At 43.3% G+C, this 287,347-nt stretch overlaps 4 protein-coding genes and 2 non-coding genes across 17 annotated transcripts in view; 4 read left to right on the top strand and 2 right to left on the bottom strand.

Annotated features, from left to right (window-relative positions):
- Positions 1-20,618, top strand: part of Rbm25 (RNA binding motif protein 25) — a 49,236-nt gene extending 28,618 nt beyond the window's left edge. Inside the window, exons 10-19 of the mRNA XM_042692609.1 lie at positions 618-904; positions 1,483-1,705; positions 2,486-2,575; positions 7,453-7,526; positions 10,842-10,992; positions 12,082-12,406; positions 12,771-13,045; positions 14,383-14,481; positions 17,163-17,210; positions 20,202-20,618. Of these exons, the coding sequence (XP_042548543.1) occupies positions 618-904; positions 1,483-1,705; positions 2,486-2,575; positions 7,453-7,526; positions 10,842-10,992; positions 12,082-12,406; positions 12,771-13,045; positions 14,383-14,481; positions 17,163-17,210; positions 20,202-20,294 (1,665 nt within the window). The 3' untranslated portion in view covers positions 20,295-20,618. The remainder of the gene's footprint in view (positions 1-617; positions 905-1,482; positions 1,706-2,485; positions 2,576-7,452; positions 7,527-10,841; positions 10,993-12,081; positions 12,407-12,770; positions 13,046-14,382; positions 14,482-17,162; positions 17,211-20,201) is intronic.
- Positions 20,619-29,337: 8,719 nt separating this feature from the next.
- On the top strand, positions 29,338-87,327 carry Psen1 (presenilin 1). 5 transcript variants are annotated; one of them, XM_042692614.1, is made up of 12 exons: positions 29,338-29,455; positions 38,354-38,429; positions 38,521-38,648; positions 49,364-49,614; positions 53,204-53,345; positions 65,231-65,298; positions 69,393-69,613; positions 76,157-76,255; positions 77,214-77,300; positions 79,252-79,425; positions 83,552-83,670; positions 86,146-87,327. In XM_042692614.1, the coding sequence occupies exons 3-12, from the start codon at positions 38,574-38,576 to the stop codon at positions 86,299-86,301; spliced, it is 1,392 nt and encodes a 463-aa protein (XP_042548548.1). In that variant the 5' UTR covers positions 29,338-29,455; positions 38,354-38,429; positions 38,521-38,573; the 3' UTR covers positions 86,302-87,327. The 5 variants fall into 5 exon arrangements, with proteins under 5 accessions (XP_042548548.1, XP_042548544.1, XP_042548546.1 ...); XM_042692610.1 differs by having other exon boundaries at positions 38,521-38,660; XM_042692611.1 differs by lacking the exon at positions 29,338-29,455 and adding an exon at positions 29,629-29,829 and having other exon boundaries at positions 38,521-38,660.
- Positions 87,328-109,684: 22,357 nt separating this feature from the next.
- Papln (papilin, proteoglycan like sulfated glycoprotein) lies at positions 109,685-140,696 on the top strand. Its single transcript, XM_042692801.1, has 30 exons — positions 109,685-109,718; positions 110,368-110,379; positions 110,854-110,858; positions 111,075-111,128; positions 111,335-111,394; positions 116,165-116,280; positions 117,357-117,417; positions 117,668-117,770; positions 118,779-118,909; positions 120,445-120,568; positions 121,083-121,163; positions 121,240-121,412; positions 121,520-121,649; positions 122,564-122,690; positions 123,796-124,003; positions 124,476-124,655; positions 124,777-124,918; positions 127,173-127,253; positions 127,409-127,658; positions 129,353-129,473; positions 129,798-129,936; positions 130,721-131,189; positions 132,047-132,184; positions 132,314-132,438; positions 132,657-132,807; positions 133,311-133,448; positions 134,534-134,661; positions 134,753-134,861; positions 136,989-137,155; positions 140,129-140,696. The coding sequence occupies exons 4-30, from the start codon at positions 111,105-111,107 to the stop codon at positions 140,299-140,301; spliced, it is 3,849 nt and encodes a 1,282-aa protein (XP_042548735.1). The 5' UTR covers positions 109,685-109,718; positions 110,368-110,379; positions 110,854-110,858; positions 111,075-111,104; the 3' UTR covers positions 140,302-140,696.
- Positions 140,697-142,989: 2,293 nt separating this feature from the next.
- Positions 142,990-275,032, bottom strand: Numb (NUMB endocytic adaptor protein). 8 transcript variants are annotated; one of them, XM_042692802.1, is made up of 13 exons: positions 274,946-275,032; positions 245,116-245,247; positions 227,402-227,486; positions 205,436-205,576; positions 189,470-189,544; positions 181,484-181,516; positions 167,150-167,224; positions 160,188-160,328; positions 156,253-156,457; positions 153,381-153,674; positions 150,521-150,670; positions 148,217-148,363; positions 142,990-145,073 (listed from the first exon to the last, which is right to left on the bottom strand). In XM_042692802.1, exons 4-13 carry the CDS (start codon positions 205,559-205,561, stop codon positions 144,358-144,360), a joined length of 1,962 nt encoding a protein of 653 aa, XP_042548736.1. In that variant the 5' UTR covers positions 205,562-205,576; positions 227,402-227,486; positions 245,116-245,247; positions 274,946-275,032; the 3' UTR covers positions 142,990-144,357. The 8 variants fall into 8 exon arrangements, with proteins under 8 accessions (XP_042548736.1, XP_042548739.1, XP_042548742.1 ...); XM_042692805.1 differs by having other exon boundaries at positions 153,381-153,665; XM_042692808.1 differs by lacking the exon at positions 148,217-148,363.
- LOC122118918 lies at positions 157,343-157,484 on the bottom strand. The gene has a single exon (XR_006149469.1).
- On the top strand, positions 190,681-190,810 carry LOC122118916. The gene has a single exon (XR_006149467.1). It is a non-coding gene; the product is annotated as a small nucleolar RNA SNORA51 (small nucleolar RNA).
- Positions 275,033-287,347: the final 12,315 nt, after the last annotated feature.

Below are 287,347 nucleotides of genomic sequence, written 5' to 3'. Positions count from 1 at the left end.
GTGTATATTTTGCTTGAAGTGAATGATATTTAGAGTTTTTGTATTTGGTGGGCTGTCCATCTTGTATTGGTGGGAGTGAATATTTCCATAATAAGAAGGGAGATCTTGACTGGGTTTAACTTAGGTTTCTTTTGGAGGGTGGGAAAACCAGACTACAGAAGGTTGTGCATCCAGCGACTTGACTCTTAAAAAACCATTGTCTAGTAGCCTTTAGAAAATGGGAAGTCTAGAGTTATGATTACTATTAGTAGTCTCACTGACCTACATATGTATAATGGGCAGAATTCTGTTTTTAGCCAAGTGATTGTCTTTCTAGAAATTGCTATGAGCCACCACATTCTTCCTGGTTAATTATTGCATTGTCACTTGAGTGGCCAGCCACGCTTGACAACATCTCCCAGCATCCAAGATTGGATTCCTGGTCTGTGTAGAGTATATGGTTTTGCACGAATCTAGTCTTGTGATTGCTTCAGCTTAATTTGCAAGTAAAGCCACAATGTATTGAAGTACCATGGATTTTCATGTTTTTGTTCCTAATGTTGGGCATTGCGCCGGGAAAGGTCTGAATACTGGAGCTACACAGAGTTAACTCTAAAAGTGCTTTTATTGGTTTCTAGAAACTGGAAGAAGAGAAAGGCAAAAAGGAAAAAGAAAGACAGGAAATTGAGAAAGAACGGAGAGAAAGAGAGAGGGAGCGTGAAAGGGAACGAGAAAGGCGAGAACGGGAACGAGAAAGGGAAAGAGAACGTGAACGAGAAAAGGAGAAGGAACGGGAGCGGGAACGAGAACGGGATAGGGACCGTGACCGAACAAAGGAAAGAGACCGAGATCGGGATCGAGAAAGAGATCGGGACCGGGATCGGGAAAGGAGCTCAGATCGAAATAAGGATCGAAGTCGATCAAGGTAAGGCTTATAGAAGCTTGTTTCTGATACCAAGAACCTTACGGCATGGCTTTTTTGTTTATTTGATTTTTCTTAATGCCTAGGTAATGTTGGTGAAAGTGACATTGTTTGGGTGTGGGGAAAGATATTTGTGAGACAGGGTCTTAGGCTATTCCCCTTAGCCTTCCAAATGGTGAGATTGCAAACCAGAATTCATTTTTGTTTCTTTTGCAGTGAGGGTACTGAACACAGGTCCTTTTATTTATTAACTATTTTTATTTGTTAACCTCTTCTGCAAAGAGGTTTCAGTTCCAGTTAGGAGCATCTTGATCAATGTCACCCCTCCATCATTTTTCTCCTTACAAAATGCACATTGAATATAATGACTGCATTTGTTCACTTTTCTTCCATCCGTGTGCCCAGGGCCTGTTATATATCACACAAGTACTCTACTGATGAGCTGTATTCGCAGCAACAATTTTAAGCTTTGTGATTAATTTATCTGTTTTGTGAGTTTGTACATTATTTTATAATATTTGTTGTCCTTTCCCTTGCTCCTTAAAACTGAAAGTAGACTGACAATTTTAAAAATATTTTAGAGAAAAGAGCAGAGACCGAGAAAGGGAACGAGAGCGAGAACGAGAGAGAGAGCGAGAAAGAGAGCGAGAACGAGAACGGGAGAGAGAGAGAGAACGAGAAAGAGAACGGGAACGGGAAAGAGAGAAAGACAAGAAAAGAGACCGAGAAGAGGATGAAGAAGATGTATATGAACGAAGAAAGCTTGAAAGAAAACTTCGAGAGAAAGAAGCTGCTTATCAAGAGGTAAATTGAGAAAAATTTTTAATCTTAAAGCTTGGTGTAGCTGGGTGCTGGTGGCTCACACCTGTAATCCTAGCTACTCAGGAGGCTGAGATCTGAGGATTGCAGTTCAAAGCCAGGCAGGAAAGTCTGTGAGACTTTTTTTTTTTTGGTGGGTTGTGGGGCTTGAACTCTCGGCTTGGATGCTGTCCCTGCGCTCTTCAGTTCAAGGCGAATCTCTCTACCACTTGAGCCACAGCGCCATTTCCAGTTTTCTAGTGGTTTATTGGAGATAAGAGTCTCATGGACTTTGCTGCCCAGGCTGTTTTTGAACTGTGATCCTCAGATCTCAGCCTCTTCTGAGTAGTTAGGACTACAGGCATGAGTCACCGTCTCCCAGCTGTGAGACTTCTAGGTGCTTGCCTTGAGCTGAAGATCTCAAGGACAGTACCCAGGCCCAGAGTTCAAGCCCTACAACTGAACAAAAATAAATAAACGCTTGGTGTATATTAGTATGCTTTTTTTTTTTTTTATTTTTTGGGGTCCGGTCGTGGGGCCTGAACTCTGGGCCTAGGCGCTGTCCCTCAGCTCTTCAGCTCAAGGCTAGCGCTCTACCACTTGAGCCATAGGGCCACTTCCGGCTTTTTTCCTTCTGCTTATGTGGTGCTGAGGAATCGAACCCAGGGCCTCAGGCATGCAAGGCAAGCGCTGTACCACTGAGCCACCTTCCCAGCCCAGTATGCTTTTTTTTTTAAGAATCCTTTATGTAAAAGTTTTTTAATGCTTTGAAAATTTCTATTTTAGCGCCTTAAGAATTGGGAAATCAGAGAAAGGAAGAAAACCAGAGAATATGAGAAAGAGGCTGAAAGAGAAGAAGAAAGGAGGAGAGAAATGGTAAGATTTTAGGTTAAAAATAAGTGATTTTTTTTTCCCCCCAAGCAAAAAGCACATCAAGTTAAGGAAAAGTAATTGAAATGCTAAAGTATTTCTGACCAGGGGCTTGGAATGTGGCTTAGTGGTAGAGTGCTTGCCCAGCAAGCATGAAGCCCTGGGATCGATTTCCTCAGTACCACATAAACAGATAAGGCTGGTATGGCTCCAGTGGTAGAGTACTAGTCTGGAGCCCAGAGAGGTTTAGGGACAGGGCCCAGGCCCTGAGTTTAAGTCCCAGGATGGGTCAAAAAAAAAAAAATCAGACCATAGTTAATTATATATTTTAAGCAAATATGAGACAAATTTTGTACACAAATCCTTTATCTCCTTATTTTTCAAGTTTTGGCTGTTTATAAAAAATTTTTTTCATACTATGAAGTCTATCAAGCGAGGCACCAGTGGCTCATTCCTGTAATCCTAGCAACTCAGGAGGCTGATATCTGAAGGTTACAGTTTGAGGGATTCTATGAAATTTCTTACCTGTGGTTAACCACCAAGAAAAAAATACTGGAAGTAGAGCTGTATCTCAAGTGCTTGAGCAGTACAGTGCCCAGGCTCTGAATTTTAAGGACTGGTACAGAAAAACACCCTCCCCCCACCCAAAAAAAAAAAACCAAACCCTCTAGGGCTACAGACATGGCTTAATAAGTGGCAGAGTATTTACTTGGCTAGTACAGTACCTTATGTTCTATCCTTAACCCCCCCCCCCCCCACACACACACCACACAATGACACACACCCATATACTCAGAAAGGCAAATATATCATAAAATACTACAGATTTCAAATTTATTTTAAAAGACTTTAAGATTTTGCAACATTGTTGATTTTGGTACAGTACATTTGGATGAAGTATATGAGTGATAAGCTAAAATCAAAATACTGTTTCTATGGGAAAGATTTACTCATTTTTTTTCTTTTTTTTGGTCGGTCCTGGGGCTTGAACTCTGGGCCTGGGCACTGTCCCTGCGCTCTTCAGCTCAAGGTGAGCACTCTGTATTCAGCCACGGTGCCACTTCTGGTTTTCTAGTGGTTTATTGGAGATAAGAGTCTCATGGACTTTCCTTGCTCGGGCTGACTTTAAACTGTGATCCTCAGATCTCAGCATCCTGAGTAGCCAGGGTTATGAGCATGAGCCACTGGTGCCCAGCTATTCATTTTTTCTGTGTGAAACTGTTTCCTAAATGAAACAATTGTCTGAGTTATTGAGTAAAATGATTTGGGGGGAGGAGGCGGTCCTAGAGCTTGAACTCAAGGCCTGGACACTATCCTTGAGCCTCTCTGTGCTCAAGGCTAGCTAGTGGTCTACCGCTTGAGCCACAGTGCCACGTCTGGCTTTTTGTGTTTGTGTGGTACTGAGGAATCGAAACCCAGAGCTTTATGCATGCTAGGCAAGCACTCTACCGCTAAGCCACATTCTCAGCCCAAGTAAAATGATTTTTTTAAAAAGTCTGTCATGGGGCGGGGAAGGTGGCTCAGTGGTAGAACGCTTGCCTTGCATGCATGAGGCCCTGGGTTCAATTCCTCAGCACCACATAAGAAAAAAGAAAAAAGCCGGAAGTGGCACTATGGCTCAAGCGGTAGAGCGCTAGCCTTGAGCTAAAGAGCTGTGGGACAGTGTCCAGGCCCAGAGTTTGGGCCCCACGACCAGACCCACCCCCCCCCCCCCCCAAAAAAAAAAAGTCTGTCATCATAGTATTTGATTTTGTAGTATGTTCCATGCATTTTTTTTTAAACCAGAATATGAAATTTCCAGTTTAGAGATTTTTTCATCCAAAAACTTTACCAAATAGGACCGCAGTCCAAAGCCAGACAGGACAGGAAAGACTGATATTCTTATCTCCAATTAACCACCAGAAAACAGGAAGTGGTGCTGTGGCTCAAGTGGTAGAGCGCTAGCCTTGAGCACAGAGAGGCTCAAGAACAGTGCTCAGGCCCTAAGTTTAAGCCCCATGACCGACCAAAAAAAAAGTATTCCTCAAATAGCTTTTTAGACAAAAAGAGGTATGAAATTTTTGGTGGTAGTCAAAGGGTACATGTAGTCCAGCTAGATAGACACTGTATATTCTCTTATCATAGAGTTATTTCAAATAATTTCTAGCTCATTAAGATGATAAGATAGGGTTAGAGCCATGGCTCAGTTAGTAGAGCACAGCTAGTGAGCAAAATCAGCAGATACTGCGTTTGAGTCCTAGTCTTGAACCACAAAGTTAAAAAAGAAAACTAAATTTAAAATAGGATACATGTTCTCATTATAGAATATCATTTTTTTTTTTTTTTGTCAGTCATGGGGCGTGAACTCTGAGCCTAGGCACTGTCCCTGAGCTCTTCAGCTCAAGGCTAGCGCTCTACCATTTGAGCCACAGTGTCACTTCTGGTTTTCTGGTGATTTTTATTGGAGATAAGAGTTTCAATCACTTTCCTGCCTGGGCTGGCTTTAAACCGAGATCCTCTGAACTCAGCCTCTTTAGTAGCTAGGATTATAGGCTTGAGGCACGGGTGCTTGGCTTTTTTTTTTTTTTGGCCAGACCTGGGGCTTAACTCAAGGCTTGCTCAAGGCTAGCCCTCCACCTCTTGAGCTATAGGGCTGCTTCCGGCTTATGTAATATTGAGGAATTGAACCCAGAGTTTTAGGGAAGCTAGGCAAGCATTCTACCACTAAGCCACATTCCCAGCCCTAGAATTTCATTCTTAAATGAGAACATGCAGATGAGAATGTGAGAAAATTAGGTGAAGAATGACATAAAGTTTTAGGAGCTTTATGGCTTATAGTTATCTTAGCTACTCTCCGCTGAGGCCTGGAGGACCTTAGTTCAAAGCCAGCCTAGGCAGAAATACTCATGAGACTCCATCTCCAATTAATCAGTCTACACACACATTCCCCACCCCTCTCTCCCTCTCAGCAGTACCATCTATAATGTTGTGAAATAAAGATCTTCAAATGAGGGCTGAGAAGGTGGCTCAGTGGTAGAGCGCTTGCCTTGCATGCATAAGGCCCTGGGTTTGATTCCTCAGTACCACATAAGCAGAAAAAGCTGTGGCTCAAGTAGTAGAGCACTATCCTTGAGCTGAAGAGCTGAGGGACAGTGCCCAGGCCAAAGTTAAAGCCCCACGACTGGCGGGGAGGGTGGGGGTATATTTTCAAATGATTCTTTTTATGACCAAATCTGAAACTTGACTATTTATAGAAACATTTCTTTTTTTGCCAGTCATGGGGCTTTAACTCTGAGCCTGGGCACTCTCCCTCAGCTCTTCAGCTGAAGGCTAGGGCTCTACCACTTGAGCCACAGCACCACTTCCAGTTTTTCTGCTTATGTGGTGCTAAGGAATTGAACCCAGGGCCTCATGCATGCAAGGCAAGCGCTCTTGCCACTGAGCCACCTTCCTAGCCCTAGAAACATTTCTTAGTTTTTTTCTGTTTGTATACTTTAAAAAATACAGTTGCCTAAATAGTTACTTGATTATGATGAAGAACATGAGTATATGAAGTAAAAGTTTTCTCATTTTTTTCAGACTGTATGTCATACTTGGTGATAAGATACATATAAATGCTATTGAAGATAACATACAAATGCCACTGGTGTTGCTACCAGATAATCTTTGTTACTCTTTTGACAAATTGTCTGTTATATCCCACTCCTGGGACTAAATTTTGGCTTAGGAATGGCTTATGATTCTAAATTTTGAAACAAGTCAACATTGTCAGTTAAGGGATATATGTATTTTAGGTGGCAAAAAGATGTGTTTTATGTTACTTTTGGATGCATAAGAAAATACTAATTTTCTTGCTGGAAAATGGAAGATGGTTAATGTTTTTTGTTGTTTTTTGTGTTGGTCCTGAGGTTTGAACTGAGGGTCCGGGCACTATCCTGAGCTGTGTGTTTGTGTGTCTGTCCATGTGTATATCTCTGAGCTGTGTGTGTGTTTGTGTGTCTGTGTGTCTCCCTGTCCTCCTGTCTGTCTCTGTGTCCTGCAGCTTGAACTCAGGGCATGAGTGTTGTCCCTGAAATTTTATGCCCAAGACTACCACTCTAATTTTCAGCCACAGCTTTGTTTCCAACATTTCAGTAGTTAACTGGTGATGAGTCTCATGGACTTTTCTACCTAGGCTAGCTTCAAACCTCAGTCCTCAAATCACGAGCCTCAGATCTCAGCTTCCTGAGTAGCTAGAATTACATGCATGAGCCACTGGCCTTGGCAACATTTTTTTAAAATTTTGGTTGCTTGTGGGACTTGAACTCGACCTAGGTGCAGTCCCTCAGCTCTTCAGCTCTACCACTTGAGCCACAGTGCCACTTCTGGTTTTCTGGTGGTTAATTGGAGATAAGAGTCTCACAGACTTTCTTGGGCAGGCTGGCTTTGAACTGTGATCCTCAAATCTCAGCCTCCTGAGTAGCTAGGATTACAGGCAAGAACCACTGGCGCCTGGCTTCGGCAATATAGTTTTTAATAAAACCCCAAACTAAAAGTTATACACATTTATACATGAAGTATATTAAAACATAGTCTTAAATATGTGAATAAGAAAAAAGATTATTCCTAAGAAAGTAGAAGAGAGGGCTTTGTACCAGCGGCTCACCTGTATAATTCTAGCTATCAGAAGGCTGAGATCTGAGGATCACAGTTATAAGAAGCCAGCACTGGCAAGAAGAGTATGTGAGACTCTTATCTCCAATGTATCACAAAAAACTGAAATTAGACCTGAGACTCAACTGGTACAACGCTAACCTTGAGAGCTGCAGGCCCTGAGTTCAAACCCCAGCACACACAAAAAAGAACATGTTATATGCAAGATTCATGTGGTAATTTTACAGTCTTTGTCCTTTATTTCTTCAAAGGCTAAAGAGGCTAAACGACTAAAGGAATTTTTGGAAGACTATGATGATGATCGAGATGATCCCAAGTATTACAGGTAAAGAAGCTTTGCTTTACAAACTTACACTTGGAGCTTTTCATTTGCTGTATTTCCCATGTTAACCAGTATTTAAGTTCATTCATTAAATGGAGTGAGAAAGGTAGAAAATTTTATATTCCATCCTGAAATCATCCCTTTTAAGGGATACAATTTTTGGGGGGATTGAAAAACTGTTAGCCCAATTCCATGTATCTTGGCATAGGGAAGTCCATGATAATATTTTATCCAGTAATCCCTTTTCTTCTTTTGTGTATTTTAAAGAGGTCCAGTTTCTATAGGAAATTAAAACAAATTCAAAATACTTAGAATTGCCTAAAAATTTTTGTCCTGTAGGATTTCAAGAACTGGTCCATAACATTCTGAATTCCCTTTCCTACTTACATACTACTGAGAAATAAGAGTTCCAACACCTGCTTGTCCCATTTCCCTGGGTATCTCTACATTTATGGCATTATAGTAAAAGTTGTTTTCCCTGATGATATGGAGAGTGTCTTTTTTTTTTTTTTTTTTTGGTCCGGTCGTGGGGCCTGAACTCTGGGCCTGGTCGCTGTCCCTCAGCTCTTTAGCTCAAGGCTAGCGTTCTACCACTTGAGCCATAGCGCCATTTCTGGTTTTTTTCTTTTTTGCTTATGTGGTGCTGAGGAACCGAACCCACAGCCTCATGCATGCAAGGCAAGCGCTCTACCACTGAGCCATCTTCCCAGCCCCTGGAGAGTGTCTTTTTAACAATTTTTTTTTATTGTTATTATAAAGGAGGTGCACAAGGAGGGTTACAGTTACATAAGTCATATGTACAGAGTACATTAACCTCCCCCCTCCTTTTTTTTTTTTTTTTGCCAGTCCTAGTGCTTGAACTTAGGCCTAGGCACTGTCCCTTAGCTTCTTTTGCTCAATCCTAGTACTCTATCACTTGAGCCACAGTGCCACTTCTGGCTTTTTCTATGTATGTGGTACTGAGGAATTGGACCCAGGGCTTCATGCATGCTAGGCAAGCACTCTACTACTAAGCTACATTCCCAGCCAAGAGTACATTTCTTTTTCGATAGTGTCACTTACCATTTTATTAGTGTGAAGGTATTTAATACATAGCTACAATAATTAAACTTCACAATTAGTAACTTAAAAGGGTGCTAAGGATTTGGCTTTGGTTTAGGTTATTCTACAAGTAATTAAAATACTAGGGTTCTAGAATCACAATTGCAGTACATAGCTTTCATACACTGAGACACAGTGAACTGCTAAATAGAATCTCTGACATTTTTGTGTGTGTACCATTCCTAGGGCTCGAACTCAGGGCCTGGGCACTGTCCCTGAGCTTTTTTAACACAAGGCTAGTGCTCTAAAAGTTCTGATTTTTTTTTAGTGGTTAATTGGAGATAAGTGTCTCATTAATTGGAGGTAAGTGTAAGTGTCTCGTGGACTTTGCTGCCTGGGCTGGTTTGAAATCTTGTTCCTCAGAACTCAGCTTCCTGAATAGCTGATTATAGTCATGAGCCATCAGTGCCCTGCAGAATCTCTACCTTCTGATTTTGCACTATGTTTTGGGTGCTCTCTCTCTCTCTCTCTCTCTCTCTCACTCACTGTCTCTCTCTTTCTCTCTCTCTCTCCCTCCCTCCCTCCTTACTTCCCTCCCCCCCTTCCTCCCTCTTTCCCTCTTTCTCTTTTAACTGAAGAGAAATGTCACTGTGTTCGTTGCTGGTCTCTAGCTCCCAAACTCACAGTACTGAAATGACAGGCATGTGCAAGGCAGGCCTAGCTATTGGATTTTTTTCTTTTACTCAAATGGGAAAAAAATTAGTTTTAATTGATATGTTATTCTTTTCAGACAAATAGCACTGGAGACTAGAACTTTACATATACTGAGCAAATACATTTTTCTAGCCCTGAGAAATATTAAGTGTTTTACTGCCTCTTGTATTGTTTTTCTCAGCTTGGTGTCTGAGAAGATGCAGATTATCTGTTGAGCATTCCACTTGTTTTAGATTTTTTTTTTTTTTTTTTGGTCCGGTCATGTGGCCTGAATTCTGGGCCTGGGCGCTGTCCCTCAGCTCTTCAGCTCAAGGGTAGCACTCTACCACTTGAGCCACATCGCCATTTCCAGCTTTTTTCTTTTTGCTTATGTGGTGCTGAGGAATTGAACCCAGGGCCTCATGCATGCAAGGCAAGCACTCTACCACTGAGCCACCTTCCCAGCCCTGTTTTAGATACTTTTTTTTTTTTTTTTGGGTCCAGTCGTGGGGCCTGAACTCTGGGCCTGGGCGCTGTCCCTCAGCTCTTCAGCTCAAGGCTAGCGCTCTACCACTTGAGCCACAGCGCCACTTCCGGCTTTTTTCATTTTTGCTTATGTGGTGCTGAGGAATCGAACCCAGGGCCTCAGGCATGCAAGGCAAGCGCTCTATCACTGAGCCATCTTTCCAGCCCTGTTTAGATACTTTTGAGAGTGCCTTTCATAAAAATTCATGGTGGGGACGGGGACTGGAAATGTGGCTTAATGGTAGATTGCTTGCCTAGCATGCATGAGGCCCTGGGTTTGATTCCTCAGAACCACATACACAGAAAAATCCAGAAGTGGTGCTGAGCTAAAGAAATTCAGGGACAGTACCCAGGCTCTGAGTTCAAGCTCCAGAACTGGCAAAAAAAAAAAAAAACAGGCCCGGTGCCTCACACCTACTTATCCTAGCTACTCAGGCTTAGATCTGAGGATCACGATTCAAAGCCAGCCTGGGCAGGAAAGTCCATGAAACTCTTTATTTCCAATAAGCCACTAGAAAACCAGAAGTGGCGCTTTAGCTCAAGCACTAGAGTGATCGCCTTGAGCTGAAGAACTGCAGGGTAGTGCCCAAGCCCAGAGTTCAAGACCCACAACCGACCAAAAAAAAAAAAGTTCATGGTAATAGTTACCATGTTAAGACAATATTTAACATGGCTAAAATGTACATTGTGTACTGACGTGGGAATTCTATAGATGTAGAACATTGTGACAGTCTTCTCTTGGCCCTTAAAATTGAGAAAAGGCACTTTTAAGAAAGCATCATGTTGCTATGCAAAACAAAAGAAATGTACATACCACCCAATGTGGAAGAAATAACTACCGCAAAGCTCATAGAACTCATAAATGTTATAGACTGTGGTAGACAATTTGCTCCAGGAAAGTTAGAATGTGTTTGTGACTTTACCTGAGCATCACTATCCCACAATACTGTAAAATTGGGGAAATTATGTAATCACTTAATCACAATAAAAAAAAATAAAAAAAGAAAGCATCATGTTTACAAACATCTGACTATTAAGTGGAGCCTATTGCTTTTGCAGGGGGAGTGCTCTTCAAAAAAGATTACGTGATAGGGAAAAGGAAATGGAAGCAGATGAACGAGACAGGAAGAGAGAAAAAGAAGAGCTTGAGGAAATCAGGCAACGCCTTCTGGCAGAAGGACACCCAGATCCAGATGCAGAGCTCCAGCGGGTAAGATACTACAACTTGAAGGGCTGGGAATGTGGCTTAGTGGTTGAGTTCTTGCCTAGCATTCATGAAGCCCCAGATTCAGTTCCTCAGTACAACATAAACAGACAAGGCTGGAAGTACCAGCCTTGAGTAAAAGAAGCTCAGGGGCAGTGCCCAGGCCCTGAGTTCAAGCTCCAGGACTAGCAAAAAATATACTACAACATTTTCTCGTTTTCAAGCCAATTGTGATATAGTTTAATTTGTAGTTAAGCGGAATACACATTGTTTTCTGTAGAACTTATTATTTTTTTTTTTTAGTACAGTGATCATCAGTATTCTTTTATTTATATAGCATTTGTAAACATTTTACAAATCAACCCTTTTTTTTTTTTTGGTTATTGATCATTGTCAGCTTGTATGTGTATATATTTATGCACTGGGTCTGGGCCTTGAACTCAGGAACTTTGTAATCATGTAATCATTTTCTTCTGTGTGTAATGCTAAAGCTGGTGATTACATTCATATTTATAAACAGAAATGTCAGAAAGGGAAGAATTGTGGCATCAGAGACATATACCAAAGTGAAAACTCAAAATGATGAAAGGGAGCCACTGGTGGCTCATGCCTATAATCCTAGCTATTGAGGAGGCTGAGATCTAAGGATCACAGTTCAAAGCCACCTTGGGCAGAAAAAGCTGTTAGGCTCGTAATTACCTCCATTAACTACCAAAAACTCAGAAGTGGAGCTGTGGGTCAAGTGTTAAGAGTGCTAGCCTTGGGCAAAAAAAGCTCATGGAGAGTACCTAGGCTCTGAGTTCAAGCCCTAGTACAGGCACAAAATAAAACACTTCTCTTCCCCCTCCTCCCCATGGTATAACACCTAATATATTTAGATTTCAGCTTTCTGAGAAGATGTAAATATTTTTTTCCTAGCCAACGAAATAAGTTGGGCTGGGATATAGCTTAGTTTGAGCTCATATTTAGCTTGGAGAAAGCCATAAGTTCAGTCCCCAGCACGGTTTGTTAAGAAAAGTTAGTTTGCAAAAATGTTGTAAAGTAAAAAGCAAACTACAGTTCAAACTTCTGAGTTAATATAATTTTTGGTTGTAGATGGAACAAGAGGCTGAGCGGCGTAGACAACCACAAATAAAACAAGAGCCAGAATCAGAGGAAGAAGAAGAAGAAAAGCAAGAAAAAGAAGAAAAACGAGAAGAACCCATGGAAGAAGAAGAGGAGCCAGAACAAAAGCCTTGTCTCAAGCCCACTCTAAGGCCCATCAGCTCTGCACCATCTGTTTCCTCTGCCAGTGGCAATGCAACTCCCAACACTCCTGGGGATGAGTCTCCCTGTGGTATTATTATCCCTCATGAAAACTCACCGGATCAACAGCAACCTGAGGAACATAGGCCAAAAATAGGACTAAGTCTTAAACTGGGTATGTTAGCATCTTTTTTCCCTATCTCCCCACCTGATTTCTCTGTATTTTGCTTTAAGGAAAATAATAAATCTGTGCTGCTTGGTAGGTAGATAGCAAAATATTTAAAAAATGCCTTTCTAGCTCACGATTGTTTTCATAGTTCTACTAGTGCTCCTATATCTGCAGCTGCCTCAAGTTCTGAGAAGAAGTGAAAAGTTAAATTTTCTAGCACTTGTGAGTAGAGAGTTACTTTTTATAGTTGGGATATTTATCGGAGACTTGTGGAAGTATGTTTTGTACTGCTTTTAAGGGACAGTGGGTTGTCAAATTTAACATTTGAAAATGACATCTTCAGAATGCTAAGGAAGTCATTTTACTGTAGGTGCTTCTAATAGTCCTGGACAACCTAATTCTGTGAAGAGAAAGAAACTGCCTGTAGATAGTGTCTTTAACAAATTTGAGGATGAAGACAGTGATGATGTGCCCCGAAAAAGGAAACTGGTTCCTTTGGATTATGGTGAAGATGATAAAAATGCTGCCAAAGGCACTGTGAACACTGAAGAAAAGCGGAAACACATTAAGAGTCTCATTGAGAAAATTCCTACAGCCAAACCTGAGCTCTTTGCTTATCCGCTGGATTGGTCTATTGTGGATTCTGTGAGTAGCAATGTAAATGCTATCATCTTGGGAGTGTTGTGAATGAGACGTACAATCTCCATTGGATCTAGTAGTGATGAAAATATGTGAACTATCTTCTTGACACCAAGAAAATGTCATGGCCAACGAATTTCTGTTACTGGGAAAATTCTTGGGTGGTACTTGCAGTACCCATAGATTAAAAGTAAATAATTGGATCTTAGGTCAGTTTGTCACTGAATATATTAACTTTAAGTCTTTCCCTCCCCCACTTTCAGCTTTTCATTATTATAGTTAATTGGTTAATTGGATTAAGAATCTTGTGGACTTTTCCTAGGCTGTCAGATTTCAGCCTCATGAGTACCTTAGATTACAGGCATGAGCCACCAGTGCCCACCTGTCAGTTGATAGTTGTCAATGTCAAATGTCAGTTGACTTTTTTTTTTTTTTAATAATTATGTTGTACAAAGAAGTTATACTTCCAAAACTCAGGTTATGAATACAGTGCTTTTTCATTAATGTCACCCCTTCCACTGTCTCCCCCCTCCATTGTTTTTCCCTATTTTTTTCCTTCCATCCCTATCCTCAAGTTACATAGTTCAATTTTTACATAATGTACCTTGAATAGAATAATTGTATTTGCTCACACTTCCTTCCTTGTGTGCTATCTTCCATTTTATCCTTCTCCCAAAACATGTTTTCTACTTCATTTTATTTATTTACTTACTTATTTATTTTTGGGTCCAGTCTTGGGCCTGAACTCTGGGCCTGGGTGCTGTCCCTCAGCTCTTCAGCTAAAGGCTAGGGCTCTATCACTTGAGCCACAGCACCACTTCCGGCTTTTTTCTTTTTGTTTATGTGGTGCTGAGGAATCAAACCCAGGGCCTCATGCATGCAAGGCAAGCGCTCTACCACTGAGCCACCTTCCCAGCCCTACTTCATTCATTCATTCATTTATGTATGTATGTATGTATGTATGTATGTCAGTTGTGGGGCTTGAACTCTGGGCCTGGGCACTGTCCCTGAGCTCTTCAGCTCAAGGCTAGCACTCCACCACTTGAGCCACAGTGCCACTTCTGACGTTTTCTCTTTATGTGGTGCTGAGGAATTGAACCCAGGGCCTCATGCATGCAAAGCAAGCACTCTACCACTGAGCCACCTTCCCAGTCACCATTGTATTTATTTTGATAAATAGTTTATTAGTTGTTAAGAGGAGTTACTTGCCTTTGGACTTCTCAGCTATGTATACCATCTTTTCATTTGTGTGAATATGTATAAAAACTGAAGTTATATAGATTGTAGTGGATGTAATAAAAGGTTAAAAAAATTTTTGTTCATTAATGTGCTTTATTTTGTAGATATTGATGGAACGACGAATTAGACCTTGGATCAATAAGAAAATCATAGAATATATAGGTGAAGAAGAGGCTACATTAGTTGATTTTGTTTGTTCTAAGGTTAGTCTTTTTATTCTTTTCATTCCCAGCATTTTATATTTTAAAACACTAGAGACTTTCTAAAAAAGTCTTTCAGAGCCTCAATTCATGATAATTTCTTTTTAGTTCAGGTGTCCATTGGTGCTTTAAGGACTCCTTCTACCATTTCAGGCTTGTTATATCATGTGCAGGTTTTTTTGTTTTATTTTTAATCGTTTTATTGTTATAGTTAAGGTGTTATACATAGGGGTTACCATTCATTAGTCACATAATGAGTACATTTCTGTTTTTGGACAATATGACTGCTTCCTTTACTTGCACCAGTTTCCCCTCCCATCCTTGCCTACTAGTTACATAGGTCATTTTGTACATGGTATATTCTTAATAGCATGATTGCATTTGTTTACCCTCCCTTCCTTCCCTTTACCCCTACCAGCAACAATAACAGTAAAAAACAAACAAATTTCCAATTCCTAGAGTTCTTGGATATTGTTTTGCTTTTTTTTTTTTTTTGCCAGTCCTGGGGCATGAACTCAGAATTCAGGGCTTGGGCACTGTCCCTGAACTTTCTTTTGCTTAATTAAGGCTAACACTCCATGAGCCACAGTGCTCTTCTGGCCTATTCAGTATATGTGGTACTGAGGAATCAATCCAACTCAGGGCTTCATGCATGCTAGTCAAGCACTCTACCATTAAGCCACATTCCTAGCTCCAAATTAAGATTTTTTTTTTTGTTGTTCAGTTGTGGGGCTTGACCTCTGGGCCTGAGTGCTTTCCCTCAGCTCTTCAGCTGAGCCACAGCACTACTTCCAAATGGTGTTTTAAATGTTTTGAGAAGTTACACCTTTGTGTTCTTCCTCTAAGGGTATCCTTCTTTAATCTATAATCTACTTGTATGTAAATGCCTGGAGTTCTCTATAGATTATCATGTCGAGTAATATGTTAGATCTGGCTTCCCCATATGAGAGAAAATATGTGTAGCCCATCTCTCTGAGATGGGCTCACCTCACTTAACATGATTTGTTCTAGTTAGATCTGTTTTCCTGCAAATTACATATTATTCTTTCTAATGGATAAGTATAAGTACCCCAGTTCATGACAATTCAATTTCAGTTATCATTGATACTTTAAGAAATCCTTCTATCTCTTTTCAGATTTGTCACAACATGAGGGGTGGCAGGGGAGAATGTGTGTATGTGTGTGTTGGTACTTTAAATCCTTCTAGGGCTGGGAAGGTGGCTTAGTGGTAGAGCACTTGCCTTGAATGCCTGAGGCCCTGGGTTCAATTCCTCAGCACCACAAAAGCAAAATGTCAGAAGTGGTGCTGTGGCTCAAGTGGTAGAGCGTTAGCCTTGTGCTGAAGAGCTGAGAGGACCAGATTCAGGCCCCACAACTGTACAGAAAGAAAGAAATCCTACCCTTCAGACTTGTCACATCATACACAGGCGTGCTGTGTGTGTGCGTGCGTGCGTGCCAGTACTGAGGCTTGAACACAGGGACTCTCACTCTCTTGCTTGGCTGGCTCTTTCTGCTCAAGGCTGGCCCTTTACCACCTGAGCTACACCAGTGTTTGGGCATTAATTGGAGTTAAGTCCCAGACTTTTTTGCCCAGTGTAGCCTCAAACCAGAATCCTCAGATCTTGGTCTCTTGAGTAGCTAGGATTTAGTGTGAGTTACCATCACCCAGCTACATCGTGTTGTTCATTCAGAGCTCAGTTAGGAATGGATTGCTGGTGGCTGTCAGTTACGTTCTTTGCTGCTGCTGAGAATGCTTTGTTGTGCTCTGCTATTCCACCCTCTTGTTTGATTAGGAGAATGCTATTCAAGTACATTTGAAATTTGCAACAAAAGCCAGTAACTGTTTTGGCAATGTGTTGGTCCTTTTGAATATAATATTAAAATTGTCCTGTATCATAATAGTTGTTATTGTGCAGTAGCTGATTACTTAGTTCTTGGAGGTACAATGTACTTTGTCTGAAAACCTTAAGACATGTAAGTCATCCCCATTTTGAAGATGAAGTTGAGGCTTGTATCACAGTTGTACAGTAAGTACAGAACTTAAAGCCCACATGGTTAAATCAAGATACAGACTTACTGTCTCCTTCAAAGCAAGTCTTACTTTTGTTATTTACTTTAACGAGAACATGGTCGCCATGTGAAGGTGTGACTTTTTTTTTGGTGCTGGTCCTGGAGCTTGAACTCAGGGCCTGCATTCTGTCACTAAGCCCCAGCTCCTCTTGTTCCCCCTACACCCCTGCAGGAGTTTAGTGGAGGCAAGAGTCTCACTACTGCCTGGCTGGGCTTTGAACCATAATCATCAGATCTCAGCCTCTTGAGTAGCTGTCATCCACTGTCATCCAGCTGTTATAATAGTCTTTCACAGGAAAAGTTACCTTATATTATAATGAAAAGCAAACTGTTGTTGCCTTCTTCACTTGTAATTATGATAGCATTTAAACTTCTGAAGCTGGGCAAGGTGATGCGTGTCTAAAATTCCTGCACTTGGGAGGTTGATGTAGGAGGGTTGTGTAAGTAAGATTTGACTTACAATCAAATCCAAAAAAAGAAAGTTTATAGACAGGTTCCTTAGCCACAAAAAATTCCCTTACGAATTTGAGGTTTTTTAATCTTAAAACTTACTGTCTATATTCTGTTAGTAATTTTTCTTTCTTTTCAACATGACAATTATTTGTTTCTTTCAGGTTATGGCTCATAGTTCACCACAGAGCATTTTAGATGATGTTGCCATGGTAAGTTAATAATAGATTTATTTCTGTGAACAAATATTTTCCGAATTTGTTTAATTTTGTGCCTGTGTTGGTTTCAGAGGCTTTCTTTTTTTTTTTTTTTTTTTTATTGTGAAAATACTATGCAGAGGGGTTACAATTACATGGGCAAGATAATGAGTACATTTCTTATCAAGCATTGTAGCCTCCTCCTTTGTTTCCCCTTCCCATCCTCCCCCCGCCCCCCCCCATCCTCCCCATTCTCCCCACCCCCCCAGAGGCTTTCTTATATAAACCTAACTGAACTTTGAACATGAATTTAAAAAGAGTAAAGGTACCCACCAAAATATATTATTAGCTAACATTTATATATTGATCTTTTTCTTTTTACACTGTTTCTATCTCTAGATTTATTGATTCATTAAGGGTTTACTGATGAAAGGAATAGGCCTTTAAAAGCTTAACAAGGGCTGGGCGCCCGTGGCTCATGCCTATATGTTGAAATATTTGAATCCTAGCTACTACTCAGGAGGCTGAGATCTTAGGATTGAGGTTCAAAGCTAGCCCAAGCAAGAACATCCATGAGACTCTTATCTCCAATTAACCACCAGAAAACCAGATGTAGCACTGTGGCTCAAGTGGTAAAGCACTTACCTTGAGCTGAAGAGCATAGGAACAGCATCAAGGCCCAGAGTTCAAGCCCCAGGACCAACAACAAAAAAAAGCTAACAAGGAAGCAGGTATACAGATACTAGTACAAAGAGCTGGAGGTGTGGTTCAAGTGGAAAGTGTCTTTGTAGTAATTAATAAAAACAGTATGCTTCCAGTCAGAGACTGTTTCTCTACAGAGGAGATGGAGTTGTTAATGGCAGGAAGTGAGACATAAAGATTATATAACTTGGTTTTTTTACTTTCACTGTGATTTAAATGTCAGATCCTTAAATTTTTATTTTGTTTTGTAAGTCATGGGGCTTGAACTCAGGGGCTGGGTGCTGTCCCTGAACTCTTTTCATTCACTACTAGAGCTCTACCACTGTGAGCCACATTGCCACTTCCAGTTTTCTGGTGGGTAATTGGAGATAAAGAATCTCATGGCCGGGCTGGGAAGGTGGCTCAGTGGTAGAGCGCTTGCCTTGCATGCCTGAGGCTCTGGGTTCGATTCCTTAGCACCACATAAGCAAAAAGAAAAAAGCCGGAAGTGGCGCTGTTGCTCAAGTGGTAGAGCGCTAGCCTTGAGCTGAAGAGCTGAAGGACAGTGCCCAGGCCCAGAGTTCAGGCCCCATGACCGGACCCAAAAAAAAAAAAGAATGTCATGGCCTTTCCTGCCCAGGCTGACTTCAAACTGAAAATCTCAGCCTCCTGAGTAGCTAGGATTACAACCTTGAGCCAGTGGGGACCGGCTCAATTGTATTTAACTTTGAATGGTAGTTAATTGTCACATTGATATTGTGCATTTATGTGTATATATGAGTGTGCCAGTTCTCTGGCTTGAACTCCAGGCCTGGGTGCTGTCCCTGAGCTCGTCAGCTCAAGGCTAGCATTCTACCACTTGAGCCACGATGCCACTTCTGGCTTTCTGGTGGTTAACTGGAGATGAGTCTCACGGGGACTTTCCTGCCCTGGCTGGCTTTGAACTGCAATCCTTACTTCTCAGTCTCCTGAGTAGCTAGGATTATAGGCATGAGCTACCAATGCCTGGCAGTATCATGGATTTTTTTTTCTTTTTTTTTTGGGGGGGGGGGGGGGCCTGGGCTGACTTCACACTGTAACCCTGAGTAGGTAGGATTACAAGCATTATGATTCCTGCACAATTTGAGAATCACTATTTTAAACCAACCCAAGCAGGAAAGTCCATGACACTAACCATCAAAAAGCCAGACCAGTGTAGAGGGCTAGCTGAGCAAGTAGGCTAATCAAGTACAAGTTTCTAAGTTCAAACCCTTGAAACAAGCGCCTTCAGAAATAAGTGTTCTAAGTCTTGGTCTTGGCAGAGTTGAAATCAGCTTAGATGCCAAAATTGTTTTAATTTTAAATATGTTGAAATATTTGGATTATGATTGTTGAGTATTGTCATTTGAGTATTTTGTGGCTCATTGATCATAATCAGAGGACACCTACCCTCAGAGCTGAGATTTCAGGCACGAGCTATGGAATCCAATTGATTTTGAGACAGGGTATATTATTTGCCACCTTTGCTCAGGGCTCCAATTTGAGATCCTACTGTCTTTTATCTTACACCGTTATTAGATTCCCCACAGTGTCTCCTGTTGTGACATAATTACATTTCCTCTTGGTCTCCTACTTAGTAGATGGTAAAAGTGAGATTTGATGATAAAGTTTACATAGAGATCTGGTTTCCTATAAATTCTTTCCCTAAACTGCCCCTAGGAAGACCTGGCTAAGAGACTGCTTTTGCCAGGCACTGATACTCTGGAAGCTGGTCATAGTTGATTCATTTCAAAGGAAGCTCTCTTCAGAGCAGCTCCTGAGCTAAGGGCAAAGTCTCTGAGATGACAAAAGTGAATACAAGACACTTCCATTCTAAGTAGTAGGAAATAATATGATTTCTTGTGGTCACTTTTACAGTATTCTAAAGACTGAGTAATACAATATTTATTTACTTTAGTAAATGTTTATTTAGTAAATAAGCATCTAAAAAGCATTGGGCTAAATTTCAGATAAAGTTGTTTTGGAGAAGAGATATTCTGTATCTTGTTGTTAGTTATGTGTTTTTCTTCCTAAACTATCTTTAGGACAAGTATGTATTTTCCTTAAACATAAATGTAGTATCGGTTGAGACCAAAGTTGGGTGAAAGAATACTGCAGTGCTAATCTTTAGTAAGCTATGGTATTTTGCTGACTATTCTTTTGGGGTAATTTACATGTTCTGTTTAAACATTATAACACTAGACAGATTTCCTTGAACTCATTTTATTTGAAACTGCTTGTACATAGATAAAGCCAGGGAGATTCTGAGAATTACTTACACTGTTGCTGTTGTTTCTGTTTTTGTAGGTACTTGATGAAGAAGCAGAAGTTTTTATAGTCAAAATGTGGCGGTTATTGATATATGAAACAGAAGCCAAGAAAATTGGTCTTGTGAAGTAAAACGCTTGACATTTAGAGTTCCATTTCAGAATTCTTTCCCAGCCTTCAGAGGACTTTGAATTTTTCTTTGTTCTTCAAAGACGTTTGTGAGATCTGTAATTTTTTTCAATGTAGAAAATGTGAATTTTTTTGTCCTCTATAATTTGTTGATGCCCTGTGTACTCCCTTGGTTGTAAAGTCATCAGAATCCCTGGTTCTCTTTATACTCACCAGGTACAAAAATGACTGGTATGTTTTATAAGCTGCAGCTACTGTACACCGCCTAATAGAATCTTGTTCTGCTGATTTGTTCCTTGTAAATATTAAAATGACTCCCTAATTCTTTTTCAGAATTCCACTTAATATTGAACTGTACTGTATAGAAGCCAACATGAATAATTTTATTTGAGAGAATGCTAGTCATATCATTACCCTCACCCCCTTTGATCAGAAATGGTAAGCCCTCATGAAGGCAAAGAATTTAAAATTAGAATGAAAAATTAGCAGACAGCATTCCTACTGTATCTGTATGAATGTGTGTGAATGTTTGTATAAAGGTTTTTTTCTTAATATGCCTTGATACGGGCTCCCTTAGACATTTCCTAATCGAACATAAAGGAAAAGTGACACTGTGCCAACCCAACTAATAGAATTAAGATTATTGGTTTCTCAAGAGTATGGTATTCTGTAGTAAGCAACATTCGGCTAACAGGATGGGGTTTCACTGAACAGCTGGCTGCTTCCGCTTTTCCTAATGGAATGTAGATCACAGTGATCCCTCCCCCCAATTTTATTGCTCAAAAATAAGGCACATTTAAAATTCCATCAAGGTTTTACATTAACTGGCCCTTAGTTTACTTTTGGTGTACTCCTTTGTTTAAAGTAGGGGACAGAGCCATGTCCTAGTGGCTCAGGCCTGTAATCCTACCTACTCAGGATGAGATCTGAAGATCACGGTTAAAAGTGAGCTGGGGCAGGAATGATCTCCAGTTAACCATCCAAAAGCTAGAAGTGGAGCTGTGGCTCAAGTGGTAGAGTGCTATGTTTGAGCAAAAAAAGCTCAGGGACAAGCGCTCAGACTCTGAATTCAAGCTCCCAAGAGTAGCATCAAAAAAATAAATAAATTTTTTAAAAATGGGGGTTATGGGAAATTATTCCAAAAGTGTAAGTGGGAAGAAAATCCTTTTTAAAACAAAAGGAGCTGGGGGTATAGTTCACGTTTACTATGTAAAAGGTCCTGGGATCAATTCTCAGCACCAAAAAAATTAAATAAAATTAGGCAAGTTTATAGGCAAAGAGAGTTTTACAAAACACAATAGGAATTCAGCCTGGTGACAATTTATAAAGCATATATCTTATTTCCAAAGAATAAAATTGCTCAAGGCAGTTTCCAACCACTAATTTTTACTTCTGCTCTTCAGAGTTTAAACATACTGATAGTATATTTAAAGACACATCTGGGCTTTTAAAAATTGTAGGTCAGAACATCATCAGGGAGTAAAGTTTATCTGAAATGTACCACGTTTTAGACAATTGCAAATACAAATTAAGTGCACCTGTTGCCATACTATTTATTTAAAAGAAAAAGATTGGCCTATTAGAAAAGTATAACTGTGAGCTTGAATTAACTAGATTTAAAAAAAAAACATCTTGAGGACATTTGAAAATACTGTTCTTAACACTGAACCGTAACATGGTTCCATTATGTAAATATTTCAGATATTAAAAGTGTACATATTTGATCTTGGAGACGCATTCTTTCAGAGTCTTGTAAATAAATGCATCATGTTGTAATGTGTATTGCATGCTAAAACCAACTTGATAATATGGGTTGAATTATTTTTAATGGACTTGATTTCTATGACTTGGTATCAATAGGTCAAAGAGGCCATTTGCCTTATTTTGGATAAATCCATATACATTTATGGGAATTCTATGTTGTGTTAAAATGTTTTAAATTTTGTTTTTTTTTTTCCAAAGGAAATTTTCATAAAGATGTTTCTTGCCATTGCAAATTTATGCACTAGATTTTTTTCAGATTCATTTTCCCCAGCAGTCCACCACTTTGTTCAAGTACCTTGGTTTGACTGTCTTGACTGCATAGTTTAAGACATCGTATTAGGTGTTTTTATTTGGCCAATATTAAATGCATGAAAGTTTACTCAGGTAGATGGAGTTTACCTTGTTTCTTTTCTACTCTTTCAATTATGCTTATCTTAATCACTACAGATTAGAGATGTCACTTACTGAAAACCTTCAGAGGTACATAAAATGCATGTCTCCAGTGAAGTTGTGGAATCATCAGCAGAGGAGTGGTTGATGTTACTCTAAATGCTAGCTGAATGCTACTTCAAAAATGAAGTTTTGCCTGGGCACTGGTGGCTTGCACCTGTAATCCTAGCTACTCAGAAGGCTGAGATATGAGAATCAAGGTTCAAAGCCACCTGGGCAGTAAAGTCTGTAAGACTCTTATTTCCGATAAACCTTAGGAAACAGGAAGTGGCGCTGTGGCTCAAGTGGTAGAGCACTAGTTTTGAGCTGAAGAGCTGAGGGACAGTGACCAGGCCTAGTTCAATCCCACCACCAAATTAAAAAAAAAAAAAAAAATGAGGTTTTAGGGCTTGCATGAAGCTCTGGGTTTAATTTCTCAGTACCACATAAGCAGAAAAAGCCAGAAGTGGTACTGTGGCTCAGGTGGTAGAGTGCTAGCCTTGAGCAAAAGAAGTTCAAGGATAGTACCCAGGCCCTGAATTTAAACCCCAGGACTAGCAAAAAACTGAAATTTTGCCACTAAGCTTCATAAAAATTTTTTAGGTTTCAGTTTGTTTTTCAGAATTGCCTATGAACATATATAAGCTGGAGCATATTCTACTGGTTTCTTTTCAGCTGCTTTAGCTTTTTGAGTTTATAAATTAATTTCAGTTTGAAAGCTTTAGTTCAAAGTTGTTATAAAACTGCCATCAAAGTCTGTTCTTGCCCTGGCAGTTAGAAAACTAATGCTTATTCTTCATTTGGTCCTAAAATGAATTTTACCTATATCTGTTTATAGGGGAAAAGGTAAGTAAAGAATTTGAAGTAGTTTTTCTAAAATTTCAATATGTACCTAAGTCACTTGGGGGACCTTGTTAAAATTCAGAATGCTGATTTAGTAGGACTGTGTGGGGCCTGGGATTTTTTATAGCTCCAGATAGTATAAATGGCAGCTGATCAAGGACTACACTTTGATTGGTATGTTAAGGTACTGGTTTATAATTTTAGCCTATAATTGATGTTTTATCCCAACAAACTACACAAATGCAACTGATTTTCTTATGTGCAGATAATGCATATTATGTTTTACTCGTGAACATAGAACAATCTTCCAAAACATTGAGATCATCCTTAATATTTTAGGTCTCTTTTCCCAGAGAAAAGAAGATGGTTCTTAAGAATTTTGTTACTGAGGGCTGGGAAGGTGGCTCAGTGGTAGAGCACTTGCCTTGCATGCATGAGGCCCTGGGTTCGATTCCTCAGCACCACATAAGCAAAAAGAAAAGAGCCGGAAGTGGCGCTGTGGCTCAAGTGGTAGAGCACTAGCCTTGAGCTGAAGAGCTGAGGGACAGCGCCCAGGCCCAGAGTTCAGGCCCCACAACCGGACCCAAAAAAGAATTTTGTTACTGATTTCATCATAAACTATAAAGGCATATAATAAACTATATAATAGTTTAAGAAAATGACTTTTTTCAGAATGCTGTATTAATCAGTTATGAATTTCAGCTGTTACACAACTGAACGAACATTGGATTTTAGAACCAAATTGAACTAAACATCATATCATTTTAATATTATTTTTTTTCTTTCATATGAAGTAAAAAGTAATGGAAGTAGGTATTCAAGGTTGATATGAAATATATTTATCCAAGTTCTATGAATGTTCCCAACTAACACCCCCAACTGATTAAAGGTTTTATTGTCAAAATAGCAACAGATTTTTCTGAGTTATATTTTAGCTTTTTAATACAGAATTGAGCAAGTTTTTCTTAGGAAAATGATGAAACTGGTGTGTGTGAATATCTGCTGGAGATCCAGAGTGTGATCATTCCAAACAGGCAGACAATCCAGATGACGAGAATAAAACAAGCCGGTACTGGTAGCTCATGCCTGTAATCCTAGCTACTCAGGAGCCTGAGATCTGAGGATCAAGGTTCAAAGCCAGCCCGGGAAAGGAAATCCCATGAGACACTGATCTCCGTTAAACGACTAGAAAACCGGAAGTTGCACTGTGGCTCAAGTAGTAGAGTGCTTGCCTTGAGCTGAAGAGTGAGGAGCGCAGGAACAGAGCACAAGCCCAGAGTTCAAGACCCACCAAAAACTAAAAAATAGGGGCTAGGAAGCTGGCTCAGTGGTAGAGCGCTTGCCATGCACGCATGAGGCCCTGGGTTTGATTCCTCAGCACCACATAAGCAAAAAGAAAGCCAGAAGTGGTGCTGTGGCTCAAGTGGTAGGTAGAGCACTAGCCTTGAGCTGAAAAGCTGAGGGACAGCACCCAGTTCAGGCCCCACGACTGGGCACCCCCCCCCCCAAAAAAATGAAAAAAATAAAATAATAAGATTGTCTAGCAAGTACAAAATGAGCTTACATTTTTCTGCCTGGTAATTTTTTGGAACTTAGTATAAATCATAAGTATTTAAATTTTCATTTGAATTCTTGCCTTTTCCTCTTTGGTTCTTTGCACTTAATTTTATTACTTTAGTTATGAAGGCAAAATAGGAATGCCAATCTGAAATGCCTACTAAAATCATTTTTTTCCCTAGTACTTAGATTTGAACTCAAGGCCTCCTGCTTGTTAGGTGGTGCTCTTCCACTTGAGTTATGCCTCCAACCCTGCTTATGCTGGTTATTTTTAGACAGGGCCTTGTGAACTTTTCTGCCTTGGCTGGCCTCGAATTTGAACCTTCTGCTCTCAGCCTCCTGAGTAGCTAGGATTGTGGCAAAAATCACCAGCGCCCAGCTAAAAAGATAATTTCCATAAGTGAGTAGAATGAAATCTGAGCACTGTTGGCTCTTAACAATTTAGCCACTACGAGGCTGAGACCTGTGGTTTGAAATGAACCTGGGTCTTGTTTGTTTTTGTTTTTTTTGGAACCTGGGCTCTTTTATCTCCAATTAACCAGCAAAATTCCAAAGTGGTGACATGGCTCAAGTTATAAAGCACCAGCCAAGAGTGGAAAAAGCTCAGCAAGAGGCTTAGAGAGCAAGTCTCAGTATCAGCATAAAAATATAGCTCAAGCATTGTTGTTTGAATTAGGTGACACTACAAACTCTTGTCTGTTCTGCCACATTATTAGTTGTATTGATGGCTTTAGATTTTTTTTTTTTTTTTGTCGTTCATGGGGCTTGGGCGCTGTCCCTCAGCTCTTCAGCTCAAGGCTAGTGCTCTACTACTTGAGCCACAGCACCACTTCCGGCTTTTTTCTTTTTGTTTATGTGGTGCTGAGGAATTGAACCCAGGGCCTCAGGCATGCAAGGCAAGCGCTCTACCACTGAGCCACCTTCCCAGCCTGGAGATAACTTTTTGTTACCTGACTTCCACCTTCCAACACAGCCTAGCTGGTCTTAAATGGGGTGCCTTAGCCTTCTGAATGCAGGGATTGCAGGCATATGCCATCATGCCCAGGTGCCTTTTTTGAAAAACAAGGAAAAATTAGTGGAAATTGTAGAGTCCAAAAACTATGAAGGTTGATTTTTTTTTTTCCTGTCTAATTGGTACATATCCCCAGGTCAGGAGACTTGAGTACTTGTTTCAAGTGGGTAGAGAAGCTGTAAATAAAATTTCCTTTCAGTATAGTATTGAAACTAAATCAAGAAGTCCTAAATTCTTTGTGAAGACTATTAATTAAAAGTGACAAATATCAAGAACCTAAAGCCAGAAACAGAAAAGTCTATCTCTAACAGGTCCAAGTCTAAGGAAACATGCTTTCAATGAATTGGCATGATGGGGGAGAACTAATAAGATAGAATGTAGCCAACCACTGAGCTTTAGAGATAACATTTAATCTCAAATACGCTTACTATAGGGTGTGTGTGTGTGTGTGTGTGTGTGTGTGTGTGTGTGTGTGTGTGTGTGTGTGTGTGTGTGTGTGTGTGTGTGTGTGTGTGTGTGTGTGTGTGTGTGTGTGTGTGTGTGTGTGTGTGTGTGTGTGTGTGTGTGTGTGTGAAGAAGCTGCTCTCTTGATTGAGCAGGATTCAACCTGACATCTAACCAGCTCCTACGTAATTACTTCAGGCCCAGCACTTTGAATTTGTTTCATCTTTCAACAATTACCATTTTGTCATCATCTGTTTTGTCATGTACCCTGTCCCTGCTCAAGTTTGGAACATTTCTCGCTGGCCTTCTGAGAAACTAGGACAGGTGCTAGTAGGCTTATTTATTTATATTTATTTTGGCATTGGAAATTGAACCCAGGACATTGCGCTTGCTAGGCAAATGTCTTGCCACTGAGCTGTACTCCAACCCAAATCCTTCTTAATATTGGAACTTTTTTTGGTCGGTCATGGGGCTTGAACTCTGGGCCTACGTGCTGTCTCTCAGCTCTTGAGTTCAAGGCAAGCACTCTACCACTTAAGCCACATCACCACTGTTTTCCAATGGTCTTATTGGAATAAGAGTCTTAAGACTTTCCTACCTAGGCTGGCTTTGAACCGAGATCCTCAGAACTCAGGCTCCTGAGTAGTCAGGATTACAGGTGTAAGCCACTGGTGCCCAGCTAAAATTGGAACTTCCAATGAACAGTTTAGTTTTAACCATCAGTGTCATCATTGGTGTTGTAAATACAAAGCATACCCCCTCACCTACAAATAACTCACAAACTTCAAAACTTAATGTTAGCATATGCCAATGACTCATACATGTAATCCTAGCTATTGAGGCTAATGTATGGAAGGTTGATCTTTGAGGCCAAAAAAGTTCACTAGACTCCCATCTCCAATGCAATCAGCAGAAAGCAGGGCTGGAGATACGGTTCTACAGCACTAGCCAAGCAAGCATGCTGAGCAAGTGCAAAGCCCTAAGTTCAAACCCTTGGAGGGGAGTATGAGGACAGTCCCAGAAAGTTTTTTTTTAATACTTTTTTTATTGTAATAATACTGTACAGAGGGGTTACAGTTGCATGAGCAAGGTAATGAGTAATTTCCTATCAAGCATTGTTGCCTCCTCCTTTGAAGAGTTTCTTATAGTATGTGTATATTCCAATTTTATTTTATGTTATTTTTGTCAATTGTGGATCTTGAACTCTGGGCTTAAGTGCTGTGCTGTGAGCTCTTCAGCTCAAGCACATACTCTACCACTTGAGCTACAGCGCTGCTTTTTTTTTTTTTTTGTCAGTTGTGGAGCCTGAACTCTGGGCCTGGGTGCTGTCCCTGACCTCTTCAGCTCAAGGCTAGCACCACTCTCGGCTTTTTCTGTTTATGTGGTGGTGAGGAATTGAACCCAGGGCCTCATGCATGCAAGGCAAGCACTCTACCACTGAGCCACCTTCCCAGGCCCTACTTCTGGTTTTCTAAGTGGTTTATTGGAGACGAGAGTCTCACAGACTTTCCTGCCAGGCTGGCTTTGAACCCGTGATCCATAGATCTCAGCCTCCCGAGTAGCTAGGATTACAGGTGTGAGTCAGCAGTGCCCAGCTATTCCAAATTTTTTAACTCATTCAATCTATTTGAGGTAATACCTTACAGTTCTTTGTACTATGGGCATTTCATACTAACAGTCTGCAATCAAACTGAATGAAAGTCCACAAACAGATGAAATTAGTCTGTATTTGTTCACAGGAACTGTTTTTTTGGTGTGATTCTCCCCCTATACTGGTGAACAAAAGGGTAAAAACCCACCTTATGATTCAAGAGGTGAGAAATTCAGATACCTTAGCCTTTCAAACTCGTTCTGTTAAATGAAGATAAACAATACTTCCTTCTTACAGTTCCCTACTTAAATATGAAGCTTTTTGTGTGTGAAAGCTACAGAAATCTATACTGGAGTAGTGTTGAGTGTGGTGGAAATAAGTGAATTGGCATTGGGGTGAATAGGTACCTGGGGATTTCTTTGAAAGTAGGGCATAGGGTCTACATAGTAAAGGCTGACTTACACCTCATGATCCTCTGTCTTCCAGATGTGACCATAGACATGCCCAACAATTCCCAGTTTAAGAGTCTAACATTTTTTAAAGAGAAAGTTAATTTGGCCTGCTGCTGCATATTTCCTTTTACGTTTGTGGCCTCACTGTGTATCTGCAAGTTGCTATGCTGCTCACGCTGGTGTAGAACACACTGTTTTGTCAAAGCCTCCTAGTGTTGGGATTGAGGTGTTGTGTACTCCCTCCAAACCCAGTACTGGAGATTCCACCCCAAAGTCTTGTGCATGTTAAGGAATTGCTCATTAACTTTCACCTTTCAGTTTCCTGATTACCAGTAGGTTTCAACATTATCTCGTGATAGCATTTCTGTATTTTTTTTTTTTTTTTACTTTGATGGCATTTGTTTTTTTGTTTTCGTTTTTTGTTTTTTTACTTTGAATTGCATATAAGTGCGAGAGAGATAGGCTGGTCTCTGTCACATCTTGGATAATAGTGCCACAGGCTGGACAAAGTCTGGCAGATGCAAGCAAACAAGTGTCTGAGCAAACCAGTAAACCAACTACTGTTAGGTTTGGGATTTCTAAAATAGGACCTATTGGATGCTGTGTGAAAGCTTACCTTGTTTCTCACGTTCGCTCCACCCTCCGAAGTTTTCATGTATTGGACAGAAAAAGGGAGACAGACACAGCGATAGAGCTGGTCCGCATTTTGAGTACTATAGAGAAATAGAAGCTGTTAGGTTTGTGATGCCTTCACTTGCAGACTGGGAGAAACGCGGAGCCTGCCTCGCGCCTGTCTCCCAAGCCAGCAGCCGCAGCCCACCCGGCCCCGCGCTTCCAGCCAGTGGGCTCAAGGGCGCGAGGCGCGCGTTGCGCGTTGCCGGAAGCTCCGCCCCCATCCCTAGGGCTGCTGGCCAACGACGCCAGAGCCGGAAATGACGACGCGGGTGAGGCCTCCAGGGCGGGGCCTGGGACGGGCAGCTTTGAGGGCCGCGATTTCACATCGGAAACAAAACAGCGGCGGCTCCAGAGGAAATCTGGCTGGGAGCGGGCGGCCTCAGCCGGGAAGGAGAAGGTGCGTGATTGGGAGTCTGAGTGGGCGGCGGTCAGGAGCACCCCTGACCCAGTCCCGACACGGGCGGACGCGGTCAGGGCCCGGTCCTTTGTGGCCGCGGGCCGCGGAGCCGGTGTCCTCGAGGCTCAGGGGCGGGGCGCGGCCGGGCCGAAACAGAGGAAGCCCCGCGTGGGAAACGAGGAGAGGCGACCGGTTTCTCGGGCTGTGGGCGCGGTGCGGCCAAGTTGCAGCGCGAACTCTCGCAGAGCCTCGGTCCGGAAACCTGGGCCTCTCCGGGGCGACTCCGGCTGCGGGGGCCGGGAGCCGGGATTGGCCGCCTTGACTGGGGTGCAGCGGGGGAAGGGGCAACGCCCGGCCGGGGGCTGCCGGAGCAAGTGAGTCCTGAGTTTGTCTCTGTCCCGAAGTGAGTGGCGCTCGGGGCTGAGTTCCCCTGGTCTCGCTGGCCAGGTGAAGACGCCTCCGGTGCTGCTTCCTTCCTCGGGACTGTCACGGTGCTGTGTGCCCGATGCTTGCCGAGGGTCTCGTTCCCCCCCCCCTCCCCCTTTTCGTCCCTCTCAGTCTTCAGTGTGTAACACTGTTGGGGTTATAGTGGTTGGTTTTATGGACATCAAGACTGGTAGCGGAGTCTGCAGTGCAGAAGGGAATTGAAGTGACTTTTCTTTTTACATGATTCAGGAGATCAAATGAGGGTTTGATCTCTGATATATGTTGGCAGAATCTTAGGTGATCCGGACATGGCAACCAACTGAGGAGCGAGGCGGAAAGTGTAAAGTTGGCCCAGGAGACTAAATTTAGATAATGGGAAGAGGCCATCTCAGAAATAAGGAAGTTGGGGAAAAAAAAGAACTGATGAGGAAGTTTCGCTTTTGAAATGTCAGTGGGTGAGGGTCCAGGACATGAGCTGTAAACATGAGTCACTTTGGATAGACTTACTAGTTGATATTGGAGGTGTAGAGGACGTGCCCAAGGGACAGACACATAGGAACACTTAGAAGGACCCAGTGGAAGGAGGCAGCTGAGGAGAATGAGTGGTAGGAAGAGAGCCGCTGTAATTCGGTGTCACAAAAGCTAAGAAAGTTGTTTAATTACAGAAGCAATATCTGATTCTGTAATATCCCCAGCATCTATCACACTTTCTGGTTACAGAAGAAAACTAGTGAGTGTTGGGGTTTGTTGTTTGTTTTTTAAAATACTGCAGGGGTTTTTTGATAATTTTTTTTATTTTTAATGTTTTTTATTGTGAAAATACTATACAGAGGAGTTACAATCACCTGAGTAAGATAATGAGTACATTTCTTATCAAGCATTGTTGCCTCCTCTGTTTTTCCCTTAGTGGGTTTTGTTTTTGTTGGTCGTGGGGCCTGAACTCTGTCTGGGCCTGGGTGCTGTCCTTGAGCTCTTCAGCTCAAGGCTAGTGCTGTACCACATGAGCCACAGCGCCACTTCCAGCTGTTTCTTCTTATGTGGTGCTGAGGAATCGAACTCAGGGCCTCCCGCATGTGAGGCAAGCACTCTACCACTGAGCACCTTCCCATCCCCAAATACTGCGGTTTGAACTAGGTATTTTAAGGAATTTTCTAAGCAGGCCTTCTACCACTTGAGCCATGCCCCCAGCCTTTTTTTTGTCGTTTTAGTTATTTTTCAGATAGGGTTTTCTGTTTTTACCCAGGACAGACATCAGACTGCAATTCTGAACTAAAAGGCACATTCCACCATGCCTACTTGTCAGTTAAGATGGGGTATCACTTTTTGCCTTTGATCCTTTAAACCAATATCCTCCTGATCACTGCCTCCTAAGTAGTTGGAATTACAAGTTTCTGCATTGCAGAAACCCAGTGTTTGCTGGTTAAAGAGTGTTAATTTTTGGTTCACAATTCTTCATTCAGTCCCTTGTTTAACTTGAGCCAAAAGAATGCGGGCAAGAGATTGGCAAATTAAATTTAACTAATCACTTTTTATTTAAAACTAGCTATGTTATATATTGATTTCCACAGAAGATTTGAGACAGTCACTCATAATGGACATGTCTTTATTAGAGACTTATTAGAGACTTTATTATAGTCTTAACATTTTGGGGAAATAATCTTTATAATTAAGAGCTTAAGGCAGGAGTGATAGTGCATACCTGTAATACCAGCTACTGAGAAAGTAGAGGCCAGAGCCTAAGCCAGTGTGGGCAATACTTCAAGGCCCTGTCTTGAAGGGAAAGGGAAAAAGAAGAGGGAGCTTGTGGGGGAGGGAATGTGATAGTACAAGACCATAGTTCCATATCCATAGTTCTGAAATGTAAACATCAAAAGGTCTTTCATTAGCTAATTTAACAGGAAAATTTGACCTAGTACCTAGCTAAGGTTATTTTATTTCTTTTTTGTTGTTGTTTTTGTTGGTCATGGAGTCTGAACTCTGAACCTGGGCACTGTCCCTCAGCTCTTCAGCTTAAGGCTAGCACTCTACCACTTGAGCCACAGCGCCACTTCCGGCTTTTTCTGCTTACGTGGTGCTGAGGAATCGAACCCAGGGCCTCATGCATGCAAGCAAGCACTCTACCACTGAGCAACCTTCCCAGCCCCAACTAAGGTTATTTTATGTATTTTGAAGATTGTTCGTGTTTCACTGTGTTTGATTTGGGTGATTCTAAAACACTTGGGGACACTAAAGAACATTTTTATTTTTTTATTTTTTTTGTCAGTCATGGGGCCTGAATTCTGGACCTGGGCACTGTCCCTCAGCTCTTCAGCTCTAGGCTAGCACTCTACCACTTGAGACACAGCACCACTTCCGGCTTTTTCTGTTTATGTGGTGCTGAGGAATCAAACCCAGGGCCTTATACATGCAAGGCAAGCACTCTACCAGTGAGCCATCTTCTTAGCCCAGGAAGAACATATTTGTATCATATTACCTTTATTTATTTATTAATTTTAATTTTTGGGTCTGGTCGTGAGGCCTGAACTCTGGGCCTGAGCGCTGTCCCTCAGCTCTTCAGCTCAAGGCTAGCACTCTACCACTTGAGCCACAGTGCCACTTCTGGCTTTTTTCTTTTTGCTTATGCGGTGCTGAGGAATTGAACCCAGGGCCTCAGGCATGCAAGGCAAGCACTCTACCACTGAGCCACCTTCCCAGCCCTCATATTACCTTTAAAAGATTCAGAAACTGACTTTTAAATGTCCTAAAGGTTTCACATAAGGAATTCTGGGTTCAATCTTCAGAGCCAGCAGTATCATTTTAAAACAAGTTGCTACAGTAACTATATAAAAGACATCCCCCAAACTCAGCAGCTTGGTGGTTTCTCACTCTGCTTCAAGGTGTAGGTGTGGATTAGCTGGGACCATTTGCATCTTCTGGGGCTCAGGCTGAAGAGAACAGTATCCATGCTAAGCTCTTCTCAAGGCAGCATCAGATGTGCAAGAAGGCAAGGCCAACTTCACAGCATAGCTCAAGTGTCTGCTAGCATCACAGCTACTAAGATTGCATTGATCAAGTCATAATCATGCCCAGAGCTTAGGGTGAGTAGGAGACTGCACCTTTTACAAAAGCCAAGGCCAGTGTCACTACAAGAAATGCAGTGGTTCCTTGATATCAGATACCAAAATCTTAGTACACATCAGTGCTTTTATAAAATGGTGTATATTTTAGGGCTGAGGACTTAGTTCAGTGATAGTAGAATGCTTGCTTACCTAGTATGTGAAGGAAACTGGGTTTGATCCTCAGCACTGCTAGAAAAAAAGAATTGAGCCAGGTGCCAGTGGCTTAGGCCTGTAATCCTAGCCTCAGGAAGCTGAGATCTAAGGATTAAGGTTCAAAGCCAGTCCAGGCAGCAAAGTTCATGAAACTTTTATCTCCAAATAACCAACAAAAAGCTGGAAGTAGTTCAGGTGGTTGGTAGAGCGCTATCCTGGAGTGTAAAAGCTAAGGGACAGTGCTTAAGGCTGGGCCCCAAGTTCAAGCCTCAATACTTGCATATAAGCTATAAGCTACACAGTCCTCCAGTAGCCTATAAATTATCTGAGATTCTAATACTAAATACAATGTAAATGTTATGTACATAGTTATTCTATATTGTTTATAGATGAGGAACAATGCTATAATGACAAAAAGAAAATCTGTACATGTTCAGTACAGATAAAAATTCTGTCTTTTTGCCAATTTTTTTTTTTTTTTTGCCAGTCCTGGGGCTTGAACACAGGGCTTGGGCCTGTCTCTGAGCTTCGTTTGCTCAAGGCTAGCACTCTTCCACTCGAGCCACTTCTGGCTTTTTCTGTTTATGTGGTATTGAGGAATCAAACCCAGGGCTTCATGCATGCTAGGCAAGCACTCCTCAGCCACATTCCCAGCCCGTGCCAATTTTTGTTTGTTTTTTTGTCGGTCGTGGGGCTTGAACTCTGGGCCTGAGTGCTGTCCCTCAGCTCTTCAGCTCAAGGCTAGCGCTCTACCACTTGAGTTACCGCGCCACTTCCATGCCAAATATTTTTAATCTTTGGTTGTTTGAATCCAAGGATGCTGAAGCTGAGGATGTGGATGGTATATTTCTCCCTTGGTGATGGGAGGAATGGGAGGGATGGATGGAAGAAATATTTTCTGAATAATGACCTAACCTACCACAGATGGTTCACAGAGGTGGAGTGGGATGGAAGGGGGAAAAATCACTAAATAGGATGTATCACCATTCTTGCTCTTTTTAGCATCAACCACTTTCAAAAAGTCTCAGGGCTGGGAAAATAATTTATTTTTAATTTTTTTATTTTTTATTGTGAAAATACTGTACAGAGGTGTTACAATTACATGGGCAAGATAATGAGTACATTTCTTATCAAGCATTGTAGCCTCCTCCTTTGTTTCCCCTTCCCATCCCTTCCCATCCTCCCCCCACCCCCCCACCTACTTTTAATATTTTAAAAATTGAAAGAAGCTGGGCACAGGTGGCTCCTGCCTGTGATCCTAGCTACTCAGGAGGCTGAAATCTGAGGATCATGGTTCAAAACCAGCCCGAGCAGGATTGTCCATGAGACTCTTATCTCTAATTAACCACTCAGAAAACCGGAAGTGGCAGTATGGCTTAAATGATAGAGCACTACCCTTGAGTTAAAGAGCTGAAAAACAGTGCCCAGGCACTGAGTTCAAGCTCCATGACTGGAAAAAAAAAAAAAAAAAGAGTACAGGATGTATTCCTGAGGTTTTTAAGTTATTTTTATTCCAGTTATAGAACACAGTTTGGTTTGGTTATATTTGTATTTGAATCTGAGCCTTTATATCAAGCAGAGTCAGATGTAGTAGCACATTCCTGTAATTCTAGCATTCTGCAATCAGCAGCAGGAGTGTTGAGTTCAAGGCTAGCATTAAGATAAATACTGAGGGCTGGGAATGTGGCTCAATGGTAGAGTGCTTGCCTAGCATGCATGAAGCTCCAGGTTCAATTCCTCAGTACCACATAAACAGAAAAAGGCCTGAAGTGGCTCTGTGGCTCAAGCCTAGCCTTGAGCCAGAGAAGCTCAGATATAGTGCCCGGGCCCTGAGATTGGGCTCCGTGACAGGCAGGGGAAAAAAAAAGGGTAAATACTGAGACTCTGTCTCAATCAAATTAAATACTTAACTAATAAAAATCCAAGTAGGGCTGGGAATGTGGCTCAGTGGTAGAGTGCTTGCCTTGCATGCATGAGGCCCTGAGTTCAATTCCTCAGCACCACATAAGCAAAAAGAAAAAAGCTGGAAGTGGCGCTATGGCTCAAGTGGTAGAACGCTAGCCTTGAGCTGAAGAGCTGAAGGACAGCGCCTAGGCCCAGAGTTCAGGCCCTATGCCCGGACCCCCCCAAAAAATAAAAAAATTAAAATAAAAAAAAATAAAAATCAAAGTAAAGGGCTAGGAATATGGCTCAGTGGTAGAGCCCTTGCCTATGCACCTAGAGCCTCTGTGTTTCATCCTCAGCACCCCAAAAAAATCAATGTCCTAAGTAGAGGCTTTTCCAGCCTACCCATATAATCAGTATTTACGCCGCTTGTCAAAGAGAAGTTGGCAGAGTGACAAGACCGATTGCGTACTTTTGTAAGAAAAAGCTCACAAACTTATTTGAGCCATGAAAATTATTAGTGTCACAATGCAGATGCAGCAAAAAATACTTTTTAGCTTCTTTCCTAAGTGAAAGAAGCTAAACCAAGTGGCTTAGAGGCATGGAAGCAAGCCATAGACTTTTGTGTTGGATAAGCAAGCTCATGATTAAGTTACCATGGTGGTCAGAGGGCTCAGCTGTGAGCCTCTGTTGTAAGATACCCCCCACCCCACCCCCAGCGTGCCTTGCCACACTGCCTGAACAGTGGGGTCATTGACCTTCTTGCAGTCATCAGTTGTTTTCAGCTGTGATGGGACCAAAATCAGCTGTGGCTTAGCTTGCCTCTTTATTTCTATCAACAGTGTGTGTTTGTTCCCTTGGCTGGCCCCGCTGCCCACTTCTGCTCCCTTCTGAACTCTCTCTGTAGTATTTTGATCTCGGGAGCACCAGGGGAGCTCTGGGATTTTTCTAGATGCCTGGAAACCCCACATGGGCATCACACTACTTGAATTATTCACTTGCTCCTTTACTAACTATACACTGACAAATTCCTTCTCTCCTAAGGTTTGTTTTTTTTTTTTCTTTTTTTTGGGGGGGTCTTTTTGTTTTTTATGGTCCTGGACCTAGCACCCAGAGCCTCATATGCTAGCTAAATAAGGACTCTTAACTTTTGAGCAACATTCTCAGCCCTGAAATGAAGATATTTTAGGTAGCATGTATTGATCAGAACATTGCATAAGTGTGTAAACAAATCTTTCTCTTCTATATTTCTGAAGATTTTCTATGAAAAGGAAAGGTTGAAGTGGTAAATAATTGAGTGATGGAAATTAAGGTAGCATAGGTGAGTGAGCACATGGCCCCAGGAGGGAAGTGTGAGAGACAGTCTTTTTCTGTAAAATAGACTACCGGATCACATATCTGAGGCTTGGGGTGGCAGGAATCCATAATTCCTGCCCTAGTCTACCTGTGTGTTCTGAAGCATGTCACTGAACTCTCTGGGTCCCCTCCCCCCCCTTTTTTTTTTTTTTTTTGGTGGGGAGACTAGAGCTTGAATATGAAACAGGGCCTCACACATGCTAAACTTGAGGAACAGGTCAGGGCTTTACAACATGTGAATTATGTTCTACATTGAGCTACACTGCCAGGCTCCACTCCATTTTTACAAATAAACACATTACTTGTCCACTTTACCTTGGAACTTGTGATAAAAGGTAAAAAAAGGTACAACTAATAGAAAATTTTAAGGAACTATAAAAATGCCAATGTTGCCCAGCGCTGGTGGCTCACACCTGTAATCCTAGCTACTCAGGAGGCTGAGATCTGATGATCTCGGATCAAAGCCAGCTCGGGCAGGAAAGGCCATAAAACTAACTTTCTTTCTTTCCTTTCTTTCTTTCCTTTCTTTCTTTCCTTTTCTTTCTTTCTTTCCTTTCTTTCTTTCTTTCCTTTCTCTCTCTCTCTCTTTCTCTCTCTCTTTCTCTCTCTCTTTCTCTCTCTCTTTCTTTCTCTCTCTTTCTGTCTTTCTGTCTTTTTGCTGGTCGTGGGGCCTGAACTCTGGGCCTGGGCTGTCCCTCAGTTCTTCAGCTCAAGGCTAGCTCTCTACCATTTGAGCCACAGCACCACGTCTGACCTTTTCTGCTTCTGTGGTGCTGAGGAATCGAACCCAGGGCCTCGTGCATGCAAGGCAAGCACTCTATCCTTGAGCCACCTTCTCAGCTCCTCCATGAAACTCTTATCTCCAATAAACCACCAGAAAACTGGATGTGGTGCTGTGGCTCAAGTGGTAGAGAGCTCGCCTTGAGCTGAATAGCTGAGGGACAGCGCTCAGGCCCAGAGTTCAAGCGCCATGACTGACAAAAAAAAGCAGCTGATTTTAAATGTACTCATTACCAGACTTATGACTTATGTATATCATCTTTACAATAAAACTTAAATTAAAAAAATAAAAATGCTGGTGATGCCAGCATAGAAAATGAAATGGTGAAAACATTCTTAAAAAACATTTAACTTCCTTTGCTCTAAATCAGGTTATTAAGGAACTTTCTTTTTTGGTTTTTGTTTTTTGTCAGTCGTGGGACTTTAACTCTGGGCCTGGGTACTGTTCCTCAGCTCTTCACCTCAAGGTAAGCACTCTGTCACTTGAGTCACAGCAACACTTCCAGTTTTTTGGTAGCTAGGATTACAGGTATGAGTCACTGGTACCAGTTTAGGAACTTTTATGTTTAAGGTTTGTTTTTTGCTTTTGTTTTTTTTGTACTAGTCCTAGGGCTTGAGTGCTGTCATTGAGCTTTTTTTTCTTTTGCTCAGGGCTAATGCTCTATTACTTACAACCCTACTTCCAGCTTCTTCTTTTTTCTTTCCCCCCATACTGGACATGAGTGTTTCCTGTCTAGGCTGGCTTTGAACTGTGATCCTCAGATCTCTCTTGCTTGCTTTGCTTTCTTTTTCTTTTTTTTTTTTTTGTCAGTCGTGGGGCCTGAACTCGGCCTGAGCGCTGTCCCTGAGCTCTTTAGCTCAAGGCTAGTATTCTACCACTTGAGCCACAGCGCTACTTCTGGCTTTCTGCTTATGTCGTGCTGAGGAATCGAATCCAGGGCCTCATGCATGTGAGGCAAGCATTCTACCACTGAGCCACCTTCCCAGCCCAGATCTCAGCTTTCTGAGGGGCTTGGTTTATAAGTATATTCTTTGTGTTTGAAATCTTATTGCCTAAGAGGTGTCTTCAGCTGACAATTAATCTGTCAGCAAAGATCATGCCAAATTAACACATTTCTGGTTTGCTAATTGGCTTGTATGTATTTGGTTGGTGTGGGTGGATTTGCTAGGATTTGACCAACATGGTGAAATCCTATTTCAGACTTAATCCAGGAGCCTGCACAGAGCCCTCAAGGTCCTTAGACAGCCTGGCCTGGAAGAGAACACATGAAAGAAAGGTCTGTTTCTGGTGAATATAATTCTTGAAGGTTTTTTAAAAATGAAAGCATGATCTTAGTACATAAAGTCTAATTTTCTTTTCCCTTTCAGAACCCCAGGAGGCTTTGTTTTCTGTGAAGAAGTATTTCTATACATTTGCTCCAATGACAGAGTTACCCGCACCCTTGTCCTACTTCCAGAATGCACAGATGTCTGAAGACAGCCACCTGAGCAATAGTGTACGTAGCCAGGTACAGTGTCAGCTTCTGAAACTTCCCTTGCCAGATTGTGGGCTCATTTACATTCCTTTACCTACAAGAGATGCTGAGGGTCTTGGCAGGCTTGTTTGCCAAATATCTGTAGGGTTTTGTTTGTTTTGTTTTGTTTTGGTTTTTTTTGCCAGACCCGGGGCTTGAGCTCAGCCTCGGCACTGTCCCTGAGCTTCATTTTGCTCAAGGTTAGCACTCCATCATTTGAGCCACAGCACCACTTCTGGCTTTTTCTGTTTATGTGGTATTGAGGAATGGAACCCAGGGCTTCATCCATGCTAGGCAAGCACTCTGCCACTATGCCACATTCCCAGCCCTGTCTGTAGTTTTTGAATTACAATTGAGAGTGACTGCTGTACCCTGTGATGCTGAGAGACACAGGGCTGGATTTCACTTACTTTCTTTTATGTTTCTTCTGGTGATTGAACTCAAGGCCTTCCTCATTCTAGTCAAACACTTTATAACTAAGCTACTTCCCAATCCTGCAGGGCTGTTCAAGACATGGGTGGTTGAAGAATTTTATCAGGGTGCATGAAAATAAAATAATAGGTTAAAAAATATTTTAAGGCCAGATACTAGGTGGCTCAGGCCTGTAATCTAGCTACTCAGGGGGGTGAGATCTGAGGATCACAGTTCAAAGCCAGCCCGGGCTGGAAAGTCCTTGAGACTCTTACCTCCAATAAACCACTAAAAAACTGGAAGTGGCACTGTGGTTTAAGCAGTAGAGTACCCACCGTGAGCTGAAGAGTACAGGGACAGCGCCTAAGCCCAGAGTTCAAGCCCTACTACTGACCAAAAAAAAAAAAGAAGGAAAAACATGGGGATTGCTACAGTTCCTCCTTCACATATATATCCCCTGTCCCCTCCTCAAATGAACCTTTCTCCAACTTCCTGAATCATAAGCACCTCATGGTCTATTTATTTAATCTTTTTTTTTTTGGGTCCAGTCATGGGCCTGGGCGCTGTCCCTCAGCTCTAAAGCTCAAGGCTAGCGCTCTACCACTTGAGCCACAGCGCCACTTCCAGCTTTTTTCTTTTTGCTTATGTGTGCTGAGGAATCGAACCCAGGGTCTCATGCATGCAAGGCAAGCGCTCTACCACTGAGCTACCTTCCCAGCCCTATTTATTTAATCTCTTACCTGTCTTACTCTTCTGTGGACTGAGTATTTCTGATTGAGTGATAGATTAATTGCTTGAGAGACAGATTCTTACAATGTAGCTCAAGCTGGCCTCAAACTCCTGCCTTAGCTTCCTGAATACTGTTTTTTGTTTTGTTTGTTTGTTTGTTTTTTGGTCAGTCTTGGAACTTGAACTCTGAGCCTAGGCACTGTCTCTTAGCTCTTAATTCAAGGCAGAATTCTACCACTCGAACAACAGCGCCACTTCTGGTTTTCTGGTGGTTTATTGGAGGTAAAGAGTCTCACAGACTTTCTTGCCCAGGCTGGCTTTCAACTTCAGATCTCAGCCTCCTGAGTAGCTAGGATTACAGGCTTGAGCCACCAGTGGCTGGCACCTGTGAGACTCTTATCTCCAATAAACCACCAGAAAACTGGAAGTGGCACTGTGGCTCAAGTAGTAGAGCACTTGCCTTGAGCTGAAGAGCTCAGGGACAATGCCCAAGCCCAGAGTTCAAGCCCCATGACTGACACACACACACACACAAAAAGTTAACAATATAATTTAAATTAAGTCAGATCCACAGGCCTAATCAGCCTCTGATGGTATTACTGTACTGTGTGTAGTAATGAAGTTGTTTTCCTACTTACGTCCAAGTGAAGTGAGAAAAGAAATGAAACTGTAGAACATACTGGCTTTTGCAGAGCAGTAATGTTGTAAATCGTAGACACAGATCTTTATAGTCTTTTTTTTTTTTTTTTGGTCCTGGGCCTTGAACTCTGGGCCTGGGCGCTATCCCTCAGCTCTTGAGCTCAAGGCTAGCGCTCTACCACTTGAGCTACAGCGCCACTTCCAAGGCACAGATCTTTATTAGTCTAGAAATAGTTATCTAAAGCCTAATACCACAGCCCCATACATGTTAAATATTCTCTAACCCGTTATGTCAACTGTTCTGGGAAATGACAGCCTTTCTTGGCTCTAGCCCGCTGGTTCCACCTCTGACTCAGGGAATCACAGAGCTGGGGCAGATGCTGGGTGGAATTCTGTTGTTGGAAACGTTGCCTACAATTAATAAACGTTTTCAAGTTTTCCACTTAACCTGCCAGTCTGTGGTTATGCTACTCTTAGGCTACTCAGTGCAGGCTTAGGCCTATGCATTTCTAATTATACAAGTAATAAAGTCTTATAGGATTGATTCTTTCCCCGCTTTTGTTTTTTGGCATTGCTAGGAATCAAAAAGACCTTGAGCATGCTAGGCAAGTGCTCTACCACTGAGCTACACCCCTAACCGAGGACCGAATCCTGAGGACCGAATCCTTTTATAAATATATACTCATTTTAGCTAAAAAATAAGACCATAAATCCATCAATATAATAGATTCTTATCTATTAAGGCATGTTGACTGTTATATGAGAATATGTGCATAAAATACTGTGATAGAGAATACAGTATTTATGAACATTCATTATAACTGTGCATGTGTATATATTGAAAAACATTAGAATTTGTGATGTACATTTTTTTATTTTAACTCAAGCTCATACTCAGTTTCACAAAATTATAACTTCAGTGTGGCAAAAACTTACAAAGTATAAAACATGAAGGCTTATAATGTATAATGACACAAAATCCTTTTGACATCATAGGAGCATGAACAATTTATGTATATAACAGCAGTAATTCTGCAGCTAATTTTTTTTTTTTTTTGCCAGTCCTGGGGCTTGGACTCAGCCTAGACACTGTACCTGAGCTTCTGTACTTGAACCTCAGCGCCACTTCTGGCTTTTCTGTTTATGTGGTACTGAGGAATCAAACCCAAGGCTTCATGTATGCTAGGCAAGCACTCTACCACTGAGCCACATTCCCAGCCCCTTTCTAGCTAATTTTTAGAATCCTAATAGGAGGAGCTGGAGTGAGCAGCTCACAGTAAACCATGTGATTAATACCATATTTGACTTCTGTTCTTATATCTAACTTACTTGTATGTTACACAGGTTTGGTGTAGTGTAAGAACTTGGAATACATCTGTAGTTTACAAATCCTAAAATATTTAATCAACAAATACTTATTGAACCTGAAATGAGTTAGGTGTTATTCTAAGCACTTCAGTATATTAATTGGGCAGATGAAAAACAACAAATCCTTCATGTATAGAAGCAAACTTCCACATATAAGATGGAGTGAGAACATGTGCATGATCATCTGGGTTTTGAGTACTGCTCCCATGGTGTCTCATGCCTAGTTACTCAGAAGGATGAGATCTGGAAGACTGAGAGGTTCAAAGCCAGCCCCAGCAGAAGAAAAAACTATCTGAATCTCATTCAGCAAATTGCTGGGTGGGGGTGTGGCTTAAGTGGTAGAGTACCAGCTGGGCAAGCAAGTGCAAGACTCTTGAGTTCAAACCCCATACTGAAAACAAAAGGCAAAGGCAGTTTGTTTTTTCACAAGTACTCGACTTTCCTGATAGTAAGAGGACTAAAAATAAAATTTACACTGAGATTCCCTCCTGTATTTTAACTATTGGGCATTTGCGAACATATTGACAAGGACATAGTGAATGAAGTAGACTATTTCCTATACTGGTGAATCTGAACTGATAAAGTTTATATGAAGAACAACTTAGCAATATGTTAGAATATGAAATCTACTATGACCTAGCAGCTATATTTGAGAGAATTTACCCTGCCACTGTGCCCACACACATTAAATGAATAATGATTAATTCATATGCTGGCTATGTGGTTGTTTAGAAATTTTGATAAAGAAGAGAATCAGGAGCCAGTTGCAGTGGCACATGCCTAGAATCCTAGCTCTTCGGGTGACTGAAGCAGGGAAACCGTAAGTTTGGAACCAGCCTAGGCTATATAACATCAGATGGGGTTAAAAAAAAAAAAAAAAGAAGGAAGGTGTTTAAAGTCTCTAAATCACATAGATAAGAAAGCATAGGAGCCAGGCATCTGTGGCTCATACCGTAATCCTAGCGACTCAGGAGGCTGAGATCTGAGGGTCACATTTCAAAGCCAGTCCAGGCAGAAATGTCTGTGAGACTCTTATCTCCAATAAACCACTAGAAAACTGGAAGTAGTGCTGTGGCTCAAGTGGTAGAGCCCTTGCCTTAAGCTGAAGAGCGCAGGGACAGTGCTCATGCACCATGACCGACAAAAGACAAAAAAAGACAAAAAAAAAAAAAAAACAAGCAAAATACGCTGGGTACTGGTGGCTCACACTTGTAATCCTAGCTGCTCAGGAGGCTGAGATCTGAGGATTGTGCTTCAAAACCCACAGGGGCAGAAAAATCTTTTGAGACTCTTTATCTTCAGTTAACCACCAAAGAGCCATAAATGGAGCTGTCTCAAGTGGTAGAGGGCTAGCTTTGAGTAAAAAAGCTAAGAGATGGTGCCTATGCCCTGAGTTCAAGCCTCAGGACTGGCACACATACACACACACACACACACACACACACACACACACACACACACAGCTAAAAGCAAAGTACAACCCTGTGTGCAAAGGGACTTGGAAAAGGTTTACAAGAGAGCAGTAAAAAGAAAGCAGGAGGAGGAGTGGTATTAGGAAACAAGGTAGATACTTAGGAGGGAGCCTTTTCTGCATACATTTTAGACATTTTTTAGGACCATTTAAGTATTTTACCTTTTAAAAACTTAAAAATAGTATACAAAGTACTGGTAAGAGTAAGAGTGCGAATGTGTAGCTTGGAGCTGACCCTCCTCTAGTAGACTGTTTTACCTGGGGGCAGGTGGGGTAGGGTTGGTCCTAGTGCTTCATAAACTAGAATATCTAGTGGAACAAGTGAGTGATGGCCTCTTCTGCCAGACTCAACCCTAATTAAAGTGTGTTCATACAGTCTAAGGGGGAGGGCTGTGGGCACAAAGAACCTGGGCTTTGAAGCACGTGACTAGGATTTGATTCCTGCCTCTGTTGTCTTCTTGGTATGAGATTTTGGACAAGTTGGTTTTGTGAATCAGTGAGATAATGTGAACGGGCTTTGTTTAAGTTGTCAAATGCTATGTTAAGGCACCTAGTTTACTTGCATTTTAATTCTTAACAAGTATTAATCCACCCATTAAGTTGTTCAGAATTGTATTGCTAAACAGAATGCTGACAGATTTACCAATGACTTAGTCACCTTCTTCTCCGGGAAAACAGAAGTGTAAATTTTCTCAATTTTCCTCCTCCACCTACTGCCACACTATGTTCCCGCCCTCTAGACCTCGCCTTCCTGAGTACCTTTATCCTGCGGATTTTGTCCACTGGAGTGACTTGGAATTCTCTTCCTTGGTGGGTGGGGCTTATGTTTTTATCTTTTATACGCCAGCATAATCTTCTTTCCATTTCTTACAGGATTAGGGTTCTCAAGTATTGACTCTGAGGTTTAGGAACTCTTCCTGCCTTTTACACTGCAGAAGAGGGCACCAGTGACTTTGGGAGGCACCTTTCTCTCTCTGCTTCCTCCTGTTATTCTTACCTGTGCCATTGCTTTTCATCCTCTTGTCTTATGTATTCAGTCACTTCTAATCTCACCTCTCTACTTTGACCTGACAAGCACGCCCAAGTCTCTAACAGCACTAAAATAACTTGTGAGTTGGAGTCATGTTCTCACCATTTTTTTTTTTTTTTGTCTTCAAAGGATAATTGCCCTTACCTTCCCAATTTCCATTCATTTCCCAGTCCAGTATGATTTCTTTCTTTCTTTCTTTTTTTTTTGCTGGTCATGTGGTTTGAACTCAGCCTGGGCACTGTCCCTCAGCTCTTCAGCTCAAGGCTAGCCCTCTACCATTTGAGCCACTGTGCCACTTCCAGTGGAAGTAGGAAAAAAACAAAGGAGAGGATAACAGTGTTCGACAAGAAATGTACTCATTACCTTACTCATGTAACTGTAACCCCTCTGTACAGCATCTTTACAATAAAGCAAAATTTTAAAAAAAATCCTTAGGGAAGCTGGGTACCTGTGGCACACATCTACACTCCTAGCTACTCAGGAAGTTGGGATCTAAGCCAATGGGGCAGGAAGTTCTGTGAGACTCTTACTACCAATTAACCACCAAAAAGCCAGAAGTGAAGGCTGTGGCTTAAATAGTAAGTGCAAGCCTTGAGCACAAAAACTGAAGAATAGTGCCTAGACTTCTGAGTTTAAGCCCCAGGTCTGGTGCCCCCCCCCCCCCAAAAAAAAAGCATTATAGAACTTGCTATTGACAGGTTCAGTGTCTTTTCGACCCTTTCCTTTCCTGCCTGTATACATCATCTCTGGACCATGCCATTCCATCCTGCTCTTAATCTGTCTTGCTGTTCTTTCAGCTCCTGCTGCTTATGCCTGGAGGTTAGTCACCCTATCACTTCTGCAAATATTTGTGTTAATCACCACCAAGTCTTACTGCTCCTTTTTTCCACCTGCACTCTCTTCCTGAGCTTTTGTCCTTTGACCTGAGCATGACATTCTTGTTGCTTGTGTCCTTTGGACCTCCCTACCTGGTGCAGGTACTTCACATTCACATAGAAGGCCTCTCTCCAGCCTGCTTCCTCTTGTGTTCCCTTGCTCTGTCAGTGCCACCTACCTTGTTCTTTGTGCTAGAAATCTCCAGAGTCACCCTGGACTACTCCTGATTGTTCACGTGAAACTTGAAGGGGAGCCCTGTCTATTTCACTCCTGAAGTATTTTCCTCTTACTTTTGAAACATTATCTAATTGTTTTACTTCTTTTTTTTCACTCTTCAATATAATATTTATTTATTTATTTTTGAGACAAGGTCTTTCTCTATAACCTAGGTTAGCCTTCAACTCACAATCTTGCCCCAGCCTTTGGAGTGCTGGGATCACAGGTGTGTACCACTATACATAGCTATAATCTTTTTTGCATCAAAGTATATATGCAACTGCTGAAGTTTCAGAGTAAACACAAAAATGTTTTATGGACAACCCAGTGTCTTTTTTTTTTTTTTTTTGCCAGTCCTGGGACTTGAACTCTGAGCCTGAGTTTTGTCCCTGAGCTTTTGTGCTCAAGGTTAGCACTTTACCAACTTGAGATACAACTCCACTTCTGGCTTTTGTATAATTAACTGGAGGTAAGAATTTCTTGGACTTTTCTGCCCAGGCTGGCTTCAAATGGTGATCCTCAGATCTCAGAGAAGCTAGGATGACAAACAGGAGCCACAGTTGCTGGGCCCAGTGTCTCTTTTCCTCCTTTGTAGCCTTTGCTTCAAGGTGGCCACACCTTCAACACTGAGATTGCCAATCATCTTTTATCTACAGTGTTTTTTTTGTTTTGTTTTTTAATCTTTTTGGGGGGGGGGCGGTCCGGTCAGGGAGCCTGAACTCTGGGCCTGGGCTCTGCCCCTCAGCTCTTCAGCTCAAGGCGAGCGCCCTACCGCTTGAGCCACAACGCCACTTCCGGTTTTATGGTGGTTTATTGGAGATAAGAGTCTCACGGAGTTTCCTGCCCGGGCTGGCTTTGAACCTCGATCCTCAGATCTCAGCCTCCTGAGTAGCTAGGATTACAGGCGTGAGCCACCAGTAGCCGCCATCTCAGGGACTTTTTGCCTGGGCTGGCTTTGGACTCTGATTGTCAGATCTCAGCCTCCTGAGTAGATAGAATTACAGGCATGAGCCATCAGTGCCCAGCTTTGGAATGTATTTTTAATGAGCAATGGTAACACTTAAAGTAGTAGTTAATCTGGGCACCAGTGACTCACGCCTCTAATCCTAGCTACTCAGGAGTCTGAGATCTGAGGATCACGGTTCAAAGCCAGCCCAGGCAGGAAAGTCCTCGGGACTCTTATCCCCAATAAACCACCAGAAAACTGGAAGTGACACTGTGGCTTAAGTGGTAGAGTGCCAGCCTTGAGCTGAAGAGCTGAGGGACAGCACCCAGGCCCAGATTTTAAGACCAATGACTGACAAAAAAAAAAAAGGGGGGGGGCTGGGAAGGTGGCTCAGTGGGAGAGCATTTGCTTTGCATGCTCCAGGCCCTGGGTTCGATTCCTCAGCACCACATAAGCAAAAAGAAAAAAGCCGGAAGTGGCACTGTGGCTCAAGTGGTAGAGTGCTAGCCTTGAGCTGAAGAGCTGAGGGACAGCGCCCAGGCCCAGAGTTCAGGCCCCATGACCGGGCCCAAAAAAAAAAAGTAGGGGCTGGGGAGGTGGCTCAGTGGTAGAGTGTTTGCCTTGCATGCATGAGGCCCTGAGTTTGATTCTACAGCACCACATAAGCAGAAAAAGCCGAAGTGGTGCTGTGGCTCAAGTGGTAGAGCACTAGCCTTGAGCTGAAGAGTGAGGGACAGTCCAGGACCCACACCAGGCAAAAAAGAAAAGTAGTAGTTATCCAGTAGAGTCAATGATGAGATAAAGGAGTGACTTGTTCTCAGTCTTCAAGCCAATTTCATCTTAACCAGCAGCCATGACTATTAGTCTATGTTTATTTCTTATTCTCTTATCTGTGAGAAAGCAGAGTACTTGAGGTTGGTTTCTTTTCTCCTATCACCTGGCTCTCTCTCTTTTTTTGTATTTTTTTTATTTTTTGGTCGGTCGTGGGGCCTGAGCTGTGGGTCTGGGCACTATCCCTCAGCTCTTCAGCTCAAGGCTAGTAATCTACCACTTGAGCTACAGTGCCACTTCCAGCTTTTTTCTGCTTATGTAGTGCTGAGGTATCGAACCCAGGGCCTCATGCATGCAATGCAAGCACTCTACCACTGAGCCACCTTCCCAGCCCTCTCTCTTTTTTTTAATGTGTGTGTGTCTGAAGATTGAACCCAGGGCCTTGTACATGCCAGGCAAGTGCTCTTCCACGGATCTAAACGCTCCTGTTCCTGGGCTTATTTTGTCATAGTCTTTAAGCTCAACTTCGCCTTTAGAATCACTGTTCATGTCTTAAAACTGTTTTTGTGGGTTGGGAATGTGGCTTAGTGGTGGAGTCCTTGCCTAGCATGCATTCCCTGGGTTTGATTCCTCAGTACCACATAAACAGAAAAAGCCAAGAGCGCTTGCCTTGAGCTGAAGAGCTGAAGGACAGCACCCAGGCCCTGAGTTCAGGACCTACAACCGACCAAAAAAAAAAAAAGACCAGAAAAAGCCAGAAGTGGTGTTGTGGCTCAAGTGGTATAGCCTTGAGCAAAAGAAGCTCAGGGACAGTGCCCAAACCCTGAATTCAAGCACCAGGACTGGCACAAAGAAAATTGGAGAGAGAGGAGGGAGAGAAGGAGGGAAGGGGAGAAGGAGAGAGAGGTGGGAGAGGGGAGAATAAACCTAAGATAAGCATACATTAAGGGTCAGAGGAAAGTAGAATCTAAGAAGTGTACTGATCTCACTCAGTCATTCATTGATTGTTTATTGTTCCCTTGCTGTTGCCCAGCATAACCATCAGAATTGCGTAAGACCCAGCTGTTCTTTAGAAGAGTTAGGAGAGAGCTGGGAAGGTGGCTCAGTGGTAGAGCGCTTGTCTTGCATGCATGAAGCCCTGGGTTCGATTCCTCAGCACCACATAAGCAGAAAAAAAGGCCAGAAGTGGCACTGTGGCTCAAGTGGTAGAGTGCTAGCCTTGAGCTGAAGAGCTGAGGGACAGTGTTCAGGCCCCACGACCTGACCCAAAAAAAAAAAAAAGAGGAGAGTTTTTTCAGTTGAATAATTTTTATTTTATTTTAAGCAATTGTTTCCATGCAATTATAAGAAACAATGCAGAAAGATACCTTGAATATTACCACATAGATTTCAGAGTCTTACTAATAATAAAAGTTTTTACATAGCTGGTATGAAACTTTCAGTAGTAAGTGCTCATGAATTAAAACAATGAGATCATTTAGCTTGCAGCTGTAGCAAATCAGAAAAGCTTAATGCAGGTGTCCATGTTTCAGCCAGACCTCCAAGAAGTCTAGTTATTTTAGCTGCAAAATGGAAGGAGAGAGTGAGGTGAGTCAAGACCATGGTAAGAGGGAGGACCTGGGTGCCCTTAGAGAACAATGGTTAATAATTTAGGCTTTTGCCACTGCCTATAAATTGGTTCTTTCTTGCCTCAAGTTTTTTTTTTTTTTTTTTTTTTTTTCACTTCCCTCGCCTTTTTTTCTGAAGGCAAGAGGGCACTTGCTGCCGCCGGTGCCTGATGCCATCCAGGTGTCTCTCACTGAGCTGAGGGTTTTGTGGTTACCTTCAGGGAAGCCCAAGTCCTAGGGTGACAGGAGTTAAAACGGCCAAGCCTAAGCACATAAGAGGCAGATCATCACCTCTTCCTGGAGATTCCTCTCACAGGGGACTGGAAATTAGGACAAACAGATGTGTCTAGGGTTAATTTACATTACTGGGCAATATATAATAATTCAGCCTTGTCCACAAAGTGGAGTATATGTAAAAGAGGTTGTCTAGAGGCAGAGGCTAGCTCTAGCAGGGCCTGGAGGGTACTTGACCTGCTCTTCTTAGGGTTGGAGAATCATATGGAATTGCCTCAAGTTTTTAAAACTCCAGTGGTGACCATGCACAGCTGTTAATCACGGGTCTAATTGTTACATAATTGTTACATATTCTGCTAAAAGTGTGATTTACTGACAAAGTTTTCCTTGTGGTTTTAGAATGACAGTCGCGAACGGCAGGAGCACAGTGACAGGCGGAGACTTGGCAACCCTGAGCCAGTATCTAATGGTCAACCTCAGAGTAACTCACAGCAGGTGCTGGAACAAGATGAGGAAGAAGATGAGGAGTTGACATTGAAATATGGAGCCAAACATGTCATCATGCTCTTTGTCCCCGTGACTCTCTGCATGGTGGTGGTTGTGGCTACTATCAAGTCAGTCAGCTTTTATACCAGGAAAGATGGACAGCTGTACGTACGATTGTTTTTTTGTGTGTGTTTTGTTACTGTCAAGGCCAGTAGCTTTTCTTTACAGCATGTTGCCATCACCTTGAAGTCCTCAGCACTAAAGGAGCAGGAATGAGTCCATCTTTTCTGATGACTGAAAGCAGTGGACAGGATGCATGAAGTAGCAAAAATGAACATCACAGAATTGATGTCTGGATGGGGTCATTAAATAGGGCTGGATTCATTCGGAATGGAAAAATGTGATCTTTTCTTCTCTATAGCCATTGGAGCTATCTTTTTTTTTTTTCTTTCTCTTTTTCTTTTATTGTTGGTCATGGGGCTTGAACTCTGGGCCTGGGCGCTGTCCCTCAGCTCTTCAGCTCAAGGCGAGCGCTCTACCACTTGAGCCACAGCGCCACTTCCAGATTTCTGTTGGTTAATTGGAGAAAAGAGTCTCACAGATTTTCCTGCTGGGCTGGCTTTGAACTGAGATCCTCAGATCTCAGCCTCCTGAGTAGATAGGATTACAGGCATGAGCAGTACCCAGTGCTTTTAGCCTTTTGGGAGTATGGCTAAGACATAAATAGAGTTAGGAGTCAGAAACTATAGAGCCAAGTACTCTACCTACTGCTGAGCCACCTTCCCAGCCCCCATGGCCATGAGTTCTATGGCTGATGTGTTATACAAGGAACTTTTGAAAAAAGAATGTACCAGGCTGGGAAGGTGGTTCAGTGGTAGAGTGCTTGCCTTGCATGCATGAGGCCCTGGCTTCGATTCCTCAGCACCACATAAGCAGAAAAAGCCAGAAGTGGCACTGTGGCTCAAATGGTAGAGTGCTAGCCTTGAGCTGAAGAGCTGAGGGACAATATCCAGGCCCAGAGTTCAGGCTCCACAACCAACAAAAAAAAAAAAAGGAAAGAAAGAAAGCTCATTGACCCTGTCACAGAACGTCAGGTAGTAAAAAATCATTTGAAATCCCATAGAGAGCTGGGTGTTGGTGGCTCATACCTGTAATACTAGTTACTCAGGAGGCTGAGATCTGAGGATTGAGCTATCCCTGGCAGGAAAGTCTGTTAGACTCTTTATCTCCAATTAACCACAAGAAAACTGGAATTGGTGCTGTGGCTTTACATGGTAGAGTGCTAGGCTTGAGCAAAAAGAGCTCAGGGACAGGGCCCAGGTCCTGAGTTCAAGCCCCATGACCAATAACAATAAACAGTTCCATAAAGGAGTATCGAAGTAGGCAGTCAATCCAGGCACTCATGACTCATGCTTAACTCCTAGCTACTCAGGAGGCTGAGATCTAAGGCTCAAGGATTGAAGTCAGCCCAGGTGGGAAAGTCTGTGAGACTCTTATCTCAAATTAAGCACCAGAAAAGCTGGAAATGGCATTGTGGCTCAATGGTAGAGTGCTAGCCTGGAACAAAAATGTTGAAGGGCAGCACTCAAGCCCTGAGTTCAATCCCTTGGACTGCACCAGCAACCTGAGTTCAATCCCTTGGACTGCACCAGCAAAAAAGAAATTGGCAGTGAAGATTGGTATAGCAGCTTCATCATTAGTCAAGGACCTGCCTGGGCTCTTTATTTTTTGCTTTGACTTACTCCTCTAGCTGATTTCAGGGAGCAGACTGCAGCCAGCCTACATTCATACATCAGGAAGGATTTGAATAGGAAGGAATTAATGACTTTTTTTAGTACATTTTTTTGGGGGGAGATCCAGTCATGGGGCCTGAACTCTGGGCTTGGACGCTGTCCCTCAGCTCTTCAGCTCAAGGCTAACGCTCTACCACTTGAGCCACAGCGCCACTTCTGACTTTTTTCTTTTTGCTTATGTGGTGCTGAGGAATCGAAGTCAGGGCCTCATGCATGCAAGGCAAGTGCTCTACCACTGAGCCACCTTCCCAGCCTGGTACATTCTTTTTTTAAAAGTTCCTTGTATAACACATCAGCCATAGAACTCATGGCCATGGGGCTGGGAAGGTGGCTCAGCAGTAGCTAGAGTACTTGCGTTCAATTCCTCAGCACCACATAAACAGAAAAGGCCGCAAGTGCCAGGCGCCGGTGGCTCACGCCTGTAATCCTAGCTACTCAGGAGGCTAAGATCTGAGGATCGCAGTTCAAAGCCAGCCCTGGCAGGAAAGTCCGTGAGACTCTTATCTCCAATAAACCACTAGAAAGCCGGAAGTGGCGCTGTGGCTCAAGCTGTAGAGCACTTGCCTTGAGCTGAAGAGCTGAGGGACAGCACCCAGGCCCAGAGTTCAAGTCCCATGACCTACCAAAAAAAAGAAAAAAGAAAAGGCCAGAAGTGGCACTGTGGCTCAAGTGATAGAACACTAGCCTTGAGCTGAAGAGCTGAGGGACAGCACCTAGATCTAGAGTTCAAGCTCCACAACCAACCAAAAAAAAAAAAAAAAATGGCATTACTTAGTTTCATGACCACACCTATCTATACAGGGACAGAAATAAAGCCTTTTGGATGGGAACATTGGAACCTGGAATAAAAGTGACTTTTATGTGAGTGAGAAACAAAAGGAATATGGATGTATGATACTAAGTCAAGATAACTTCAGTTGCAATCACCATATAGATAAAAGACAATAAAAATGAACCATATTCTCTTCCTATGACAACCTATTTGTCAACCTAGTAGTTTATATGACAGAATCTGGTTGTTTAACAAGCTATTAAGAAGCTGTGGGGGCTGGGCACTGGTGGCTCATGCCTATAATCCTTGATACCGGGTGGATCTCCGAGGATCACGATTCAAAGCCAGCCCTGGCGGGGAAAGTCCCTGAGACTCTTATCTCCAATTAACCACCAGAAAACGGGAAGTAGTACTGTGGCTGAAGCTGTAGAGCACTTGCCTTGAGCTGAAGAGCACAGGGACAGTGCCCAAGCCCAGAGTTCAAGCCCCATACCCAACCAAAAAAAAAAAAAAAAACAGGGCTGTGAAGGTGGCTCAGTGGTAGAACGCTTGCCTTGCATGCATGAGGCCCTGGGTTCGATTCCTCAACAACACATAAGCAAAAAGAAAAAAGCCGGAAATGGCACTGTGGCTCAAGTGGTAGAGCACTAGCCTTGAGCTGAAGAGCTGAGGGACAGCGCCCAAGCCCAGAGTTCAGGCCCCACAAACAGACCCAAAAAAACAAAACAAAAAAACTGGAGAAAATATTACATGAGGTAATTTTTTTTTTTTTTTTTTGGGTCCAGTCGTGGGCCTGAACTCTGGGTTTATGTGCTGTCCCTCAGCTCTTCAGCTCAAGGCTAGCGCTCTACCACTTGAGCCACAGCGCCACTTCCGGCTTTTTTCTTTTTGCTTATGTGGTGCTGAGGAATCGAACCCAGGGCTTCATGCATGCAAGGCAAGCCCTCTACCACTGAGCCACCTTCCCAGCCCCATGAGGTAATCTTTTGACTAGAAAGTCTCCACTAGATGGAGCCACTGCCTAGTTCACATGTAAGTTCATCTCGGAAGCCTAGATACTTTCTTTTGCACTGAAACAATTGAAATATTAACTACAAACCACAAACTGTAGTGTTAGAAGGAGTCTGTGGATTAGGATTCCCATTAACACTTATCTAGACTTTCCTGGTTTTTTTTTTTTTTTTGTAGAATCTATACCCCATTCACAGAAGACACTGAGACGGTGGGCCAGAGAGCCCTGCACTCGATTCTGAATGCTGCCATCATGATCAGTGTCATCGTTGTCATGACTATCCTCCTGGTGGTTCTTTATAAATACAGGTGCTATAAGGTAAGCATGAGACCCAGCTTTGCATTCTGTTTTGTTCTTTATGACTGGATTTTCTTGTTGGATACCTTACTTGGTCTAATAAAGGAAAAGTCTTGTATTTTAGACCTAAGTTAGTTTTTGGTTATCTTCCTCTTCATTTATAGAAAATTTAAAAAATGTGGAAAGGCAAAAATAATACTTTCAGGTAATGTGATCTAAGTGGTTTTAATATTTCAATTTATAGCATATTTAGAACATTCAAAAAGGGATGCTTACATATTTTGTGCATCTCCTCATTTACAAGTAGCACTCTAGGATATAATTGTCCTCAAAAAAACCATGTCAGATGCTGGTGTTAACCTCATTGGAGACTGCCCATACCTTGCTTCTGAATTGATCACCTCCATTCACACATCATATCCCTTTCCTAGCACTACCAGTAATAATCTTTAAGGTCATTCTCAAATAATGCCATTCATATGTGCTAATGACCAAATATTAGCATCTAATCTGTTTGCTTCTAGTATTTTTCTGCATATTTTTAACATGGTTATTATGTATAATCAGCATATATCCTTTCTTTTACTTTGGCATAAGCAGTTTTTCATGTTAAAAAGCCTTAGAAAATGTTTCTATGGCTATCTAGTGTTTAACTCGATGAATATAATGTAATGTCTTCTGATTTCTCTAGTGTTGTTTATACTCAGTATTATAAAAATCGGTTGTCTTTTTTTTTTTGTTGTGGGGCTTGAACTCTGGGTCTGGGTGCTGTCCCTCAGCTCTTCAGCTCAAGTCTAGCATTCTACTATTGAGCCATAGGATCACTTCCAGTTCTCTGGTAGTTAATTGATTAATTGCCCGGGCTAGATTTGAACCACAATCCTCAAATCTCAGCCTCCTAAATAGCTAGGATTACATGCATGAGCCACCAGCACCTGGCTATATAAAAACTTGTAGTCATTTCCGTAGGGTAATAATCTGGACTTGGAATTTTTGGGGCAAATTTTTACTCTTAGTATTTCACACTAGTAGTGATGTCTTTCTTGACATAATTTATCAGCATTGAATTAATTAATTTATTTATTTATTTTGCCAGTTCTGGAGCTTGAACATTGTCCTTGAGCTTCTTTTGCTCAAGCCTAGCACTTTAACACTTGAGCCACAGCATCACTTATGATTTTTTCTGTTTATGTAGTTCTGAGGAATTGAACCCAGGGCTTCATGCATGCTAGGCAAACCCTCTAACACTAAGTCACATTCCCAGCCAACATTGAATTTTTTAAAGAACTATACCAATTTTTTTTTGTTGTTGTTGTTGTTTTGTTTTTGGGTCTGGTCATGGGGCCTGAACTCTGAACTCTGGGCCTGGGCGCTGTCCCTCAGCTCAAGGCTAGTGCTCTACCACTTGAGCCACAGCACCACTTCTGGCTTTTTTCTTTTTGCTTATGTGGTGCTGAGGAATTGAATCCAGGGCCTCATGCATGCAAGGCAAGCACTCTACCACTAAGCCACCTTCCCAGCCCCTAACTATACCAATTTTATAGGTAAACAAAATGTTTTAACTTGCACTTAACTGATCCATATACCTTTTAATTCTCACAAATTTTAAAATTATAGTGATTAGCCTTGCTTGTTGAACCTTTGAATGGGTGAAGTTGTGACTCAAGTGCAGACCATCCATAGTCTGACATTATATTGTGGTACTCAGGAAGATTTGTCTGGGTAAGAGAGTGTGTCACTGTGTGTGTATTATTGTGTCAATCCCCAGATTTGAACTCAGGGTTTGGGAACTTTCCCTAAGCCTTCATGCTCAAACTTAACACTTTACCACTTGAGCCACAGTTCCACTACTGGCTCTTTTGGAGGTAAGAGTTTCACAGACTTTCCTGCCCAAGGTGGACAGTGATCCTCAGTTCTCAGCCACCTGAGTAGCTAGGATTACAGGTAAGAGCCACCAGTGCCCAGCTATGAAGCTTTCTTTTTCCTTTCCATCACATGGGTTTACCTATTAGTTTAATTCCTCTGCTTTATTAGTGGCTTTTTATCTAGATCATAGGCCTCTTTTTTTTTTGTTGTTTCTTTTTCACATTTTTTTAGTAAATACAAGCCTACCTTTTGTTTTTCTTTCTTATAATCTAGAATTTACTTCCAGAGTTTCTGCTTTTCTTTTTTAAAACATACCTGTATAACTAGATAGGTGGAGCTATGGACTCAGGGTTATGTTACCTGAGATCTTTTCAGTAATCTTAGGAAATTACTATCTTTGTGTTACTACTGGAGAAAGAGAAAGTACTATCTCTCAGCTACCTCTCAAAGAATTTTTCTGCTTTAACCATTAATGAGTTTTTCTAGCATTATGCAGGGACATGTAGAGGACATTATAGTAGCAAAGACTATATCTGCCTTGCTTTATAGAATATAGTATGGTGGGGCTGGGAAGGTGGCTCAATGGTAGAGCACTTGCCTTGCATGCATGAGGCCCTGGGTTCGATTCCCCATAAGCAAAAAGAAAAAAGCCAAAGTGGCTCTGTAGCTTAAGTGGTAGAGTGCTAGCCTTGAGCTGAAGAGCTGAGGGACAGTGCCCAGGACCAGAGTTCAGGCCCCACGATTGGACTCAAAAAAAAAAAAAGGATATAGTATGGTTTTTTTGTTTTTATTTTTTCCCCCTAGTATTAGAGTTTGAACTTGGCCTTGTGGATGCTAGAATAGCACTGTATTACTCAAGCCTCACCATACCTCCATTTCTCTCTCTTTCTTTATATGTATATATTAGAATTTGAATTCAGAGTCTTGTACTCGCTAAGCAGGCTGCCTACTGCTGAGCCATGCCCCTAGCCCATTTTTTGTACTGGTTATTTTCAGACAGGATCTCAGTTTTTGTCTGGAACCTACATCTGGACCATGATCCTCCTCTATTTTATGCTTCCTACAATAGCTGGGGTGACTGGAATGTACCACCATCTTTTTCTGTTGAGGTGGAGTCTTGCAAAGTATTTTGTGTGAGATGAACTAGAACCTTGATCCTCCCAATCTCAGCTTTCCTGGTAGCTAGGATTGTGGTGTTAGCCACTTCACCCCACCCCTCTAGCTCTTTTTCCTTTAGGTCATATTCTGAGGTTCCCAGGGCTAACCTAAGACTGGCTCCTCCTCCTTGTACTTGGGGCAACCTCACTGGTAGAAGTCTCACTAACCTTTTTTTTCTTTTTCTTTTTTTTTTTTTTGGGGGGGATCCGGTCGTGGGGCCTGAACTCTGGGCCTGGGCGCTGTCCCTCAGCTCTTCAGCTCAAGGCTAGCACTTTACCACTTAAGCCACAGCGCCACTTCTGGCTTTTTTCTTTTTGCTTATGTGGTGCTGAGGAATCGAACCCAGGGCCTCATGCATTCAAGGCAAGCGCTCTACCACTGAGCCATCTTCCCAGCCCTCACTAACTTTTTGTTTGGGCTAGCTTTGAGATATGACCCTCCTGGTCTCTACCTCCTGAGTAGCTGGAATTACAGGTATGAGGTACAGTGCCTGACCTCATTTAATTTTCTTACTAGCTTTATGTCCTGCTGCTATCCTAGTTCTATAAGTAGGGCAAGGGCAAAGGCAAAGGCAATGGCTATATAGTTGGTGTAGGTCAGAAACCAGTGGGTCAGTATGAGGACTTGAGCCCAGAGTCTGGTCTGGATGGACACACATCCATTTCTTAGAATTCTTCTCAAATTCATTTTGTTTTGTTTTTGTTTTGTTTTTGTCGGTTGTGGGGCTTGAACTCTGGGCCTGAACACTGTCCCTTTTCTCTTCAGCTCAAAGCTAGCACTCTACCACTTGAGCCACAGCGTCACTTCCAGTTTTCTGAGTGGTTTATTGGAGATGAGTCTTACAGACTTTCCTGCCCTGCCCGGGCTGGCTTTGAACCATGATCCTCAGATCTCAGCCTTCTGAATAGCTAGGATTACAAGTGTGAGCCACCAGTGCCCAACTTGAATTCATTTTTCAGTTCTCTGAAATGCGCTTTCCCTTTTTGGGCCTCATGTGTGTTCCCAGTATTTCCTTAGTTATATCTGTCCAACTTGGAACTTAATTATGGTGGTGTATTAGTCATCCTCTTCTGATTGATTTGCTTTTCTCCCTCAGGTCTTTGCAGTTTCTCCTAAAGCTCACCAGTCCTCAGGCCCAGACCTTACACTTTTACATCTCTTTGCTTCTTAAAAATTATATTTTATCTCATTACTTAAGATTGTATCCTAAAATGCCACTTTTAATTCAGATTTTCAGCCCAGAATCTCTGCTTTATAGGCTCATTGTTGTTGTTGTTTCTTGGTATATATGAGTTCTTCTCAGATATCTTCTAGCACAGAAATATAATTGCATTTTCTACCATCCTATTATCCTGTGGTCTGCTGTGCTAAGGCCTTGTAGCTTTTAATTTGGCAATCATTATCATGGGTTATCTTCTATAATACCCATAGCTAGTTAATCTGCAATTTTTGCTTATTCCTCCTGTTCAGTTCAGAGCCTGTTCTTTCTACATGATTTCCACAACTTGATTTCTTAGCTCACTGCCTCAGCTTTGCCTTTTCCCTTTCAAACGCCACAAAAACAAACTCAGGGGTCTTACTCTTTGATAAGAGTAGGATAAACTATACTCTCTGTTCAACTGTACTCTCACCAATGCAACTGTATTCTCACATGCAGTTACTGTTAATGGCTTATTAATAGCACTTCTCATTTGCCTTTTATTTCTATCTACTAAACCTTTCAAGAAGAAGTATATTAAGCTCCTGTCTATCTCCATTATTTTGACTTTTCTTTCCGTCTCAGGTGATTTTGATACTATTCCTTCTAATTTATTATTTTTTTTCTGGTTGTGGAGCCTGGGTGCTGCCCCTAAGCTTTTGCGCTCAAGGCTAGCACTCTACTACTTTGAGCCACAGTGCCACTTCCTGTTTTCTGGTGGTTAATTGGAGTCTCATGGACTTTCCTGCCCAGGCTGACTTTGAACTGTGATTCTTAGATCTCGGCCTCCTGAGTAGCTAGGATTATAAAGTGTGTGTTTTGTGTGTATTCATTTTCTATTCTTTCTCACTGTTGTTTCTTTCACACTTTTTCCTTGTCATTTACATACCATTTCTGAGCCTATCCAGGGAGCTTTGCTGTTTCTCTCTCTCTCTCTTTTTTTTTAAATAGAGTCTATGTAGTCAAGACTGGCCTCAGGCTTATGATCCTCCTGCTCACCCCCACATGCTAGGATTACAAGTGTATGCTACCACACCTACCTGTTACTATATATATATACATATTTTTTTTTTTTTGTCGGTTGTGGGGCTTGACTCTAGGCCTGGCCACTGTCCCTCAGCTCTTCCGCTCAAGGCTAGTGCTTTACCACTTGAGCCACAGTGCCACTTCCAGTTTTCTGGTGTTGAATTGGAGATAAGAGTCTCACAGGCTTTCCTTCCCAGGCTGGCTTTGAACCATGATCCTCAGATCTCAGCCTCCTGAGTAGCTATGATTACAGGCATGAGCCATCAGCGCCCAGCTTCTTGAGGCATTTTTATAACCCAATATCCACTTTAAAGATTTGATCTGGGTGTGGTGGCCCAAGTTTATAATCCTAGCTACTTGCAAGATGGAGATTGGTGGATCACAGTTCAAGGCCAATTCAGGCATAAACGCTTTATGGCTGGACACAGTGGTACATGCCTGTCATCCGCAACAAAGTGAAGCACAAGTAGGAAGATCATAGCTCAGATCAGCCTCAGCACAGAGCAAGACTCAGTCTTAAAAATAATCTTCACAAAACAGGGACTGGTGTAGTGGCTCAAGTGGTAGAATATCTGTTTAGCAAGCATAGGTCCCTGAGTTCAAACTCCGATACTGACAAAGAAAAGAACAGACTTAGAAGCCAGGCAGCAGCTACTCATAGCTACTTAGGAGGATGAGAGCTGAGGATTTAGATTTGGAGCCAGTCCAGGCAGACAAAACCAAGAGTTTCTTTCCTCTAATTAACCAGGAAAACTGGAAGTAGAGGTGTGTCTCAACTGGTAGAGTGCCAGCTGTGAGCAAAAAAGCCAAAGCAAGTAAGAACACAAGGTTCTCAGTTTAAACCCCAGTACTGCCACACAAAAAAAAAGAAAAGAAAAAAGAATGAAAAGATGTAGAACATCAAATGTCTGTGTCACCTTGGCATTCCTGTTGTCTTTTTTTTTACTCAAATTGAATTTTTTCCCTTGATACTGTATGCCAAGTAATTTACACTGTATATTGGGTATTTTAATATTACATTGCAAGCTCTGTTAGTTTAAACCACAAGGAAAACATTATTTTTTGTTTTGTTGGCAGTTGATGTGGTTGAGTTAGGCCACAAGTTTCACTCAATGCTCTTTATTGTAGGTACAATGCTAGTTCAGTTTTCTAAATCTTTGCATTGTTTCTCTAGCCTACATGTGTGCTGCCCAGTCACCAGTGTAGGATGTAGGTGATGATCTACTTGAAATTCCATTACCAGAGCCTGACTGATCTGTTTGTTTGTTGTTTTTTTGGGGGGCCTGAACTCGGGCCTGGGCGCTGTCCCTCAGCTCTTCAGCTCAAGGCTAGCGCTCTACCACTTGAACCACAGCGCCACTTCCGGCTTTTTTCTTATATGGTGCTGAGGAATCGAACCCAGGATCTCAGGCATGCAAGGCAAGCACTCTACCACTGAGCCACCTTCCCAGCCCAGCCTGACTGATCTGAAAGGCATATTTATATCTTTGCATGCACACCTTCAGATGGACCACAGGCTCATGAACAACTTTAAAAGATTGTTGTTCTCGCTCAAGGCTAGTGGGCACAGCTCTCCTTCCAGGTTTATTGGTAGTTTAGTGAAGACAAGAGTTTCACAGACTGCCCTGCCCAGGCTGGAACCATGATCCTCAGAGCTCAGGCTCTTGAATAAATAACTAGGATTACAGTTAGCCACTGGCACTTGGCTCTACAGGCTTCTTTGGGCTTTTCCTAGTGGGAGGTCCGAGAGTGAAATAAATCAAGGGCCATATGTGCCACCCTGGGGCGGGGGGGGGGGGGGGGGGGTGCTCCTCTGACCATGGAGGAAAGTTCCTCTTTCCCTGAATGTTAGTCTCCTGCTCAGCTTCATTGCTGCCATCCAGAATTGTCTGGGTCTGGGCTTGGGCCTGAGAGAACAGTATTTGTGGGGCCAGTCTGTCCACAGCTCTGTTGGTATTAGGAAACCCATTTCTGCCTCTGAGACCAGAACCAGACTTCTAGAGTGTCTTTGTCTTGCTAATGCCCTCTCTGGTGGAGAAGGGTGGAATGGAGGGAGCTGTGTGGTGAACTCATTTTCTGTGGTAGCACTTGCAGCTTCCCAGTCCTCCTGCCTTTCTTCTTTTCAATGTTTTTAGCCAGCTGCAGCATGCCTTCATGTCTTTATGCCTCCAGCCTGGTTTTGTAGCTACATTCGGTGGAGAGACAGTGAAATGTGCCTACTCCATCATATCTAGAACCTATCTTAATATATTTTGGATCTATCCCTATGTACCTTTTAGCTAGGGCAAATTTGAGACAGTCTAAAATGTATCCAGCCAGACTTCCATAACTGTTCATTTGATTGTTTTACATTTTAATGTTCAAGTCTTAGCAAGCATAACTAGTTGTATAGAAAAAAGTTTTGACATTGACTTGCAGTATAAAGTACCAGCAGCTTTTGAGCCAGAGCTTAAGAAGCTTGCCAGGACCTGCTTGGTAATAAACCCTGAGGATTTCTCATAGCAGTGTTTGATTGTGCAGTGTCTACAAGGAGCACAAGAAGCTTAAAACAGCAAACCATGCAAAGGTAGAAACTAAAAAGGCCCTTAATTATTTCACATCATTTATTACAGATAGAACTAGAACTTATTAACTTCACCTGATTTCTGGCCTGGATAAGTTCAGCGATAGAAAAGTCCTTATTGTTGGGTACTGAAACAGGGCTCTCTGTTTCACAGCTTTAGCACAGGGAAGCTAACTAGGGATTTGCTAGACAAGAAGAGTCTGTTTATCACCATATTTCCTAGAAAAGGTAGGGTATTACTTAATCATCATCATAACCAGAAAACACATTCTTATTTATTACAGAAATACTATAAAATTCCTTTATTGAAAATATTGCTCTTTTTTTTTTTTTTTTTTTTTTGCCAGTCCTGGGGCTTGAACTCCTCAGGGCCTGAGCACTGTCCCTGAACTTCTTTTGCTCTCAAGGCTAGCACTCTACCACTTGAGCAACAGTATCACTTCTGGCCTTTTCTGAATATGTGGTACTGAGGAATTGAACCCAGGGCTTCATGCATGCTAGGCAAACACTCTACCACTAAGCCACATTCCCAGCCCCCAAATACTGCTAATTTAAAGTTTAAGTGTCACCTCTAACTTCACTTAATAATATTTTTTGGGGGGGTCCAGTCCTGGGCCCTGAACTCTGGGCCTGGGCACTATCCCTCAGCTCTTCAGCTCAAGGCTAGTGCTCTACCACTTGAGCCACAGCGCCACTTCCGGCTTTTTTCTTTTTGCTTATATGGTGCTGAGGAATCGAACCCAGGGCCTCATGCATGCAAGGCAAGTGCTCTACCACTGAGCCACCTTCCCAGCTCTTTAGTAATTTATTTTAAGAATGTATATTTTTATTTTTAAAAAATACATCTAAGCTGGGTGCCTGTGTCTCACACCTGTAATCCTAGCTACTCAGGAGGCTAAGATCTGAGTTCAAGCCCCAGGACCAACCCCCAAAAAAGTGTATCTAAGCTAGGTGCTGGTGGCACATCCCTATAAATCCTAAATGCTCTGGAAACTGAGATCTGAGGATCATGGTTCAAAACTGGGCCAGGCAGGAAAGTCCATGAGTCTCACCTCCAATTGAGCTTCAAAAAATGGTGGAGCTAATAGCTCAAATGTTAGAGTGTAAGCCCTGAACATAAAAGCTCAGAGACAGTACCCAAGTCAGGAGTTCAAACTCCAGGACTACCACACGCACACACAAAAGCAAAATATGCCAGGTGCGGGTGGCTCATGCCTCTTAATTTTAACTACTCAGGAGGTTGAGATTGGTTCAAAGCTAGCCTGGGCAGGAAAGTCTGTGAGACTCTTATCTTGAATAAACCACCAGAAAACAGGAAATAGCACTTTGGCTCAAAGTGGTAGAGCACTAGCCTTGAGCTGAAGAGCTGAGGGACAGCCCCCAGGACCAGAATTCAGGCCCCATAACTGACAAGAAAAAAAAAGCAAAATATGGGTAGGGGATATAACTCAGTAGTAGAGTGCTTTCTTAGCATGCAACAGAACCTGCTTTTAGTCTTTGGCACAGTCCCCCCATCCATGTAAGCATACTTGTTTGGGGGCTTGAACTCAGGTCCTGGGCACTGTCTCTGAGCTTTTAGACTCAAGGCTAGAGTTCTACTACTTGAGCTCTACTTCAGTTTTTTTGGTAATTAATTGGAGATAAGGGTCTCAGGGATATTACTGCATTTATTGGCTTCAAACTGTAATCCTCAGATCTCAGCCTCCTGAGTAGGTAAGATTATAGGCATGAGCCACTGGCACCTAGCAGTTGCTGTTTTTGAAGTAAGAAATGCCCACTGTTTTTTTTTTTTTTTTTTTTTTTTATTGTAAAGCTACTATACAGAGGGTTACAGTTACATGAGTGAGGTTATGAGTACACTTCCTCTTGAACATTGTTACCCCCTCCATTGTTTTCCCCCTACCATCCCCTCCCTCCCTCCCTTCCCCGAGGTTCTTTTTTTTTTTTTTTTTTTTTGATTGTGATTAAATGATTACATAATTTCAAAGTCACAAGTTCATTCTAACTTCCCTGGAGCAAATTGTCTACCACAGTCTGTAATATATAACAGTGTTCACATGTTATATACCATATTTGTGATCAGCAGCATGAGGATATTTAGTAGTGGTTCAACCAGATGAGCGGGAGTTCTTTGTTTCTTAAGTCCTGTTAGTTTTGTCGTATCACCTAACCTTTTGGATTTAGCATCCACTTATGAGGGAGACCATGTACCGTTTGTCTCTTCGTTCTTGGCTTACCTCGCTCAACATGATTCCTTCTAGCTCCATCCATTTCCCTGCAAATGCCATTATTTTGTCATTTCTAATGGCTGCATAATATTCCATTGTGTATAGATACCACAATTTTTGGATCCATTCATCTGTGGTGGGGCACCTAGGTTGTTTCCATATCCTAGCTATTGCGCACAGTGCTGCAATAAACATGGAGGTGCACGTATCCTTGTATATTGGTTCCTGTTGTTCAGGGTAGATGCCTAGAAGTGGTATGACTGGGTCGTAAGGGAGGTCAATCTTTAGCTTTCTAAGGACCCTCCAGACTGCTTTCCAAAGTGGTTGTATAAGTGTACATTCCCACCAGCAGTGTAATAGGGTTCCTCTTTCTCCACATCCCCTCCAGCATTTGTCGTTGGCTGATTTGTGGATGTGGGACATTCTGACTGGGGTAAGGTGGTATCTCAGGGTTGTCTTTATTTGCATTTCCTTCACCACCAGGGATGATGAACATTTCCTCATGTGTTTCTTTGCCATTTTTATTTCTTCATTTGAGAAGTCCCTCTTTAGTTCCCTTGCCCATTTAGTAATTGGTTTGTTAGGTTTGGGAGGGATTAGTTTCTTGAGTTCCCTGTATACACAGGATGTTAACCCCTTGTCTGATATATTGCTGGTAAATATTTTTTCCCAATTAGTTGGTTGTCTTTCTAGCTTAGTTGCGATAGATTTAGCTGTGCAGAAGCTTTTTATTTTAAGGTAGTCCCATTTGTCGAGTCTCTCTCCAACTTGTTGTGACCCTGGGACTCTGTTCAGGAAGTTCCTTCCTGTGCCTATTAGTTCAAGTGTCTCTCCTACTCTGTCCTGCAGTAGTTTCAGAGATTCAGGTTTAATGTTAAGGTCTTTAATCCATTTTGAGTTGATGTTGGTGCATGGTGATAGGCTGGGGTCCACTTTTAGTTTTCTGCATGTGGCTGCCCAGTTTTCCCAGCACCAGCGGTTGAAGAGGCTGTGTTTCTTCCATTGTATGTCTTTGGCTCCTTTGTCGAATATCAGCTGGCTGTAGGCCTGTGGATTTATATCTGGATCTTCTATTCTGTTCCATTGGTCTTCGGGTCTGTTTTTGTGCCAGTACCATGCTGTCTTTGTGATTATAGCTCTGTAGTAGAGTTTGAAGTTCGGCATGGATAGCCCTCCCATATTGTCTTTATCCCCTAGAATTGTTTTGGCTATTCTAGGTCTTTTGTTGTTCCATATAAATTTTTGGACTGTTTTCTGTATTTCAGTGATGTACGTCATTGGGATTTTAATAGGAATTGCATTGAATTTGTATATTAGTTTTGGAAGTATCACCATCTTTACTATATTAAGTCGGCCTATCCAGGAGCATGGGAGGTCTTTCCATTTCCTAGTGTCTTCTGCAATTTCTTTCTTTAACTTTTTATAGTTCTCATTAAATAGTTCTTTTACATCTTTGGTTAGGTTAATTCCTAAATATTTTATTTTTTGGGAGGTTATTGTGAATGGGGTTGCTCCCTTTATTTCCCTCTCTTCCTGTGCGTTATCAGTGTATAGGAAGGCAACTGATTTTTGTGGGTTTATTTTGTATCCTGCTATTTTGCCGAAGTGACTTATGATTTCTAAAAGTTTGGGGATGGAGTTTTTGGGATCGTGGAGGTATAGTATCATGTCGTCTGCAAAAAGGGATAGTTTCACTTCTTCTTTCCCTATGCGGATCCCTTTAATGTCTTTTTCTTGCCTTATTGCCCTGGCTAAGGGTTCTAGGACTATGTTGAAGAGGAGTGGAGACAGTGGACATCCTTAGAAATGCCCACTGTTTAAAGAACTATGGGATCTTTGAATTATATTGAAATGCTTTCATTTCTAGGTCATCCATGCCTGGCTGATTGTTTCATCTCTGTTGTTGCTGTTCTTTTTTTCGTTCATTTACCTGGGGTAAGTAATAAACACTTTTGTTTTTCTTTTCAGACACTACAGGGTAAGAGTCTCACAGACTTTCCTGCCCAAGCTGACTTTGAACTACAGTCCTCAGATCTCAGCCTCCTGAGTAGCTAGGATTACAGGTGTGAGCCACCAGTGCCCAGCCAGGTCTCATTACTCAAAGCCATGTACCTCAATGATGAGTCACTCTTATGTTATAATTATTTCCACACATATGTCATACTTGATATAATAAAAATGAGTCAGTATTATTGATAGAAACATTATTTTCTTGTTCTTTGCTTTTAATAAGTAGAAGTACAAGAATTCATAACCACAATTAATTTTAAGCCTGACTATATCATACAAATTAAAATCTGTGAATCAATGTTAAAAAAGGATTTCAAGAATGTATATAAATAGGGCTGGGAATGTGGCTTAGTGGTAGAGTGCTTGCCTTGCATGCATGAAGACCAGGGTTCAATTCCTTAGTACCACATAAACAGAAAAGCCAGAAGTGGCACTGTGGCTCAACTGGTAGAGTACTAGTCTTGAGCAAAATAAGCTCAAGGACAGTGCTCAGGCCCTGAGTTCAAGCCCCAGTACAGGGGATGGAGGGAGGGAAGAATATATAAATATGAATTAATTTTTAAGCTTTTTTTTTTTTTTTGGAGGGGGGGTTGGTCATGGGGCCTGAACTTTGGGTCTGGGCACTGACCCTCAGCTCTTCAGCTCAAGGCAAGCACTCTACCACTTGAGCCACACCTCTACTTCCAGCTTTTTCTGCTTATGTGGTGCTGAGGAATTGAACCCAGGGCCTCATGCACGCAAGGCAAGCACTCAACCACTGAGCCACCTTCCCAGCCCCAAATTTTCTTGTTTTAATCAGTTTTCTTTTCCTCTTAAGTGACTCTGGCCACTGGCTGGAGCATTTGCTGTCCTAGTAACAACTGGCAGCATGATGTGCCTGCATTGCACCTTACAATATTAAGTAAGGTTTTTATTCTAAAGCAGAATAAAATTCAAGAAAAAATTAAATCACATATAAAAGTTTCCCCTGTAAAGGAGGATAAGGCATATATGTAAGTTCCAAAAAATTCTAGCTTTAGCCTGGCATTTAGGACAGTAGACACAAGCTAGGCTCTAGTGGCTAAAATCCTGGCTACTCAGAAGGCTAAGATTTGAGGATCCAGATTCAAAGCCAGCCCTCGCAAACACATACAAGGATCCTTATCTCCAGTTAACCAGCAAAAAGTGCTAGAAGTATGGCGTGGCTCAGGGTTAAGTGACAGCTGTGAGCAAAAAGGCCTGTGTCTAATAAAAAGTATTGACATAGGTGCTCTGGAAGGATACAGATAAAGAGGATGCAGAGGAATGCATTCCTCTAGAGAAGGAAACAGACAAAGTGGGAAGGGAAACTCCCTTTTCATTGTATCTTGTGAATCTATCTAATTCATGTACTAGCTAGCTAAAGATTAGAGTTTAGCCAGGCGCCAGTGGCGCATGCCTATAATCCTGACTACTCAGGAGGCTGAGATCTGAGGATCAGGGTTTGAAGCCAGCCCAGACAGGAAACTCCATGAGACTCTTATCTCCAGTTAATCACAGAAAAAGCTGGAAATGGCATTGTGGCTCAAGCAGTGGCAGTGTGGCTCAAATGGTAGGGCACTAGCCTTGAGTAAAAGGAGCCCAGGGACAGTGCCTAATTCCAGAGTTCAAGCCCTAGGACTGAGGGAACCCCTCCCTCCCCCCCCCAAAAAAAAAGGAAGGTTGGTGTTTCATTTTGTTTTGCTTTATTTGAGTGCTAGGATTTCTAAATGCTTAATACATGTCGCAACATAATTAAATTTGACTAATTAAATTTCACCATTTAATTTGGAATTTCAAAGTGGGAGAAGAATTATCTTCTTGAGTCCTTATAACTCGGTTTGTGTTTAAATATTTTCTTTTTCTTCAGCTACCCACAGCATACTCCATAGTTGTATAATACAGCTTTTTAATGTTCACTAGAGAAGTGCTAAACAATTCAGGGTGTGGCACACTTTTTTTTTTTTGGTCAGTAGTGGGGCCTGAACTCTGGGCCTGGGCGCTGTCCCTCAGCTCTTTAGCTCAAGGCTAGCACCCTACCACTTGAGCCACACTGCCACTTCCAGCTTTTTCTGCTTATGTGGTGCTGAGGAATCGAACCCAGGGCCTCATGCATGCAAGGCAAGCACTCTGCAACTAAGCCACCTTCCCAGCCCCGAGGGGCACACTCTTATAATCCCATCTATTTAAGAGGCAGAGATAGGAGGATGGCAAAGTGATACCAGCCCTAGCAAAAGTACAAGCCTTATCTGAAAAACAAAGAAATGTCTGGCTTATGCATCAAGTGGTAGTACAATTGCCTAGCAAGCATAAGGCAGAATTCAAATGCCAATCACACACGCACACACACACACACACACATACATACACACAGAGCTAAGCAAGTTGGGTGCTGGAGGCTCAAACCTGTAAGACTAGCTACTCAAAAGGTTGAGATCTGGGGCTGGGAACGTGGCTCAGGGGTAGAGTGCTTGCCTTGCATACATGGGCCCTGGGTTCAATTCCTCAACACCACATACACAGAAAAAGCTGGAAGTAGGTGCTATGGCTCAAGTGGTAGAGTGCTAGCCTTGAGCTGAAGAGCGCTCCATGACCAACAAAAAAAGTGTGAAACCAGCCTTGGCAGAAAAGTCGGTGGCAACTCTTATCTCCATCTAACCAGCAAAAAGCCAGAAGTGGAGGTATGGATCAAATGGCAGAGCATCAGCCTTCAGTGAAAAAGACAACAGGGTCAAGTCCAAGAGTTCAGGCTCTATTACTGGCACTTAAAAAAAAAAAAAAAAGCCAGGTGCTGGTGACTCATGCCTGCAATCCTAGCTACTCAGGAGGCTGAGATCTGAGGATTGAGGTTTAAAGCCAGCCTGACATGAATGAATGTCCCTGTGAGACTCTTGTCTTCAGTTAACCACTAGAAAACCAGAAGTGGCGCTATGGCTCAAGTGGTAGAGTGCTAGCCTTGAACTGAAGAGTTCAGGGACAGCACCCAGGCCCAGAGTTCAAACCCCATAACAGACAAAGTCCATGAAACCTTATCTCCAATAAACTACTCAGAAGAAGCCATAAGTGGTGCTGTAGCTCAAGTGGTAAAATGCTAGTCTTGAGCACAAAGAGTCTCAGGGACAATGCCCAGGCCTTGAGTTCAAGCCCCAGGACTGAGGGGAAAATCATGGAATTTCCTGCTCAGAGTAGCTTTGATCCTCAGATCTCAGTCTCCTGAGTAGCTAAGTTTATAGACATGTCACCAGTACCCACCACTTCCCCCTTCTTTTTTACTTTTCTTTTTTGTTGTTGTTGTGGGGCTTCGATTCTGGGTATGAGCACTTTCTCTGTGCTCTTCAGCTCAAGGCGAGTGCTCTACCACTTGAGCCACAATGCCACTTGTGGTTTTCTAGTGGTTTTGGGAGTTAAGAGTCTCATGGACTTTCCTGCCCGGGCTGGCTTTAAACCACAATCCTCAAATCTCAGCCTTCTGAGTAGCTAGGATTACAGGTGTGAGCACCAGCACCCAGCTACCTCCCCCTTATACACTATTTCCCATAAATAGGATTGTGATTTTCAAGCAACATGATTGTGTGTGCATATGTGTGTGTACATAAAGATATTTTTTCTAGGGGCTGGGAATGTTGCCCAGTGGTAGAGTCCTTGCCTAGCATGAAACCCCAGGTTTGATTCCTCAGTACCACATACATAGAAAAGGCTGGAAGTGGTGCTGTGGCTCAAGTGGTAGAGTGCTAGCCTTGAGCTGAAGAGCTCAGAAACAGCATTCAGGTCCAGAGTTCAAGCTCCATTACTAACAGATAGAAAAGTTTTTGTTCTTATTTTTGTAGTTGTGGCCTATGATACTGGTTTCTTATTTACATGAATGATACAGTTTCATGTTGAAGCTGCACATGAGAAAAAGTGGGGCAAATGGCACATGGGGGCAAATGGGGCAGTTCATGGAGGGCCTGGTGCAGTGTAAGAAGGGGGAAGCAGAGTTGTAATCACTCACATTCATTTTCCCTTTCCTTCCTTCCTTTTAGGGAAGTGTTTAAGACCTACAATGTGGCAGTGGACTATATCACAGTTGCGCTCCTGATCTGGAATTTTGGTGTGGTGGGAATGATTTCCATTCATTGGAAAGGTCCACTGCGACTACAGCAGGCCTATCTCATCATGATCAGTGCCCTCATGGCCCTGGTGTTCATCAAGTACCTACCTGAGTGGACTGCATGGCTTATCTTGGCTGTGATCTCAGTATATGGTAAAGCCCAAGACCCCTGGCCATCACCAAAGTGCCTCCTCCTCACTTCTCCTCACTTAGGGAAGACTTTTGTGTGTTTCTCTCCAGTAGCCTGAACCCTGAGGTTGAGGTCTTTTTTTTTTTTTTTCTTCGGTCGTGGGGCTTGAACTCTGGGCTTAGGCACTGTCCCTGCGCTCTTCTGCTTAAGGCGAGGGCTCTACTGCTTGAGCCACAGTGCCACTCCTGGTTTTCTAGTGGTTTATTGGAGATAAAAGTCTCATGGACTTTCCTGCCCAGGCTGGCTTTGAACCTTGATTCTCAGATCTCAGTCTCCTAAGTAGCTAGGATTATAGGCACAAGCTACCGGTGCCTGGCGGTTGATGTCTTTTAAAATGTTTAATTAATGCTTTGGACTTCTGCCTCAAGACTTAGATTCAGCATCCATCTCTTAGCATTTGTGAGGCCCTGGGTTTGATCCCAAGCACTACCAAAAAATAAATAAATAAAACACAACAAAAATTCTCTGTCATCAGCTATTTGTGAGTTTTAGGGAAGTAACTCTAGCTTTTTGGCCTTCAATTTCCTCATTTGTGGGGTTTTGTTTTGTTTTTGTTCTTTGATGGTACCAGAGTTTGAACTGAGGGCCTTGAACTTGCTAGACATGTGCTCTACTACTAAAGCCATGCTTCTAATCCTTTTTTTGCTTTGGGTATTCTTATTTTTTTGATAGAATCTTGCATTATTGCCTGGGTGGGATCAAACTATAGTTCTCTAGCCTGTGTTTCCTGTATAGATGAGATCATCAGCACACTACCACAGCAGGCTCATTGGTCAAAATGAAGTTTTAATAACTTTTTGCCCATGCTGGCCTCCAACCACAACCCCTCTGATCTCTACCTCACTAGTAGCTGGAATTATAGAATTGAGATACTGTGTGTTTAGTTTCCACATTTGTAAATAGGTAACAAAGCTATGGAGTTGTAAGGGTTGATAGAATTGAATTTATATTGAAAAGCACTAGTAGAGTTTGTGACACAAAATATCTGATTCAGTTTTTGTGTGTGTGTGTGTGTGCCAATCCTGAGGCTGAACTCAGGGTCTGGGCACTTGTCCCTGAGTTTTTTGTTCAAGGTTGGTGCTCTTGTCACTTAAGCTATAGCTCTACTTCAGGCTTTTTGGTAGTTGATTAGAGATAAGAGTCTCATAGTCTTTCCTGCCCAGACTGGCTTTGAACTATAGTCTCCAGGTCTCATCCTCCTGAGTAGCTAAGATTATAGATATGAGCCACCAGCCTCCAGCTATTGAATTCATATTGTGTGTGTATATAGAGTGGAGAGGGGGATCAACCCACTTTATTGAGGCTCAGAGGCTGGGAGGAGTTGAAAATACACCAAAGACAGCAAATTGGTGTCCTCAACAAGGCAGACCATTGCCTTCCCAGACCCGTAGTCTCAAAAGATTGTATTCATTTCTAAAATCAAGTCAGGTCACCTTTGTATTTTAAAGCAACTTGAGCAGAATTATTCATTTAAAAATTAAACTTGCCAGGACTGGGAGTATGGCACAGGTAGTAACCCTGAGTGTACACACACACACACACACACACACACACACACACACACACACACACACACACACACACACACACACACACACACACACACACACACACACACACACACACACACACACACACACACACACACACACACACACACACACACACGCCAGGCATTGTGGGAAATGCCTATTATTTTAGCATTTTGGAAGCAGAAGCCCAAGAATTGAGGTCTTACTATTCTCAAAAAAAAAAGTAAAAGTTCTGAGCATCAGGTTTGTATCTGTAAAATAGGCACAATTACTATTTATTCAAAGTGAAATCTAATAGAGGTCTGTGGATATAGTCCATAATAAATAGGGGCAATGAGGAGGTCCCCAATTAAAAAAGGCCCCCAATTAAAAAAAAGAACTTGAACCTCACTTTTCAAGGAAATTTAATTTTTGAGCTGGTTTAGTTCAATGACAGTTCTGTGCCAGTCATGGTGGTATATGCCTACAGTCCCATTTGCTCAGCCTAATTTTTGGGGCCTGAACTCTGGGCCTGGGTGCTGTCCCTCAGCTCTTCAGCTCAGGGCTAGCACTCTACCACTTGAACCACAGCGCCACTTCCAGCTTTTTTCTTTTTGCTTATGTGGTGCTGAGGAATCGAACCCAGGGCCTCATGCATGCAAGGCAAGTGCTCTACCACTGAGCCACCTTTCCAGCCCAGGTTCAAGTTCTTTAGCAACAAGTGTATAGGTCCTGAAGTCAGAACATATGCCATCCATGAGCAGCCAAGGAGCTATTGCTAGAAGTACATTCATTTTTGGTCAGTCAGTGACCTTTACCTCGTAAAGACCATGGTGGCTTATCACTTTTCAGATACTTACTGAAGGGTGTGTGACCCACAGTGGGAGACCTTGCCATCTCCATTTGATTGACAAAAAGCTTAGGGAAATAGAATAGAGCTGGTTTAGTTCAATGACAGTTCTGTGCCAGTCATGGTGGTATATGCCTACAGTCCCATTTGCTCAGCCTAAAGCAGGAAGATCATTTGAGCTGTGAGATCAAGGTGAACCTTCATAACATAACAAGATCCCATCTTAAAAACTTGAGCTGGAGATATAGGCAGAACTCTTGTCTTAGCATTCATGAGGCCCTGGTTTCATTCCTCAGCAAAACATACACTCACTCAGACTCCCTCTCCCCTTCTCTTGAAGATAGAATGCTTTTGATCCAGACACACACATCTGCGCACAGAGTTCTGAAGATGGAAGGCTTGAGACTCAGACTCTTCATTTACTTTCTTCGTGACCTTTGTTTCTTTAAACCTGAAGTGTCAGTTGTTGCAAATAGGAAATTATAAAAGTTAGCCATCTTTTAAAATATAAAATCCTGGGCTGGGACTATGGCTTAGAGGTACACCGCTTGCCTAGCATGCATGAAGCCCTAGGTTCAATTCCTCAGTACCACGTACACAGAAAAAGGCAGAAGTGGTGCTGTGGCTCAAGTGGTAGAGTGCTAATCTTGAGCAAAAGAAGCTCATGGACAGTGCCCAGGCACTGAGTTCAAGTCCCAGGACTGGCAAAAAAAAAAAAAAAATCCTGTGAAATAAAGTAGTTATTGCTTATTTTTGCTAAGACACTTGCAGTTTATATAGCTAAATTACTCATATAAGCTCATTGTAGTTTGATATAGAATCTGAATGCTTTCCAATGTTCTTTCCACTGCATTACATTATTTCCTCCATCAACTCTTCTTAATTTTCATTCACTTTAATTGCTCTAAAAATAACTTGAATTTTTTCATTTTAAAATTCTATAAGAGGAAGTGTGTCATAAAAACCAAAATAGTTACAGGATGTGGCAACTTCAGACAAGCTGAAGATCTCATTAGTTCAGATTAAAGCAAATCTCTACCCCTTGTTTTGTTTGGCGGTACTGGATTTTCAATTCAGGGCCTGACATTTGCCAAGCAGTCATTCTACCACTGAGCCATACTCTCAAGCCCTTCCGTGAATGTGTGTTTGTGCGCGCGAGTGCATGCGCGTGCACGTGTGCTTGCTCACACACTTTAAGTTTTAAACTTTAAATTCAAGGCCTCAACGCTTTTTTTGCTCTCAGCAGGTATTCTGCCACTTAAGCTATGCCTCCAGTCTGGGTTTTTGATGGTTAATTAAAGATAGAATCTCTCACACTGTGATAGGATTTCAGCGTGAGCCCCAGCACCTAGCTTTTAGTTTATTTTCTGATAGGATCTCATGTTTTTGACAGGGCTAACCTTGGGTCACAATCCTACTTCCACTTCCTACATATGTAGCCGAGATGGTAGATGAGTGCCACCACACCCAACCCTCAAATTTCCCTCTTTTCATTCAAACAAATATAAATTGAAGTGGTGGGATTATATGTCTGTGTGTTCTTTTTACTGCTATTATTACATAGAAATGTGACTAGTTGTAGGCATAATTTTTTATACTTAAATGCATCTAAATAGGAATCCGTATAAGCTATTGAGTCTTCATTTACAAATTTAGCATTATGTGCTTAGAATTTTTTTCTATTTCCATACTTTGAATTTTTGTTAAAGAAGATGTAAGGAGGGGCTGGGAAGGTGGCTCAGTGGTAGAGCACTTGCCTTGCATGCATGAGGCCCTGGGTTTGATTCCTCAGCACCACATAAGCAAACAGAAAAAAGCTGGAAGTGTGCTGTGGCTCAAGTGGTAGAACGCTAGCCTTGAGCTGAAGAGCTGAGGGACAGCGCCCAGGCCCAGAGTTCAGGCCCCACGACCGGACCCCCCCCCCCCAAAAAAAAGGAAGATGTAAGGAAAATTGTAATTCATAGAAGGAAATGGTGGTAGAATTAGAAATAACTTAGGCATATTGCTTCTTTTCTGAGTTGCTTTTTTTTTTTTTAAGTCTCTAGCACCACATGTTCCAAGACCTGAATATTTGTGAAGTACTTTTATTTGACTGAAAACAAATGCTGACTTTATCATGCTGAAAGTTACTCATTTTGCATTGTTCATTTTGTTTCTTACTTCAAGTGCCCTCGAGATACATACTTTCCTTGTGGCACAAAAACAGAATGTAGAGCCTTGCACATGCTAGCCAAGGGCTATACCACTGAATTCCACTTCCTAGTCCTATGTTGTTTTGAAAAAGAAGTGATGAGCCAAGCATGGGTGCGCACATCTATATTCCTAGCAGTTCAGGAGGCAAGCAATCCAAGGATCATTGTTCAATGCCAACCCAGGTAGAAAATTCTGTGAGAGTCTTTATCTCCAATTAACTATCAAAAAGTCAGAAGTTAAAGTGTGATTCAAGTGGTAGAATATCAGCCTTGAGTGAAAAAGCTAAAGGAGTGCCCAGACCCTGAGTTCAAACCCTAGTACTGGCATAATAAATAAATAAATAATAGATGGCGCTTTTCTGACCATTTTTCAAGGAGTTGAGCATTTGGGTTTAAGCTTCTGTTGTAGCTTCTAGGTAGACTTATTCATCATAGTTACAGCCTCTCTATAATACTTATCTCTGCCTCTTTCCTTCAACCTAAGAAGAATTATTCCTAGAGCCCACTGAAGATGCACTGTAGACTTCACAAATAGCAATAAATCAATTTGCAGAAATCTTCTGTGTATACAGACCATCAGCACCCTGGTTGACGTCCAGGTGCTGAGTTCAAGCCCCACAGCCAACAGAAGAAAAAAAAATGCTTAAGGCAGCATTGCAGAAGTCAGTGATTTCTTTTTCTTTTTTTTTTGGTCCGGTAGGGGGGCCTGAACTCTGGGCCTCAGCGCTGTCCCTCAGCTCTTCAGCTCAAGGCTAGCGCTCTACCACTTGAGCCACAGCACCACTTCCAGCTTTTTTCTTTTTTGCTTATGTGGTGCTGAGGAATGGAACCCAGGGCCTCGAGCATGCAAGGCAAGCGCTCTACCACTGAGCCACCTTCCCAGCCCCAAGTCAGTGATTTCTATAGAGCAGTAAGGGCCTACTGTTCACTTGTGCAGTTCCTTCTGTGTTTCTGCTGCTCATTTGGAATTTTGTTCTCGATAGCTACAATGGTGTGGTTGATGAATATGGCCGAAAGAGACCCAGAAGCCCAAAGAAGGGTGCCTACAGTACTAGTTTTTGGTTTTGGGGGGGGTTTTTTTGGTTGGTCAAGGAGGCTGTACTCTGGGCCTGAGCGTTGTCCCTTAGCTCTTCAGCTCAAGGCTAGTACTCTACCACTTGAGCCACAGCGCCACTTCTGGCTTTTTTCTGCTTATGTGGTGCTGAGGAATCGAACCCAGGGCCTCATGCATGGCAAGGCAAGCACTGTACCAATGAGCCACCTTCCCAGCCCCTTGGTTTGTTTTTTTGTCAGTCTTAGAGCTTGAACTCAGGGCCTGAACACTGTCCCTGAGCTTTTGTGCTCAAAGCTAGCACTCTGCCACTTTGAGCCACAGTTCTACTTCCAGTTTTTAGGTGGTTAATTGGAAATAAGGGTCTCATGGACTTTCCTGCCCAGGCTGGCTTTCGACCGTGATCCTCAGATATTAGTTTCTTGAGTAGCTAGGATTATAGGCATGAGCCACCAGGGCCTGGCAATGCTATCTTTTAAATATTGTAAATAGATGTATGTTTTATTTTTTATTTTTTGGGTCCAGTCCTGGGGCCTGAACTTGGGCCTGGGCGCTGTCCCTCGAGCTCTTCAGCTCAAGGCTAGCGCTCTACCACTTGAGCCACTTCCAGCTTTTTTCTTTTTGCTTATGTGGTGCTGAGGAATCGAACCCAGGGCCTCAGGCATACAAGGCGAGCGTTCTACCACTGAGCCACCTTCCCAGCCCCTAGATGTATGTTTTATTTAGGATTCAAGTTGCTTTTTCTCCAACAAGTTCACCTGCCCATTATTTTGTAATCATTTAACATCTTTTTTTTGTAAAAGCAAAAATCTTGAATCCCTTTCCTTCAGTTAATCCTTCAATAACGTTTAGCCAGTATAATACATCTTATCAGATATCATTTTTTGTTTTTCTCTTTCTAGATTTGGTGGCTGTTTTGTGCCCAAAAGGTCCACTTCGTATGCTGGTTGAAACAGCTCAGGAGAGAAATGAAACACTCTTTCCAGCTCTCATTTACTCCTGTAAGTATTTCAGAATAGTATTGAATTAGCACATTCAGTTTTTCAGAATTATGTTTTAATCTTTTAAAGCCAAAGAGAATCTTGTGTGGTTTTTTTTTGTTTTGTTTTTGTTTTTTGTGTATGTTTCCATCATGGTGCCTGAACTCTGGGCCTGGGTGCTGTCCCTCAGCTCTTCAGCTCAAGGCTAGCACTCTACCACTTGTGCCACAGCACCACTTCTGGCTTTTTATGCTTATGTGGTGCTGAGGAATGGAATCCAGGGTCTCATGCATGCAAGGCAAACACTCTACCACTGAGCCACCTTCCCAGGCTCCTTGTGTGGTTTTGAATATGTATTTACTTGTGGTTGTTACAAATGCTTAAGGCTGGAAGTGGTGCTGTGGCTCAAGTGGTAGAGCACTAGCTTGAGCAAAAGAAGCTTAGAGACAGCACCCGGCCCTTGAGTTCAAACCCCAATAATGGCAAAAAATAAAAGAAAATCAGTCTTGGAAGTGGCACTGTGGTCAAAGTGCTAGTCTTGAGTGCAAAAGCTCAGTGACAGTGCCCAGGCCCTGAGTTCAAGCCCCACCACCAGCAATAACAACACAAAAAAAAGCTGGACGCACTGGTGGCTCAGGACTGTGATTCTAGCTACTCAGGAGGCTGAAATCTGAGGAAGATTGCCGTTCAGACCCAGCCCAGGTAGGAAAGTCCATGAGACTATTTTTAACTCCAATTAACCACCGGAAAACGGGGCGTGGCACTGTGGCTCAAAGTGATAAAAGTCCTAGCCTTGAACAAAAAGAGCTCAGAGGCAGTGCCAAGGCCCTGAGTTCAAGTCCCCCAATAGAAAAATAAATGCTTAAGGCAGCATTGCAGAGGTTGGTGATTTCTGTAGAGAAGGGCCTACTGTGCACTAAAGCACTTCTGTAGAGAAGGGCCTTCTGCTGCTCATCTGGAATTTTGTCTTTCTCAATAGCTACAATGGTGTGGTTGGTGAATATGGCCGAAGGAGACCCAGAAGCCCAAAGGAGGGTGCCCAAAAACTCCAAATACAACACACAAAGTAGGTGCTTTTTATTTGGGAGTTTCTTTCTTTTATAGGATCATTGTCATTTTATAGCCTCTTTCTTTGTTCTTAGATTTTTTTTTTTTTTTTGAGAATCTCCTAAAAGAGCTGTGATAATCCCCAGTAAACACACAGATAGATATTTAAGGATCCCAGAGACTCTAAACACAACCCGTAGTCAGGGCACCCTGGGTTAAGTTTCTGCCATTGGATACATAATACCAGTGTATAAAGGTTCAGTTGAAGATAGGATTTAGCTATGATTTAACAATAAGAAAAATCTAAGCTCTGTCTTATCTCTTATCTAAGCTCTTGTCTATCTTTCCAAATATGGAAAGATAAGACCCTCAGCTGAGTATAATGTTAAACACTATACTATAATGCCAGCACTCAAAAGACTAAGCAGAAGAATTGTGAATTCAAGGCTAACCTGGCAGAATTAAATATATATATACACACACACACACACACACACACACACACACATATACACACACACACAAACACATACATGCATACATATAGGAGGCGCACATAAATTGACATGCTGAACTGAAACCCTTTAGTACAACTACTTAAAGGTAGCTAAAAAAGAAAAAAAAAAAAGTGCCAGTGGCTATATGCTCTTACCTACTCAGGAGGATGAAATCTGGCTTATCTCTAATAAAACAGCAAAAATCTGAAAGAGCCATGGTTCACGTGGTTGAGAACCAGTCTTGAGTAAAAAAGCTAAGGAGGAGTAGGAGGCTCTGAGTTCAAACCCCAGTACTAACACAAAGAAAATAAATTTTTTTAAAAAAAGAGTAGAGCACAGTGGTAGAGCACTTGCCTAACATTTATGAGGTTCTGGGTTCAATCCCTACCATAGAGAGGAGAGAGAAGAGGGGAAATGGTTAGCTTCATTTATATACATATATATTTTTAATATTTTTAATGTATGAAAGTTTCTCAAGATTTTAACTATTAATATTCAGTCAGGTTGAGTTACTAAAGCCAGTGAAGAGTACCACTCAACTACAAGAATTTACAAGTGGCGCTGTAGCTCAAGTGGTAGAGCGCTCGCCTTGAGCTGAAGAGCTGAAGGACAGCGCCCAGGCCCAGAGTTCAAGCCCCACGGCTGACCAAAAAAAAAAAGAATTTACAAACCCAGGCTGGGAAGGTGGCTCAGTGGTAGAGTGCTTGCCTTGCATGCCTAAGGCCCTGGGTTTGATTCCTCAGCACCACATAAGCAAAAAGAAAAAAGCCGGAAGTGGTGCTGTGGCTCAAGTGGTAGAGCACTAGCCTTGAGCTGAAGAGCTGAGGGACAGCACCCAGACCCAGAGTTTAGGCCCCATGACCGGACTAAAAAAAAAAAAAAAAAGAATTTACAAACCCAAATTAGTTGCCATAAACATAGAAGAAATGTGTTCTTTGGTGTGGGACAAGAAGTCACCCAGAAAGGGAAGGCATTTGTAGGACTGGTTAATCCTGAGACTCACTGCTCCCCATGGTCATAAGGATGCAGTTACAAGCATCATATCCAGAGCAGGTAACATACAGGGGCAGAGGCTGTTGGTTTCTTCTTTGGAAAGTAGAAAGAAGGAGAAAAATATTTCAGATTTCAGCAGACTTTGCTCAATACCTACTGGCTGGTTCCAGGTAGCAGCCCTCAGGCATAGGGCTTTCTTTGGGAAAAGGAATGGAGAAACCATCATGTCTGACTTGGCTTGACCAGTGTCATGGGTGAGGGATGGAAGCCCAAGCAGAGCAGAGCTGTGCTGTCCACTTATACTGGGGAAGTAGCAGCTGTGTAAGCAGTCAGCAGACATGGAATGGCCTTGGTTTGTGGTAAAGGAGCCAGCCACCCTAATCATCATGACCTCTGGTTGTCACTCTTCACTTGATTTGCTTAAAGATATAAGGAAATCATTCTAGGTATTAGAGCTATAATTTCCTCTTTTTCTTGAAGGCACCGAAAGGGAGGCACAGGAGACGAGTTCAGAGAACGATGATGGTGGCTTCAGTGAGGAGTGGGAAGCCCAAAGGGATAGTCATCTAGGGCCTCATCGCTCTACCTCCGAGACACGGGCCGCCGTCCAGGAGCTTTCCAGCAGCATCCTCACCAGTGAAGATCCAGAGGAGAGTATGTATATTTTCCTACGTTGCAAGGCCGTGGGTTCTTTTCGGTAGAGGCTTTATTGGGTTCCTTTAGGTAGTGGCTTTATCAACTCTGCAAGAATAAAATGAATATTATGATAGATAACTAATACAATGTTAACACTATAGCTTTTAGTGAGAAATGGTTAAAATTGCCAATAGACCAAGTTCTCCCCTTGAGGTTTTTTATATTTATCCCTTACAACTTGATTGCTGGCATTTATTTTATAAAATAGAAGATTTTTTACATTTTTATGCCAGTAAGATGGAATGCTATGCCATTTGTGCATTAAAAACAAACAAACAAAAAAAATTAGCCAGGTGCCAGTGGCTCATGCCTGTAATTCTAGCTACTCAGGCCAAGAACTGAGGATAACAGTTAAAAGCCACCGGGCAGGAACTGTGAGACTCTTATCGCCAATTAACCACCAGAAAATTGGAAATGGAGCTTTGGCTCAAAGTGGTAGAGCGCTAGCCTTGAACAAAAAGAGCTCAGGGACAGTACCCAGACCCCACATTCAAGCCCAACACCCAACAAAAGAAAAAAAAAACAGGGCTGGGAAGGTAGCTCAGCAGTAGAGTGCATGCCTTGCAAGCATGAGGCCCTGGGTTCAATTCCTCAGCACCACATAAACAGAAAAAGCCGGAAGTGGCGCTGTGGCTCAAGTGGTAGAGTGCTAGCCTTGAGTTGAAGAGCTGAGGGACAGCACCCAGAACCAGAGTTCAGACCCCATGACTGGCAAAAAAAAAAAAAGAAAAAAAAATAAAGCACATTAATATAGTTCTTATTTTTCGTTACATGGATTTATGTTTTAACAGTTTTCAGTGTTATTGCTTTTGTTGGCAAACTTTTAGTACATTAATTTTAGTGAAAATCAAAGAGATTTGAATATTGGCAGAAGTGTAAGCATTTTTCAGTGTCTATGTCACATAGCCACTTGATAGACCAAATTTAGCTTTTGAGACTTGTTAGACCATTATCAACTAGCAGAGTCTCCTGGGGTCAGTCTCTTCATGTAAGAGGTGTGATTTGTTAAATAAAAGATTATAGTACATTTTCCAATTAAGCTGTCTTCAGTTTTTTTTTTTCCATTTTCCCTAAAATGAAACTTGATTAGAACCTTGTACCTAGAATGTGAAATAGCTTTAAAGGAACAAATACCTGCTGGGCGCTGGTGGCTCATGCCTATAATCTTAGCTGCTCAGGAGGTAAAGATTGAGGCTCAAAGCCAGTCCTGACAGGAAAGCCATGAGATTCTTATCTCCAGTTAATTACCAGAAAACCAGAAGTGGTGCCATCGTTCAAGTGGTAGACCGTTGGCCTTGAGCTGAAGAGCTGAGGCCCAGAGTTCAAGCCCCATGAATGACCAAAAAAAAAGAAAGAAAAAAAGAAAAAACACCTCTTAAAAAAAAACACGGGGGCTGGGAAGGTGGCTCAGTGGTAGAGCACTTGCCTTGTATGCCTGAGGCCCTGGGTTCGATTCCTCAGCACCACATAAGCAAAAAGAAAAAAGCCGGAAGTGGCGCTGTGGCTCAAGTGATAGAGCACTAGCCTTGAGCTGAAGAGCTGAGGGATAGTGCCCAGGCCCAGAGTTCAGGCCCCACGAACGGACCCAAAAAAAAAAAAACACACCCTAGATTGTTTAGCTTCTTTGGTCATTCATCACTGGGTCTTAACATTACCTTAGCTTGAGCGGAACATTTTGGGGGGGGTTGTTTGTTTTGCCAGTCCTAGGGCTGGAACTCAGTGCCTGGGCACCCTGAGCTTCTTTTGCTCAAGGATAGTGCTCTACCACTTGAGCCACAGCACCACTTCGGCATTTTCTGTTTATATGGTGCTGAGGAATCGAACCCAAGGCTTCATGCATGCTAGGCAAGCGCTCTACCGCTAAGCCACATTCCCAGGCCCATGAGCGGAACATTTTTATAGCTCTCCTTGACTCTTCCAAATCAGAGTTTTCCTTGATACATCCACGACTTCGGTGTTTTTCTGCGCTTTGCCGCTGTCGCAGCCAGCCCCAGCCGTGACTTCACATTCCTGGGTGGCTAGGTGCATTGTCTGTGCTTCTAGCCTTTGCTTGCCACTGCTGGTTTCTTTTCTACTCTCAAATTGTCCACCAGAGTTAGGTCACTCTTCCAGTCCCGCTCCTCTTTCCAGAATAATGTGGTTATTATTGACCACAGCCACAGTTAATGCTTTAATTATGCCCTTTTTTAAAATTTTGGTCAGTTGTGGGGCTTGAACTCTAGGCCTGGGCACTGTTCCTGAGTTCTTCTGCTCATAGGCGGTGCTCTACTTGAGCCACAGCACCACTTCTGGTTTTCTGGTGGTTAATTGGAGGTAAGAGTCTCACAGACTTAACTGCCTGGGCTGTCTCTGAACTGTGATCCTCATATCTCAGCCTCCTGAGTAGCTAGGATTTCAGGTGTGACCCATGGGTGCCCAGCAACTTTAATTATGCTTGCTTATTTTTTTTTTTTTAATTTTTTTTTTTATTATGGGGCTTGAACTCTAGGTCTGGGTGTTGTCCCTCAGCTCTTCAGCTCAAGGCTAGCGCTCTACCATTTGAGCCCTACTGCCACTTCTGGCGTCTTCTGCTTATGTGGTGCTGAGGAATCAAACCCAGGGCCTCATGAATGCAAGGCAAGCACCCTGCCACTGAGCCACCTTCCCAACTCTAATTACGATTTTTTAACTTAAAGATTTCCTCTCCTAGTCATCTCTTTTTCCTCCTTATCTTTTTTTTGGCAGTCCCAGAGCTTGATCTCTGGTCCTGAGTGCTGTCTTTGAGCTTTTGTGCTTAAAACTAGCACTCCTGTCCCAGCTCTACTTCTGCCTTTTTGTGGTTAATTGGAGATAAGAGTCTCACATGTTCTGAGATCTCAGCCTCCTGAGTAGCTAAGATTACAGGCTGAGACACAGCGCTTGGCTTCATTTTTTTTTTTAGCTGAGGTTCAAACTTACCCTTACCATCGGAGCCATACCTCCAAACCCTGTTCTTGTTTCTTTTGGGGGTGGGAGGAAGGAGCGGGGGGGAGGGGGGGCAGTCTAAAGGCTTGAACTTAGGGCCTGGGTACTGTCCATGGCTTCTTTTGCTCAAGACTAGCACTCTATCACTTGAGCCTCAGCACCACTCCCAGATTTTTCTATTTATGTGGTATTGAGGAATTGAACCCAGGACTTCAGGCATGCTAGGCAAGCACTAAGCCACATTCCCAGCTCCTGTTCTTGTTTCTGTTTTTTTGTTTGTTTGTTTTGCCAGTCGTGGGGCCTGAACTCTGGGCCTGGGCACTGTCCCTCAGCTCTTCAGCTCAAGGCTAGTGCTCTACCACTTGAACCACAGCGCCACTTCCAGCTTTTTCTGCTTATGTGGTGCTGAGGAATCGAACCCAGGGCCTCATGCATGCAAAGCACTCTACCACGGAGCCACCTTCCCAGCCCCACTTTCTGTGTGTGTGTGTGTGTGTGTGTGTGTGTGTCTGTGTCTGTGTTTAATCAGTCCTAGGGCTTGAACTCTGGGCCTGGGGCTTGAGCTCTTCAGCTCAAGGCAAGCGCCCTGCCACTTGAGCTACAGCACCTCTTGTGGTTTTCTGGTGGTTAATTGGAGATAAGAGTCTCACAGACTTTCCTGCCCTGGCTGACTTTGAACCACAGTCCTCAGATCTCAGCCTTCTGAGTAGCTAGATTACAGGCATGAGCTACCTGCGCCCAACTTCTTGTTTCTTTTTTTTTTTTGGTCCGGTTGTGGGGCCTGAACTATGGGCCTGGGCACTGTCCCTCAGCTCTTCAGCTCAAAGCTAGCGCTCTACCACTTGAGCCACAGCGCCACTTCCAGCTTTTTTTTTTTCTGCGTATGTGGTGCTGAGGAATCGAACCCAGGGCTTCAGGCAAGCAAGGCAAGCGCTCTACCACTGAGCCACCTTCCCAGCCCCTCTTGTTTCTTAAGATAGGATGTTGCTATGGTGTTGAACTTCTAGCTCCCGTGCTGGTCCTGCCTCTCAGCCTCCTAAATAGCTGTGACTACAGGTTGCCCTACTCAGGGTAATACTTTTGAATTATGAAATCTTACTAAAAAATGACAAACTTTTACATTAATAATTTTTCCTTTCAGGGGGAGTAAAACTTGGGTTGGGAGATTTCATTTTCTACAGTGTTCTGGTTGGCAAGGCCTCAGCAACTGCCAGCGGAGACTGGAACACCACCATTGCCTGTTTTGTAGCCATATTAATTGTAAGTATACACTAAAAAAAAAAATGTCAGGACTTCAGTCTAAATTCTGAGTTCTCTGCATCTTTAAAGCAATTTGCTTTGACTCTAGATGGGCTGAGAGCGCCAATCACCTGAGAAAGAAACTTTTTTTTTTTTGGTCGGTCGTGGGGCTTGAACTCTGGGCTTGGGCACTATCCCTCAGCTCTTCAGCTTAAGGCGAGCATTCTACCCCTTGAGCCACAGCGCCACTTCTGGTTTTCTAGCTGTTTATTGGAGATAAGAGACTCACAGACTTTCCTGCCCGGGCTGGCTTTGAACTGTGATCCTAAGATCTCAGCCTCTTGAGTAGGATTACAGGCATGAGCCACTGGCGCCCAGCAGTAAGAAACTTTTTAAAAAAGAACAGATAACTCGACTTTACGTGAGTGATTGTGCACTGTGCCACACACTAGTCACCTGGGAGCTTTCAAACCGTGAGATCAGCTGGGAGCTATCATATTTAATTTGTTTTGTATAGTTCTTAAGAGTTCTTTAGGAAATCTTGAGTTCTTCTGATTAGGAACCATTCCTAGAGCCCAGCAGCATAGATACATAGGAAGTTTGCAGCCTAGAACTGAGTCTGAAGGAGGTCAACAGGGATTGTCCCTGGCCCACATAACAAAGGTTGGGGATTTTGCAGCATTCAGGGTTTCTTTGGGTAGCAAGCCCACTGAAAAACACTGCCTATGTGGGACCCATGCAGACCCTGCTCACAGTGGTACAGAGTGAGCTCCAGGAATCCATACTTGTGACACAAGCAGATAGTCCACAAGCTATTTCATACTTCTTACTCTACTCAAGATGAGTGCTGTTCATGCACACTACATGAGCAAAGTTAGATGAGTTTAGGTAAGGGCCTTTACATATACATTTATTTGGTGCTTGTATATATGACATCATAAATAGAATTTTCATGCACTTTATTTCTCTTTGGAGGTGCGTTTTTTTGCTTGGAAAGTATTGGCTGTGTTATATGTTGTTGTTGAAGATAACGTTTTTTGTGAGGGTAGGTGCTCAGGACTTAGGCCTACTCAGCCCCAACGTCTATCATGGAGCCATCTGTTAAATCTGTGAAGAGCATTTGATTCTGAATCTGAAGTAGTGGCCAACTTCATCTTTATAGCTAGTGTCTCAGTGATTAAGGCATTATATTAAAATGAACTGTTTTATATACCTCGGCATTTACAAAAAAATAGTGTATATACTACATCATGTACCAGCTTTCCTTATCATTTCTTTGTCCCCACCACATATAAGGGATATTCTGTGCTTTGGGGTTTCTTCTTTTTTTTTTTGGGGGGGGGGTGGGGTGGGTAAGGGACTTGAACTTTGAACTCGATATGGACACTGTCCCAGAGCTCTTTAGCTCAAGGCAAGCACTCTACCACTTGAGCAGTTTAGTGGAGATAAGAATCTCACAAGCCGCACTGGTGGCTCACGCCTGTAATCCTAGCTACTCAGGAGGCTGAGATCTGAGGATCGCGGTTCAAAGCCAGCCCGGGCAGGAGAGACCGTGAGACTCCTATCTCCAATAAACCACCAGAAAGTGGTGCTGTAGCTCAAGTGGTAGAGTGCTCGTCTTGAGCTGAAGAGCTGAAGGACAGCGCCCAGGCCCAGAGTTCAAGCCCCACGGCCGACCAAAAAAAAAAAAGAATCTCACAGACTTTCCTGCCCCCAGCTGGCTTTGAACCACTCCTCAGATCTCAGCTCCTGAGTAGCTAGGATTACAGGCCTGAGTAGCTAGGATTACAGGCGTGAGCAACTGGTGCCCAGCTTTTTTTTTTTTTTTTTTTTTTTAATAGGTCATGGGGCTTGAACTAAGGGCCTGGACACTGTCTCTGAGCTTTTTTGCCAAGTCTAGCACTTTACCATTTGAGCCACAGCTCCATTTCCAGTTTTCTGGAAGTCTCATGGACTTTCTGCCCTGGCTGGCTTCAAACCATGATCCTCAGATGTCAGCCTCCTGAGTAGTTCGGATTACAGGCATGATCCACCGGCCCGAGTACTTCTGGGATTTTAACCAGCCAAATCAAAATCACTGACGTCTACTACATACAGAACTTAAGTGATTTTTTTTTAATAGTTTCGTTTTCTTTCAGATTCTATTCCTTTCCTAGAATTAGAGACTGAAATATCAACCATGTGTGTGCATAGTGAGCTCTGTAGTGAAAGAAAGTAAATGTTGTCTCCTTTTTATCAAGAAGCTATATTTTAGCCGGGTATAGTGGTGCACCTCTGTAATACCAACATGGTCCTTTTATTCCTTCTCTTGAGTAAGCTGTCACTAGAGCAATGCTTAATGAGCCCTGACTCTGTAAGCTGCATTGTTTTGTATCCATAGCAGTGCCTCTTACATTTAATGACGTGTCAATTTAACCACGAAGGATTTGTTACGGAGTTGTTTGCAGAGATGCTCGTATATCATGTGAGCATGTGTCTTTTCGGTTTTATCCACAGGGTCTGTGCCTTACATTACTACTCCTGGCTATTTTCAAGAAAGCATTGCCAGCTCTCCCCATCTCGATCACCTTCGGGCTTGTTTTCTACTTTGCCACAGATTACCTTGTACAGCCCTTTATGGACCAGTTGGCATTCCATCAATTTTATATCTAGTGTATTTGCGATCAGAATCCCATGGATATTTCTGCTTTGACTATAATAAAATCTGGGGAAGACAAAAGTGATTTTCTGGTATCCCCATCTAACAAAGTCAAGATTCCCAGCTGGACTTGTGCATCTTCCTTCCAAGTTTTCCCAACCACCTGCACAATTGGACATTGGAAGGAAGTGTCACCGGACAACGGTTTTCAACATACTTGATGGCGGTGGACTCTGTCCCTTGGTGCACAACTACCAGATTTGAGGGACAGAGTTGACAGGGAAGCACGATGGGCCAGGAAGCTACTGACCTCCTCAGCAGTGCAACCCTGTCACCAGGGCTTCTACCAGCCACGCTCTCTCAGGACTCCCACTAGCAAGAGGTTAAACGAGCAGTTCAAAGCCAACAGGACTCCTCACCTTGAACGTCACCTCGGAAATCCAGCTAGGAAATGCATGTGCATTGGATTCTGAAGCTCTTTTAGAGGTGTGTGAAGAGTAAGCACCGGTGGCAAGGTGGCCCGAGCTTCCACTTCCAGACTTCAGTGCTGCACACTTGACATTTTTCCATAAGACTTCCCCACCCTCCTTCCCCACTCTGAGTCCCATCCAATGTGTAGGTTGATTCTCCAGTGCTAAAACTCAGAACCATCTGTGGTAGCTGTTTGAACTTATTTGGGGCAGCTGTATCCTGAAAGTCTTCGCCTGAGGTTCCAAATACAGTAATTTTGGAAATACTGGAACTATCACTCAATGACTCCCTATCATTCTTAAGTAAATATTGGATTTTCCACCAAATTCCTAATTTAAAGACATTTGTAAGTTCACTTGCCCCAGATGCCTTCTCTGCTCCCGTCTTTCCCATCAGCCCCACAGCAGTTGTCTTCGGCATGTTGAGATGGCAGGTGTCACGTGGCAAGTGGTCCCCATAGTCCAGGGTTGCCCTCTCCTGTGACAGCAAATGGCCTCACTATCATAACTTTCCACAAATAAGATGTGTGGCCAAAGACAATTAAAGAAGAGTAAAGTGGCTGCTGAAGTCCTTTCTGTCCTGGTTTTTCTTTCATTACCATGGCTTGTCTCCGATCATAGGGCAGATTTGAATTAGGAGCTAGGGTGTAGCTCAGTGGCAAAGCACTTTGCCTGGCACTGCAAAACAAAATGGAAGCATAGAGTTTAAATTAATAGCCCAATGATGGTGGTTTGTGTTTATGAACCCATTTTATCAGCACAAATCAAGCCTTTGAAGAAAGCCATTGTTTTATTTGGTAAGTTCTCCCCGTGGAGAACCTGGGGTTGGGAGGAGCACCAGCCACCAGGAGAAGAGGGGCCTTCCACAGCCAAGGGCAAGGGGAGTTCACAGCCTGGGTGGACATGAAGAAGACATCCAGGTTGTTGCTCAAGAACTTCACAGTGGTGCTTTGCAGTCTCTGGCCATGTCCCGTCGTCACAGTACATCCTGGCAGCTGAGGTTACACTGGTGCTCAGGCCCTGGGTTTGGAGAGACAGTGCACACAGATGTTCTGGCAGCCTGGGGCACATGGCACCATGGGAAGCTCATACACCCACCCCTCCTTTGGCCACAGATCCCTTAGTGGTGAGGAGCTTTCCTCCTGGGGCTGAAGCAGGCCTGGCTTTTCCGTTTACAAAGCCTACTGTCTTGTCTCCTGGCCCATCAGATATAGATGACACAGTTTGGGATCCTCTGGAGTTGAGAATAATTGGTTCTCCGTCATGGGGTAGTTGGGTTTTGTTTTGTGGTGCTAGGGGGTGGAACCCAGGGCCTTGAGCATGCTAGGCAAGCACTGTACCACCCAGCTACACTCTCAGTATGGGATGGCCCTAAGAAGTTAATTTTAAGGGCTGAAGATGCGAATCAGTCACAGAGCAAATGAGGCCCTGGGTTCCATCCCAGCAACAACAACAGATGCTAACTTAGGAGGAGTGTGCTAGTACTAACGTGAATATGAGCAAACACTGGCTTGTCTCAGTGGAGAACCGGGAAAAGAAAAGCTGTGCTGGGAAGACTGGGTCTTACAGTGGCAGATTCTGTTAGTTCTTTCCTTTAGCCCCACCCTTCCCAAGATGTTCTTGTTCGACTCTCAGACAGGGATCAGTGTGGGCACTATCTCAAGCATGCATGGCCATGGCCACACATGGACATGGGTATGGACACACACCAGTGTGTGACTCTTAGTTCCCTACTCTGGAGTAGCTTATTTGTGCAAGGGCCCAAAGTGTATTATATCCTTGATGACAAAGAAGAGGGTGTGTACATATGTCTAGCCAAGAAATATAACAATTCTGCCTCTCCATCTCAGCCACATAAGACAGCATGCAGAGAGCTCCTCCGTGATCTCACAACTTTTCCTTCCAGGACCTTTTCCAGAATCACTCATTCCTACCGTATCACAATTCTAGTCTTCCATTATGAAAAGCAGCATGTCCCCAGGGAAGCAGCAGTTCTTCCCCCAGGGAGGAGGTGGGGAGGGGGGGAGGGGAGACTGGCCAGGCAAAAGCACAAATGCAGCTCAGGCCATCTAGCAGCTGCTTAAAAAAAGGGGGGAAGGCAGTAGGAAAACAGGACCATGACAGGCCTGGGTCTGACTGCAGGCTGAGTGTGGCAGCAGAACCCGTGGGAATGACAGCCATGCTTGGGAGACCCACACAGTCAGACAGGAAGCTCACCTTCCTGCTGTGTGCAGGCCAAGAGTCATAGCTTTGCCCTATAGTACTTCCTCCTTGAGAACTAATGGAAGCTTTCTAAGTTGCCAAAAACAATGTACTGACTTCCCTACAGAAGCAGCTTTTTTGCTTTCAAACTGGATCTCCATTTTTTGGTGTTCTGATTTTTTTAAGCTCTTCTTTAATAGTAGAGGATCATACAAATCATAAGTTTAGTGATGGTTCTCTACTTGGCCTTAGTTTCTGTGTGTCTATGTGTCTTTGTGTGTGTATTGGGGCTTGAACCTAGGACATAGCCATGTTACTAAGCTTTTTTGCTCAGTGATGGCACTTTACCATTTGAGCCACAGCTCCATACCTGGCTTTTTTGGTGGTTAGTTGGAGATAATGCTCTCAGCCTTTCTTTAGGTAGTAGGGAAGATTTCCCAGAAGGCAATTTTCCTTCAGAAATATGTAATTGTTGAAACTAAGCCCCCTCAAAATCAGCTGTGAGAGTTGGAGGTCCGGGCCTATCTGCAGGGGAGATGGGGGAGACGGTACTGGGTGAGCATTTCCACGGGTTGTTCACACTCATGGTGTCACCTTGGTCTGCTTCTTGAATACTGCTTTGTACACAATTCATAAAGTCTACATTTTTTTGTGTGTCAGCCTTGAACTCATGGCATAGCACCACTTCTGACTCTTTTTTTTTTTTTTTGGTCGGTTGTGGAGCTTGAACTTGGCCTGGATGCTGTCCCTGAGCTTTTCAGCTCAAAGTGAACACTCTACCACTTGAGCCACAGCGCCACTTCTCATGGACTTTCCTGTGTGGGCTGGCTTTGAAATGTGATCCTCAGGGGCTGGGAAGGTGGCTCAGTGGTAGAGCACTTGCCTCGCATGCCTGAGGCCCTGGGTTCAATTCCTCATCACCACATAAGCAAAAAGAAAAAAGCCGGAAGTGGTGCTGTGGCTCAAGTGGTAGAGCGCTAGCTTTGAGCTGAAGAGCTGAGGGACAGCGCCCAGGCCCAGAGTTCAGGCCCCATGACCAGACCCAAAAAATAAAAAATAAAAAAAATAAATGAAATGTGATCCTCAGATCTCAGCCTTCTGAGTAGCTAGGATTACAGGCATGAGGCACCAGTACCGAGCCCAACTTTTCTTTTTAATTGGACATAAATTTCACAGACTTCCCTGCCCCTTGTGGCTTCAAATGGTGATCCTCAGATCTCAGCCACCTGAGTTGCTAGGATTACAGGTTTGTGTCACCAGCACCTGGCTCCAATACAGCTTTTTTTTTTGTCGGTCATGGGGCTTGAACTCGGCCTGGGCGCTGTCCCTGAGCTCTTCAGCTCAAAGCTAACGCTCTACCACTTGAGTCACAGAACCACTTCTGGTTTTCTAGTGGTTTATTGGAGGTAAGAGTCTCACGGGCGCCGGGCGCTGGTGGCTCACGCCTGTAATCCTAGCTACTCAGGAGGCTGAGATCTGAGGATCTTGGTTCAAAGCCAGCCTGGGCAGGAGAGACTGTGAGACTCCTATCTCCAATAAACCACCAGAAAACTGGAAGTGGCGCTGTAGCTCAAGTGGTAGAGCGCTTGCCTTGAGTTGAAGAGCTAAGGGATAGCGCCCAGGCCCAGAGTTCAAGCCCCATGACCGACCAAAAAAAAAAAAAAGAGTCTCACGGACTTTCCTTCCATGTCTGGCTCTGAACCGTGATCCTCAGTTCTAACCTCCTGAGTAGCTAGGATTACAGGCATAAGCCACCGGTGCCTGGCTCCAATACAGCTTTTTAATCAAACGTCTTTCAAGTTCTTGGCAGGATATAATTTTGATAGATGACTGCAGATGTATTTGTGATTAATACAGCTGTGCTAGTTTTCTTGTAGAAGTATATGAAACTGCTGTGGTTAGCTGTGAATAGGACCAGTCCTCTACCCATGTACTAAAGGGGTCCTTGGAAGGGCTCAATATTTACCTATTTATGACAACCACATGGCCATGGGTCCATGTCTGAGTATTTAACAACAACAGATCAAAAACTGAAAAATGGGGCTGGGAAGGTGGCTCAGTGGTAGAGTGCTTGTCTTGCATGCATGAGGCCCTGGGTTCGATTCCTCAGCACCACATAAGCAGAAAAAGCTGGAAGTGGTGCTGTGGCTCAAGTGGTAGAGCACTAGCCTTGAGCTGAAGAGCTAAAGGACAGCACTCAGGCCCAGAGTTCAGGCCCCACGACTGACCAAAAAAAAAAAAAAAAAACCTGAAAAGTAATTTGCATCTGTACTGAACATGAATGGAATTTTTTCTTGTTTCTATTATCTGAGCCATATGGCATGGCACCTGTTTACATAGCATTTACATGACAGTGGGTCCCAAAACCTAGAGGTAGTTTAAAGTATGAACATAAATCATATGTGAGTGCAACACTTATATGTAAAAATAAATAAAACCTTGAGTACCTGAATTTCCCTATGGTGATTCTGGAACTGGTCCACAGATACTGAGGAAATTTTTTAGTTTTAACTTAAGGGCCACTTACATTTTTACCAGAATTGGCATCAGATCGCTATCCTCCTTTTCTTTTTCTTTTTTGTTGTTGTTGTTGGTTGTGGAGCCTGAACTCTGGGCCTGGGTGCTGTCCCTCAGCTCTTGAGCTCAAATCTAGCGCTCTACCACTTGAGCCACAGCACCACTTCCAGCTTTTTCTGCTTATGTGGTGCTGAGGAATGGAACCCAGGGCCTCATGCATGCAAGGCAAGCACGCTACCACCGAGCCACCTTCCCAGCCCTGCTTCTTTATTTTGTTTTTTTGCCAGTCCTGGGGCTTGAACTCAGGGTCTGGGCACTGTGCCTGAGCTTCTTTTTGCTCAAGGCTAGCACTCTACCACTTGAACCACAGCACCATGTCTGGGTTTTTCTGTGTATGTGGTGCTGAGGAATCGAAACCAGGACTTCATGCATGCAAAGCAAGCACTCTACCACTAAGCCACATTCCCAGCCCCTCAATTATACTCTTAATTCTTGGTTCTGGAAAATATTTCTTAAGAAATTTTACATCAGTGTGCCTGCTTTTGGAACAAATTGTAAACTTACAGGACATGTATGTTTTAGTATTATTTAGTATTTTGTGTGCTAAAGGACTAACATTGGAGCTAAGAGTCTAGCTTAATGGCAAAGGATGTCCAAAACTCTGGGTTCCATCCAACACACAAATTACATCGATAACAGTAATGAACAACAATGTCATTATTTGTGTCACTCTCATAGTATGTGGCTTCTTACTCTGTCCTAAAACTCTACAAACCTTTCTGCTTCTAAACAGAATAGCAAATAGTGTTGAGAATGATTGATCAGACTCCTGAGAGGAAGCAAAAGGAGGTGGAGGTGGGGGCAAGGACTTGGAAGGTGGCTCAGTGGTAGAGAGCTTGCCTCACATGCATGAGGCCCTGGGTTCGATTCCTCACCACCACATAAGCAAAAAGAAAAAGCTGGAAGTGGCACTGTGGCTCAAGTGGTAGAGCACTAGCCTAGAGCTGAAGAGCTGAGGGGCAGCGCCCAGACCCAGAGTTCAGGCCCTATGACTGACCAAAAAAAAAAAAAAAAGAGAGAGGAGCGTGCTGTCTCCATCGGCTGGGATCTTGGTGGCTGGGCATGCTCACTTCCTCTCGTGGGGACTGGACTTCCATGGGAAGGTCATGAGGCTGCCATAGACTATGATCACAATGCATCCACATCTGCTGGGCGAAGTTTCTGAATTTGGGGCTAGGATCAAGAAGCAATGGTGCTGAGGGAGGGAGAATTTCTGCATCAATATGTAGTGACTTTTTTTTTTTTTTTTTTTTGGGTCCGCTCCTGGGGCCTGAACTCTGGGCCTGGGTGCTGTCCCTCTGCTCTTCAGCTCAAGGCTAGCGCTCTACCACTTGAGCCACAGCGCCACTTCCGGCTTTTTTCTTTTTGCTTATGTGGTGCTGAGGAATCGAACCCAGGGCCTCAGGCATGCAAGCAAGTGCTCTACCACTGAGCCACCTTCCCAGCCCACTCTTTTTTTTATGTCGGGTTTGGGGCTTGAACTCTGGGCTTAGGCGCTGTCCTTGCGCTCTTCAGCTCACAGTGAGCACTCTGCCATTTCAGCCACAGCACCACTTCCAGTTTTCTGGTGGTTAATTGGAGATGAGAGTCTCAGATCTCAGCTTCCTGAGTGGCTAGGATTATAGGCATGAGCCACTGGCGTCCGGCATGACTTTGTTTTCTGACAGCCCATAGCATCTCTGAGAACTGAGCATCATGGTTCAAAGCCAGCCTGGACAGGAAAGTCCATGAGACTCTTACTTCCAACTAACCACTTGCCTTGAGCTGAAAAGCTGAGGAACAGTGCCCAGGTGGAGTTCAAGCCCCTTGACCCACCAAAGAACAAAACAAAACATAGTTATGCTGGGCACCAATGGCTCACGCCTCTAACCCTAGCTAAATCTGAGAATCAAGGATCAAAGTTCAAAGACAGACTAAACAGGAAAGTCCATGAGACTCTGAGTCCAATTAACCACCAGAAAACTGGAAGTGGTGCTGTGGTTCAAGTGGTAGAGCATTTGCCTTGAGCTGAAGAGCTGAGGGACAGCGCCCAGGCCCAGAGTTCAAGCCCCATGACTGACAAAAAAGAGAAAAAGAAAAAATGTGTGTGTCTGTACTAGAACTTGAATTCAGGACCTAGCACTCCTGCTTAGCCTTTTTGCTCAGGCTGATGCTCTACCATTTGAGCCACACATCTAATTCCAGGTTATTTGCTGTTTAATTGGAAATGAGTGTTGGGGATTCGTCTACCTGGGCTGGCTTCAAACTGCAGTCCTTAGATCTCAGCCTCCTGAGTAGCTAGGATTATAGGGGTGAGCAACCAGTGCCTGGATAATCTTTTGTTGTTGTTCTTGTTGGTCATGGGGCTTGAACTCTGGGCTTACGTGCTGTTCCCCAGCTCTTCAGCTCAAGGCTAGTGCTCTACCACTTGAGCCACAGTGCCACTTCCAGCTTTTTCTGTTTATGGGGTGCTGAGGAATCGAACCCAGGGCCTCATTCATGGGAGGCAAGCATTCTACCACTGAGCCATCTTCCCAGCCCCTAAACATTTTTTTTAAAGATGGACCTTAAAATCAGAATTTTCCCCATAAACAAAGTTTTGAGCTGAGTTGGAAAGAAAAGAAAAATCTGAATTGGCTAAGAAGGCAAAGATTATGAACTAAAAATACAGTCAGCAAGAAGCGTATGACAGACACCTGAGGATAATCGGCCTTGAAGTAAAGACGACGATTCATCCAGAGAAAATCTAGTTGGCTAACCACATCTGTTCCTGGGCTTACTCAGTGAACAGGCTTCCTTCCCTGCTGAGCGAAACCGGGCAAGAGATGACCTCATCTTCCTCAGGGACTCCTGTTCTGGCTCTTCTGTGACTTCTGGCCCATGTCCGATAAAGCACTGTGCTGGATAATCTTGTCTGGTGGCTTGGATAGATGAGAAATGCCTAGAAAAGTGATAAAACCCTAATTTCTCAGAAGGCTGAGATCTAAAGATCCTAGTTCAAAACTAGATAACAAAAGCTTGGATACCTGTGGTTAAAATCTGAATAGACTGAGTGGTATATACCTGTAATGCCAGCACTCAGAAGTCTGAAGCAGGAGGAAACAGTTCAAGGCTTGAGTATCTAGTGAGAGACAAGACAATTGCTTCTTTTTTTTGTTTTTGGGTCCGGTCATGGGGCCTGAACTCTGGGCCTGGGCGCTGTCCCTCAGCTCTTCAGCTCAAGGCTAGTGCTCTACCACTTGAGCCACAGCGCCACTTCCGGCTTTTTTCTTATTGCTTATGTGGTGCTGAGGAATCGAACCCAGGGCCTCATGCATGTAAGGCAAGCGCTCTACCACTGAGCCACCTTCCCAGCCCACAATTGCTTCTTTCTGTGGCTTATGGCGTTTTATCTTCACCAGAATTATGACAGCAGATTGGATTTCTAAGGACTTCATGTAGCTTTGGAGCATTCCTCCCTACCAACATCTTCATAACTGCAAGAAAATCTAGAATCACTTATTGTTTGAAAATGTTTCCCATATAATCCAGTGCATCAAGCCTGTTGAATTTTTTTTTCCAATTGTACTGCTTGAACTCTAGGCCTGGACACTGTCCCTGAGCTCTTCAGCTCCAGGCAAGTGCTCTACCACTTGAGTCACAGTGCCACTTCCAGTTTTCTGGTGGTTAATTGGAGATAAGAGTCTTGCAGGGCTGGGAAGGTGGCTCAGTGGTAGAGCACTTGCCTTGCATGCATGAGGCACTGGGTTCGATTCCTCAGCACCACATAAGCAAAAAGAAAAAAGCTGGAAGTGGCACTGTGGCTCAAGTGGTAGAGTGCTAGCCTTGAGCTGAAGAGCTGAGGGACAGCGCCCAGGCCCAGAGTTCAGGCCCCACGACAGGACCCCCCCCCAAAAAAAAAAAGAGTCTTGCAGACTTTCCTGCCTGGGCTGGCTTTGAACCGTAATCCTCAGATCTCAGTCTCCTGAGTAGCTAGGATTACAGGTGTGAGCCATCGGTGCCTGGCATTTTTTTTCTTTTTCTTCCTTTCTCTCTCTTCCTTTTTCTCTCTCTTCCTTCCTTCCTTCCTTCCTTCCTTCCTTCCTTCCTTCCTTCCTTCCTTCCTTCCTTCCTCCCTCCCTCCCTCCCTCCCTCCCTCCCTCCCTCCCTCCCTTCCTTTTGCCCTTGAGAAGTTCTGGGGCCCTCATGGAACATCCCCAAGTTAACTCAAGGTCAGAAAGGTTCACTTTAGAATTTGGATCTTGAAAAGGCCTGCCAAAATTGTCAAAGGGTTAAAACATTTTTATTCAAATGGAATCAACAATGACTTGCAAAATAACACTTGTAACTAGAGGGATACTTAAAACATTTCAAAAGTACACAGATGGAAAAACAAAGTTTTTTCAAGGCTCAGTAACTAAAAATGTAATGAAGACAACATGATGTGGGTACTGATGGCTCACGCCTATAATCCTAGCAACTCAGAGGCTAAGATTTAAGGATCACTCTTTCAAGGCAACCTGAGAAGAAAAGTCCATGAGACAGACGCTTATCTGCAATTAGCCAGCAAGAAATCCAGAAGTGGAGCTGTGGTTTGACTGGTAGAGAGCCAGCCCTGAATGAAAAACTAAGGGACAGTGCCCAGGCCCACAACCAACAAAAAGAAAAAGTTTGCCTGGGAAATCATCTTGATAAAGCATGTTCTGCGTTAGCCATGACAGTTCTCAAAAGTAAAGGCCTGCAGTGCGCTTGCTTATCTTTATGAAAAGCCCAGATTGCTGTGGGTGAAACCAACCGAAAGATACTTGAATTTAATCAGAGACTACCCAAATGATGTGACAGAGAAAAGCAGCAACTTGGGCATCAGTAATGTATGACTCATAAATACAAAACACGCATGCAAATGCCATTCCTGGCTACACTAAACGACTCAGACACATAACGGTTAAGAGATCAGAATCACTTTTGCTGCAAGAAGACATGACTTCAGTAGACTTTCAAGACTGACGTTTCTGGCCTGGGACTGTGATGGCAGAGTCAGAATTTGACGAGGAGGGAAGACTGTAGACAGTGATGAATGGCCTGGGGCCTTGTTCAAGGAAACAGCCAAAGTTGGACTTCTGAGAGATGAATCTGCAAAACTTGCGAAGGAAAATGGTACTTTGAGAACTGAAATTACTACTTTCTCTTCAGGGGCTAGCATTTTAAACCTGGAATTAAAGAAATTAAATGGGATATGTAAAACAGGAAAAACTGCTGTTCCAAAGATGAAAATGCTTGAAAATCAAAAACAGCAGATGTCAGATCTAGAAATCCAAACCCTTGTGCTTTTCACTGAGTGCAGCATAATAGTCCAAGGAAACCTTGGCACTTCCATGGGTTAGGGTGAACTAGAACTGGGTTTGAGTTAGTGTGTCAGTGCTCAGTTTTTGAAGAATTTATTAAAAATTTCAGGCTGGGAAGGTGGTTCAGTGGTGGAGCGCTTGCCTTGCATACATGAGGCCCTGAGTTCGATTCCTCAGCACCACATAAGCAGAAAAAGCCGGAAGTGGCACTGTGGCTCAAGTGGTAGAGTGCTAGCCTTGAGCTGAAGAGCTGAGGGACAGTGCCCAGGCCCGGAGTTCAAGATCGGCAAAAAAAAAAATTTCAGTCAGGCACCAATGGTTCATGCCTATAATCCTAGCAACTCAGGCGGCTGAGAGCTGAGTAATGTAGTTTGAAACCAGCACAGGCAGGGAAAGTCTGTGAGCCTCTTATATTTAATTAATTACCAAAAAAGCTGAAGTAGAGCTAAGGCTCAAGTGATAGAGCATTAACCCTAAGCAAAAAGTCAGGGTCAGAGCCCAGGCCCTGAGTTCAAGCCCCAGGATTGGCACAAAAATTCCTTTCAACTATAGCTAGTTTGATCACATATATAATTCCTTTTAGGGGCTGGGAAGGTGGCTCAGTGGTACAGCGCTTGCCTTGCATGCCTGAAACCCTGGGTTCAATTTCCCAGCACCACATAAGCAAAAAGGAAAAAAGCCGGAAGTGGTGCTGTGGCTCAAGTGGTAGAGCGCTAGCTTTGAGCTGAAGAGCTGAGGGACAGCGCCCAGGCCCAGAGTTCAGGCCCATGACCGGACTCCCCCCCCCCAAAAAAAAATATATATATATAATTCCTTTTATAAAGATTCATCTTTGAAAATTATTTTACTGTCAAAATCAAATGACACTAGGGGATACTGGTAGTAGGTAGGTATTTGTTGTATACATGTGTCTGTATATGTAATGTATATAGGTTATACAAATAATAAAAAGTGATATGTGCCTGCAATTTCAGCACTTGGGTGGCTGGGCAAGAGGATCTCAAGTTCAAGGCCATTTTGGGCCACATGACAAGACCCTGCCTCAAAGGTCCTATCCCCTAACAAAGAAAGCAAGATTCATAAGCCTTTTCTTTTTTGATGGGCAGAACATACTGGGATTTGAACTCAGAGCTTTGTGCTTGCTAGGCAAGGTGCTCTACCACTTGACTCATACCCTCAGCTCCATCTTTCATAAATTTCTACAATTTTCTTTGACCTTTTTAGGCCTTGCTCATACCTCTGTGACTCTCTTAAGCCTTCAGTTTATATTGTATTACTTTCTTCTTTAAATAAGCAATTATTCTTCCTTAGGACAAACATTTATTTTCCTTATTTGACTTTTACCGTTGAGACCATATAAAATTCTTTCAGATACAGAATTATTTCTCTTTTTGACTTTCCTTAGCAAAATTTTATATATATATATATATATATATATATATGTATGTGTGTGTGTGTGTGTGTGTGTGTGTGTGTGTGTTTTGTTTGTTTTGTCGATCATGGGGCTTGAACTCTGGGCCTGGGCGCTGTTTATATGGTGCTGAATCAAACTCAGGGCCTCATGCATGTGAGGCAAGCACTCTACTACTGAGCCACCTTCCCAGCTCGATTTTACTTTTTTCTAAATCTCCTTCCTTCCTTCCTTCCTTCCTTCCTTCCTTCCTTCCTTCCTCCCTTCCTTCCTTCCTTCCTCTTCCTTTCTTTCTTCTTCTTTCTTTCTTTCTTTCTTTCTTTCTTTCTTTCTTTCTTTCTTTCTTTCTTTCTTTCTTTCTTTCTTTCTTTCTTTCTTTCTTCTTTCTGCCAGAACTAGAGGGGATTGAACTCAGGGCCTGGGCACTGTCCCTGAGCTTCATTTGCTCAAGGCTAACATTCTACCAGTTGAGCCACAGCGCCATTTTCTGGTTTTTCTGTTTATGTAGTTACTGAGGAATCGAACCCAGGGCTTCATGCATGCTAGGCAAGCACTCTACCACTAAGCCACCTCCCTGGCCCTAAATCTACATTTTTTTGGGGGTGGGGTGGTCGGTTATGGGGCTTGAACTCTGGGCCTGGATGCTATCCCTCAGCTCTTTAGCTCAAGGCTAGTGCTCTACCACTTGAGCCACAGCACCACTTCTGGTTTGCTGGTGGTTTATTGGAGATTAGAGTCTCATGGACTTTCTTGCTTAGGCTGGTTTTGAACTGAGATCCTCAGATCTCAGCCTCCTGAGTAGCTAGGATTATAGACATGAGCCACAGGTGCCTGGCTGAGAGATTCATATCTCTAATTAATTACCAAAAAGTTGGAAGTGGATCTGGTAGTGCACTAGCTTGAAGCAGAAAGCCAAGGAAGAGTGTAAGGATTTAAGTTCAAGCCCAGAACACCCACCAAAAAAGAAGAAAATAAAAGACCCTTTAAGGGGTCCTGAATTTTAGTAAGAGATGCAATCTTTCTTTCTTTGCTAGCTTATTTTGCTCACTTAGTCCACAAAGATGAGAAAAATACTTTAGGAATGAGTTTAAAAGATTATTTGGGGGCTGGGAAGATGACTCAGTGGTAGAGTGCTTGCCTTAAACGCATGAGGCCCTGGGTTCAATTCCTCATCATCACATAAGCAGAAAAAGCCAGAAGTGGCTCTGTGGCTCAAGTGGTAGAGTGCTAGCTTTGAGCTGAAGAGCTGAGGGACAGTGCCCAGGCCAAGAGAAGCCCCACAACCAAAAAAAAAAAGCTTATTTGTAGTTTGGGGCTTTTTCTAGTCTGAACAGAGACCCTTCATTACTGTTCTGAGTTCAAGATTCTGACCTGTTTGTTCAGACAGCCTTACTTTTAGAAACACATGTCTGGGCCTTTTCCTCTTAGCCTATCAGTCTTGTAATGACCGTTCCCTCTCCTGCTCAGTTGTTAGCTGAGCGCAGCTAAGTTTACCTTTCTAAAGCGATTACTCTGTCAGTTGCCATGGAGATTCCACAATCTATAAAGCCTTTCATTTGAAAGACTTCTCTTATCTTGACTGGAGTGCTATAGGAGTGTGGAAATTTGCAATAGTACACTCATGGTCTTGTTTTAATTTGTAACAGCATTTTATCTCAATAGGCCACCAAGCCCACAGATTCAGAGCAGAAGAAAAAAATAAAGAAAATTAGTTTTGAAGTCTCTACTTGCTCCTTTCTCCTCTCTTCCTCTCCCTGCACCACTTTGGTCCCAATTCTGAGTTTAAATTATGCTCTCCTAAGTAATAAATGGAGCCGGGCACCGGTGTCTCACTCCTATAATTCTAGCTACTCAGGAGGCTGAGATCTGAGGATCAAGGTTCAAAGCCAGCCCAGGCAGGAAAGACCGTGAGACTCTTCTCTCCAATAAACCACTAGAAAACCGGAAGTGGCGCTGTGGCTCTAGCAGTAGAGCGCTTACCTTGAGCTGAAGAGCTAAGGGACAGCGCCCAGGCCCAGAGTTCAAGCCCCACGACCGACAAATGATAAATGATAATAATAATAATAATAAATGGAAAGGGATTCTCCCATTTGAGCAATTTATTTGGGAATGAACATTGTAACAGAACCACATGTGCATTTTCCAGCGGGGCACAAGGGTCTTTCTGAGACAGGGTCTTGCTATGTAAAACCCTTTTCTTACACAAGTCATCCAGCCCTAGCTAAAATGTATAAGCCTCTGAAGAATGAACTCCTAAACTTATTTGAGATTAAAAAAAAGAAAAAAGGCCAGGCTGGCCTCAGCTCAGAATGCTCCTGCCTCGGCCTCCCAAGTGCTGAAATTAGAGATATGTGCCACCATGCTTCGCCAAACAAGAATTTCTAAAGATAAAATGAAAAGGGGTTACATAAGGTATTGTGAAACAATTGCCCCTGGTTTCAAGGATCAGGAGCAGGGTTGGCATTGGGCCAAGGTTGGACAGGCTGGCTTTGATCCAAGATCCTCAGTTCTCAGCCTCCTGGATAGCTAGGATTACAGGTGTGAGCCACCAACACCCAACTGGAGGAGCATTTTTTGTGTAAGGTTATGGTGGCCTTTGGACAAGGCAATGCCCTGGCCGAGCCTCTTGTGGTGGTTACTATTACCAGCCACACAGTTCCATGACATCCTCCCTTTTTACCTTCCAGCTTTACTCTTGGAGGTTGGGGGGTGGGGGGGAGGGAGTGTTTGTTGTTCCTGGAGCTGAACACAGGGCCTGGTGTTGATGCTTGGCTTTTTCACTCCAGGCTGGTACTCTACCAGTTCTATCACCTGAGCCACACTTCCACTTCTAGATTTTTTACTTTCTTTTCTTTTTCTTGCGCGGGCTGGCTTTGAACTGTGATCCTCAGATCTCCGCCTCCTCAGTAGCTAGGATTACAGGTGCAAGCCAGCTTAAATCCCCTATGCCTTAGGTTTTTGTTTTTGTTTTTGTTCTTCATTGTGGGGCTTGAACTCAGGACCTGAGTGCTGTCCTTGATCTCTTTTGCTCAAGGCTAGCACTCTACCACTTTGAGCCACAGTGGACTTCCAGTTTTCTGGTGGCTTATTGGAGATAAGAGTCAGACTTTCCTGCCCAGGCTGGCTTTGAACCAGGATCCTTACATCTTAGCCTTCTGAGTAACTAAGATTACAATTATGAGCCACCGTGCCCAACTAAATCATTTTTTGAGGGGAAAAGAGTTTTGTTTTGTTTTTTTTTTGGTCCAGTCGTGGGGCCTGAACTCTGGGCCTGGGTGCTGTCCCTCAGCTCTTCAGCTCAAGGCTAGCGCTCTACCACTTGAGCCACAGCGCCACTTCCAGTTTTTTCCTTTTTGCTTATGTGGTGCTGAGGAATCGAACCCAGGGCCTCATGCATGCAAGGTAAGCGCTCTTCCACTGAGCCACCTTCCCAGCCCCTTTAGTTATTTTTTCGATAGGGTCTCAAAGCCAGCCCAAGCAGGAAAGTCCATGAGACTCTTACCTCCATTAAATCACCAGAACACCAGAAATAGTGCTGTGGTTCAAGTGGTAGTGCGCTAGCCTTGAGCTGAAGAGCTAAGGGACAGCGAACAGGCCTAGAGTTCAAGCCCACTACCAACAACAGCAAAAAAACGAAAATCCCAAGCTGGAGATGGACCATCCTGCCAAAGGCCAAGGCTTTCTCTGTCTTAGGACCCTGCCAGCAGTCTGAGGATACCAGACTGTTGTTTCCTTGCAAGCAGAGCAGGGGGAGCTAAGCTGCTACCTCACCTTTCCTACAGGCTGCGTCTTTGGCTCTCGGGTTTCTGCTGTGTTTCCATGGAAAGCTGGTAAGGGGCCTTCAGCCTTTGTCAGAGCCTGACAGTGAAGCTACCACCCAGCATGATGTGTGTTGTGGGCACAGCCCTTGCAGAAGCTGGCCCCTGCTAAGCCAGGGTGCCCCTGGCTGTCCTATGAGTCCACAGGGATGGCCCTAGAGCAGCCTGCTCTGAGACACCCAGGTCTTCTCTCTACTCCATCTGGACGGTCATCACTCAGTCTGTTCCCCAGTTGGGAAGGAATGGAACTCCCCCTTTCCTTTCTTGTACTGTAGATGAATTCAAGTCGCAGACATTGTAGGAGTGATTGTACAACCTCTGTCATTAGACATGGATGGATGGATTGAATGGTGGTTGTGGAATTTGAACTCAAGGCCCCATGCTTGCCAGGCAGCTCTGTACTGCTGAACCTCCAGCCGGTGTCAGTTCAAGATTTATAATAATGCATCAGCTTTACTGAGGAACTGCATGCATTTGACAATGGTTGCATGAATTGATTTTTGTGTTTAAGCCAAAATGCACTCTGTGTGTGTGCGTGCATGGGCCTGTGTGCGTGCAGCAATCTTGGAATTTGAACTCAGGGCCTGGGCTCTGTCCTTAAGAGTTTTGCTTAAGCCGGGCGCTGGTGGCTCACGCCTGTAATCCTAGCTACTCAGGAGGCTGAGATCTGAGGATCGAGGTTCAAAGCCAGCCCGGGCAGGAGAGACCGTGAGACTCTTATCTCCAATAAACCACCAGAAAACCGGAAGTGGCGCTGTAGCTCAAGTGGTAGAGCGCTTGCCTTGAGCTGAAGAGCTGAGGGACAGCGCCCAGGCCCAGAGTTCAAGCCCCACGACTGACAAAAAAAAAAAAAAAAAAAAAAGAGTTTTGCTTAAGGCCAGAGATCTACCACTTGAGCCACAGCTCCACTTCCACAGCTCCACTTCCAAGCTCTGTGTGTGCGTGTGTGTGTGTGTGTTGTATGTGTGTGTTGTATGTGTGTGTGTGTATAGATTATTGGAGATAAGAGTCTCAAGGACTTTCCTTTCCCAGTTGGCTTCCCATCAGGATCCTCAGATCTCAGCCTCCTAAGTAACTAGGATTATAGGTGTGAGCCACCAGTGCAGGGCCCAAATGCACTTCTGATAAACATTCTTGTGAGGCTATGAACTTACCCAGACACACTCAGCACCTCCTACAGAGCTGGAGTGGCAAAGGCCTAGGTGCCACAGCGAGGCGAGGTGACGAGCTCCTTCCTCTTGCTCCCCAGACTCCTGGTATCGCCCCAGTTCCTGGGCCGTGAGAGGGAAGATGGGGTTCCACCACCCCCTCAGGCCCCTGACACAGGAGACAGCTCTGGCCTCATCTCCCCACTAGGAAGACCGCCAACCAAGTGGCTTCTTGCCGCTCTCCCTTTCCCCCTCGCTGCAGGCCCATTCCTAGCACAATTTTCTCAGCTCCAGGCTTCTTCCAGTCCAGGTTGCTCTGCCCCAGGCCCAGCAGGGGGCTGGAAAGAGTCCAAGGACCAGCTCTGCCTCCACTTCCCACAGCTCACATTCCCCCCCCCCCCCCCCCCCCCCCGCTCCTCCCCCCCCCCCCCCCCCCCCCCCCCCCGCCCTCCCACCTGCCTGGCCGGGGACAGGCTCTCACCACCTGGAAGCTGGCGGAAGGAAATGTCTCCTTTACTGTGAAGTCTGAGCCAAAAGATGGGACAGGGCCACCCAACCACTAGACCCTGCAGAGGGTCCTGGCTCCAATGTATGAGGGGCCGGTCTGTCCTCCAGAGTTGTCTCAGTTAACCACAGAATGGGCAGAACAGGCTGCAGGAGGGGTTCCCTGGGACCATAGCGAAGGGACTGCCCCTGCCCCGTAGGAGGAAGGGCACAAATAAGAAACATGAGCCAGCTCTCATTTACAGAGCAAAAAGGCTGAGTGAGAGACCCTGGGTTCAAGCCCCAGTACCAGCATAAAGAAAACAAACCAAATGGACAAAACACTTTGATGCTTAGAATCATAGCTACTTAGCAGTCTGAGAATGAAAGATTATAAAGTGAAGTTAGCCTGGGCAAGGGAAATCCCAGAGTCCCAGAGACTTTTTTTTTTTTTTTTTTGTCTGTTGTGGAGCCTGAACTCTGGGCCTGGGCGCTGTCCCTCAGCTCTTCAGCTCAAGCTGAGCACTCTACCACTTAAGCCACAGTGCCACTTCTAGCTTTTTTCTGCTTATGTGGTGCTGAGGAATCGAACCCAGGGCCTCATGCATGTGAGAGGCAAGCACTCTACCACTGAGCCATCTTCCCAGCCCCTGAATTTATCTTTTATCGAAACAAACAATAGAGCACACACACACACACACACACACACACACACTCTTACACCTGTGTATCAATACATAAACATTCACCTAAACAGGATTAGTCATGACTCTAATGGCCTAGAGCACACTTAGGTTAAGTCTTACTAATAAATTAAGTAAGTCTTTCCATTTGCAGGGCAATCTGAATTCCCTAATTGCAAGGAAGGCATTTCAGGCCTGCACAACAGGAACACTAGCTAACTGTAATACTAAGGGGTGCAGGTGGGCGACAGTCACCTGCTGGGTGGCATCAGCTGGTGCTGTGTGGCCTGTGTGTGGGCGCAGCTGCAGGGCGGGGGCGGGGTCAGGGAGACCCTGCAGTCAGTGCTCAGGCTGGGGTTTGATCCCCTCCCACAGGCTGTGACATCTCTGATGAGGCAACACTTCCTGAATGGCCATGGCTGGATTTTTTTTTTCTTTTGGTGGTACTGGGGCTACAGGGATTTGAACTCAGGACTGTGTTTCTTAGGCTGAGCTCTGCCTCCAATCCTGCATAGAAAGAGATGAACAATGATAATAAAGTAGAATAATTTTTACAATATGCTGTCATAAAACTAAAGTGATCAGTGTATTTCTAGAACTTTTTCTGGTAAGAGAAGCCAAAGATAAGGGACCTACTGAGTATACAACAGGAGTATAGAGCTAGACAAGTTGTAAAAACAGAATGTCTAAAGCCAGGCACTAGTACTTCACACCTGTAATCCTGGTTACTCAGGAGGCTGAGACCTGAGGATCATGGTTCAAAGCCAGCCTGCATAGGAAAGGTCAGGAGACTCTTATCTCCAAACAGAAAACCAGAAGTGGAGCTGTAGCTCGAAGTGGTAGAGTGCTAGCCTTGAGAAAAAGAGAGAGAGAGAGAGAGAGAGGGAGCTCAAGGACAGTACCCAGGCCCTGAGTTCAAGACCCAGGACTAGCAACACACACACATCCAAAAAACAACAAAAAAAAAACCACCAAAACAAAACAAAACGAAAACACCAATTACGTCTGGTCATCTTATGGTGGCACTATACGCACTGCATACTTTCTAAAAATTTTTCCTGTCATTATTTTCCTTCTTTGTTTAAGCAGTGTTTAGCTTACAGAAGTGATGTGATGTTTTTTTTTGCGGGGGGGGGGGGGGGTGTCGGTTGTGGGTCGTGAGCTCTGGGCCTGGGAGCTGTCTCTTAGCTCTTCAGTTCAAGGCTAGCACTCTACCACTTGAGCCACAGCGCCACTTCTGATTTTCTGAGTGGTTTATTGGAGATAAGAGTCTCATGGACTTTCCTGCCCAGGCTGGCTTTGAACCCATCCTCAGATCTCAGCCTCCTGAATAGCTAGGATTACAGGCATGAGCCACTTGTGCTTGGCAAAAGATTAAAGATTTTAAACAATGAAAAATAAAAATAAAGACTAGCTGGGAGTGTAGCTCAGTGGTATAGCACTTGCCTAGAATGTTCCAGGCCCAGAATTCAAACTGCAACACTGCAAAACAAAAAACATAGGATCTGGGCTGGGAATATGGCTTAGTGGTAAAGTGCTTGCCTATCATGCATGAACCCCTTGGTTCGATTCCTCAATACCACAAACACAGAAAAAGCCGGAAGTGGTACAGTGGCTCAAGTGGTAGAGTGCTAGCCTTAAGCACAGAGAGGGTCAGGAACAGTGCCAGGCCCAGAGTTCAAGCCCCAAGACTGGTAAAACAAAACAAACAAAAAACAAACAAGCATAGGATCTCAGGATTCAATGAATTTCAAGAAGCATGGCCGGAAGGCATCGTCCTTTCCCTCCTGTGAGCTGTGCTTCTGGAGCATGTCCCCAGACTGAAAGCCATCCAATCCACACAGCTGAGGCTGAGCAGCAGAGCTGAGCAGGACCCAAGTGGAGGCTGCAAGTAGGAGGGAGGGAGGGAGGGATCTCAAGGGCTTTGACAAAGGACCCTACAACCACCAGTCCTGGTGCTCACCCAGAAGGGCAGCAGTGGACCAGAGCATGCTTGGCTGGGGACCTGCTATGAAGGCCCATCATGCCCCTCCCTCATGCTCTCTAGATCAGACAATGCTTCATCCAAAGGACCACGGCCCTGGGCCTCACTCACAGTGACTGAGGGCCCTCGAAGGAGGATGAATGGAAGATGGGGAAATCAATGCTCTGATGGCATGTGAATGCTCCCTCCTCTCTCCTCTCTCCTCTCTCCTCTCTCCTCTCTCCTCTCCCCCCTCTCTCTTTCTCTTTCTCTCTCTCTTTCTCCCCTCTTTCCTCCCCCCAGTTCTGGGTTTTGAGCTGAGGTCCCAGACACTGTCCCTTAGCATTTTCCCTCAAGGCTAGCACTCTACCATCTGAGCCACAGCTTCACTTCTGGCTTTTCAATGGAGATAAGAGTCTCAGTGACATTCCTGCCCAGGCTAGCCTCCTGAGTAGTTAGAATTACAAGTGTGACCCATTGGCACCTAGCTTCAAAGTCATAATCCTTCTGTCTCAGCCTCCTGAGTGCGTATGCGCCACTATGCCCAACTTTACCCACTAACCTCTAACCTTTGTCCCTGGATCTGCAATCTAGGACATAATCAAAAGGTAATGAATGAAAGTGTGCAGCGCTTCCTCTTCTTCTTCTTCTTCTTCTTCCTCCTCCTCCTCCTCCTCCTCCTCTTCCTCTTCCTCTTCCTCTTCTTCTTCATATCATGGGGCTTGAACTCTGGGCCTGGGTGCTGTCCCTAAGCTCTTCAGCTCAAGGCTAGCACTCTACCACTTGAGCCACAGCGCCACTTCCGGCTTTTTTCTTTTTGCTTATGTGGTGCTGAGGAATTGAACCCAGGGCCTTATGCATGCAAGGTAAGTGCTCTACCATTGAGCCACCTTCCCAGCCCCTCTCATGGACTTTTCTGCCAGAGCTGGCTTTGAACCATGATCCTCACATTTCAGCCTCCTCCTGAGTAGCTAGGATTACAGGTGTGAGCCACTGGGGCCCGGCTTGGAAGCCTCTTTCTAAACCACCCTGGTTTTGTGCATCTGGCTCCCCAAGTCTGACTGAGGCTGGCAGAGGTGACCTCGCCCAAGCTAGTGATTGGAGGGGCCTGGCTGGGGGCCAGGGCTGCTCCCGAAGCTGTAGCTTCTGCCTCCAGGGCTCTTGCCAGGGGGGGTGGAGGGAAGGAAGCTGGAGAGCTGGTGTCTGTGGAGGATTGAGCTAGGCACACCAGGGGCTGATCAGAACAGTGAACCCCTGGAACTCAGCTGTCCCCACCCTGCAGCCCTTCCAGAAGTATCTTCCTCCCACTTCCCTGGGACCTTTGACCAGGTTCAGAAAGGCCCCATCTGAAGGGGGCAGGGAGTGGAGGATTTTGGTTTTGTTTTGTTTTTAACGGGAGAAAGGAATTCTCTTTTCTAGAGAGGTTCTGGGTAATTCCAGCTTGCTTTCCCTGCCAAGTTCCTTGCCCAAGAATTCATAGCGCTCTCCAGGGGCCGTAGCCCCTCAGCCCGTACCTGCTGGTAGGTAGGGGTCAGCTGGAAGGGGTTTGGGTTTGAATGAGCAATTCTGCAGGGAACTGCAGGAAGGGACTTGTGTCAGTCAGCAAAGGGTGGAAGGCATTGGAGGATGGACAGAACCAGCCCATGTGACCTTCCCAGTCTCCCACGTACCCAGGACCATTTTCCTAGGGACTGGTGAACTCTGCTTCCCTGAAAAGCTGTGTCTTGGTTGAGAAAACATGGGACAACCAGGAAAGAAGAGGAAATGGGGCACATTTATGGAGCCCCTACTTTGAGGCCAAGAGGTTGGGCTGGCACCCTCCCTCAAGTTTTGTGTGTGTATGTGTGGGTTGTGGGCTTCCCCTCAGGGCCTGGGCTCTGTCCCTGAGCTCTTTGGGTTCAAGGCTAGCTCTCTACCACTTTGAGGCATAACACCAGTTCCCATTTTCTGGTGGTTAATTGGAGTAAGACTCTCACAGACTTTCCCGCCTGGGCTGGCTTTGAACCCCCATCCTCAGATCTCAGCCTCCTGAGTAGCTAGGATTCCAGGCGTGAGCCACCCTAACCCACTCTTGACTTTATAGCAGTCAGGAAGACAGATTCCCACCCACTCCGCAAAACTACCCCAGACAATGCAGACACAGAGAGATCGGGATGCAACTACTCTGCCTGTGGTGGTGTGGGAAAGGCATCAGAAGAAAAAGACATTTGACTGGGGTTTTGAAGGATGAGGAGGAGTAAGAGAGGAGACTGGGAAACAGCAGCCAGGACTGTGGAGAGAATTGGAGCTGAAGTATAGAATTCCAAGGTGGAAGGCAGGGAGGTGGCTGCCCTCAGATACAGGCCTGCCTGGCTAGGTACGTGAGGAGGGTTTGTAGTAAAAACTGAGAGCCCGAAAATCCAAGCTGTGACAGGGAGTTTGCAAAGCCTTCTCCCAACGCACTCTGGATGCTGAGTGTTCCCGGAAAGGTCAATCAGTCCTGGCTTTAGGGGACTCAGACTTAGGTTTATGCAAATTGTAGGCTGTTTACTGTTTAGCTCTCCTTCGAGAATAAAGTCACCCACCACTTGTATACAAAATACATCACGAGATGAAGTGTGTGCCTTACTTCCTTGCACAAGACCAAAGAAAACCTTGGTTAATGGAACCTCGGGATCTGTGGCCGGTGGAAGACTACGGGTCCCCTGGTCCCCCAAACCTCCGTTGCACGATCCGGTCTCCGTTCTTGTGTTGCTCCCGGTAGGGCTGCAACAAAAACAACAAAACAACAAAACACCAAGCTGGGCACCAGTGGCTCACGCCTGTCATCCTAGCTACTCTGGAGGCTGAGATCTGAGGATCACGGTTCAAAGCCAGCCCTGGCAGGAAAGTCTGTGAGACTCTGATCTCCAATAAACCACTAGAAAACCAGAAGTGGCGCTGTGGCTCAAGTGGCAGGGCGTTCGCCTTGAGCGCCCATGCCCAGAGTTCAAGACCCACGACCGACAAAAGCAAAAAAGCCCCCGTCTCCACCCCACCCCCCCAGCCCCGGGCCAGGGCGGGGATTGAAGAGGTGCCTGGCACAGCCCCAAGGCAGGAACGACCCGCAGCCCACGGGGCGGAGGCCGAGCCCAGCCTTGGCGCACACCCAAGAGGTGGAGGCCGGGCACCGCTGGGCAGCAGGGCCTCCCCGCGGGGCGCCGTCCTCGGCGGGGATTGGCGGTGGGCGTCGGCGGGGCCGGGTGGGGGGGAAGGGGCGGGGAGGAACCCGCGGCTGCCCGGGAGAGAAAGTGCGCTCGGCGGGGCTGCGCGCGCTCCTTCCGCGCCGGTCCAGACCTCGGGGCTGCAGCTGGGGCCGGGCAGGGCCGCGCCGGGCCGGGCGGTCACCCACGGCGCGCGGCGGAGCAGCGCGGCGCGCGGGGTAGGAAGGCGGGAAGCCGGCGCCCCGCCGCCGGGGAGGCGCAGGGATGCACCCCGCCTGGCTCGCGGCGATGCGGGGTGGGAAAAGTCGGGGGCTGGGGGAAGGGGCGGCCCAGGCGAGACCCCACGTCCCGTCTGCCGCCGAGCGGGCGCGGAGGGCTGCGAGCCGGGGGCGCGCCCCGCCCCGCCCCGCACCCCGCACCGTCCCGCACGGCCCGCGGCGCATCCCGGGGTACGCGGGCCGGGGATGAGTCTCGGCCTCCCTCGGGGAGGGCGAGGCTGCCCGGCTCGCAGCCAGACCCAGGGGCTCGCCTGGGGTTGCCCGTCACCACAGACGCCCCCGCCCCCAAACCAGGGAACATTTGCAACTTCGGGGACCCTGGAGTCGCAGATGGGGCGATCGCAGAGGCGAGGTGGCTCTGGGGGCAGCCAGGAGGGCGGTCCTCCCCTCGGGTCCTCCTCTCCCGGCCACCTGCCAGGGTCCCCAGCTCTGGATGGAGCCTGTCCCCAGAGCCCGTGTCCTGGCCAGGCTCCTGGGGCGGAGGGGACCCAGGAGGCCCAGGAATCTCCGCTTAGACCCGGAAAAGTAATCACTAAAAGAATCGATTCGAGTGCCAAATGAGTGAGCGCGGGCGTTGGCAAATGTGCCAGGCTCTGCTTCGCTGACTTTGGCTTTTGTGTGCTGGGTTTTTGCACAAGAATTTAGCGCCTTCGAATTGCAGTCTTAAAATGTTCAATGTGCAGGGTGGAGCTTGTTGAATGTTTTGTACTGAGTCGCATACATTGCTGACGTCCCGCGTACAGTGACATGCACACACCGCACACACACACCTGTAGTGTGTGTGGATGAAACACGCGCGTGTACACTGCACCTGGCTCAGCAGGTGAGCACACTGCCCGTGGCGCCTGCTTTTCGTGGAGCTTCCCTAAGCAGGGAAAGGCTGGCTTGGGTTTACGATGGGACACAGTTCTTGTTTTTGTGCTGTTATTGGGTATTGGGGCTTGAACTCAGGGCCTGGGCGCTGTCCTTTTTACCCAAGGCTAGCATTCTACCGCTAGAGCCACAGTTCCATTTCCAGCTCTTGGTGATTAATTGGAGTTAAGAGTTTCACGGGCTTTCCCCACCCAGCCTGCGTCAGAACTCAGTCCTCAGATCACAGCCTCCTGAGTTGCTAGGATTACAGATGTGACCCCAGCTGGCATGGCTTTTTAAAAAGGAATTTCTTGACTGATTTCAAACAATAATCCTGGTTACTTTAGTTCTGAACTACCTGCTCTCAATAACTGTAGCAGTGTTTTTAATTGTCTTCTCTTTTCTATTTTCCTCCAGAAACAAGTGGTTCCTGAACTTGTACCAGGGATGGGCATGTTCTATTCTGTGCGTGTGAGTTACATGGCTGGTGTGGGGCCTTTAGTGTTCTCTGCTGTGCCCCACCACTCTCTGGAATCTGGTGTGGTCTCCTGGTCGTGGAAGTTCTCCCTGCTGTCACCAGAGCACTGGGGCTGGAGGTGGAGGGGAGGTGTGAGGGTGGGTGGTAGGGTGGGCTCAGCCCCCCCACCTCCCACTCTAACACATGGCCTCCCCTTCAGCCGGAGATGCTGCTGCTCCTCTTCTTGCCTCTGCTGCTCACAGCTGCACCAGAGTCAAAGGTGAGTGCAATTCCGCTCAGCCCCAATCCAGCCCCACCACCTAGTAGAGGTGAGGGAGGCCAGGGCAGGGATGCTGTAGGAGGCAGGCTGGAGCCCATTCCTGCCAAAACAACATTCCCAGGAGAGGAGCAAGGCCAGGAAGATGCCATCAGGAGTTGGCACCTTAGAGCTTCTCACCAAACTCTCCTTCCAAAAGGGTGTGGGGCTGGGCACCGGTGGCTGGCTCCTGTAATCCTAGCTACTCAGGAGGCCGAGATCTGAGGATCATAGTTCAAAGCCAGCCCAGGTAGGAAAAGTCAGTGTGACTCCTATCTCCATTAAACCACCAGAAAACTGGAAGTGGCGCTGTGGCTCAAGTGGTAGAGTGCTGGCCTTGAGCTGAAGAGCTGAGGGACAGCGCCCAGGCCCAGAGTTCAGGCCCTACGACTGGAAAAAAAAAAAAAAAAAAAAGTCACCAGTACTAGTGGCTTCCTTACTAGTGCAAAGAGTAGATATAGGAAACCAATTATCCAGCAAATGAAGTTCCATTAAAAGGGGCCCTGCAGAATGCACCTGGGTGCTCAGGGCCTAGAGGCTGTGTCCTTCAGCTCCTTGTGCTCAAGGTCAGCACTCCACTACTTGAGCCTTAGTTTCACATCCTGCTTTTGGCTGGTTAATTGGAGATAAAAGTCGCACAGACTTTCCTGCCTGAGCTGTCTTGAAACAATGATCAGATCTCAGCCTTCTGAGTAGCTAGGATCACAGGTGTGAGCTACTGGTGCCAGGCTGCAGAGGATATTCCAGATGGCATTTTTGGGAGGAGGGGGTCTGCCCAGCTGGGCATCTAACAGAGGCAGGCAGTTACTGTATCTGGAGAGACCAAAGGGGGTGCCACCCTGCCCACCTCTTGTGTGGCCAACAGAAGGGAGAGGGGAGGACCTCTGAGAAAGGACCCAGACTATTCAGATTTGGGGAGGCTAGAGGTGGTGCAGGATCTGTGGAAATGCGGGTTGAGGATGAGAACAGGCAGGGTTGAATGGACACTGGACAAGTCCATGGTCCATCCCCAGCCACAGTCTGAACAGCAGGAGAACTACAGCCATCTTCTTCATGTTCTTCTCCCTGCCAGCTCCCATGTCCCCTCACCTCTGCTACCCTACAGCCCTTGTTCCCAAGTTGCCACCTTCTTAGGTCTCCCATGTGCTGGTGCCCAGCTGCATGTATGCCAAAGCCCAGGGAGAGAGGGGCCACCGACCTAAAGCCATCCCATAACACCCTCTGCCTTGGGAGTTAGAATAGTTAGAATGCCCAACCTGCAAGCGTCATGCAGGGAATCAAGACTTATGATAGGGTTAGGTGCCTTTGCTCTTAGACCAGCCACAGCCACAGTACCTTCTACCTCCTCTTCTCACAGGGTGAGTCCCAAAGAAGCCCTGGCCTGTCTCCTCCCTCACTCCTGTCCTTCTCTGGTGGGGTGCCCCATTGGACAGGTCTGCTGGTCCCCCCTTGGGATGCTGAGCATCTTCTCAGGGTCCCTTGGTGACACTTGCTCTCAGGTTTTCTTTGAGGAGATGAATGGTTAGAGGTGATTAAAGGTGGTAGCAGCGAGGCCCTCCCCTGGGTCATTTGCTGTCACCGGCTCTGTCTCTCTCCCGTGTCCTATGTCCCCCATTCCGTGGGCAGTGGACTGTCCTGGGAACTCTTAGTGGAGCTGGAGGAGGAATGGGTGGGGTGTGGAGAGCAGAGGAGACAGGACAGGACAGGCCTGGGCCGGGCAGGGCTTACGCACCACACTGCTGCCACAGCAGCTCGTGCATGCGTAATTACAGGGAACAAAATGTGCTGGCTCTGCTCGCGATCCGACGTGTTTCCTGCAGACACACAGTGTGGAGGTGCCGGAGAGGCTTAGGGTCACTCAGATGAGCCCAGATAGGGTTCCTCTGTCAGTGTGCAGGTGGCCCCGCACACGTGTGCCCACCCCACAGGTGCCAGATGCAGAAGGAATGTTTTAAAGATGCTTCACCATGATCCCAGCCCCTGGATAGCTCTGTGCTTGGGCCATTTCCCTCTCATCCTGTTGGGTGAAGTGGCTCTGTGGCTGGGGCGCCCCTCCTTGCCTGGAGGAGGGAACGAACAAGGACAGCAGTGCACTGGGAGGGGAGGTGGGAGAGGGTCCTGAACTCTTGTCATGCACTGATGGAGCTTGGTGTATGGGCTGGGGCGAAGCGAGCAGAATTCCGAGTCACCCACTCTACCATGCCATCACTGACTTTGTTTTGTTGGTTATGGGGCCTGAACTCTGGGCCTGGGCGCTGTCCCTGAGCTCTTCACCTCAAGGTGAGCGCTCTACCATTTGAGCCATAGCACCACTTCTGGTTTTCTGGTGTTAATTGGGGATAAGGGTCTCACAGACTATCCTGCCCGGGCTGGCTTTGAACTGCAAACCTCAGATCTCAGCCTCCTGAGTAGCTAGGAGTATAGGTGTGAGCCACCAGCTCCCAGCTTCACTGTCTTTTTTTTTTATTAATGAAAATAGGTCAGGCATTGGTGGCTCACCCCTGTAATCCTAGTGTCTCAGGAGGCTGAGATCTGAGGATCGCAGTTCAAAGCCATCCAGGGCTAGAAAGTCTGTGAGACTCTGATTTCCAATTAACCACTAGCAAACTGGAAATGGTGCTGTGGCTCAAGTGGTAGAGTGCTAGCCTTGAGTAGAAAAGCTTAGGGACAACACTTGGGCCCTGAGTTCAAGTCCCGTGACTGACAAAAAAATTGTTATTGTAAAGGTGGTTTATAGAGGGGTTACCATTTCATCAGTAGTGTAATGAGTACATTTCTTTTTGGACAATGTCACCTTTTCCTTTGCTCTCTCCCAGTTTTTTTCCCTCCCATCCCCACGTAGAAGCTGTATAGTTCATTTTCAACATAATGTCTAGTGATTATCACTGGCGTGTTTACCCTTTGTCTCTCTATTTCTGTGCTTCCTTTGCCTCCCGAAGACAGACAAGAGAAAAGAAAACCTCTTGTTTCCATTTCCTGGCGCTCGTTTTAATAAACATCACATTATGTGATCGGGGCACTGAGGCATTGCACCTCTGTGTTCTTTCCCTAAGAGTATCCTCTTTTGGTGAATGCCCAGAGTCCTGTATGATTTATCATGTACTTGTGTATTTTAAATCTAGCTTCCAAGGAGAGAAAACAGGCGCCATTTGTCTCTCTGAGCTTGGTTTCCTTCACTTAACATGATTTGTTTCGGGTGCATCCACTTTCCTGCGAATAGTATACGATTCTTTAGAAAATTCCATTGTGTATAAGTACTTCTTTGGATCCACTCATCTATTGTAGGGCATCTGGGTTGCTGCAGTTGCTGCCTTTTGAAAACAAAATACTGGGTCCAATCCGTTTCATGTCACTAAGAGACCGCATTGATACTTTGGTTCTCTAGTTTGGGAAGTTAGGGGGTTCAGGCCCTGCTAGAGGTGAAGGCGTTACAAGGGAAAGGTGAGACCTTTGGTCTGGCTACCTCTTCCTTCTTGGCTTTGTGCTTGGTTCAGCAAGTTTAGTGCAGTTTGGGCTGCCTCAGATATAGGTAACTGGAGAGCCAACCTCACTCTAGCAGGCTTCCAGAGGCTCCTACAGGGAGAAGAGCTTGCTCTTCCTCCCACTGCATTAACACTAGCTTTCTCTAAAGAATGCTAGTTGGGCTGGGAACGTGGCTTAGTGGTAAAGTGCTTGCCTTGCATGCATGAAGCCCTGGGCTCAATTCCTCAGTACCACATATCCAGAAAAGGCTAGATGTGCTGGGAAGGTGGCTCAATGGTAGAGCGCTTGCCTTGCATGCTCAAGGCCCTGGGTTCGATTCCTCAGCACCACATAAGCAAAAAGAAAAAAGCCGGAAGTGGCGCTGTGGCTCAAGTGGTAGAGCACTAGCCTTGAGCTGAAGAGCTGAGGGACAGCGCCCAGGCCCAGAGTTCAGGCCCCATGACCGGACCAAAAAAAAGAAGAAAAAAAAAAAAAGAAAAGGCTAGATGTGGCGCTGTGGCCCAAGTGGTAGAGCACTAACCTTGAGCAGAAAATCTCAGGGACAGCACCTAGGCTCTGAGTTCAAGCCCTAGGATTGGTTAAAAAAAAAAAAAAAAAAGAATGCTAGTGATATTTTCCCCCTAAAGATTCTTATGTGGCAACACTGTAAAAATAAAGTCCCTGCTAGAAGATGGCACATGTTTAGTCTATTGTCTATCTCCTGTCAACATTGTGAAATGCACAGGGTCTCTGTTGGTTGTGTCTTTCATGCAGGTGTTGTGCCCTGTGCTCATTTGTCTCTCTGTGACTTCTTCTATCTGCCTCGTGTGTGTGTGTGTGTGTGTGTGTGTGTGTGTGTGTGTGTGTATGTGTGTGTGTCCTTGTACATGTGTGCACAGACCAGTTCAGTGTCTTGAACTCAGGGCCTGAGCACTGTCCCTGAGTTGCTCAAGGCTAGTACTCAACCACTTGAGCCACAGGCTCCACTTCTGGCTTTTTGGTGACTAATTGGAGATAAGAGTCTTGCAGACTTTCCTGCCTGGGCTGGCTTTGAACCACATATCCTCAGATCTCCATCTCCTGAGTAGCTAGGATTACAGGCGTGAGCCACCATACCGGGCTAGTTGGCTCATTTTGTAATGAGTATATTGGTGTTCCTGACAGTGTCGGTATGTCCTAAAGGGACAGTTCTGGGAGAGAGACTCCAGGTCTGGCTTGCAGGTCTCCTGTGAGGACTCCTGGCTCACTTTGTCTTGCTCCCGTCTTTCACAGGCTTCCCAGGTGAGGCGGCCGAGTGACCGCTGGGGCGCCTGGGGCCCGTGGAGCCCGTGCAGCAGGACGTGTGGAGGGGGCATCAGGTTCCGGGAGCGCCCTTGCTTCTCGGAGAGGTAAGGGGGATGAAAGGCCAGCTGGCTTCTGGGTCATGGGGGACCGGTGTCATGGGCCACGAGGGACAGATTTATTCAGGAAGCACAGGAGCAGAGTGCTGGAGAGCAGAGCCGGCCTGCGTCCCTGCTCCTGCTGCAGCGCGCAGCGCAGAGCATGCATTTGTGGAATTAATGAAGAATGTCCAGCCAGCCCTTCCTGGGGCCTGCGGCTTCTCTCCCTCCGCTGCTTGTCAAGTACAGATTCTCCAGGCATATTTCACTTTGTGCCTTGCACCCTAACACCTGTGGGCACAGGGTGGTGAGGTTGTGTGTGTATGTGGGGAGCAGGAGGGGTGGAGTCTTCTGTTTACTCTCCTTGCAGACTAACCTTACCCGTGACCTCTTAGCACCTGGGGCTTTTTTGGAAATTTGCTTTAAGAAGCAAGGTTAGGGCTGGGAAGGTGGCTCAGTGGTAGAGTGCTCGCCTAGCATGCATGAAGCCCTGGGTTCGGTTCCTCAGTACCACATACACAGAAAAAGGTAGAAGCGGTGCTGTGGCTCAAGTAGTAGAGCATTAGCCTTGAGCTGAAGAGCTCAGGGACAGCACCCAGGCCCAGAGGTCAAGCCCCACAACCAACGACAACAAAAAGCAAGGTTAGAGCTAGCTAGCCACAGTGGCTTATGCCTGTAATCTTTATTACTCAGGAGGCTGAGATCTGAGGATTTCAGGGGTGAAGCCAGCTCAGGCAGGAAAGTCTGATGTCTAGCTCTAATTAGTCCTCAAAAAGCTGGAAGTGGAGCTGTGGCTCAAGTGGTAGAGTGCTACACTTGAGAAAAACAAAAACAAAAACCACCTCAAGAACAGGGCCCAGGCCCTAAGTTCAAGCCCCAGGACTGGAAGACAAGGAGGAGGAGGAGGGATAGAGGAGAAAGAGAAGGAGAGGGAGAGTCAGACCAAACACAGGGCTAATCACACCCCCCCAAGGGATTTCTGTGTGACTCACCCCCTCCTCGCCCGGCCTCCACTCTGGCTCACCAAGCACCCAGTCTCCTAAGCCAGGGGCCCTGCAGGAGTGCCCAGTATTCTCATCCCACAGGAGAGACGGAGGTGCCAGCTGCGTGGGCCCAGCCCGGAGCCATCAAATCTGCCACCCAGAAGTAAATCCCTCCCAGCCCGGGCCCCCCACTTCCCCAGCCCCTTCCTCACCAGCTCCCTGGATTGGCCTTGGGGGCCCAAGCCTCCCCCACCCAGGGGCGCGCACGAGATCCCTGGGGCTCAGGTCCCCGCCTGGGGCTTGGAGGGGCTGAGGGTGGGAGGGGGCGGGGATCCCGGGCGGGCTTGTGGGGGTCGGGGGGGACCCCACCCCCCACGCGGAGGCTGGGACCCAGCTTCGGCTCCATCACACAGAGCTGCCCCCACGGCGCGCGCGACTTCCGAGCCCAGCAATGCGCGGAGCTGGACGGCATGGAGTTCCAGGGTCGGCGGTACCGGTGGCTGCCCTACTACGGGGGTGAGCGCCCGCCCGGCCGTGCCACCTCCACTGTCACACGTCACCTAACTCCTACAGAGCCACCAGGCCCCCCCACCCCGCCCCCGGCACGTGGACACGCGCGCATGCGTGCTGAGGGGCCCCTCCCCTTGTCCCTTTCAAAGCGTGCCGGTGGGGTGCAGCCCTGGCCGGGTTGGGGAGGCCGGGAATGGTGGGGGCAAACTGCAGAGCGCCTGCGAGGGGCTCTGTCCCGGGAATCCCACTTACCCTCATCTGTGCTGGGAGGATGTGGGTGGAGGAGCAGGGTGCAGGGAGTTTGTTTTTAAACAGCTAGAGCTGGGAAAACCCAGACACACACACACACACACCACACACACACACCACACACACACACCACACACACACACACACACACACACACACACACACACAGCCTTAAGTTAGTCCTAGGCATCAGTTGTCACTGCTCACTGCAAGCCAGTTGTGGCCACCTGGCACCCTGACCCTTGTGTGTCCAGGGTTACCGGGGCCAGAGGAGTGGTCCCACTTTGGTCCTTTGGCATTTTGTACCTCGATCCTGAAGTGGACAGGATTGTTTGTTACCTATCCCATGAAAAACTGACTTACGGAGGAAAGATTATCCAAGGATGTTTGCCTTATAGACATGATTATGATTTATCCTGTTAATATTTATCCTGTTAAACAGTGTATATGTAATGTGTAGATATTAAATATAACAGCTCTTGACAAGGCTGTAGCCTTTTCTTAGCCCTTTTGAGCTTGTTATTATAAATGAGAATAGCTTTTCCTTATTTGGGGATATCTTTGATTTGGCTCTCCAGAGATGCGGCTGATTCAAGGAGAAAGTCCCCCACCCATGGGGGCAGGGTTCTGTGCTAGTGGGGGAGGGTGCTGCTACAAGAACTTGTTCTCCAAGCCACGCATGTGCCTCTGCCCCTGCCTTCGCCCCCTGCTGCAAGACCAGGGCCTGAGTGGGGAATCTCAGCTTTCCTCTCGTGCCCACTCCAGCCCCAAACCAGTGTGAACTGAACTGCATTCCCAAGGGAGAGAACTTCTACTACAGGCACAGGGAGGCCGTGGTGGACGGGACGCCCTGTGAGCCTGGCACCCGCGACGTCTGCGTGGAAGGCGCCTGCCGGGTGAGTCCCCGCCTCCCCCGCCTCTCACTGGCCGGGGTTTCTGACAGGTGGCTCCCTGTCCAGCACCAGAGGGCCAGGGGATGCCAAGAGCTTGATGATCTCTCAGGCTACAAGGACACCAGGCCCAGCTCCTAGGATCTATTGCAGATGCCCTGTGACCCACCCCCACCCCCCCCCAGCTTACCTTTGCCCCCCTTATTTTGTCAGTGATGGGACTTGAACTCAGGGCCTGGATGCTGTCCCTGAGCTTTTTCACTCAAAGCTAGCACTCTGCTACTTGAGTCACAGCTCCACTTCCAGTTTTCTGGTGGTTAATTGGAGATGAGAGTCTCATGGGCTTTCCTGTCGGGACTGGCTTTGAACCATGATCCTCAGATCTCAGCCTCCGGAGTAGCTAGGATTACAGGTGTGAGCCACCAGTGCCAAGCTTTACCTTTGCCCTTTGAGAGCTCAAACTTTATTTATTTATTTTTATTTTTATTTATTTATTTTTTTAAAGGGCCAAAGCTTCTTTTTATTTATTTATTTATTTATGGGGCCTGAACTCTGGGCCTGGGCGCTGTCCCTCAGCTCTTCAGCTCAAGGCTAGCCTTCTACCACTTGAGCCACAGCGCCACTCCGGCTTTTTTTTTTCTTTTTGCTTATGTGGTGCTGAGGAATCGAACCCAGGGCCTCAGGCATGCAAGGCAAGCGCTCTACCACTGAGCCATCTTCCCAGCCCCTTTTTTTTTACTTTATTTTTTTTTTTTTGGTCGGTCGTGGGGCTTGAACTCTGGGCCTGGGCACTGTCCCTCAGCTCTTCAGCTCAAGGCGAGCGCTCTACCACTTGAGCTACAGCGCCACTTCCGGTTTTCTAGTGGTTTATTGGAGATAGGAGTCTCACGGTCTCTCCTGCCCGGGCTGGCTTTGAACCGCGATCCTCAGATCTCAGCTTCCTGAGTAGCTAGGATTACAGGCGTGAGCCACCAGCGCCCGGCTGCTCAAACTTTATTTAAAAAACAAAACAAAAAACCCTCAGGGTGGCTTGTTATAGGAACCTAACCAAAACTGACTTCAGCAAGCCCAAAACTATTGCAAGGGGGTGCTTGAATGGTGCTGCTAGAAACTTCTCTCCCCACAGCCTGCTTTCCCGTCCTCGGTCAGTACCAGGTTTGAGCAGGTTCCTGCCCCTGCATGGCAGCTCCAAGCCTCGGCTGCTCCCGCCTGGAAGCCGCCAGGGCAGGGCCTCATTCCCAGGAGTTCCTGATTTGTCTTGGCCTGTAGCTTACCTGATCTCTTTTCTTAGGAAGGAGAATAAGCCATGGGTTTGGGGAACTCCATCCCAACCCTGCAGGGGGGGGGGCCTCCAGAAGAAGATGGGGTGGTCACCAGAAGCCCAAATGCATGTTGCGCATGAGTGGACTGTCTGCCACCCTGGCTTGCTGCAGGGTGCTGGGGAGCCGAGCTGACCAGGCCAGAGCCCAGGTACGCCTGCCTGCGTCTCCCTCTGCGCTCGCTCATCTTGCCCTCGCCTCTCCCCTTTCCCTTCCCGGCAGGTCGTCAGCTGCGACCACAAGCTAGACTCGCTGAAGCAGGAGGACAAGTGCCTGCGGTGTGGGGGGGACGGTGCCACCTGCTACCCCGTCACGGGCACTTTTGATGCTGATGACCTCAGGAGAGGTGGGGGCCTGGGCTGCGGAGGGCAGGACTCTCTCTCTCTCTCTCTCTCTCTCTGTTGGTCGTGGGGCTTGAACTCTGGGCCTAGACTCTGTCCTCAGCTCTTTAGCTCAAGGCTAGCGCTTTGCCACTGAGCCACCTTCCCAGCCCCATCTGTCTCTCTTTCCTGGGGGCCGAGTTGCCCGGCCTCCATGGCACCCCGTGGGGCCATTGGCTTGGATCATGTCTGACAGCTCCCTGGTGGCTGTGGGGTGGGGTGTGTGCCCACTTCCAGTAGGACCCCTGCCCACTTGTGTGAGCTCACGCCCACCCCCGGCGCCCCTCCCTTCTCTCCCCCCTGGCTTTTTTAAAACGCTTTCCTCAGACAGCAGCCCAGGCCGCAGGCAGCCAGGCCCTCGTCACTCACAGTCGCGCTGTGTGGCTTAGCGTCTGGGGGTGACTCCTGCCCTTGGTTTGATGGAGGGGGGGCGGCATGGACTAGTGCTGCACCCCCACCTGAACCTCTGCCCCCTATCAGGCTACAACCAGATTTTCATAATTCCGGCCGGGGCCACCAGCATCCGAATCGAGGAGGCAGCCGCCAGCAGGAATTTCCTGGGTGAGGATGGGGGCTGGGCGCTGGGTTGGGGGTCAAGGGCACCCAGCTGACCGGGCGCCCGCTCTCCTGCATGCAGCGGTGAAGAGTCTCCACGGGGATTACTACCTCAACGGGCACTGGCGCATCGAGGAGGCCCAGGCCCTGCCCGTGGCCAGCACTGTGCTGCACTATGAGCGGGGCGCTGAAGGGGACCTGGTCCCTGAGCGGCTCCTGGCCCGAGGTCCCACCTCGGAACCGCTCATCATTGAGGTGAGCGGGCAGGGGACGGTGTGGGGAGTGGAGGGGGGGTGCCCTGGGCAGGTGGGGGTCCCTCAACACACACTGAGAGTCACCCGAGTGGGGACCCTGCCATGCAGCTCATCAGCCAAGAGCGCAACCCCGGCGTGCACTACGAGTACTACCTGCCGCTGGGCCGCGGCAGCCCGCGCCCCGCCTTCGGCTGGAGCCACGGCTCCTGGACCGACTGCAGCGCGGAGTGTGGAGGAGGTGAGGGACCCCTGCCCGCGCGGACCCCGGGGAGATGGACTGTGGGTGGGGCTACGGGATCGCCTCCTGGGTACTCCCAACCTGAAGACTAGGAAGGCGGTGGCATCTCTTAGGCCAAGAGCCCCCTGGGGAGTGGAGGCCAGGGACCGCGTGTGAGGCTGCCCCCTGCCACCCACCCCCATCTCATGCCCTGAGTCCTCTATAAATCGGGGATAATAGCTTGGTGTCAGTGGCTCACCCGTGGCTCAGGAGGCTGAGAGCGAAGGATGGTGGTTCGAAAACAACTTGGGTCCAGGAGACTTTTTTATTAAAATTTTTATTTATTTATTTTGTCGGTCATGGGGCCTGAACTCTGGGCCTGGGCGCTGTCCCTGAGCTCTTCAGCTCAAGGCAAGCACTCTACCACTTGAGCCATAGCGCCACTTCTGGCTTTTTCTGTTTATGTGGTGCTGAGGAATTGAACCCAGGGCCTCATGCATGCAAGACAAGCACTGTACTGCTGAGCCACCTTCCCAGCCCCTCCTGACTGGCTTTGAACCTTGATCCTCAGATCTCAGCCTCCTGAGTAGCTAGGATTACAAGCGTGAGCCACCAGCGCCCGGCTTCCAGGAGACTCTTTATCTCCAATTAACTACCAAAAAGCCAGAAGAGGAGCTGTGGCTCAAGTGGTAGAGTGTAGTCTTGAACACAAAAGCTCAAGGACAGTGCTCAGGCCCTGTGTGCGCATGCACGCGCATGCGCGCGCGCACACACACACACACACACACACACACACACTGGGGTGTGACAACACTTCTCTCAGATGGCTGCCTGAGACTTCATGGGGATGAACCCACTGCAGAGTCCAGAGTGGTGGCTGGCCCAGGTTGCATTTGGACAGTGTTGTCTGATTGGCTGCCCTGGGCCTCTGGCAGGCCATCAGTCCCGCCTTGTGTTCTGCACCATCGACAATGAGATCTACCCTGACCACATGTGCCAGCGCCAGCCTCGCCCGGCTGACCGCCGCCCCTGCCACCTTCACCCGTGCCCGCAGACCAAGCGGTGAGGCCTTGCCAGTCCCTTCCTCTTCTGGTGGGTGGAAGGGGAAAAAAGTCTATGCGGTTTCAGGCATAGGCACCAAAGAGGTCCAGGAGCCCAACCCTCCCCCAGCCATGGCTGCCAGAGGTGGCCATTGTCACCAAGGGGGCCAATACAAGGGCCTGAGGTCCAGGGCTAGGCCCACACAGTGCTCAGAATGCCCAGGCTGGTGGCAGGAGGGTTGGGGACAGGATCAGAAGTCCCTGACTAAGCCAGCAAGGGGTCTGGCCAAAGGGCCTGTGCCTTGGCATTTGGGATGCCTTTGTCTGTGCATAAAGAGTGTCCTACCTGCACCGGCCAGGAGTGTGGTGCTGTGCTGGGGCCCAGCACGCATATGACAACAGGTCATCTGTAGGCAGCGGTCCCCAGCGGCTGGTGCACGCATATGACAACAGGTCATCTGTAGGCAGCGGTCCCCAGCGGCTGGTGCACGCATATGACAACAGGTCATCTGTAGGCAGCGGTCCCCAGCGGCTGGTGCACGCATATGACAACAGGTCATCTGTAGGCAGCGGTCCCCAGCGGCTGGTGCACGCATATGACAACAGGTCATCTGTAGGCAGCGGTCCCCAGCGGCTGGTGCACGCATATGACAACAGGTCATCTGTAGGCAGCGGTCCCCAGCGGCTGGTGCTGCGCCTCCTGCTCGGTTGCGCGGGGGTCTGGCTTTGCATGGTGCGCTGGGGCCGCCCTGTCCTTTGCTCCTTGTACCCTGGTGACGAGCAGGGCCACTCCACCCATACAGAGTACAGCCCTCCTGAAGTGCCACATCCAAGGTGGGAGCTGGAGGGGAAAGGGCCTGGCTGGGGTGATGGGACGTGGTGAGAAGGGAAAAAAAGGGGACCTTGGGGTTAGCATAGGAGCACGGACTGCCACGGTTGGGCTTGGAGCTGTTAGACCCTGCAGACAGCGGGCGAGTGGTCGCCAGGGATGCCTGGAGTACCTGCGGCCTTTGTGTAGAGCTCCTCAGCTCCGTCTGTGCAGGCCTGGGGTTCAGAGGGTGAGCAGGCTGGGGCTGGAGGGCGGGGGCCTTTTGTCTGCTCCTCACTGGATTCCTGCTCTTTGCCAGATGGAAGGCAGGGCCCTGGGCTCCTTGCTCAGCCTCCTGTGGGGGTGGCTCCCAGGCCCGCTCTGTCTACTGCGTCTCCTTGGATGGGGCCGGCGGCCAGGAGGCCGTGGACGAGGCCCACTGCGCAGGCCTGCCCGGGAAGCCGCCCTCCACCCAGGCTTGCAACCTGCAGCGCTGTGCCGCCTGGAGAGCGGAGCCCTGGGGCGAGGTGAGGCTTGGGGCAGGAGCCCCCACCCAGGCTGGGCCGCAAATCAGGAATGGGGCTGGGGCCTGCGCAGCAGCAGACCAAGCAGGCAAGCTGTCTTGGAAGCTGTGGCCAAGGCTGGAACTAGACCGGTTCTGAACCAGGTTTTTCCCGGAGCTGGGTGACAAGGCTTTCCCTTGGTCCGGAGAAGCAGCGAGAGGTAGTTTTGGGGGTGAGGGAAGAGCTGATATGTCTAAGGCTGAAGATTGCTCCCCATACCTACAAATAAAGGGATGTAGAAAGTGCCCTACACTCTGGCATCAGCCACCATGATGAAGCTGTGTGACTTCCCCAAAGTGGCTCAGCCTCTCTGGGCCCAGGAGTGAGAGAGAGTAGGGTATGGTCTGCATGTGCCATGTGTCAGGCTGGGGGGCTGTCCCGCCTTGCATGGTTCCTCTGGCTGGGACGAGCTCAGGCTGACAGCCGGTTCTTGCAGTGCTCTGTCACCTGTGGTGCTGGTGTCCGGAGGAGGAGCGTCTCTTGCAGGAGTGCCCAGGGATCTGTGCTCCAGGCCTCCGCCTGCTCCCTGGAGAGCCGGCCGCCCCTCAGTGAGCCTTGCGTGCTGGGGGCCTGTCCCCTCCATGACCAGGCCTGGCACGTGGGCCCCTGGAGTCCAGTGAGTGCTCAACCCCTCGGGTGGGTCTGATGCGCCTTCCCGTCCGTCCGTCCGTCCGCCCCCCCCCACTTCCGCCCCCCCCCCAGCCTCAGGGCTCTCTCTTCTCACCCTTGGGCCCCAGTGCTCCAGGAGCTGCGGCTCAGGCACTCGGAGGCGACAGGTGGTCTGTGCCCTGGGGCCGCCCAGCCACTGCGGGAGCCTGCAGCAGCCCAAGCCCGCGGAGGTGGAGTCCTGCAGCAGCCGTCCGTGCCGCCGTGCTCAGGGTGAGGCCGGGGGAGGCTCTACTTTTCCCTCCCACTCTGGCCAGTGCACTTCCTGCCCGGGGCCTTTGCCTGGGCCATCCGGCCCCGCGGTTGCTTTCCCCCTGCATCAGAAGCACCGCTCCCTGCAGAGTGTCATTGTTTCCAGCCTGGGCTAGCCAGCTTCCTAGTGCTGCTGTGGTTGTACACAGCTTCTCAGGACTATTAGGTATGAGCTGCTGGAGGGCCAGGCCCATGACCCCCGTAGTCTGGGAATTGTACTCAAGGGGTTTGTGATCACTAGGCAGGCGCTCTGCCATTTGACCCATGCCTCCAGCTGTGTATTTCACTTTAATTGTTGTTTCACACAAGAGCTTATGTTTCTGCCTGGGCTAGCTTTGGGCTAACAGTCTCCTACCTGTTCCTCTTGCATAGCTGGGATTAGAGGCAAGCGCAAGTACTCCTGGCTGTTCTGTTGGGATAGGGGGAATCTATTTACGTATTTATTTTTGGCCTTGAGCCATGGTCCTTTCTAAACCACCTCCAGAGTAGATGCGATTACAGGTGTGTGCCACTAGTCCTGGTCCCTTCAGCCTCACGATGCCCCCCCATCCCTGCCTCAGAAGTAGGCACTCAGCAATGATTTGTTGAAGGAGTCACTGGGTGCTGAGGGAAGGAAGTACTCCAGAAAAGACTGTCTTTCCTGCTGTCCCGGCCTCCTCTTCCTGCTTCATCTCCAGGGCTCTGGGAAAGGAAGTCTCTGGGCAGGAGGAGGAAGGAGCAGAGGCTGCTGGCCTTTGCTTGGGGTGTAGTCAGGACACTGAGGAAGGGTGGGGTTATTGCTGAGGAAGAGTGAGGAGGTGGGAGACTCGTAGCCCCGTAGCCCGGCGTGTCCGGCTCTGAGGTACAGCGCTGGTCTCTGAGCTGTGACTCTCGAGGTGGGGAACAGTTGAGAGGGGCAGGTCACTGTGACGGTGCTTCTGACAGCCATCTTAGCGGCCGCGCAGCTGTGTGGCCTAGGGCAGCATCTCTTCCTCTCCACTTGCCCATCTGTATATAGGACTGGATAAGTAAGGTTGCCCGGGCTTGTGGTGAGTCTCATGCCCGCCACAGTAGGGAGGCTCAGGGCTGGCGCTCTACCGCTTGAACCACAGCTCCACCTCAGTTTTTTTTTGGGTCCAGTCATGGGGCCTGAACTCTGGACCTGGGTACTGTCCCTCAGCTCTTCAGCTCAAGGCTAGCGCTCTACCACTTGAGCCACAGCACCACTTCTGGCTTTTTTTCTTTTTGCTTATGTGGTGCTGAGGAATCGAACCCAGGGCCTCAGGCATGCAAGGCAAGCGCTCTACCACTGAGCCACCTTCCCAGCCCCTCCACCTCAGTTTTTTGTTTTTGTTTGCTGTTTAACTGGAGATAAATTTTCTGCTCAGGGTGGCTTTGAACCATGATCCTCAGATCTCAGGCATGCACCATCAAAGGCTTGCTAATATTTTGTTGTTTATGCTGTGTGTGTGTGTGTGTGTGTGTGTGTGTGTGTGGTGACCCTGGGACTTGAACTCCAGTCTCATGCTTGCTAGGCAGGGAATCTAGGGGATCTACCACTTGTGCCACACCCTCAGCCGTTTTTGCTTTAGTTATTTTTCAGGTAGGATTTCCCTTTTTGCCTAAAGCCAGCCTCAGGTCTGAGGGATTCCTGCAGATGCCTACCTCGAAGCTGGTACACACTACTGTGTCTAGCTATTTGTTGAGATAGGGATCTCATTAGCTTTTCGGGTGGGTCATGGGGCTTGAACTCTAGGCCTGGGTGCTGTCCCTGCGCTCTTCAGCTCAAGGCAAGTGTTCTACCACTTGAGCCATAGTACCACTTCTGGTTTTCTGGAGGTTTGTTGGAGATAAGAGTTTCACGGCCTTTCTTGCCCAGATTGGCCTTGAACTGGGATTCTCAGATCTCAGCCTCCTGAGTAGCTAGGATTACAGGCCTCAGCCACCAGCGCCCGGCCTCATTAACGTTTTGCCTAACTTGGCCTTAAGCCATGATTCCCCCTCCACTCTCGGTCTCCTAGGGAGCGGGGCTGACAGCGATGAGACACCATGCTGGCCAGCCTTGTGCTTCCACAGCGCATACGCCGTGGCTGAGCCACACCCAGCCCCTATTTAGTCCAAATGGAAGGTGAAGTCTGTTATCATTTTTGGTTTAGGTGACGGGGTGCTAATTTTGTCTCTGCTCCTTCCTTCTCTCTGGCTCCGCCCTCTGCACCTGTCGCCCTGGTTCCTGCAGAGGTCCCCAGTGGTCAGAACTCACATTCCCGCCCCAGGGACCCCCGGATGCCTTTGGGCCCACGGGTGGCCCCTTCCTCAGGTAGGAAGCAGAGCTGTGTGAGTGGGGGAAGGGCCTCCATCTGGGTACTGGCGGCCCAGGGTCTATGGAACCAGAGCACAGTGGGCCCGGTGTGGACACTGGGCGTGCAGTGGGAGGCTTGGGGTGGGCTTATCATCGTGCTTTTTCCTTTCTAGACCCTAGAGACCAACAGTGGGCGGATCAGGAACGACCCTGGGCCCGGAGTAACCCCAGGGGAGAGCAGAGGCCCCACGGGTCACCTCCAGGCCCAGCCCGCTCTCCACATCAGCTGCCCCCAAGGCCCAGCTCCGGACCTGGAGACTGCAGGCACAGCCCCCATGGGTGCTGCCCCGATGGACGGTCCCTGTCTCTCGGGCCGCAGTGGCAAGGCTGCCCTGGGGCCGGGGGCTCCTGTCAGCAGAGCAGGTGCGTTGGGACAGTCCAGCAGGGGAGGGAAGGAAGGTGGGCTGGGCCGGGGTGGGCCCTGGGTCTGCCTCTCTGCCTGGGGGAGGGGCTGGGCAGGTTTGCAGAGCTCAGGATCAGGACTCCAGAGGTTTATCTCTGAGCTCCCCTGATGTGTGGTCTTGGGGGCGTGGCTGTCAAAGGTAGTCCCCAGAAGTCAGTCTGTGGAGAACTCGCCTGAGTCTCAGAGCAGGCACGAAGCGCAGGTCCTGTGCTCAGATCCCAGCTCTCTGGGAGCCCAGAGGCAAGCTGGACAAAGATGACTAGTTCTTCCAACTCTCTGAATAGGGCTGGGAAGGTGGCTCCGTGGTAAGAATGCTTGCCAGGGCTGGGAAGGTGGCTCCGTGGTAAGAATGCTTGCCTTGCATTCATGAGGCCCTGGGTTCAATTCCTCAGCACCACATAAGTAGAATAAGCTGGAAGTGGTGCTGTGGCTCAAGTGGTAGAGTGTTTGCTTGAGCTGAAGAGCTGAGGGACAGCGCCCAGGCCCAGAGTTCAAGCCCCATGACCAGAAAAAAAAAATCTCTGAATACCGTCTGTCCCAGACTTGCAGAGAGAGTCTGAGTGATGGCCCCTGGCCAGTGCCCTCCTCCCCACCCCCGTAGCTCTCCCAAGGCCTGTTTGGACAGGCTGCCCTCAGGAACTGCCCTGGAGGATTCAGTGGCTACCCAGCTGTGTGCTGAGTGACCTCTGACCATGGTTTCCTCTTCTGGGATGGCCACTGGGTGGGGCTGTGAGAATGCATGAAAACAACAGGCCACGGATGCCTGGAGGTGCTGTGACCTTCCCCTCCCTCTCACCGCCCATTTTAACACCTGCTTGGCAGAAGTAAGATAAACGGTAGAACCCTCTCTTCTGGCCTATCTCCTATCTGCTGAACTGGCTCAGATGAATCCCCCCTTGTTGATTGAGGGGTTCTATGTGTGACTCAGATACGTCACAATTGCTGCTGGGCACTGGTGGCTCATGCCTGTAATCCTAGCTACTCAGGAGGCTGAGATCTGAGGATTGTGGTTCAAAGCCAGCCTGGGCAGGAAAAAGTTCATGAGATTTTGTTTTGTTTTTTGGTCGGTCCTGGGGCTTGAACTCTGCCTGAGCGCTGTCCCTCAGCTCTTCAGCTCAAGGCGAGCACTCTACCACTTGAGCTACAGAGCCACTTCTGGTTTTCTGACGATTTATTGGAGATAAAGAGTTTCACGGACTTTCCTGCTCAGGCTGGCTTTGAACAGCGATTCTCAGATCTTAGCCTCCTGAGTAGCTAGGATTACAGGCGTGAGCCACCAGTGCCCAGCTCTGTGAGACTCCTCTCCAATTGACCACCAGAACACCAAAAGTGGCATTGTGGCTCAAGTGGTAGAGCGCTAGCCTTGAGCTGAAGAGCTGAGGGACAGCGACCAGGCCCAGAGTTCAAGCCCCACAACAAAAACAAGAACAAAACAAATAAAAAACAGTTGCTGTTGCCCCCACTGAAGTAGCTGGGTGGCAGTGGAGGAGGGGACAGACTGGGGCAGGTGCGGGATGCTGACCAGCACCTGCTCAGCGCTCCAGGCCGGCAGTGTCGAGTCCGGGTTTGCCATGCTGGATACAGGCACTGGGAGTGAGCAAAAGGGCAGGAGCTGGGGCTGGCAGTGAGGCAAGGCTGCATGCTATCTGTCTAGGTATGGCTGCTGTCCTGATGGGGTATCTGCGGCCGAGGGACCCCAGCAAGCTGGCTGTGGCAGGTCTTACAGCAGGGACAATCCTGGCAGCCGGCCGGGCACCCAAGCAGGAGGCTTCATGGTAAGGATGTGGCCAACAGTGAGTGGGGCCGGTGTCCCATCCCTGCTCAGTGTCACATGATCATTGTAGCTTGGCCTTGGTGAGGGAGGGCAGTGTCTACCTGTGGCCTGGGCCACTCTGTAGGGCACAGGGTACAGAGAAGGTCTTTATCCCACACTCTTTTGGTCTCTAATCTCCTCCTAGGCTGGGGTTGCGCACTTCAGGCCCACCGTTCCGTCCCTTCCCTCTGCTTGCTGCTTTCCTCCAGGCAGCCTTGGGTCTCCACGGAGACAGACTTATTGACAGACTTATTCCTAACTCCTCAATTCTGCACTTCCTCTCCAGCCCCACAAAGCCCACCGGCCCCAGGCAGAGCAGAGCGAGCCCAAGGAGTGCCGGGGTTCCCAGTTTGGCTGCTGCTATGACGACGTGACCTCCGCAGCCGGCCCGTTTGGAGAAGGCTGTGTGGACCAGCCCAATTTCCGTGAGTGGCCAGGTCCCACTGGGGCCCCAGCTACCGCTCAGAGCCAGAGGCCTGTCTACCAGCCTTGACCCCCTTCTAAGACACTTGACTATCTAGATGTCAGGCTAGGGAATGGTGGTAGATGTTTCTTGTGTCCAAGTTGGCACTTGCGGTGTTTTGGAGGTTGTGGGGGGTCAGGGATGGTTATAAGAAGGGAGACCCTGAGGAAAGGAGGCCTGGCTTGTACCCAGGAGCCGGGCTGTGCCTGGGACGATGTGGGTGAGGCAGAGGCTGCTGAGCGGCGAGGGAGGCTGGTCTGGAGCCCCTGAGGCAGGAGCAAGCCGCCAGGGATCAGTTCTGGGGTGTTCCAAGTCGCAGGCTGGTGGTCAGGGCTGTGTGGAGGCTGGGCACCTGGACAGGCAGCCGTGGTCTCATCTGAGTGTGGACCGATGGGGTAAGCCGTGCTGACAGGGAGGGCTGTTAGAAGGCAGGCTGCAAGTGGGGGTCCAGGCCCAAGGAGAGCGAGGCATAGCCAGGTAAGCTTTGGCTGGGAGTGGGGTGGGTGGGGGGCTCCCAGGGAGCCGGCCCTGTCCTTCTGAAGGCTCAGTTCTGTGGATGGAGGCATCTGGACAAGTCAGGGCAGTGAGCACATCCTGGATCCCACCTGGGCTTTCCAGGGAGGGCAGGAATGCAGCTGTGCCCTAAAACAGAGTGGGAAACAGGTGGCCTGTGTGTGTGGGGCTCAGGGGCTTGGGGTGAGCTTTATCACTAGCCACCTAGCTGACATGGCCCTTCCTGCCTCCAGCCTACCCTGTACGGTGTCTGCTGCCCAGTGCCCTGGGCTCCTGTACGGACTGGACCGCCCGCTGGTACTTCGTCCCAGCTGTGGGTCGGTGCAACCGCTTCTGGTTCGGCGGTTGTCATGGTAACGCCAATAACTTCGCCTCGGAGCAGGAGTGTATGAGCAGCTGTCAGGCCCAGCATGGGCCCCATCACCACCAGCCTGGGGCCTCTGGCCAGAGCGCTCATCTGGATGGGGGCGGCAGCCGTCCCAGAGGCCAGCAGGAGACCAGCTGGCCCCAACATGGGGCCACCGTTCCAAGACTTCTCCCATCTTCCGGTGGGCCTTGGCAGGAAGAACGAGAGCGTGGGCCGGGGGAAGCGCCTCGCACCCCCTTTGGAGAACAGCCCTGGAGCCAGGAGCTTGGGCCTAGGGCCCCTGGGTTGGGCAGAGACGTTGGACAGCCGGTGCCACCTTCCCACAGCAACTCCAGGTGAGGCTGGTGGGGGGACAGGGTGCCCAAGCCAGAGTTGAACCTGTCAGAGCTAAACCCCTGAACTCAACGCCCCTCCCTGTCCTAACTTCTGGTCCCAGGCAGCCCTGCGGGGGCCTTGCTGCCTGTTAGGAGTGAGCTGGGGTGTCTCCTAGCCATGCCTGTAGAAGTGGGTGTCTCGACTCCCTGCCAGCTCGGCTGGGTAGTCCTGAGCCTGTCTTCCCTGTGGCAAGTCACTTGGATTTTTCAGATGTTAAATGGTGATATTGTTTCCTGCTCTGCTGGGTTCTTTTTATTTTTATTTTTTGACAGTCCTGGGGCTTGAACCCTGGCCCTGGGCTCTGTCCCTCAGCCCTTCAGCTCAAAGCAAGCACTCTACCACTTCCGGTTTTCTGAATGGTTTATTGGATTTAAGAGTCTCACAGACTTTCCTGCCTGGGCTGGCTTTGAACCGTGATCCTCAGATCTCAGCCTCCTTAGTAGTTAGGATTACAGGCGTGAGCCACCGGCGCCCGGCATTCTGTTGGGTTCTGTTTCTTCTGTTTATGACATTATTCTTCTATTCATTCTACCCTTGGGACTGAATTTTATGAATAAGCATTTTGAGGAAACAACAGACATACGTGCCAGGCTTAGTTCAGCCCTCTGCTGCCAGCGGGTATGGCATGCATAGTTCTCCTACCACCCCCTGCCCTGCCTGGGCTTGGTCCTGTATCAACCCAGGCTTCTGGAGCTTGGTCTCTCGTGGGACTCTCAGGTCCCACCGGGGCCTGTGCCAGGCCACCTGTGGTGGTGGTGGTAGTCTCTGGTCCTAGCCCTCATACCAGCAGGCAGAGCCTCGCCTCTCACCCCTCCAGGATCAGCAAGGGTGGCTCGGAGCCCTCGCTGGTGCACGCAGCGCTGGGGCAGTTGGTGCACATCTTCTGTCCTGACGACGCCTTCGTGGACCGCCAGGCTGGGTGGCAGAAAGATGGCCGGCCCGTCTCCTCTGACAGGTGTGTGTGGCAGAGATCATCGCATCTCTAGTGTGCGGGACGTCCTCCACGGCTGAGACCCCTGCGGCTGCCCTGCGCGGGCGTGGGCCTGAGGAAGCCCAGCTCCCACCTCCCTTTCCTTCTGTTCAGGCACCAGCTGCAGTCCGATGGCTCCCTGGTCATCAGCCCTCTGCGGGCCGAGGACGCTGGCACCTACAGCTGCGGCAGCCTCAGGCCGGGCCATGACCCTCAGAAGATCCAGCTTCGGGTCACAGGTGTACTCCCACCCCTGGCTCGCAGGCCCCAGAGTGGGAGGACGGGGCGTGAGGAGCAAGACAGGGGGCTTCCCCCAGTCACCCCCACACGCAGGGGGTGAGGGCAGCTAGAGCGCTTCTGCGGGCCACTTTTGGAGGCAGGAGGCTGCCTCATCTCTGGCTCCTCCCAGTTCCTTCTTCCCACAACTCACACCTTGCTTCTCCCGACCTCCCCGCAGGGGGTGACAGGGCGGTGCCAGCTGAACCCGAGCCGAGGTACTTCCCCCATCTCAAGGACCCTGTCCAGGGCCATAGACCTCCAGATCCCAGTCTAGGGGCAGATGCTGGGGGCCGGGGCGCCATCCCCGCCCAGTCCCGGCCCGCAACCAGGTAACAACTCAGCCAGGTCATCCTGTTCTTAGTCTCTCGTTCCCAAGTGCCAGGGTCCTGGGGCCCCATGAAAGGAGGGAAAGGTATGTGCCATTGCCGGGCCTTGCTGGGCCCGCAGGAACCCTGCCGTATGAGCTGGGCCTCAGGGAGGAAGGGAAATCCCGGCCCTTGAGCCACTCAGCTGAAGGGACCATGGGTGTGGGGCTCAGGTTGCTTCTTGAAGGAGAAGAGGGTTTGGAGTTGGCCCTTAGGAATGGTTGAGTTTATGGAGAGGTGTGTAGGGGATAAGGGAGAGCCATTGGAAGGACAGGAGAGTGTACAAGGTGAGGGACAGCACGGGAGCTTTGAGCTACTTTACCCCATGTAGTTTTAGGGATAGTGCCCCACACAGACTCAAGGAGTGCAGTTCCAAGCTGAAACTGGCTGGAGAGGGAGAGGACTTGTGCACAGGTGTCCGTGGAAGTGGGGGAGCCCCTCACAGCTCTGGGTGGCTTGTTTTGTAGACTGCGTCTAGACAGGACCCAGCCAGGGGTGGTGGACGCCAGTCCAGGCCAGCGGATCGTGCTGACCTGTCGCGCTGAAGGCTTCCCGCCTCCAACCATCGAGTGGCAGAGGGATGGACAGCCGGTCTCCTCCCCCAGGTTCATTCAGCTCTTCCCCTCCCCCTCCCCACGGCCCCTCCGGGCACACTGCATCCTGAAGAGGCTTGAGCGGGATGCCAGGGCTCTCAGGAGATGGAACTGGGAACACTGGACCCCCGGGCAGCCAACAATGGAATCTCTGGGTTTTTCCAGAATGGGTCAGGTAGACAGAAATGAGAGACCAACAAAGTGAGGCTGATGGGAGGAGATGGCATGGCCGTAGTTATGGTTGGATTCTGATGGCTGACATTTATCGGCCACCCCTGAGAGTGAGGCTTGTTTTCTTGTGTAATCTTCAGGAGCCACACGTAGGCTCATGCTGTTCCTGGTTTACATGTAAAAGCTTGACTTTACGCAGCTCCTAAGTCATAGGTACAACCATGTGTGGAGCCTGCTTAAGTGATAGCAAAGACTAGAAACCTAAAGTGGAATTTTCTTGTATTAGAAAACTTGATTTCTGCCGGGCGCCAGTGGCTCATGCCTATCAGCCTAGCTACTCAGGAGGCTGAGATCTGAGGATCATGGTTTAAAGCCAGCCCGGGCAGGAAAGTCTATGAGATTCTTACCTCCAATTAAAAAAAAAACAGAAGTAGAGCTGTGACACAAGAGGTACAGCACTAGCCTTGAACTGAAGAGCTCAGGGACAACACCCAGGCCCAGAGTTCAAGCCTCACAACTGACAAAACAAACAAAAAATTTCTTAGGCTTAAAAGCCAAATGTTAGGTGGGCATTGGAAGGTCATGCCTGTAATTCTAGCTACTCTAGAGGCTGAGATCCAAAAGATTGCAATTCAAGGCCAGTCCTGGCAGAAAAAAGTCCAAAATAACCATCAAAAATCCAGGCTAGAGGCATGGCTCAAGTGATCCAGGTACTAGCTAAGCAAGCATGGTGAGCAAATGGCAAAAAAAGCAGTAAATAAAAGTGCTTGCAGAAGAAAGGAGTGAGGGTCTGAGGCCTAGGAGCTCGTTAGCTATTCCTCCCTGAACAGTGCCACTGCTGTGCGTCTCATTTCTGCTTTACTGTCTCTCTGGCCCCAGGCCAGCTCCCTTGGGACTGGAACCAACTGACTGTGTTTGGTTCCTAGACACCAGCTGCAGCCCGATGGCTCTCTGGTCATCAGCCAAGTGGCAGTGGAAGATGGCGACTTCTATGCCTGCATTGCTTTCAATGGACAGGACAGGGACCAGCGCTGGGTCCAGCTCAGAGTTCGGGGTAAGGTGACAATGTCCTTTGAGATCAAGTGGCACAGGAGGGCAAGGTCTGTGTAGTGTAGAGGCTGACTGTGTTGCCCTCTTGTGCCCAGAGGAGTTGACAATCACAGGGCTGCCTCCTACGGTGACAGTGAGCAAGGGTGACACGGCCAGGCTGCAGTGCGTGGTGGCAGGAGACAGCGTGAACATTCGATGGTCCAGGTACAGTGCTCATGTGGGAAGCCCCTTCCCTGTCCACACAAGCTGGGGTGCATGTGTGTCACTGTCACCACTAACTCCTCTGAGGCCCGGTGCCAGTGGTGGGGGCTACAGAAGCCTCATTGGATGGCTTGCTTTTCCATTGGTTGGACCACATTGGGTTTCTTTCTTTCTTTAGTTTAGGCTGGCCTTGAACTCATGCTTCTGCCTCAAGCCTTCCAATTGCTAGGATTATAGGCAAACCTATAGTATGCTTTGTTTTGTCTTTTTTTTACACTTAAAAAAAAGTGTGTGTGTGTGTGTGTGTGTCCCTCAACTTTTTGCTTAAGATTAGTGCTCTACCATTTGAGCCACAGTTCCACCTCTGGCTTTTTGGTAATTAATTGGAGATGAATCTCATAGACTAGCCCAGGCTGGAAACTGTGATCCTCAGATCTCAGCCTCCTGAGTAGCTAAGATTATAGGCGTGAGCTACCAGTGGCATTAGAGTTTCTTAACATTAGCATTACTTATGCTTTGGACTATGAAATTTGGTTGTTTTGGTCCTATGTATGTGGGACCAATACCCACTGAATTCCAGTAACAGTTCCCTCTAGGTCATGGAATAGAAAATCTCTCCAAACACGGCCAGATCTCCCCTGCACCAACCACAGGTCTACACAGCATGGGGGACTTCAGTGACCTTTTATTTCACATCAGTTGGTTTCTTGTTCATTCTTCAATCAGATTTTTTTTTTTGGCCTCCTTTCTGGAGTATGTGGGATCTAGGTTAGGTTCTGAGAGTTCTGAGACTCATTTCATTTGGGCCTCACGATGCTCCAGGCAGGAGATAGCCCTGTGTCTCAAGACCTCCAGGTGAGGCTTGCCCTCCCCCCCCCCCCCCCCCCCCCCGCCTTCCCGGTCTCTGCTCAGAGGAAGGCAGGTTGCTTGGAGCCTGGGAGAGTGGAGGAAGGGAAGGCCAGGGCTGAGCTGTAATGACTGGGGAGGGGTAATGACGGTCCCAGCAAGTGACAAGTGGCCATTTTGGACAGGATGCTGGGATGGGAACAGCTGTCCATGGGTAGGAGAGGAAGCTGGGCCACTGATGTCAGCTGCCCCTGCTGTGACCTTGGTGCCAGGGCCTTCAGTACTCAATTCATACCTCACAGAATGGCTGCCACTTTTTCTCTACACTGTCCTGCAAGGCTACCTACCCCATTTGTTCTTCTAGCAGGGGACACAGCTCAGTGCTTACCTGACCTGTAGTGCGCTGCTGACCATGAAGTGCTCCCTTCCTTTGGTTCCAGGAAGCCCCAGTCAGGGGCTGGGCTTCAAGCTCTGATTTTGGTAGTATCACCCTACGGCCTCACCTTGGGGGCTGATAGTGCAGCTGGGCCTCAAATCTGAGCCTTGTGGTAGGTACCTCATAGGCCCCTCTGAAATCCAAGTAGAATATAGCCAACACCCACTCCCCAATCTCAGCTAAGTCTCCCAATTGGAGACCAGCACCATCACCCAATAACTCCCACTTGATTGCTTCCTCTCCTCCACCCCCCACATCTCACCTTTACCCATATCCCTTTATTCTATCCTTTGCACCAGGCAGCAGACACACTTCCTCTAGGGCCCCTCATTAGGTCCCTGCCTAGTTCAGATCCCTCCACCAGCCCCAGAAGCCAGTTCAAACTCCTGGCCAGAGCCCAAGATCCTGCTGCCCGGCTCCTGCTTCCCATGGGCACTTCTTGCTGTGGCTGTGACCTTCTGGAGTCCTTGTGGTCCTCCTCTCTGTTGGCCGCTGTTGCCGCTGCCCCTCTCGAGAGTGGCTCCAGACAGCAGCACCCTCCAGTGCTCTGGAGGCAGGGGTGGGTAGTGTGTGTGTTCTTTATCCAGCTCCTTGGCCAAGGAAAAGCCAGAGTGGGATTCCTTTGTGGTTAAGAGGCCTATTTACTGGACCTTAGACCAGAGTGTGTGGTTTGGCCATGGTTTCTCCTAAGTTTTGGCCCTTTCATCTTCTATGAGGCAGGAAAGCATCAGGGGAGCAAGGGGCTGTTCTAGAATGGTCCTTGATAACCTCCCACTATCCTCCCAGCCTCCTAGGGTCATAAGACGAGTGGCCCTGGAAGGCTCTCTCGGCATTCTCTCCCCCTCCAGGAACGGGCTGCCAGTGCAGGCTGATGGCCACCGGGTACGCCAGTCCCCAGATGGCACCCTGCTGATCCACAACCTGCAGGCCAGGGATGAGGGCGCCTACACATGCAGCGCCTACAGAGGGGGTCAGACGGCCAGCCGCAGCACGGAGGTGAAGCTGGCGTCGCCAGGTACAGGGGCACGTGTCCCTAAGCCTCAGGCCCAACAGTCCAAGGGACTCCGGTTCAGCACTTGGCTCACTCTGATGCTAACTTCTGGTCGACACTTGGGGCAAAGGGTTTTCTCCACCTGAACCTCACTTCTCCCCCTTTACACTCGAGCTACCCTGCCATCCAAGGACGGGGTGCAGATAATGGTAATGGTGCTCGTGCTCTGCAAGGTAGATGCTAGGCATTGTCATGGACTTGCCCATCTTACCTGCGAAACCACAACTGGCGAGGCTTTCATTATCATGCTCAATCAGACAGACCTGTCAGACAGACAGAAGTCTGTCCATTCTAACCCAGGTGGAAAAAAGTCCTATGGCAATGGGACTGTAGCTCATGTGAGCCCTGCTTCCATCTCCCAGTACCACAAAAAATAATACAAACAGACTTTATTCTAAAAAAACAAAGTACTGAACTTATTATTTTTGGTCTGGTCATGGGCCTGAACTCTGGGCCTGGGCGCTGTCCCTCAGCTCTTCAGCTCAAGGCTAGCGCTCTACCACTTGAGCCACAGCGCCACTTCCAGCTTTTTTTTTTTTTGCTTATGTGGTGCTGAAGACTCGAACCCAGGGCCTCATGCTCTACCACTGAGCCACCTTCCCAGCCCAAAGTACTGAACTTATAATGACAATGTGCCTTTTATTTTTCTTGCTGGTCTTGGGGCTTGAACTCAGGGCCAGGGCACTGTCCGTGAGGCTCTCTCTGCTCAAGGTAAGCATTCTAACCACTTGAGTCACAGCACCACTTCTGGCCTTTTCTGTTTATGTGGTACCGAAGGATCAAACCCTGGACTTCATGCATGCTAAGCCACTAGGCCACATTCTCAGCCCCACAACTGCCTTTTTGATCTTTCGAGCATACAGCCCTGGGGCTGGGAAGGTGGTTCAGTGGTAGAGTGCTTGTCTTGCATGCATGAGGCCCTTGGTTCGATTCCTCAGCGCCACATAAGCAGAAAAAGCCGGAAGTGGGGTTGAGGCTCAAGTAGTAGAGTGCTAGTCTACAGTTGAAGAGCTGAGGGACAGCACCCAGGCCTGGAGTTCAGGCCACACGACCGACAAAAAAAAAAAAAAGAGCATACAGCCCAAATCTTAGAAGGCAGGGGCTATAATTACCCTTTCATCAATGAGACTTCCAGAATGCTTATGCCCTGTCTCTACCTGCCATACAGCAGATCAGTGGCCCAGGAGACCAGAACCCAAATCTTTCAACTGCTCGGAATCTTTTTTTGGGGGGGGGTACCATGCTGGAGCCTAGAGCTTCCAATCCTCAGAAGTTTTACTGACACTGTCACTTGGCTCACACCTGCATATATATACATATTTGTGAAAATATGCATTTTTTATTTTTTTGGGTCCAGTCATGGGGCCTGAACTCTGGGCCTGGGCGCTGTCCCTCAGCTCTTCAGCTCAAGGCTAGCGCTCTACCACTTGAGCCACAGCACCACTTCCGGCTTTTTTCTTTTTGCTTATGTGGTGCTGAGGAATCGAACCCAGGGCCTTGAGCATGCAAGGCAAGTGCTCTACCACTGAGCTACTTTCCCAGCCCGAATATATGCATTTATATATTCATATATGCATATATCCATATACATATATGAACATATCCATAGTCACATTTTATATACTCAATTATAAACCTGTATATAAACATGACTATATATCTTATATATTCATATATATGCATATATACACATATCAGTAATGTGGTATTTTAGCCTTATATTCTTTTGTTCTTTTTGTGTATATGCCAGTACTGGGGCTTGAACTCAGGGCCTCCTTCTCTTGCTTGGCTTTACCGATCAAGGCTGGGGTTCTATCACTTACACCACAGTTTCACTTCCAGCTTTTGGGTGGTTAAATGGAGCTAAGAGTCTCATGGATTTTCCTGCCTGGATTTTGAACCTTGATCTTCAGATCTCAGTCTTGGGTAACTAGGATTTACAGGAGTGGGCCACCAGCACCTGGCTCTTAGTGAGTTATTATAGTTCAGCAAATGAAAGTGTCATATTGTAGGATGGCACCACTATGGAAAAAATGCTGCAATGGAATGACACAATGCTGATACATTATCAGTTAGGGACTGAATAGCAGGGCAGTGCCCTGGGCTAAGCAGTTTGCAAAGACCTGCTCCAACCTTGGGGAAGGTGTGGGACTTGGATGTGCCACCGTTCTTTCTGTCTGGTCTGCCTCGCTACTCAAGACAGAGCTGAAGTATTGGTAATTTGTGTTTATGATTAGCTATAGATATGTCTAGCAGGGAAAATAAATTAGAATCACGGGGCTGGGAAGGTGGCTCAGTGGTAGAGTGCTTGCCTTGCATGCCTGAGGCCCTGGGTTTGATTCCTCAGCACCACATAAGCAAAAAGAAAAAAGCCGGAAGTGGCGCTGTGGCTCAAGTGGTAGAGTGCTAGCCTTGAGCTGAAGAGCTGAGGGACAGCGCCCAGGCCCAGAGTTCAGGCCCCACAACCAGTCCCCCCCCCCCAAAAAAAAATTTAGAATCAGAAATTTGCTTGATAACAAGGCCTGGTGGAGCCTTGCTGATATATGGCCACCACAGTGAAACTGTCCAAAGAGACACACTCCTGCCTCTGCTACGCCTCTCTTCTGCCCTCTGTTGGATGAATGTTGTCAAGTTTAGATTCAGGCCCCAAAGGGCAGAAGACACAGCTCCTGCTGACTGAAGTTTTACTTAGGGCCCATCCTTCTCAAGACTTGAGATACGACAGAGTACAATCCAGCGGCTGAGGCTCTTTAGGGAGTTAACTTGAAGAGATATTTAATCAGTAAATTCTGGGTGTCTGGGAAGGGCTATGCACTGGATAGAGGACACAAATAAGCAGAAGGGAGGCCAGCAAACGGGTGGCAACTGTATCCACTCCTAGTTTACACATCTGGCAGCCTCATCTACATCTTTCTCTTTCTCCCTGTTGTCCTGCAGCACCAGCGGCCCAACCCAGGGACCTGGGCAGGGAGTGCGTCGACCAGCCAGAGTTGGCCAACTGTGACTTGATCCTGCAGGCCCAGCTCTGTGGCAATGAGTATTACTCCAGTTTTTGCTGTGCCAGCTGTTCCCGTCTCCAGCATGCTGAACCTGTCTGGCAGCAGGGATGAAGGCTAGATCTGGCTCTAGTTCTGAATAGTTCTCTAAGAGAAGATAGACTCAGCCCCCCTCCCCACTCTCACCAAATCTGTAACTGGCAAAGGAAGTCATCTTCTGGAGATGCCCTTCCAAAAACCCTCCCAGAGCTGAACTCAGCAGCCTCCCATGGCCTCCCAGGGTTTGCAGATGACATGGCCACAGACTGCTGCTGAGTGGTCATGAGGAGGAATCTGTTTAGATAGGATATACTTTCCTTTACCTCTTTGCATTTCTGTGTCTACTACAGGTTGAGGATCTCTTATCTGAAATGCTTGGGACCAGAAGTGTTTCAGATCTTAGAATATTTGTAGACCTTATCAGTTGAACATCTTTAAATCAAATATCTGAAGTGCTCTGAAACCTGAAACACCTAAGTGCCATGTTAGCATTCAAACATGTTTAGATTTTGGGGCATTTGGATTTCCAGTTAGGGATGTCATCCTGTACAGAGACCCATTCACTACATTTTAAAGCAAACCAGCTTTACAATCCAGAAAGAAGGGCTGGGAAGATGGCTCTGTGGTAGAGCGCTTGCTTGCATGCTTGAGGCCCTGGGTTCGATTCCTCAGCACCACATAAGCAAAAAGAAAAAAAAGCCGGAAGTGGCTCAAGTGGTAGAGTGCTAGCCTTGAGCTGAAGAGCTGAGGAACAGCGCCCAGGCCCAGAGTTCAGACCCCACGACCGGACCAAAAAAAAAAAAAAAAAAAAAAAAAAAAAATTCCAGAAAGAGCTGGATTTTAAAGCTGGGAAGTATGTAATGTTTTCAAAGTTCACACCTGCCTTATAAGGGAATGTTTTGGGGAAGTATTCTGTTTGAGAGCCGAATGTCATTTGGGGTCAAATGGTAGTCCGTTCTCTAGCCTCTAGTCTTTCTAGGTAGCTCAGCTTCAAAGCCTGCTGATATTATGAAAGCTATCAGCAAAGCAGGATGGCCTCAGAATAGGGATGGATCAGGGATGGAAACAGGAAAAGCTCCTTACTTCACAGCTAGCTTGTGTGATGAGCGTGTGTAAAACTGACTGACCTGCTCCATGCTGAGGCCACCAGGAGCCTCTCTTCCTAAGTAGGACTCTGTGAAGCAGTGTTTGCTGCCAAAAGGAAAAACAGACCATTGTTAAAAACAGAACTAGTAGGCTGAGGAAACAACGGGGAGGGGTAATGTAGTAACAGTAAAAGTGATTTCAGAAATAGCTTTGAGTTGAGGGAAATCATTCTTCAATTTTATACATTAATGCTGAAACAAGCTTAGTGTCAATGAGCTACCAGGTCCCTTTCTACAATCCTTTACATTGTTGTTCCTTTACCTAGGAACAATGGTTATTTGTGGACATAGAAAAGACAGCCATTACAGGGATCAAAACTCTTCAAGGTGACTTTTACTACCCACACATGGGCTGGAAGATAGAAAAATAATATCACGGGTGGGTATATTTCTCAGTCAGTCTCATTCAACAACGAAAACATGAACAGGTATCTTTTCTTCCAGTCCTGAGCCTGAAATCTGGGCCTGGGGGCTGTCCCTCAGTTCTTCAGCTCAGGGCTAGCTAGCACTCTACTACTTGAGCCACAGCACCACTTCCGGCTTTTTCTGTTTATGTGGTGCTGAGGAATCAAACCCAGGGCCTCATGCATTCAAGGCAAACACTCTACCACTGAACCACCTTCCCAGCCCCATATCTTTTCTTTCCACTTAAAAGAGAAACATCCTCATTCACCACAGCTGGTTTTGCTATAGAAATAGGGGGGAAAAGGGCAACTTTCTTGGGCTTCCCCATTTAATGAAATAAAAATTTGGCCTGATGGCATACATACTTCAGAAGGTGCATCTGAGATTACCTTGCCTCAAAAGCTAGCCCTTCTCAGAGCTACTCAGAGAGTGGGGGCTAAATTTAGAGGTGAGGCTCAAACTAGTAATTCTCAAACTTAAGTAATTCTCAAACCTACTTTATGTTGGGAGATTAAAACAAAACACAGTCACAAAAACATCCCCAAATCCCTTCTCAATCCTCACTAAAGTTTTGATATAATTGGTCTTATGTATAGGCTGGGCACTGGGGGACTGTGAATGCTAAGTTCATATTCTATCACTGAGCTACACTCCTGGCCCTGAGTTAGGATTTTTTTGTTGTTGTTGTTGGTCGTGGGGCTTGAACTCTGGGTCTAGGCGCTGTCCCTTGAGGCCACGGCACCACTTCCGGTTTTCTGGTGGTTAATTGGAGATGAGTCTCACGGGACTTTCTTGCTCGGGCTGGCTTTAAACTGTGATCCTTGGATCTCAGCCTCCTGAGTAGCTTTGATTATAGGCATGAGCCATCGGTGTCTGGCCTGAGTTAGGAATTTAAAGGGATCCTAAGTATTTCTAATGCATGGCCAAGGTTGAAAAGCACTGGTTTATCCTGGGCCAGGGCTGACATTCTGACTTTCCAACCAGCTACTAGGAGAAACCTGTGTTGCTGCTCTAGCCACACTTCAGCAGAAAGAATCTGATCCATTCAGGATCAACCAGAGCCTAATTAAGAGTTTTAAGGACATATTAGTCTAAATAAGAGATTTCCTAGCACTAGAGATATGCAGCATCAGCAGAGCAAAGAGAGTAAGGCTGAAAAAAACAAGAGTACATTCACTTGCAAATAAAAAGAGGAAAGAAAGCCCTTAGTGGGTAAAAGCTTCTACCACGAACATTTATTTTTGTTAAAGCAGATTATAAATTCTCATCAGTACAAATATATATATTATGTATATATATATATATATATATATATATATAACTTACATTTGATTGTAAGGCCAACGTTCAAAAGTAAAAATGAGATGGGAATCTCATGTTACCCGAGGTCAAGTGGCTTCAACTGGCAACAGGACATTCCATTCAGGGGAGGGAGGGGAGGGGAGGGGAGGGTGCACACGGTGAAGAAAACCACATTTCCCATTCCCACAAAACTTGCAGGAACAAAATTTAAAGGACAAAACCCACATTACAAACCAACATAGCCTGTGTTCCCTTCTGTGGATATGATTATGTCATTGTCACCTTAGTGTTAAAATAAAGGAGTAATGTAAGGAAATTGCAACAATATATAAAAAATAACATTCTCTAGAGCATCGATTGATTTCATCAAAATAATGACATTAGGGTTTTATCATAGTTTTAAAACCAGGACAATACTGCTTTCATTTTCTTTATTTAAAACTACAATCTAGTGACGGTATTGGTCATAAGTATGATTGTTGTTGCAATGTGCTACTTACAATGAATGACCACAGACAGACCAGGATCCTGCCCGCAGCTTTCAACCCTCCCTCTTTTTACTTCCATAGGCATCAATGATAAATCAATCTTATGTACAATTTCTTACAACTAACCCTTTTACTTTTGGCAAGATTACTTACAACTTATACAACTTTTTAATATTGAGAACTATTTAAAATATTCTAAATGCATAAAAATAAAGATTTTGGCTTTTGATATATATTTATAATATTCTGTTAACTCAAAATGGAAGCTCAACTTGACCCCCCAAATCTAGCTCTGTTGAGCAGTGCTGTTGCACACTCTTAAGAATTCGGGCAGCACAGCCTGCTGCTTTTCCTAGCCTGAGCACAAGCCACGTTGTTCCTGGCCTCTAAGACAGGCCAGTACTAGGAGGAAGTAGGTGAATGGTCTGAAAAATGAAAGGAGGTCATTTTGCTTCCTACTGTTTTCTATTCCAGTAAAATGTGCTTTGAATACAGATTCCTGTTCAGATTCTTCTGCCTCTCTGTTGCCAGAGGTTTGTAAGGGGGTGAGGGAGGCAGGTACAGAGGGCGACATTTCCTTGGCTTCTTTAGTCTAGCTGCAAGTCTTTTCTAGGACTGGTTTTCCCCACTTCTTTCCAGATCACCCCTCACAGCACTCGGTGCCTGGACTTGCTCCTTTAGGGTTAGTGAGAAGTGGACTGACCGGGAAGACCAGGTCCCCTTTGCTTGTTTGATGTTCATGCCCTGCCCTTGCCTAAGTACAGACAAGATACATATGCCATAAAGATCACCTAAAGTTCAATTTCAAATGTCTTCTGTAAGTCCCTGGAGAACGGGTTGGTAGGGGAGGGGTTAGTACGCTGCTTGGACTTGCTTTCTAACGCAGCCCACTGGGCTTCGAAAGGATCAACTGGACCATGGCCTGCAGGAACCTCTGTGTGCTTGTCCCCTGCAGCCAACCTGCCATCGTCTACACCATTGAAAGCTGCAGAACCGTTGAGGTGCTGAGCAGGAGGCTTAAAGAAGGGACTGGCGGTGGTACTGCTTGTCTCATACTGAGGGAATGTCTGCTGCCTGACCAGGCTGGGTGACTGACGGGGGTGGGCAGCCTGAGGATGACCTGCAGTGCCAAACACATTGGCTACCATCTGGGAGGGGGTGATGCCTACCACAGGCACGTTAGGGGCTGAATAGGGCATCCCGTTTGCCACAGGATAGGACTGGACAGGGACAAAGGCTGGCTGCAGGGGGGGGACCGCACCCACTGGCACAGGCTGGGAGGTGAGGAATGCACTCCCTTGGAAAGGTGGTGCTGGCTGGGAGATGGCGGTGGGTGGAGGTGGCTGGAGAACTGGCTGCAGAGGGGCAGCTGAGACCTGGGGCTGCTGGGCCCGGACACTCTTCGATACTTCTTCTAGCCAGCGGTCAGCCTCAGAGGGAGTGCGTCTATGCCCCGCCTGGAAGAGGCCTGGAGAGGCGGCACCAGAAGACTGACCCCACTCGGTCCCTGGAACCAACAAGATGAAGAGGGACAAGAGAAGTCAGTGGCTCCTTTCCTTGCCTTCTAGCTTTGGTGATTTGAATGGCTCTACCACTCACGACAAGCCCTCTAGCAGGATATTTTCTAGCTTTGGTGATTTGAATGGCTCTACCACTCAGGACAAGCCCTCTAGCAGGATATTTTCTAGCTTTGGTGATTTGAACGGCTCTACCACTCACGACAAGCCCTCTAGCAGGATATTTTCTAGCTTTGGTGATTTGAATGGCTCTACCACTCAGGACAAGCCCTCTAGCAGGATATTTTCTAGCTTTGGTGATTTGAATGGCTCTACCACTCAGGACAAGCCCTCTAGCAGGATATTTTCTAGCTTTGGTGATTTGAACGGCTCTACCACTCACGACAAGCCCTCTAGCAGGATATTTTCTAGCTTTGGTGATTTGAATGGCTCTACCACTCAGGACAAGCCCTCTAGCAGGATATTTTCTAGCTTTGGTGATTTGAACGGCTCTACCACTCACGACAAGCCCTCTAGCAGGATATTTTCTAGCTTTGGTGATTTGAATGGCTCTACCACTCACGACAAGCCCTCTAGCAGGATATTTTCTAGCTTTGGTGATTTGAATGGCTCTACCACTCAGGACAAGCCCTCTAGCAGGATATTTTCTAGCTTTGGTGATTTGAACGGCTCTACCACTCACGACAAGCCCTCTAGCAGGATATTTTCTAGCTTTGGTGATTTGAATGGCTCTACCACTCAGGACAAGTCCTCTAGCAGGATATTTTCTAGCTTTGGTGATTTGAATGGCTCTACCACTCAGGACAAGCCCTCTAGCAGGATATTTTCTAGCTTTGGTGATTTGAACGGCTCTACCACTCACGACAAGCCCTCTAGCAGGATATTTTCTAGCTTTGGTGATTTGAATGGCTCTACCACTCAGGACAAGCCCTCTAGCAGGATATTTTCTAGCTTTGGTGATTTGAATGGCTCTACCACTCAGGACAAGCCCTCTAGCAGGATATTTTCTAGCTTTGGTGATTTGAATGGCTCTACCACTCAGGACAAGCCCTCTAGCAGGATATTTTCTAGCTTTGGTGATTTGAATGGCTCTACCACTCAGGACAAGCCCTCTAGCAGGATATTTTCTAGCTTTGGTGATTTGAATGGCTCTACCACTCACGACAAGCCCTCTAGCAGGATATTTTCTAGCTTTGGTGATTTGAACGGCTCTACCACTCAGGACAAGCCCTCTAGCAGGATATTTTCTAGCTTTGGTGATTTGAATGGCTCTACCACTCAGGACAAGTCCTCTAGCAGGATATTTTCTAGCTTTGGTGATTTGAATGGCTCTACCACTCAGGACAAGCCCTCTAGCAGGATATTTTCTAGCTTTGGTGATTTGAACGGCTCTACCACTCAGGACAAGCCCTCTAGCAGGATATTTTCTAGCTTTGGTGATTTGAACGGCTCTACCACTCAGGACAAGTCCTCTAGCAGGATATTTTCTGGTTCTGGTAGGAGAGAAGTATTACCAGCCAAGGACATTTTGTAGTGGAACAAAGAGACTCTGTCAGACCATGTTCCTGTCTTAGCAGGTGGCTGCCTGGTGTCAGAAATCCTGCCTTGTCACCATGGCTTTTCCACAGAACAGAAGCCAGCTTTCACACTCTAAAGGACTGGCAGGTTCATCTTTAATAGAACAAAAAGAAAATTACCAGGGGGGCTGGGAAGATGGCTCAGTGGTAGAGCGCTTGCCTTGCATGCCTGAGGCCCTGGGTTCGATTCCTCAGTACCACATAAGCAAAAAGAAAAAAGCCGGAAGTGGCGTTATGGCTCAAGTGGTAGAGCACTAGCCTTGAGCTGAAGAGCTGAGGGACAGCGCCCATGCCCAGAGTTCAGGCTCCAGGACCGACCCCCCCCCCCCCCAAAAGAAAATGACCAGGGACCTGGCCATACCTTGCTGGCCCCTACCTGGTTTTCAGACACATGTTGCCTTTTATTTATTTATTTATTTTGGTCAGTCATTAGGCTTGAATTCAGGGCTGAGGCACTGTCCATGAGCCTCTTTGTGCTCAAGGCTAGTGCTCTACTACTTGAGTCACAGCACCACTTCTGCTTTTATTTATTTTTGGTCGTGAGGCTTGACCTCTGGGCCTGGGTGCTGTCCCTGCGCTCTTCAGTTCAAGGCAAGTACTCTACCGCTTGAACCACAGCACCAGCTCCAGTTTTCTAGTGGTTTATTGGAGATAAGAGTGTCATGGACTTTACTGCCCAAGCTGGCTTTGAACTGTGGATCCTCAGATCTCAGCCTCCTGAGTAGCTAGGATTACAGGGCACCAGTGCCCGGCTTACTTCCACTTTTTGAGTGGTTAATTGGAGATAAGGTTTTCTTTTTTTTTTTTGGGTCCGGTAGTGGGGCCTGAACTCTGGGCCTGGGTGCTGTCCCTCAGCTCTTCAGCTCAAGGCTAGCGCTCTACCACTTGAGCCACAGCACCACTTCCGGCTTTTTTCTTTTTGCTTATGTGGTGCTGAGGAATCGAACCCAGGGCCTCATGCATGCAAGGCAAGTGCTCTACCACTGAGCCACCTTCCCAGCCCTGGAGATAAGATTTTCACAGGGACTTTTCTGCCCAGACTGGCTTTGAACTACAACCCTCAGAGCCTCCTGAGTAGATAGGATTATAAATATGAGCCACTAATACCTGGTTATATGTTGCCTTTTTGGTGAAAGACTATTAGAACTTTAAATCTTTTCAGTTTTATTGTTAGAAGATGTTCATTACAGAAAAAAAATTGTCAATACAGAATGGTAAAAATAAAGTGCTTTTTGTATTACTTCTGGTATAGCTGCTGTTGCAGAGTCCTCTTTCTACAGGCATGTCTATGGACCACTAAACCCAGTGACGGGTTCTCTGGGAATGGAGATGAGGAATCTGTTTTATAAAAGCTCTATGCATGGCTCTGTTCTACAGTGCTAAGAGCTACCAGTCTAATCTCTTTTGTTGCCCACCTTCACCATCCAAAAGGGAACATATTTTTTCCAAAAGGATTGATTCTTCTTTATTTAGTTCCCTTCAGTAACTGGCTGATTTTAGAAACAGTGTGGTTTCTCTGATCCCAGATTCCTCACCACCATCTGCGGCCACCTTACCCGGATGTGTGGCTGCAATTTCCTTGTTAGCAGCATCAGGGGCATGGGCCCAAGGGTTGGTTTCACGCACAGGCATTGCTACGGGTGCTAGAGCAGTATGAGCTGGCTTAGCAGTAAGCACATGGAAGGCTGAGTCAGTGCCATTAGCTACAATGGGAGCAGACAACATCAATGGAGTTAATTCATGCAGGGTATACAAGCGAGTCCATGGAACTGGGTCAGTCAGGCCAATGTACAATACTGGTGGAAGAGACAAGAACAGGTAATGTTGGAATAATCATGCTATCTTGAAATGGATACACAATACCTTCTGGTAAAGAAGGAACTAAAAGAAACAAAAGTGAGACTGTTTGGGGTAAATGTGTATATACAGAGAAGGAAAATGAAGCCTACATAGATCATTTAAATTAAGTTGAACAGAACTGTTATGAGCAGAAAAAAAATCACACAACCCTCCCCCCCAAAAATCCCCTAATCCACCAAAAAACCCAAAAAACTAAAAAACAAACCCTTTTAATTATTCCAATATTGGCACCAGCTATAATTCAGCCTTGGGCTTAAGTTGATTAAGTATTTCATTCTATACTTTTCCAGAAGCTCAAAGTATGCTAACAATAGTGAGTTAATTACTGGGGACTGTATCCATAATGATACATTTTATGTGTATAATTTCATTTAATTCCCTCAAAGTCCCATAGGCCTGGTACTGAGGGTGAAGCTCCCAGATGTTCTGCAGATGGCTAGGATAGTGGCAAATACCATATGCATTAAGTTCTCACCTATACGTACATACTTATGGTAAAGTTTTCTTTCTTCCTTTTTTTTTTTTTGGGGGGGGGGGGGGCGTTGATTGTGGAGCCAGAAATCAGGGCTGGGGCTCTGTCCCTTAGCCTCTCTGTGCTCAAGGCTAGTGCTCTACCATTGAGCCACAGCACCACTTCCCTTACGATTCATAAATCAGGCATGCTGAGAGAATAATAGAATAATAACATTCTGTAATAAAATTGTTTATTTTCTGAAACTTCTATTTACTACTTTGGGATGGCAGTTGACAATGTGGGGGAGCACAACATGAGAAATAAAACTTGGCATGTTTTCATTTCCTGGGTAAATTTATAAATGCTACAGAATTGAAATTAATGTATCTTTTTGAAGATTTTTTTCCCCCTGTGATATTTGTGTTATTGCCTACTGTTATTTATCTCCTTTTTATAATCTGGTAACCCTTGTTCCTTTTCCTGCTGTTACTCCATTATCAGCTTCTACTCTTCATCCTAGCTCTCCCATCTTTGTCATATTTAGTATGGAGCAGACAAGTACCTTCCCCTGGCCTACAATATAGGCACTATTTAAGACTGGCCAACCATATGGTATTGGTACTATTTCATAAGGTTTGTGAAAAAATTACATCCCCTGTAGACTGGGAGCCCCTTCAAGGCACAGAAAGCACTATGTCTTCCCAGTTTTGTCCATCCAGTGCCTTGAAAGCAGGCAGTCAGTAGTCTACAGCAGTTCTGAAGTAGATATTTATAAAGATCTGCATTTAAATCCTCCCTGTAGGATGTCGGCAGTTCATCTACCTAAGGCTCTTTGAGCCTCATTTTTCTCATCCTTATCACCTGAGGATGATGGTTCAAAGCCAGCCTGGACAGGAAAGCCCGTGAGACTCTAATCTCCAATTAACTAACAGAAAACCAGAAGTGGTGCTATGGCTCAAGTGGTAGAGCACTAGCCTTGAACTGAAGAGCTCAGGGACAGCACCCAGGCCCAGAGTTCAAGCCCCACAACCAACAAAAAACAAAATGAAACAACAACAAATTTTTCTGACGGGGAAAAACTACCTTTGGTTAAGAACCACTGTGCCTTGTACCAGAGCAAGTCCTGATGACAGCTACTTCTGGGAAACTGGTTGGGCCTTCAGATCCTTAATAGTCAAGTGGCCACTAAAGCAGTGGATCAGGGTTATAGAAATTCCTAGCAGTCTTTACCTTCCATTTCCTGAGTGTTATACTAGAAAAAAACCTTTGCTGAAACCAAACAACAAAACAGAAAGAAAAAAGCAAAAGAGGAGAAGGAAAGAGAAACTCCTAGTAGGAGATGAAGAATGTACATGCAGAACAGTGAGTGCAGACATCTTAGGAAAGGGGAAGGAGACAAAGCCCAGAGATGTGGCTGAATAGGGAAGTCAGTCAGTCTAAGATCTCCATACACGTGTCCAACCAGCTTGTGAAGCTCAGGGTGCCGAGTGCAGTTAGTGAACAGCAGACTAGTTTTAGAATGTGTGAGCAAGTCAGAAACACCAACCTTGGAAGGTAGGAGACTGTGGTGCCACCACAGTCACTGGTTTGGTCATCGGAGCAGAGGAGAAGGGGTCCTCAGAGGGTGTGCTGAAGGCATTGGTGATCTGAGAACACAGGGAGCTGATGCTTTCTGCCTCTCCTTCTACCTCTGGCACTGCAAAACCAAGAGAAAATGGTTTCTAGTCAGGAAAATGGAATAATCTGGAAATTTAGACCATGGCAATGTTACCATTCTCACTTTCTCCAAAGTTTCTAGGACCAAGGTATAAACTGTCATTAAAAAATCAAAAGGGGGGACTGATGTGTAGGATAGGCATGTGCAGTGCATGTGCAGTGGCACATGCCTATATTCCCAGCTACTCAAGAAGCTAAGGCAGGACGATAATTTGAGCCTAGGAATTTAGGACTAGTGTAGGTAACTCAGGAGGCAGAGATGATCACGGTTTGAGGCCAGCCCAGGCAAAAACAAACAAAAAACACACAGCAAGACCTAACAGCTTGCCAAGGCTCCACAAACAAGCTGGGTGTGGTGGTTCGTGCCTGTAATCTCAGCTACACAAGAAGCAGAAGTGGGAGGGTTGTGGTCTGAGGCTGCAAAAAGCATGAGATGTTATCTGGAAAACAAAAACCACCTGAAACAAAATGAGTTGGGGCATGGTTCAAGTGGTAGAACATCTATCTAGCAAAGGCACGGACTGAGTTAGAAAGTACGAGCAGGTGCTGGTGGCTCACATCTGTAATCATATTCAGCCTGCGAGATGCTTATCTTCAATTAATTACCAAAAAGCTGGAAGTAGAGTTGTGGCTCAAGTGGTAAAGTGCCAGCCTTGAGCAAGAAAGCTGAGATGGGGCCTAAGTCCTGAGTTCAAGCCACAAGACTGGCCCCCTCTACCCCCCTCCCCCCCCCCAAAAAAAACACAACAAAAATCTGACTTTTGTATTCTTTTGTATCACTGAGGAAGCTAATTATGTAGGCAGAATCTTTGCTCATTTGTGAAAAGAGAATAATAGATTTTCTCTGGCTCTGCCTCAGAGAGAGTTTGAGTTTGAAACAAGGTACTTAAAACATTAGGAATTTCAGTTTTTAAAGACATTGGAAGACCATACTAAAGCTACCAGCACAACTATATTTATTGCGGCATTATTTACCATAGCTAAGATATAGAACCAACCCAGATGCCCCTCAGTAGATGAATGGATCAAGAAAATGTGGTATATGGGGCTGGGAAGGTGGCTTAGTGGTAGAGTGCTAGCCTTGCATGCATGAGGCCCTGGGTTCGATTCCTCAGCACCACATAAGCAAAAAGAAAAAAGCTGGAAGTGGCGCTGTGGCCCAAGTGGTAGAGCACTAGCCTTGAGCTGAAGAGCTGAGGGACAGTGCCCAGGCCCAGAGTTCAGGCCCCATGACCGGACACCTCCCGCACCCCCCCAAAAAAAAGAAAATGTGGTATATATACACAATGGAATTCCATGCTTTCATCATTAAGACTGACATTGCCCCATTTGTTAGGAAATGGAAAGACTTTTCTATTAATGAAGTAAGCCAGGCCCAAAGAAACATAGGTCCCATGGTTTCCCTTATTTGCAATAACTAGTATATGTCTGGGACAAGCAGAAAAGCTCAGATAAGATGATGTTAAGCTAAATGAACCCCAAGATAGGGACACAAGTGGTTATTTCTTCCTTGCCATTGTTTCTAACGTATTTATAAGGTACCATGTGATTTTTTTGTTGCTTTGTATGTCCCTCCCCCATGGTATAACCTCTGTTTTCACTGTATTTGATGTTGGTATAATTTAGGGGGGAAGGGAGGGAAAAATCAAAATGTTTAAATAGGGAAACAGATTGACCCATCGCAACAATGAGATGTAAAAGACGCTATGTCGAAAACAAACTTTACAATTTAGGTGGGGTGGGGTCATGGGGGGTGTAGTTGAGGAGGTGGGAGGAAAGGGATGGTAGGGGAAAAACAAAGGAGGAGGCAACAATGCTGGATAAGAAATGTACTCATTACCTTGCTCACGTAACTGTAACCCCTCTGTACAGTATTTTCACAATAAAAAACTTATTTTAAAAAAAGACATTGGAAGCTGAAAAGACCCTTAGTGATCACTTAGTTCAACCATTCTTTAAGTCTAGCTTTATCTGTCAAAAGAATAACTCTTTATTTTCATACCACTGCCAATGGGAGTGCCTACTGAGGTGAAGCTTCCTCATGTTCTTTTACAGCAATAGCTTGATATATCTCAGAGGGAAGTAAAATACTGTCCGGCAGAAGCACTGACAAGATCTAATACTGGATCACATGATGAGGATACAGCTTAGGAGCTGGCTCTGTTGAACAGAAGCCACACAAAGGCCTGTGTGGCAATTTTGAAACTTAATGAATAAATGTAAGGAAGCTCACTGTTTCTGATGAATAACAGATCTTAGATTTAGACAAGAGACTGGTTTAGAGTTTCCTCCCTATGAGGACAATCAGCTACAAGGACAATGAACACTTATTCATTTCTTCTGGTACATCTGCCAGTGGTGTTATTTAACTGCAAATTTCTAAGGCTTCTTTAATTAATTCTCTCCTGAGTCCCAAATAGCCGAATAAGAATGGAAATTTGAGGGCTTTGATGTTTACAAACAGGCTGGCTGAGAGGTAATGTACTTACATCAGGACAAACCATAAACCCATGGCTTAGGCAAGAATTCCATCATCTACGTGTTGAAGAGAAATGAATGATTCACCTCTGTGGACCTTAGTTTTCTCCCAGCCTCAGAGAGGGGCAGCAAGCTGGGTAGGATTTGTGTTGCCACTGGAAGTGATGGTAATCAGTGCTAGAGCTCTTGCTGAGTCAGGCGCACGCTGTTACCTGCATTTTTTATGGGGAAATCAGTCTTCCGCTGCATAGTGGAAGGCAACTCGTTGATGCGTAGGGATAGCTGGCGTTTAAAGGGTGACATCTTCTGGCTAAGAGCAGGAAATCCACGGAAAGAGCCTTGGCGAGCAAGCTGTTCAATTGGTGCATGCCGACGTGGGATGGCATGAGGATTGTTCATCTCCAGAGAGGCAGTGGGATCCAGAGTGGGAGAAGTAGGAGAGGACGGGGATGGCGCAGTGTTGCCAGGGGCTGCTGATGAACCAACAACCGTCTTATCTGTTTCAGCTCAAGAAAATCAAGAGAAAGAGGACCTTAGCAATAATCCTCATAGACTTTGAGTTTACAGGCTGAGGAACTCAAAAGCTCTCATTTTTTAAATTCCTTCCCTTCCCAATGTCTCTTAAGACAGACTGGAAGTAGGATTTTCATCCTCCATTTTTGAGACAGATAAGATTTAACAACCACATGTCATATGGTATATCTACTAAGACACAAATACTACATCTTTTATTTTCTTGCATTTATTTACCAAGGAAGACTTTAAGTTTGTTTTTTTGCAGATCATGGGGCCTGAACTCTGGGCCTGGGCACTGTCCCTTCAGCTCTTCAGCTCAAGGCTAGTGCTCTACCACTTGAGCCACAGCGCCACTTCCAGCTTTTTCAGCTTATGTGGTGCTGGGGAATCGAACCCAGAGCCTCATGCATGTGAGGCAAGCACTCTACCACTGAGCCACCTTCCCAGCCCAGACTTTAAGATTTTTTAAAGTCCTATTCCAAAGAAGTCATCATGTGAGGTCCTTTAAAGAACAGTTCATGGTTTTCAGTGTTTGTTTGGTGATTTGAGGGGTTGGAGATGACTTTGAGAATAAAGAAGTCAAAAATACCTAAAAGCATACATTTGATTAAGTGTTTTAAGTAGTCTTGAAATAAGGGACAACAGCATTTGTGGCATATCTGAATTAAAGAATGAAGAAGGAGGGGCTGGGAAGGTGGCTCAGTGGTAGAGTGCTTGCCTTGCATGCATGAGGCCCTGGGTTCGATTCCTCAGCACCACATAAAGCAAAAAGAAAAAAGCCAGAAGTGGCGCTGTGGCTCAAGTGGTAGAGTGCTAGCCTTGAGCTGAAGAGCTGAGAGACAGCGCCCAGGCAAAGAGTTCAGGCCCCACGACCGGACCAAAAAAAAAAAAAGAATGAAGAAGGAAAAAATTTAAATTTTATTAAACCTAAATATAAAAGACTTTTTCCACATGAGCAAGAGTTGAGCTCCATTCTGACTATGGTAAATCTCTACCCTTAATCTTCACAATCCAATGAAGATTTTTAGGACTCAATTAGTCTGTTGCTGTGTATCCCAGTGTTATTTGGTGGTATTAAAGAATATGCTGTCAGGACTGGTGTGGAGCCCAGTGGCAGAGTACTTACCTGCCATGTGTGAGGCCCCAATATCACAGAAAATGAAATAAATAAATGAAAATCACTACAGCATACTAAATAATAGCTATGCAGATAGACTTTTCAAGTACAGATAGCATGATGTGGGCTGCAGGCATGACTTAGACAGTAGAGTGTCTGCCTAGGGCACACAAAGCCTTGAGTTCAAACTCCAATACTGCTCCCGCCCCCCACCTTTAACACCCCCCCCCCAAAAAAAAGCATGAGTTTTTTTTTTTTAATTTTTTGCTTGAGAAGGAATAGCTAGAACTATAGGCATGTACCCTCATGCTTGACTCATTTTTATTTACCTATTTTTTTAGTATTGGGGTTTTGAACTCAGGGTAAACTCATGTTTTCCAGGCAGGCATTCTGCCATTTGAGCCTTAATTCTAGTTTTTAGTATATTTTTTACATCTTGATATCCTGGCACAAATGTTTACAATACATAAAAAAAAAATCACTCTTAGCTGTGTAGTGTATGCTATAGTCTCAGTACTTGGGAAGCTGAGGCAGATGTTCAAGGCCAGTCTGAGCAATATAGGGAGACCTCCTGAATTCCCATCACTATGAAAAATTGCAAATGAATATATGCATGAGTTCTTTTTGCAGCACAGGGATTGTAAGAATTTGTGCTGTTTGGGTATTAGATAAATGATGGCCAGTTTAGAAATAAATGTTTGTGAATTTCTTGTGGTTTTACCCTACATAAAACATTTTCCCCCACCATCTTAATTTTAAAATACTCCCAATTCAACTTTACAGACTACTAATGTTTACATAGACATTGCTGCGATGATGCTATGTGTACCAAAAAAAATTATTCTATAATACTACACACTAAAATTAACAGTTCTATGGGAAAGAGGTAGGCATTGACTTTTGTGAATAAAGCATTAAAAATTTTAGCAGTAATTAATCAACACAATCTCACTGTTAAATCTCTGACAGTATCATAGTGTCTCCTTTGCAGTCCTAAACCATGTTGGGCTTATGCTTCTTCCTTCAAAATGCTAGGTCTTTGATCGCATTTGCTTCTCATAGAGACTAGATACATCAGAATTAAACAGCTGTTCCAGGATGAGGCAGGAGCTAGGTTGTCTCTGAACTTTCTTCAACCTGCCCCAGAGGAGCTTACTATAATAGAAAGAATAAATGGTTTTTAAGCCATTAAATTCGCCACTTTTAGGCACATTTAGGCACTTTTGTAGGATTTTCAGGATTTTGTTAATAAGGGTTTTCTTTTGGGGGAGGGTATATGTACCTGCTAGGTACCAGATTGTATTTGTTAGGCAAGTGCTCTACCACTGAGCTATTCAACCAGCTCTGAGCTTTTCTTGATTTGATAAAACTTGTCCCTGCTAGATTTAAACTATTAATCTGCGGAGAAAAAAACGGTATTAAATAAACTCACACTGTAGAATAAATTGTACCTTTCTTAGCATCTTGCATTTGTTTCATGATCTCCTCTCTTTCTGCTTGTTCAGTAGCAGTTGTGACACGGAATGATCCTTCTCTTGTAAAAGTGGTCCGACTGGCATCAAAAGTAGCAGTCACTCCACATTCCTTCTCCCGCTTCTGTTTACGCTCTAAACAGGCTGCGAAGGCACAGCCTACTGCATGGCTCAGTCTTTCACCCTACAGATAGAAGGTTTTTAAAGCCTTTTAAAAGTGCTATACCAACAACCAGAAATGTATCTGTTTTTATGCAAGACAAAATATAAAGTCCAGTTTAAAATTACGTTTCATATGTTAGTATACTAAATTATATTATATTACAGGTCTTGGATAAAGTGATCTTCAGAAATCTGTTTTTGTGAAGAGCCACTGGGAGCTCCTTATTGCAATGTTCCTTTTGTCACCTGAGCTCTGGTTACACACTACTCAAAGTTCTAAGGTAAATCCAACTGCCCTTTAAGGGGGAATTGTGGGAATATTTTCTAGGCATTTTGGGAGCTTACACACATTGTCAACATGTCTAGGAAGAAAAGGTGTGAACTCAAACCTTCTGATAAGTTCTTGATTTTACAAGGGAGTTAAACAAAGAAAGCTTGGCTTCCAGTTTCCTTTTTTCTGAGTGCCCCATTCTCTTACCACCTTCTCCATTTTTGGCTCTTAGTACTTTTAGGCTGTCCTTATTTTCTTGTAGCTCTCTCCCCCAACTTCACTTCCAAACCACACAAAGGCAAAAGCATATATTTTGAAAAAATTACTTTATTATTACTAAAAGGTGATGTACAGAGGGATTACAGTTACATAAGTCAGGTAATGAGTACATTTCCTTTTGTACAGTGTCATCCCTTCCCTCACTCTCTAAAAGCATATTTTTAACTATAATCTCTACTGAGAAAATCAACAGATTTTTTTTAAAGTGCTTATATTGTGTGTGGGAAGAGAATGGAGCAAATATAAACATGGGTATAAGGAATACATATATTTGATTAGCCCAAAAGTCAACAATTCAATGGATTATTTTTTACCAGAGTTATCTGTATTTTTTTTTTTATTTTTTTATTTTTTGAAATTGTCCCCTCGTGCCTTTAAGAGCCAGACCCATTCTTTGGGCTGCCCTCCTAAACTGAGGGGGGTACACTGTGAGTCCTGCCAGACTGCGCATGCACCGCAGGAGCTGAGCACCGGGCAGCAGAGGGCGTGGCCAGGAGCCGAGCACCGGGCAGCAGAGGACGTGGCCAGGACGGAGTTATCTGTATTTTAAACCAAATCCTTCATTGTACAGTAAAAAATATTAAGAGATGCTATAGTAACTGTTGGCATCATTAATCGTGGGAAGAGGCATCTGAAAACAGGGAAGCTTTTGTGGTATTCTCAAAAATCAAACCACGTGGTCAGCTGCTTCTACTTAGGGCTGTTGAGTAAGCTATTTTACTGGGGTTCATATGCCAATATCAGACATCAGTAGGACAGGTAATGTGCAACATGCTCTTTGTTTCTAAGACAGATTTTACATTGCTCCAAACATTTTGACTTCACTAGACTGAGAACTGCTATCTGACTTCCCAGTAGAATGATATAAGGCTAGGGTGGAGAGACCTGAAAGATTCTTAGGACCTGTTTGCATTTGAGCACAGCTCTGTTAGAAGGACAAAGACAAGTGAAATAGGTTTGTTGTTTTTTCAAGGCCAAGGCAGAAATTCTTCTTCCTTTTTAATTATTTGGTGTTTATTATGTATATGGTCTCTAATAAATTCAATATATTTTTTTTTATCATCAGCTAGTTCTTTAAATTAAAAATTCTTGGGCTGGGAAGGTGGCTTGGTGGTAGAGTGCTTGCCTTGCATGCATGAGGCCCTGGGTTCGATTCCTCAGCACCACATAAGCAGAAAAAAAAAAGCTGGAAGTGGCGCTGTGGCTCAAGTGGTAGAGTGCTAGCCTTGAGCTGAAGAGCTGAGGGACAGCGCTCAGGCCCAGAGTTCAGGCCCCACGACCAGACCCAAAAATAAAAATAAAAAATAAAAAATTAAAAAATTCTTTGCAGATATAAGGGAACAAAAGTTATAGATTTAAGGATTTCAGTCCTTCTCACATACTACACATAATAAGTACACACTCTTGGAGACAGTTTTGTTGCATTCCTGAAGAACACAAAAGTGACATTTGCTGAGCCATAGCTCAGCAAAATTCAGTAAAATTATGAGAAAAATGAAGAACTAGCTATTTATGCTTTCTGTAAAGAACAGAAACAACAGTAATAGTGAGTTGTTTTTTTTTTTGGTCGGTCATGGGGCTTTGAACTCTGGGGCTGGGTGCTGTCTCTGAGCTCTTCAGCTTAAGGTGAGCATTCTACCACTTGAGCCACAGCACCACTTCTGGTCTTCCTGTGGTTAACTGGAGATAAGAAGCTCACAGACTTTCCTGCCTGGCCTGGCTTTGAACTGCGATCCTCAGATCTCAGCTTCCTGAGCAGCTAGGATTACAGGTGTGAGCCACTGGTGCCCGGCTTTTTTTTCCCCAGTCATGGGGCTTAAACTCAGGGCCTGGGGTGCTGTCCCTGAGCTCTTTTTGCTCAAGGCTAGCACTCTACCACTTTGAGCCACAGCTCTATGTATAGTTTTCTGGTGATTAATTGGATATAAGAATCTCATATACTCTCCTGCCTAGGCTGGCTTTGAACCATGATCCTCAGATCTCATACTTCTGAGTAGCTAAGATTACACTTGTAAGCCACTACTACCAGGCAAGAGTTAAATTCATTGACCTTGGTTCAGGAGAAATTCTTGAAGAATAACCACTTGGGTTGGTAATAAATGCAAATTCTCAAGCTTCAACCCAGGACCCAGAATGAAAAGTCCTAAGAAAGCAGTCTAACCTACTGGGTGATTCTGATACAGTCAAACTGGCCTGAGAGATTCAAATAGCCACTGGATCATGATCTGACAATAAAATGTTTTAAATGTGCTTATAGTCGTCACAATGCTAACCTGCATTTATAGAAGTAGGTACTAAGACTTAGAGAATGTTAAAAAACTTGCCCTATATCATAGTTGGTAGGAAACACAGCCAGGATTGAACCGCAGGTCTGACCTAGAGCCCCAGACCCTTGACATTTGTTTATAGCCTCTCAAAAAAGTTTTAAGACTCTTTTGATCAATTTTAGAGCATGAACATGACCATACCACTTTAATTAAATTGTTGTTTGGCAAATGCCGTATTCTACCTGGACTTTTAAAAACTCAGGAAACATTGCTGGGTGCTGGTGGCTAACACCCATAATCCTAGCTACTCAGGAGGCTGAGATCTGAGGATCACTGTTCAAAACCAGCCTGAGAAGGAAAGTCCATGAGACTCTTATCTTCAATTAACCACCAGAAAACTGGAAGTGGCACTGTGGCTCAAGTGGTAGAGCACTCAAGTGGTAGAGCCCTTGCCTTGAGCTGAAGAACTGAGGGACAGCACCCAGGTCCAGAGCTCAAGCTCAATGACCACCACCACCAACAACAACAACAAAAAAAACCCAGGAAACTATATATGTAATGTAATATAAAGTAAGATCAGAAACAGACATGCTGAATTGAAAGCCCTTTGTAAAACTACATAAAGATAGTTTAAAAATTATAAAAATAAAAGCACAGTAAGATTATTGTAATCTAAGAGACTTGTCTTTCATGTTAGAATTTTGTATAATTTACATGAAGGATGAAAATTATTCTTTTTTGAGGGTCTTACAGGCTGGCCTTGAACTCACTGACAGAGGTAATAGGAGTGTGAATGTCTTGAATAAAAGGAACAAAATCTATGTAAAAGGTATTTCCATCATACACTGTTTAAAAAGGTTGTAGAGACTGCTTGGTTGAGGCAGTCTGGAGGTTCGGGCAAGGACACTCATGTGTGAACACAGAGTTGGACTCACCGTGTCCTTGACAGCCATGAAGCAGTGACAGATCCAGCGTCGCGTGGTGCCATCCCGACAGATGTAAGAGAAGGCTCTATCAAAGTTCCTATCTGGGGCACAGAATGAGACTTTCTCTATTGTCTGGTCAACTATGAGGTCCTAGAGAATGGGAAGGAGAAAGGAAGAGCGGTCTTAGGAGGCTGTTTAGTTTTCATGGAATAAATACAAGATGTTTATATCACAATTCCGAATGCTTACACCTGATGCAGTGGGGCTATGGAAGAGCTATATCTGTGTCTAGTAGTTTGAAGACTGAGTATTTGATTTAGGAGCCATCATGTTACTGGATATCCCTGACTTCATCTACATGTTCTAAAACATGCTAGTTGGTTCTAGTTTTTGACCTTCTGTGGTACTGGGCCTTGTGCTTGTTACACAGCAGTCTACTAGTTGAGTCATATTTTCAGCCCTTTTTGCTTTCATTATTTTTCCAATATGGTCTCGGTTTTGCCTAGACTAAAATCCTACTTATGCTTCCCACATAGATGGGACGATAAGCCAACGCCACTCTGCCTGGTTCTGCTGGGATGAGGCCTTGCCAGCTTTTTTGCACAGGCTGGCCCCAGACCTTGATTCTCTAGATCCCAGCCCCACAAGTAACGCCTTTTCTTTGGTTGTCTCAGAGCCAGGATTCCTTTTTGACATCCTAGTGGCTGTTGCTGCCTCAAATTTTGTTTTTTGGACTTCTTAGAACAAATGAAATATTATGAATTTTCCTATTTGAGTTTTGGCTACACTGTGTGCTATAATATCCTTAGGGTAGCAACTGTGGAATAGGAAATTATTCAGTATCATTTCCTTCCTCTGAGTGTCAGTTTCTTTCAGCATCTGCTTCAAATAATTGGGTTACTTTACTTAGAATGTATAGTTTCTTTACAAGAGGGTCAATCCCATAGGGGTATCACACAATCACTGCAGAAGGGAAATATACTTTTTTTTTTTTATCTCTTACAGTAATGAATGGAGTGTGAAGTCAGGGACTCCAAATATGTAGGTGCTCTACTCCTTAAGCCACCCTCCTTTAGTTTAGCTATTATTTTTTTTTGGTCGGTCGTGGGGCTTGAACTCTGGGCTTGGGCGCTGTCCTTGCGCTCTTCAGCTCAAGGCAAGCGCTCTACCGCTAGAGTCTCAGACTTTCCTGTGCTGATTGGCTTTGAACTGTGATACTCAGATCTCAGCCTCCTGAGTAGCTAGGATTACAGGCCTGAGTCACCGTGCCCGGCTTCCTTTAGTTATTTTTCAGGTAGGTAGGGTCTTATGTATTTGCCTGGGGCCAGCTTCAAATTGTGATCTTCCTACTTAAGTTAGGAGAACACATGTTCACCATCATACTGGCTTATTAGTTGAGATAAGGGCTTATTGGTTGAAATAAGGTCTTGCTAACTTTTTGATCTGGCTAGCCTCAAATTTTAATCTTTCCAATCTCTAGCTCCTGAGTAATTGGATTTACAGGTGTGAGCCACCATACCTGCCCCCCTGAGGTACTTTACATTGCAAATTCTAATCAAAATAATATTCAACTGAAGAGAAAACCAAATACTAAACTAGTAATCGATTCATGTTTAAACTGTTACTAGAAAATTCATATACACGTTTCCTTACTTATGAAACGGAAGGGTCACACACAAAGAACTACATAATTTTCATTTTATAAATATAAATATTCTGAAAAAATCATCAGAAGACTATAAAAACCTAATAAAACTAACAAAACCTAACTCTTCCTCCTCCTCTTCCTCTTCCTCCTCTTCTCCTCCTCCTCCTCCTCCTTCTTCCTCTTCTACCTCTTCTTCCTCCTTCTCTTCCTTCTTCTTCTTCATCATCTTTTTTTTGTTTCAGTACTGGGGCTTGAACTCAGAGCCTCTAGTCCTCTTTCTGGCTAAAAGCTGAAGCTATCCTAGTTAAACCACATCTCTACTTCCAGATTTTGCTGGTTAATTTAGAGATAGTCTCATGGATTTTTCTGCCTGGGCTGATTCTAACTTTGATCCTCAAAGCTACATCTCCTCTTAGGGCTTTTTGACAGTTAATGAAAGATAAGAGTCCCTTGGGATTTCTCTACCTAGATTGGCTTTGAACTATCACCTTCAGATCTCAGCCTCCTGAGTAGTTAGGATTACAATTGTGAGCCACTGACAGTTTAAAAGTTTTTAAAGGAATTCTATAAGAACCAAGTAGGGGGGCTGGGAAGGTGGCTCAGTGGTAGAGTGCTTGCCTTGCATGCATGAGGCCCTGGGTTCGATTCCTCAGCACCACATAAGCAGAAAAAACCGGAAGTGGAACTGTGGCTCAAGTGGTAGAGGCTAGCTTTGAGCTGAAGAGCTGAAGGACAGCGCCCAGGCCCAGAGTTCAGGCCCCACGACTGACCAAAAAAAAAAAAAAGAACCAAGTAGGCCGAGTGCTAGTGGCTCACGTCTGTAATTCTAGCTACCCAGGAAGCTAAGATCTGAGGACCAATGTTCAAAGCCAGCCCTGGCAGGAAAGCCTGTGAGACTTTTTTTTTTTTTTTTTTTGGTTGTGGCTTGAACTCTGGGCCTGGGCGCTGTCCCTCAGCTCTTCAGCTCAAGGCGAGTGCTCTACCACTTGAGCCACAGCGGCACTTCCGGTTTTCTAGTGGTTTATTGGAGATTAAGAGTCTCACGGACTTTCCTGCCTGTGCTGGCTTTGAACCATGATCCTCAGATCTCAGCCTCCTGAGTAGCTACGATTACAGGCGTGAGCCACCAGCGCCCGGCACCTGTGATACTCTTATCTCCAATAAAACACCAGAAAACTGGAAGTGGCACTGTGGCTCAAGTAGTAGAGCACTTGCCTTGAGCTGAAGAGCTGAGGGACAGCGCCCAGGCCCAGAGTTCAAGCCCCACGACCGACCAAAAAAAAAAAAAAAAAAAAAGAACCAAGTAGACGTGGGTGGGGCGAATGGCCAGCTAAGGCAATGTGATATTTTTTGCTCAATGACGAAGGAACTCAAATTTTCATTGCTATACCATAGTAAATTTGTGTGGATTATGGACTGACCGTATCACAAATAGTGACCCCATTATTGTATTAGTCCTTGCTTATTTTTTTTTGGGGGGGGGGGTCAGGTTGTGAGGCCTGAACTCTGGGCCTGGGCGCTGTCCCTCAGCTCTTCAGCTCAAGGCTAGCCTCTACCACTTGAGCCACAGCGCCACTTCCAGCTTTTTTCTTTTTGCTTATGTGGGGCTGAGGAACTGAACCCAGGGCTTCATGCATGGAAGACAAGCGCTCTACCACTAAGCCACCTTCCCAGCCCCTAGTCCTTGCTTATAACTAAATAATCAAGGTGGGAAGAAGGATCCCTTGGTAACAAGCCACCAATTACTAGTATTAGTATGTTAAGAACTAAATTAATGAATGAAAGTGTTATAAGTAGCCACCAGGGGGCAACATCACTTTTAAACTATAGTATAAAACAAATATGTAGTTTTCAAGTACAACACATTTGTCTGGCATGGTGGCATACGTCTGTAATCCCAGTTATTTTGTACAATGAAGCATCATGAATTTGAGCCTATCTTGGGATACATAGCAAGTGCAAGGCCAGAGAGTAGCCTATATGATGATACATTATTAAAAAAGTACAACAAGGGGGGAGGGGGGAGGCTGGGAAGGGATGTGAAGGGTAAACAAAGGAGGAGGCTGCAATGCTTGGTAAGAAATGCACGCATTATCCTGCCCATGTAACTGTAACTCCTCTGTACAGTATGTTCACAAATAAAATTAAATTAAATTAAAAAAAAAAAGTACAACAAAATCTAATCAAAACAACACAAATTCTTATGCTAGGTGCTGGTGGCTCATGCCTGTAATCCTAGCTTCTTGGGAAGTTGAGGTCTGAGAATCAAGGTTCAGAGTCAGCCCAAATTGGATACATCTCAAATTAACCAGCAAAAAGCCAGAACTAGAATAGAAGTATAGCTCAAGTGGTAGAGTGGCAACCATGAGCAGAATGAAGCGAGGTGCTGGTGGCTCAAGCCTGTAATCCTAGTTACTCAGGAGGCTGAGATCTGGGGATAGCAGTTGGAAGCTAAGCCTGGGCAGAAAAGTCACCTGTGAAACTCTTACCTTCTTAACTACTCAAAAACCAGAAGTGGAGCTATGGCTTAGTTAGGTAGAACACTAGCCTTGAGCAAGTAAGTTCAGGGACAGAATCCAGGCCCCAGTTCAACCCCAAGTACACACACACAAACACACACACACACACACACACACACCAATGTTTTTGGTCTGTTGTGGGGCTTGAACTCAGGGCTTGGGCACTGCCCCTGAGCTCTTTCTCTCAAGGCTAGCACTTTACCACTTTGCGCCACAGTGCCACTTCCAGTTTTCTGGCAGTTAATTGGAGATAAGAGTCTCACAGACTTACTTTCCTGCCCGGGCTGGCTTTGAACCACAATGCTCAGATCTCAGCCTACTGAGTACCTAGGATTACAGGTATAAGCCACTAGCACCCTGCTCAAAACCAATTCTTAAAAAACCAATTCTTGGGGCTGGAAAGGTGGCTCAGTGGTAGAGCGCTTGTCTTGCATGCATGAGGCCCTGGGTTCAATTCCTCAGCACCACATAAAGCAAAAAGAAAAAAGCCGGAAGTGGCACTGTGGCTGAAGTGGTAGAGTGCTGGCCTTGAGCTGAAGAGCTGAGGGACAGCACCCAGGCCCAGAGTTCAAGCCCCACGACCGACAAAAACAACAACAACAACAACAAAAAAAAAACCTTAAAAATAGGCTAATTCAGGCTGGGAATGTGGCTTAGTGGTAGAGTGCTTGCTTAGCATGCATCAAGCCCTGGGTTTGATTCTTCAGTACCACATAAACAAAAAAATCTGGAAGTGGTGCTGTGGTTCAAGTGGTAGAGTGCTAGCCTTGAGCAAAAGAAGCTCAGGGATGGTGCCCAGGCTCTGAGTTCAAGCCTCAGGACTAGTCGCAAAAAAAAAAAAAAGTCTAATTCCAGTGATCATTGTTTCCAAAAGCAATATACTAGAATGTAAGCTTATTATTTCTCTTGAATTAAAAAAAAAAAACTCTAAGTGGAAAGTCAAAGGTCTAATATTCAGCTTACTAGGCCACTTACAAGTTAACAGGCAATTTGTCTATCAAAACAGCTTTTTTTTTTTGGGTCCGGTCGTGGGGCCTGAACTCTGGGCCTGGGCACTGTCCCTTAGCTCTTCAGCTCAAGGCTAGCACTCTACCACTTGAGCCACAGTGCCACTTCCAGTTTTTTTTTCTGCTTATGTGGTGCTGAGGAATTGAACCCAGGGCCTCATGCATGGAAGGCAAGCGCTCGACCACTGAGTCACCTTCCCAGCCCTAAAACAGCTCTTATATTGGCCCAACCTTGTCTCTTTGAAATTTTTTTTGAAGTTATTTTCTTGTTAAATTTTCCCCTGGCTTTAGGTCTCTTAGGAAATTTTACTTAATGATTAAATGTACTGACAGCACCCTGTGGTTTCTCAGTGTAGCCAGTGTCTCTATTCTTTTAGTCATTTAGGATTTCTTTCTCTCAAAGGCAAAATGTTCTTTAGGACTGAAGATATTATTTGGAATCTAAGTAAATATCAACCAAAGAACCACTCACAATTCATTTTAATTGTATTTTTAGTTAAGTAGTAGGCTACTTAATCCCCATCACTTTCTAAAAACTGTATTTTCTTTTTCTTTTTTCTTTTTTTTGTGGTCCTGGAGCTTGAACTTAGGGCCTGGGCACCATCCTTGAGCCTCTCTATGTTCAGGCTAGCACTCTACCACTTGAGCCACAGCGCCACTTCCAGCTTTTTCTGTTTTATGTGGTACTGAGGAATGGAACCCAGGGCTTCATACATGCTAGGCAGGCACTCTACCACTAAGCCACCTTCTCAGCCAAAACAGTGTTTTCTTTTTCCTTTTCTTTCTTTCTTTCTTGTCAGTCATGGGGCTTGAACTCTGGGCCTGGACACTGTCCCTCAGCTCTTCAGCTCAAGGCAAGCGCTCTACCACTTGAACCACAGCGCCACTTCCAGTTTTCTGAATGTAGTTTACTAGAGATAAGAGTCTCATGGCCTTTCCTGCTGGGCCGGCTTTGAACCACAATCCTCAGATCTCAGCCTCCTGAGTAGCTAGGATTACAGGCGTGAGCCACTGACACCTGGCTAAAACAGTGTTTTCTTAAGGAACAAGGAGACTGTCATTTTAAAAATAGTTATAATCGGGGCTGGGAAGGTGGCTCAGTTGTAGAGCACTTGCCTTGCATTCATGAGGCTCTGGGTTCGATTCCTCAGCACCACATAAACAAAAAGAAAAAAGCTGGAAATGGCACTGTGGCTCAAGTGGTAGAGTGCTAGCCTTGAGCTGAAGAGCTTAGGGACAGCGCCCAGGCCTAGAGTTTAGGCTCCATGACCAGACCCCTCCCTCCCCCCACAAAAAAAGTTACAATCTGCTGGGCACTGGTGGCTCACACCTATCTATAATCCTAGCTACTCAGGAGGCTGAGATGGGCTATCTCCAATTAAAGCAAAAAGCAGTAAGTGGAGCTGTGGCTGTAACTCAAGGGCAGAACACTATCCTTAAGCAAAAAAGCTCAGGGACAGCACCTAAGACCTGAGTTCAAGCTGTAGGATCGGTGTTGTATAGAGGGGTTACCATTTCCTAAGCCAGGTAATCCGTACATTTCTTTTTTGGACAATGTCATCCCTTCCTTCACTTTCCCCCAGTTTCCCTCTCCCATCCCTGAAGAGAATTCTATTTTTCATAAGGTAAATGAGTAACTAAATTGGTTTCCTGGATGTTAAAATAGCCTCCAAAAAGACTGCACATTGGATAAGGTGGAAGGGTATAGTAACTTCCACAACTTAATGGCACTGTATTTGATCATTAAGATGAAAAAAATCTTACTAGCAGTCACATCTAAGTTTATAAAGCTCTCACCTTAGTCTTTTCATCCACAACTCTTAGTCCATCCGCTGACACCCACAGGACTGCCTTCACTGCTTTCTTTCCAGTCTTGTAAAAAAAAAATAAAAAAACAAAGGGGGTGGGGGGAAGAGACACACACATAATATTAAAAGATCATCTTCCACAGAAAATACTGATTTCTGCCTTCCAAAAGTCCCAAGTACAGATGATGTCCAAGTTCAGGAGGGATGCCCAAAGCCAGATTCTCAAACCAAACTGCAGGAACATTCAGGTATTAACAAGCCAAAGCCATTATTTTAGCAACACAATGCCAAACAATAAGATAAAATAAGGGAGAAGGGACAGATATTATCAAAACCAAGGTATCACATTCCATAAAAAGTAAAGAATTCACAACTAGTTTCTTTATCCATTAAAAAAATCAACTAAGAAAACCAAGAGTCAGATAAATATTAAATACATAAGGAGTTACACCCCAAGTAGCTTCTGTGAGTCTATTTAGAATGAGAAGTAACAGCTAAGTTTAAATGGAAATTCTGACTATTTCACTATTTTCTGGTCCCAATGTTCATAGCAGGAACCTTGGTCACCTGAAATTTTTATGTTAAATAGAGCAAAAAGTCTTCATTATTGTAATACTAACAATTCTTCAGACCCACTATTCCTCCTCTCAAGATTGTAACATAGACTTTAGTTTTTACCGTGAAATGAAGTTCATGAAGATATTTTGGGGACACAGGAAGATTTAAAAAACTACTGAGAATGTGGAATGGGAGAAAATAAGGGAGGGGGAAACATTGTTCAAAAAGAAATGTACTCATTACCTTACTTATATAACTGTAACCCCTCTGTACATCAACTTTACAATAAAATTAAAAAAAAACAGAGAAAATAACTTGTAACAAATTTTCCTTTTACCTGCAGAAACATTGCAGTTGTGCACATGGGCTCACACGCGTGTGTGTCTGTGTGTGTGTGTGTGTGTCACACAGAATCATATGAGAACAAGTTGATATTTGATTTCTCCTGAGACAGAATGCAATAGCCATTTAACAATATCCTTAACTGCCCCAAGAACACAAGCAAAATAAAACAAAAGCAAACAGGCTGAGACTAGGTATCTGATTATCCTAAGTATAGAGTAAAACATGGTACTGGATAAAAACATGGTAGTGGCTTCCAAAAGGAAGAAGAGGGAATAACCAAAGTGTCTACAATTCTCCTTTCCATGTGTCTGAGCCTAGGAGATCCAGGCACTAGAAGCATGCTATTAGTGAAATAAACTGGTGTGATGCATGCCAGCTATATAGCTCCATCGCTACCACATATTTGAAGAGTACATATGATTTGTTGGCCAGCAGAAATAATACAAGAGCTCATACTCCACACTCAGATAAAAGTATAACTAATACAGTAATAAGAGCTAGAGTAGAGCTAAAACAAGATACAGTAATGCCAGAAAGAAGATGCAGTCCAATCTATCTGTGGAACTGGGGAAGGCTATACCAAGAAAGCAGAACTAGGTTTTGAAATGATTTTTCTTGATGCCCTAGGAAGTTAAGGAGGCAAGGGAGTAACAGGTAATGAACATCCCAGCAGAATAAGACCTGAAGGCAAACAAGACACAAGGGAAGGGTCCTGCAAATATTTCAGTATGGCTTGAAAGTATGCTGGGTGAGTGAGGAATGTTGGGGAGGGAGACAAAAACCCAGTAGAAAAGGCCTCATTACGAGGACCCTTGTATGACTGCTAAGGGACTGGATTCTAATTCTGTGAGTAATCAGAAACTATAGAGGAATTTAAACACAATGAACAGATTTCCATTAAAAAAAAACCCCATCACTTTGGCAGCAGTGTACCCAGACTGGAAAAAGACTGACGAGAAGCAAAGTAACTACAAGATTCCAGGTGTGCGAAAAAGGGGGGCAAAGCTTTCCTGACTGATTCAGATATGGAAACAAGAAAGTTTTGAACAGTATCAAGAAGGAGCTGAGGATTCTCGTGGGTAACTGGGAGTAGAATGTATCATTAACCAGCTTAGAGAATAGAAGCAATGCAAAAGCAAGTTTGAGAGAAGAATAAAATTTCAAGCCATGTTTAAGATGTCTGTGCAATACCCAGGTAGAGTTATTCAAACGGCAATTGGATTTATGGCTCTGAAACCCAATACAGAATTTTAGATTTGTGAGACAATGATTGGGGTAAAAAGAGGACAAAAACACTACACAACATCAAGAATTAAAGAATTGAAAAGCTTGTGGAGTGACTCCAGTATAGCCACAAAGGAAAAAAAAAGGAAAAAGGAAAAGAAAGAAACTAAAAGGGCTAAAGGCACAGTTCAAATGGTACAGCATGTTTGGGAGCACAAGGCTCTGAGTTCAAATTGCAGTACCTGGCACCTTCCCCCCAAAAAAGAATTAGAAGATGAACAATTCCTTAAAACATTCTGTCTATGCTTCTCAAGTAGTAATCTTAAGGTTACAGGTATGTACTACCATACCTGGCTGTAACACATTCTATTTTAATAATTTCAAAGTTGCAGGTGGCCTTCATATGGCCTAGCATAGTGTCATGAAAAAGAGTTTCACAATAAAGACAAAATTACTTATTCTTCAAAATTAGCCATTTTACTCTCTAAATATCCAGCCTAAAATAAAATAACATCTTCCCCAAATTCCTTTTATTATGAGTAAATGTAATCCAATATAACAACCAAGCAGGCTTAGATATCGAAAAGATTGCAGGAAGTAAGTCAATTACAAAGGACTAAATCAGAAAACTTGTATTGAAAGACACATAGAGGTGGTGTACAGGTATTATTTTGTTGTTTTTTTTTTTTTTGCAATAAGGTCTGGCTATGTAGCTCAAACTACTCTTTAACTCTATGTAGCCCAGGCAGCCCTTGAACTTGTAATCCTTGTTATTTAGCTTTCTATGTGCTGGGGCTCTAGGTGTACTACCATATTCAATGCACAGGTGACGGCAACATGAAAAATACTGGTGAATGAACACAAAATGGTTACAAAAGTAATACTGAAAAGGTAACTTAAGCTCAGCACACTATAAGATCATTTTTCCTAAATTTAAAAGCTGCCTACTGTAAAAGGCAACTGAAATGAATTATTTTTAAAAATGAACCGAAAAATGATGATGATAAGAACATCTTTGATGACAGTCTTGGTAGGCTAAAAGATCCTAACACTGCTCTTTCATTTCATATAGTGATGCTATCATGGTAAAAAAAATAACTCGGAGTTCGAGTAATAAGTTTTTAAATTGTTTAAATCAGGGACTGGCCAGCTATCTCTGGGCTAGAGAGCAAATATTTTGGGCTTTGCAGGCCATATAATCTCTACTGCTATTATTCAACTCTGTCACTATAGCATAAAACCAGTCACAGACAACATGTAAACAAATATCCATAGCTTTGTTCCAATAAACTATTATTTTCAAAAACAAATACTGGTCTATAGTCTGAAGGGTTCTCATACAAATCATTATGATCTCTAGAAAATTCATTATATTAAAATATCAGACCTATTTGAAATTGCATCTCTGAATTTTGCCCCTCCTTTTTTGACACATGTATTTATAGCCTATTATTTTAAACTGTGACTCATATCTTAGGTGCTGTCCAAATCTAAAATTCTATGATTCTTAAGATCACTAATGAGTTAAGAACATGCAATTAATCAATATAAATAGAAATGACATTTAGAGGCAAGACAGGTCTGCTGGGCATATAATAGCTAAAAGCAAAAAGGTTAAGCAGATGTTCTAATGTAAGCCAAAGCAAAGAAATACTTTTAGGATTCAGGGAAGCATAAGTTGGCAGAGTTATGCAAATTTTAGAAGCAACAGCATCAAACAGACCAATTTGGGCAGAAAGTACAGAACAAGTCACTCTTTCTGAGCAACAATCATGTGCATTTCTACTGTGCAAAGTTCTTTCAGCTACAAACCAAAGAGGTCTTCAAGGGTACCCAATGTGTAAAGAATCGCTGGTCAGTCTGTCATACCTACACACAGAAATAACCCAGTCATTACAGAGTAATAGCAATGTATTAGCCAGGCAACTTTGATACAATGTGCCTTGTCATAAATAAACATGAAACTTTCACAGGGAGCCTGGCCTTGTTGTTATTCTAAATTTGAGGAAAAAGACCTTGAAGTCTATATAACGTATTTAAGTTTCTGGATAGAACGCAGTAAAAGGACAGAAACACTACTTCAGATTTAAGCAGCATTATATATCTGATGGCTGCTTTGTTAAATAATACATTTTAGTCTAGAACACTATTTCCTGCACTTTCTTAAATAAGAGGAGACTTCTAGAAGCCTTCATTACAATCTTTCACACTGTTCTTCCTGTCTGTTCCAGTAACAACTACTATTATTACACAAGTTGGTTATCATTTCCTTAATTCTGATTCCTTGCATTACAAGGTGAACTTAAGAGCAGTGTATTTGCCATTCATTTCCTCATTCACTAAACCCAAATAATGTGGACAAGCAGTTATAGGGCCACATATTATTTTAGGTACTGAAGCTTCAGCAGTGAACAAAACAGGCAGGTTCATGTCTTCAGAGAGCTTACATTTTAGTAAGAAACAGATATACAAAAAGGTAAAATGTATGAAAGAATGATAAATGGCAATAAAAGAAAAATAAAGCTAGGAAGGAGTTATGTAAAGGTGGAGAAGGGTGGTGTTTGGATTTTAAGAGCAGTCAGTTAGTGCCCATGAAGCTGGGGCTTTTGAACAGAGAGAGAGTGATGTGGAAGTGAGCCATGCATGTACCTGGATGCTATGTGTTCCAGAGGTTACAGGGGAAACATAGCTGGTGTGCTGAAAGAATTAGCAAGGAGCCTAGAATAGCTGAAATACAGAAAGTAAGAAGGAAAGCGAGACAAGCTAAGAGGAAAAAGCAGAGAGGGAATTTGGTCAAGAAGCTAATGGAAACACTCTACAGTGGAAAGACACAATCAAAACTCTTGCCTTAAGACCACTACAGGCTGGTATCTTGAGATAGTAGGGGACAACAATGGGATCAGGGGAAGTCAGATGCCACTTCAATAATTCTGGCGAGAAGAGATGCTGTCTTAGACCAGGAGAGTAATGGTAGAGTTTGTTAGATCTGACTAGGTTCTTAAAGGCTGAAACAGACAGGAATTGGATGTCAGGCATAGAGAAAAAAAGGGAGTTAAGTCATCTAGGACTTTTGACTAGAAATAGAATGGACAGTGGGCAAGACCAGAGGAGAAAAGAATCAGGAATTTGGCTTGTGACCAGTTATGAAGATGAGGTACCTATTAGATATAAAAGTGGACATGATTAATGATGATGCTAATGATACCTATCAGTTACTAAGAAAGAGACTATTTTGTACATCTTGGTTATACTTATTCATTTCACAATATTCACAAGATAGGTATTAGTCAAAGCTTGGAAGTGCTTGGGCCAGGATTAAATAAATCTGTGCCTTTGATTCTTACGCTATATTGCTTCTATAATGGAAATGCCAGCATGGAGATCTGCAGAAATAAATTTCAAAATCATCAGCAAACAGATGGTATTTTAAGTCAGGACTCTGGATGACATCACCAAGAAAAAGATGCATGAAAAGCAGAATGAATAGACTGAGAAGTAGGCAATGATAAAGGAAAAGGCCAGGAAAGTATGGTTCCTGAACTAAATAGTGTTTCAAAGGGGAGCAAAGGATGGGCTCTGATAAATGCAGCTGACAGTCTGAGTAGCACAAGAAGCTTATTAAAATATTATATAAAAAAAGAAACCAGGCGCCGGTGGCTCATGCCTGTAATCATAGCTACTCAGGAGGGTGAGATCTGAGGATCGTGGTTCAAAGCCATCCCAGGCAGGAAAGTCCGTGAGACTCTTAAATCCAATAAACCACCAGAAAACCGGAAGTGGCGCTGTGGCTCAAGTGGTAGAGTGCTCGCCTTGAGCTGAAGAGCTAAGGGACAGTACCCAGGCCCAGAGTTCAAGCCCCATGACCACCACCTGTCCCCCCCAAAAAAGACAAGAACAGCTTTAGTGGAAGGATGGAACTGAAAGTGGTAGAGTGACTAAACGATCAATAAAAGAAGGGATGGCAGATCTGAAGGCACCAAGAAGAAATTGTTTTAAAGATGGTTTACTTTTATGATGGTTGTCTAAAGAAAGAAAACTGACCATGGAGGAGAGAGGTGATTGCATTGTTGGAATAAGAATTGAAATAATAACCTGATGAATGCAGGATGTGGCGGTGCATGCCTGTAATCCTAGCAGTTTGGTAGCAGAGGCAGGAGTCACAGCTTTAAGGCCAATCTGGGCAACATGGCAAGACCCTGTTCTCAACGTTCCTCCCCTCCTCTCCCCCACAAACAAAAACAAAAACAAAAAAAGTAGCAGGTGTGGAGGTATGGCTCAAGTGGCAGAGCATCAACTATAAGAAAGCTGAGTGACAGCTCAAGGACCTGAGTTTAAGCCCAGTTACTAGGGGAAAAAAAGAATCTAATGTAAAGCTGGCTTCAGCTAAGTTCATCACTTGAACAGGAAAGCATGAGATGCAAGTAGGTAAGTAGATGTGGTGGTTAGCCTATTGAAAGCTTTTCTCTGTTTTGTTTTGGTGATACCCAGGGTGATTTCAGTTGTATTGAGGATTGAACTCTAAGTTTCATACATGTGGGGCAAGTAGGTGCTCTACCACAGAACTACATTCTTCAGTCCTCCTGATTGCTTTTATTTCCTCAGTGAAGTAAGGAAGCAAGCTGAAAAGGAGAATAGAATAAGCAACTGGAGGAAATGGAGGAGGCAAGGCAGAATGGGCTAAGAACACAGACTGTCTTGTTTATCTTTATAGAGGGAGAGCAGTCTCTAGCATGTTTGAGATACGAACTGTGCCTTGAGGCTTGAGGATCAGTGGGTTGACATGAATACCATGAAAAAAACAAAAACCTGTAACTCTGAAGGCCAATAATTCTATTCTTTTTTTTTTTTTTTGGTCAGTCATGGAGCTTGAATTCTGGGCCTGGGCTCTGTCCCTCAGTTCTTCAGCTCAAGGCTAGTGCTCTACCACTTGAGCCATAGCGCCACTTCTGGCTTTTTTCTGTGTATGTGGTGCTGAGGAATCGAACCCAGGGCCTCATGTATGCAAGGCAAGCGCTCTACTAAGCCACCTTCCCAGCCCAAGAGAAGAAAAAAGAATTTTTTTTTTTGGTTAGTCATAGGGCTAGAACTCTGGGCTTGGGCACTGTCCCTGCGCTCTTCAGCTCAAGGCGAGTGCTCTACCACTTGAGCCACAGTGCCACTTCCTAATTCTATTTTTTAAATCTAGAAAAGCCCAGTGACAAGACCTTTAACACACCAGTTGATCATGTCACAGGAAAGAAATGAAGCCAGAGAAGTGGAAATTTCATTACTGTAGTCCTTTCCTGTTGAAACTCCTCTCTTCTAGGATTCCAAAAGGAAAAATAAAGCAAATCCTAAAAGATCCATTAGATAAAAGTATAGGAGGTAAATTTATAAAATAAAGGGCATGGGAATTTAAAAAGGAAAAAAAGGTAATCATTTTTTTAAAAAAGAAAACCCAAAATGAAGAAAAGCATTAAGAGCAATTAGCCAATCTGAGAGTTTCCTGGAAATAGTAGCCCCTGAACTGGGGTGAATTTTTGTTCTTTTGTTTTGGTCGGTCATGGGGCTTGAACTCTGGGCTTGGGCGCTGTCCCTGCGTTCTTCAGCTCAAGGAGAGCTTTCTACTGCTTAAGCCACAGCACCACTTCCAGTTTTTGAGTGGTTTTTTTTATTGAGGATAAGAGTCTCACAGACTTTCCTGCCCGGACTGGCTTTGAACAGCGATCCTCAGACCTCAGCTTCCTGAGTAGCTTGGATTACAGGCGTGAGCCACTGGCACCCAGCCATTTTTATTCTTTATAAGGAAATCGTAGTAACATTTATTATTATAACCACAGTTCAGTGACATTCAGTACATTTCCAGTGTTGTAGAACCATCATCATTATCTATATCCAAACATATCCATCACCCTCAACAAAAATTCTGGGCTATTAAACCATTCATGCCTCTAGCCTTCCCTCAAAAAAAAAAAAAAGAGCAATTAGTCACTTAGGGAAAAAAAGGAAATATAAAATAAAAAGTGTACATGAATACATTGATTTCACAGTGGTCATAACTACTATAAAATGCTTTGCTCTCAAGAATTAGGTAAAAACACATAAGCACAATATATTAACAGGATCTGGAACAGATATAATATTTCTAGTGACTTTTATACAATTAGAAGGTACATAAATAGCCCAGGGAGGAATTCACAAACTCCAGGGCCTACAGGGTTAAAGGCAGGAAACAAAAGGAGTAAAGCAGGCTGAGCATGGCAGATAACAAGGAGTTGCCATGATGATGGTGAACAGGCCAAATAGGCACAGTTACCACTCAGCTTAAGCCACTGCTGCAACATAGAAAGCAGGCTGTCTACTAGATCTAATACTTTAGATACCCTAATTTTTATGCTAAAGTCCACAATACTTATAACTTTTATAATTAATTCAAATATGTAGATTGTGAGTAGGCCATACAATTTATATTTGTGGACATACTCAGGCTCTTGAGCTGTCTAATGTCCTCTGCATTAAATATTTTTCTACTCATTATAATTAGTGTGTGCTTGAGGAAAACAGATCAACTATGTATATACACACACATATATGACTTATTGGTAGTTAACTGGAGATAGGAGTTTCACAGACTTTCCTGCTCTGACTGGCTTTGAACAATGATCCTCAGAGCTTGCCTCCTGAGTGGCTGGGATTACAGGCATGAACCACTAGTGCCTGGCTAATAATATTTTTGAATGAAAAAATATCAACATGCAATAGACAGGTTAAAGAATTTTGTACTGAGTTTCAGAAAACTTGGTTTCTGTGGAGGTACTGCCATTTGGTAGTAGCTAGGTGACCTTGTTGAGGTTTTGGTCATTCATTTATAAAATGCAGTGTTATAAACTGCAATCTAATTTACTGAGCTGTTTTAAGTAGCAAATTGGAAAGTAGGTCAAAGTACATCATGCTATAGAGCAAGATACAATAGCAAGTGAATGGCTTCTAATAGAGTAACCCAAGAACATTTATTCCCTTATAAAATAAGAAGACAGATTACTTAGCTCTTGGAGCTTCTCAAGCATATTACTATTATAAAATCCTTTTCAAATGTTAAGTACCATGTAACTACTTGTTAGTAAAGTATTTGGTTAGTATTGCAACTACACTATTGACACTGAATATAATAATCTCTTAAAAACTGAATGCATTATTGTATTTCCTAAGCAATAAACAGGTATTTGAACAGTTTTTTTTTTCCCCAGTCATGGGGCTTGAACTCTGGGCCTGGGCGCTGTCCTTTAGCACTTCAGCTCAAGGCTAGCACTCTACCACTTGAACCACAGTGCCACTTCCAGTTTTCTGGTCTCACGGACTTTCCTGCCTGGGCTGGATTTGAACCATGATCCTCAGATCTCAGCCTCCTAAGTAGCTAGGATTACAGGTGTGAGCTGCCAGCGCCTGGCTCGATGAAGTTTTCAGGTAGCTAGTTTGGAAAAGTTATCTCAGGTCCTCATTTATTTTTTCTTTTTCTTTCTTTTTGTTGGTTGTGGGGCTTGAACTAAGGGCCTGGGAACTGTCCCTGAGCTTTTGTGCTCAACCACTCTGAGCCACAGTGTCACTTCTAGCTTTCTGGTGGTTAATTGGAGATAACAGCTTCACAGCCTTTTCTTCCTAGGCTGGTTTCAAACTGTGATCCTCAGATCGCAGAGTGGCTAGGATTCTAGGTTTGAGCCATCAATGCCTGGCTTTCCCCTTTCCTTTTAAGATGTTTATAATACACTTCTGTATCATACTATTAAAATGTTTATAATAAAATTCTGTACCACGCCAGTTTTATCTGTTCTCTGCTATTAAAATTTCAGGAGATACTGCTTACATGAGCAGGTAATGCAGGAAATACAGGAATACAGAAGTGATAATGGTCAAGTCCAAGAGGTTAATTAGGAAAAAGAGGAATCAGTTCTTCTGGCCATGACGATAAATTTACAATTAGAGCTTATAGTTCCTCCACCTATTTATTTCTCTGCAGAAGTATCTGGTAGAAATGTTTCTTGATTACTGTTGTCCTTTAGCCAGGACCATTAAATCACTCAGACTTAAAGACTAACAAAGAAGTCTATTTCTTGCAGGGTGATATTGGAGAAAACTGAATGATGGCAACCAGAAAGACTGAACTGGCTCTAAATTAAAGTTTTACATTTAAAAGCACATTCCTGGTGAGATTATAGATAATGCTTGTTTCTCCTTTTTCCAATAATTCTTGTTCTTTTTGTTACTGGGGCTTAAACTCAGGGCTTTGTGCTCTCCTTTAGCTTTTTTGCTCAAGGCTGGTGCTCTACCATTTGAGCCATACCTGCAGTCCAGCTTTTCCCTTTCCCTCTCCCTTTCCTTTCTCTACCCTCCTACTCCCTTCCTTCCTCTCCTTTCCCTGGCTTCCTTTTCCTTCTCTCCTTGCCTCTTTTTTTTAAATGGTTATTTGGAAATAAGTCTCATGGACAGTTCTGCCAGGCTGCTTTTAAACTACTGTCTTCAGATATCAACCTCTTGAGTAGCTAGGATTACGCCAAAGGCAGTTGGCCAGAAGATAATATTTATGGTCATATTTGTTCACAGATGTCAAAATAGGATCACTTAGCATCTTTTAAGAAAACCCCATGGGAGGGTTGGGAAGGTGGCTCAGTGATAGAGTGCTTGCCTTGCATGCATGAGGCCCTGGGTTCGATTCCTCAATACCACATAAGCAGAAAAAAGCTGGAAGTGATACTGTGGCTCAAGTGGTAGAGCACTAGCCTTGAGCTGAAGATCTGAGGGTCAGTGCCCAGTCCCAGAGTTCAGGCCCCACAAAGCAGAAAAAACTGGAAGTGGCACTGTGGCTCAAGTGGTAGAGCTTTAGCCTTGAGCTAGAATGCTGAGGGACAGCACCCAGGTCCAGATTTCAGACCACACGACTGACAAAAAAAAAAAAAAAAAGACTTGACTGATAAAAAGAAAACGGACTGGAATTACTATTCAAAGAGAAAGCTGGAAGCTAGACACTGATGGCTCACACTTGTAAACAGAGCTACTCAGGAGCCTGAGATCTTAGGATTTCAGTTTGAAGCTAGCTGGGGGTAGGAAAAACGGTTTTTTTTTTGGTCATGGAGCTTGAACTCTGGGCTTGGGCACTGTCCCTCAGCTCTTCAGTTTAAGGCTAGTGCTCTACCACTTGAGCCACAGAGACACGTCTGGCTTTTTCTGTTTATATGGTGCTGAGGAATTGAATCCAGGGCCGTAGGCATGTGAGGCAAGCACTCTACCACTGAGCCACCTTCCCAGCCTGGCTGTGAAAAAGCCAGAAGTGGCACTGTGACTCAAGTGGTAGAGCGCTAGCCTTGAGCAAAAGAAGCTCAGGGATAGCACTCTGGCCATGAGTTTAAGCCTTAGGGGACAGGGTGGGGGGCAATAAAACTGGAAAGTGAAAGTGATTGTCTTGGAAGTTATTTATTAACATCTCTTAAGGTTAAACTTTTAAAATTTCATTTATAAATAATATGAAAATGGAATGATTGCACACTACACCGATTAAGATAGTGGGCTCTGGACTCAGATAATCAGCATTCAAGTCCAAACTACTACACTTATTAAATCTGTGGATTCAACAGGTCATGACATCTATAAATCTCAGTTCCCTCATTATATAACAAGTAGAACAATAATTCAGGGTTATTTAAGGATTGGAATGATTCATAATTTTCTTTGTTATGCCATATAAATTCATCATGTAGCAAAACAGAGTAAAACAGCTAACAAGCTTAATATGACTCAGGACCCCTTCATGTATGAAGAACAAATATTGTCTCTGTGGGATTAATTTTGAGTGAAAATTATCTTGCTTGCATAAAATATGATGTAAACATTAAAAAAACACATCTTTACTAATATTTTTATATAATATAATATTTTCTATAACCTAGATAACATTGTTTTAATGAAAGTAAACACAATCACTTGGAAGATAACTAAAATTGTATGATAGTTATGGTGATCTGAAATAATTTTTAGCAATTCTATTTTGGGAAAGACTAAAAACTCCAGAAAAAGTTGACTAAACAGTGGTAAACTTCCTTATCAATAAACATAATGCCATCTATAATGTAAATATCTACAGGAGATTATTTACAGATATGAATCCTATACATAAAATATATATGTGTGTGTGTATACACACACACACACACATTTGCCAGTCCTGGGCTTGAACTCAATGCCTGGGCACTGTCCCTGAGCTTCTTTTGTTCAAGGCTAACACTCTACCACTTGAGCCACAGTGTTACTTTTGGCCTTTTCTGTTTCTATGGCACTGAGGAACTGAATCCAGGGCTTCATACTTGCTAGGCAAGCACTCTACCACCAAGCCACATTCCCAGCCCAAAATTTTATATTTTTTGCACAAAGTGCTGGGGAACAAGCCAAGAGCCTTGCGCATTGCTAAGCAAGTGCTCCATCCCAGAGACACGCTCATGTGTCATGTCTGTCATCATCCCCCCCCTCCCCCCCCCCAAGCTGGTATTCTGTGTGTGTGTTGATCTTAGGGCCTGGACGTTGTCACTGAGAAGTAGCTCTCAAGGCTAGTGCTCTACCACTTGAACCACAGCTCCACTTCCAGCTCTTTTGGACTTTCTTATGTAGGCTAGCTGTGAACTATGATCCTCAGATCTCAGCCTCCTGAGTAGCTTGGGTTATAGGCATCAGTCACCGATGACTGGCTGTATCCTGGCTTTTTTTTTTTTTTTTTTGTGTCAGTTGTGGTGCTTGAACTCTGGGCCTGGGCACTGTCCTTCAGCTCTTCAGTTCAAGGTGAGAGCTCTAACTTGAGCCACAGCGCCACTTCCAGTTTTCTGGTGGCTTATTGGAGATAAGAGTCTCACAGATTTTCCTGCCTGGGCTGGCTTTGAACCATGATCCTCAGATCTCAGCCTCCTGAGTAGCTAGGATTACAGGCATGAGCTACTGGTGCCCGACTATATCCTGTATTTTAAGAAATTGTTAGTCTGAGTTAGACTCAAAATGTCTACTTAAAAATTCTGTGACATATGTTGATTATTTGACTTTTCATTTTAGATTAATGGTGGTAATTTAACAATTAAGTCTATAATGTTTCAAACTTGTTTAAATTAGTGTAAATGTTAACCTACTAGAAAAAGAAAATGTAGACATGGGCTAAAGCTAAGACATTTAATTGAGAAGGAAATTGAAATTTTATTCTTCAGAATGAATTTCCAAAATAACAAAACTACCCAGTAGAAAATAATGAAATCATGACAGGTTTTTATACTCAAACTATTAGTATCTTACACTCAATTGTCCATGACAATCTTTTTCTCTGTCTCAATCTGGCTACCTCAGAGCACTTATTCACAACTAAATAATGATCAAAAATGTTAGGAAATGTATTTACTTATTTTTGTGCCACTACCATAATAACTAGACAGATATGAGAGATATTTAGTACAATATTAAGACAAATTTTCTTAGATTGGCACCCAAGTAAAAAAAAAAATTTTTTTTTTTTTTGGGTCCGGTTGTGGGGCCTGAACTCTGGGCCTGGGCGCTGTCCCTCAGCTCTTCAGCTCAAGGCTAGCACTCTACCACTTGAGCCACAGCGCCACTTCCAGCTTTTTCTTATGCGGTGCTGAGGAATCGAACCCAGGGCCTCATGCATGCAAGGCAAGCACTCTACCGCTGAGCCACCTTCCAGCCCCCCAGGTAAAAATTTTTATCAGGATCAACAAAGATAAATTTATGTACTTTCACTTGTTACTCTGAGATTTAACTTAGATTGAAACAAGTAATAGCATTGAATATAAAATATACAGTATCTTAAATTTTCTTTGAATTTAATATTTCTTCCCATTTCTTTGACAGTTCTGGATACTAAGATCTGCTAGTAAAATAAATTATAGTAAAATGACAGTTTTCCAAGATCAAGTGAAATTTACTTAATACTAAGTGTTGAGATCATTTTTTAAAGTTTGTTTCATTTATTGGATTATCAAGTTTAAGTTCAAAATATAAATAGGCAATAGCATAGACAGTAACTAATCCATAAATTTCTACAGTCAAATTATTATTTAAAGTAAAATCTGTACTTAAATATATATATATATATGTATGCATATATATATGTATATATTAGTGCTATACTAGGGATGTAACTCCTTATAAAGCAAGCATGGTGTGGTATCAAACTTACTTTTCCAAAGAAGCCTTTGAAGAACTTCCTTTCCTGGAGGAACAGGGGGACAAGTCGAATGCTATTATTGTATGGGCTATATGTCCTATGGTTTTACACCAACAAGCACATACAAAAGAAGGGGAGAGGGCAAAGTAGGAGAAAGGTGTGAGTTTTAAAGAGTTATCCATACCAAGAGTGACAGAGAAAATGGAAAGGTGCATGAAAATGCAGGGAAACACACTACATGGCCTGAGAATCTGTGGAAAGATAAGAAATCAAAGCCTGCAGTCATGCAGAGCTATTACTTAATTTAGTAATCTCTATTTACTAATTTCAAACAGAGATTATCCCAATTTGGCAGCAGAAAAAGACTGGAACGTACCAGCTTGGTATGACTTTGCATTTTAAATTCATACTAGTGATTATTAATGATTGGTTTCATAGTATGCATTTTTTTCAATTTAAAAGGAGTCATGGCTAGTTATGGTAACATGTGCCTTTAGTCTTAGTTACTAGGGAGGCTGATGCAGGAGGATCACTTGAGCCCAGGAGTTCAGCACCAGCCATGACAACACAGAGATCTGTTTTTTAAGAATAACAAAATAAGGACTGGGTGTGATGGCTCAAAAATGTAATCCTAGGGCTGGGAAAGTGGCTCAGTGGTAGGGTGCTTGCCTTGTATGCATGAGGTCCTGGGTTTGATTCTTCAGCACCACCTAAGCAGAAAAAGCCAGAAGTGGTGCTCTGGCTCAAGTGGTAGAGTGCTAGCCTTGAGCTGAAGAGCTGAGGGACAGAGCCCAAGCCCAGAGTTCAGGCCCCATGACTGGTAAAAAGAAAAAGAAAAAAGAATGTAATCCTAGCAGAAAAATTTGTGAGACTCCATCTCAACCAATGGCTGGGTGTCATCTCCAGCAACAGGGGAAGCACAATGAAGAGGATTGTAACCCGGGCTAGCTTGCCCATGAAACAAAACCATATCATGAAAATAACCGTGCCAGGGCTGGGAAGGTAGCTCAGTGGTAGAGCGCTTGCCTTGCATGCATGAGGCCCTGGGTTCGATTCCTCAGCACCACATAAGCAAAAAAAGAAAAAAGCTGGAAGTGGCGTTGTGGCTCAAGTAGAGTGCTATCCTTGAGCTGAAGAGCTGAGGGACAGTGCCCAGGCCCAGAGTTCAGGCCCCACGACCGGACCCCCCCCCCAAAAAAAAGAAAAGAACCGTGCCAAAAATGGACCAGAGGTGTGACTCAAGTAGTAAAATGCTTGAGTTCAATTAAAAAACAAACCAACAAACACCCCCCCAATGAAAAACAAACAAAAAATAAGTGATCAATATACTGTCAATGATATAAAAATCATTAGTTAAAATCAAACAATCACATAAACACTGCAGCAAGCCTGGGTATGTAATTTAGTGGTATAGCGATTCCTTAATCTATGTAAGGCCCTGTTTTGATACCCAGAACTACTGAAAACAAAATAAAAACTGCAACATGTAAAATAAAATTAGGAGTATGCATCGAATGTTTTTGTCATACATTTTCTTACTCAGCCAATGATGTGATCTAGAGAGGCTCCCATTCTACAGAAGATAAGCTTCATTAATGATTTTCCATTTATTTATGCATTAAAATCAAGATGTGTCTCCACAATACGTTGAGAAATAGCAGATACATTCTATTCTAGATACAGAATACATTGTTTATAAGGATCACAAGGTTAATTTTTACCTTGGCGCTCAGCAAATATATCTGAGAACCAAATCACATCTGGGACTACAAGCAAGATTTAAAGAACAAGGTTTTGTTTTCTTTTAAAATGACATTGTTTTAAAATAAAGATATCTGCATTGATTTTTTTTTTTAATTTTTTTATTTTTGGGTTCGGTTGTGGGTCCTGAACTCTGGGCCTGGGCGCTGTCCCTCAGCTCTTCAGCTCAAGGCTAGTGCTCTACCACTTGAGCCACAGTGCCACTTCCGGCTTTTTTCTTTTTGCTTATGTGGTGCTGAGGAATCAAACCCAGGGACTCATGCATGCAAGGCAAGTGCTCTACCACTGAGCCACCTTCCCAGCCCCTGCATTGATATTTTTAAGTATACAATTCTGAACCCACATGGTAAGAGAGGCACAGTGATCTATGGCTCCACCATCAATTTTAAGTACTGGTTACAAAAATTTGTCACAAACTAAAGAACACTTGAAAAGCAGTTTGGTTCTAACTCATCCAACATAGTTTAACTATATTTTCTAACTAAGGCTGAATTATACTTTTGAGCCTTTACTATTCATGATTATCACTTTTTTTTGTTTTTGGTCATGGGGCTTGAACTCTGGGCCTGGGCACTGTCCCTCAGATCTTCAGCTTAAGGAGAGCATTCTACCACTTGAGCTACAGCACCACTTTCGTTTTTCTGGTGGTGGTGAACTGGAGATAAGAGTCTCATGGACTTTCCTACCCAGGCTGGCTTTGAACAGTGATCCTCAGATCTCAGCCTCCTGAGTAGCTAGGATTATAGATGTGAGCTACTGGTACCCAGCCAATCACCACTTTTGATTGTTAGAAAAATATTTAGAAAAAAGACAACTCTACTGGAATGTGACAATTTATGAACTTATTCAATGCCCTCAAATACTGAGTTTTTAAAGTTACACATAGCATCAATATTTCCACAAAATATTTCAAATTGGAGGTAAAAAAATAATAAAGTAACCTGGGTATCAAAGCAAGCATGAAATTATTTCTGCTGCCAAGTTTGTTAGGACTAGTTTTGTTAGACTGTAAGTAAATATCAGCTTTCAAGAATGGGATGCAGCCCAAGTTAAAAAAATTGACCATTCACAGAGGATAGAGAAGAGACTGAAGATTGTTAATATTTAGTGTAGCTCTTAGAAATGTTCTTGTTAAACATGGTGTTTTCCCTCTTCTAAAGGGCCTCAGATGTTAATGATAAAAGTTGATGTGAAAAATGCATTAAAAGACAGTTATTAGAGAATATTAATGTTCTTTTAAAATAATTAAGTTATGATTCTTTTACCTGCTAAAACAAGAACATATATTAAAACAAATATATCAAATAATGAACAAAACCAACATATGAGGAACTAGTAGTATAATGAAACTAGTTTAAAACCAAGACAGAAAGAGAGAAATATTTAAGATGTAATGGAAGGAAATGGTCTTAAAAAATGAAAGGCATTGTAGACCAGAGTGAAACAAGATACCTAAAGACCTCATACAATATTACCCAGTTGATTGATAAATGGCAGTGTTCCTTACCCTGCAACATATAGACAAAAATAGGCAATAGCCATTTTTTTGTCATTTCCCCTACATAATCCAGTCCTATGGTGGTTAGTGAAACTATTAAAAAAACTAAATGAGTTGTAAATAGTTGTAAAACAATCCATGTGCAGAAAGTGTAAGAACCAAAAATAAAGTATTTGGCTTGAGGATCATATTTTTAAAACCGTCTTGTTCAGTGATTTTTTAAAATTGAGACTATCAACTAAGCAGGTGACTCAGATGAAGTCAGAGATTCTAAATTGTAAGGGATTAGATGAGAGATTTGCATACATACAAACTAGACTTGCAAACTATCTTTTGAGCTACATAATTCTTTGTATTTTAAAATTTTGACATTCAAACAGATTCCAAAGATTTCTCTTCTGTAATCCTCATCAAATATATACCCTACATTTGTTTCCATTTATTTGAAATTCTTAACAGAAAGCTTTAAGATCTTTTAAAAAACAAACAAAAAGCTTCTAGAGCATAATATATGGTACAATAAGTATCTGGTACAGCAAGTTGTAGATCCTTAGTGAATGCTTACTAGAAGAAGGTCAAAGACAAAAATGAAGGTACCTTGATATTTCTACATAATAGGAATGTGAAAGAAAGACAAAAATAATGAGTACATGTGGACCTGCATGATGTGAGGACAGCATCCTAAAGATTCCCAACTCTCTGAAAGATTCTCAGTATGGTACCAGAAGGGTATTAATACAAAGGAAAAGTTTCACTGAGCATAATAAGTAGGAAGTTTATCCCAGTTACTCAAAAATTAAAAATGATTTTTTAATGTACTTGCTAAAGCAAAACTACACTTAACTGTTCCAAGTCATGGAGAAACTCTGAGAACTTTAAAATAACTTTTTGATGAAAATTTATGGTGGTATTGGGGTTTGAACTCAAGAGTTCACCTGCTAGGCAGATGCTCTACTACTGATCAATTTTCTTTCCAAGCTCAATAGTTTAAGTATGTCCAGAAAAGCAATCTCCAATGTATGTAGAACTTTCTTTTTTTTGGGTCCGGTCGTGGGGCCTGAACTCTGGGCCTGGGCGCTATCCCTCAGCTCTTCAGCTCAAGGCTAGCGCTCTACCACTTGAGCCACAGCGCCACTACCGGCTTTTTTCTTTTTGCTTATGTGGTGCTGAGGAATCGAACCCAGGGCCTCATGCATGCAAGGCAAGTGCTCTACCACTGAGCCACCTTCCCAGCCCCTGTAGAACTTTCTTTAAGTCATAAAATACCACTCAGAGATAAGGATTGTTATAGAGATATACAAAATGTTTTTAAACCTTAAAATATTCAACATAAGATATAATTATGATCATTATAAAATCCAATTTGATCACCTATTGAGGACTGTACTTTTTTTTTTGGGGGGGGGGGGTCCGGTCATGGGGCCTGAACTCTGGGCCTGGGTGCTGTCCCTCAGCTCTTCAGCTCAAGGCTAGCGCTCTACCACTTGAGTCACAGCGCCACTTCCGGCTTTTTTCTTTTTGCTTATGTGGTGCTGAGGAATTGAACCCAGGGCCTCATGCATGCAAGGCAAGCACTCTACCACTGAGCCACCTTCCCAGCCCTGGGACTGGACTTCTTGTATATTCATTTCAGAAATTTATTCCAGGCATAATTTTTTTAAATGGCAATTTAGTTCCTATTTCTGGTAAATAGAAATTCATTACATTTTATCTAAATAGTCCTGCACCTTAAATAACTATGCTTATAATTAGCAGTCTACTTGGCTTTAAAAAAGTAAAAACTTGGGAGGCTGGGAAGGTAGCTCAGAGGTAGAGTGCTTGCCTTCCATGCATGAGGCCCTCAACATCACATAAACAGAAAAGGCTAGAAGTGGCATTGTGGATCAAGTGGTAGATCTCTAGCCTTGAGCTGAAGAGCTCCGAACAGTGCCCAGGCCTAGAGTTCCAGCCCCACCACTGACCAAAAAAATTAATTAATTAATTAAAAAAAAAACAGCTAGGCAGTGGTGGCTTGCACTGGTAATCCTAGACACTCAGGAGGTGGAGGCTGGGAGAATTACAGTTTGAGTCCAGCCTGGGCAAAAAAATGTATAGACCCCCATCTAAACCAAAACAGCTGGTATCCAGGTGTGTTCCTGTCATCTCAGCTATGGCAGAAGTATAAATAGAAGGACTGTGATCTAGACTGGACCGGATAAAAATGAGACAATCTACCGCCAAAATAACTTAAGCAAAATGGGCTTGGAGGCATGACTCAGGGTAGAACATACCCTTCACAAGCTTAAGGCTCTTTATCTGTTCAAACCATAGTACCACCACTGCTTCCAAACTTAATTTAAAACTAGATGGTTAAATATTGGTTATTTTGGGAATTGTAAGAGATCTTACTTTAGTTGTGAATTTTCAAGTTCATTTGTATTTTACACAATAAATATATTACCTATCCAATAAAGAAATATTTCTAATTAAAAGTTAAAACTAAAATTTAAAAATAAAACAATTGGATACAGGGCTGGGAATGTGGCTTAGTGGTAGAGTGTTTGTCTAGCATGCATGAAGCCCTAGATTCGATTTCTCAGTATCACATCAACAGAAAAGGTTGGAAGTGGTGCTGTAGCTCTCAAGTGGTAGAGTACTAGCCTTGAACAAACAAAGCTCAGGGGCAATGCCCAGGCCCTGAGTTCAAGCCACAGGTTTGGCAAAATAAACAAACAATGAGATACAATTTCTCAGTATTTTCTGGACAAACTTAAATCATCTTTAGCTTTTCCTTAGAGAAGAAATGTGATGCCAGAATCAGAATTAAATGATTTCCTAAAGGTTCATTACACATATAGTTTTATAACATCTAGTTTTAAAATTTAATAATTACAGTTTGTTTCAGGCTTACTGAGTCCGTTTACTGGTTTTTCTGTTTGCAGTTACTACTAATATAGTGTTGTAAAATATTTTTAAGTAGGGAAAGCAATTATATTATTTTCAAATATTCTTAGCTAGAATCATTTGTCTTTTAGAGGAGCCAAAATTATTTTTCAAGAGAAGAAACTGAACCTCTATTTTTCTTTGAAATTAGTTTGGCAAAAAATGGAAAATTAAATTATCGATCTGCATTTAATTAGGGAATATGTTCAGATATATCAAATCTATAAAATTATAGTTTTCATGTTCCTAAGTGCATTGGATATATGTCCTCTTAATATTGATGAATTGGGAAGACAGAAAAACTGGGAAGGGCTTCAATCATTTAAGAATTTAAATCAGAAGCAAAAGTATATATATATAGGTATATATGAAGGAAAGTGTACCTGTGTACACTTTTGGTTGTGATTGTTCTAGGCATTCTACATCCAGTTATTTTTCTCCTTTCTTTTCTACAACAGGTTAAGGCATTTACTCTAAAGTTAAACCTCTCTGCAATGTTTGAAAATTTCATATATTATACATTGAGGAATTATAGTTAAGAGGTAATGTAATGTGAACTATACTAACAAGCAGAAAAGCTATAGTTACTTAGCAAATTGAAAAACAAACAAAAAGCACTCATTAGTAGTCAAACTTGTAGCAGCAGCCCACCATACCAGCAAACCCAAAGCAACACAAACTTAATGCTGCTTTGGTAAGGGCATGCAGAAGTAATGCTGAAGCCTTCACAGCAAAGTGGGGAAAAGCTACACATTGGAGAGAAGGAAACTTGTCAAGAGTTATTTCAGAGTCTGTGGGAACATTCCTCAGACCTACTGAAATCAGCACTCTAATCTGGACCCTTGTGAACTATGAACCATTCTCTCCTTTTACTAAATACACAGACATGTACGTGGGATGTGTTTCAAGATATAACAGACCAAAGAAACATTACTGGTTCTAGAAAAGGGCTATTTCAAGTGTACTAGTTTATTGAAACAGACTGCTTAAGAGAAGTATAGAGAGAAAACTGGGAACTAGGAGCCAAGATGATAATGAGAAATCATTAAGGGCCACTCCCACCCCGCAAAGTAAATCTTAGGGATTAACACAGGTATCTCTACAGGTATTTTCTACTTTTTCCTAGAAAGCTGTTTCTTATATTTAAAAATCAATAATTCAAACTGAAAATAACAGTTATCACAGTTAGGTAAAGATGTTAACTGTAACAATTTTATCCGGGTTTTATAATATTATTCTTCTATCAAATTGCACCACTTAGATTATATGGATCATGGTAAATCAAGACTACATTTTGGATAATGTATGGCCTAAATTAAAGAAGCTAGAGATGTTCTTTTTTTTTGTAAGCCCATATCCTTTTTGTGGTACTGTGGTTTGAACATAGGGCCTTGAGCTTGCTAGGCAGGCACTCTAACACTTGAGCCATGCCTCCAACCCTTTTTGCAATGGTTATTTTTGAGACAGGGTGTTGCTTTGGGCCTGGGCTGGGTTAGATTTTGATACTATAGATGATTCTCACTTTAGCTTGGATGACAGGCACATGCCACCATGCCCAGCATTATTTTTCTGTTGTGATGAGGTCTTGCTAACTTTTTGTCCAGGCTGGCCCTGAAATGTGATCTCCTGATCTCATCCCAAGTAAGTAGGATTATAAATGTGAGTCAGTCCCTGTGCCTGCCTGATGAGCCTATATCTCTTGCCTCAATAAAAACAGCTCTTCACTGGATAGAGGAAAACTAAAATTTACTGAATACAACTTTGAAGGAAAATATTGATAGGCTACAGATCAATACTGACAACCATCATATACATACAGCTTTCAGTCTTTTTACAGCATCTTCACAGATGTGCATTCCTCTTGACTCATCAACTTCCACATGGCCAAGGTACTGTAGAAAAAGAAAAAGGTTAATGCATGCTACATTATTTTTTTGGGGGTGGGGGGGGGGGAGGAGGTCCAGTCGTAGGGCTTGAACTCTGGGCCTGGGCGCTGTCCCTCAGCTCTTCTACTCAAGGCTGGCGCTCTACCACTTGAGCCACAGTGCCACCTCTGGCTTATGTGGTGTTGAGGAATCAAACCCAGGGCCTCATGCATGCAAGGCAAGTGCTCTACCACTAAGCCACCTTCCCAGCCCCCATTGCTACATTTGTTGAGTAGTGACTATATGGTATTCTTGTCCTGGTGAAACTCCAGGCCAATGTAGGAAAATTATTATATATTTTTTATTTATTTAATTTATTATTTAACTTATATATTATTTCATTGGTGGTTTTTTGGTTTTTTTTTTTTTTTTTTTGGTCCAGTTGTGGGGCCTGAACTCTGGGCCTAGGCGCTGTCCCTCAGCTCTTTAGCTCAACGCTAGCGCTCTACCACTTGAGCCACAGTACCACTTCCGACTTTTTTCTTTTTCTTTTTTTTTTTTTTGGGTCCGGTCATGGGGCCTGAACTCTGGGCCTGGGCACTGTCCCTCAGCTCTTCAGCTCAAGGCTAGCGCTCTACCACTTAAGCCACAGCACCACTTCCGGCTTTTTTCTTTTTGCTTATGTGGTGCTGAGGAATCGAACCCAGGGCCTCGAACATGCAAGGCAAGCGCTCTACCACTGAGCCACCTTCCCAGCCCCCCGGCTTTTTTCTTTTTGCTTATGTGGCACTGAGGAATCGAACCCAGGGCCTCATGCATGCAAGGCAAGCACTCTACCACTGAGCCACCTTCCCAGCTCTATTCATTGGTATTTTATACTTTATTATTATTATTTTACTTATCCTCAGTATCTTCACATGAATGAGATTTAGAATAACTATTTCAGAAAGTTATTAAAAGGATGGCTGGGAAGGTGGCCTAGTGGTAGAGTGCTTGTCTTGCATGCATGAGGCCTTGGGTTCAACTCCTCAGCACCACATAAGCAGAAAAAGCTGGAAGTGACACAGTGGCTCAAGTGGTAGAGCCCTAGCCCTGAGCTGAAGAGCTGAGGGACAGCACCCAGGCCCAGAGTTCAGGCCCCAAGACAAAAAAAAAAAAAAAAAGGCCTCCGGGTGCTTACCACAGGCTGTGTTTTTACACTGACAGTATAGAAAGAGGAGGCAGAGTAAACCTACCCCATATACACCTCAGCCAGGCCTGTGCCTAGTCTGTATTGTGAATGGGGAGACAAGGGGAGAAAAAGTTATTAAAATTAAAAAGTGCATGGTGACCCCTAAATATTTTCTGAATTAACTGGATCTAAAGCATAAAAGCCTGGGCTGACTTTGAACAAAGGGTCTCAGATCTCATTCTCCTTAGTTGCTAGGATTGCAAGTGTCAATCACCAATGCCTGGCATTTTGTGCATTTTTTTTGTCAGTGTGGAGCTTGAACTCAGTGTATTTTTTCATTGGGTTGTATATCTTTAAATTGTTGGGTTGTTCTGATATATTCTGGATATTAAATTCTTACATGATAAATGATTTCCAAATATGTTCCACTAGTTTATAGTTTTATATTATTTTTGGTAATATCCTTTGATGCAGAAAAGTTCTTTTTTGAGACAGGGTCTCATTAATGTAGCCTAAGTTGGCCTCAAATTACATCAAATTTCTTAAAGAACCATTTGTAAATTGCTGAGTTAAAGCCTATAGGAGGTGTGCATTTGTCTGTCATGGGGCTTGAACTCTGGGCCTGGGTGCTATCCCTAAGCTCTTCAGCTCAAGGCAAGTGCTCTGGTGGTTAATTGGAGATAAGACTCTCACGGCGGCTGGGAAGATGGCTCAGTGGTAGAGCGCTTGCCTTGCATGCTCAAGGCCCTGGGTTCGATTCCTCAACACCACATAAGCAAAACGAAAAAAGCCGGAAGTGGCGCTGTGGCTCAAGTGGTAGAGCACTAGCCTTGAGCTGAAGAGCTGAGGGACAGCGCCCAGGCCCAGAGTTCAGGCCCCACGACCGGACCCGAAAAAAAGACTCTCACGGACTTTCTTGCTGGGGCTGGCTTTGAACCACAATCCTCAGATTTCAGCCTCTTGAGTAGCTAGGACTATAGGCATGACCCCCAGTGCCCGGATTTAGTTTGAATACCTTTAGACCCCATTTTTACTATTTCTGTGCCTAGTTTTCATGTATATTCATAATTGGTCTATGGCTTTCTTCTTATTTTGGAGCTAACTTTGTTTGGTTATCATATTGGGATTTTGTTAATGCTATTAAAATATGAAAAGACCCACCTTTTCTGCATACTTAACTATAATTATGTAGTATAGGAATTATCCTTTGGAAGACACAAAAAAAGTAGTTTAAGAGCCAAGCACTGGTGGCTCATGTTTGTAATCCTAGCTATTCAGGAGGCTAAGATCTAAGGATCACAGTTCATAACCAGCCTGGTCAGACAAATCTGAGAGACTTTTTGTTGTTGTTGTTGTTGTTGGTTGTGGGGCCTGAACTCTGGGCCTGGGCACTGTGCCTCAGCTCTTCAGCTCAAGGCTAACACTCTACCACTTGAGCCACAGTGCTACTTCCGGCTTTTTCTGCTTATGTGGTACTGAAGAATCAAACCAAGGGCCTCATGCATGCCAAGCAAGCACTCTACCACTGAGCCACCTTCCCAGCCCCTAAATTGGAGAGAATTTTATTTCCAATTAACCAGCAAAAATCTGGAACTAGAGGTGCGATTTAACTGGTAAAGTAACAGCACAGAATTAAAAAAAAAAAAAGCTGAACAAGAGGGCAAGGTCCTGAGTTCCAGTCCTAGTTCCAGCACAAAAAGTGGCTTGTGAAATCATCTATACCAAGTCTTTTTTTTCCTTTCTGAATTTTTTTTATTTTCTAAAGTAAGTCCAAATAATAGTGTATAAACTAAGTAATTTTAAGCATCCACAAGGCCCTCTTACCATAGAATTCTATTGATTGCTATTTTAGCAATATGTCTTGAGCATTTGTTTGTTTTGCCTAAGCTTGTCTTTGATTTCCTGCTATTTTCAAGTACTTGATTTTTTTCCCTTTATTTCCAAATTCTGAATAGTAGAGAAATAGAATAAAATAATGGTATTCATGAAGTTAATGACTTGGGTTTTTTACACTTATTTTTTTTTTTTTTTTGGTCCGGTTGTGGGGCCTGAACTCTGGGCCTGCGCACTGTCCCTCAGCTCTTCAGCTCAAGGCTAGCGCCCTACCACTTGAGCCACAGCGCCACTTCCAGCTTTTTTTTTTTTTTTTTTCTTTTTGCTTATGTGGTGCTGAGGAATCGAACCCAGGGCCTCAGGCATGCAAGGCAAGCACTCTACCACTGAGCCAACTTCCCAGCCCTTTTTACACTTATTTTATGTGTGTGTGTCTGTGTGTGTGTGTAGTTATAGTTACATGAATCAAGTACCATCAGTATAATTCTTTTTGAACCATTTTCCCCCTTCCAGGGCTCTTTCCCAATCTTTCCCTCCCATCCCCACCCATAAGATATCCAGTTCATTTTCTACATGGTGTCTGGTATCCCTGCTGTATTTGTTCATCCTTGTTTCACCTTTTATGTGCCTTCTCTTACCCTCCCAAATACAAACAAAGTAATAAGCAATATAAAAGGAAAAGAGAACAAAAACAGAAAACTATGCTGGTGGCTCTCGCCTGTAATCCTAGCTACTCGGGAGGCTGAGATCTGAGGATCACGGTTCAAAGCCAGCCCGTGCAAGAAAGACCGTGAGATGGGGCTGGGAAGGTGGCTCAGTGGTAGAGCGCTTGCCTTGCATGCACGAGGCCCTGGGTTTGATTCCTCAGCACCACATAAACAAAAAGAAAAAAAGCTGGAAGTGGCGCTGTGGGTCAAGTGGTAGAGTGCTGGCCTTGAACTGAAGAGCTGAGGGACAGTGCCCAGGCCCAGAGTTCAGGCCCCACAACCGGACCCCCCCTTCTCCCCCCCACCCAAAAAAAAGAAAGACCGTGAGACTCTTATCTCCAATAAACCACTAGAAAACTGGAAGTGGCACTGTGGCTCAAGAGTTAGAGTGCTCGCCTTGAGCTGAAGAGCTCAGGGACAGCCCCAGGCCTAGAGTTCAAGCCCCACAACCGACAAAGAAACAAAAACAGGGAAGGGAGGACCAGGGGTGTGTGTGGAGGGAGATGGGAAGGTATGGTAAGGGGAAACAAAGGAGGAGGCAACGATGCTTGATAAGAAATGTACTCATTACCTTGCTCATGTAATTGTAACCCCTCTGTACAGTATTTTCACAGTAAAAAAAAAAAAAAACCCAAAACAAAAACAAAAAACAAAAAACCCAGAAAACTAGAGTTTCTCCTGTTTCCTTTTTTTGGGAGTTCATTTTATGGGCTTTTTAATTTTTTTGTCGGTATTGGGGCCTGAACTCTGGGCCTGGGCGCTGTCCCTCAACTCTTCAGCTCAAGGCTAGCGCTCTACCACTTGTGCCACAGTGCCCCATCCAACTTTATGCATGCAAGGCAAGCACTCTACCTCTGAGCCACCTTCCCAGCCTCATTTCATAGACTATTATTTTATATTATCATCTGTCTATAGCTATTGAGCCTTTGCCCACTACTCTTATGCCAAGTCCTTTTAGAATGGTAGTTTTTAATTTTTTTTTTTTTTTGGTCGCGGGATTTGAACTCTGGGCCTGGGTGCTGTCCCTGAGCTCTTCAACTCAAGGCTAGCACTCTACCACTTGAGCCACAGCAGCACTTCCAATTTTCTGAGTGGTTTATTGGAGATAAGAGTCTCACGGACTTTCCAGGACTTTCCTGCCCAGGACTTTCCTGCCCGGGTTGGCTTTGAACCAATCCGAGGATCTCAGCCTTCTGAGTAGCTAGGATTATAGGCGTGAGCCAACAGCACCCGGCCAGTTCTTAATTTTTAAAAACAGCTTTCTCTTCATTTTTTTCCAATTGCTTGGGCCTACACCTCTTTTCTCTTTCTACTTCAGTCAATTTTAGTAATCTGTATTTTCCTAGTTCAAAATTAAAATTTAAAATTATCAGCATAAATTACAAAGCATTCATGTAACTATTTGGATCTGTGGTTGTCTCTTCTCATTTTCTTTTTTTTTTTTTGGTCGGTTGTGGGGCTTGAACTCAGCTTGGGCACTGTCCCTGCACTCTTCAGTTCAAGGCGAGTGCTCTACTGCTTGCGCCACAGTGCCACTTCCTCATTTTCTTATCTACAATACACACATACATATAATCATGCTAACATGTACGTATGCATGTATACACATACACTTGTCTTTCCTTCTTCCTTTTATTACTACCTCCAAGATACCAAGATACTTATTACTACCTCCAAGATACTTAGTCTGTTGTCATTTTATATTAGTAACAAAATAAGAAACTAGGCTTTTATGATCTGAGTTACCTTTATGTTCTAAGGAGTTCTAAAATTTTCCAATTGTTTTCATCCCATTATTCATCTTAAATCAACTTAATTGGTCATATATGACTACTCATGCCAACAACAACAAAAAAGTAAGTAGGAGTAGAAAGCAGAGAACACAAATACTTTATGTATGGACTGACCCATAGATGCATTATCTGTTTAGAAATGTTAAGACAGAAATCATCCTTTCAGGAAGGGACACTATGGCTCAAGTGATAGAGCACTAGCCTTGAGCTGAAGAGCTGAAGGACAGCACCCAGGCCCAGAGTTCAAGCCCCACAACCTACCCCCCCCCAAAAAAAAATCCTTGCACTAGACTATAAGAAAAACATGCCCATTGAAATAAGCATTATTAAAAGGTCTCTTTTCTTCTCTGAGACACTACTTCACTAAAGAATTGCAGCTGACTTATGCCTTAATGGCTAAAATATTTGACACTGAGACTTCTTTTGTCTGTATGCCTTTCCAAACTCCCTGAGTAAGAGACTTTTTATTCACAAAAATGTACTTTAGAAAAAACTACTATGTGAAATTCCATTCTTGATGAATTAAATCATTTTTCTCCTTGAAAAAAATTTAAAAAATAGATTCCCTGCCCCTCACTTTGGTAATCCATGAGAAGAAATGTGGAAGTCTCAAGTAAGAATATACAATCGTAGCTCCAGCATTAATGAAAAGTAACATAACACTCATGTAATTTATAAGGAATTATACAGTATTTCGTCACACTGTAGCCTCTGCTATATCTGGCACAAATATAGTATGTGTATGTATAGAATATAGTATCAAAATTTGTTTTTTTTTCTATAACCAAGTAGTTAACTTAAAATTTGCTAGTTCTTAAGCATTTGGAGAATTCCATTTGAACAAGTCATGATATAAACAGATGTATTAAATATAATCAGGTAGATATAATCAAACAAATTATGCTGGCAAGAAATTGAGAATGAAAAATTTTACTTTTCAAATGTGACAGTAGGTGTCAAAAAAGTGATTTAGACAAGGTCATTGATAGAGACAGGAACAGACTGGCTTCCGCCCTCTAGAGCTATCTTCTTTCAACTGCCTCACATTACTTCTCTTAAAGCACGTATGTAACTCTCTTGATACACTAATGGCTCATAGTTTATTGCTTACATATATCAACTTAATGTTATTCTTCTTTTAAAAAAGTAGTCAGATAGGGAGAGTCATCCATTTTGGTAATGTTTATGGCTGAAGTGAGGTCAGATCTTCCTCTTAGCTCAATATTTCCCTCACAAATGAAATTACCTTACCTTTCCTAATTAAAGCATACCACTGCTAATCAAACAGTAGATAAGCTTTATAGAAATTATAGCTGGCAAATGAAGAAAGGACGGTTTCCAAATGGAATGTTTAGAGTATCAACATTTTGCAAACCTTAATTAACTAATTAACTCAGGCAACGATCATCCATGGCTGCTGCTACCCCCAAAGGATAATCAGTCATTGTGCACCTTCTGGGAACAGTCCCTATTGGGACGGGGAGAGGGAGGAAACCTAAGTAAATATGATAAAGCCTTCAAAATTACTAATTCAAAAGAGCTGTATAGGCTGCAGAGGGACTGGTTAAAATGAGCTTTTGGAATTCTCATCTTAGTGAGGAGAGATTAAAGTTTCAGAATTATAAAGAAATGGGCTCCATTGGCCACTTCATGCTCTCTATAGGAAAACCTGAAAAGTATGTCCTAAAAATGCAAGTAAATCAGAAGAGATAAGAGCCTTGCTCAGCCTACAATCCAGCCTTACTTGGTAATAAAAACCTAACAAAATTACTATAAGAAAGACAACTTCGGGACTGGGAAGGTAGCTCAGTGGTAGAGTGCTTGCCTTGCATGCCTGAGGCCCTGGGTTCGATTCCTCAGCACCACATAAGCAAAAAAAAAAAAAAAAAGCCGGAAGTGGCGCTGTGGCTTAAGTGGTAGAGTGCTAGCCTTGAGCTGAAGAGCTGAGGGACAGTGCCCAGGCCCAGAGTTCAGGCCCCACAACAGGATCCAAAAAAATAAATAAATAAATAAAGACAACTTCTCCAGACTAACCTCTCAAAAATCATGGGTATGAAATTTCTGAGCAACATATTAGCAAACAGAACTTAGTAATATATGCAACAAATTGAAGTTAATTATTATGGGCATTAATCAAGTTCAGACTTCAGGATTATAAGGCTAGTTGACTGCTTAAGTCAGGATTATGACTTAATATAAATTAAAAATAATAAACGAGTTACAAAAAATACTGACAAAAATTAGCTGGATGGGGCTGGGAGGGTGGCTCAGTGGTAGAGTGCTTGCCTTGCATGCATGAAGCCCTGGGTTCGATTTCTCAGTACCACATAAGCAGAAAAAGCTGGAAGTGGCACTGTGGCTCAAGTGGTAGAGTGTTATCTTTGAGCTGAAGAGCTGAGGGACAGTGCCCAGGCCCAGAGTTCAAGCACCATGACCAGCAAAAAAAAAAAAAGCTGGATTCTGACAACACATACCTATAAACCTAGCTACTCAAGAGGCTGCGATCTGAAGACCATAGTTTGAATCCAGCCTGGGCAGAAAAATCCATGAAACTATTAGCTCCAATGAGCCATCAAAAAGCAAGAAGTGAAGTTGTGGCTCAAGTGGTAGAGTACCAGTCTTGAGCAAAATAAGCTCCGGGACAGCAGCCAGGCCCTGAGTTCAAGCCCCAGGACCAATACCAAAAAAAGGGGAGGGTGATAAAATTAAGTTTCTAATTCATAATTTTAAAATATAAAATATTTATTCATAAAGCATAGATAACTTGCTTAATTAGAGAAACTATGGTAAGACTGAGAGTTAGGCAAGACCAGAATATTTGTTATCAAGAATTCTACTAAGTTAGCCAGGCACTGGTGGCTTATGTCTATAATCTAGCTACTCACGAGGATGAGATCTGAGGACAATGGTTCAAAGTCAGCATAGGCAGAAAAGTCCATGAGACTCTTATTTCCAATTAACCACCAGAAAACTAGAAGTGGTGCTGTGGCTCAAAGATAGGGTACTAGTCTTGAGCAAAAGAGCTCAGGGACAGAGCTCAGGGACAGTGTCCAGGTACTGAGTTCAAGCCCCATGACCAACAAATAAAAAATTCTACCAATAATGGGGCAAGAAAAAAAAATTAAAATGTAAGAACTGTAGTGGAAGAAATGCAACTGTTATTTAATCTTCTATTAATAATCTCCCCTAAAATAATATGCTACTCTATTCATATACTAATATTTTAATAACTCTAATGTTCATTCTCTAATACTAATATTCTCTAATACTAATATTCTAATGCTTATATACTAATAATATACTACATTCTTCTAATCAAGTAAAAATCCCTGGTACCACTCTTGACTTATCTTTCTCTCTGTAAGTTTCTCAAGCCTAATACATCAATAAATCCTATCAGCTCACTCATCCCATTGCTATCATCCTGATGTAAGCCACCATCCATATTTCATATGTACTTCTGCAACGTTCGCATAACGAATCTCTCTGCATTCATTCTTGAACTTCTATAAGTAAAGGTAGGGTGATTCTTTTTTAATTTTTAATTAATTTACTTTATCGTTATTATAGAGGTGATATAGAGGGATTACAATTACATGAGTCAGGTAATGAGTATATTCCTTTTTTTTTTGGGGGGTCTGGTCGTGGGGCCTGAATTTGGCCTGGGCACTATCCCTCAGCTCTTCAGCTCAAGGCTAGCGCTCTACCACTTGAGCCACAGCGCCACTTCCGGCCTTTTTCTTTTTGCTTATGTGGTGCTGAGGAATCGAACCTCGGGCATGCAAGGCAAGCGCTCTACCACTGAGCCACCTTCCCAGCCAATATTCCTTTCCTATAGACTCTTCTGTTCCTTCAGAGTCTCCCACACACCAGTTGCATAGTTCACTTTCATCAGTGTCCAGTGAGTTTCACTGCTGTAGTATTTCACCATTTTCCCCTCAAGTTCTGTACCCTCCTACTAACCCTCTTGAAGATATACACTTGAATACACTATACATAAGGAAAAGAAAACAGAACCATCAAAAAATACATAAAAAAAGATTAAGAGAAAAAAAAAAGAGGTTTTTTTTTTTCTTGTTTCCGTATCTTGGAGTTCATTTTGATATTATTTTATGTTACTATGAAGAGGCACATAAGCATCGCACCTTTGTGTTTCTCTATTAATTAACAGTATCCTCTTTTGGTCACACTGTGGGTGAATATCTAGAATCCTTTATAATTTATCATATTCTAGTGTATTTTAGATATCATTTCCATATAACAGAGAGAACACGTGCTTTTTGTCTCTCTGAGCTTGGCTTACTTCACTTAATATAATTTGTTCTAGAACCATCCATTTCCCTGAAAATGACATTATTTTATTCTTTCTAATGGCTATGTAAAATTCTATTGTATATAAGTATCACATTTTTTGACCACTCATCTGTTGTGGGGCATCTGGACTGTTTGCATATCTTGGTTATTGTAAATCATTGAACATGGTGTCCTTATATCCTGGCATTTTGCTCAAGATAGATGCCCAGGAGTGGTATGGCTGGGTCGTAGAGAAAGGTCTATGTTTAGTCTTTTGAGGAATCTCCAGACTGCTGTCCAGAGTGGTTGTAATTGTTTACATTCCCACCAACAGTGCAGTAGGGTTCCTTTCCCCCACATCTCCACCAATATTTGTTGTTGTTCCAATTCACAATGTTGGCCAATCTTATTAGGGTGAAATGGAATCTCAAGAGTTGTTTTTTGGGGGCTGGGAAGGTGGCTCAGTGGTAGAGTGCTTGCCTTTCATGCATGAGGCCCTGGGTTCGATTCCTCAGCACCACATAAGCAAAAAGAAAAAAGCCGGAAGTGGCACTGTGACTCAAGTGGTAGAGTGCTAGCCAAAAAAAAAAAAGAGTTGTTTTGATTTGCATTTGCACTTGGCCAGGATGATGAGCATTTCCTCATGTGTTTCTTTGTCATTCTTACCTCTTCTTCTGAGAAGTCTCTTCTTAGTTCCCGTGCCCGATTAGTGATTGGCTTATTACATTTGGGAGGAGTTCGTTTCTTGAGCTCCTTGTATATATTGTATATTAGGACTTTGATATATTCCCATTAAAGACCTTCTTCCAATCTGTTGGCTGTCTTTCTAGTTTAGTAAATATTGCCTTAACCTGTAGAAAGTTTTTATTTTGTTGTAATCCCACATGTGAAGTCTCTCCCTTATCTGTTGTACCCCTAAGAATCTATTCAAAAAGTTTCTACCTATGCCTATAACCTCTAATGTTACTCCTACTCTCTTTTTCTCTTTGTTCGGTCGTGGGGCTTGAACTCTGGGCCTGGGCACTGTCCCAAGGTGAGCGCTCCACCACTTGAGCTACAGCGCCACTTCCGGTTTTCTGGTGGTTTATTGGAGATAGGAGTCTCAAGGTCTCTCCTGCCCGGGCTGGCTTTGAACCGCGATCCTCAGATCTCAGCCTCCTGAGTAGCTAGGATTACAGGCGTGAGCCACCAGAGTAGCTAGGATTACAGGCGTGAGCCACCAGCGCCCGGCTGACTCCTACTCTCTATTTCAGTAGTTTCAAAGTTTCTGGTCTGATATTGAGGTCTTTGATCCACTTTGGATTGCTATTAATACATTGTGAAAAACAGGAATCTACTTTTTGTTTTCTGCATATGGATACCCAGTTTTCCCAACACCAGTTATTGAAGAGGATATTTTTTTTCCTATTTTGTATGTCTTTGGCTCCATTATCAAATATTAGATAACTGTAAGTGTATGGTTTTATTTGTGGGTCTTCTAATCTGTTCCATTGATCTTTGGATCTTTCTTTTTTTTGGGGGGGGGGAGGAGGGTCCGGTCATGGAGCCTGAACTCTGGGCCTGGGCACTATCCCTCAGCTCTTCAGCTCAAGGCTAGCGCTCTACCACCTGAGCCACAGCGCCACTTCCGGCTTTTTTTCTTTTTGCTTATGTGGTGCTGAGGAATCGAACCCAGGGCCTCAGGCATACAAGGCAAGCGCTCTACCACTGAGCCACCTTCCCAGCCCCTGGATCTATTTTTGTGCCAATACCAAGCTGTTTTTGTTAATATAGCTCTATAGTAGAGTTTGAGGTCTGGTATTGTGATACTACCTGCATTGCTTTTTTTGGCCTAAATTGCTTTGGCTATTCTAGGTCTTTTGTTGTTCTGTATGAATTTTTGGATTGTTTTGTCTATCTTGGTAAAGAACATCATTGGGATTTTGATTGTGATTGTTTTGAATGTGTATATCACTTTTGGTAGTACGGTCATTTATACAATATTGATTCTTTAAAAATATAAATTCTTTAAAAATATAATGCTGCTGCACTGTCCAAAATAGGCAAAAATGGTCTCCATTTTCACTTTAAATACAAGTCAACATCATTAAAATAAGGCTGGTATTATACACCTGTAATCCTAGCACTTGGGAGGGTGAGGCAGGAGGATCACTAGTTCCAAGCCCAACTTGGGTTGTACCATGAGACTCTAGAAAAACATAATCCTTAAATAGTGATTTATCTACAAGGCTCTATACATGGTTTTCCAGTGGATGTTTAGGAATTGTCTGTGGTAACAATGACTGGGAAAATTACAGATAATGGGTGAGGGACCGTGAATGACAGACATCTGCTTACTAATTATTTTAGATTAGATCCTAATTCATATATATATGTATTTATATGTACACATATATACACATACAAATACACACACAGTAGTTTCTGTACAAATGTAACTGTTGTATTTAGAGATTATGCTTTACTTTATAAATATTTACATGCTGCATACAACTTTATTAAAAATTTATTTCTTCTTTATATATAGTTAATTGAGCATATGTATGGCACTACATTTAATTTAAAACATATAATGTATAATGAGTGTTAGTTTTGTAGCAAAAAAAATGCAAGTGTTTAAAGTATTTAAAGTACTATTGGTTTGGTACCTTCTACTTCTCTGATCTTATGCCGACTTGAAGCCACGGCTCTAGTACACTGGCTTTCTTGGTATGCTTTTAAATACCAGGCATTCTTTTGGAGAAAAGCATTTGCACTTGCTTCTCTCTCTGTCTACACTCTGCTTCCTCAGATACCTGAAATGTTTATTTTCTCTATTACTTTGGGATTTTATGCAGTGAGGGCTTTTCATGAGTGAAAGCTTACCTAACCATGTTTTTAAAAATTGTACCCCAATATGTTCCCCTCTTACCTAATTTCTTTCTGACATATCATATAGTTTGTATATTTATTTCTTCACTCCCTAACACTCACTAAGACATAAATACTGTACAGGGATTGTGTCTGTATTGTTTGTTATATCCTCAGGGCCTAGAACACTGTCTGGCAGAATCAGAAAATATCTGCCAAATACGTCAGTGAACTGCTGTTCTCAGAGAAGAAAATGTAGCACATTCCTTATTTTACAAGCCACAATAATGAAACTTTTACAAAAACTCAAGGCATAAGAGATTGATGGCTATAGAATCAAATATAAATGTTTTTGACCTCTATAATGCTAAAAAAGAAAAACATGGGTGAAATAAGTTTAACTATATAACATTAATAGGACATATAACATGTAACATTAATAGGACAAGAAATTTATAGTTACAGGAAATCAAAAATAAACTAAAAATAGCGTGAACTAGAGTCAAGGAAAGATGGAGAAGATTGCAGGTTAAGCCATCCTTTCTCTTCATTGTAAAGAATAATGATAAAAGTATGTAAATTAAAACTAGATAAGCCAGGTACTGGTGGCTCATACCTGTAACCCTAGCTACTCAGAAGACTGAGATCTAAAGATATGTGTTCAAAGCTAATCTGGGCAAGAAAGTCCATGACACTCTTATCTCCAATTTACCTCCAGAAAACCAGAAGTGGAGCTGTGGCTCAAAATGGTAGAATGCTAACCTTGAGCAAAGGAACTCAGGGACAGTACCCAGGCCCTGAATTCAAGCCAACAGACGACAAAAAAAAAAAAAAAAGACCAGACTGCAAAACTATATTATCTAAAGAAATTAAAGGGGCTGGGAAGGTGGCTCAGTGGTAGAGCGCTTGCCTTGCATGCATGAGGCCCCAGGTTCGATTCCTCAGTACCACATAAGCAGAAAAGAAAAAAAAGCCGTAAGTGGTACTGTGGCTCAAGTGGTAAAGTGCTAGCCTTGAGCTGAAGAGCTGAGGGACAGTGCCCAGGCCCAGAGTTCAAGCCCCACGACCGGACCCCCCACCCCCCAAAAAAGAAATTAAAACATTACTAATGGTAGAAGTAAACAAAAATGTTTGAAAAGTGTCAATAAGGGGTAGAAATAAAGATTGGAACAGTTTGTTCAGTTTGTTGTTTTTAACCAGAGCATTTATTACTTTGATGAAAACTTTAAATTTAAATTATCATCATCATATTGTTTTAAGTAATCATTCATGACTGATAATTTCATATTAAAATTATACTATTAGAGTTTAAATTCTCCTTCAAATAATCAGATACCACAACTGCTCCCTAATATCATGTTCAGAAACTTAATATATATCATATCATACCATAAAGAAAATAAGATCTTAAGAGTTACTAAATGGAGCTGAATCTTCTTTGCAAAATATTGAAAAAGCACATGGACTGAAATGTTAGGACAAATATATCATCTACATTTCACAATCTGTGAAAACCTAACTAAAGTATCTCTCTCTCTTTTTTTTTTGCTGGTCATGGGGCCTGAACTCTGGGCCTGGGTGCTGTCCCTCAGCTCTTCAGCTCAAGGCTATCGCTCTACTACTTTAGCCACAGTACCACTTCCGGCTTTTTCTGCTTATATGGTGCTGAGGAATGGAACCCAGGGCCTCATGTAAGCAAGGCAAGCACTCTACCACTGAGCCATCTTCCCGGCCCTAACTAAAGTATCTGACTGTTTTGACCAATGACATATTTCTTTTTTTTAAAATATGAAAATATGTATTTATTACCAACAGTATTTAATCAGCTACACACATGTACACACATAATAGCAGGATGAAATTACATTTTTTACATAGTAAAAGGTACACACTTCAGAAAAAAAAGCAGGCATGAATATGTCCAAGATAATCAAAAAGCAGCAAGAAATTTTTTTTCTTATTTTGAATATTGTAAACCTTTTAATATTAGTAGATGTCTTTACCTTGTGTTTCCTGTGAAACTATGGGTTTAAGAATAGAATTCTAAGGTGGGCACTGGTGGCTCACACCTGTAATCCTAGCTACACAGGAGGCTGAGATCTGAAGATTGTGGTTCAAAGCCAGCCAGGGCAGGAAAGTCCATGAGATTCTTATCTCCAATAAACCACCAGAAAACTGTAAGTAGTACTGTGGCTCAAGTGATAGAATGCTAGCCTTGAGCTGAAGAGCTAAGGGACAGTGCCCAGGCCAAGAGTTCAAGCCCCATGGTGGACAAAAAAAAAAAAGCTATCAATCTGAAGCCACCAATAAATACAAACTTAGGTACATTTGTACCCTATTTTCTATCTTTACTCCTTTTAAAACAGTAGCAGTATTCAGTCTAACTAATTCACTTACTACATGCAGTGGTCATTCTATAAAGTTAGAGGAAGCTCCCTTTTACCTAATTCTTCTATCTATGATCTAGAACACAACAGATTTGTATTTAAGAAAGTAGATTCCCATTCCCTATGCTCTACCATTTAATAAACATATCCCATGGGGGTGAATTTTTTTTTTTTTTTGCGGGGGGCAGGGGGGTTGGGGGTGGGTCTGGTAGTGGGACCTGAACTCTGAGCCTGGGCGCTGTCCCTCAGCTCTTCAGCTCAAGGCTAGCACTCTACCACTTGAGCCACAGTGCCACTTCCTGTTTTTTCTTTTTGCTTATGTGGCGCTGAGGAATGGAACCCAGGGGCTCATGCATGCAAGGCAAGCACTCTACCACTGAGCCACCTTCCCAGCCCAGAATTTTTTATTTTTTTTTTTTTTTTTTAGGTTGAGACTAAGAATTTCACATACTTTTCTGCCCAGGCTGGCTTTGAACCATGATCCTTAGATCTCAGCCACCTGAGTAGGATCACAGGTATGAGCCACAACCAGCTAAATAAATATTTATTTAATTTTTTTCTTTTTCTTTGTGTGTGCGTGATTTTGATTCTTGATAATTCAGAATCCTTATATTATTTCAGGATTTGTATTTTAATCAGAAATTATCTCATTTGTACTGATTCTCAAACATATATATATAATAGTATAACTTACTTAAATATAAAAAGTAAAAAATTGCTAATTGCAATATATTTTTATCATTTTATTCTATAAATGAAGCAGAATCTGAAAAATCTTTATTTTTTGGATGACTCTCTTCAGTTATTCTAATTAATAGAATGTCACAAACAATAGGCTGTCAGTTCTTTTTCACATAGAAATTTATAGAAACAACCACTTTTACCTTAACTGGGAAGCTACATTTTCCCGTGCGAACCCCTTCTTCATCTGTCTGCCACTGATGTGGACGACTGGCTTCTGGAACATAAACATCTTTCTTTCTTCGAAAACTTTGCCGTAGTTTGTTCATTTTAATTTTTATAACCTGTAGATACAGAAAAAGAAGTACTTTTAAAGTTGTTATCTTCTTATATATTTAAGATTTTGATTTAGTAAAAACATAAACTAATGTCTCTAATTAGAAGTTATGGCTTCTGAAAATGGAAGATATGACATGTTACATACAGACTTAACAATATGTGAAACATTCTAAATACTTTTATATATTAGTAGGAAAAAAATTCCGAAACATTGGAATTTTAGCTTACAATTAGAAGATATTGTGAAAAGTAGAGACTATCTTTATATAAAAATGGTATTTTATGCCAGGTGCAGGTGGCTTATTCCTGTAATCCTATCTACTCAGCAGCAGGCTGAGATCTAAGGATAGCAGTTCAAAGCCAACCTGTGCAGGAAAGTACATGAGACTTTTATCTCCAATTAATCACAGAAAAAGCTGAAATTGGTCCTGAGGCTCAAGTGGTAGAGTGCAAGTCTTGAGCAAAAAGGAGCTTAAGGACAGGACCTAAGCCCACAGTTTGAGCTACAGGGCTGGGGGGAAAAGAAGATGTTTTATAAAGAAAACTTTAAACATACTCAAGGAAGGAAAAGTTGTACTAGTACTAAAGTAATCTAAAGAAATTGTATTTCTTGGGGGCTGGGAAGGTGGCTCAGTGGTAGAGCACTTGCCTTGCATGCATGAGGCCCTGGGTTCGATTCCTCAGCACCATATAAGCAAAAAGGAAAAAGCCGGAAGTGGTGCTGTGGCTCAAGTGGTAGAGCACTAGACGTGAGCTGAAGAGCTGAGGGACAGTGCCCAGGCCCAGAGTTCAGGCCCCACGACCAGACCCAAGAAATTAAAAAAAGAAAAAGAAAAGAAATTGTATTTCTTGTAAGCAGTACGAAAGAATTTAATTTTATACATACTTTTATACTCATTATAATAACCTAATGAGGAAGTGGAGTGTGGCTCAAGCAGCAGAACACTTGCCTTGAACAAAATTGCTCAGGAACAACACCTAGCCCTGAGTGCAAGCCTTACAACCAGCAAAAATAGTGATAATCTAAAGAAAGTATGTCAAAGGTTTAATTCTCATAATTAACTCTATGTGTCAGCTATGTGTTTTGTTACTGTAAGATGCAACATTTAAAGTACAGTAAAACTGGGTGCCACTGGTGGGTCATGTCTATAATATTATCTGAGATCTGAGGATCCTGGTTTGAAGCCAGCTCAGACAGGAAAGTCCAGGAAACTCTTATCTTCAACTAACCCGAAAAAAGCCAGAACTGGAGCCATGATTCAAGTGGTGGAGTACCAGATACAAGTGTAAAAGCCAAGCAAGAAGTCAAGATTGTGAGATCAAGCCTCGGTACTAGCATATAAAAGAAATCACAAAACTACAGAGAAATAAGACCTAACTGATCAGAATCAACGAAACATTCAAGAAGTAATAAATAAACTTGATAAAGTATCATTTTATAAAGCAAAAGTGCAAAATGTAAAACAAATTCTGCATTTTTTTCCAAAATTAAGGAACATGGGAGAACTTAAGAACTTCAGCTAGCTTCAAAATGATCTTAACTCAAAAACGATGTGACAAAGTTATAAAAAGGAATCATCTCTGTCAAGAGTGTTAATTCTCACATAACATCAATGAAGAATGAAGGATCTGAGAAAGTCTGAATGCTAAGAAAAATCATTTTGTTATTTAAAAATGCTTAGTACTATAGCAGAACTATTACCAAATTAGCTAATTTACATAGACAAGCCAATCTTACCACACCACTTAGGCAAAAAACCCAAGACAGATGAATGCAAGAATTACTGGGTTTTCTAAAATTGAATTTAAGCAGATCACTCATTTCTAAACTACCTAAATAAGAATATACCTTAACCTAAAAGAGTTCCCAAAATAATTCCATAACATTTCTTGCAAATATATCCTGCTATACTCTGAAATCACATTTTAAAAATATACATGCGGTGGAGAATGTGGCTCAGTAATAGAGCACTGGCTTAGCATGTGTGAGGCACTAAGCTCAAATCTCAGCATCTCTAATAATATAAAAAAAAAAATTCACAAATATAAGAAAACAAAAAGCACCCATGTCCTTGCTCAAACAGACATTCTCAGCAAAAAGCTTTGACAGTTCCTGTCTTCATTTTTCCTCTTGGCAAAGACAACTACTCATTTAGTCAAGTCAGATCCCTGAACAAATCCCTTCATTCACTCTTTCTCTAGCCTACAAAACTACTGATTTTAAGCCCTTATTAAATCTTTTGAATGCATTCCTAGTATTTCTTTCTTTTTAGGCAGGGTCTTCCTTTTGCCCAGGCTGGTCTTCAAGTCTCAATCCTTCTTACGAATAGAAGCTCCTTAGTAGTGTGGCTCTGGGATTAATAGCCATGTGCTACCTTGGTGAACTTCTAGTACCATTATATTAACATATTTTTGTTTAAATTACTGTAAACTCTATTAGTTGGTGTTTTTGCTTCCATCGGAGCTCTATTCCAATATATTTTCCTAATTACTGTCAGAGAGCTTCTAGAACATAGCGGTGATCTCCAAACTACTTTACTTAAAATCCTCAATTGGCTAGGTGCCAATGGCTCACGCCTGTAATCCTAACTACTCAGGATTCTGAGATCTGAGGATCATAGTTCAGAGCCAGCTGGGGCAGGAAATTAACCACAAAAGTTATCTTAAAAAATATTTCAAATAGGGGCTGGGAAGGTGGCTCAGTGGAGAGTGCTTGCCTTGCATGCATGAGGCCCTGGGTTCGATTTCTCAGCACCACATAAGCAAAAAGAAAAAAACCAGAAGTGGCGCTGTGGCTCAAGTGGTAGAGCGCTAGCCTTGAGCTGAAGAGCTGAGGGACAGCACCCAGGCCCAGAGTTCAGACACCATGACTGGCAAAAAAAAATAAAAAAAATAAAAAAATAAATAAAAATTCAAATTAACCACAAAAAGCCAGAAGTGGAACTGTAGCTCAAGTAGCAGAGCACTAGCCTTGAGCATAAAATCTCAGGGACAGAGCCCAAGCACAGAGTTCAAGACCCAGGACTGGTAAAACAAACAAACAAACAAATAAATAAAAGTTTCAATTGCTTTACATCACCTTCAAAATAAAGTCCAAATGGCATACCACAGCAAACAAGTTTTTTTTCATCTGCCTTCTCTTATCCGTCTCCATTTACATGCTAAACTCCACCTACACTAAACTACTTGCAGTCCTCCAACAAAGCATGTCCTCTTTCTGTATATGTTTCTCCATCTGCCTTTCAGAAAGAAAGACCTTTCTCTGTTTGTCTCTGGTTAAAGAGTACTCATTTTTAGAGTCACCTCGTGTTAACCTCTTGTATCATCTTGTTTCTGACAAGGGATCTTCCTTAATTGGCTGCGGTTAGTTCCTTTCATATGACTCCCACTAATTTTTTACTGACGTCTATTACTGCTCTCATCAATTCCTAGAACAATTTTGATTTCCTTATTTGTAAACTCAAGTTTATTTGTTTCATAACACAGTTCCTGCTATTAATATTGTATACTGTAAATCTGAAAAAAAATAAAGACAGCATAGACCTGCAACACAGCAGAAGATAATAACCAAGTAGGAAAAGTCTACAGACCCAAGAGTAGAGGATCATCAATTTTGGAAGAGACGTTAATGTCCTAGTCGTCCAACTTCCTATTGACAAAGGAACCACTTGACAACTTCTCTTAAGGAAGACACCAACTATGTCTAAATGGATCTAACAAAGTTTATTAACTCTCTGGGAAGTGACTTACTGTTGTAAATTTACCATTGTTGTACCAGTATGGCACTGAATAATATAACAGACTACAAATATCTACTAATTTGAGGGTTAAATATCTTGTCACTTCTAGTACTCAGTTTGAGTATTTTTGCAGAGCATTAGATATTAATGATTCTCAAGTTATGTTCGATGTCATCCTAAGATTTCCACCGTGGGCTGGGAAGGTGGCTCAGTGGTAGAGCGCTTGCCTTGCATGCATGAGGGCCTGGGTTCAATTCCTCAGCACCACATAAGCAAAAAGAAAAAAATAAAGAATTCCTAAAAAAAAAAAAAAAAAAGGAATGTTAAAAGGGGTGCATTGATCCACAGGCACTGTATTCCTAAACTGCTCTGTTGAATGGCAACTCCTTTGTACAAGTACTTGAAGAAAAGAAAATTTTATTTATTTATTTTATTTTTATTTTTGTGGGTCGTGGGGCTTGAACTCTGGGCCTGGGCGCTGTCCCTCAGCTCTTCAAGTCAAGGCAAGTGCTCCAGCACTTGAGCTACAACACCACTTCCAGTTTTCTGGTGGTTTATTGGAGATAAGAGTCTCATGGACTTTCCTGCCTGAGCAGGCTTTGAATCGTGATCTTAGCAGGATTACAGGTATGAGCCACCGGCGTCCAGCTATTTCTAAAAAAGTGACATAAGCAAAGGATTAACTGAAGGAGGTAAAAAAGTTAGCTAAAATAGTAGGATGAAAAAGTAAATAATGCAAGCACTGAGGAAGTAAACCTGCCTAATGTTTAAAGAACAAAAGGGTATTAGTGTGCAAAATAAAGACAAGAGAGTAATACAAACAAAACCCAATGAGTTACTGAGTATAAAGTCATATATAGCCTGATGACTTTCCTCTTTTTTTTTTTTTTTTTGCCAGTCATGGGGCCTGAGCTCTGGGCCTGGGCGCTGTCCCTCAGCTCTTCAGCTCAAGGCTAGCACTCTACCACTTGAGCCACAGTGCCACTTCTGGCTTTTTCTGCTTATGTGGTGCTGAGGAATTGAACCCAGGGCCTCATGCATGCAAGGCAAGCGCTCTACCACTGAGCCACCTTCCCAGCCCCGACTTTCCTCTTAAGAGAGGAATCCAGCTGGGCGCTGGTGGCTCACGCCTGTAATCCTAGCTACTCAGGAGGCTGAGATCTGAGGATCATGGTTCAAAGCCAGCCCGGGCAGGAAAGACTGTGAGACTCCTATCTCCAATAAACCACCAGAAAAACCGGAAGTGGCGCTGTAGCTCAAGTGGTAGAGTGCTCGCCTTGAGCTGAAGAGCTGAAGGACAGCGCCCAGGCCCAGAGTTCAAGCCCCACAACCGACAAAAAAAAAAAAAAAAAAGAGAGGAATCCAGTAACAATTGATAGGTTGGGTAAGGAAGAATTATGAAGATATGTCAGGAATAAGCCTTAGGATCTGCTGCTGTCATAGGTAATCCTAGGAAAACCAGGTATGTGTGCCCCTGATTCTTGTTTCCACATCAGTTCTATCATGTAAATGGAAGAAAAGTATAGTACATTCCACAGTATTAATGCAGGAATTAAGGAGATTTATCTTCACTTTTACCCTTGTTAAGTTTGATGCACTTCTAGGACTTCCAGGTTAGGTTCAAGATGAAGAGTCTCCTGAATGCTAGATTAAAAACTCACATCACTCTCTCTGTTCTTTTCTAGCTCTCCCTGCTCTCGGCTCTCTCTCTGCTGGTGCTCCCTCTCCTCCCCTCCCCTCCCCTCCCCTCCCCTCCCCTCCCTTCCCCCACCTCTCTCTCTCTCTCACTGCTCTCTCTCTGCTCTCTCGCAGCTCTTTTCTTGCTCTCGCTGCTCTTTTCTAGCTCTTTCCTCTCTCTTTCCTCTCAAAAAAAAAAAAAAGAGAAGAAAAAAAAATAAAAACTCACATCAGTTTCTGTTTTTTAACACAGTCAAGTATGAAATTTTGATACATATCTTTGTTGTTTCCCTTTCATACACAACCATTTCAAGTAAAAAGGTGTTAATAATCACAGTAATTTAAAAATCAGCTATGGGCTGGGAATGTGGCTTAGTGGTAGAATGCTTGCCTAGCATGCATGAAGCCCTGGGTTCAATTCCTCAGTACCACACACATAGTAAAAAAGCCGGAAGTGGCACTGTGGCTCAAGTGGTAGAGTGCTAGCTTTGAGCAAAAGCAGCTCAGGGACAGCGCCCAGGCCCTTAGTTCAAGGGTCAGGACTGGCAAAAGAAAAAAGAAAAAAAAAAAATCAGCTATATTTTAAGTATTTTCAATGGTAATTAACTTATGCTTGACAACAAATTTCTTTTTTTTTTTTTTTGGGTCCAGTCATGGGGCCTGAACTTTGGGCATGGGCGCTGTCCCTCAGCTCTTCAGCTCAAGGCTAGCGCTCTACCACTTGAGCCACGGCGCCACTTCCGGCTTTTTTTTTTTTCCTGCTTATGTGGTGCTGAGGAATTGAATCCAGGGCCTCATGCATGCAAGGCAAGCGCTCTACCACTGAGCCACCTTCTCAGCCCTGACAACAAATTTCTTGAACCCTGATAACTACGTATGTATATAACGACTGCAATGTGCCTACACTAAAGGGAAGTGACTGATAATAGAATCAGTCCCAAAGTACTTTCTATGATGGATAATCAGGGTAGCAAAATAAAGGTTGAAAAAAAAAATACAGCTTTCTAAATTTTCTTCCAGTTTTACTGCCTTTGTTATACTCATCAACTAAGGAGGTTAATTCCGAAAATCTTCTCTAACAAGTTTAGTCATGTAACATATACTATTACTCATGCCCCTAAACAAACACAAATTCTCTAATAGAAAATAAAAAACAATATATTTCATACAGATAAACTACACATGATAAAGACTCATCTGATGAAAAAAAAATCAAAACTAAAAAGACCAAGAATTAATGGCACAGAAGGTATAATGTGTATCAATGGAGCCAAGTGTTTATCATGAGGATAAAGCAGTAGGATCATAAGTTGCAAGCTTGTCTCAAAAAAAGAAACAAGAGCCGGGCGCTGGTGGCTCACGCCTGTAATCCTAGCTACTCAGGAGGCTGAGATCTGAGGATCTCGGTTCAAAGCCAGCCCGGGCAGGAGAGACCGTGAGACTCCTATCTCCAATAAACCACCAGAAAACCGGAAGTGGCGCTGTAGCTCAAGTAGTAGAGCGCTCGCCTTGAGCTGAAGAGCTGAGGGACAGCGCCCAAGCCCAGAGTTCAAGCCCCACGACCGACAAAAAAAAAAAAGAAAGAAACAAACAAATTGCAGAATTTCAATGTGATATATTAGTGAGCTTTAGATTCCAAATTTGGACTATTTCTGTTAAAATAAAGGCTTTCTTAAGAGGCATTGTTCAGCCGGGCACTGGTGGCTCACGCCTGTAATCCTAGCTACTCAGGAGGCTGAGATCTGAGGATCTCGGTTCAAAGCCAGCCAGGGAAGGAGAGACTGTGAGACTCCTATCTCCAATAAACCACCAGAAAACCAGAAGTGGCGCTGTAGCTCAAGTGGTAGAGCGCTCGCCTTGAGCTGAAGAGCTGAGGGACAGCTCCCAGGCCCAGAGTTCAAGCCCCATGACCGACAAAAAAAAAAAAAAAGAGGCATTGTTCAGTAACTCTATAATGATACAAGACTATATATATTTTTACCTTGGTTATTTACATTAGGATAGATTACTTGGAAAACTGTAAAAGTCTAAATCTTTTAGAAGTATGGCTGACATGCTGTGGGTGTGGCTCACGTGGTAGAGCACCAGCCTAGCAAGCAGAAGACTGAGTTCAAACCTTAGTACCACTAACAAAAAAAGTACAGTTTAAGGATTCTGGGAGCTAATCATTATACACTCCAAACAAGAGACACTAGTCTAATGGAATTTCTCCTAATTTGCATGTGAAAGATCATCCACCTGAGAATGAAAGACAAGTTGAAAACAGATAGAAATTATATGAGATAGTTTCCCCTCAAAAGGATCATGTTGCTGAAGACTCAGTCCCCAGCTGGTGATGTTATTGAGAGGTGACTGGACGTAACTTCATTATTGGACTAGTCTCTTGATGAGTTCATAACTGAACTCATTTCTTCTCCTGGCTCCCCACTGTGAGGGGAGTAGCTTTGCTCTGCCACACTCCTCCCAATCATAATGTTTTGTATCACCACAGGCCAAGCAATGGGGCCAAGTGACTACAGACTAAAACTTTTGAAACCAAAGCTCAATAAATTCTTCTTTTCCCTAGTTGCTTAAATATTTTGTTGTAGCAACAAGATGGGGACTAACACGGTATTCTCATTTTAAGGAATTTCTAAAAAAAAAAAACCCACAAAAAACAAAACAATAAGCAACTTGAATATTGGTTTAAATAGAATATTAATAGAAAATAGGCTGGGCACTAGTGAATCATGCCTGTCATCCTAGCTAGTCAGGAGGCTGAGATCTGAAGATTATAGTTCAAAGCCAGCCTAGGCAGGAATGTTCATGAGACCCTTATCTCCACTTAACAATCAGAAAACCAGAAGTGGCACTATGGTTCAAAGTGGTAGAGACCTAGCCTTGAGCAAAAGAGCTCAAGGACAGTGCCCAGGCCCAAGTTCAAGCCCCATGACTGACCAAAAAAAAAAGGTAAGCAAAACATACACACATTTTATGAAAGTACAGAAATAATAAGCACAGGAAATGAAGTGCATTAGTAACTTGGAAAATGCAAATCAAAGTACAAAGAGCATCACCATACATTCATAGGAAGACAAGTTGGGACAATTATTTTTGAAAATTAGTTCAGCACTAACTAGGGAAGTTTAAGATGTATATAACCTTATAAATATTAATTTCATTTCCAGGTACATATCCTATAGAAACTCTTATACATTTGTACAAGGAGTATACAATCATGCTGTGTAAAATAACAACAAACCCATAACACCAAGAATATCCATTGACAGAAAAAAAAAATATACATTAGGTTACTACCTGCCAGTAAAAATAAATGAGCCAAAGATATAACCATCAACATGTATGAATTTCACAAACATTATGGTGGGGGCTGAATACACTGCAGAAGAATATAGTATATATGGTTCTTTTCATGAACAATAATTACTGAAACTCAATGAATACTGCCTGTATACCAGGAATTTTTCTAGGCCCTTTGTGTACTACTCAAGAAATCTCCACAAGAGTTCTATCAGGTAGATTCTATTTTTAACCTTTATTTCACAGAAAGAAGGGTGCAAGCAAAGAGGTGAAGATAAGTAATTTGTCCAAATCACACAGTCAGTAAGTAGCAAAATTTCCTTATATCTGTGCTCTTAGAGCCTGCATTACATTGTATGCTTCTCAAAAATATACAACATGAAACAATATGTTTGAAGATAGATAACAGACAGATACACAGATAAAAATATACATCTTTTTCTATAAATCAACCATTCAGACTTTTAGTAAGATGGAAAGTAAGTCACTTAAGGAATTGAGAATAAAGATAGAAGCACATAAACACATAAATTCCTATAATTATGACACATTTAATGAAAAAGAAGAAAAAGTTGTAAAATTTAAGTCTGAATTTTACTACAAAAGTTATATATAAAAAATTACTATAAAGAAATTTACTTAGCTGGGTGCTGGTGGCTTACGCCTGTAATCCTAGCTGCTCAAGAAGCTGAGATCTGAGGATCACAGTTCAAAGCCAGCCCAGGCAGGAACATCCGTGAAACTTTTATCTCCAATAAACTACTCAGAAAACTGGAAGTGGTGCTGTGGCTCAAGTGGTAGAGCTCTAGCCTTGAGCTGAAGAGCTAAGGGACAGTGCCCAGACCCAGAGTTCAAGCCCCATAACCGACAAGAAAAAAGAAAGAAAGAAAGAAAGAAGGAGGGAGGGAGGGAGGGAGGGAGAAAGAGAAAGAGAGAGAGAGAGAAAGAGAGAGAGAGAAAAAGAGAGAGGGAGGGAGGGAAGGAAGGACGGAAGGAAGGAAGGAAGGAAGGAAGGAAGGAAGGAAGGAAGGAAGGAAGGAAGGAAGGAAAGATGGAAGGAAGGAAGGAGAGAGAAAAGAAATTTACTTAGTAAAGACAAAATTAAAATGATCCAGAAGCTTCTAAAGGACACTCAGAATAATGGGAACTATATCCCTAATTAAGGAGACTAGCTGGGCCTGCTCTCGATTACTTTATGTTATATAGAACAGATTACAGCTGGGTCTAACTTTAACTTACTCCATTTTGTAAAGGAACAGTTTTGACCTAAGCTACTCTATTTTGAGTATAAGTGCCAAAATAATGACTTTCCATTCTCTCTCTCTCTCTCTCTCTCTCTCTCGCTCCCCAAAACTGGGACCTCAACTCAGGAGCTGTGGTTTTTGCACATTGGCTAGCACTCTACCAACTAATCCATGTCTCCAACCTTGTCTTTACATCTTGTTTATACAAGTAAACAACATGCTAGTACACCACCAGATACAAACTGATACTTTATTTGTGCCAGTGAACAATTAAATTTGTAAACATATCAAATTATATCTAAAACACTGAACTTAAACACATAATCTTATTAAATACACCAAATGTAATCTCCTCTCATCTGGATCATATAAAAGGAGGGAAGCTTAACACAGTGGCAAGGTGGCACATACTGACCAGCTGGTAAAAGCATCATAGAGGACAGGCATTGAATTCCTGAATCTGTCCCAGACTTTAGCTCAGTACAGTACCTTTGACCCCATCCACTCAGACCCAGTAAGCTTGAGACTTCAGTGCTTGGAATCAGCAGGGCCTGATCTAGTTTGGTGTATTTAACCACCAGCAGTGACTCTCTTTTTATCTGTATCAACTCAAGGCTTTAGCTTTGAGCAAGACCTCTTTGAACTCTGAAAACAACTTTAACTCTTTCCCAGCTTTTTGTACTGTATATATCAATGTGAAACATAGTATGTGATCTCTGAGAGTTAATAATTAACAACAGCAAAAAAGCCTGCTTGCCAGAGGTTTAGGGCTATCAAGCAAAATCAGTAATACTTGGTAAATTAATGTTAATGAAATTGATATAGCTTGTAAATATACTATTAGTCAATAAATTCTGACTGTGGAAAGACACACATGAAAATTTCAACATCATCATTTAAATCAAGCATATAGCACGTGCTTTTTGGCTAGGAAGATTAGCACAACTTTTACTTTGCTTTTTTGGGAACCATTTGCTTTTTTTTTTTTTTGAGTTAGTCGTAGGGCTTGAACTCTAGGCCTGAGCTCTGGTCCCTCAGCTCTTCAGCTCAAGGCTAGTGCTCTACCACTTGAGCTACAGTGCCACTTCCAGTTTTCTGGTGGTTTATTGGAGATAAGAGTTTCATGGACTTTCCTGACTGGGCTGGCTTTGAACCGCGATCCTCAGATCTCAGCCTTCTGAGTAGCTAGGATTACAGGTGTAAGCCACAGGCACCTGGCTTGAATTCAAATTTTTGAAATATCTTGTTTTATTAATTTAGAATGATTATTAATTTACTTAGAACATGTTGCACATGGTTCAAGCCATGTACCTTATTTATGCCAGTAAGCAATTAAATTTGCATATATATCACATCATATCTGAAACACTAGACTTGAACACATGATCATATGAACACACAAAATGTAACCCCCTTTCACAGGAAGCATATAAAAGTAAAAACCATGTGCAATAAGTCGTGAATAGAGGTTTACTGTATAGCATAAACTGAAGGAACAGAACTGTACAATCATCTATACTATTCAAATTGTTCTTAATTCTCACTTTTACTGTTTTCCCAACAAACCTGGCTGAATGTGCATATACAGAATTCCATTGTATACATAGTTACAATTCTATTCCAAAATTTTACAAGGAAAATTACAAAAAGGGAAAAGAATATGTAATGATTGTCCATCTGTCAAAAAAGAAAAGTACCATTTGTTCATTCACTCAAAACTAAGTTAAAATACCAGCCGGGCGCTGGTGGCTCACGCCTATAATCCTAGCTACTCAGGAGGCTGAGATCTGAGGATCGCGGTTCAAAGCCAGCCCGGGCAGGAGAGACCTTGAGACTCCTATCTCCAATAAACCACCAGAAAACCGGAAGTGGTGCTGTAGCTCAAGTGGTAGAGCACTCACCTTGAGCTGAAGAGCTGAAGGATAGCGCCCAGGCCCAGAGTTCAAGCCCCATGACCGACAAAAAAAAAAAAAAGTTAAAATACCAAATACCATCAAAACATGATAGACTATATTAAGCACAAAGATTTTTAAATTTTCTTTGATTTGATATCAATAATAATGCTTTTGGGGGTTGGAGATATAGCTTAGTTGGTAATAATAATAATGCACTAATAATGCTTTTGAATTTTTTTTTTAAAGCCAGTCCTGGAGCTTGAACTCAGGGCCTCAGCACTGTTCCTGAGCTTCATTTGCTCAAGGTTAGCACTCTACCACTTGAGCTACAGCGCCACTTCTGGCCTTTTCTGTTTATGTGGTGCTGAGGAATCAAACCCAGGGCTTCATGTATGCTAGGTAAGCACTCTACCACTAGGCCACATTCCCAACTCTGACTTTTGTATTTTTATGGTATGATTTTTTTTTTTTTTTTGTCGGTTGTGGGGCCTGAACTCTGGACCTGGGCGCTGTCCCCCAACTCTTCAGCTGTAGACCAGCGCTCTACCACCTTAGCCTCAGCCCACTTCCGGCTTTTTCTGCTTATGTGGTGCTGAGGAATCGAACCGAGGGCCTCATGCATGCAAGGCAAGCGCTCTACCACTGAGCCACCTTCCCAGCCCCGACTTTTATATTTTTAAACATAGCATAAATATCCGTATGCCAATATAATAGTAATTTCTATGTGTATCATCATAGTCTCTTTTTAATTTGTACTATTTCTTATTATATGTAGCTTGTTTTTAAGATTTAGGGTAGAGGTGTGGCTCAAGTGGTAGAGTGCTTGTTTAGCAAACTCAAGACCTTGATTTCAAATCTCAGTGATGGGGGAGAAGAAGAGAGACTTAGAGTAAAGGAAAAAAAATTCTTTTTTTTTTTTTGGGTCTGGTCGTGGAGCCTGAACTCTGGGTCTGGGTGCTGTCCCTCAGCTCTTCAGCGCAAGGCTAGCGCTCTACCACTCGAGCCACAGCGCCACTTCCAGCTTTTTTCTTTTTGCTTATGTGGGGTTGAGGAATCGAACCCAGGGCCTCATGCATGCAAGGCAAGTGCTCTACCATTGAGCCACCTTCCCAGCCCCCAGAAAAAAAATTCTTGTTTAACCAAGTCAAGTAACTGAAAAAAAGTAAGAGACCCTAGTCTCCCATTATGGTCAAAGGAGTAGAGGTAGGCCAGTTCCTTACTCTTTCAATTCTGGATTATATACTGGTCCAATTAATAAAATTAGCTTAACAAGAAATAATTCATAAGTAAGTTATATTATAGGTACAGAGCTCACCAAGGTTGCAAGTGGTTCACACCTGTAATCCTAGCTAATAAGAAAGCTGAGATCTGAAGATTGCAGTTTGCCGCCAGCCCAGGCAATCAAGTCTGTGAGACTTTTATCTCCAATTAGTCACCACTTCTAAAGTTACTTTACAAATAGATTAATGTCAGGATAAAAAACAAAGGGTTGGTATATATTTGTAAATATATTCCTTCTCAAATGTTACATTTGATTCAGCTTGAATACAAACCCAATTTACAGAAAATGTGAAATGTATATAGATCAACTTTAAAAAGAAGAATAGCTTATATATGTTAGGGCACACCAGGAACTCTACTATCTTCTGTTAGAAAACCTGTATTTACAGTATTATCAAAGAAAAAAATTTACATATAGATTATTCCAAAAATTTTCCATGGCTAAAACTAAAAATTACTTTGTTTCATCAGCTGTAAGACTAGGAATTTAAAAACAAAAACAAATTAAGTTTTGGCTGTCATTAAGACTGGTGTTTGAAAACAGAACCAAGTCCCAGTTTCAATGTCCTAATTCTCTAGTTACATACCACTCTGCCCTGATTACCATTTAGACCACATGTTCTCAAGCAGAGAATCACAATAGACCACTATACTACATTAGGTTTAGCAACCTTTTAAGATTACGTACAAACTTGGATGTGTATACACCTGTGTACTTTCTGGGGTCCAGATTCATCAGAATCTCAAAGGATTATTTAATCATAAACAATTTACCACTGATCTAAACACAAGTCCATGATTCGACTTTAAGGTTTCTACTTTATGAATATTTTCATCAGCCTGCTTATCTACAAAATTCTTATTTGTTTTGATACAGAGTTTTCCTATTCATTCCTTAAGGATAGGTAGAGCTTCATAAAATGAACTCCTATCTATTTAAAATGGCCACTGAAGTTGGTTTCAAAGTTGAACCTGGGTCAGTCTGATGGCACATGCTTGTAATCCTAGCAAGGTGGAGGTAGAGCCACGAGGATCCAGACTTTAAGGCAAGTCTGTACTACTTAGCAAGACCTAGTCAAAAAAAAAAAAAGGCACCTGTGGCTCACGCCTATAATCCTAGCTACTCAGAAGGCTGATATCTGAGGATCATGGTTCAAAGCCAGCCTGGGCATGAAAGGCCATGAGACTCCTATCTCCAGTTAACCACCAGAAAACCAGAAGTGGCACTTTGGCTCTAGTGGGACAGCACTCGCCTTGAGCTGAAGAGCTAAGGATAGTGCCCAGGCCAAGTTCAGGCCCCACGATCAACACGGGGGAAAAAAAAAGGAAAGAAAAACAAGTCATTTAATTGGACACTTGACTTTCAATTGAGAAAACAATTGGTGAGCTGCATTTTTCAGCAATGGTTATTACTTTTTAAGTCATGTTAAAGGTTTTATACATAAAAATATATATGTCCAAAAGCCATACTATGTGACACTGGTATATACCTGTGATCCCAACATTTGAGAGAATGAGGCAGCATGACAGAGGCCAGCTTAGCCAAACAGTGAGCCCCTGTCTCAAAAACAAAGCAAAATAAAACAAAATATGATCATCACTTTGAACCCTACAAAACACACACACACACACACACACACATACAAGGCTGACTTCATAAGGATCATATTACTTCAAGAATTGAACCCTTACTTGCAGAACAAAATGATTTTGCTCTGATATACCAAAAACTTATTTAGCAAAGAACATCTTGATGAGAAAGGGCAGAATTACTGAGATTTCTAGCCTACTTTCTACACTGACTTTCTTCCTCTAAGCATCTGTCAAGTGTGGGATGAGAAAAAGGTGCTAGAATCTGGGGAGGCAGACTAGAATAAAAATATATTTTGTTCTAAGAATGAGATGTGGGAGAGAGGAGGAGGAGGGGGAGAAGAGGGGAAAGGAAGGGGAAACAGGAAAAGTAGAGGAGGGGGAGGAGAGAGAGGAGGGAAGGGTAGCCTCTAGAAAATTCATAAAAATAGTAAGCTATTAAAAAGCAGCTTTGTTGCCAGGTGCTGGTGGTTCATGCCTGTAATCCTAGCTACTCAGGAGGCTGAGAGCTGAGGATTGTGGGTCAAAGCCAGCCCAGGCAGGAAAGCCCCTAAGACTCTTTTTTTTTCTTTTTTTTTGGCGGGGGGGGGGGGGGGGGTGTCCAGTCATGGGGGCTGAACTCTGGGCCTGGGCGCTATCCCTCAGCTCTTCAGCTCAAGGCTAGCGCTCTACTACTTGAGCCACAGCGCCACTTCTGGTTTTTTTCTTTTTGCTTATGTGGTGCTGAGGAATCGAACTCAGGGCCTCATGCATGCAAGGCAAGCACTCTACCACTGAGCCACCTTCCCAGCACCCCGCCCCCCCCAGACTCTTATCTCTAATTAACCACTAGAAAAACTGGAAGTGGACTGTAGTTCAAAGCAGTAGAGCCCTAGCCTTGAGTAGAAAAATCAGGGACAGCACCCCGCCCTGAGTTCTAGCTCCATGATGAACCAAAACAAACAAACAAAAAACAAAAAACAAACCCAGTTCTGCAGTAAAATGCTCATGGCTCAACCTGTAATAATAGCTACTTAACAAGCCAAGATATGTAGGACAGTGGTATGAACCCAGCCTGGGCAGGAAAATCCATGAGACTTTGTCTCCAAAATAACCAGCAAAAGGCAAGACTAGAGGTATGGCTCAAGTGGTAGAACACCAGTATAACAAGCATGAGGTTGGAAGTTCAGAACAACCCCAGTACTGACAAACACAAAATAATAGCCAGGCAATGGTGGCTCACACCTGTATTTCAGGCCACTCAGGAGGCTGAGATCTGAAGATCACGGTTCAAACCAGCCTGGGCAGGAATGTCAGAGAAACTCTTATCTCCAATTAACCACCAGAAAACTGGAAGTGGCACTGTGGTTCCAGTGGTAGAGTGCTAGCCTTGAGCTGAAGAGCTGAAGGGCAGCGCCCAGGTCCAGAGTTCAAGTCCTATAACTGATGAAAACAACAACAAAATAATAAAAAACAAACAAACAACAAAAACCGTTCAGCTCCTCTTATTGACAAATAATTTGGCAAATTATCTGCCCATATCTCTGATTCTCTGTCTCTGTCTCTCTCTCTCACACACACACAAATTTTTTATCCCTCTCTAATCTTACACTTTCTTGTTCCTCCTCCTCTTATCCAAGTTATCTATAAAAAATACTTCTAAAATACATCTCAAATCTGTCCACTGCTCCTATCTGTGCCACAAGAACTGCAATGGTTAAAGACAACCTCAGTTTTTTAATCTGGACTAGTATAAACCACCAACCAGGAATTATTTATTTTGTCCCTTTCTGATTAATTATGTTCAATGTAGCAATGTAATCTCTTAAAAATGTAAAATAGCACTGTGTAATAGTGTCATAGCTTTCTCACATATCTTCAAATTAAAAGAAATCAGCATTCAATATATCAGTACTGCATAATAATTCACACTGCTCAAGAAGTGTTTACAAACATTCCAAATGCAAACTTTATGTATTAAGGTATGGCCTTTGCCTGACTCAGGTGACTGAGAGCTACCTTAAGTAGCTCTAGGGTCCTTTCAGTTGACTGAAAACTTGTTTTTGCTTTAGGCCTGTTGTTTCTCTCTTCCTGATATTATTACTCCCCTACTTCTACTCCAACTTCCTCTTAAACTAAATGTTATTTTACTGATAAGAACTTTTTCCCCTTTCTGTAGGTCTGCTTGCCTGCTTGCCTGCCTGTCTGTATGTCTCTGTCTTTGTCTCTATTTCTCTATTTGGTCAGTACCAGGGTTTGAACTTGAAGGCCTCAGAACTGCTTGGCAGCTTTACTCACAGCTGGTTCTCTATCACATCAAAGAGGTTGATGGTCGCCATTTTCTGCCACCGACTAAAGCGCAGAAAATCCAGTTGACAGTAAAAGAAAAACAAACAAACAAACATATGAAAGAGAAAAAGGTAATGTTCAAGATTTTATTATACTTTAGGAATAGCTGGAACCCATAAAAATCTTGCTCTTAGAAACTGGGGCGGAGGGAGGGGGGGGGTGGGGGGGGAGGGGGCGGGGCGCCTGGGAAGGTGGCTCAGTGTAGAGTGCTTGCCTTGCATGCATGAGGCCCTGGGTTCCACTCCTCAGCACTATATAAGCAGAAAAAGCTGGAAGTGGCTCTGTGGCTCAAGTGGTAGAGTGTTAGCCTTGAGCTGAAGAGCTGAGGGTCAGCGCCCAGGCCCAGAGTTCAAGCCCCATGACCAAAAAAAAAAAAAAGAAACTGGGGATGGAGGGGGGGAGGGGGAACTGGGAAGGCGGCTCATGCTTGCCTTGCATGCATGAGGTCCTGGGTTCGATTCCTCAGCACCACATAAGCAGAAAAAGCCAGAAGTGGCTCAAGTGGTAGCCTTGAGCTGAAGAGCTGAGGGGCAGTGCCCAGGCCCAGAGTTCAGGCCCACAACCGACGGGGGGGAAAAAAAGAAATTAGGAGACCTTTATGTCCTTATAATAAACTCTTCTTTTCACCTTAAAAGTATGAAAGGAGAAAGGCCAGAAGCACTGGCTCTTTGGAAAGGCTCCAGAGATATAGCACCAGCTATGAGTGAAAAAGCTACTTGAAGCTCTGAGTTCAAGTCCTGGTGCTGGAGCACATGCACATGCTCACACACACACAAACACAAAAGCAACACACACACACACACACACAAAGACATAGAAACATAGCAGAAGTAGCAGATGATAAAAAATGCTTTGAATGTCTTTATATCAAATACTTTAAAGTTGCATACAGAATACATGAATTCCTAAAAAAAAAAAAGAAGTAACTCTAAAAACTACCCTAAATGATTTAGAAAACTGAATACATAGCTTCACCCACCAAAATAGTAAGCCTACCCTGTAAATATTAAGCCCAGGCAAATAAACAGAAGTTCAACAAAACTTTTAAGAAACATAAGATCATTACAGTCGGGGCTGGGAAGGTGGCTCAGTGGTAGAGTGTTTGCCTTGCATGCATGAGGCCCTGGGTTCGATTCCTCAGCACCACATAAGCAAAAAGAAAAAAGCCGGAAGTGGCGCTGTGACTCCAGTGGTAGAGCGCTAGCCTTGAGCTGAAGAGCTGAGGGACAGCGCCCAGGCCCAGAGTTCAGGCCCCATGACCGGACCCAAAAAAAAAAAAAAAAGATCATTACAGTCTTCTAGTCTTCTTTTCTAAGAACTTTATTAGTTTTTTTGAGGCTGGCATAATCTGGTCTGGACACCAAAGCCAAATTATGATATTTAATAAATAAAAATTACACGTCAACTTCACCTATGAACATAGATGTACAAATTTTCAGTAATAATAAACTAAGGTGAATATGAAAAACCATCATGCCAAATTTTTATTACACTGATACAAACATAATTCAGCATTAGAAAACCTATAAACATAGCTAGAAATATGAACTAAGGTGTAGCCTGCCTGCCACACATAAGGTCCTGTGTTCAAATCACAGTTCTGAAAAAAAAATGTGTCATTCTCAACATAAACAGAAGAAAGTAGGAAAACCACAAATACGATCGCCTCATAAATGCAAGAAAAGAAAAAGCAGCTGATGAAATCCAATTTACATTCTTCACATACAAAAATATCTTAGCCAGCTGGGTGCCAGTGGCTCATGCCTGTTATCCTAGCTACTCAGGACACTGAGATCTGAGCATCATGGTTCAAAGCCAGCCCTGGCAGACTCTTATCTCCAATAAACCCAGTCAGAAAATCAGAAGTGGCACTGTGGCTCAAGTGGTAGAGGGCTAGCCTTGAGCTGAAGAGCTGAGGGACAGCGCCCAGGCCCAGAGTTCAAGCCCCATGATCGACAAAAAAAAAAACAAAACAAAACTTAGCCAACTGTAAATATCTTTTAACCATGAAAAGTATCTATCAAAACTCTTAACTCAATGCTAATTCAGTGGTAGAGCACATGCTTAGCATATGTACAACACCTTGGGTTCTTACCTCCAATTAACCACCCAAAAGCCAGTGATAGAGCACTAGTTCAGTGACCTTACCCAGGCCCTAAGTTCAAGCCCCAGGATCAGTATGCACACACACACAGTGTGTCCTAAAGACTTTCACTATTAATACTTGTATTGAATAATGTTTTGTTTTGTTTTTGGTCCGGTTGTGGGGCCTAAACTCTGGGCCTGGGCGCTGTCCCTCAGCTCTTCAGCTCAAGGCTAGCGCTCTACCACTTGAGCCACAGCGCCACTTCTGGCTTTTTTTTTTCTGCTTATGTGGTGCTGAGGAATGGAACCCAGGGCCTCATGCATGCAAGGCAAGCGCTCTACCACTGAGCCAACTTCCTAGCCCTGAATAATGTTATTGTAAGTCCTAACTATCATAGTAAGGAAAAAAATAAAATGAAGGAATAATAAAGAGAAGGAAATGAAGAAAAAGAAAAAGAAGCACTAGAAAGAACTTTCATTCACAATAATTTGACTATGTAACAAATCCAAAACCATCTCAGATAACTAATTTAGAAAGGTGGATGAATATATGGGGTGTGTGTGTGTATTTTTTTTTACAGGGGTGCAGGTCTTGGGGCTTCAACTCAGGGCCTGGGCATTGTCCCTGAGCTTTTTTACTCAGTGCCAGTTCTCTCCCATTTTGAGACACAACTCCACTTCTAGATTTTTGGTGGTTAAATAGAGATAAAGAATCTTAATGACTTTCCTGCCTAAGCTGGTTTCACACCATAATCTTCAGATCTCAGCTTTCTGAGCAGCTAGGATTACAGATATGAGCCATCTATGCCTGACTAGATCCTATATATTTTTTTAAAGCTTATGCTATGAAACAGAAAATGGAAAGAAAAAGAAAAAAATACCATTTACATCAAAAAAATAAGGTCTTTAATGATAAAATCTAAGGGAATACTCAGGAGACCTTTATGGGGAAAAATTTTGTAAAAGACATAAAATACCTAAACAATTAGACATACCATGATCAAGGACAGGAAAACTCAAAACCATAAAATAAAGGGAATAAATGCATAGCTAAGAAAGCTTGGATTCATGAACCAGACTAGTTCTACCTTTTTGTTTTTTTTGGTCAGTCATGGGGCTTGAACACTCTAGGCCTGAGCCCTGTCCCTGAGCTCTTCAGCTCAAGGCTAGCACTCTACCACTGGAGCCACTGGAACCACAGCGCTACTTCACTACTTCGGTGGTTAATTGGAGATAAGAATCTCACAGACTTTCCTGCCCCAGGCTGCCTTTGAACCATAACCCTCAAATCTCAGCCTCCTGAGTAGGATTACATGTGTAAGCCACAGGTGACTGGCAGTTCTATCTTTTAATTAGTAGTTTTTGAATATTTACAAACTTGACTCAAATTATCTCCATTCATGAATATTTCAACAACTAGTTCAATCTTTTATCAGCCACAAATCATAGATATTTTACTTAATCTGTAGTAAAAGTTAACATGGCACTTTAGAATTCTGATAATTGCAAGAGTTCTAGTTGAATGTCCTCTAGTCTTATTGTTTCAAAGTCAGTCAGTGTTCTGGAAGTAAAGAATACTGCCAACATTTTACAGAATATGTAAGGCTTTATTCTTGGTAATTATCAGTCAACACTGTCAAAACACCATGTCCTTGAAAGCTCCCTGAAAATGTGGACATCTGTTCTGAGATTGAACTTCCAAGAAGAAATCATACAAACTACATTCATAATAATCCCATTGACTCAAAGGGTGATGCTAGTGAAACTATATTTTTTATATGTGTAAGACCCTTTATGTGTGAGACCTATAAGTAGGTGTGAGACCTATAAGTAGTTTCCCAACTACTTTACAAAAGATCTGAATGTGATCAATGTGATCAAATCAGTGATTTTCTTTTTCTTTTTTTTTTTGTCAGTCGTGGGCCTGAACTCTGGGCCTGGGTGCTGTCCCTCATCTCCTCAGCTCAAGGTTAGTGCTCTACCACTTGAGCCACAGAGCCACTCCCGGCTTTTTCTGCTTATATAGTGCTGAGGAATTGAACCCAGGACTTCATGCATGCAAGGCAAGCACTCTACCACAGAGCCACCTTCCCAGCCCAAATCAGTGATTTTCTTTAGGTCTAATTTATATAAGTTTATTTTGGTTTCTGTAAGTTTTGTGATATTCTATATTGTTTCCTAAATGGTTCTACCTAAATTTCCTAGGAGAATTAAAAATAATCTTTGCTCTACTAGTTGTTAAGAGATGATAATACTTATTGATGACATTTATTAAATGCTTATTATATGCCAGGACCTGTTATAAGTGTTTTGTATGTATTACATATTTAAGTATCACAGGTGGAATATCATGCAGATAACTGAACTATAACCATTTTATACATAGGAAAACTAAGGTACAAAAAGTAACTTTCCCAATGTCACACAATACATGGAGAAGCTTAGAGATTCACACCCAAGTTGTCTGTCCCCAAAGCCCAAACCCTTAACTACTATATTATACTGCTTTTCACAATATTTTAAAAAAGTAATTATTATAAAGGAACAAAAAATTAACCATTAAAAATTATTCACAAGAGTTAAGTAATAGCTAAACATTAGTAATACCAATACAATTTATCATAGACTGATACTTCACAGCTATTTCAAAGTGTCATGGCCATGATTAATAGTTTTGAAGTTGGACAGACCTGGCTCTGAATGTTGGTTGTGCCCTTTACAAGCTGTGTGACTTTGAACAAGTTTCGTAACTTCACCAAGCCTCAGTTTCCTCATCTGTAAAATGAGAATAATAAATATCTCATAAAATTGTTGTTAGTAATATAATTATTGCTGTATTATACTGATATGGTAACTCCAAACAAAACAAAGGTATACAAAATGAAAGAAGACTCTTAAGTTTTTGTCCAGAAAACAACTTTATTATAATGAGATCACTTAATGTGTAAGATTCACACATTAATAAAGAACTACCACCTTCTCTAATATATAACAAATACTTCCCCTAGCCAAAAGTCAATTACTTAGAGGCAAATCACTGCAAGTTATCTCTCTCTAGCTCTCTCTATGATATCTATATATTGAGATGTCTACACTTCCAGAGGCAAGGACTGAACTCAGCCTTGTGACATACCAAATAAGCACTCTACTGCTGAACTATATGCCCAAACCTAATCACTGGGTTTTTGAAGTAACATATATACAAACACAGAAAAACAGACAAATGGATTAAGACACTACAATTTATTGAGAGCAACTCTCACAAATCCTGTTCAGCACATATCCTTTTTAAGATTAGCAGTATTCAAATAACCTAAAAAGGGAAGCGCTATGTCAAGTGGTCCTGGTAGGAAGCAATTTGTACTAAGAAAAAAGAAAAAAGTAGGACAGAAAATGGACCCAGGTTATATAATGGTAGCCCCTCTAAACATAACCTTTTCAACAACAATAAAAAATATTTACAAAAATAAAACAATAACTCAGGGTTACTGGAATGTAAAGGAAACTTATTCTAAATGACCAAAGGGTTCTAGTCTCACACCTGTAACCCTAGCTACTTAGTAAGCTGAGATCTGGGAATTGATGCTCAAAGCCAGCCCAAACAAAAATGTCCAAGAGATTCTATCTCCAATTATCCTGCAAAAAGGCTGTATTAGAGGTGTGGTTCAGTGAAATAGGATCAGACATGAGCTGTGAGAGTGCTCCACCCCCATACCAGCATTAAAAAATAAAAACAACAAAGACAAAAAAAGAGCAAAAATGATCTAATGTACCTGCACATTTAATTCCAATTTACATCCCTTTTCACATGAACTAAGCCCAAAACAAGAACAAACAAATGAAACAAAACCTACTCATTTTCTGGAAGCAAACAGTATTCTGCAAAGTGTTAAAAAGAAAAAAAGGGGCTGGGGAGAGGCTCAGTGGTAGAGTGCTTGCCTCTCATGCATGAGGCCCTTGGTCTGATTCCTCAGCACCACATAAGCAGAAAAAGCCAGAGAGGTGCTGTGGCTCAAGTGGCTCAAGTGGTAGAACACTAGCCTTGAGCTGAATTGCTGAGGGAAAGCGCCCAGGCTCAGACTTCAGGCCCCATGACCAACAAAAAAAGAAAAAAAAAAAAAACACTGGCTTACAATCTAGGGTTTTATATTTTGTTTTGTATATTTCTTCTTTTTCTTTTTTTGGTCGGCCGTGGGGCTTGAACTCTGGGCCTGGGAGCTGTCCCTCAGCTCTTCAGCTCAAGGCGAGAGTGCTCTACAACTTGAGCTACAACGCCACTTCCGGTTTTCTGGTGGTTTATTGGAGATAAGGAGTCTGACGGTCTCTCCTGCCCAGGCTGGCTTTGAACCGCGATCCTCAGATCTCAGCCTCCTGAGTAGCTAGGATTACAGGCATGAGCCACCAGCGCCTGGCTTTGTATACTTCTTCTTGTGTCAAAGAAAATGGCTGGTAAGGGTAAATATTATGGAATTACATTTAAAGAAGTAGGATTGGGGTTCAGTGATTCATGCCTGTAATCCTAGCTACTTAAGAGGCAGAGACCAAGAGAATGACAGTAATAACGAGCTAGCCTTGACCAAAACAAAAACAAAAAGTTAATGAGAACTCCATCTCAATAAATAAGCTGGGTGTGGTGGTATACATTTGTAATCCCAGCTTGGTGTGAGGCCCTGGGTGGAATGATTAAGGTCTGAGGTCTGTCTCTAGCAAAAACAAGAGAACCTATCTGGAGGGAGGTAATATAGTCTCCTGGGTACTCAAAATGAAGAAAATTAAAAAACTACAACAATAAACACCTGTATAATGGAACACTGTCAATACTTCAAGAAAGGAACAAATTGCCACATGCCTTAAAGAGAGCACTGGACACAACTATGTTGTGTATACATAGTGTTAGAGGAACAGCAAGGAGATAATAAGGCTACAAAATTCTCAGTGGTGAGAGGGTAAGAAGGTAGGATATAAGATTGAGAAGGGAGCCAAAATGTGTTATTGGTTGTTCATAGGCCATTGAACGTATTTAAGATAATAAATGGAAAATTGATGGAACATTCTAAAGAATAGGAATAGTCAGATCTAAAATTTAATAGGATCACTTTGTCTATCACATGTAAGGAAATCATAATGCAGGGTGTCAGTTAGGAAACAATTAAAGTAATCCAGATGAGAGGTGATAATAATGGCTTGGATAAGAATGAGCAATATAGATAGGTCAGAAATATGATCCACCTCTAACTCCAGTAGAGATCACATCTGTATAACAGAGAAAAAAAATCACTAAATGAGTAATTTTGCAATATCTACAGTAATTTTCCAAGCTCTATGCAAAGTGACAATATTCTGGATATACCTTAAGGGTGGAATTTGGTTAATGAATTCAAAGTGAAGGGTGATAAAAGTGAAGAGTGAGCTGGGAATGTGGCTTAGTGATAGAGTGCTTGCCTAGCATGCATGAAGCCCTGGGTTTAATTCCTTAGTACCACATAAACAGAAAAAGCAGCAAGTGATGCTGTGACTCAAGAGGTAGATTGCTAACTGTGAGCAAAAGAAGCTCAGGAACAAGTTGGGCATTGGTGGCTCACGCCTATAATCCTAGCTACTCAGATGGCTGAGATCTGAAAATTGCGGCTGGCTCCGTGAGACTCTTATCTCCAATAAACCACTAGAAAACCGGAAGTGGCGTTGTGGTTCCAGTGGTAGAGTGCTGGCCTTGCTTGAGGTAAAGAGCGCAGGGCCAATGCCCAAGCCCAGAGTTCAAGTCCCAAGACCGACAAAAAAAAAAAAAAAAAAAAAAGCAGCTCAGGGACAGTGCCCTGGCCCTGAATTCAAGCCCCAGGACTTGAAAAAAAAAAAAAAAAAAGTGAAGGGTGAAGGAAGATTTTAAGTGAACAATGAAGAAGATAGCCAGGTGCTGGTGGCTCAAGCCTGTAATCCTAGCTACTCAGGAGGCTGAGATCTGAGGTTCATGGTTCAAAGCCAGCCAGGACAGGAAAGTCTGTGAGACTCTTATCTCCAATTAACCACCAGAAAATGAAGTGGTGCTGTGGCTCAAGTTGTAAAGCACTCACCTTGAGCCAAAGAGCTCAGGAACAGGGCCCAGGCTGAGTTCAAGCCCCACAACTGACAAAAAAAAAGAAAAGAAAGAAAGAAAGAAAAAAGAGAGAAGGTAAACAAATTACGAGTTCAATTCAACCAGTTACATTTGAAGTTTATTTTTGAGATATATGACAATCTAAGTTTTTTAAATGTCTAGCACATAGACTAATACATATTACCTTCATCATGGAGCAGTTCTAATCCTCAAATCTATCTCTTCCCTCTGAGTCATCTATCAGATCAACCATGACAATCTTCTGGACACCTTCAGCCTGCCACCTCAACATCTCTAGTTCATAACGATAACAACCCCTCACTCTCCTGAAATTAATTCCTATACATCCTTTAGACCTCTCCTTAAATATTACTTGTTCAAAGTAGTTGTCCTTGACCAAATTCCTCCTCCAATTAAGTCAATTACTTCTATAATAAGCTCATAATAGCCTGTACTTCTCTCCTTAGTGCCTATCACACTTTTAGGTATGTATATATTTAATATCTCTCTTCTCCACAAGAATATAAACTGCAGGAGGGCAGAACCATTATATGTCATGTCAATGATTATTATATGCTTCAAATTGCTAATGTTACTTTGTTATAAGTTATCAATAGTATTGTTTAATAAAGTAAGACACATCCATTCTCAGTTATTATAAAGTAGCTTTTGGCAGGAAAAACAATAATAATGATTTTAAGCCAAATAAACAAAAAAAGCAATCCTTGTGTTCAGCAGCAGCCAAAACAGCAGACAAAAAGGAAATGCAGAGGTAAGCTTGACATTTTCCATTATGCTTTCCTCCTGGGACCACTAGCTGTAGACAAGAGCTTCTGGCAATCTCACAGGGCTGCACAGACAGAAATTGAGAGTTCATACCTATTAATACAGGTAGGATTTGATGGGTTAAAATTCCCAAAAACACAAAAAGTAATCACAGCAAAGTAAATCTCTAGACAATCTATACTGCTTTTGTCCTCAAGTTATTTAATTAATCCTAATCTGTATGGGGGCAAAAGGCAAAAAAATTAAGTAAACTGCCTATTTTGAAGCAAAAAAGTTAAGTAGAACTTTCTAGTTGTCTCATGGTACTAGGGGAAAAAAATTAAGAGATCAAGGTCTACAAAGAACGAACATTCCTGGCAAAACCCCCAGGATTCTGTTGGCTATCTCTAACAGACAACACTCTTTAAGAAAGTAGAAATTGGATTTCAACCAGCCCTTGAGAGGCCTAAAACAAAGCTTCAAGTCATCTTAAGCCTGTAAAGGATCAAGGTCATCTGCTTCTACTTTTAACTAGCAACAGAAGAAAATTAAACTCTCTCTAAAGAACAGTATCATTATTAAGAGCCTCTATCATTCCTTAAATACAAGGCCTAGCATTCATTTAAAAATATTACCAGGAAAGCTGGGAGGAAGGACCAAATTACTAAAAGCCAAGAGAAAAAACAGACAGTAGAAAAGGACCAAAAGAGGATCTAGACATGGTAATTATCAAGTACAGACTTTTAAAATAACAGTGATTAACATGCTCAATGAAACAGGTGACAAGAGGACAATTTTGCCAAAGAACTGGACTCTATTAAAACTAACAACAACAACAAAAAAGATTTAAGTTGGAATTATAGGACTAAAAATTACCTATTATATAATTACCAATATAACATGTCTTTAACAGTAGATTGGACAATAAATGACCTAGAAAATAGGTCAGTAGGAAATATTCAGATGAAACAGAGGAACAAAAAAGAGATTAAAAAGTCCTATATGTATGAGACACAGAGGACTTACAGATTTAACATAGTTAGAATTCCAAAAGAAAATGATTCAGGGCTGGGAAGGTGGCTTAGTGGTAGAGTGCTTGCCTTGCATGCATGAGGCCCTGGGTTCGATTCCTCAACACCACATATGCAAAAAGAGAAAAGCCAGAAGTGGCACTGTGGCTCAAAGTGGTAGAGCGCTAGCCTTGAGCTAAAGAGCTGAGGGACAGTGCCCAGGCCCAGAGGTCAGGCCCCACAACCGGAATCAAAAAAAATAAAAAAAAAGAAAAAAGAAAATGATTCAAAGAGTGAGGCAGAACTATAATATCAGAAAAAACTGATATCAAGTTATGGACCTCAAGCATCTTCACAAGCATCTTCAAAACAAAGAAAATACCTAAGTGCATTAGTCAAAACAAAAAATATTGCCTGTGTAACAAAACAATGGAGTTAAAATACAATAGAGTGATATATTTTAAGTGCTAAAACAAAATAACTGCAAACATGGAATTCTATGCCCAATGAAAATATCCTTCAAAAATATAAACAAAATAAAGAGTAGGACATTTACTACACTAAAAGAAAGGAGCTGTCTATAAGGAAAGAAAATAGTTCCAGATGTTAGCATGGGAAAGAATCAAGAACACTAGAAAAGGAAACCTGGGTAAAATTTAACAACCATAATTTTTAAAACTTGACAATAATAAACAGAAAGCAAAAAAGACAAGAAGGGAATAATAATTGGGATGGAAGAACTGTAAGCTCCAGAAAACAATAGTGGACTGTGCGTTAAGTATAACAGAATGAGGTGCCCTTTAGAACAATCCTATTCAACAGAACTTTCTGCAACAGTGAACATGTACATTTGTGTTGTTCAATATGATAGCTACCAGCTAGTGAATACTTGAAATGTGACTGGTTTGACTGAGGTACTAGTGTTTTAATTTTATGTGGTTAAAATTAATTTAAGCCCACATGTAGATAGTGGCTTTTTCTCCCCAATGGAACAGCTGTAAAACTTAGATGCTAGTGATGTTGAGAGTAATGAAAATTGTGTCATCAGTGAATTTGATAAAGTTAAAGCCTAAATTATTTCATTCTTGTTTCAATACCTATAAATTCTAAAGTACAGCATACTGAAAACAGTAGAATGAAAATTTTTAAAATTTTTTAAATTTTGTAATAAATAATTGTTTGCGCGGGCGCTGGTGGCTCACGCCTGTAATCCTAGCTACTCAGGAGGCTGAGATCTGAGGATCGCGGTTCAAAGCCAGCCCGGGCAGGAGAGACCGTGAGACTCCTATCTCCAATAAACCACCAAAAAACCGGAAGTGGTGCTGTAGCTCAAGTGGTAGAGCGCTCGCCTGGAGCTGAAGAGCTGAGGGACAGCGCCCAGGCCCAGAGTTCAAGCCCCACAACCGACCAAAAAAAAAAAAAAAATAATAATAATAAATAAATAAATAAATGTTTGTAAAATGCTGCCTGACAACCTTAACTAGTGGGCTTTTCTAAATTAATGAAAAAAAATAAATTAATACAAGGAATCTATGCTTTTTTTTTTAGTTTAAAATGCTTTAAGAAAATGCATTTTAGAGACTTCCTATTGCACCAGATGCATATCTTTTCATCAAATTGATTATAAGCAATGAAATATTCATTTGCTGAATAACTTAATTCCTTGCAGCAGTTCAGTATCCTTTCTCATCTTCTCTTCTACCCCCACCCATTTACCACCAGAGAAATTGATGCAATGCTGCTACAATTCCAGATTTTTTTTTAACTCATCAGCATTAAGTAGGTCAGTTTTCTGCTCTAGTGGGTGTTTTGGCAATAGACTCTCTTACTGGAATATAGTGGCTACTCTGCCTGGTAAGCACATACCACAAAGCAACAAAGATTTTGAATAACTTTCTTAAGCTGCCTGATCTCCAAGAGAAAATCCTTCAGAGTCAACTGAAAACTACCAGGAAATTCTCATAGAAAAACAACACAAAAGAAAAAAATATTTGGATTCAAATTCTGTTCTAAGTAGTGAAGTATAAATACATCTAAAAACTTCAGTATCTATTACAAAGATTTTGCTGAAGATTTGCTAAGTACTCAGTCTAATTCTAGTCAGCGAGACGTAAGAAATTAAAAGAAAGATAAAAAAAATCTACATAAGGTATTGTATTAAGGATCCTAATAGACAAGACTTGACCACTAAACTAAAATTCAGGAAAACTTCTTCCTGGTGATAAAATACTTTATTGTATTATTTATATTTTGTGATGGTACTAGGCCTTGAGTTCAGGGCCTGGGTGCTCTTTCCTAGCCTTTTCACTCACGGCTGATGCTCCACAACTTGAGCCACAGCTCCACTTTTGGCTTTTTGCTGGTTAAATTGGAGATGAGTCTCACAGACTTACCTGTCTGAGCTGGCCTTGAGCCACTATCCTCAGATACCAGCCTCCTGATATGTAGGTCACTAGGAACTACATAAAAATAATTATTCATATTACTATAAAATATACTGACATCTATTATGCCATTGTATTCAGTGTTACAAGAAGATCGACAGAAATACAGGAATTTTCAATATACTATAAATTGCAGAAAAAACCAGAAATATGCTTACCCTCATCTTTACTTATGAGTTAAAATAAATAAGCTGAGCATAGTAGGGCACACCTGTAACTACAGCACTTAGAAAGCTAAAGCAAAAGGATCAAATGTTCAAGACCAGCAGGAGGGCTGGGAATGTGACTTAACGGCAGAGTGCTTACCTAGCATGCATGAAACCCTGAGTTCAATTCCTCAGTACCACATAAACAGAAAAGGCCAGAATGGCACTGTGGCTCAAGTGGTGGAGTGCTGGCCTTGAGCAAAAGAAGCTTAAGGACAGTGCCCAGGCCCTGAGTTCAAGTCCCAGGATGGCAAAAAAAAAAAAAAAAAAAAAGGAAGAAAGAAAAAAGGGAAAAAAAGAAAAGGCCAGCCTGAGCTACATACTGAGACCCTGCCTCCATTAAAAGAAGGAAGGAAATAGGGAGGGAGGGAAAGAGGGAAGGATAAGGAAGCTAAGAACAAAAAAAATGCACTACTACATTTTTCATTTTCTTAAAATAGTTAATATTCCCAGCCAAGAAGCTAGTGACTCTATTCTGCACTGTTAGAAACCCCCAAAAGTAAGGAAAACAAAAAAATTTCACGCACAATTTTTTTTTCTTTATGTTGTTGTTGTTCATGGGGGTTGAACCCTGGGCCTGGGTGCTGTTCCTAGCTCTTCAGCTCAAAGCTAGTGCTCTAGCACTTGAGCCATAGTCCCACTTTCAGTTTTCTGGTGGTTTATTGGAGATTAAAGTCTCATGGCCTTTCCGGCCCAGGCTGGCTTTGAACCTCGATCCTCAGATTGCAGCCTCCTGAGTAGGTAGGATTATAGATGTGAGCCACCAGCGCCCGGCCCTGTGAGACTCTTATCTCCAATTAACCACTCAAAAACTGAAAAGATCTGTGGCTCAACTGGTATAGAGTGCTAGCCTTGAGCACAAAGAGGCTCAGAGACAGTGCCCAAGCCCTGAGTTCAAGTCCTACAACTGACAAAAAAAAAAGAAAAAGAAAAAAGTTCCAATTCTTTTTATTTTGTTTTTAATTTGAATGTACTTATTCTTTAACAAAATGTCAGCAAGTTAGCTGAAACCATTAAGAAACTGAGATAGAGATAATTTTCAAGAACAAAACCACCAAGAGATATGAGAGGGTTTTTTCCATTTATATTTAAAACACTACAATATAACAGTTTAGATATTTTGCCACATGCCTTTTATCTGTGATTACTTCAATACTAATTTATTCCACTGAGTTTAGTTTGGTTTTTGTTTTTTTTTGTCGGTCGTGGGGCTTGAACTCTGGGCTTGGGCCCTGTCCCTGTGCTCTTCAGCTCAAGGCGAGCGCTCTACTGTTTGCGCCACAGCGCCACTTCCGGTTTTCTAGTGGTTTTATTGGAGATAAGAGTCTCACAGCCTTTGCTGCTCGGGCTGGCTTTGAACCAAGATCCTCAGATCTCAGCCTCCCGAGTAGCTAGGATTACAGGCGTGAGACACCAGCACCCGGCTTGAATTTAGTTTTAATCTGAAAAGTCTCAGACAACTTTGTGAGACCTCAATCATTCTGGAACTAATAATAGCCCATTAAGAGAATAGGTTCAAATTGACACATGGAGGAAGGAGGCTCCAAAATCAATTCTGTTTTTCCTATCAATAAAAGAACCCTCCATCCTAGTAGGGGGTGGGGGGAAGAAAAGCTTTCTTAAAGACAACAATCTAAAGCTGGGTGTGGTAGCTCATGCCTGTAATCCTAGTTACTCAGAAGGCTGAGATCTGAGGATCTTGGTTCAAAGCCAGCCTGGGCAGGAAAAACTGTGAGACTCTTATCTCCAACAAACCACCAGAAAACAGGACGTGGCACTGTGGCTAAAGTGGTAGAGTGCTAGCCTTGAGCTGAAGAGCTGAGGGACAGTGCTCAGGCCCAGAGTTCAAGCCCCACGACTGACAAAACAAAACAAAACAAAAAAGACAACAATCTACTAGACTAACATTTCTATTCTCCAATATTTCTACTTGTTCGCTGTTCTAGCTCTCCATTATTATTCTATCACTTTTTCCTTCAATACTAGTATTCTCCTATCTATCTCTCAAAATACATTCTTCTGTTAATTCTTAAAACTCTTTTTAAATCCTCCTTAATCTTCTTAATTAACTTCTTTCAGAGAGGAGTGGAATTCAAAGGCATTTTTGTTGTTTTGAAAAATAAGATTATGTGCCTGGCACTGGTAGCTCATGCCTGCAATCCTTGTTACTCAGGAGGCTGAGATATGATGATCACAGTTAGAAGCCAGCCTGGGCAGGCTTAATTACCAAAAAGCCAAAAGTAAAGCAGTGGCTCAGGTGGTAGAGCACTAGCCTTGAGCAAAAAAGCTCAAGGACAGCACCCAGACCCTGAGTTCAAGCCTCAGAACCAGCATAAAAAGACTAAAGGATAAGAGCCATCAAATATAACACTTCACAGTCTACATATATCCTTTTCTTAATAGTTATTGGCTCTGTATCATAATATCATAGTGGACAGTTAGTAGGAGAGTTACAGCTACAAGGCAGTTACACCAGAGCAAGTAGAATATTAGACTTCAAGTCAGAATGCCTGTACCTCAAACTTGACTACCACTTTCAAACTGTTTGATCTTCTACATGTCATACTTCATTGACCTTTGTTTCATATTTGTTTTTCATTTTATATGGTGGGCAAAAGCTTACATTATGGATACATACATAAAAATGACTTAAAAAATCATACAATCAGGAATCTTGAATTCTTATTTCCTACATGTGAGGCAGTAAATGTTTCTCTTTTTCTGCTTCTCCTTATTTTATGTTTGCGATGCAAAAAATAAATCCTTGATAAAACTTTAAAAAGTACAATTTAATAGTCACTGTTTAAAACTGGATGAGAGGGGAGAATATTTAAGTAAATTGTGTGCACCTATGAAAAAGACATTTAAATCTGTAAGAAGGGGGTTAGATGAGAATAGGGGAGATGAGACAGAGTAACAGAGAGTATGAATATGATCCAAATACATTGTACAGAATGTGGAAATACCACAATGAAAACCTCACTTTGTTCAATTGTACAATGCCAATATAAATTATTTTCTAAAATAAAGTGAAATGGAACCATAAAGCTGAGCTGAATAGTGAACTTCTATAATTTGGGCATTCAGAAGGCTGAAGCCAGCCTGAACTACAGAGTAAGACTCTAGCCAAAAAAATATTTTTTTAATAAAAATAAATAAAACAAAAAAGTGCAAATCTTGAAGGTTAATATCAGAAATACCTGGAAATATCCATTATGTACAATGAGAACCATTAACAAAATATGTAAGATTAAAAATTTAGAGATCATGGTAGAAAGAGATCTCATAATGTCAGGTGGTTCACGCCTGTAACTAGCCATTCAGGAGGCTGAGATCTGAGGATCATGGTTCAAAGCCAGCCCAGACAGGAAAGTCTGTGAGACTCTTATCTCCAATATACCACTAGAAAACAAGAAGTGGTGTTGTTAGTCGCTGGGGCTGAACTCTGGGCTTGGGCGCTGTCCCTCTGCTCTTCAGCTCAAGGCTAGCACTCTACCATTTGAGCCACAACACCACTTCTGGCTTTTCTGCTTATGTGGTGCTGAGGAATCAAACCCAGGGCTTCATGCATGCAAAGCAAGCACTCTACCACTGGGCCACCTTCCCAGCCCTAGAGTCCAGTTTTTACAGCAAAATTTTTCAATTGAAAAAAAAATTTTCTATCAACAATAGCTCTGTTATCATAAGTACAGTAAATCTCATACAGTCTTAAGGTAAATTCAATAACTGACTCTAAGACTTCCAAACTACAGGATAGCTAAAACTATCAAGGGCTGGGGATGTAGTAGTGTTCAAGTAATATATTTGATCCTCTGGGTTCTACTCCTAACACCATACAAAACAAACAAAAAGCAAGACTTGATGCCTTTTATGGAGCATCTGTGAAATGTTACACTAAATATAATTTCTCTAAGGCTAATGATTCTAAAAGATAAGTACTAGTTTAGTAAGTTATTGGACGAATTCATTAATCTTCACCAAATTATGAGTGTAGTACAACTAGGATTCCAATTTAATCTACTGTGTAGGCTAGTCTCTTTCGTTCTATCACAGTATCTATTCACTAGATAACCATACAAACAGAAGAGGAAATAGAAACTCGTAAGTTCAATAACTTGCCCAAGGTTCCAAAGTTCAAGCCAACTTTTACCTTGCATTACCAAAAGCTCACTTTCACAACTAAACTTAAAATTCTCTGTATTATTTTTTAGTTTGTTTTCTACAATACCTACGCAGAATATTAATATGCAATTATAAAGTACCTATAAAAGCTAATTAATGATAGCACCTGTAATCCCAGCTATTCAGGAGGCTGAGATCTGAGGACTGCAGTTTGAAGCCAGCCTAAGTAGAAAAGCTTATGAGAATCAGGTGCTAATGGCTCACACCTATAATTCTAGATATTTAGGAGACTGAGATCTGAGGATCATGGTTCAAAGCCACCTCGGGCAGGAAAATCCATGGGACTTTTTATTTTTATCTCCAATTAACAATCAGAAAACTGAAAGTGGAGCTGTGGTTCAAAGTGCTACCCCTGAATGAAAGAGCTCAGGGACAGTGCCCAGGCCCTGAGTTCAAGTTCCATAACTGACAAAAAAAAAAAATTCATGAGACTCCTATCTCCAAAAACCAGTAAAAAGTTGGAAGTAGAGGTATAGCTCAAGTGGAAGAGCAGCAGCATTGAGTGAAATAAGCCAACTGAGTGTGTGAGACCTTAAATTCAAGCTGCAGTACTGAAATTTAAAAAAAAAAGTAATAATAAAAAGCATCTAAAAACTGAACATCGCACTAAAGTAAAATGCTTACAACTTAGAGGTTTTCTGGTTTGGGTGCTAGAGTTTGAACTAAAGGACTTGCACTTGTTGTACAAGTGCTCTACCACTTGAGCCAGGCCTTCAGATCTACAATCTAGAAGTTCAATGACAACACTCATGTAATTGTCACAAATGTTATTAACTAGTTATCCAAAATTATTCCCTGTGTTGGGAGTGTTATGGTTCAAGTTCAAATGAGTAGAGAATTGGGCTAGTAAGTACGAGACCCAGTTCAAAATCCTCAGTATTGCCAAAATGTCATTCTCAAATCTACCTCCTTGCCGCTCACTACAGAAATCCAAAAGTCTAGAGGTAACCATATGACCCAATGGTGGCCCATAATGCATTAAATGGATCAGATTTTCTGGAAGCACTAGTAGGAAAACTTTTGCTTAGCATCCTTTTGCCTTGCTCCTTGACTCTAGCAGAAAGCTAGATTCACCTTGTTAGTACCATGAACACTAAGAAAACTACAAACAAGCTGAGCCACAGAAGCAACAAAAGGTATTATAAAGAGGGATTAAAATTACATGAGTCAAGTAATGAGTACATTTCCTTGTTTATAAATGCAAAAAACTGAAATGTGGATTCCTATGAAAAGCTACAGATGTTCGGCCTCACAGGCCTGTTACAACTGAATGTTCAAGGTGGGAAGCTGTTTCATTACATGTTTCCTAAAGCTTGAGGTGTGACACTTATGAACAAAGATAAAGAACTACTACTATGCTGATGTAATCTATATGAAAAATATGAAAAATAAAAAAAAATGCAAAAAATTGGCTGCGAAATTGGCTCGGTGGTAGTGTTTGTCTCGCATGCATGAGGCCCTGGGTTCCATTCCTCAGTACTACATAAGCAGAAAAAAGCCGGAAGTGGCGCTGTGGCTTAAAGTGGTAGAGCGCTTGCCTTGAGCTGAGGAGCTGAGGGACAGTGCCCAGGCCCAGAGTTCAGCCCCCACAACCAACAAAAATAAATACATACATACATACATACATGCAAAAAATAACAAAAATAAAAGTAAAATAACAACAGCTTATGGCTGGGATATAACTCAATGGTAAAGTACAGGAAAAAAAGAGGCACTAGATTTATCCCCAACAACACAACAAAGCAAAACAAATCCCAGCTTTCTCAATTTTTATACCTTTTGAGAAAAATCAGTCAGTTCTAATCATTTACAATTGAGAGTAAGCAAACTTCTAAAATTTCTTTTTCCATTATAGAATATCTCCCTTTGAGGAAATGCAAATGAAAACAACACTGAGATACCATCTACCCCAGTCATAATGGCCCACATCCTAAATTCAGCCAATGACAAATGCTGGAGGGGATGCAGAGAAAGAGGAATGAATGAATACTAATACAACCACTTTGGAAAGCAGTCTGGAGGTGTTTCAGAAGGCTAAATATAGAATTCCCTTATGATCCAGCCGTACCACTCCTAGGCATCTACCCTGAACAACAGAAACCAGGATACAAGGATACATGCACCTCCATGTTTATTGCAACACTGTTCACAATAGCCAAGATATGGAAACAACCCAGATGCCCCACTACTGATGAGTGGATCCAAAAATTGTATATCTGTATACAATGGAATATTATGCAGCCATTAGAAATGACAAAATAATGACATTTGCAGGGAAATGGATGGAACTAGAGCAAATCATTTTGAGTGAGGTAAGCCAAGAACAGAGACAAATGGCACATGGTCTCCCTGATATGTGGATGCTAAAGCCAAAATGCAAGGAGATATGACAAAGTAAACCACTCATTTTGTTGTATCATTGCTAAATGACTTCATGTTTTTGACCATATATGCATGCAATAGAGGGAAGCTAGGAGGAGGACGCAGAATAAGTGGGAAACGGAATAACATACAACAAAGGGGCCCATCAGCTGCACTGGACATAGATGAAAAAGAACTAAGCAACCCAAAGACAGCAATGGGAAGGGAAGAATGAGAGGGAAAGAGGCACAGCTTATACTAAGCAAAAGGAAAGAAATGTAAACATTATCTGATGTGGAAGAAATCATTGTATTGTCAAAGCTCATAGAATTCACAAACTTTATAGACCATGATAATGACAATTTGCCTTGTGAAGGTTACAATGTGTTTGTGACTTTAAGTATCACTATTCCACAATACCATGAAATATGTGAAATTTATGTAATCATCTAGTCTCAATTTAAAAAAAAAGAAAAGTGAGAGAAGGGATGGGTTAGGAGCGATGGGTGATAATGTTGTCAGATACCTTGTATTCATATACTGGGAACTTCTTTGTACAACTACTTAAAGATAATAATAAAAAATATTTTTTTTAAAAAAAAGAATATCTCCTTTTGAGTATTGGAGAAATAGTGCTGAGTCAAGTCAGTTGAATTAGACTCACTGACTGAAATCACTTAGAAATGGAAAAACATCTAGACAGCCAGAAAATTTTCTGAGTCTAAGAAATGAGATGGTCTTTAAAGTTTTTAAATTGAGGGCTGGGAAGGTGGCTCAGTGGTAGAGCGCTTGCCTTGCATGCCTGAGGCCCTGGGTTCCATTCCTCAGCACCACATAAGCAAAAAGAAAAAAGCCGGAAGTGACACTGTGGCTCAAGTGGCAGAGCGCTAGCCTTGAGCTGAAGAGCTGAGGTTTTTTTCCCCTTTTTTTTTTTCTTGTTTGTTCATTTATCTGTCTTTGGGTAAAATACAGAAATGGAGGGACAAAGAGTAAACAAATGCAGCAGTGGTACTCACTAGATACTATGTTGAAAATGAACATACACAAATTGTGGGTGAGGATAAGAGGGAAAAACTGGGAGAAAGGAAAGAGTTGATATTGTCCAAAAAGAAATGTACTCATATATATAATTATATATATATATATATATATATATAACATATAACTATAACCCCTCTGTTACCTTTATAATAACAAAAAAAAATTTTTTTAAGAAAGCAAAAACAGACCAAACTTGAGGTACATCGTTATTAAAATGACATCAGGTTTTTGGTTTTGTTTTTTTTTTTTTAATTGTTTTTTATTGTGAAAATACTGTACAGAGGGTTTACAGTTACATGAGCAAGGTAATGGGTACATTTCTTATCCAGAATTGTTGTCTCCTCCTTTGTTTTTCCCCTACTGGTTTTGTTTTTTTGTTGGTTGGTTATGGGGTCTGAACTCTGGGCCTGGGCACTGTCCCTGGGCTCTTTGGCTGAAGGCTAGCACTCGACCACTTGAGCCACAGCACCACTGCCATTTTTCTGGTGGTTAATTGGAGATAAGGGTCTCATGGACTTTCCTGCCCAGGCTGGCTTTGAACCTGGATCCTCATCACCACCTCCTAAGTAGCTAGGATTATAGATGTGAACCACCGGCACCCAGCTTGACACCAGTTTTTCAAATTTAAATTGGAAACTAATTTCCCAAATTATTAAAACAAAGAGAAGAAAATCCAAGTAGACTTTAAATTGTTTGTTTAAATTGTTTGATTGGTGTCAATACAGGGTCTTGAACCAGGAGCCTCCAGCCCTCTCCCCTTGGCTTTTTCCACTCAACATTGGTTCTCAACTCCTTGAGCTATAGCTCTACTTCCACATTTTTGCTAGTTAACTGTAGATAAGAGTGTTTTAGATTTGTCTGCCTGGGTTGGCTTTGAGCCTAGTCCTCAGATCTCAGCCTGTATAGCTAGGATTACAGGTAGAACTACCAGCACCCAGCTTTGTATTATTTTTAAGACGAAGACTATAAATAGCATGTGTAATATGTGAAAAAGAAGAATATAGGAAATCATGGCATGAATCCAATAAGAGTATGATTCTGAAAGTAAGATTCCAGTATTAGTCTGGATTCTCCACAGGGACAAAAACAATCAGATATATTTAATTTTACCTATAGTTATAAAAAAAAAAGATTTATGGGCTGGGAATATGGCTTAGTGGTAGAGTGCTTGCCTAGCATGCATGAAGCCCAGGGTTCCTCAGGAACCACATAAGCAGAAAAAGCCCGAAGTGGCACTGTGGCTCAAGTGGTAGAGTGCTAGCCTTGAGCAAAAGAAGCTCAGGGATGGTATCCAGTCCTGGGGCTTGAGTTAAAAAAAAATTATTAGATTAGTTTACACTATTACAGGCTGGATAATCCAACAATGGCTACCTGCACACTGGAGAATCATTAGTAGCTCAGTCCACAAATCTGGGAGCCTCTAAATAAAGGAGACTAATCAATGATGCAGCCCCAGTCTAAGGCTGAAGACCTAGAAACTCTCTGGAGAGTCATTCATGGGAATTCAAATTGAAAGCTGAAGAAGCTGGAGTCTGATGACCATGGACTATGGCAACAACAATAAACAGTTTTGCTTGGGAAGAATGAAGCCTGTACCTACTGGCTAGCTACCTTCTTTTTGAGTAGTGTGCACATCCGCACATGCGCGCACGCACACACGCACACACACACAGCACAAGCAATACAGACCATGCCAGGTTATATTTTTCAAAGATGGCTACAACAGTAGATTCCATCTCTGTGCTCATCTTACAATGTGACATTGATAACCTTCCCTTCAAATGGATCTTGAATTTAGGGTCTCCAGCTCTGCCACTTCCTCCTCCCAATTAGGATGGACTTTTATAATTACTTCAACCAACAGAATAAAATAACATTATGTGACTTCTAAAACTAAGTCAGATAAGTTGTGCACCTTTGCCTTCTTCTTCTCAGATGTTCTCTCTTGGAATCCAGCCACCATGCTGTGAGAAAACCAAGCAACGACGAGAAGAGGTGTAGTGTATGTATTCTGGCCAACAGCCCAAGCTGATGTCTCAGCCAACAGCCGGCATTAGCCACAGACACAGGAGTGAGCAAGCCTTCAAATGATTCCATTTTCAGCCACTGAGTCACTCTCATCATTCCAGCTACCCCACCACATGCCACATGTTAATAGAAAAGCATCCCAACCATTGTTAACATTCTGACACAGTTAAGAAGTTACATTTTTAAAGACAGTGAACTATTTTTCATCTAACCAAGAAAGAAGAACTTTCTTAGTTCAAAATCTACTTTTCTCATTTTCTACTGTCTCTCACTTACCTGTCCTAAGTGAGGCGTCTGAGGATTGCTGCCCCACTAATATTCCGATCTATGGATGTGTATCAAGATCTTGGGTTACAACAGCAGATGAACTGGCAGTCTTCCCTGGAAGTTATTGTAGCAGCCTCAAATCTGAAATTTTCAAGGCAAGGAAATCCTAAATACAGATACTTCTTTTCAATTTCAATATTTATAGTTCTACCTCTAGATGAATGGAGACTGAAGGTGTCTTCTAAGGTACTCAGAAATACACAGGTTTCACTAAAAATGGAATTAAGTCATATAAATTCAAGTTCCGGCTCTACTTTTTTCCTTTTTTCCTTTTTTTTTCATTTTGAGACAGGATCATGTTATGTATACAGGCTGGCTTTGAACTTTTGATTCTCCTACCTCAGTTTCCCAAGTGTTGGGCTTACAGGCATGTACCACCACACCCATCTTTTTTGACGCTACTGGAAGTTGAACTCAGGATTTTATTACATCAGCTCTGTTTGCTTGCTTGGCTGACACCCTACCACTTTAGCCAAGTCTCTAGCTGTGGTTTTTGCTGGTTATTTTAGAGATAAATTTTATTTATATTTTAGAGATAAATTCTAGTCAACTTTTCTACCTGTGCTGGCACCAAACCATGAACCTCTTAGATCTCAGCCTCCCAAATAGGTAGAAGTACATGTATAAGCCACAAGTGCCCAGTTTTGTTTTTCAAGAACTACAGAATCTTTTTGTGCCTAATTTTGTACCTAACTCATCATATGAAAATTTGAGGAGGCAGGATCAAAATTTTGGGCTGAGTTTGGCTTCAGACTCAGTTATCATTCTGTCTTAAGAACTTTTGAGGGGCTGGGAAGGTGGCTCAGTGGTTGAGTGCTTGTCTTGCATGCCTGAGGCCCTGGGTTCCATTCCTCAGCACCACATAAGCAAAAAGAAAAAAGCTGGAAGTGGTGCTGTGGCTCAAGTGGTAGAGCGCTAGCCTTGAGCTGAAGAGCTGAGGGACAGCGCTCAGGCCCAGAATTCAGGCCCCACGACCGGACCCCCCAAAAAAAAGAACTTTTGATATATCCCTGGGCTCAGTTTCATCATCTCTAGAAGGAAACGAGATAATGGTCCTTGAAATCCAATCCCTAAAGAGGTACCAGACTTGACAAAATGATGTGCATAAAGTTACCAATCACATTTACTACAAAATTGTCCTTCCATCTTTTGAGATGTGGCAGACAGAAGTGGTTTCTAGATATCTATGTAAGCATCTTAAATTCTTTTTAGAAATTCTAGTATCTATATATGAATTCTGAAAGTCCTGCTAGTTCTAATATGCTACAATAATCACTTGCTGCTCAACTAAAAATTATTAGATATCTAATATGTGACAGGTATTCTACTAGGTGATGGGGGTAGAAAAAAGAATTAGTCTCTACTGTATTAAAGCTGCCAATCAAATGCAGAAACAGATCGGAAACTTTCAATGCAATATAATGGGTAAGGTTTTCTATTAGAGATTATGATCTGTTGACATAAGGGAAAAAAGAATGACAGCAAGGGGGCAGTTGGGAACTTAACTCAGTGGAAGAGCACTTGCTTGGCAAGTGCAAGACTCCTGAGTTCAGTCTTTCGCTCTGAAAAAGAAAAAACAAGAATGATAGCTAGAATTTCAAATTTTAGTAGGGTCACCTCTATGGGGCTCAGAGGTTAAGTGCCTAATATGCACAAACAAACCACGAGCACTACAAAATAAAATAAAATTTCTAAGATGTTGAAGTGAGTTTTGTAGTTACAGCTTTCTTTTTAACCATTTTTTTTTTTGGGGGGGGGGGGGTCCGGTTGTGGGGCCTGAACTCTGGGCCTGGGCGCTGTCCCTCAGCTCTTCAGCACAAGGCTAGCACTCTACCACTTGAGCCACAGCGCCACTTCTGGCTTTTTCTGCTTATGTGGTGCTGAGGAATCGAACCCAGGGCCTCATGCATGCAAGGCAAGCACTACCACTGAGCCACCTTCCCAGCCCTTCATATTCTAATTTTGCCACTAGAAAACTGAGGCACAGAATTCAAATGACTTGAAAACTGAAAAAGTACTATACACTAGTTTAAAAGTAACATTTTAAATATTCAAAATTTAATAAAGATTTAAAATAAGAATAGGGATTGAATGAGGAAAAATGGGAGAGAACAATGAAAGTGGTGTCATTGATCAAGATGCACTGTACTCATAACCTTACATATGGAATTGTAACTTCTTTGTACGGCCACTTAATAATTTTTTAAGATTCAAAATAAAAATTAAAGATTTAAAAAGTAAATCAGGCTGCCTGACTATTTAGTCCTCTTTTTAAAAATTAACTTTATAACTTTTAAGTCTTTTTTTGTTATTGTTGGTCGTGGGGCTCAAGCCCCAACTCTAGGCTTGGGCTTTGTCCCTGCGCTCTTCAGCTCAAGGTGAGCGCTCTACCACTTGAGCCACAGCGCCAATTACTGAATAATTTTTAAAAATCAGATTTTACCATAGTAGGAAAATTTGCTCCAAATAGCAAATAGTCCTTCCTTCCTTTCTTCCTTCCTTCCTTCCTTCCTTCTTTCCTTCCTTCCTTCCCCTCTCTCTCTCTTCCTTCCTTACTTCCTTTCTTTCTCTCCCTCTCTCCCTCCCTTCCTCCCTTTCTCTCTTCCTCTCTTTCTCTCTCTCTCCCTTCCTTCCTTCCTTTCTTCCTTCCTTCCTTTCTTTCTTTCTTTCTTTCTTCCTTTCTTTCTTTCCTGTCCTAGGACTTGAACTCAGGGTCTGGGCACTGTCCCTGAGCTTCTTTCTCTCAAAGCTAGCACTCTACTACTTGAGCCTCAGTGCCACTTCTGGCTTTTTCTATCTATGTGGTACTGAGTACTGAGGAATCAAACCCAGGGCTCCATGCATGTTAGGCAAGCACTCTACCACTAAATAATTTTCTTTTCTAAAATTAATACAAAAAGTTCTTTCATTATTTTATTATTTGTGCTAAACACAAATGCATGATATACTCTTTACCCTCAAGATTCCTGTGTGGTGTCATAGTATTTTATTCACTCCTTAGCTCAGTGGTAGAGTGCTTAACTAAGATCAGTGAGACTCTGGGTTCCATCCCCAAGTATCACACGGTAATTTTGCTGTGTTACAGGTAATTAGCTAAAGGTTTATCTGCAATTTTTTTCTCATTTACTCTTTTGTTTAACATTGGGCATGCAGTTTTCCCAGGGCTTGAACTCAGGGCCTGAGGAGGGGCAGGGCGGGGAGCTCTCCTTTAGTTTTTTTGCTCAAGGCTAGCACTCTGTCACTAGAGCCACAGCTCCACAGGCAGCTTTTTGTGCTTAACTGGAGGTTAAGTCTCTTACAAACATTTCTGTCCAGCCTGGCTTTGAACCACGATCGTCAGATCTCAGCCTCTTGAGTAGCTATAATTATAGACATGAGTAACAGGCACCCAGCTACTTGCTACTTGCTCCTTTTTTTTATTTTTATTATTTCATTATGCTTTATCAGGGTTTGAATTCAGGGCTTTGCATATGTTAGGCAGGCACTCTACCACCTGAGCCACATCCATGCCTTTATTTACTTTTAATTCTACATATTACTACCTTGATTTTTCAGACTATATCTGACAGTGGCTAAGTGCCTAACATGTACAAACCATATATGGTCTTAAAAGGAAAAACCAGTTAAAAACTGAGAGGCATAAAAACTTGTTTTTCATAGTTATCTACTTTCAGAAATGGTATTTTTAAGAACAGAATTAACAGCTGGATTTCATTTCCAATAGCTGTTCTAACAAAACAATTTCAGATGTAACTTACAAAAATATATTTTTAGACAATGTGTTTCAGTTCATTTCTTCATTCCCCTGATTCTTGAACAAACTGTACTATTTTTGATGTTTTTCTTTCAATTCTAACAGTTGTGTTATAAAAAAAAAGTAAATTCGAACAAAACATGGAGAAATAATACAGGTATAACAAATGCTTTTCATATAAACAAAAAAACACATTATTAGTGAAAACACTAGTGAATCACTCACCATATGTGACCAAAATAAATACTGAAGTAAAAAATATAAAGTAGCATGTAGATTTCTAAGATTACATTTCACATTTTTCCAGGACTACATTTCAAAAAATCTTTCTGTCTCTACAGCAATACAATGAATGAAGTCTCCTTACTGTCATGTAACTGTTTTCAAGGACATCAATATTCAAATTACACTAGTCAACACATCAATGATTAGTGAAAACCCAGCATAATAGTGCTTAACTACAATTTTAGCTTTTGGGTGGTTGAAGCTGAAAACCTGAGTTCAAAACCAGACTGACAAAATATTAACCAAATACCAGCACAGACAACGTACTTAAAGTCTTCTAATTTCAAATCCTGTTTCCACTATGTTGTTTATACCAGTTCACAAAAGCACAGTACGTTAATACAACTTACAGGCTGGGAATGTGGCTTAGTGGTACTGCGCTTGCCTAGCATGCGTGAGGCCCTGGGTTCAATTCCTTAGTACCACATGATAAACAAAAAGTAAATTAAAAGAGAAAAATTATTTTTAAAAAGTAATGTTTACTATCTTTAAAACTTTAGAATCTTTACAATGAAAATATTAATGGCAAAAGATCAATATAAAGCATCCTGATCTATTTTTTATTTGTTTTGCTGGTTCTGGGGCTTAAACTCAGGGCCTGGGTGCTGTCCCTGAGCCTCTCTGTGCTCAAACTAGTGCTCTACCACTTGAGCCACAATGCTACTTCCAGCTTTTCCTGAGTAGTTTATTGGAGATAAGAGTCTAAAGGACTTTCTGGCCTGGGCTGGCTTTGAACCATGACCCTCAGATCTCAGCCTCCTGAGTAGCTAGGATGATAGGCGTGAGCCTACCAGCACCCAGCTTTTTTGTTGGTTTTGTTTGTTAGCAGTACTGTGGTTTAAACTCAGGGCTTCAAGATTGCTCTACCACTTGAGGCACTCTGCCAGCCTTTTCACAATGGTTATTTTCTTTTTTCTTTTTTTTTTTTTTTTTGGGGGGGGGGGGGGTCCGGTCGTGGGGCCTGAACTCTGGGCCTGGGCGCTGTCCCTCAGCTCTTCAGCTCAAGGCTAGCGCTCTGCCACTTGAGCCACAGTGCCACTTCCAGCTTTTTTCTTTTTGCTTGTGTGGTGCTGAGGAATGGAACCCAGGGCCTCATGCATGCAAGGCAAGTGCTCTACCACTGAGCCACCTTCCCAACCCCACAATGGTTATTTTCAAGACAGAGTCTTGCAAAATTTATTCCTAAACCAGCTTAGTCTGCAATCTCATTTCTGCTCATCCCATATGCCCAGCACTTGGTAGAGATGGAAGTCTGAGAACTTATTTTGCCTGGACTGGCCTTGAACCACCATCATTTGATCTTTGCCTCTCAAGTAGCTAGAATTAGAGGCTTGAGCCACTGTACCTGGCTGTTTGTTTTTTTTGATACAGTCTCACCATGTAGTCCAGGCTGACCTTAATCACTACCTCCTCTCCAGTTCTGGAATTACTGGGATGCACCACTATACTGAGATCTTGATCACCTTGACATATGACAATATTGTACTTGTACTATATACACACACACATATACATACACCAATTATTTCTCAAAATGAGAAATTTTTAAAAGGTAACACTGGCCACATGCCAGAAGCTCACAGCAGTCATCCTAGCCACTCAGAAGGCTGAAATCTGAGGATCACAGTTCAAAGCCAGCCGTGGCAGGAAATCCCTTGAGACTCTTATCTCCAAAAAGTTGGAAGTAAAGTTGTAACTCTAGTATCAGTGCTTAGGCCCTGAGTTCAAGCCCCAGGTCCAGAACAGATAGGATCTTATAGCTACACAAATAAGCACCCAGATTTCCCACAATTAAAGCAAAAGTATCTTTATAAATAAGTTTGCTATGTCTATCCAAAGATGTAAGCAATATTTGAATCTCAAATTTAGCCCTCCATTATCAACCAGACACAGGACTTTCCTACCACTAGGAAGGGAGTGGTTTCCAGTTTTAGAATGACACAATTGAAAGATCCTGAAAAGGAATTAAAAATAATCTCAAGATAATTATTTTTAATGATTTGAGAAATTCGTTATTTTTAGTAACTTGGGAAACTGAGAAATTAGTTATTTTTAGTAACTTAGGAGGATCAAGTTTTGAGGCCAGTCTAAGCAAAGCAAGAAAAACCATGATATGTCTTTTTAATCACTCACTGAGGAGGATGGCACATACCCATAATCCAAGCTATTTAAGAGTTGAGACTAAGAGGACCAAGTTTTTAGCCATCCTGGGGAGAAAAGTCAGAGAAATTACATCTCAATGAAAAATTCTGGTCATGGTGGCATGTGCCTGTTATTCCCAGCTATGACAGGAAGCCTAAAATACAGAGCTTGAGGTCCAATAATATTCCTGGGAAGGAAGTGAGACCATGTCTCAAAAATTACCCGGACAGTGTATGAAAATAGAATAATGAAATATGCTGAAACCATTTTTTTTAAGGCAGATAATGGGACTGGAAATGTGTCTCAGCATAGAGCACTTGCTCTAGAAAGTGTACGGCCCTGAGTTCAAAGCCAAATACTGCCTAAATAAATAAAGCAAACAAGCAAAACGGCTGTCTACATAGAGTTCTTGAAATAAAATGTGGTTTTAGTAAACTAAGTATCAAATTGCTACCCTGTAATTTATATTCTATATTTTGCCTCTGCCACTAAATAGCTTGAAACTTTAGCTAATCTACCCAGGCTTCAGGTTTTTTTTGTAAAATTAATACAATTTATAATATCACTTGGGCTCTTCTAACATTATAATACCATTTTAAACATATGATAGGAATGTCTACTAAGTATAAAGATACTTTGCATTTGCATAATGTTTTCAAGAACTTCAAAGAATATTACCAATGCTAATGATGCCTATCCAACATTTCCTCCTCTTTTTAAGTCACATAATCTAAAATCAAACAAATATTTTGATGTTCCTAAGAAATTCCCAAAGTACTTTTAAGTATTTTACAATTTGAAATGTAACATATACATATATTAAAATTCACTACTGAGTTTGAAAAACAGTCATGTGACCACTATAACAATCAAGATATAGGGGCTGGGAAGGTGGCTCAGCGGTAGAGCGCTTGCCTTGCATGCCTGAGGCCCTGGGTTTGATTCCTCAGCACCACATAAGCAAAAAGAAAAAAGCTGGAAGTGGTGCTGTGGCTCAAGTGGTAGAGCACTAGCCTTGAGCTGAAGAGCTGAGGGACAGTGCCCAGGCCCAGAGTTCAGGCCCCACGACCAGACCCAAAAAAAAAAAAAAAAAAAATCAAGATATAATATTAATACAGAAGATATAATTTAGTTTTGATAACATAATAAACAGAATCATGTGTCCTTTAAGTCTGGATTATTCCACTTAGAATAATGCACTTAATATTCATCCAGGTTGTGTACACAGTATCAAATAGTTTTCCACTGTATGAATACACCAAAGTTTTCTAATTTGCCAGTTGAGATGCATTTGATAAATTTCTAGTTTTTAGCAGTTACCCCATTAAGTATATAAGATTTGTGTGACTAGAAGCTTTCATTTCACTAGAGTAAATATGTAGAAGTGGAACTACTGGTTGAATGTGCATTTAATTGCATAAATGAATCTGTCAGGGCTGGGAATATGCCTTAGGGGTAGAGTGCTTGCATAACATGTATGAAGCCCCGGATTCCATTCCTCAGTACCACATAAAAAGAAAAGACAGAAGTGGTGCTAAGGCTCAAAGCTCTAGCCTTGAGCATAGAGAAGCTCAGGGACAGTGCCCAGGCCCTGGGTTCAAGGCCCATGACCAGCAAAAAAAAAAAAAAAAGAAGAATCTGTCAGTCAAGCTGCATTTTACTCATAAACTGACATGTTGAATGGTAATCCCCCTTTGTACCACTACTTAAAGATACTAAAAATATAATTCAAACTTATCCAAAGAGAACATACTAATAAAGAATATGTTTTTAAATAGTTTTAAGGAAAAAATAAGAGTTTGGACCATATGTCACAAATTTCCCAGAAAGATCATCTCAGGAAATTATTTTATTGGGTTCTATTTAAAGAAAGTAGAAACCTTGGGCTGGGAAGGTGGCTTGCCTTGCATGCATGAGGCCCTGGGTTTGATTCCTCAGCACCACATAAACAAAAAGAAAAAAAAAAGCCGGAAATGGCGCTGTGGCAAGTGGTAGAGCACTAGTCTTGAGCTGAAGAGCTGAGGGACAGTGCCCAGGCCCAGAGTTCAGGCCCCACGACCGGATCCAAAAAGAAAAAAGTAGAAACCAACATAGGAAGTGGATTGATAAGTATCTGTATTTATCTCATAGACAAAGATTAGTTATTGTGGCTCCAGGGATTGAACTTAGTACAAGCTAGATGAGTGCTCTATCCCTTGAACTACACCCTCAGGCCTACAAAGACAAGATTTTTAATAGACTTTAAAATATGTCATATTTGAAATCACATGCAAAGTCCCATAGGGTCACTGTGTAGGGAGTGTGACCAGATGTAGGTTTAAATTGTCTATTTAGAATGGTAGCTTCCAAGTTTTTTATTTTTTTTTCCAAGTGTTTTAAAGATGTTCGAATTAGATATTCCATTCAATGTGGAAGGAAGGTGGGAAGCAGTAAAGATAGATGACAAATAGATCATACGTATATATATTTATATTAAAAATGGACTCTTCCAACTCACTTTTTCAATTGTACCCTCCTTATCCAACTTAGATATCACTCCTATCACTCAGTTTTCCCCAGGTATTTCTTTCCCCTTTATTCTTTCTAGCAAAACTGAAGCTAACCTTCCCATTGCCTGCAATAAAGATCTGGAGAAAATCAAACCTCTGGCACACTGGGTACTATCATAAATTCATAATCAACAACTTCAGTCACAGTAATACTCTATAAGCTCCCTGCAGTGATCATTTTTTCTTCTTGATCATCTAACACCCTTTTAACTTAAGACATTTTCACTAAGAAAATAGGGATGAAGATCAGTGGTTGAAAGGGTTTGCCTAGTATGGACAAGACCCTGCATTTGATCCCTAACACCACACACACAAAAAAATTACTTTTCCTCACAACACATGTTAATCTCCAGCCTCATTTCAGTTTCTTAAAAAATTCAGATTTGTATCAGGCACAAGTAGCTCACACCAGTAATCTTATCTACTCAGGAGGTTGAAATCTGAGGATCAAGGTTCAAAGCCAGTCCAGGCAGCAAAGTCTGAGAGTCTTATCTCCAAATAACCAGCATGACTGAAGTTGTAGAGGGCCAGCTGTGAAAAAAATGCTGAATGCCAGCTTACAGCCCTGAGTTCAAGCCCCAGGATCCATCCCCCTTCCTCATCTCTCCCCCACCCCCCAAATTCTGATTCTTTCCTACTGTAGTTTTCCCATAGGTAGAAAGTATACTAGTTGGGCTGGGAATGTGGCTTAGTGGTAGAGTGTTTGCCTAGAATGCATAAGCCTTGGGTTCAATTCCTCACTACCACATAAACAGAAAAAAGCTGGAAGTGACACTGTGCCTCAAGTAGTACAGTGCTAGCCTTAAGCAAAAGAAGCTCAGGAACAGTGCCCAGGCCCTGAGTTCAAGCCCCAGGACTGGAAAAGAAAAGGAAAGAGAAAAGAAAAGAAAAGGAAGAAAATTATATACTACTTATACTATGGTTGCTCATTCTATTCTTTATGTCAATTTAAATGTCAACCCTAGGTGTGGACTTCATCAAGATCACAACTGATTTTCCTGGCATATAATTATCAAGAAATATAATTCATTATTTTTATGGCTTATTCTTTTTTTGTTGTTGTTGTTAGTCATGGAGCTTGAACTCTGGGACTGGGCACTGTCCCTCAGCTCTTAAACTCAAGGCTACCACTTGAGCCACAGTGCCACTTCTGCTTTTATTGCTTATGTGGTGATGAGGAATCAAACCTAGGGCCTCAGTCATGCAAGGCAAGTACTTTACCATTGAGCCACCTTCCAAGCCCTTGTGGCCCATTCTTTTTTTTTTGTTTTTGTTTTTTGGTCCAGTCATGGGGCCTGAACTCTGGGCCTGAGCGCTGTCCCTCAGCTCTTCAGCTCAAGGCTAGCGCTCTACCACTTGAGCCACAGCGCCACTTCCGGCTTTTTTCTTTTTGCTTATGTGGTGCTGAGGAATCGAACCCAGGGCCTCAGGCATGCAAAGCAAGCGCTCTACCACTGAGCCACCTTCCCAGCCCTTGTGGCCCATTCTTAACTGGCAATTTTCCTACATACTTATTTATCTCCTTATTCTTTTTTTGTGTGTGTGTGTGTCGGTTGTGGGGCCTGAACTCTGGGCCTGGGCGCTGTCCCTCAGCTCTTCAGCTTAAAGCTAGCGCCCTACCACTTGAGCCACAGCGCCACTTCCGGCGATTTTCTGCTTATGTGGTGCTGAGGAATCGAACCCAGGGCCTCATGCATGCAAGGCAAGCACTCTACCACTGAGCCAACTTCCCAGCCCTATCTCCTTATTCTATATCTCCTTCTAGTTCATTATAAACTCTATGAACATGAAGATTAAATGAGGGAAAAGGAAGAGAAAAGGTTATAAGGAGAGGTAATTAAAAAGATTAATGCAGAGTACAGAGGTCACTACTGCAGTTTTAGGAGGTTAGTTAGAAAACAGAAAAGAGGACTGTGAAGGTGGCTCAGTGGTAGAGCGTTTGCCTTGCATGCCTGAGGCCCTGGTTTGATTCCTCAGCACCACATAAGCAAAACAAGAAAAAAGTCAGAAGTGGCGCTGTGACTCAAGTGGTAGAGTGCTAGCCTTGAGCTGGAGTTCAGGCCCCACGACCGGACCAAAAAAAAAAAAGAAAAGAATGCATTCAGTGGGGCTGGGAAGGTGGCTCAGTGGTAGAGCGCTTGCCTTGCATGATCAAGGCCCTGGGTTCGATTCCTCAGCACCACATAAGAAAAAAGCCGGAAGTGGCGCTGTGGCTCAAGTGGTAGAGCACTAGCCTTGAGCTGAAGAGCTGAAGGACAGTGCCCAGGCCCAGAGTTCAGGCCCCATGACCGGACCCAAAAAAAAAAAAAAAGAATGCATTCAATAAGGACCATATAGAACTCAACTATGCCCACTAGAAAATTAAAAGTGATTAAGTACATTGTAGTTCATATCCTTTTGAGCAAATTATGGCTATCAGACAAATAGTTTTTATATAAAATATGTTAATTTAAAAGCATCTTTCAGACTAATATGGTTGCTCAGGTCTACAATCTGGACACTCTGGAGGCTAAGGCAGGAGTATAGCAGGTTTGAAACTAACTTGGAACCATGTTTCATTAATTTCATATGGATTTTATCATGACTTTGAGACCATGAGTTCTATACCCAATACTATAACATTTAGAATAATTAAAATATTACAACATTTAAAAATGTGAAAGATTCAGTTTAACACCATCATTTTCTAAAAGAAACAAGAGCTAGAGAAGACATTTACCCAAAGTATGCATACAGAGTATGGCAGTACAGGAATTCAACTCTTAAGACTTACTTATTCATGAATTTACCTCCACACGTTCAATACATACATAAACATACCCATCACCCCCAAGTTCTTTACATTACCCTTGAGAACAATAGCAAATGTAAGGGAGGCACACCACAAAAAGTGTGGTAAAGGAAATAGCCAACCTATACCTTCATTTCCTTATATCCTCTTTTAATGAAATTGGCCAAAAAATCTAGTCTGACCCTGGAAAATTAATCTCTAAACTCAAACCAATGACAATGAATACTGCCATCATTTCAGTATGCAAAGAATTTGGGAAGAAAAAAAAGACTTTTAATATCTACCATTCTGTGTCATAAGTATTTATAAATACCTATGAATAACAAGTAATCATCATAAGTATTTATAAATACCTATGAATAACAAGTAATTATCATAAGTATTTATAAATACCTATGAATAACAAGTAATTAGGTAGCGCTACATTACAATCAATTATTAGGTCAAACACTTTTCATCAACTTCATATCTTACTCAGTTCTAGAAAATGTTAGTTCTAAACACATTTAAGAGACTTTGCATACACACAAAATACTGCTGAAGAATGTCTGAAAGAAAATACGTGCTCTAGTTTTAAGACTGAATTTATAATAAATATTTTCTCTAGAAAAACAATACTCACTATACTGTCCACCACTAGTTAATTCAGATAAAACTTTCATTCAGCCCCACGATATATGACCAGAGTACTTGGTAGTGAAAAGAAAGAGACTGAGACAGAGACAATTTGCAACTTAAACTTGAGCCATAGCTACTACACAATGTTACTATCTTCTAAAAAGAAGGCAAAAAAAAAAAAAAAATGCACTGATTTTAACCACATCAAGCACTGCAAGTTAAAAGTATGTGATTTGCAGCTAAATTATCTCTATTTGAATTCCTATTTCTACCATTTGCTCTATGATTTTGGGAAACTATGTCCTTCATGCCTTATATTTCTTAACTGGAAGATAAAGATAATAAACAGTATCTCATAGGAGTTAGTGTGAGTATTAAATGAAGGCAATGGATATAAAAGCAGTTAGAACAATTCCTGGAATGCTCCATACACTGCTGCTAGTACTACTATTATTACAATATTATTATTATTATAATGCTGCTGGACTATCTATTCTCACACATGGCTCAAATAGAAAATAAGTTTTTCAATCAGGATATGAAAATCTAATGTTCCTGAAAAAATAAAAGAATCACAATACAAAATTCAAAAGAAGCTCTTAAAACCAGCCTGGTCTTCCTTTCTGTCATTTAAATTATCAAAGGTTCCACTAATATTAATCCATGGCAAATGTCTACTTACTGCCAAGAAAGCAGTATCAACTGTCAATATGATATAAAAACTCTTGAAAACTCTTATAATAGGAATAACTGCTTTTAATTTTATTTTAATTATAAGTTAAACTCTGATCTGACAACTCAAATGAATATGTCAGTATCTAATAACAAAATACACTATACAGCCGAGCACCTGTGGCTCATGCCTATAATCCTAGCTACTCAGGTGGCTGAGATCTGAGGATCGAGGTACAAAGCCAGCCTGGGTAGGAAAGTCCATGAAACTCTTATCTCCAATAAACCACCAGAAAACTGGGAATGGCACTGTGGCTCAAGTGGTAGAGCACTAGCCTTGAGCTGAAGAGCTGAGAGACAGCATTCAGGCCCAGAGTGCAAGCCCCATGACCGACCAAAAAAAAAAAAAAAATACACTATACAGGCTATGGTGATACACATGTACTTGAAAGGCTGAGGCAGAAGGATCTTGAGTTCAAAGGCAACCTGGGCTGTTTCAAGAAATCCTTTTTTCGGGGCTGGGAAGGTGGCTCAGTGGTAGAGTGCTTGCCTTGCATGATCAAGGCCCTGGGTTTGATTCCTCAGCACCACATAAGAAAAAAGCCGGAAGTGGCGCTGTGTGGCTCAAGTGGTAGAGCACTAGCCTTGAGCTGAAGAGCTGAAGGATAGTGCCCAGGCCCAGAGTTCAGGCCACACGACCGGACCCAAAAAAAAAAAAAGAAATCCTTTTTTCCTTCCAGAAATTCTCCATGTACAAAAAGAAAACTGGTTTACTTTGACTGCTTTAATGGAAATGACATCTTGGGGAAATAAAGCATGAACTTAAGAAACACTGAATACTTAACAAACTGTGATTTAGAGCTGAAAATTTTCTATTGATTTTGGAATACTACTAGGCAATAAAAAGATTAAATTACTGATGTACACACAACATGGATGAACATGGATGAATCTCAAAGATACTGTAAGCAAAAGAATCCAGAGAGGGGCTGGGAAGGTGGCTCAGTGGTAGAGTGCTTACCTCCCATGCATGAGGCCCTGGATTCAATTCCTCAGCACCACATAAGCAGAAAAAGCCACAAGTGGCACTGTGGCTCAAGTGGTAGAGTGCTAGCCTTGAGCTGAGAGACAGCGCCCAGGCCCGAGTTCAAGCCCCAGGATTGACAGAAGAAGAAGAAGAAGAAAAAGAATCCAGATAAAGAGTACAAATCAAAGAATAGACAAAAATTAGAAATCAGCCAGGTGCTGGTGGCTCATGGGTGTAGTCTTAGGTATGCAGGAGGTTGAAATCTGAGAATTGAGGTTCAAAGCCAGCCTGGGGAAATTATTATTTTTATTATTATTTTGCCAGTCCTGGGTCTTGAACTTGGCCTGGGCACTGTCCCTGTCTTTCTTTTTGCTCAAGGCTAGCATTCTATCACTTGATCCACAGTGGCTCCACTTCTGGCTTTTTCTGTGTATGTACTACTGAGGAACTGAACCCAGAGCTTCCTGAATGCTAGGCAGGCAATCTACTACTGAGCCACCTTTCCAGCCCTGGGGCAGACAATTCTAAGACTCTTATCCCCAGTTAACTAGTAAAAAGTAGAGGTGTGACTCAAATAATATAGTGCCAGGCTTGAGTGAAAAAAGCCAAGGATGAAGCCCTGAGTTCAAGCTCAGTACTGACACAAAAATAGGATAGATAGATGATAGATAGATAGATAGATAGATAGATAGATAGATAGATAGATAGATAGATAGGTTAGGTGAGGTAAAGAGGAGGAAAAGGAAAAAAAAAAAGAGAATAGGTCATCTGGCCTGCTCAGGCCCAGGCAGGAAAGTCCATGAGACTCTTATCTCCAATGAATCACCAGAAAACCAGAAGTGGAATTGTAGCTCAAAGTGGTAGAACGCTAGACTTGAGCAGAAAATCTCAGGGACAGCAACTAAGCCCTGAATTCAAGCCCTGCAATGGACAAAGAAAGAGAGAGAAAGAGGGAGAGGAAGAGAGAGAGGGAGAGGAAGAGAGAGAGGGAGAGAAAGAGAGAGCAGGTAGAGGGAGGGAAGAAAAAGAAAAGAGACAAAAAGAGGAGAGGAGAGAAAGAAAAGGAGGGGAAGGGAGAAAGGAGAGAGAAAAACAGAAAAGGATCAGGGAGAAGAATGGATGGAAAGAGGATGAAAGGGGAGGGAGGAGACGAAGCAGGAACAAGAGCAGCAGTAGCCGCAGCAACCAAGTATATTGACAAACCTCTATAATCCCAACGCTTGGGAGGCTGAGACAGAAGAACGGCGGGCAACATACTGAGTTTCAAGGGAAGTTGAGCTATATAACAAGACTCTGTCTCAAAACAAAAAGAATGATTAATAAAGAAAAAGAGGAAGGGGGCAGTTTAATAGCTTTTCTTCCTTTAAGTCACATGTTTAAAAACCTGAGTCATTTTTATTAAATGGTCCAGCATTGAAGCTTCAATAGAACTACTGACACAAGGTTGCCCAAGATGGCAGAGAAATGGCACCTGAAATCCATTTATTTCAAGGCTACAGAAATATCATAAAATTAAAGCCACGGCTGTTGGCTCATGCCTGTAATCCTAGCTACTAAGAAGGCTAAGATCCGAGGATCATGGTTCAAAGCCAAGCCGGGCAGGAAAGTCCATGAGACTCTTCAATTAACCACCAGAAAACCAGAAGTGGCATTGTAGCTTAAGTGATAGAGTGCTAGCCTTGAGTTGAAGAGCTCAGGGACAGCGCCCAGGCCCAGAGTTCAAGCCCCATGACCAAAAAAAAATTAAAGAAAAGAAATTATACTACCTTCATATTTAAAGTAGTGGATTCATTTATAACCTATTCTTTTTTCTTTTCTTTTTGCAGTCCTGGGCTTGAACTCAGAGCCTGGGCACTGTCTCTGAACTTCTTTTGCTCAAGGCTAACACTCTACCACTGGAACCACAGCACCACTTCTGGCTTTTTCTGTTTAAGTGGTACTGAGGAACTGAACTCAGAGCTTCATGCAAGGTAGGCAAGCACTCTACCACTTAAGCCACATTCCAAACCCCTATAGCCTATTCTTGTAACAAACTGCTTCCCTCAGCACTGTGACTCTAACAGCTACATGAGACCAAAGAGCCCACAAATTGCTACTTGAAAAAATTAGTAACAAAACAAAATTTTGTTAAACTTTTGTAGCATGCCAAAACAAAAAAAATGTCCTTAACAAAAAGACTGTTATGCTGGAACAGTCAGATATCCATATGCAAAAGAATTAAGGGGAGAGGATGGCTTCTGCAATCATACACAAAAATTCCTTAGAATAGGTCACAGACCTAAATGTAAGAGCTAAAACTATAAAACTCTTAAAGAGAATATAGGTGTAAGTATTAATGAACTTGGCTTAGGCAATAATATCTTAGATATTACCCCCAAAACAAGAACACACACACACACACACACATACAAATGTCCTTTGGTCTGGGTAAGTAGTACAATAGTAAAGCAGTTGGCTAGCATCCACTAGGAGTGTGCACATTTAAACCTTCTCTGAAGACTGAGAGGACAGCCCATATATGGGAGAAAATTTGCAAACCATAATGTTAGATATGGCACTTAACATCCACAATATATAAAGACAACTCAATTTTTTTTTTAATCACAAAGATCTGAATATATGGGCTGGGAAGGTGGCTCAGTGGTAGAGCACTTGCCTTGCATGCTCAAGGCCCTGGGTTCGATTCCTCAGCACCACATAAGCAAAAAGAAAAAAGCCGGAAGTGGCGCTGTGGCTCAAGTGGTAGAGCACTAGCCTTGAGCTGAAGAGCTGAGGGACAGCGCCCAGGCCCAGAGTTCAGGCCCCACGACTGGACGCAAAAAAAAAAAAGATCTGAATATACATGTATTGGTGGGATTGGGAGAGATGGAAAAGAATAATGGAAAGGCCAAAATTGATCAAGATGCACTGTACTCAGAAGCTGACATGTTAGACTGAACCCCTTTGTAAAACTACTTAAAGATTTTTTAAAAAATGAATAGGCATTTCTTCTAAGATTTACTATATAACTTAATATTCCACTAATGCCAATCTTAGCTGTATACCCCAAAGAAACAAAAATACAGAATGGAGCAGCCATCATAAATAAGCTACTCTTCTCATTACTGTTTTGAGGTAAAAATATCTATAAATCTTGTTTATGTTTCAGTCAAGTTCTGACAAAGTTAAAAAAGGAAATTAGCTGGGTACCAGTGGCTCATGCCTATAATCCTAACTACTCAGGAGGCTGAGATCTGAGGATCATGGTTCAAAGCCAGCCTGGGCAGGAAAGTCTGTGAGCCTCTTTTCTCTTAACCACCCAAAAACCAGACGTGGAGGTGTAGCTCAAAGTGTTAGAGTGCTAGCCTTCAGCACAAAAGCTCAGGGACAGTGCTACACCTTGAGTTCTAGTCCCAGGACTGGCAATAAATAAATACACACACACACACACACACACACACACACACACACACACACACACACACACACACACACACGCAAACTCATAAGTGTTTTAGTTTTTTCACATCTTTCACCCAACATTTGTGATTTTTTTTTTTTTTTTTTTTGTCGGTCGTTGGGCTTGAACTCTGGGCTTGGGCGCTATCCCTCAGCTGTTCAGCTCAAGGCAAGTGCTCTACCGCTTGAGCCACAGTGCCACTTCCGGTTTTCTAGTAATTTAGTGGAGTAATTTAGTGGGCAGGACTTTCCTGCCCGGGCTGGCTTTGAACCATAATCCTCCTCAGATCTCAGCCTCAGGATTACAGGCATGAGCCACCAGCACCCGGCTGATTTTTTTTTTTTTTTTTCCCACCATATGAGGACATGGCAGGTGATAGAGGAAAAAGCTAGGCCTTCATGCTTACTAGATAGGCACTCTACTATTAAGCTATACCCCAGCAGTTTTTGGTGTCTCCCATCCTGAGCAATACTGGGAATTGACTGAACTCTGGGTCTTGCCCTCAGGAGGCAGAAGTCCTGCCATTTGAGCATGCATTCAGCCCCTTTTATGTGATTATTTTCAAGGTGGGGTCTGGTGTTCACAGGCAGATCTGGGATGGGATCTTCCTACTTGTGCTTCCTCATGTCACTGGGGATGACAGGCACTTATATAGCCATTGGCTGAAACGGAGTGTCAAGAACTTCCTTTGCTAGGCTGGCCTCAAACTAAGAACCTAGATTACTACCTCCAAGTACGTTGAATTCATTTTATTTTATTTTCATTTATTTGCTAGTCCTGGGGCTTGAACTTGGGGCCTGGGTACTGTCCCTGAGCTGCTTTTGCTCAAGGATAGCACTCTACCACTTGAGCCACAGAGCCACTTCCGGCTGTTTATGTGGTACTGAGGAATTGAACCCAGGGCTTCATGTATGCTAGGCAAGCACTCCACCACTAAGCCACATTCCCAGCCCTAGAATTCATTTTTTGTTTGTTAGTTTTGTTGGTCCTGGGGCTTGAACTTTGGGCCTGGGCACCGTCCCTCAGCTCTTCAGCTCAAGGTGAATGCTCTACCACTTGAGCCACAGCATCACTTCCAGTTTTCTGGTGAGTTTGTGCGTGCGTGAGTGTGCGTGCATGGGTGCGTGCGTGCGTGCGTGCGTGCGTGTGTGTGTGTGTATTTATTGCCAATCCTGGGGCTTGAACTCAAGGTGTGGACACTGTCCCCGAGCTTTTGTGCTGAAGGCTAGCACTCTAACACTTTGAGCTACAGTTCCACGTCTGGTTTTTGGGTGGTTAAGAGAAAAGAGGGTCACAGACTTTTCTGTCTGGTCTGGCTTTGAATGGCAATCCTCAGCTCTCAATCTCCTGAATAGCTACGATTACAGGTGTGAGCCACTAGGCGCCTGGTTTATAATTCATTTTACTTACATTGCACCCAGCTACACTTTAGTTTTTGTGCAAATGTACATCTCAGGTATATTTTAGTTGTATCATGTGGATAATATATGTTTTGGGGTTGAGGTTTTGGTTTGTTTTATTTTTTGTTGGTCCTGAGGCTTGAACTCAGTTTGTCCCTTAGCTTTTGTGCTCAAGTAGTACTTTACCACTTGAGCCAAGCTCTACTTCAGGCTCTTTTTGCAATTCATTGGAGATAAGACTCTCCCTGACTTTCCTGCCCAGGCTGGCTTGGAACCACGATCCTTAGATCTCAGCCATTTGAGTAGTTAGGATTACAGGTCTGAGCTCCCCAGCACCCGGTTATTAATTGCTTTATATATAACCAATTCTGCTGTAAGAAATTTTGCCAGTACTACTAGTATCCCTTAACCAGGTAAATCCCTTTTCTTTAAATGTAGGATTTCATAAAGCCATAAAGCAGCCTGATGACAGAAGTTTAACTGCTATATAAGAAAGCTGAAAAAGATATCATTTCTGCCAACAGAATGCATGATAAAATAACACAATCCAAGTTTATAATTATACCACTTGACACGGCACCACTTCAAGCCTTTTCTGCTTATGTGGTACTGAGGTATCGAACCCAGGGCTTCATGCATGCTAGGCAAGCACTCTACCACTAAGGTACATTCCCAGCCCTAGACTCAGTTTTGTCATACATAAAACTGAGTACTATTCCCCTTGTACTATTCCCCTTATCAGGCTTGTGTGAAGAATTAAAAGCATTTTTGTATAGTGCCTTGTTTACAGTGGACATTCAATACATCACACTGATAATTATTAGTAATTATATTAAACTTCTTGTAAGGTGAGCTAATATTCAAAATGCTCTGATTACAAGCAATCTGGAAGCTAGAAAAAAGAACTGACCTTAAAACTTTACCTATATTTTAAGTATTTAATATATTTTCATAGTTGGCTTGTTTAGTGAATTTGACTAGAACATGAAGCAAATGAGGCTAATATTTTATTAAGAAGGTATATTTCTACCATATTAGCTGGTTTTCTTCAAAATATGAGTCTTCAGTTAGCTCGTTTTGTTTTGTTTTGGACACAAGGTCTTGGTATGCAGCCCAGGCTGGCCTTGACCTGTACAGAACTCACAAGTCCTGGGTTACAGGTCCCCACCATGGGCTCTTAACTCTATTAACAAAAAATAGAGGAACATTATGTCAATGATTTTATAATCAAAATCAGTTTCTTTTAATTTAATGCTACTACTGATTTTAAATTAATATCACTCTAAATACCACTAACATTGGGCTGGGAAGGTGGCTCAGCGGTAGAGTGCTTACCTTGCATGCATGAGGCCTTGGGTTCAATTCCTCAGCACCACATAAACAGAAAAGGCTGGAAGTGGCACTGTGGCTCAAGTGGTAAAGTGCTAGCCTTGAGATGAAGAGCTCGGGGACAGCACACAGGCCTAGAGTTCAAGTCCCATGAACAACAAAAAAAAAAAAAGAAAAGAAAAAGAAATGCATCTAAACACCACTAACAATGTTTACTTTTCTCTAGGGAGTTCTTAAAGCTGGGCTCAGGGTTTGTTGTCCCAACTACTCTGGGGACTAGAGCAGGAGCTGATTAAACAGAGAATTCCTGTGTTTAATAGGATAAATAAGCCAAATAAATCCAGCAAATGGAGTCTGAGTTAGGAGGATTTCAAGTTTGAGGCCAGCTTGGACTACATAGTGAGATTCATCTTTATAAGAAAGAAAGCAGGTGTGCAACTTTCATCACATTCATAATAAAAAGGACTTTCTTTGATTCTCATCAACAAACATAACTTCTGATTTTCTATTTTATTTTATTTTTTCGGTCATGGGGCCTGAACTCTAGGCCTGGGCACTGTCCCTCAGTTCTTCAGCTGTCGACTAGCACTCTACCACTTGAGCCTCAGCCCCACTTCTGGCTTTTTCTGCTTATGTGGTGCTGAGGAATCGAACCCAGGGCCTCATGCATGCAAGGCAAGCACGCTACCATTGAGCCACCTTCCCAGCCCCTGATTTTCTATTTTAAAGAATCGGTTCATTCTTATGTTTAAATTTTGAGCTGGGCACTGATGGCTCATGACTGTAATGCTAGCAACACAGGAGACTGAGATCTGAGGATCACAGTTCAAAGCCAGCCTGGGCAATCACCAATTAACCACCAGAAAACCAGAAGTAGAGCTGTGGCTCAAAGGGCTAGAGCACTAGCTTTGAGCTGAAGAGCTCAGGGACAGTGCCCAGACCCTGAGTTCAAGTCCCATGAGCGACAAAAAAAAAAAAATGCTGGTAGAAAGAATGGCATTAGGTTGTGGGGGCTCTGTCGCTGAGCTCTATTTTTTTTTTTTTTTTTGCTTAAGACTAGCTCTCTATCACTTCAAGCCACAGTGCTACATTTGGTTTCCAAGTGGTTAATTGGAGATAAGAGTCTCATGGAGGGGTGGGAAGGTAACTCAGTGGTAGACTGCTTGTCTTGCATGCATGACCAGGCCCTGGGTTCTATTCCTCAGCACCACATAAGCAGAAAAAGCCAGAAGTGGCACTTTGGCTCAAGTGGTAGAGCACTAGCCTTGAGCTGAAGAGCTGAGGGACAGTGCCCAGGCCCAGAGTTCTGGCCCCACAATTGGCAAAAAAAAAAGAGTCTCATGGAGCCAGGCACCGGTGGCTCACGCTTATAATCCTAGCTACTCAGGAGGCTGAGATCTGAGGATCACAGTTCAAAGCCAGCCTGGGCAGGGAAGTCCGGGAGACTTTTTTTTTTTTTCCAGGAGACTCGTATCTCCAATAAATCACTAGAAAATCGGAAGTGGCTCTGTGGCTCAAGCTGTAGAGCACTCGCCTTGAGCTGAAGAGTAGAGGGACAGCCCAAGCCCAGAGTTTAAGCCCCATGACTGACCAAAAAAAAAAAAAAAGTCTCATGGACTTTCCTGCCAGGGTTGGTTTTGAACTGTGATCCTCAAGATCTCAGCCTCCTGAATAGCTAAGATTACAGGTGTGAGCCACCAGCACCTGGCTAAAAGAATGACATTTCTTATATAGCTAAGTCTTCCTTACTCTTACAGTAGTAGTATTACCAAATACTATACTAAAAGTGCTGACAAAAAAAATGAACAGTAAATGCCTATTTACATGATTGATCATTACTTCTAAAATTTTCTAAAAATATACACCTAAATAATATCTAACATCTACTACGTATCTAAGATATCTAAAAACATATCACATCAAATACTCTTAATTTCTATATCTTTTATTCTTTTTTTTTTTTTTTTTGATGCCAGTACTGGGGCATGAACTCAGGACCTCAGACTCTTGTTTTGTTTTTTGTTTTTTTGGGTCTGGTCATGGGGCCTGAACTCTGGGCCTGGCACTGTCCCTCAGCTCTTCAGCTCAAGGTTAGCACTCTACCACTTGAGCCACAGCGCCACTTCCAGCTTTTTTTTTCTGCTTATGTGGTGCTGAGGAATGGAACCCAGGGCCCAAGCATGCAAGGCAAGTGCTCTACCACTGAGCCACCTTCCCAGCCCAAGGACCTCAGACTCTTGCTTACCTTTTTTTTTTTTTTTGGTCCGGTCGTGGGCCTGAACTCTTGGCCTGGGCGCTGTCCCTCAGCCCTTCAGCTCAAGGCTAGCGCTCTACCACTTGAGCCACAGTGCCACTTCCGGCTTTTTTCTTTTTGCTTATGTGGTGCTGAGGAATCGAACTCAGGGCCTCAGGCATGCAAGGCAAGCGCTCTACCACTGAGCCACCTTCCCAGCCCTTTGCTTACCTTTTTTGTTTAATGCTGTCATCTAACACTTGAGCCACACCTCCACTTGTGGCTTTTTGCCAGGTGATTGGGAGATTATGAGTCTCATGGATTTTGTTTCCCAAGCTTTCAAAATCGATTCTCAAATTTCAGCCTCCTGAATAGCTAGAATTATAGATATGAGCCACTGGCCCCTAGCTCCTACTTTTTCTACTTTTTTCTTACCCAAGGATGTCATTTCAAAAACATTAGTGCATGTATGTGTTTGTGCATTCACGTGTATGTGAGTGCACACAAGCATCTGTGTATGGTCCTGAGGTTTGAGGGCCTGAGCTCTGCCCCTGAACATTTTTGCTCAAGGCTAGCACAGCCTGAGACACAGCTTCACTTCCAGTTTTTTGGTGGTTAATTGGAGTTGCAAGTCTCTTGGGCTTTCCTGCCCTAGCTGGCTTCAAACAGCAAGCCTCAGATCTCAGCCTCCTGAGTAGCTATGATTACAGGCATGTGGTGTGAGCCACTGTTTTTTAAGGTACTGGGGTTTGAGCCAGGTGCCAGTAACTCCCCACTGTAATCCTAGCTCTGGCTACTAAGGATGCTGAGATCTGAGGATCAGGGTTCAAATCCAGCCCAGGCAGTAAAGTCCATGAGATTCTTATCTCCAATTAACCACCAGAAAACCAGAAGTAGCATTGGGGCTCAAAGTGGTAGAACAGTAGCCTAGAGTGTAAAAGCTCAGGGACAGTACCCAGGCCCTGATTTTAAGCCCCATTACTGACCAAAAAAAAAGGCACTGGGGTTTGAACTCTTGAGTCTTGTGATGGGTAAGCAAGTACTCTTCCACATGAACCATATTCGCAGCCCATTTTGCTTACCTTTCTTTTTCTTTTTCTTTTTTTTTTGGGGGGGGGGGGGTCCGGTCGTGGGGCCTGAACTCTGGGGCTGGGCACTGTCCCTCAGCTCTTCAGCTCAAGGCTAGCACTCTACCACTTGAGCCACAGTGCCACTTCCGGCTTTTTTCTTTTTGCTTATGTGGTGCTGAGGAATCGAACCCAGGGCTTCAGGTATGCAAGGCAAGCGCTCTACCACTGAGCCACCTTCCCAGCCCTTACCTTTTTTTTTTCAAGTAAGTTCTAGTCCTTTTTTACCCTGCTTCCCTTAGACTTTGATTTTCCTACCTTTGCCTCTATTAGCTAGGCAACTCAGATAACAGGAATGTACTACCACAGCGAATTTGTTTTGTTTTGTTTTTTTGAGATAGGGTCTTGATAACTTGTTTTTGTCTGGGCTCACTTCAAACTTCAAACTGTGATTCTCACGTCTCCATTTTTCCAAGTAGCTGAGTTTATAGGCATGAGCTGATATGCCCAGCCCACATATGGATTTCTTTTATATTTTCTGACAGCTTAATTCATGTGTGATTGGCATACAATGAAATAGCATATGTTAAAGTATTCAATTTGATGAGGGTTTTTTGGTATGCATATATCACATTTAAGGCAAACATATACATCACTGAACATTAGTTACTAGCAGTTCCTTGGTTAATCCCTTTACAAGGACTGGAGGAGAGGGTCTCTTTCCAAGCCCTTACTCCCCTAAAGAGGGCAAGTGGGAAGCCTTTGTTGTGGGGACCTATTCCTAAGAGCTGCAGGAGCAGAATTTTGAGCCTCCTTCTAAATTTCATATGGTAGGGGTTTGATGTACCTCAGTGGTAGAGCACTTGCCTAGCATGCTCAAGGCCTAAATTAGATCCTCAGTACCACATGAACAAACACAATAAAGCAATAAACGTACCTGGTCCTGCTCAACCTTCAACCTCTTAAGACTAGCACTTCTAAGTCTACTTATTTTCATTCTGATATAATTTCTTTAAGTTAAAAACAAAGAAAGACAAAGGAAAAGTCATAGCAAGCAGCAGAAACTTCAAATAACTAAGAATAACAAAGAATAAGTCCCTTGGAAAATGTTGCAAAAAGGACCATCCTCCTTTGCATATGTGACTCCAGGAAAACTGCCAAACCCTTCATTCCTCTTGGACACACTGCTGCAGATCCTCCAGATTCCTTAAGCACATGTCAGTATTCTCATTCTCTTTTAGTTTTGCCTTAAAATTCCCAAGCATATATTTATATTCTCAAAAATTCACCATTACCATGTCTTAGTTCTAAAAGTATATAGCCTGAAGTTCTATATAGTATTTGTACTTCTAGTAATAAAACTTACAATATTATATTATTAAAACAAATTTTCTTCAGGTCTAACAGACTTTTTTTTTTGGTCCATTATGGAGCTGAACTCAGGGCTTGGGCGCTATCCCTGAGCTCTTTTGCTCAAGGCTAGTGCTGAGTGGTTAATTGTAGATAAGAGTCTCACTGACTTTCCTGCGCAGGCTGGCTTTGAACTGCGATCCTCAGATCTCAGCCTCCTGAGTAGCTAGGATTACAGTATGAACTATTAACGCCTGGCTTAAAAGACTTACCTTAATATCAATTTTTTAAAAGTTTTTCAAATACTCTATTACACAAAATACTTATTTTTTTATTTTTTTGTGGGTCGTGGGGCTTGAACTCTGGGCCTGAGCACTGTCCCTCAGCTCTTCAGCTCAAGGCTAGCACTCTACCACTTGAGCTACACCACTTCCAGTTTTCTAGTGGTTTATTAGAGTTAATAGTTTCATGGACTTTCCTGCCCAGGCTGGCTTTGAACCATGATCCTCAGATCTCAGCCTCCTGAGTAGCTAGTATTACAAGCATGAGCCACCAGCACCTTGCTAAAATACTTATTTTTAAAGGTGATAAGTCATTAAGGGACTGTTTCTGACATAAAATTCTTGTGTGTTTGTGCCTGTGTGTGTATCTCTGTGTGTACAAGTACTGAGGCTTGAAAGTAGAGACTGGGCACTGTCTCTTAGCTTTTTCTGTCAAGGGTGGTGCTCTATCACTTGAGCCACACCTCCACTTCCAGCTTTTTGCTGGTTAGCTGGAGATAAGAGTCTCTTAGACTTCCTGTCTGGGCTGGCTTTGAACTGTGATCCTCAGATTTCAGTTTCCTGAATAGATAGGGTTAAGGCATGATTAAATTATGGATGAATAATAAGTTAACTGAAGAAAGTCCATGTGTTAAAAGCAAGTAAGTAATCAAATTGTTCAATGTTCACAATTATAAAGAGTGAACTCTTATATTTTCCCCCACACTCAATTAAGAATTAAGATTCTTCTATTATTTGCTAGAGAACTGAATGATCTAAATAAATGGACAATGACTTACAGAACAACTATTCCAGTGAAAGGGATATTTATTCAACTCGAGAAAAAGAAGTTTCTTCCTTGGAATCTTTGTCACAAAAATTAGTACATTTTGTGAAAAGATAGCTTTTGCCTTTGAAATCAAATATCAAAGGCTACATGTTTTCCAGTCTTCCATTTACATGTTTTGGAATAAAGATATTAAAGAAATAAAAATAACTGAAACAGAATTTGAAGAAATAAAACAATCATGATGCAGAGATGAAGCAGTAGTTTCTTCACAATTTCATACAACATTAATGAGAAGTTATATAATCCCCTAGATTCGAGAGAGCTACAATGATCTCTTTCCATTTTCAGTACTGTTTTCTGTTCTCACATCCTCCCACCCCAAAATAATTCTACATAAATTCTACCTAGCTTTCAGATGAACCATATAGTTTTCAATAAAAAGGCAAACCTATAGTAGCACAAAACATGCATAAATATTAACCTAGCTTTAAATAAAGATTGTAGGTAATATTTTAGTTCCTCAAGTTAAAGTTACAACATACACTGCATGCAATTAATTCTCAGGGGAGAAAAATGATTAAGACAAGAGCTCTTGCTTAAACCATTTTCTTTGTACTTAAACCTCTATCTTACCCAGGGTATTTTGCTATCGATTATTATCACTATTTTTCTTTTTTTTTTCAGTCGTGGGCCTGAACTCTGGACCTGGGTGCTGTCCCTCAGCTCTTCAGCTCAAGGCTAGTGCTCTACTTGAGCCACAGCGCCACTTCCAGCTTTTTCTGCTTATGTGCTGCTGAGGAATCAAACCCAGGCCTTCATGCATACAAGGCAAGTACTCTACCATTGAGCCACCTTCCCAGCCCTATCTATTTCTTTTCTCTACAAAAATTAGAATTCTATTGTATTGTCAGTTTCTTTAAAATGATTTTATATATTCTGTATTTTATATGGTCTTGTATTACTGCCTGGCCTTGACTTCCACTAAAGCAAAATAAAAAGTTTTATAATACGTTTTCTCTAAAAAGAAATTTTTTGCTTTGAAAAAAAAATTAATTCTTTTGCGGCAGGATCTTGTACAGTCCAGGCTGGTCTGGCACTAGTGATTCTTTTACCTTCTTATTCCTAGCACTGGGATTACTGGCATGAACCACCACACCCAGTTAAATGTTTCTTATTTTGCATTTGCTTTCTTTTGGGACATGAAATGTTCTCAAACTAGCTCATTTCTGTGTTAGTTGTTTACTGTCAATATGTATGTTTATACTTAGAGCTTTTTTTTTTTTTTTTTACAAACAATGCTTCATAGCACAGTAGTTAGAGAGGAAGAAACAAAAGAAAGGGTGAACAAGGGGGCACAAGGGAAACAAAAGTGGAACACATCGGAGACACGACTCAATTTCTTGGCCTCAAATTCCCTTAAGTCCTCATGCCAAAGATTCTCAATATCCAAAAAAGATTCAAAGAATCAGGGACACAATGCAAAATGTGATAAGACCAACACAGGAGAAATCAAATCAGAAGCTGAAGATATTTAATGGAATGTTTTATTACTACCTGAGGAAGAATTAGCACAAAAAAAAAATAAGGCCAGGCGCCGGTGGCTCATGCCTGTAATCCTAGCTACTCAGAAGGGTGAGATCTGAGGATCCCGATTCAAAGCCAGCCTGGGCAGGAAAGTCTGTGAGACGCTTATCTCCAATAAACCACTCAAAAACCAGAAGTGGCGCTGTGGCTCAAGCGGTAGAGTGCTCGCCTTGAGCTGAAGAGCACAGGGACAGCGCCCAAGCCCAGAGTTCAAGCCCCACGACCAACAACAAAAAAAAAAAGGATAAATAAGTACCCCAAGCCTAGATATTGAAAGGTTTGCTCTTACTACACTACATGGCTCAAAAGGCTTTTCAAAGTTTTCTAACTCTAAGAAATGCATTTTACGTTGTGATCTATTACATACACGTATGAGAGGTTTTCCAAACGATACTTTTCTTTACCAAATACAAAAATATTAAAAAAATCACTTTATTTTCAATGTGATAACCTGCCAATTTGATTTTGTACATTACTAAATAATTATTATCCATGCTTTTTAAAAACGGGCTCACAAAAGGATATCCTTAACTGAATAAAGTAGTGCATAACTGTAGGCCTAGCACTCCAATAATCCCAGCAGTTGAGAAGCTGAGATAGAACAGTGTCCAATGCCAGCCTGTAGTATATTGTAAGAATCTGTTTCACTCAAACAACAAAAAGATATTTATTAGGATTAGGATGGTGGTGATGGTGATATGTGCCTCTACTAATCTCTTTTGCAAGATAGTTATTTGAAGGTTGCTTATTATATTTTCATTAATGCAAGTATAGTCCCTTGACCAAGACAAACATCAATTGAGATAAATACTAATTCTTGGGCCCCACCCTACATGTGGCAAATCAGAAACCCCAAATGGAGCCAACCAATTTGTAGCCTTGTAAGCCCTCCAAGAAAGACTGATATGTCTGAAAATAAATGCATCAAGGAACTCAGGTCTTTATCCTTTAACAATCCAGTACACGGTGCTGTGTGTCAGTCACTATTCCAAAAGCTCTACCTAACTTTTTTAAAAAGCTGTAAACACTATGAAAACTATTGGTTTTCCTATTTTACTACAGATGAGCAAAATCTGGAGAAATTAAGTTGGCCAAGCTACTCACCGGGACTGAACTTCCAACTTATTTTGAATATAGCAGGACATGCCTATCCTGGTCATGAATATCCTCTTTCTGATCAGGTCTTCAGTTCTATTCCTTTAGCTCAGCTACTCCTCCCCCACTTTTCCTCTCAAATTCCCTCCCTGTCAATGTCTTTATTCTCTAGCATTGAAGCTATCCTAAAACATTTCTAAAGCCTTGGAATGCAAGTCACTAAATCTTGGGGTTTTTCTTTTTTAGGGGGTGGGGCGGGGTGTTGCTTTTTTTTTTTTTTTTTTTCTGATCCTAGATGGCACCTTCTTATTCATTATGCAGCTTAAGTTTCTTCTTCTTTTTTTGGAGAACTTACAACACAGTATTGTTAATTTCCCATAGCTGCTGTCCTGGCCAGCTTCCACCTGACCACTGCACTGCCAATGGACAACTTTCTCTACAACTCCCTTCCTACAAGGAAATTACTCCTCCCTTCCCACCTCCATCCCACTTTGCTCCAAGGAACTTCCATTTCCCCGTGGGAACCCTCACCCTAGTCTCACACCCCAAACTGCTACCCCGGGGAAGAAACACTTCCTTCCTGGTGGCCGGGGGTAATCTTCAGATCCACTTTTAGGTCTCCGGTCGCAGACCCGCTGGGGTGAGGGGTGGGGTTCCCCCAAACCCTTCAAAGTTCCCACCCATCCGACACCCCCACCCCACCCCACGAAAGACCATCTGCTCCCCACGTCGGCTGGAGCTCGACTTCCTCGGACAGCCGCGCTCTTCTGGAGGGTCCGGATCACCGACACACCGACACACACACCCCGACACACACACACAGAGCCAGGCCGCTCCCGGTCACCCCGGACCCCGGCGGCCCTCGGTCTCCCCACTTCCCCTCGCTCCCCGGCAGGAGCCACTCCTAGTTCCCTCAGGTCCCCGGCTCTCAGCGCGCCAGCCGCTCCCAGGCTCCCCGGGGCTCCCGGCTCCCCGCCACCGCCGGCACCCGAGCCGTCCGGGGTATCCCCAAGTCACCGCACCCTCGGACCAGTCACCCCGGGTCACCCCCCACCCTCACACCCCGGCCGCTGCCGTCTCCCCAGGAAGCGGCCGCTCTCCACAGCGGCCGCGGGTCAGTGCTCGGGACCCGAGCGTGCTCCGAGAGCCCCCGGCCGGACCCGCGGGGTCCCGCGCCAGCCGCCCTGCCCACAGCGACCTCGGCCACCCGCAGCCCGGCCATTCTCCCACCAGCCCGTCAGCGCGAACTCGCCGCCGCCGCCGCCGTCGCCCCGGCCCCGGCCCCGACCCGGCGTCCAGGCCCGCTTCCTTCAGCCTCAGCTTCCTAAACGCGGAGCTAGAGTTTCCGCCCCGCGACGGCCTTCAGACTTCGGGCCCAGGTTCCGGACACTCACCTGCCGCTGCCTCCGGACCAACTCCAGTGCCTCTTCCTCTACCTCGGCCGCCAGGAGCCACCAAGCGCCACCACCTCCCCCATGACAACAGGCCCACCCCCATCATCTTTCCGACCTGCCCATTGGACAACGGGGCGGAGGTTCTCTACTCTTATTGGCCCAAGTTACCTGCCCGTCATCGTGTCTTTACCGCCCCTTTTCCTGGACCTGGTATTCGCCCCCACCGAGACCTGGAACGTCCTAGTCCAAGCTTTAGTTGTCATTGGTTGATGGTTGGACAGTTCGAAGTTATGATAGGCTACTAAAAGTGTCTATTAAGTTAACAGGCACTGGACGTGACGGCCACGGTTGGTTCAAGCTTGTGCACAGTTTGGTTGCACAGTAGAAAGCTCACGTCCGAGGTTACCGGGGAAGGGTTAACTCTTTGTTGTGGAGTTCGCGCAGTGAACCAGGTGAAACTCACCCACTGCCAACACACTCATAGAGATAACACTTGCAATACGCCAACAGCACCAAAAATTGTCTTTAGAAGTGTCTCTCACCCACCTCTGGGGAGAAAGATCCCATATCAATTAAAATCTCCTTTTCTTGGGGTCCCAATGAGCCCCATTTCCTTGAAGTTCTTTCCTGTCTCCATGCTGGAGCGCAAAGCGCGGCGGTTTATTTAGCAGCAATCAGTCTACTTCCATTGCAATTATAAGCGTAATTGCAATAAACTTAAGGGTCGTGTTGACAATTCTCTAGCCTCCAGACCCACTCCTGACTTCCCTTCAGCAAGTTTTAAATAAATGAGGATTGCTTTTCCTCCTACCTCTCACTTCCCACCCGTGCTTGAATTTTATGTTCAGCAGTTCTTAAATAGCCCTACTAGCTGTGTGTCAAATACGTTAAAAGCTTGTCTTTTTTCTTCTTCTAAACCTCTCCCTAGCAGTCTAAATTAGGGCCATTGAGTGAATTGCAAGGCTTCTTTTTTCTTCTTCCCTCACTTGGCACAATGATTATGAGAATAAATGGTTGCATTTTTTATTCCTTTGGGTACAAATCACAGTAGGCATTTTTGACAAATCTGGTGTTGCTATAAAAACTTGTACTCCTAGAAATATATTCGTCATTAGCTTTTTGACTTTTCTTTTCCACCCACTTTTCCTGCTCCTAAATAAGAAAATGCTGGCCTGATTACTCTCTCAGTTTCTAAATCAAATTTAAATATACCTTCCTCACAACTCTACCTGCAATATGCAAAGTCATGGATGGCGAAACATATACACTTGAGGACAGTTGGGCAAGGTTGGAACAAGTCAAGGAGGTCTGACCCTCATAAGCACTGCTTTATAACTGGGACCTCCCTGTGGGGCCACGAATCTGGACTTTGGAAGTTTTGCACTTTGCCTGTATTGTCTTCTGGCTATCTCTTTGTCCCATATCTTTTTTATTTACTAGCCTTCTGCTCTTTGTGGAGCAAGATACAAGGAATCTGAAACCGTATGGTTTGTTATTCCGGAGAAGAAGAAAAAAGAAGCAGCTGTCTGTTTTCTAGCCTATATTTTCAGTCAAGTTTAAATAAACTACACACTTCCATCATCAAACTAAATGGAAATTACTCCTCCAGTAACTATACATAACAATAAGATGTCTTCCTAGTTATTGTCCGGAACTTTCCTCTCCCTTCTCTCATCCTCACCTTTCAATTTAGAAATAGCCTCACATTCAATTCAATGACTCACAAAAAAAAAAAAAAAAAATCCCATAAAAGGAAAGCAGAAAAGCCAAAATAACTAAAGAGATGTATGAATCACTCCCTTGAAAGAAAGATCAGATACTGACCACGATAAGATGGCCTGAGCTAATGTCTTAAAACAAATGAAGTAGTATGCAAATACGATAACACCCCAATGCGAAGGCAATATCAATATATCCTTTTACGTAGCCGTTTCCTATATCACTAATAGCTTTCTTTTCTTTAGTCTTGGCAATGTGCCATACTACCAATTTTAGAGCAAGTTAGAAAGACAATTAATATCCTGGCACATAGGAAACAATAACAACAATAACGTCATAGGAGGGCATGGCCATTATTATGGTACTTTGGGTAATAATGGCTCTTGCACAGCCACAGTGGCTAGGTGTCATAGAGAACATAGAATTAGGCCAGTCTCACTAAGAGGACTTGCCGTTTAAGTTTAGGAACTCAACAAAATGACTATCACCAAAAAAAAAAAAAAAAAAGTGGACAATTGCCCTATAGTCATTATTTCGGAGATTAAAAGGCTTTCATAAATGCATTTGTTCATGTTTGGATACATTTCCAGCACTCGCATTCTTTGAGAACATCACTTAAGAAAGAAAAATGTAAAGTAGATACAACACAGTAAAAAGAAGGAAAATCTTAAAGAAGGAAGGTTTTCAAGAACTTGCTTTGAACTAGCAGAAGGCTATTGTGTTATCAAAGACTGCAGCACTGGACAGGTTATTGCCTGAACCCTGTATTTTGATTTTTACGTGCACATGGTAACCTATAACGTAATTACTCTGTGTAGCTTCTCTTTTCTTTGCCACTCTCAGGGCCTGCGCTCAGAACACGGAGTCTGGGAGGCTACAGCTTTGTGTTGTGTAGCTGGCTAAGGGAGGTGGTGCAGATGGTATCTGTTCATAGCCACTTGCTTAATCCAGGATGGCAGGTATATTAAGAGCCAAAACAGCCTCTACCGACTGCAATTAAGTGGAAAATGGAAGGTCATACTGGTTTGGTGGTGTATGCCTATAATCCAGCACTTGGAAGATTGAGGCAGAGATAGAATGAGTTCAAGTCTAGCCTGGAGTAAGTAATAATGATGCCCTGTAGAAAGGAAGGAAGAGAAGAAAAAAGGAAATGGTGGGCTAGGAGTAACATCCCAATGTCTGAGGGATGATATGGTGTGCATTGACCTTTTGTGATTATTAAAGCTACGTTTTCTGCTGCTCTTTTTTCATAGTCACTTTTCTTTTTTTCTTTCTGTCAATACTGGGTCATGAATGCAGGGTCTAGGCACTGTCCCTTTGCTTTTTTGCTCAAGGTTTATACTCTACCAATTGAGCCACAGCTCCACTTCTGGCTTCTTGGTAGTTGGAGTTTGGAGTCTCATGGACTTTCTTGCCTGGCTTTGAACCTCAATCCTCAGATCTCAGCCTCAGATACACCCAGCCATAGTCACTTTTCAAGGGAACAGAATCCAAGTGTCCTTTCATATCTTCTCAATTCCAGACAGGCATAATCTGATTAGGGAAAAGGTCTCTTTCTTGGTTTTGGAATCCCCCCACCCCCATCACCCACCATTTTATATACATAATTCCACCTGGATTTAAAGTGGCAAGCAATTGCTGAAGAAAAATCACTCCAAAAACAGACAAGGGCCAGAGAAGCCTGCCACTAGCAGTTGGAGACAGGCCAAGATATTTGATAAGTGGTGTTAGAGGGATCCAGAGGGTGGAGGCTAACAAAGATGAAGGGATTAGAGAGAAATGAAAAGAAGGGGAAGGGGAAAGGGGAGAGAAAGAGGGAGGGAAGGAGGAAGGGGGGAGGAAAGGAGATAAGGAAGGGAAAGAAAAAAATGAAGGAAGGGAGGGAAGAAGAGAAGGAAAAAGGAAAGGAGGGAGGAAGAGAGGGAAATAGAGCTATTTGACATCTGGTCAGGAAAGGAAAAGGTAAAGAAAGCTAGAACAAGAGTCCAGAGGCTCCATCAGAGTGCTGAGCCAGCTCAGAGTCCTATCCCTGCCCCTGCCCCTCCCTGATGGTGGACTTTATACCAGGTTGCATAATTGCACCAGCAAATTACCCACTCTGTCACCTGGAAAAGGGAAAGAGTATCAAGGTTCCAGCCAGTAAGACTGTTGTTTCATTGTCCTCTTTTCAAAACCTGCTGCTCCAGTAGCAAGGCAGGACAAGGTTCATGCTTCCAGCCAGGAGTATATCTTCATAAAGGGGAACACGGGCTTAAGCTCTGGCAGAAAACATTGCTAGTGTCCCAATCTAGGAAGTTTCCAATACTGGGAAGTGATTCACTGCTTTCCAAGCTGAAACAAGGCATTGTGGTTTCAAAGTTCAAGGTTCTATTTCACGGGTAGGAAGAAGAGGGGAAACATCCACAGAAGGGGCTGTTCTCTCAGGCAGAGCTATTTGCTTTCTGATTGCAGAGCCTGTGTGATTTTTTTTTTAACACCATGTCATACCTTATTGCTAAATATATTCATTTTTATTCCTCTACTGGTATGAGTACTTATAAAATGGATGGTTTATTAGTTCTTAGCTCAGCCATTGTACTTTGAGAGGAGTCCCCGGTGACTATCACCGGATCTGTGGGTGGACCAACTATTCTTCTGTATCAGGGAATGGGCTGTGCAAAATACTTAGCATCATTTAAACTTTTGTCCACTCCTGTCTTACATGCACACCAAGAATTTCCTGGAAACCTGGCTACTCTCCAAGGATTTCTCAGAAGAGAATGCCTTCTAGAACTCCAGTGTTCCATTCACTTGGAGCCCCAAAATAAAAAGCAGACGTGAACTCAGACTCTTGAACCTAAGATGTATATCCTGGACTTAAAAGGATGGATATACTAGCAGGAAGATCTTCATCAGCAATCTACTTTGGGATAATAGTGCCTACTCGTGAGACTCATTTAAAGTCTAAATGGCAGGATCGGGGATAATAGTTCCATAGTAGAGTACTTGCCTAGCATTTATAAGGCCCTGGGATTTTCAGCACTTCAAAAAAGAATAATAATAATAAATCAATTTATAAGTTAATAAATAATTATATACTAGTTTATAAGTTTATTATATACTAGTTTATAAGTGAGAGAATGTGTTCAATCCAGAGCCAGTGTATACCGTATAACAATATGTAACTGATACAACTCTATCACTATTAATGTTATTATTGAGTACATATAATAGTTGGTTTTCTCTTATAGCTATTAGAAGGAACCTTTTATGAAGTGTAAATTATATAATATACACAATTCAGGACTTGGCGCATAGTCAATCACAGTAACCACTCATTATTATTAACATGATTGATGTGTGATACCTGGTTGTGTCTCCACACTACTTGTAATAACTATCAACTCTGGTAACCTTTCAAGGCTAGTCTTATTTCTCTATACATTTTGTTTCAGTGGGGCTGGGAATGTGGCTTAGTGGTAGAGTGTTTGCCTAGCATGCATGAAGCCCTGGGTTCCATTCCTCAGTACAACATAAACAGAAAAAGCCAGAAGTGGCACTGTGGCTCAAGTGGTAGAGTGCTAGCATTGAGCAAAAGAAGTTCAGGGACAGTGTCCAGGCCCTGAGTTCAAGCCCCAGGACTGGCAAGAGAGAGAGACAGAAAGACAGACAGACACAGTTTCAGATTTGGGGTTCATAAAATATGACCAACAAAGCCATGACCCAGTCTCATTTCCTGTTTGCAGTATGCCAAGAAAGGAATGCTCAAAACCTGCAAGACAAGCTAAGTATGGTAGAACATCCTCTTTGTAAAAAAAAGTGCAGCCCTGAGCCCATCCAGGTTCCAAAGACACAAGAGTATGCTCAGAAGAATGACCAGGGACTTGGCTGTGTGATGGAGCCAGGCACTGATGGCTCACGCCTGTAATTGTAGCTACTCAGAAGACTGAGATCTGAAGATCATGGATAGAAGCCGGAGCAGGCAGGAAAGTCTGGACTTATATCTCCAATTAACCACCAAAAAGCCGAAAGTGGAGGTGTGGCTCAAGTTAGTAGAGCATGAGCCTTGAGCATAAAAGCTAAGGGACAACACCCAGGCTCTGAGTTCAACACAGAGTGGGGGGGGGGGGGGGGAAGGGGGGAGCGGGGAGGGAATGCCTGGAAGCTGGTCACTGTTTTGTCTACCAGGTCAGTACTCTGCTGAGAATGACAGCAAGACTACACAGGTTGAAAGTAGTAAGAATCATGAAACTGAATAATCAATAACAATTTTGCAATTAGAGAGTTGGAAGAAACATTCTTCACCTCAAGACAAGAGTTAGAAGTAGGGAGTCCAGTTTGCAACATGATCACTAAGAGGAAAGGTTAGTGACCAAGCAGGGTGGTTGAAGCTGGCTTCCTTCTAAGGGAGGAAGATATGAAAGGCTGGCCTGTGGCCAGGGAAAGAAGGAACTGTAATTAAGAAAACCCCATTATTTTCGCTTTGAGTCATTTCTCAAGGCTCACCCATGATTACTACATGAGAAAGACTGGAGGGGGAAATGCCTCTAACGTATAAATTATTCTTATGTCAAAAACAGTGTAGAAGACAAGATCCAAGTCTTTTTTTTTTTTTGGTCCGGTTGTGGGGCCTGAACTCTGGGCCTAGGCGCTGTCCCTCAGCTCTTCAGCTCAAGGCTAGCGCTCTACCACTTGAGCCACAGCGCCACTTCCGGCTTTTTTCTTTTTGCTTATGTGGTGCTGAGGAATCGAACCCAGGGCCTCAGGCATGCAAGGCAAGTGCTCTACCACTGAGCCACCTTCCCAGCCCCAAGATCCAAGTCTTTACAACGCATTTTACTATTTTTTTCAGGCCAGGGAAATCTATACAAATTCTGCCTTCCACTTTTAAATGCTTACTGCCTCTCTTTTTCTCCCTCTCTCTTTCCCTGTCTGTATTTGCACAGTTTTCTTCTTCTGTGTTCCATGCAGCAGAAAACTATCCTCACAAAGAATTGTATTAGGAACCCTTTAGTGTGTGTGTGTGTGTGTGTGTGTGTGTGTGTGTGTGTGTGTGTGTGTGATGTACCAGTTTAGTGACTTTAACTCAGAGCCTCACATGCTTCCTCCAGCCCAATTTTAAGCTGGTTATCTTGAAGATGGAGACACAGACTTTTTTGCCTAGGCTTACTTTTGAACTGCCATTCTCTGGATCTCTACCTTCTGAGTAGCTAGGATTACAGGCATGAATCTCCAGTATCTGGCTGCCTTAGGAATCTTTAGGTTGTAGTGGTTTATAGAGCCATCTTATCTAGCAGCACCTACTCTGCTACTACACCTTAGACCTTAGACAATGATTATTTACACGTGTGCCTCCAAATCAAGTCACTTGTGCAACTGTGATATAAGGAAACGTGCTTTTGGTTGTTGTTTGGCACTCAATATTTTAAATTTATTTTTATTTATTTTTGTCCAGCTGGCCTTCAACTTCAGATCCTCTTGCCTCTACCCCCCAAGTAGCTGGAATTTCAATCAGACACCAGAGTGCCCATTTCCTACTGATTTTTCTGAGATGCCCTAACTCTGGCCTCTTCTTCTCCTGCCACATTTGCAGACATTACCACATCTGTGCATGGAAAGATTCAAAGCAGAAGTTGCTGGGAAAGTACTACAATGGTAAAGGGAAGGCTGGGAATGTGGCTTAGTGGTAGAATGCTTCCCTAGCATGCATGAAGCCCTGTGTTCAATTCCTCAGTACCACATAAACAGAAAAAGCCGGAAGTGGTGCTGTGGCTCAAGTGGTAGATGTTAGCCTTGAGCAAAAGAAGCTCAGGAACAGAGCCCAGGCCCTGAGTTCAATCCCCAGGACTGGCAAAAAATAAAAAGGAAGGTATGTACCAATATCAAGTTCCTCTTCCAGTGAGTCTTGTCTTCTTTCCTTCCCATTCTGTATTTCCTCTGTGCCCCTGGCAGCGGGAGCTGGGCACCCATGGCTCATGCCTGTAATCCTGGCCACTCAGGAAACTGAGATATGAGGATCACAGTTCAAAGCCAGCCAAGGCAGGAAAGTCCATGAAAACTCTTTTTTTGGGGGGGAGAGGAGGGTCCAGTCGTGCGGCCTGAACTCTGGGCCTGGGCGCTGTCCCTCAGCTCTTCAGCTCAAGGCTAGTGTTCTACCACTTGAGCCACAGTGCCACTTCCAGCTTTTTTTTCTGCTTATGTGGTACTAAGGAATCGAACCCAGAGCCTCATGCAAGGCAAGCGCTCTACCACTGAGCCACCTTTCCAGCCCCTCCATGAAAATTCTTATCTCCAATTAACTACCAAAAGATTGTCACTCAAGTGGAAGAGCTCCAACCTTGAGCAAAAAAGCACCCAGTCCCTGAGTTCAAGCCCCAGTGATAGTGTGCATGCACGCACACAGAGGAAACTTACAAATTTCAGTACTTTCTTAGTAACCCAAGAAGACCTCTGTCTACCCCTAGGTAGGGTGGCCAATTTTAGAAGGGAAAGAAGAGGTCTGACTGCACAATAGGGATGGTATATTTATTTACTTAGCCTTTTCCTGCACTGCAGCCAGAGCAGCGGCCATTTCATTTCACCCTCAGGAAGTGTATTTAGTAGTGGGCTTTCTTTCTTTTCCTGTTAGTTTCCTGCAAAAGGACATCAGTGTCCTGGTCAGTACAGCAGCTGATAAGAAGGATGTTTGTCACTTGAGGGGAGACAAACTTATTTCCCATCACAGACCCAGACCATCCCAAGGACATGGAGAATTGGGGTTGGTTGTAGAAATAACAGAAGAAACTGATTTTCTTCGTGCTATCTTCCTTTCCTGAAATAAATCTCTCGGGTGGGATAGAATAATTATATCTTCCACTTTAGTAGAATTTCACACTTTCTAAAAGTAGTACCATGCAGATTTGGACGCACTGCAGTTAGCAAAGCCTGGTGGTTACACTGAAGGGTTAACGCGAGAGGCAGCTTGGGGTTTATGTTTCCTGGAACTCTTACAAAATGCATTGGTTTACCTGAAGTTGGATTTCACTTGTTAGCTCCATGCTCACTTTACATATCATCTTCAAAGTTACTTTTTGCAATGAGGCCTTCTGACATCCTCTATGCCAGCCACTACTGGGCGTATCCCTCTAATATACAACACACATCCTACGTCCTAGGATGCACATATCCCCTGGGTAGATATGCTCAGTGCCTCTCCATCCTGCAGTGCGTCAGCACTGGGATAGCACAGACCATGCATATCCTTCCTGCTCAGGGCTGCCTAGCACAGGCCCTGGGCTGCAAGTATATCACTAAATATTTAGTGAATGAGTGAGTCAAGAATTGTCTGACCACAGTCAATGTATTTTGGGGTGGTGCTCTAGGACATATAAATGATCATATCATGATCACTAGTGGTTATAGCAATTAGTAGGTAAAAGCATAGTGGTGGAAGACTAGGATTGTGGCTTGAGTGGTAGAGCACTTGCCTAATAAGTGAGAGGTCCTGAGTTCAATCCCAAGGACAGCCAAGCCATATCAAACAAACAAACAAACAAACTAACTAACTACTAAGACTAAATAAAGCTCTCTACTAGTTTGTATGTATGAGGCCATCCCTGTACTGTGAATTTGGAATCTCATTGCCTATCTTTATTGGACTCCTATAGACAGGGTTATGCCTTTGGAAATTTCTGTATAGCATTGCCTGCCTGTTGTTCTCTTGATTGCTAATGCTGGGAACAGGGAGAGCTCAATTTCCCCCGTCTCCAGTGAAACCTTTCTGGTCTGAAATGGAAGAACCAATTCTTTTGATACTTTCCCTTCAGGCTCTGAGATGGAGTTTCTCATCAAGGGTCTGGGCTGAATCACCCCTCCTCCAGAGAAAACAAGTCTAAAGTCAACTCCCTTAGGGTGGTTAGGGTAAGGAAATAGACTCATCCTGCTAATCTCCCTCTCCACCCTTGGAAACAAAGGTTCTTGGCCTTGGTTTGCTCCCTGGTTATGTGAAGACAACCTGACAGAAAAGTCTCTGCTGTCTCATTGCTTCCTCTTTCCCTCACAAGATCATGGTCTTTCTTTGCTGTGTGGAAGTGAAGATGATGAGAGAGAGAGAGAGAGAAAGAAAGAATAAACCAGACCACATCCTACTTTGGTGGATGGAGGACAGGCAGCCTGGGCAGGGAGAGATGAATTCAGATGAATAAGACATGAAGAATCCTTGGAGATTCTTCAACAATTCTCACACTTAGAACAGCCAAGGCAGAGCCCAGTTGCCAGGACATTGGGGAACCCAGAAATACAGTCAGTGGGAGGTGATGACAGCACAGAAACAAGCTGATCTGATACGCACAGGCCTTTGTAAAGAGCTATGCCCTGTGGGAATACCACAAATGGCTTCAGATTGGTTAGGAAAGAGAGGGAGTGGGCGTTCCTTGTGAGCCTTAAATCAGGAGGCCCACACCATTTCCAGCTCTGACTCCAATTTATAGGGAGGACCACAAGCAAAAGATGAATGTCAGAGATGTGGCTTAATCAGCTGCCTAAGGGATAGGCGCATGTTTTTGAGATGCTTTGAAATCCTTAGATGAAAGGAAATACCAGGAAAAGCTATCATTACTTTGAGTACTGATCATAGAGAAGTCAGAGCATCTCTGAGTTGCTGTAGTATTGGAGTCTAAGGCCACAGTATTTTCATCTTGGAAACCTGTTTTCTACTATCAGTTGAGAGCAGGATAACTGGTGAGATCTTTATAAAGAGTGCAACCAGAAATCTCATCCCTGGAGTATAGGAATTTCCAACCAAGCTCCAATTAACTTTTCTGTGCGAACTGATTCTAGCCATGGCTAACTAGCCTAGAGGATGATGTACAGGCTATGACTTGTATCACTTCTGTCTTTCTTGCTTTTACACATGCATTTTGGGGCTAGGCATTGGTAGCTCACACCTGTAATCCTAGCTACTCATTTCTGGCTTTTTTTTTGGGGGGGGGGTCCGGTCATGGGGCCTGAACTCTGGGCCTGGGCACTGTCCTTCAGCTCTTCAGTTCAAGGCTAACGCTCTACCACTTGAGCCACAGCACCACTTCTGGGTTTTTTTCTTTTTGCTTATGTGGTGCTGAGGAATCGAACCCAGGGCCTCAGGCATGCAAGGCAAGCGCTCTACCACTGAGCCACCTTCCCAGCCCCATTTCTGGCTTTTTGAGATCTGAGGATCCTGATTTGAAGCCAGTTGAAGCAGGAAAATCCATAAGACTCTATCTCCAGTTTACCAACAAGCTGGAAGTGGACAGAAAAGATCTGTGCAAATACTTGACTACAAACCCAAAATGAGTGAGAGTAGTTCTTTTGTTGTTATTGTGTTGTTATTTTGATTTGCACTTATATTAGTACTGAGCCTTGAACTCAAAGCCTCATGCTCTTTTTTAGCTTTGTTTCCAAACAAGTTGGGCACTCTACCACATGAGTTAGACCTCCACTTCTTTTTGCTGGTTTATTAGAGATGAGTTTCTCAGATTTGTCTGCCCAGTCTGGCTCAGCCAGAACTGAGATCTTAAGATCTCAGCCTCCTGAGCAACTACAATTATAGGCACCAGCAGGGTCGTTTTTTGTGTATGTGTGTGTGTGTGTGTGTGTGTGTGTGTGTTTGTGCATGCATGTGTGTGCGTGGATCCTAAGACTTGAACTATGGGCCTAGGTGCTAGCCCTGAACTTTTTTGCTGAAGCTTAGTGCTCTACCATTTGAGCCACAGCTCCACTTGCGGCGTTTTGTGGATTCATTTGCTGCCTTGGCTGGCTTTGAACTGCACTCTTCAGATCTCCACTTCCTTATTCCTTAACTAAACATTTTTCAACCCCTTATCCTATGTGTGAATCCCAGGTTCCTTTCCTAGTTCCAGGATTCCAATTTATAGGTTAGAGAAGGATCCAAGAATCTGCATTACATTTCATCAAAGTTCTTCAAGTAACTCAAACTTAACCTTTCCTCCAAGGTTACTCAAATAACCTTTCCTCCAAGGTCAGAGATTGACTCAGCCTGGTAATCCTTGTAGTCCTTGTGACTTGGGAACAAATCTAAAGCAGCCATTAGATTCTGAATCAAGCTAAGTAGTAGGCTTCAGCTCCTTGGCTCATTGAAAAAGTCCAACATCTGTGAATAAATCATCTGGGGAGTACAGAGCAAGGTACTGTTTGTTGGAGGGAAACATCCATATTTGCTGGCTAGGATAAAGTTGCAGACTTCTTTATTTGTTCCCCTCATGGCTCTTTGTGCACCATCCTTGGCATTGCTTCATTCAGTAAATATGTACTGATTACAAGTTAGATACAAACTCTGGGCCAATAGCCAGTTGCCAAAGATGTAAATAAGTAGCTCACCTCTTAGCTATCTAATAGGCATTCAAAAGCTACTATAGAGGGCGGGAACAGTGGTACAGCCAGCTCAGGAAATTAAGTGAGCCATTTGTACCATTTTAGGAACATAGCATTTAAGTTCTTCTCAAAGTAGAACTAACCTGAGGCCAAGAACAACTGTAAAAAAATGATGCCCATCTTTTGTTCTCAAATGCACCCACAAGTGAAGGATAAAAACACACTTCTAGGGTATAAGAACTATTTGCATAGTATCTAATTGTCTTAAATGATTTAAGTAGCAGTCATCCAGAGAGACACATCATCATAGGAACAGATAGGATTTTTTCTGCTATTGCATACTACCTGACACAGAGT

This window comes from Dipodomys spectabilis, unplaced genomic scaffold (assembly GCF_019054845.1).
Source record: "Dipodomys spectabilis isolate Male_0828 unplaced genomic scaffold, ASM1905484v1 ptg000157l, whole genome shotgun sequence".
In the NCBI taxonomy this organism is placed as follows: Eukaryota; Metazoa; Chordata; class Mammalia; order Rodentia; family Heteromyidae; genus Dipodomys; species Dipodomys spectabilis.
The sequence above is the reverse complement of the archived record's forward strand: the minus strand, read 5'-3'. Positions and strand labels throughout refer to the sequence as shown.

What these genes read in the sequence shown, in the direction of transcription:
- Psen1 (XM_042692612.1), top strand. Translation starts at nt 38,574, where the DNA reads ATGACAGAGTTACCCGCACCCTTGTCCTACTTCCAGAATGCACAGATG. An exon ending in CTCCAAATACAACACACAAA is followed by an intron (nt 77,301 to 79,251) that starts GTAGGTGCTTTT and finishes TTTTTCTTGAAG; the next exon opens with GCACCGAAAGGGAGGCACAG. An exon ending in GTTTTGTAGCCATATTAATT is followed by an intron (nt 83,671 to 86,145) that starts GTAAGTATACAC and finishes TTTTATCCACAG; the next exon opens with GGTCTGTGCCTTACATTACT.
- Papln (XM_042692801.1), top strand. Translation starts at nt 111,105, where the DNA reads ATGGGCATGTTCTATTCTGTGCGT. An exon ending in GGCTCCTGTCAGCAGAGCAG is followed by an intron (nt 127,659 to 129,352) that starts GTGCGTTGGGAC and finishes CTATCTGTCTAG; the next exon opens with GTATGGCTGCTGTCCTGATG. An exon ending in TGTGGACCAGCCCAATTTCC is followed by an intron (nt 129,937 to 130,720) that starts GTGAGTGGCCAG and finishes TCCTGCCTCCAG; the next exon opens with CCTACCCTGTACGGTGTCTG.
- Numb (XM_042692802.1), bottom strand. Translation starts at nt 205,561, where the DNA reads ATGAACAAACTACGGCAAAGTTTTCGAAGAAAGAAAGATGTTTATGTT. An exon ending in CTGTAAAAAGACTGAAAGCT is followed by an intron (nt 181,517 to 189,469) that starts GTATGTATATGA and finishes CTGTTCCTCCAG; the next exon opens with GAAAGGAAGTTCTTCAAAGG. An exon ending in AATGCAAGATGCTAAGAAAG is followed by an intron (nt 153,675 to 156,252) that starts GTACAATTTATT and finishes GATTTTCTTGAG; the next exon opens with CTGAAACAGATAAGACGGTT.